The sequence below is a fragment of the Thunnus albacares genome, chromosome 20 (assembly GCF_914725855.1).
Source record: "Thunnus albacares chromosome 20, fThuAlb1.1, whole genome shotgun sequence".
NCBI classification, from domain to species: Eukaryota; Metazoa; Chordata; class Actinopteri; order Scombriformes; family Scombridae; genus Thunnus; species Thunnus albacares.
This window is the reverse complement of record NC_058125.1, coordinates 19,562,472-19,812,351: the sequence shown is the minus strand read 5'-3', so window position 1 is coordinate 19,812,351 and position 249,880 is coordinate 19,562,472. Positions and strand designations below refer to the sequence as shown.

At 39.6% G+C, this 249,880-nt stretch overlaps 5 protein-coding genes and 2 long non-coding RNA genes across 11 annotated transcripts; 5 read left to right on the top strand and 2 right to left on the bottom strand.

Annotated features, from left to right (window-relative positions):
• Positions 1 to 56,744: 56,744 nt before the first annotated feature.
• Positions 56,745 to 61,218, bottom strand: LOC122971635. The gene is made up of 3 exons (XR_006399538.1): positions 61,038 to 61,218; positions 59,368 to 59,437; positions 56,745 to 57,029 (listed from the first exon to the last, which is right to left on the bottom strand). It is a non-coding gene; the product is annotated as an uncharacterized LOC122971635 (long non-coding RNA).
• Positions 61,219 to 78,140: 16,922 nt separating this feature from the next.
• On the bottom strand, positions 78,141 to 88,904 carry LOC122971638. Its single transcript, XR_006399539.1, has 3 exons — positions 88,874 to 88,904; positions 87,831 to 87,978; positions 78,141 to 78,152 (listed from the first exon to the last, which is right to left on the bottom strand). It is a non-coding gene; the product is annotated as an uncharacterized LOC122971638 (long non-coding RNA).
• Positions 88,905 to 89,053: 149 nt separating this feature from the next.
• rpl38 (ribosomal protein L38) lies at positions 89,054 to 92,964 on the top strand. Of its 2 annotated transcripts, none has more exons than XM_044338371.1 (5): positions 89,054 to 89,135; positions 89,342 to 89,368; positions 89,966 to 90,026; positions 90,701 to 90,823; positions 92,896 to 92,964. In XM_044338371.1, exons 2-5 carry the CDS (start codon positions 89,366 to 89,368, stop codon positions 92,919 to 92,921), a joined length of 213 nt encoding a protein of 70 aa, XP_044194306.1. In that variant the 5' UTR covers positions 89,054 to 89,135; positions 89,342 to 89,365; the 3' UTR covers positions 92,922 to 92,964. The 2 variants fall into 2 exon arrangements, with proteins under 2 accessions (XP_044194306.1, XP_044194307.1); XM_044338372.1 differs by lacking the exon at positions 89,054 to 89,135 and adding an exon at positions 89,136 to 89,154.
• A 1,133-nt stretch (positions 92,965 to 94,097) lies between these two features.
• ttyh2 (tweety family member 2) lies at positions 94,098 to 158,582 on the top strand. Of its 2 annotated transcripts, none has more exons than XM_044338103.1 (14): positions 94,098 to 94,687; positions 110,837 to 111,009; positions 119,604 to 119,715; positions 129,495 to 129,715; positions 133,994 to 134,089; positions 145,588 to 145,660; positions 149,753 to 149,822; positions 149,983 to 150,038; positions 152,361 to 152,453; positions 152,591 to 152,683; positions 153,082 to 153,224; positions 154,123 to 154,308; positions 154,403 to 154,481; positions 155,892 to 157,420. In XM_044338103.1, the coding sequence occupies exons 1-14, from the start codon at positions 94,559 to 94,561 to the stop codon at positions 156,063 to 156,065; spliced, it is 1,698 nt and encodes a 565-aa protein (XP_044194038.1). In that variant the 5' UTR covers positions 94,098 to 94,558; the 3' UTR covers positions 156,066 to 157,420. The 2 variants fall into 2 exon arrangements, with proteins under 2 accessions (XP_044194038.1, XP_044194039.1); XM_044338104.1 differs by lacking the exon at positions 155,892 to 157,420 and adding an exon at positions 157,431 to 158,582 and having other exon boundaries at positions 94,191 to 94,687.
• A 5,414-nt stretch (positions 158,583 to 163,996) lies between these two features.
• On the top strand, positions 163,997 to 201,428 carry kif19 (kinesin family member 19). Of its 2 annotated transcripts, XM_044338563.1 has the most exons (21): positions 163,997 to 164,552; positions 164,640 to 164,683; positions 166,786 to 166,866; positions 188,296 to 188,406; positions 188,535 to 188,622; positions 189,855 to 189,991; positions 194,007 to 194,132; positions 194,257 to 194,451; positions 195,813 to 195,959; positions 196,104 to 196,226; positions 196,624 to 196,780; positions 196,915 to 197,089; positions 197,478 to 197,676; positions 197,839 to 198,109; positions 198,269 to 198,393; positions 198,513 to 198,676; positions 198,831 to 198,936; positions 199,381 to 199,504; positions 199,670 to 200,058; positions 200,411 to 200,579; positions 200,679 to 201,428. In XM_044338563.1, the coding sequence occupies exons 2-21, from the start codon at positions 164,645 to 164,647 to the stop codon at positions 200,804 to 200,806; spliced, it is 3,054 nt and encodes a 1,017-aa protein (XP_044194498.1). In that variant the 5' UTR covers positions 163,997 to 164,552; positions 164,640 to 164,644; the 3' UTR covers positions 200,807 to 201,428. The 2 variants fall into 2 exon arrangements, with proteins under 2 accessions (XP_044194498.1, XP_044194497.1); XM_044338562.1 differs by having other exon boundaries at positions 163,998 to 164,683.
• A 1,666-nt stretch (positions 201,429 to 203,094) lies between these two features.
• si:ch73-127m5.2 (uncharacterized protein LOC561202 homolog) lies at positions 203,095 to 209,287 on the top strand. Of its 2 annotated transcripts, none has more exons than XM_044338266.1 (5): positions 203,095 to 203,214; positions 206,649 to 207,313; positions 207,688 to 207,888; positions 208,042 to 208,171; positions 208,282 to 209,287. In XM_044338266.1, the coding sequence occupies exons 2-5, from the start codon at positions 206,926 to 206,928 to the stop codon at positions 208,751 to 208,753; spliced, it is 1,191 nt and encodes a 396-aa protein (XP_044194201.1). In that variant the 5' UTR covers positions 203,095 to 203,214; positions 206,649 to 206,925; the 3' UTR covers positions 208,754 to 209,287. The 2 variants fall into 2 exon arrangements, with proteins under 2 accessions (XP_044194201.1, XP_044194202.1); XM_044338267.1 differs by having other exon boundaries at positions 203,104 to 203,248.
• Positions 209,288 to 209,378: 91 nt separating this feature from the next.
• On the top strand, positions 209,379 to 214,092 carry si:dkey-21e13.3 (uncharacterized protein LOC100150043 homolog). The gene is made up of 5 exons (XM_044338268.1): positions 209,379 to 210,185; positions 211,411 to 211,518; positions 212,163 to 212,285; positions 212,477 to 212,602; positions 212,980 to 214,092. The coding sequence occupies exons 1-5, from the start codon at positions 210,092 to 210,094 to the stop codon at positions 213,450 to 213,452; spliced, it is 924 nt and encodes a 307-aa protein (XP_044194203.1). The 5' UTR covers positions 209,379 to 210,091; the 3' UTR covers positions 213,453 to 214,092.
• The last annotated feature ends 35,788 nt before the right edge of the window (positions 214,093 to 249,880 follow it).

Below are 249,880 nucleotides of genomic sequence, written 5' to 3'. Positions count from 1 at the left end.
GAATTACTCCCCATGTAAGTGAAACCTGTACGTCTGGACTGTTCCCAGTTTGGAACAGAGTCTGAAAGCCAGAAGGCTTTGTTCTAACTTAACTCAGATGCAGTGACAATATTTGGGTATAAAATATTGGCTGTAAAGCCTCCTGTGAACAGCAGTGTTTCCAGAGAAAGTCCAGTGACTGTAATTACTACCTCAACATGATCATGAATTTTATCCCCAATAAAATTAATAAAACTTCAGACTATCCCCAGCTATTAAAACCCATTTGCATATCTTGTTTAGCTGATGTGAAACGATTGCCAATCAACTTTAACCTGAACACTTTTACTTGTGTGCATCTTTACAAACAAATCGAACCTCTTACAGATTTTTTAAATACAACAGTTAGGCATACATTGGGGTGGCATACTTTTTTCAAGTTTGAGGCCATTCCAGTCTGTTGAGGAGCGTGGACAATGTGAACAGTCTGTGCAACAACCTTGGCAACAAAGGCTACAGAGTGTTCAAAGCAGGCTGAGACCATGGCTTTTGGCTTTAAGGCGGCCTTTTTACATATGTTCACCTCAAGTTTTGGAACTTTGACCATGTTTAACATAGACATTCAACATTAGAACAGTATATAAATGAGACGAAATCACAAAAAGCATGTTATGTCCCTTTTAGAGTTCTACTGTCAATATCTGTTTCATATAAACAGTGGATTAAATGATTACATGTAATGTGAAAGGATATCTCATAGCGACCATCCCACAGTGAACTTTTACTCTGTGGTTCCCTGGAGCTCTACAGAGCATTTTAGCCCCTTTTAGCTCATTGTTTTGATTGCACAGAAATAATGTTTCTCAGCTTGTTGTGGAAGTGGCCAAAAAATCCTTTAATGCAGCTTTAATAGTAAACAATATTCTACCAAACCCGAGTTATGGGTTTCAAGAGATACTGAACATTAAACTTAACCAGAATCTCTTCATGGTTTCAGGACAAATTTATCTGCTTAAGAATAGAGAATAGCCACATGTGATGTGATAGTGTAAAAACTGTGGTTTTTACTTGGTTTAAGATTTTAAAGGAATGCCATATTAAGATGTACGGAGAGCAGTTATCACATGTTGTTGTATTTCTGTGTTTCATGTATCAGACAGGTGAGTCAGAGTCTGTACGCTGAGGTTGAGAGGCCACCTGCAGGGATGAAGAACCGCTGCCCAGGTTTGGCATCCAGAGCATAACCATCTGTTGGGTGTCAAGGTAGGTGCAGTTTAGCACCATGCTGTGTGCTAATGATCATAATTAGATCATGGAAGAAACTAGATCCCTGTAGTGTTCCCTGAAGAACATCTGATCACTTGTGAGAGATTACTGTAGGTTAAAAAAAGAGGGAAAAGGGTGAGTGATTCTTCAAAAGTGTCAAGGTCTGTGTAAAGCTGTTTTCAGACTTGGAATACATGATTTTGCTGGCTTCATCCATCTGTTAAAGTGATGGCTTTTAGTCGTTTAGACATAGGTGTCTTTTCTGTTAATGTTCTGCACACAGTTTAACTCAAAAACAACAGGACATTTACAGAAAGCCACATTGCTTGCACATTAGTTAGCACCTGATGTGCAAGAGGGAGTGTAGAGCAAAGAGAGAGAGAGAAAGTGAAAGCAGCAGTGAATTTAAAATGTTGTGATAAGGGGGAGTGTCTTCTGCTCTCTTACTGATGGGTTGATGCCTTAATTAACCATCATGAGGACAATGAGCAATGCTCCCTCCTCCCTTTTTTTATAGTTAATCCACTGATACATTTTCACATCAATTTCATCATTTAACATTATTAGACAGCATATTCTGCTGCCTATTTTATAATATCCGACTGTGCACAAGCATCGAATAACAGGGCGTTAAATTAGAATCAGGACTCTTGTTTAATTCCTGTTTGCTCACATGCTGTATTTAAAGCATTTTTTCAGATACTCATTTATTCATAAAAGCAGTTGGCTTGCAAAATATAGGGTCGGGTTGTTACCGAGTTTTTAACCTCCTCTGTCCTGGTCACACTGCAAGGGGAAAGCAGATTTTATAGATTCATCTGATATGAAAACAATCTCCACAATAACTTTTTGTCTGAAAAGGGTTTAACAATATCATAGTATACTGGGATGTATTGGACTTTCACTGGACAGTCCTGTAAATGTATAAAGTCCAAACAAGAGAAGTTTAAGTCCCCTTGACATGCAGCACTTTAGTGGCATTTGTGTTAAGTGTTTTACAAAACCAATTGTTAGATAAAAATGTTTGTTTTTAACAGGTGTACTTTCAAATCAGCAAGTTTCAGATAAAAGTTTAAAGAACAGTGCTTACCAGCCTGTAGACATTTGGGTGGTCACTACTGGATCAACACAGAAAGTGATAATAAAACCAAACCTAATCCAACAAAAAAAAAAAGATTTGTGACTCTTAAATAAGCACAAGAAGTGCAATGTCTCAAGTCCTGACATTGAAAAATAATGAACTCAGTGGAGGGGATGATGAAGTGGAGTGGCTCCGCCTTCGCAGCATCCATTATTTTTGGGACACCTCATCATCTTTTATCTCTTACACATCATTCATCATGATTAATGCATTTTTAATGCCAATAATTAATAAAACAATACAAATGTTACTTTAAAGAAAGCCCCTCACTAAGTATGGGACTTGCACAAGTCATGTGGCATCATTCTCATCAATCACTAGGAGTACATGAGGTGGCTTCATACAAACCATACATCCCAGTGCAAGTAATGATACTTTTTTACTGATATTGTCAGAGTTTATTCAGCTCTGTAGTACTTTTAAAGTCAGACTTGGATTACCGAGCAACTGTACATACAACTACCCAAAATTCTTCAGCTTCAGCTTCACAATGTGAACTAGTTTGTGGTAATTTGATGACATTTGTTTAGGAATATGCACCATTATTAGACGTAAAATATAAAACTAAACTCTAACACTCTTGTATATCGCATATTCCTAAAGTGAGAAGGGAACAAGGGAGTTAACCAGGGCGAATTTTTTCTCCAGCATCCTCTCGCATTTAGTATGTTTCATAATAAAGTGATGGTAACAATCTACATTCCTTGCTGTGTATTTCAAAGAACATTGTATGGAGTAAATCTCAAGTAAGCATCATCAATCAAAACTCCTCACCCTGTACATAACACATGTTCTTGTGTTTTGTGTGTGTGTGGGGTTTTTTTATATGGGAAGTAAGCTTGAAATGTCAACCTCATCAAATCTGTTATCTTGTTATCTTTTGCAGAGTAACAGGGTTGCCATAAAGGGAAAAGGTTCAGGTTCACTTTGGTTATAAAATTCATTTTTTCATTAGCTTTCTCTAACACTGGCCCCTCTCAGGACTATAGATCTGTGTTTACCAACACCTTTCCTTCTCTGCTTGAAGAAAAAAAAAAAGACAGTCCTCAGCTCAGTCCTCTAATTACTCTACAGTTATAGGTGTAGGAACATGTTCATACTGTAAGTAAGTGACTGCAAGTACTAGGGCACAGCACAAATAGTGGGTTTTTAACAAATATTTATTTCGTACAAATATTTTTAAAATGATTTGTTTTCAGGAAGAAAAAAAAACCCATGTCATATACCAGCATGCAAGTCGGTTACACCGCTATCTCAGTCTCTCTCCTCTGCTCCACTGTTACATCTATCAGCAGGTCTCAACGAGGGGAGTCACATCCACCTGCTACATGACGCACATTTCCTTATTTGGACATCACTCCTGGAGTTAGGGGTGTTCCCCACAGATAAAGCTGAGCTACTGACACACTTGAAGTGCTTTCAAAGGATTCTCCATAACCTGTTGTTCCCCTTCTCCTTTCCACGAAGTTAGATTGTAAAAAATAGGCAGTAAATGAAAAGTGCAAAGCAAGAATCGCCTTTGAAGTTCTTCACACACCGTGCTGTCTCTGTGTTATGGGTGTATAAACAAGTAGAGGTCTGTCTGCATGTTGGCAATGCACTCAGTTTAGCTCAGTAGTCAGTGCAGTTGTCTATGATCTGGGAGACTTGAGTTTGAGACCCGTTGTGGGGACCTCCTTCATAAGATAGTTTATTCATAAATACTTATTTTAACACTTTAATGTCCTAAAATTAAAAGTGTAATAAAAACAAAATCTGGATTTTTTTTGCCTATTTCCACTTTTATTCGAATACAAATACAAATTTAAATCATTCTGCTGCCAAACAAACACACAAATATTGATACAAATACAAATACTGGGATCTCTACACATCCCTAGTAACTACTGCCAATACTGTCGTAACATAACAAAAATGAATTACAATAACTTGGATGTGTACAGTAGGGAATGATGGAAAAGGGTCTATCTGCGATCTTGCAGACCTACATGACACAAACCCATGATGTTGTCACTATAACGGCATGCTACGTGACACACCCCAACCCCTAACCCTAACCATCTCACTGCTCATGCCTAAACCTAACCACACAAGTGTGTCATGTAGTAAAATGTGAGTGTTGTGTAGATACTGAAAGTCTGCAGATAAACATACTTGGAATGACGTGGAACCAATTACAAAAGTTTTATGGTCCTAAATACAAATATAATGTATAAATGCATTTTATCATTGTGGATGACAATTAAAGCACCAAAATGTTAAAAGTTTTTTGAAACACAATCAATTCTGAACAAATGTGTCGGTGTGTCTAACAGGGTTGATGTGTTCTTGTTTGCTCAAAATCCACAGGATTCACTTTCCAGTGCAACCAATATGTTTATCTGCAGGTTTCCTTAAGAATGTTTAAAAGACTGTAAATAGATAGCTGAAAAAAGGCATCATGGTGTCAAAAAATGAAACCACTTCAAGGAATGACTCCAAACCAATTAATTTGGAAAGCAGGCTAAGCTGGTGGTTCTGTTTGTTTTCGCCTTTCCAGGAGAAAAACAGATGATGCAGTGGCGTTTGAAGTGTAACAAAAGACAACATACTGCAGGAGAGGAGACTGAAAACAAACATTGGTTAGAGGATTTGTTCACTCTCAAGAAAGAGATGGGGAGGAGGATATTTTTCTTATCCTGACTTGTCTAGAGGCAAGAATAAACATGAGAGACAACAAAGTGAAACCTGCCAATTACTGCTACCATTTGTCATATCAGATTTTTTACATTTTGCTTAAGCTTACATTCAGCGGGCCCAACAAGACATAATAACCTGAGCACTTGAGAATAACGCTTTGAGGACTAGTGTAGCCCTCACTCGCCCACTTTTTATCTCTCCTAATCTCACCCTGTCTCTCTATCCCTCCTGTATTTTTCACCAAATCCTTCCCCCGCTTTCCCTCCTTTATTTATTTTCTCTGCTTCTGCAATCTTCTTTTGATTTTTCTATTTTCTGTAATCTCAGAGAAAGTGTCAGTGTTGGACATCACGCTGTGTCACCAGCTGACATCTGACACAGGCCAGGCAGCATAGTCAATAAAGCCCTCTAATTGAGTGCCACTGGCTGCTGTTTATTGACAAAATAAGACCTGGGAATTAGGCGTGTCCCCGTCGGGTGCTCACGGCCCTGCCGTCCTCCTGCCTGTCGACAGCTGTCCACTTCCCATCCATCACCGGCTCAGCTTGGTCTGTTGTCTGTGTCAAAGGATAGTACCTCTCTTGAAAAACAACTACTTTACCTTCCCTCCCGTGTCCAAGTGGGAGTGGGTGCATGAGCCAGAAAGAGAGAGAGCGAACATGAAAAAGGAGACAGACCGTAAAAATGGAAATGAGATTTTTGCTTATTTCATGGTGTGTGTGTGTGTGTGTGCGTGTGTGTGTGTGGCATCTGTTTCCATCTGTATCTCTGTAATGTCCATCACAACAGGCACCAGCAGACAGGCCTTCTCACAATAAAGTACTCTTGGTAATTAATTAGTGTTTATGCTGCTGAACACTATCTCTGTCGCCTAGCAAAAGCAAAGATAAGATTCTCGTTGCTAAAGCTCTCTCTACCTGCTTAATTAGAGGCCAGGCAGAGCCTTAGGCTGCGATACCAAACAAAATTCCATTATCTCCCGTTCAGTTGTTCAACACGAAGACTCTTATCGTCTCCCGCTTTTCCTTTCTCCAAATTAACTTCAGTCATGTGATAATGGTTTAGTGGATGATCGCGCCTGCTTGTAGGCCTTTACCAGTCAGGTTATCTGAGTAAGCATGCAGTAAATCTCAGGAGAAATGTGGCATCCATTCCTGTAATGGCTGCCAGGATGGTGACTGAACACTGTTGCCGCCAAACCTCAAAGTCACAGCTGCACTACCTCGGGCCTTTTCCCTCCTCCTCCAGCCCCTTCTTCCCCTGCAGCGATGCTGCAAATCTCCAGGACCAGGTGGGAGCGATAAGGGCGAGATGGTTGCGCGACTGGCTGGTGGACTGGAGACGCCACACTAACAGGCCTCGGCTGACAGTGATGAACGAGCCATCCAGCCTTCTGATAATTCGTCACTCACAGGCAGAGAGAGGTCCATTAATCAAAACAAGTGTGGCGGCGCCGCATTTTCTAATACGAACCTGCATTCTCCTACCTCCTTCGATCCTTAGCTCCTCCGCCTTAAACTGACTTGACTAGCGGCGCACTGAAGAGCAACAATCTGTTGCACAATTGGATTTAGACCCTGAATATATGCACAGAAGGGACAAGAGAATGTGGTAGAGAAGTGCCCATTCAGCCAGTGATTTCCCTAACTGGTGATGGTGGTGGAGAGGCATGCATGGGCAGTGCAGACTCAGAGTGTAGCCCCCGGCACAGTCCTTTGAGGAATCAGTGTCCTGGCAGGCAGCAGGTGGAGAGATGGGAGTAGGTAGATTGATTGATCCGTTGCAGCTGTAATGCATCAGGAGTTTCCCGGTGGAGAAAGGTTGTGTGCAGAATGTTAGGCATTTCTGTTCAAATCTGGGCAGCAGGGCACAAATCAGCAGCACCAGAATCTCCAGAGAGGTTCCCATTACCGCTGCTATATATAACAGTAATCTTGTTAAGCTTCCATTCCGTCTGGGCCCTGTCAGGGGGGTTTGATTCAGTCAATAAGTGACCCCTTGGACTGTAAATGAGATTCAGCCTGTTCTCTCAGGCAGCCACATACAAACACAAAAACCACACATGAATGCATACATAAATGCTTACACATAGGCACACAAGCAGATGTAACTGGTTTGTTTTGTGTGTGTGTGTTTGTGTGTGTGTGTGTGTGTGTGGAGAACAGACCCTGTTTAATGAGAGTGGGGGCCTAACCTGTGTGCTCTGACATGAGCCTCTAATGACAACCATTTGGAGCCTTTTCTGTTTGTCCCTTCATTTGGAAACCATGCTTAATTAGAAATGGCTGTTTTTCAAGCAGAACAACGCACGCTGTCATCTTAAAAGGCCCCTGAAGAACTTCAAATATTTTGGTTGGGAACATCTGCTATTCTCCTGAAAAAGAAAATGAAATAAAATAATGGAAGTGATGTGTGTTGTTGAGGGAGCTTGGAAAACATCGGTGGACATGTGGTTTAATTCTGTTTTCCCTTCTGTTGAGCAGTAATAGCAGCAAATGCATCTTATCCTTGAACCAAACAGAATACCTGAAGATAAACAGACATATGCAGTATGAGTTTTTCTTCTCTGAGGAAGTGAGTAAAATTCACATTTACAGGCAAAAAAAATCCTCTATAGCCTCAATATGATCTGAAGTCAAGTGAGAGGTAAAGTGAGGGCAACGGATAACAAAATCACATGCCATTGCAGATATCTTGGCATATGTTAATGTCGTTCTCAGCAGAAGTCCCAGACTCAGACGGCTGTGTTGTCCTCAGCCCACAGAGTCTCAATGCTCTCGTCCCTTTACCATACAGCATGATTTACCCCCCAAGAAAAGCAATGAAAATTTCCCTTAGAACCCCTCAGAGTGACTCCATCAGTCTGTGCCTGCCTATCTGCAAATGCCAGCTCATTTCTTGAGCTAGACCCCCCCAGTTGGACTCCAAACGCTGCTAACTGCTCATTCTTATGCATCCCTCTTGCCAAATAGCACATCAACTGGGATGAGGAAAGAGCCTGAAGTTTGCCTGGACTATATTTTTGGTGCCGGGAGATATCAGAGGAAGCTAGTTAAGGTAGCTTTTAGGAAAAAGTTATTGGATTGGTTCTGGGCCTCTGAAGAACTAAATGAAATAGGAAGAAAGGGGAGACGGTGAGTTCTACTACATGTGAGGAATGGAGGCTTGTCGCTCAGTGGTGTATGTAACACAGTGGAGCTCCAGGGCTTACTCTCCATTGTTTTCCATCTAACTTCTTTTGCTCTCAACCTCCATCTTGAGGTTGTGTCATTTCCACAGTGTAGCTGGCTCTCTGGCTCCTCTGTATATCCCTTAGTCACAGCTGCTTCCTCCTGCCATCTGTCCAAGTGATGTTGGTGAGTCTCAGAGAGCAGGGCCCTGCCAAGCTCCGCACACCCCAGCCCATCAGCTAGACAATTTAGACATTAATGAGAGGAGGGAATTCAAAGTAGCTGTCGGACTCTTTTGCATGTTCGGTTCTGCATCTCGAAATCTCACAAAGACGTGCTGATGGAGGCTGGCAAGCCAGAATAAAACCCTACCCTGGAAAACTGAGAGTAGCAATGTTTATTTGCATGTATTGATCCTTCCAGTTTTCTACAAGAGCAGTTTATGTCTTAGTGCTTTTGAGTGCTTTGTTACTCACTCCCAGTATAGATAATGTTTCTTACAGAGTTTCGTGATTTCTTAATGTGTAAAAGCAGCTGTGATTCAGTTCTTGCGCACCTAAAATGTCAGTTTCACTGTTGCTATGATGACAAAATGGTCAGTACCTAAATCAGTCCACTGTCACTTGCATGCAACAGCTATAATTAATTCTTCAGGTGTGTGTGTGTGTGTGTGTGTGTGTGTGTGTGTGTGTGTATGTGTATGTGTCAGTCTCCATCTGCCCTGACTGGCAGCACAAGACAATTACAATACCATCTTATCTCAGTTTTGTATTGTCACCACAAATCAGATTTCACAGGGAATTACATGGCTTAAGCTCATCGTCGTTGAAGGGAAAACTAGGTTTTGAGTTTTGCTTTGCGCCAGATGCTGTCTGCCTTGTTATGGGATGCTGAAAAAGAATGTCTCTCAGTAGGGAGATAGCTCCACACAGGAAAATCCTAGGAAAGTGTAAACAAGGTCTTATAAACGGTCTCTCTCACCCTATAACACATTTTTCAAGCACCAGCGTAGTAATCATGCTGGCCACCCACTCACTACAAATAACTGTCAACTCTATAAAATAGGAATTTTCTTTTTTTTTTTTTTTTTTTTGAGGACAGGCAGAAAACAGTTGTTGACAGCTACTCACAACGTTTCTTGTTAAGATAGCTGCAGTGTATCACATTTAAAAGAGCAGGGTGGGTTACATACACATGTATACAAGAATGTAAATCAGCTGCTCTCTAATAATCAAGTGCACCACTTCTCTGCATGTGTTAATAAAGCTGTCATCCTTTTAATTACAGCTCATTTTAAGTGCCTGGTTAATATACTCCATAGAAAACTCTACTCTCACCTCACATCAGTTCATGGATGAGGCAACAAATCCATATTACGCCCTGTCTTTATAACTTACAAGGCTATGGCGCATTTGTACAGTTCACAACTTCCACAAAACATTTGCCCTTATCAAGCATGGCAGCGAGTGGTTCCAAAAAGCTTTCATCCTGTTAGTATGCTAAATAAGCTCAGCTGACTGAGGCACTGCATATTCATGACAGGTTTCATTGCCACTGAGGTTCCTGTGAAACCCCATTTTCACAACAAGGGACTTTCATTAACAGCACTTTCCATTCTGCCGTTCTGGAGCCATTTGGCCTTTCGTCTGTCATTTCAGCTTAATTCTCTCTGTCAGAGAAGAGGAGTACTTGTACTATGGCTGTGCGCCATCTACAGGGACTGCTGGTATATCAAAACCAAAGAAAAACAAGGAGAAGTAAAAAAGCCCAAACACGACAGCTAGCTGAACTGAGGGCCACTGTGTACTTACAAGCCACCATGTCTGTATCAGCCGAGCCTCTGCAGCGTCTCGGTTGATTGGCTGAGTTGGCGATGCTTTGAATAGGTAATCAGACTGTGCTGCCTTTATTCACCTTGTAGTGCGGTGATAGAAAGCTACTGTCTGTCCTGTACACACCAAATCTCCACTAGTGTCTCAGTGTGTCAGTAAATAATGTAGGATGCCAACCATGCACTACCTAGTGAGCCTGGCTGGTGGACTAATGATGTGGCACAGCCTTAAAGTCACTTTCCTGCGTGTCCCCATCCACCTTGCCCTTCCTTATCGCTCACAGACACAACACACTGCACAATTCTATGCACACATACATGCAGCAATTATCTAAGTTCTAATGAAATAGGATTATGAAACAGCAAGAGCGAACGGACGTTCATATCTTCTCCTCAGACTCTACAGAACCTTCAGGCTACAAGAACCGTGGATGTTGTTATCATCGTCAGGCAAACACTTCAATTAAAATAATGTGCCTCTGTATGTTTGTTTTCAAGACCTAATTTGTTGTTTTGCTCTGACGCTGGTGTGGAATTATTAATTCATGCCCACTTAACAACAAATACATTTGTCATGGCTCTGTCACCTCCTAATACAAATCCAGTGTGCACGTTTCTAATAAAAGCAGTAGTCTAAACACTGAGTAGTGTTATTTCTTTGCTTGTGAGGGGCACATTGTTGAACAGATCTCCCTCAGGTAAACTCAAGGTTGGTGAGCAGTGTTTCTGTGTCTCATTTGCTTAGTAATATTCCTCGATTGTCACCTGAAAGGAGGGGAGCGGAATTTGTCATCTTGTGGACTCAGCTGGTAAACAGAATGGGCTACTTGCCCTCTCCCTCAGCCCAACCTATTCTCAGGAGTCTTTTCCCACACATCCTCTACAAACAAGGCCCATCCTGTCATTCCCTGTCTGGAAAAAACTACCATAATTGCACAAATCAGAACTCGCTGTGTTTGGCAAGCAGACGCTGAAACACTTGACTTCTCATATCATTCTTGTCAGTCTTCCTCTGCTTGTCCCCTTTCACTGCTGCACACCTCTCCTATACTCTGTCCCTGCATCATTACCACGCGCTCCGCTGTGCAGGGCCTATGACACCTTTTAATATCCAAGAGGAGTTTTGTAAAAGGAGGGGGGCTGGGACAAAGCAGGCAGGCTAGAGAGAGAGAATTCATTAGTCAGACCCTTCTGCGGCCTGCTCCAGCTACCACCTTGCACATTCCATCTCTCAGCCTGTGAAATGGAGCCCCTGCCTGTCCTGCACATCTACTGTGACCCCATTACGCTGCCACATATATACAACCTTCTGATGAGGGCTGCTGCTGTGGCTCTGCCATTCTAAAGAGAAAAAACTTGTATTACAATTTACCACCTCATATACACACACACACACACACATACACATCTACACACCACCTGAACATTCCCATTGTTATACACACACTCCCACACACACACACACACACACACACACACACACTTACTGTATATACACACACAGACACACGTACAAAGCCACCTGCTTACCTTTCTGTTCTTTGTCCCAGGCCTCATTGCTCATGCTAGATGAGACTCCAGACGTAAATATACTTTTTTCTTTTTTTTTCCTCAACAGTCTGCATCAGGAGAGGGCGCAGGCAATATGTAACATACCATACACCACACTCAACCCAAAACTTAAAGAGATACAGATGGAGAGAAAAGGAGACAAGCAAGAGGGAGGTGCTGTAGTTGCATGTGGAGACATTTTCAGTACAAGCACGTTGTTTTCTTTTGCTCTCTCTGTGCTTTGAAACATAACCCTCTCCAGGATGATGGGGTCCATCTTCTCTTACACTTACAGTACTCACCATGGAACCAAACTAGTATATAACTAGTGTATTTGATGCAGCATGCATCCTGGACTCCACTCTTAGATACTAATGCGCCAATACATATTCTAGGCCAGCTGGCTGTGTCTCTAGCAAAATCCTGGACTGAGGACTCAAAATAAAAAATATGGAAGTGAGTACCTTAAAAATCATAAACCATGTTTCTAAGGTTTCAGTTGTTTACTCTCTGGTGCATTCTGCCTGGATTATTTTTATGAACAGAGACACTTTTTTTAACAGGACTACAGTCACCAAAACAAAAGAGCCTTATCTATCAATAATATAATTCATGGTCGTCCCTCTACTCTGGCCAACTACCATGACACATGGAATTCCAGTGAGAATTGGCAGCGATAGCTGCAGTAATAACGCTAATCCAGACACACAAAGCTCTTGCAGATAGTGACCTGTGTTGTGGAAATTTTCTTTCAGAAAGAGGCACATGGAGACATAAAGAAAGCATTAAACATTGTTACTTGTTGAAGCAGTTGTAGACACTGTACAATCCATCATCGGTAACAATTATACAAATGTCCACACACAAACAAAAATACAATCATCTTGTATTTTTGGAGAGAAAGCATGTTGTTCAGCTGGCCCTTTCCCTAAAGCCAGCCCTTTCTCTAAAGATTGTGAACCCAAACTAGACAGCTTTATACCTCTCCAGAAGCAAAGCTAAAAACAGTCTGGTCCCCAAGTGGACACTTCCACAAACCGTTACACCTTCTTACAAACAAGTATGGTTTCTAAAACAGTAGGCTTAAGACAAAGATATCTCTAGCTAACCCCAGAGGTCAGCAAGCAATCCTCAGGTAGAAACAGGTTCAAGAGTTCAACTAGCCTAGGAGTAGGATTTCTTCACCAACATGTATCCCCAAATTGACAGTGACATTACATCACATTCAGTTGATAACAAACATTGACTCCTTAGTTTGAAAACATTTGTAACATATATACAAAAGATTTATAAAATGATAACCTACTATTCAATTTTCTTTCACACCTGGACCATCAAAAGGTAGAAAAAACATCTTATGTTGCTCCAAAACCTGTCTGGTCCAAACCCTGTCCAAATCACATAAATTCTCTTTCAGCCTCAGCATGCATATATAACATTGGAATTTACAATTAATATTTAAAGACTAAAAGTTTGGCTCCATTCAAGTGAGAATCAGCATACTATACATGTACTTTCAAATACCAACCAAAATAAGCACAGTGGTTAAACTACTTTACTAACCAGGTAGATCAAGCTCAACCTCAAAACTTTTCATCCTCCAACTCTCTCTTCTCTTTATCCACTGCTATGTACCACATCTTTGCAGCTTTGCTTGAGTTTAGCACTTATAAAGGTCTGAAATACTTCACGCATTGCCTTTACTTCTACCTAAACTAAGATTAGTCATAATATTAAAGTTATTTATACACTGAGCTTCCATCTTATTAGCACAATTGCAAGCTTAGAAGGTAAGAGTGGGGAGACAGCATGCAGCGGTGATTAATTTGATGAACTCATTTAGAAGATAAATATAGCCTACATATGTCTCATGTTCATATCAGTAGCCCTTTACTGATTAAAAGTTAGATTGTTCATAAATGTATTATTGTGAACCTTCATTTGGTGACTGTTTATCTTTTATAGAGAGCAGAGGAGGAAAGAAGTGTTTTTAAAGGGTGAATACGTAATGTCATTAAATTCTGTCCCCTAAAATCAAGAGGGGAATGAAGGAGCAGCTCTTGACAAATTAAAATTTTTGAAGTAGCTCTCATGATTAAGAGGTTGTAGACCTCTGATATAGGCTGATACTGTTGAGATTGGAAGAAAAAAAAGCCTAGCAATCAGTTTATCTTGATTTCAACTAAAAAAAATCCAATGATATTTTATTATGGAGGAGCAGGAATTATAGCTCTTCAGCATCTGAAAAAACATAGAAAAAACATCAATAATGTAAAAAAAAACAACACATTTTTACACAAATTAAGGTCATTGTGCAGGAGAAAACCATTTTAATGTTGACTGATTTAGCAAAAATAAGCAGAGATAAAAGATAAATCAGTAAGTAAAATGATGATTAAATGTGAAATTCAGTTTTGTCAAGAGAAGGGCAAGGGCTCACTGTTATAATGATGATGAGTAATTGCTGTGACCAAAGTGATTTTAACAATAGGTGGTGGGACAATGTTCATCTGCACATTCTTGCAAAATATAGGCAGTGCTGAGTTGGTGAGGTAGGGAGTAGAGAGTGTTGCTTACTGCTTACTTGCTGACAAGTTAGGAACATACTAGCACTAGTCAGTCACAACCATGATCACAATTGAGAGCTGAAGTCAATCCGGAACTTCCGAATTCCGTTCCGGAAGTAAGAAAACCTCAGTGAAAATCCCACTGGCATTTGTAACTATGCTAATAACTAAAAATCCAGGTTTGGATACTTTCTCAGTATGTCCAAAGTGTACTAGAAACTAGAAAGTTGAAAAATGACTTTAGAAGTCTTGGTGGGTTTTATGGTTATGGACAAAACCAAGTTACAGTGACGTAAGTAACCTACCCGTGCTGCTACGATTGTAGTTCTTTTATTGGGGGCTGTAGTTTTTTCTGTGCACACAACAAAAACGTTCAACTTTCTTAAAATAACAAAGGTTTAAATTTCTGATAGAAACTGCTGTAGTGGATGTTGAGCAGTCTTAGAATATGGAAAATAAACCTCAGGAACACGCTTCATTTTTTTCAAAAATGCATTTTGAACTGAGTTACAGAAGCTAGCAGAACAGAGGCTAACCAGACGTGACGTCATGATAGTCAGTCAGTTGCTAACCAGATGATAAATTCACTCAATTTATTCAAAAGACATCTTTGTGCATTGACTCCTGTGTCTTAAAGTATCGTCTGAACAACATGTATCCTCAATAGATAAGTTTAGACTCAACAAAGGAGGGTTATATAAAACTGGATGGTGCAGTACAGCTAATAAACTACGATACAGTAGCTTCCTCCATTTGGGATGCATCGGCTCTATTCCCTAAAATGTCAGCAAGATGGCTTGCTATTGGCCAACAGCAAAAATTTGCATGTCTTCATCAAACTTCATCAAAAGTGAGCTTTACTTGAAAGATATTTACTTAAACCTCACTGCATGGGGCAATTCCATTTTGGCATTATGCTGTTGTAACAGGCCTTAAAACAAATATTTTTCATGCCACTTTGAGAACTTTAAATTTGTTTTGAAGATGCAAGATACATTTTTATTACTTAAATTGCCCACAGAAGTTATTGCACAGTTTGAACACATTTTTCTCCATTTGGTGGCAATATCTGAGCAACTGTCTCCATTTAGTGTGGCCCAGGCAGCGTAGATGGGTCATGTGGAATACTAAACAGCACTTTTTACCTCTCGAGGCTTAATCTATGGAGCTGTCAGGACAGGGGAGGTAGCAGCAACTGGTCCGGTGAGGGAGCATATTTATGTAACCTTAACACACTCACTGCATCTGTCTGTTACCACACCGTCAGGCACTGAGAGCACCTGAGACCACCTGCATGCTGGGTAGATACACAGGTGGTAGTGTGGAAAGGAGGGAGATGGTAATCGTTCTTCTTGCTCCCTTGGTCACAGTTTAAGATACCCTGCAGCCATATTGAGATGGATGCTGGCCAAGTATTTGTGCTTCGTAAGCGTGAAATGCAACTACAAACAACTGAACAGATTAGATACAATAAGGAGAATAGTCCAAGTGTGTGTATGTCTGTGTGTGCGTGTGTTTGTAAGCCCGTGATTTTTTCTCTCTCAGTTGTGATGTACATCTCCACTAAGTCTGAATGTGACTCCAAGACCAAACAATTGTTTTAGTTGTCTCACTCAACAGCCGCTGTGGTCTCTGATCACAGCCAGAAGTGTGTCTTGGTACACCTTAATTGGAATGTATTTTATGCACAAGGTAAGCACTGTGAATAAACAGACTAAATTCAGTATCATGCAACATTCAGAATTCAGCCAGCAGGTCTGGTCCCTCTATGTGTTAACTGAATGCTGCATGTCTAACTCGAGGCACAAGAGATTCAGTCCCATTTCTGCTGAGGAATAATGAAGAAAATAATTTCAAATTCTGTAATCAACTTGCTCTTCCTTTACAGATTTGATGACATCGTGACCCAGAGGCAATTTTGGGATTGGATTTTTGTGAGGTGAAGAAAGAGTAATGTTGGTCACTGGGAAAATTAAATGGCTATAATTGAAAGTGGCATTTTGGGAGGTGGCAATAATCCCAAAATGACTAAGGCTCTGAGGGCACATTATGTTTTATGTGACTAGCATGTTAATCAGTGGGAAAATGTTGTAATACACATCACCATAATTACTAAACTCCATTCAAAATGTTATTCCACCAAGCATAGCATGAGTAACATCAAGAGTGCACAGTGCATGGACTGTACCTTGTGCATTGCTGGTAGCTCCACTCCAGCCAGTGTGCATCCAGAGAGGGGAGTCCAACCAAGCACCACACCAAATAGACTGGAAACAAATTAGTTTGTACAATGTGTTGTCTTGTCATATCCGTTCATACCTTTTCCAAATGCCCACACTTAAAGATGAGGCAAATGCCCTGCCTCCATAGGGAGCGGTGACTCATATAAAGCAGTGAATCATATAAACAGACAATGCACACTTTTGGACAATCTCTCCTCAAAAAGGTATTCGTGGTGTTACACCTGGTTGTACACACAAAAAGTGACAGAAGTAGTTGTGGGAGGAATGAAAAAAGAGAGTTGGGGAGAGACATTCAAAGCCTGCATACATTCTCACCTCCACAGTGAGGAGAGTGAAGTGGGCATGGTTGTCGGATTGTCAGTCTGAGAAAGTTACAAAAATTGTTGGATGTAGCCCAGATTCTGTTCAACACTCTGACAAGCACTTTGTTTTTGAGGCATACTGATGCATTTTTAAATCTGGCATTTAATAAATGCTGCATAACTGAACACAAAAGCAAAGTTCAAGTGTATCCCTGCATGTTAATATGTTGATATTGCATGTTTCAGCCCACTACTACGTTTTGCTAACCATTTTAAAAAACCATACTGCTCAATATGTATATATGTACCATTTCAGACATCCATTGATTTCCATTCATTTCTGTACATATGAAAATCTAAATTAACACAATATTGAAACTTCTATCAGATTTGTAATGTCAAATTTGTCTGTTAAATTATTGTTGTCAGGTAATACAGCAAAAAAATAATGTAAACTTGATCTTGATCATTATGTTGGATTATACATGTCAAAAAAGTTTCACTTGTCTTTTTGATTGTCATAATGTATTGAAATAAATGGATGCCTGAATCAATAATAGCTATACAAATGCAATAAAAATAGCATAGGAGTTAAGGAAGCAAAAACTTGCAACTATATCCAAGAGGCAAAGCACAAGCATGGAAATTTAATTTTTGTGAAATCTTATACTTCTTTTTCCCTACCAACAGTACACTTAATTCAACATGCTTGCTAACAACTGAAAGTGTTAGCTTATGTTGAATTAGTGTAGCCCTGCTAATGTTAGCCTTGTGTCTAATTACCAAGCCAAAAGGAAGAGCGCCGGGCTGTGAAGTCAATTTGACATAGTGGCCAAACAATGTAATTACAACTTCCAGGTCCGTCACGTGATGCACACTGGCCCAGAAAGCATTTTTCCCACACTATCATTGGAAAAGGAGCGGCTGTAAATCGGTGAATACACTTTTTTTTAGCATCACAACCCCAGCAAAATGACTTGTTTTAGGGCATTTTCACACCCATAGTCTATTTGCTTTGGTCTGAATCAGTGGATGAGTTGCTACTTTGTTGCATTTTCCCTTTGGTTTCACATGGCAAAATTTCAAGCGAACCAAAATCTATCAACAAAAGCCATGTGGGAGCTGTCACTCCGTTCATTGGTCAGAAATCTTGTGGAGTTGGCAGGTGGAGAAAGGAGAGTTTGTTTTTCCAAAACAGCAGGCTACAACATTTATAAAGGACTTGAATTTCCTTCTTGCCTTGGTAAAACAAAAAGTAAAACTAATGTGTGAGCCGTAGCACTCAGGAATACAAAGGTGTACTGGTCCACACGGGATTAGTAAAATGGTCTTTGAACATATTTTCTATCAGCAATAAGGTGAACTACTATTATTATTGAAATAAACAGCATCTCTCTATCTCTCTCTCTGTCTCCATGCCTCCGTGGTGCTGACAGACACACAGCAGCCGCTACTTTTCCACTGTTTTCTTATTCTTATTATTCATATTCTTATTAATAAGAATAATGATAAATAAAAGCTAAACCAAGTGCTTTATAAATGGTGTATCTGCCACAAAAACTATGTTTTTCATTTTTTTCACATTGGTGCTCCCCAGCATGATAAATTGGCTGGTGCCCCCAAGCACTCGCCCAATGTGATATATGGATAATCTGGCCCAGTCGTTTGGGCCATATACTAAGCCAAAATATGACCGCTGAATGGCACATTTCAACGCACTTCAAGGCAACATCTAGAGAACAATGTGTTGCTTCACGTTACACGAAGAAGATGTGCTGAGGAAAGGGAGAGGGGAGAATAATGCACAGCGCAGCTGACTTTAGGAGCTGGTTTAATCCAAAAGATGCGTAATGCTTCCTGCAGTTGGGTTGGATCTAGGTCAGATCTCGCTCATATGTAACCAGAGTTCATTTGTAACCGGATCGAGACCACCTCTTCAACAAGGTCTCAGTCCAGTTGTGTTGGTCCTCACCCGAGTGCAATTGCTGCATTCACACCTGCCCAAACGAACCAGAGTTTGATTCAACCAAACTAAACAAGGGAGGGGTGAAAGCACCCTTACTATTTTGATATATAACATTTGGAAAGTGCCGCATGATTAAATGATTTTATCCCCATTTAAGTGAGCAGATAGCCAACCTGGAAGTTAGCCAGCTTGGCCAGCGAAGGTCTCTAGTGCACATGCTCTATGGGCCCAAAAATCAGGAAGGGTGAGCAACATCCGGGTAATTTCTTTACAGCTGGAAGCCAATTTTTTGGCTTCATGTGCCACTGAGCAACATTCATAGGAATGAACGGGGCTCTCCTTAATACATCTATGCTTAGTTACCTTCTGTTGGTCTCCCAATAGCTACAGTTCAGTTAATGTTATCTGCTTTATTGACTGCATCTGAACCATCATTAACAAACTAGCCAGCTAAGAATGGGAACGGATGATCATTATTTAAGTTCTTGCTGCAACCAGTGATGCCACAGTGCGATGATAAGCCGCTGCTGTCCTCACTGTGATAAACTGGTCTGGACAGCTACAGTAGATGATGGGACACACTGTTCACACATTGTTACCAGAAGAAAAGCATCAGCAGGATGTATGTAAACCATTTTAAGTTGTAGTTTATTAAGGGGGAAGACATTAAATACAACAATCTTCTTCAAACTGAACCACATGGGTATCCAAACAGTCACAGCTGAAATAACTATGCAGCAGCTGCTACTGCAAAATTGATGTATTCTACTTATACTGTGTTGTTTTGAGTGTGAAAATGATACGTTGTGTATTAGGGGCTTAACTGTGAGGAATGTGCAAAAGCTGTAGCGAATAGTAATTGCTGTAAGTCATGTATGGTAGAGTTTAGTGCCAATCATGGCGTCACAGAGAGGATAATCAAATGGGGTCTGCAACCTGCTTAATGCAGAGCAGCAGAGAGTAAAGTATTTCTTGTCTGTGAACCCCTCTGCTGTTTGATATGAGCATGGCATGGAGGCATATTGGTTCTTACTTGAGTGACAGCATACGATGGTCTCATGTTTGCAGAACATGTCTGACTGCAGCTGTAAATCCAGTGAGACTTTCCATGTGAGCTGCATTGCTTCCGTTATAGTCAATAGAAGAAAGCGGTTCAGTCAATCAAATCTAAACTGTCAGAGGAGTCCCTCCAGAGCTCTGGAAGCTTGCCTTGTTGATAGGATCAGTTAAGCAAACATACAGTACATCTAGGAGGAAACCAAAGCTAGAAAGCACATTAACATCTTATGGGACAGCAATATATGCCACATTAATGGCTCCTCAGTTATGCCTCAGAGACACGGATAAAACTCCTCATAAAATCAAGTGACTGTTTAATGAGAGTTGTATGGCAAGCTGACTGCTGTAAAACCAAGGTTTTTACAACATTTTTTATTCATACCACAGTAACGCATCTCAAAGAGATCTACATCTCCTCTATCATTTATTCATTTATTTTTCTTCTCAGAAAGAAAAAAACAGCAAGTTTATTATCTCAACAATCTTTTCTCTTATATGACAGTAAAGTCTGCCAGCCCAGCATGAGACTGTTAGCTTTCCACTGCAAGTCTAGACAGTTCTGAAACAGCTACATCTTTAATGCTAATCACCAGTGTTTGTTCGTTGTCTCCCAGTCCCTGAGCTTCAGTGCAAGTGACAGCCCATTTGAACAGCATGACTCATCGCCATACCATAATGAGAGCGTCTATGCATGACTCTCAGCAGGCATAGTGCTGGCTCTGATTCCGAAAATGATATTTGCAGAAAGTTGTTCAGAGCTGCTGCACCTGTGTCATCTCACCCTGTGTGACCAAGCTGCTTTTCACCTTTTCAAACAGGTGCACATCTAATTCCCTCTTCTTACATCTTGTCCCTGGGCTCCCGCTCGAATCCTCCAGAGAACCAGAGAAAAAGACAAGGCTGAGTTGCGGCAGTCAGAAGTGTTAATTAATAGAATCTCTTATGTATCAGTGAGTTGGCATGACCTATTATCCTCTGCTGAAGGAGTGTACTGGGAAATGTACAGCAGCCCACCAGGCAGCCCACCAGAATTTGTCCCAGTATGCCCCATGGCTAGTACACCACTGCTCAGCTGCAAGAAAGGATGGGAAATGGGAAGAGGAGCAAGGTAGAGGGGTGGTAGCTGAACAACTGAGACTCATTTCTCCTCATTCTCCTTACTGTAGACACCCCTCTTTCCTCACAATTCATTGTTTGTCATTTGCCGGCACATGAACACACAGTTGCTCATTCATCCACCCTCCCCTCCCTTTTTATCTATTCCCAGTTGACACCCCACATCCCCTTATGCAACCCTCCGCCATTACCTGATGTGTGGCAGTGACAGCACAGCAGCAACAGTGGTGTGATAAATGCAGGGCCATGCTTTGAATATCATCTATAAAGCATGGTAACTGAAGACATCAGTCTTCTTATTTGTTCATTCCTTTTGCTGGTGGAGTCTCCCTTTCTCTCCCTTCCTCCTCTCCCGTCTGTCTCACAGTTGCTTCTCTGTCATCGTGTTGAATCTGCTTGTTCTCTTTTCTGTCGCCATCCAATTCTTTATTGGTCTCCTTTGGAGTTGTCTAGGCTAAACTCCATCTTAATGAGCCGCACTGATGACTTTCTTAAAGGGTGTAGTCTGATTTAATGAGCCCTACAATCTTCACAAAAAGTCATGCTCTATATTTTACATCTGCTCATACCCTATTACATACTGCTATATCTGTATCTCATAAAAAGTTGCATGATTAGGCTAATTTACAGGGTTACATACCCCAGCTATATTTTGCACTTGATATTTGTTTAACATTCATAATTCATCTTTTTTTTTTTTTTTTTTTTTTTTTTTTTTACTGTTGCTTCATATTATGAATCCACATCTCAATTACTGCCTGGTGAAAAACGGATATGAACAAATATTAAAAGATATATGTAGCTTTCCAAGAGTCCTGATATGGATAAATGGCCTTTGTTTCATTAATGTACAAGAAACCATTTATGTCTTAGCTTTAACTCCAATCATCTGAGTGTTTTTTGCCAGCATAAAGTCCCATTTACCCCTCTAAGCCAATTCCCTAAAAGCATTCAAAATCAATTAATCAGAGTAATGGAATTGTTTTGTTGGTCTGTTTAACTCTTCCTACCTAAAGGTCAGTGGTGCCCTGGAGACTGTAGACAATGTGTTACATGGTAAAATGCTGCTAACTTCTTTTTTAGTCTGACCAGTGATAAAAACTCTCTGAACAATAGTCATACAGTATTTTATGTGTCCACCACTCGAGTCCATTCAGAGAAAGGCCCCTAGAATTCTGTACAGATAGAAATGTGATAGTGCACTCGCCTCCAGCAGCAACGTGGACTTGCAGAACAATGGTATAGCCAGTGAATAAACGTCTACAAGCACAGACTTGGTGAGCTGCACAGAAAAGACGTAAAGAGCATGAGATAGGAAGGACACTGAAAGAGCAAAGCTTGAACAAAGAGGGATTAGCCAAACACACAGCAGCCATCATTTTATTCCTCATCAGGCTTTCAGTTTAAGTTACAGCAGGATGTAAAACAGATAGCAGGTAGTGATACGAGAGTAAATGGGAGATTTAAATTACACAGCAAAGATGATTCTTGCAGCCTATTTAATCAAGTGATCTTAGGCAAACTCATTTGGGACTTCTGTGTGCCTTTTTTATTGCGAGTGGAGCTCCGCAAACAAGAATGTTTGTCAAGGCTAGAGACATCCAGTGGCTTTTTTTGTTTTAGAATGTCAGAACTGTGTGCGTAAAGGGGGCGAAGGTTCAACACTTCAGGCGCAAGATCATACAGCCTGCTAATAAAAAATTAAATATTTCAACATTTCTGAAATGAGTGACAATGGGGAGACAGTGGAAATTAAAAACTGCAGCAGAAGAAATTTTAGCAGACCAGCTGTAACTGGAGCAACCTGGTCATGAATTTGGTACAGTAGATTGCCTGCTTGGCTGTAGTGGCTATACAGTAGATTAACTATGTATTTTGGTGGATTTTGCAAGATGATTTCTAGTAGAAAATCAGTAGAAATGTTACCTTTATGATGATGCTGTTAAAATTAGGGATCACCAAAGTGTAAAACCTTTGAATGTCTGTGAAAAATTTCGTGACAATCCATCCAACAAGTTGCCAAGACATGTCATTAAAAGCTAAATATGTCAACCTGCTGGTGGTGCCAGAGGAAAGGTAAGGGGATCACCAAAGTCAGTTGGCTTCATCCTCATATTTCAGTGTGGACCAAAGTGGGGGACTAACCAACAGGCCACCATCCTTGGAGCCATGTTGCTATTGTGGCTAAAAATACCAGTAGTATACTCTATTTCACCTACAATATATCTTCTAATAGTATTTGGATATATTTACAACTTGTATATGTCCTACAGCACACAGATCTGCTCTGTAAATCACTTTTCTCTTGCTGTAAATCTCAGTTTTGCATTAGTTAAAGCAACATTATGTAAATATTTTACATTAAAATAACAGCTTCAAAATAATTTTGATGGCACACTGACTTGTAATAGGGAGAACGGCACCTCTTTCATTCCCACTCTACAGCAGAGGCCACTGTTGCTGCTGCTCTGCAGATGCATACTCTTGCTTTAAATGAAATACTCTTCTGTTATCCACCTAGGCAGATGGAGTTCTTATTTCAATACAACAAATCAAATCTTTTATAGAGCAATAACGTGGCGTTCAATCATAGGCAGAGCAGACGGTCACACTAAGCCTGATAGCATCCTGCTACACACCACAAGAGCCACAGACTCTGAACAACCCACATTAGCTTTGCTGCTTAAGTCTCCTTCTTATCTAACTTACAAACATGAACATTTGTCTTGTCCTGTACCTTAGCTTGTTGAACAAACTAGAAAACAAACATTCACCAGGGAAAATTGCCCCGCTAACGTCAGTTAGCAGGCTAGATCACTAATTAGCTGCTTAGTTGCAGCACATTAAACAGCACATAAAAACATAGCTGCAAATGTCACCTTTGTCCTGTTAGATTCTGGTTTGGTGATTGCTCTTCTGTTAACAACACACAGTGTGTCCATGACTTGTAGCTACAACAGTTTGTTTATTTTGCCTCAGTTCCTATGGTGCCAGCACTCTGGCAGCCTGCCAGCTAATGTCAATCAAACACAGACTTTGACACGCCCCTCCAGCTGGCTGAGACAAAAAGGAGCATTCAGATATTTCCCTAAGACCTTTTTTCTTTATTTCAATAATACAAAACTATTGTTAATATATTATGTCCTGTTATATTATAATATATAACATGTTGACATTATTTTTAACTGTAAAGTGGGATGATTAAATGTGACTTTATTCTCATGCATTGGTATTCAGAAGAAATGTATTTAAATAACAAAAAAGCTGATCTGTGTGCAGCAAGCTTTCAGTCTGGTCCTCTCTGTCACTGTCTCTCCACTCTCCCTTTCAGACAGGCTCATGATGAACTCTCTTGCTGAATTGATTACAGCAGCTGTTTGATTGTTAGCCGTCCATCTGCTCCGCCCTTTAAATTGTAACCCCTCCAAGAAATGGTGGCTGGTTGCTCTCACATCCCTGTCCCATTCTGCGCCACTTCCATCAATAGCCTTATTCAGTTACCCTTGAAGCACATGAAATCAAATTCCACACAGTTCTGAGCTTTGCCCCTGTTGATTTTTAGTGCGGGATAAATTATGTCTGCTTTTTGCAGGATAATCTGAACCCAATTACTTTTTTGTACTTCTGAATGATTGCAAAAAAGACGACACGTTTCTTTTTCTGATTTAAAATAGCTGCTTGTTTGGTTACACTTAACAGTTTTGAAATCATTTGATGTCTTCTGTTTACTGTCATTGTCTGCAATGTGCTATTTTTACCTGCTGATATACAGTACGTGTCTGGTTAAAGGCTTGCTGAGTATAAAGACATAACAAGGTGGGTGGTTTATGTAGGCAGCGGGTGAGGCAGAGGATGGGGAAGGCTAATTTTACCACAGTGGTGCTGGGGTGTGGGTGGGGTGGCTGCTGCTGCTGGGCCAATGATGCATCTCTCTCGCTGGAGCCCCCCCATCCCCAGTACCCCTGCTTCCTGGTGGCTGGCAACCTATAGGCCCATTTGTGTTGTTGCAATAATTTATTTTTTTCTGAAGAACTGGGTGTGAGACACGTAGCTAACGGACCCAGCTGACACACGCTGATTTGAATTGTCTCCGGCAGCCCAACAGAGCCGGAACACGATGCCGCCACTTACTGTGGACATTACACTCCACCTCTACCAGTCCATGTAGGCTATATTGCTTTTTAATTCATGTGGAGCAGCGCAAGCTTTCCAGGTGATTTCTTTATTGTGTGTTGTATTGATGTATGACTGTTATCTTTAACGATTTACTTTAAAGATTAGAGAGGCTGCTTTCAGTAATTGTAAACGTTTCCATGCGCGCAGTAATGTCACTGCAGCAAATATCATGGGACACTTAAGCAGCAAAACTAAAAACTGCAGTTATTTACAGTTTAGAGGACAGAAGAAACTCTCCAGGGAAAACACACTTAAACGTTAGGCTTCTGAAATAAAATGTATAGACAGCTCTGATAGAGCTCAGGATCAGGAGGACAGCTGCTTTACTCCAAACAATTTCACTGTAGAAACCTGTGTGCGTGTAACAGCTGACCTTTTGCATATGTAGAAGAACACAGAACATTATTTAAATCTCCAGACACAGTAATAGTCAGAATCCCTACACCCCCAACTGAAATCATGTTCCCACGGCCATGGTGGGCTGCTCAAGTGGCCCATATAGCTGCCGCCCCTGGTGGTTTAAGTAAGAAAGTCAAATCTGAGGTTTTCGATAACGTAACACCCATCTTTGCCTCCAAAAAAGGCTTTACCTTTTTATCTAGTAAGGTTTCCAGTAAATATTATGGTCCTTTCCTTATGCACTCAGGCAGATTTTTCAACAACAAGAAAAAAGTGACCTCCTGTGAAGTTCGTGCTGGGTAATAGCCTCAATTTGTATGTCCCTGTGTGTAATCTTTATATTGTATTGTAATTGGCTTGGCCTTTGGGTGTCTACATCACATGTAACCCAAGCCATGGCTTTGTGAGATGAAAATGAAAAAGAGATATAAAAGAAGATATACATAGCTAAATTGGCATGAATCAGAGGGAAATGACAGACAACGTTTCATGTGTCATATGATTTCAAGACTGTCCTCTCTTCCATAGGAGCTGCAACTATAAGCATTTGTCAGTCTCTTCATTTAGATATTGTTCTGTCCTCCTGAATTGATTAATGCGTGATTTTGTGCTTCATGTACCAGGTCGTCATGCGGGCTCCACCTGATGTGTATATTTGGTGACAGCCACCCATGCTGCACCACTACAGTCAAGGAAATCAAAACACAGAGAGGAATATCCATCATTATTATTTTGTTGGTAGTGCCATTGAAATCTTGCATCTTTAAAGACATACCAGAACATGTCTGTTAAGCCAGGGAGTGCAAATAACACAATAATAAAGAAGAAATAAATTGTCTCTAAATCTAAATCATAGTCCCACAAAAATGGCACATTTATGTGCTGAGTCACTATAAAAGCATGTGTTACTGTGAAATATGATGCCACTTGACTGTTAGATCTCTCAATATTTATGCATTTGAATACAACTGTGTCAACTGGGTCACATGCTGGTATTTGTCTGCTCTGGCACAGTGGAGGTCACTCACTAGAGAAATGTGCAGTCCAAGCTGGAAAAAAAACCCTCTGTTGGCTAGTTTGCCTCTGCCAACAATTTCAATATGCATTTCTCAACTTTTGGGCAACATGTTTTCATATCAGTTGAATTGATCATAGATTAAAGGGATAGCTCAACATTTTGGGAACTAGGTACTGTTTGCAGCTGGTTAGCTTAGCTTAGCAAAAAGACTGGAAACAGGGGAAAACAGCTATCCTGGTAATAAAATCTGCCTACCAGCCCTCTCCACTGGTTGCCCAGCAACTGGTTATTTTTATTTTCTTATTTATTTTGATGGCACTATTAGTTTTGACTAACCATAGTATTACAGTGGCTTTTCATAGCTTTGGCTATCATTTCTACCAGTAACAAAAACATTGTTTAAATCTGGGAACACGGCAACATTACTAGAAGAAGAAATCTGACAAGGCAAGAAACATGAACAGTCAGTTGATCAGACAAGTTTTAAACAAATTCCAAGGTTAGCCTTAGTTATTTGGAAGCAAAAACAAAATGTGAATGTTAAAATTGTTACCCAAACTGTCAGTTTTAAACTCGCCCGGTTTTCTAACTGCTCATTTTCCTGCACAGTTTTATTTCATTGTCACACATTTTGTTGAATATAATTTAATCATAATCACGAAAAAATGTTGGCCAAAACTATCGGAAATAAGATCCAAGTTATAATAAAACAGAATTCTCCTTTAAAACCCCTTTTTAAACTTTAGTTTTTAAATTCCAAAGAGAGAAATCATCATCCATACTCTGCTGCAAATTAAAGAGCCAAAAGGGGGAACTTATCATGGTGTAAATTAAAAGAGCCTAAAAGGAGGGAACTATAAGGATGTCTGAGCCTAAGTCAGTGGTTAATCTTGTTAGAACAGTAGGCTACAATACAGTGTATGAGAACAGGATGTGGGAGAGAGTGTCTCAATGAGAGTAGAGCCTGTGTCATCTGTAACTCCATGCAACAGTAACAGTCAGCCATAGTCCACTCACACACTCCCTGGGGCGAAAACTCCTTAGAGAGAGAAAATTGGGAGGATAGCTATGACTGAGCTGCATAGCGGCAGCTCCACCTCAAACAGCCCATTCCAAACTCAATTACCACACATCTGCACCCCCGCCGCCAGTCCTGGCAATCCCAGGAAACTCTGGGATGGTTGGCCCAAAAAAAAAAAAAAACAAAAAAAAAAAAACAGAGCTTTATCTTTGGCTGCTCAAGTAACAGAACGCCTAAGGCTTTGAGTCTGTCGAGCACTGGGACTGAGACTGCAAATGAGGTCTGTCACATCAGCATTCGCAGCTTTTCATAGCTCTAAAATGTCATAAATCCTATGGGAAAGAATTCGCAAGCTTGATTTGGTAGATGGAGTTTAAGGATGAAAACAGAAGCCCAGCAGGACAGTTGAGAATCCTGTGTAGACATTTTATCATAGTGCAGGATGAGGAATGAGCAAAGTACTGTGGTATTGCGTAAAATACCAGTCTTAACTTGTTTCAGAGTGATGTCTTGCCTCTCTATGGGTTGCAAGGAAAGCAAATATACAATGCTATCATTGGCAAGTTTATGCCATGTTGCTGGAGTAATTTAAAACCCGTTATGCCAGAGATTGTGTCCATAAAACCCTTACCAACTTACAGAATAGCTCTGTGATGGCGTGACTTATAGTTTTTTGTATTAACCTGATGAATAGCTTAGGTTTCACTTTCACTAGGTGTCTTTGTGTGTCAACATTCCTCCATTAATACAGTCAACAAGTGTTCAGGCACAATGGGGGGTGTCTTGTCTCCCATGAAAGTTGGAACATTATGATACCAGACAGAGCTCTGTTTAATTACCTTCTCTCTTTCTGCCCCATTGATTTACATTGTGAGCCCTTTAATTATACAATTCATCACCTTTTAAACATGAAAAACGGTGTAAAATGCACGCTAATTAAACCTTGTCGAAAGGTTTTCTGCAAAGGCCCAGTAAATCAAGCAAATGGGTTGTGTGGACAGTGTGTATGTAGAGTATGTACATGTATGTTGTTTCACTGTATTTTTTTTTTCTTTCTTCCGTACACTGCCATCAGTTCTACTTAATCCTTGGCAGCGAGCCGATGGAGACACAATGTCTTTCGAAAGCAGGTGCCATGAATTAATTTTAATGCCTTTGCTTGCTATGGCTTTTGTGTGTGTTGTTTTTGTTCTGTGTCATAATGAGAAGAAGCGAATAGGGAGAATACGGCTCATTCTCATCCAACATCCACAGAGAAGGAGAATTGATGACTGGAAAAGTTCTCTGATAATAGAAATTAATGGATTCACACCCCCTGTTTTGTCACGGTAGCTGCTCGTGTAGAAGTGGCTTTGTGGCCACTTGCATGCACAATTGCCATTTTAATTTTATTCCTCCTACTAACTGTAGCCAGTAATGGAATGTCCCTACAGGGCTACTGTAGGGCTAGACTGTAGGCCTTAGCACCTCCTACCTCCGTGTTTTCAATTTGTTTGGTTTAATATATAAGCCCTAAGTACGCTGCTTTACCTGTCTGGTCCCTGGTGTGACAGGTTGTAACGTTACATGCGAGGCTCTAGTCCCGCTCCATAGCAACCCCCCCACTTCCATGTGTTGAGCCATATGGGTATTGAGCAATAATCAGGTTGGCGAGGTAAATGACAATATTATGTTTGTTTGTATTATGCATTTGTTTGGCAGCGTGTTAATTTATTTAATTTCTTTTCTTGTAGACACTATTTGCCATTTTGTTGTTAATACAGTTGCTTTGTTTTTTGCTGTATTTCTGTTCTATTCTCATCTGCATTTATTTAGCCTTTAGTTCAATTAGGTGGTTTCTGTAAGGTTATTTATTATTGTTACATTCTATGCCAGCCCTTCGCTCGCTACTCTCCCCCAAGAAGTTACTGACATAGGTCATTGTAGCTGCCACACACAGCACCATCCAGACAGTGGGGGTTTGGTGAGTTCCTCACCTGAACTAAAATTTGTAATACCAAATCCAGGCCTTGCCACAGCTGAACTGAAACACAGGACTGAAATACTAACTGAACTAACGAGGAGATGAGGTGCAGGTGGGGAGATGGGTGGAGAAACTCAAGTGAGGGGAGTAAGGAGATGAAACAAGAGAATGGGAAAGAAGCTGATAGGCTGGGGAAAACACTGGGAAAAGGGCAGGGTTAACAAAGCTGAATGCAGGGCAGGTGTAGAGGAAAAGTTTGAGAGAAAAGCAGGCTGGGGAGGAACAGAGAAACATAGGAGGGAAACAATGCAAACAGACAACCAAAAACACAGAAAACACCAGTAAGCTCAAGGAGGCCTTAAAAATGCAGGCAGGCCAAATGCCAACAAAAAACATTCTGTGCTACAGAGCGGCCTGGCTCCATCCAGACCAGCCCAAGCTAAGTGGGCTGCAAGATAATCTGAGACATGCAAACTCTTAAAGTCCAAAACATAGATCTCTTCCATTACCCAAAAACTGATATATCACCAAAGCATTAAACCTGACTGCTCAGAGAAACCAGCCTGAAACACATTCTCAAAACAATTTGACCATGTTTGACCTTAACCATGTGATGGCAAAAGTATTTATGCTCTTCCAATCGAGCACATGTATTACAAACTAAGCACTAAAATGTCTGGACAAAGGTTCAATGTAATTAGCAACAGTATCTCAAGTAGGCTTTTAATATAATCTGCAACATATATTATCTGTCCTTCTCTCACTCAGTCCAGTCTAAACAAACAGGGAAGAAGTCTGACAGCAACTGGTGGACTGGTGGAGGGACATAGAGCCAGACTGGGACAGAACTATGGCAATGTCTTAAGTTTTCATTCTATGACAAAAAGAAAAATATAAAATAAAGGCAGCCATCCCAAGAGCACTGCAAGAGAGTCCAGGGACATATATGGCTAAATTGGCTTGAACCACTGACCTTTTACAATACAATACTGTATATTATTAGATCACTTTAACCCCTAATAATGCATCAGTTCTTGCCGCTGCTGCACTGATTCTAGTTATTATTATCATACCAAATTATCGCTTTTAAACACAAATTAAATGCTGTTAATAAGACAGTAATAGCAGGTGACTGGGCATCCAAGCTGTATTGAACTGTGTGTGTGTGTGTGTGTGTGTTTGAGATGGAGAATTTTCATTAAGCTGACATGCAGTTGCTGAAACATTGTAGAGGAGCTTGTGATTATACTTTCCCACTTTATGTATTGACTGGATTTCTCATCTACCTGCGTGATGCGTTCCTTTTTGATGTTTCTGCCAGTAAACTCCCATGATCTCCCAAAGCCAAGAGCAACTTAAAAAGTTAACACTACATTAGCGGAGCAATCCGACTCCTTGTGTGTTTGACAGAGTATACACCGCGCCGCTTTTCAATTAAAATAGCATCCTTTTCCTTTTACCTTTTATAGTTTCATTGCTAGCACTGAGGCACATAGCCTCATAGAAATGTTTATCTAAAAAAAAAAACTTTCTAGTGCTAGCTTTAGGTGTAATGAATTGAAGTCAATTATTTTCTATTGCTTCCCTTCTAATGTGGATCTTTACGATGATTACAGTGTAGGTTTGCTTATTTGGTTCATTTGATTTGATTTACCTGGAAGCAAGTTGGGGATGTCCTCTTCAAAGAGGCAACAGCGACAGAGGAAGAAAGAGCTAATGAAGGTAGCAAAAGGAAAAGTATTTATGGAAACCATCAAGTTATGTATTATATCTCCATTAAAGAGTGTTTGTCTCCATTCCTTTAAGTTCAAGGCGGAAGTTATGAATTAAAAGGTGCATTTTTAATCTAACAATTAAATTGGACATTGTTACTATGTTTATTCTATGTGTATCAACAAATCAGTGTTTCATCCTTGTGCACACAAGCATGTGTATGTGTGAGTGTATGTGTGCCAACATTAAAAGACTTGAGAAGAAAGCAGTCTGTGCAAAGATGCTCTTTGTTTTTTTGAGTCACTGCCCATCAAAATGTCTGTGCATGACTATCAACCATCGTCTACCTCCATTAATATATATCTTGTGCAATTTATCCCCACAGAATACATGGTCTGTAGAGGCCCTAATGAAATACTGTCTCAAATAGCCATACCTCAGACAGTGAGAACCACTTTGTCTCTCAAATCCATTCACTGCTGCGAAGATGATGAAAGTTTGAGAGGGAGAACTCGCCTCTCCCGTTGGAAATGATGGCTCTTTCTCCTTCCTGACGCGTTGCACTGTCAACAGCTGTCACCAGTGTAGCTCACTGAAATGAAATAGTCACGGCAATGTTCAAACAGTAGAAAATTCATAACAACAACAGCTCATGCCATCTTGTTTAGGAGTCTTGGGGTACAGGCTGCAGCACAAGGGGTAGATGTCTTCAGGAGCTGGAGCAGCTCTGAGCATTTACACTGAGAAGCAGAGGTCAGTAGTTCAGCTGAGACCATGTCTCGAAACGAAATTGCAATCTTTATATGCTTTCTTTCCCATATGAAGACATAAGGTGTACTTATAATGTATGAGGTATCACTGAATATACTGTTTAATGCAGGTGAGAGGTCTAAGCTCAGTGATGTGACACTGTATAGACAATGTCAATCAAGAAGTAGAACCATTCCACAAGGACATAAACACTCACACTCACACCGACTGTATACACACTCCAATATAAACCAGGCTACTGCAGTGTCATTGACAAGTCTATAGTTTCAGCTAAGGAAAACAGAGGCGTAACCTTGCCTAGTGTATAATAATTTCAGAGAATTCTCTTGTATTGTTATGTTGTGCAGCTCGTATCCAAAGGCAAGTCATCAGTGAATTAATTTCAGTAACTGGCGAAATATTTGGTGTTGGCGGAGAACTGGGGGCTTTTTAAATGTCACCTTCTCTATATTCTGGGGATGCTGAGGCTTTTTAAATGGCACTGCATTAATGATCTGCGATTAAATTCTCAATATCAAATAGAGGCTGCTCCAATTACAATTTGTTCAGTTTGCTGTTGTGTGGCCTTCAGTTTCCCTTCATGAAAAGCAACTTATAAAGACACACGTCACGGTGGCGCACGTTGGCAGCTACGAAATTCTCCCAAGATGATATGTGCCATTTTCAGTGAACTCCTTGCTGGAACAAAGACTCCTTTTGTGTCTTTCCTCTCTTGATCCAACATCAGTGACCAAATTGAAATCCTCTCCTCTGTAGTGACCTGCAAATATCTGGGGACATGAGATAGGAGCGTTCACTGCCTTGAACAATGCCACAGAGTTAGGCTCTGATTCATGCTGAAAACGGATTAATTTCTCCACAAATTAACTGCTAATTCTTCTCTTATCTTTGCCCCAGACTTTCATTGAGTGAGTCGCCTTTCTCTCCTCAGCTCTGTGTTTCTTACTCGTTCACGGCTCTGACTTTGTGCGACTGGGCTTGGACGTGAGCTGTGACTGGCACTATCCTTTGGTAGCCTTTCCCATGAGTCTGTTCTGTAGAGCTCAGAGACATGTCCCATATGTCCTCATTTCCTTCTCTGAAAGACGTCTGCAAGCTAATTTGCCCCCTGAGCTACTTAAGTATTTAATGACAGCGACCAATTCAATTAGATGTTTTAAAGTGCATGCCTGTCATACACCCATAAATGGGTACAATAAACGTAAATATAAAACTTCGTATACAATAACATGAAGTTATTTACCACTTGGTGAGAAATGTGAGAGAGTGACCTTTATTTTGTAAAGAGGACTGCATCATTCTTTCATATTATGGAGGGAGGATGTAGGATGGTATTTCGTCTGTTTATTTCACAACACAAAAGAGAGACAGCCACAGATCGAGACCCAACAAGCAGAAAACAAGGAGTAATGGTAACCACAGTAGCTAGCACTATAAGCTTCACATACTGCTACACCTCCTTGCCCTGTCTGATACTGGACCTTTAGGCTATCGACAGCCTCCACCGAGGAAGCCTTTGTAACAAGGGGATACAGTGAATAGCTCAGCCTAGATAACGTCCCATCATCAGATTAGCAGCACCTAACTCATAGAAGGGAATGTACCATCGTGTCTGCCATTTAGCGAACTTTAGAAAGGACACCAAGAAAGGACATGGATTCATTCAAACACACCTCATCATTTATTCATGAAAAGTGAGGAGGGGAATTCAAAGCTGTCTTTCTTTTCTTTAAAGCAGCCTTATAGAGAATAATATATTTCTCACTGGGCGATCGTGGTTTATCTACCTACCGCTCCTCATCTGAGACCTTTAATGGGCTAACAGTCAAAACCAGAATGTGCTTACAGAAATGTAGGCACGCATGTGCTCGCAAGAGCATTAATATGCACACATGCCACCACACACACATGCACATTCAGATTCACAGGTAAGAAGTTATACCACTATTTTCTAATATGCAAGACTGCACCACACATGAACACTCACACATAGAAACTCCAGAATTGATTTGCCTATTATGGTCAGCAGGTGTTGAGATTTCTATGTACTTTCTGTGCACTATCTTCCAGGTCTCTGAAGAAAATCTCTGCCTGTCTCACATGAGGGTTATGAGTCCCTTTGGGACACTGGTGTTTCCATAAATACTGTGACATGATTCAGGTGAAATGTCCTTTGAAGTCAACAGTGAGTCACGGCGAGATTGACAGTGGCATTTAACTTCACTTGGCAGCTCCTTACCCTTTCATACCTTGATTAATAAGCCAAACTTATTATTCACTCAAACTCCCTTAATATTGAGATAATGTGTCACATCAGGTTTTTTTAGGAGTCATTTTTCATAATCGTTGTGATAACCCTCCTTGAAAGGGGTGGCTGGGTGCATGGAGAGTGAGGGTCGGCGAGGTAGTAGCAGCCAGGGACAGCTGTAGTACTCTATAAATGAGTATGCTAATGCTGACTGACATTTCCTTGAAAAGCAGAGAGAAGAGAAAATGTTTGCTCCCAATTATCCTTAACATCAGTGTGAAATAGGAGCCAACACCCATCTGAGAATAATTCAACAAATACAGTAAAAGAATGTAGTAAAAACAATAACAAAAACAATGTGTAAATTTAAGTTGAAAACCCTTTTATCTGGATTTTCATTATAAATTAAAAATCTGAGATTAGCATTACCTTCTCCACAATAGAGACCTACCAAAACCCTCACACAGACCAGTTTATAGGTAACCTTGTGTCTTGCATTTTTGTGATGTTTTCCCACTCTGAAGGTCGGCACTTACTAGCTGCTTCAAAATTCACTTAAACTGTTAAATAATACAGTCTTTGTTTTCAATCAGCAGTTGTTGTTCATGTCCGCACACAGACCTCAGTAAGAACTGCATACCAATGAGGTTGGAACACTGCAATGACAAGAAGGTCATGTACACTATGTACCTGCATGGTTAGGTGGGCGAGAAAGAAAATTATTCATTATTGTACACTTTCCTTCAAGGTTTCTGAATTCCAGAGGGATTTGTGCCTATGTCAGCATGACACACAAGTGGAAATTAATTACAATACCTCATGGACATACATGTGTGTTTTGAATAAGTATAAAAAGTATGTTACTTTACTTACAGTCTGCAGCCTTGTGTACTTTTGACTCTACCCATTACACCTGTTGGCCTGGGGAATTAATAATGTTTTTCATCACTTTATATGTATTTTTCATTCATTTTAACCGATTTAAAGTTTACAGTTCACTTAAAGATACAATGCAGGATTTGTTAGGCAAATGTAGTTACAAAGATGTTTTCCAAAGACAGCCAGTAAACACTCTCAGCTGTTTTTGAGACAACAAATGAAACCTAGTTTCATCCTTGACATTTAGGCAACATTCCTACTAAACTACAATAATACTTGCTGCTCTTACTACAACATTTACAAATAAATTGAATGGCCTGTATACAATTTTCTGAAAATTCTATTACATTCAATTTACTGCAAAATGAAAGTAACAGCACCAAAACGTTTTTGATGTGATATATGGAGTTGGTGAAAAATGTATTAGGCTCTAAGACGGCTGACCTTCAGGCATTGTAATTTCTCTAGTAGAGTTATTTTGAATGGAAATGCTTTGCTAGCTGTAAAACCTCACTTTAATCTTTGGATAAGTTAACTTTTTTTTATCCCCAGCAGTGCCTGAAGGACAGCTTCATGTAAGAAACGGTTGTGTCTTTGAGAAAAGTAGCACACAACCTTCCACACAATTGAGCATCTGAATGAACACCAGTGACTCCGGCTTTATGGGAGCTGTCCTCTAGAAATGGTGCTGAACTGCTGAATGGGAAGGCAGCAGCAAAATGCTTTTCTGTCACTGACTACTCCAGTGTGCACTTTAACCACAAACGATCAGTTAAAATTGGGCAGCTGGGCAAGTTAAAGCTGCACTAATCAATACTTTGATATTAACAATAGATCAAATGACTGTGTGTAATACAACAGGGGTTGCTATTAGAAACCACCCACTGCCGTCTCACCCAGCTCTACAGAGCCTTTAAAGGATAGGCTCATAACTTTTCAAGTCTGTCCTAAAACAACAGTCAGGTGCCCAAACAAACACAGACATATGTTGTTTTTGCTGTAATCATTCCTCCTGTTCGCACTGGCCATTATGAGATCCCTTCATAATGCGCTCACAATGTAAGTGATGGGGGACAAAATCCACAAGCCTCCTTCCGTGCAAAACTGTGTTTAAAAGTTTACTTGAAGCTAATATGAGACTTCAGCCATCTACATGAATCAAGTCAAGTCAATATCTATCAAAGTTACTGTCTTTTTAGTGCTAAATTCCCTCCTTTTGTTATGATTCTTCCACTGCAGCTGAACAGGAAAACACCATCTGTCGAGACACAGAGACGGGTTTTTTTTTTACAAAAAAGCCTTTAACTGTGGACTTTATTTGATTAACTCAGACAGTTGAAGTCTTATGTTATCCTCAGATTAACCTTTAAATACATTTTGGATCAAGGAGGACTGCAGAGGAATGATTACAGCAAGAAAAACCTGTTTCAATGTTCAATGTTCACCTTGTTTTAAGATTGACATAGAAAAGTGTAAGCCTACCCTTTAGGTCTATTTTGGCTCATTGTTTTGGTATTCTGGCCCACAACTGCACTCTCTTCAGCCTCATTTCAAGGGCTGCAATTAAAGATAATAATGATTACATCTTCAAATGTCTGACAGAGGGCTAAGAAAACCAGACACATCCTCATATGAGAGGGTGAACACAGTGAATGTTTGACATATTTGATTAAAAAATGAATGATTTTATGTGGATCCTGGTAAACATAGTGGAGCATGTAACAACTTAAGAGCAAGATACTTGTAGTTGTTGGAGACCAAAAAAGAACTAAAATGTGAATAGTGGGCTTGCATTTGTCGGCCAGCAAGGAAATTGACTCCAAATTAATGTTAATGTCTCTCCATGTCTGCTGGTTGTGTGAATAGGAACTGCTCAACAACTTTATAAGATAATCATTTGTTATGTTGTGTTTTCAGCTTGTTCTGCTGCTGCCACATGGCCAAAAAAATCCATTACAAGAGCCTTATAGTTAAAATGTCTTGTGAATCTGTCTTTATATTGCAATGATAGGAAGAAAGGTTAAACCAGAGTTGGCTGATTACAAAGATTGCATCAAGTGTATCTTATATTCTTTCATTTTGTTTGGAGGCTGATACTACCTGTAAACATGAGCCAAGCCATTTTGTTCCTTACGTGATTGGACTTTTTTTTTTTTTTCCTTGACCCAATGATTAAAAAGCTCCTCATATGTTATTTCAATTGGACTGCAGCCTATTCATCTGGTTGACAGGAGGTTGTGCATATTCCATATCAGGCAAGTTATTAATCCTCATGTCATGCTTTTAGATTAGGGTCAGCAGAATTGATTTCCTCTGTGCAGGTTAGCAAGAGAAAGAAGAAACAGAAAAAGCAGGAGAGTAGGAGAAAAGATGAAAGCATTGGCACACCAACAGCTATAATTTCTCACAGTCACATATGCAGGAATTTTGCACATATACATATATTCATACACATACATTTATGCATATAGTGTATGAATGTATGAAATGAGGTCATCACTTACTACATGAAAACAATTATGGGCTATATGAGAGCCATATCAGCGTGGGTACTAATTTTTCCTGCTGTTTCCAGCATATATTCTTTGTCCTCTGGATAAATGAGAATTTGATCCAGTTGTTTTTCCCTTTGTCCCTAATTCATGGAGACATATGAGTGGAGACTCTTGTGGATTTTCTATGTAACACTGCAGTGCAGAGGGCTGTTGTAAATGTTGAGGTTCAGATGCCATCACATAATAGCTATTCCATAACTTTTTTTTATACTAAATAAGGTGCAGCTCTGAATTCACAGTGGCACAAGGGAAGCTTTGAAGTATAAACCATGCACCACAGTGTTTTGAGCTGAATGTTAATGTCAACATACTTACAATGATGATGCTAACACGTTGATGCTATGCAAATATTATGTGTATATGTTCGCCAACTTAGTTTAGCATGTTAGCATGCTAAAGTTTGGTGCTAAATAGGTGCTTAACACAAAGCAAAGCTCAGGCTGATGGGAATTCATTTGTTCATTTGTTTGATTTTTTTCCAAATATTCAATTATAAACAATTTTATTGATTTTATTAGACAAATTTAAATTTTGATTGTGCTATAATGGGACTGGATGAAAAGTCAGGGAATCACCAAAACTTTTTTGTTTGTTTGTTTGTTTGTTTTGTTTTGTTTTTGCAAAAGTTATAATAATTCATTATGTGGGGGACATGTATGACCATACCAAATTTCATGTCAAAACCACATTTCACTCAAAACCATATATCCTCATGGTGGCTCTAGAGAAAAAGTCAGGGGGTCACCAAAGTCATTACAATTCAGCCTCTGGGCACCATGGATATCCATAATATAGTAATAGGATTGTCCTTAATGAGATATTTCAGTTTTGACCAAAGGCATCCCTAGAGTCATGCTGTTAGCATGGCTAAAAATACCACAAGCAACAGTACAACAATACTTTCAATTACATTCATTTCAAATGCTAAGTGTGAATATTTCCATTTCAGATTTTTATATTAGTGTGCACAGTATTCTTATTATGGTATTGGAGCTTTCAGGTTTCTTGTGTGAATTGACAATAGAGAGAAATATATATATATATAGCTGGTAAACATAATAAATAAATATAAAAAAATGTTGTATCAGCTCTGACTGGAACACCAGTGACTTTTCAGACCGACAACAAGGCAGCTAATCAGGGACAGCAGTTTGAGAGGGATTTAACATGTGGTCCTGTGGTCCTTTACCTGCAGGAAGGGTTATCGATCAGTGCAGACTTTGCACCTGATTAAACAAGACAAGAGGAGTTAACTCTGGGATGTGACAGGAATCTGGAACCCTACTGGCTTTATTTCTCTCTGTCTTTGCTCCGGTAATGGATTTACCTATTAGTTGTGGAGAAGGTCATTACAGGAATTAACTTTTTTTCTCACTGTTTTAAGGAAAAAAGGAACCTACATGAACCAGTGAGACTGATGTCAGCACAAAAGGCAACATGAGTTGCACAGAAACAGGCAGCTGAGTGGCAGTTGAGAAAAATGAGTGTAATTGTTTCCAAAATTGCCTTGGGAGTGATACATTGCTTTATGGTTGATTGTTACTTGTTGCCCTCATTAGGGGCTGAAGTCAGCACAAAAAAGATTTTTTTACATCTATTAACAGTGAGAACATTAGTAATTGTGGTGTTTTTGATTTTTTTATTGTGAATGTCTTTGATTCTTTCTGTGTTTGACTCTGCTTTTGTCATCATGACATTGCAAACAAAATGAAAAAGGACATGAGAGTGAAAACTCAGTGAAGCCATTAAGCTGCACCTCTCAGTAGGCCAGTTATATTATTTGGACTCAAGCAGTATCAGCATATGAAAAATATATTACATTTGCCATTATTGAATTCAAGGCAGCTGAGCTCTGTTTTGTCAAAATTCTCCCATGGTGAATGATTCAGTTAGAGTGCATACCGGCTTGCTGGCTGGCTGCCTGGCTATCAGGGTGCCGTTTTTATTCAGCTATGTAAAAACACTCTGTGAAGCTCTCAAGCTGAAATTTGTTTTTTAAAGAGATTTTTTTTTTCGGCATGTGCTCAATTTTGTATCTTTGACGGAGCAGGAGAAAAAGGTAGACAGGATGGCGGCGGTGGCAGGGGTTTTAGGGAAAGACAAATGGGAATGAGGAATGGGCCGTCGAGCCCACTGCTCAGCTAATGGATCATGTGCCTTCCCCTGGAGTGGTCGACCTCACCTTCTACTGACCATGGTGCTGCTGCACTGTAATTACCTGCAGTGGAAGGATAGCTATTGAGAGAGAGAGGGGCCAGCAAAAGAGCAGATAGAGAGAAAATGAGTAAAGACTGACGGGACGGAGGGCCACTTGTCACTCTCACCTGCGGGAGGAGTTCTTAATGGCCTGATTCATCTGATATAGGTTTACGACCCTTTGGATTATTTATATGAAGATGGGAAAAGAGTTACGTGTCAAGAGCCCTTACTGGATAACTTCCTTTTTTTGCCCCCAAATTACACATTCTTTTGACACCACCACTCTAACCTTGTCAGCTTTTTGCAGTCTCTCATGATGCTTTGACCCGGTTCACTCCATCCAGAGTGAAGTTCTCTTTTACTCTCTGTCTAAAACTTTCTGTATATATATATATATATATGTATATATATATACTGTATATAGAGTTATTTGATTGTGTACTGTATGAAGGCAGCTCATGATTTTCAGTATTCTTTATTTGTAACAGTGAATTAGGCTATTAATTTTCTCTAAGGTTAAAAGGATGTTATTTTGACCCAGCAGTCTTCACGCTTTTCCATGACCTCTGCAGCTCTAACCCAGTTCGTCATTGGGGAACACAACAACTCATTCTCTGCCTTTGTTCCAAAATGTCTCCTTACAGCAAGCTAGTAACTCACTGTTGAAAGTGGAAAAATACTCAAGTTTCTTTTCAAACATAAACCTACAACACGGTGGCCATCGATAACCTTTCCTGACATGTCATTTCATTTTTCTAGAGAGGATTGAGATAACAACGCTAAGAGAAATGAAAAAAAAATCAGCAAAAGAAAGAAAAGAGCAGAGAAGAATTAAAATCCAACTGTTCACACTCTCCCTCCAACTCTCTCTTTCTCCTTCTCTAATGAAGGCGAAGTGAGATGGCTCCTTGGTATTCACTGAGAAAGGAGAACGCTGGGACAGGCAGGCTTGCCGCGGGCTCAGGGTTAGTGCAATTAAACGGCTGTCTCATTGGATTATTGTGAAGGTTGCCTGGGCAAAATTAATAGCAGCCAGTCCTTTTGTGCTCCCTGATCTCACCCACCTCTTCCCACACACGGGGTCATGGGTGCCTGAGTGTCCAGAGGAGTGATATGAAGGGCAGGGCAGAGAGAGAGGTAATGGACCAGTGAGCCAGAGGAAGGAGAAGGGTGAGACTGAGGCACACATATGAACGTTGAAAAGAAAAGTAAGCCTCTGTGCACTCTATTATCCCCTGGTTTCCACTCAGTGACATATTAATAGTAGCTGAACGTACAGAGGCTGCATGAGCAGCATGTTGTTAAGCCTCAAGATGCTTTTCTATGCCGTGTCTCAGAGGGTTCATTTTTTTATGTGGTCTGAAAGCAAAATATTGGTTTGCTGATCTGTCTGCCACAAAAATGGCAGAAAGATGTGGAAGTAAATAAGTGCAAAGAGTTAAACATTTAATGAACCAAAGTGACTCACAAGTTTTTCTAAAGAGGGATGATAGGCGATAGAGTACTGGACTTAAATTTGGTAAGTGCTGAAACAGAGGATTTCATTTTGATGCTCATGCTAGTCTGGTTGTGTCTGAAAGTATGAGGTGCATGTATTAGTATGGCTAACATGTTAGCCATAAGCTGATACATTGACATTCAGTTGTATAGCAAGAATTAAATTAATTACTTCAACATCATTGTTTAGAGAAAAATGTATACTTTGTTAATGTTAGGGGACGTTTGTCGTTTCAAGATTTAAAAACCACAACATTGTCAATGGGAAATGGGAAGCAAACAGCGGCCTCCAGTGTCAGTGTCGGAAGTTTTGGCAGCAATGTAAATATTGTAAAAACTTCAGGAAGCTGCATTCAGCTGTTATTCGCCAAGAGTTACTTACAGCGTGTAACAACCGTAAAACAACATTGCTGTCATTTTCACATTTCTGTTCTGTATTTTCTCATTTTGTATAGAGCCAGGCTAGCTGTTTTCCGCTGCCTCTAATCTTTATGCTAAACTAGGCTTACCTGTCCTGACTCCAGCGCCATACTTAATGCAAAGTAGATTGATATGAATATCCCTATATCACTCTATGAAAGATTTACTTCACAAAATATTGAATTGTTTTTTAAAACTACATCTTACTAATATTATCCCACTACTATTTGACTGATAACTCACTATCACTATCAGAATGGCCTCCTCGCTTCCATCAGACAATTAAGAGATACCATTTTAAATCAGGATTGTTATGAGTAATTTATGGACTCATAAGTTTGTTTGGACTGCACAAAATGAGATTCATTTGCAGAGTAAATACATGTGAATCAGAAAACATACTCTAATTTACAATGTCTTTTTCTTTGTCTTTTTCTTTGTAATCTGAGCAGCTCAAAGACGTTTTTCTTGATACCAGAGTTAAAGAGACTCTTACTAACAAACAAGAATAAACTATTCTTGGTAAAAGAAATGCCAGAAGTGATTTTAGGCTTTAGATTTTTAAAATGGACATGGAAGTCTATTGGACTATATAGGCCATTGTTGTATTTCACACAATCTCATTTGTCATGAATTTTAAAAAGGTCTTGAAAATGAGTGTCAGTGCTGCACACGTTGCCATTGTTGTTATGCAAATTAATATTTTACAGCTGTTGACTCCGGCAGAAGCTAAACATTGTTGCTGCAGTGTGCAGTGATTCGAATGCAGCATATCCAGACAAAGTCCTGCAGATATTAGTTAGTGAGAAACATGACAATGATGCCTGTGAATGGAATATTTTCTGCACTGAAGATAAAACCAATGGACAGTAGAGGATACTTAAAGGATTTGGCTAGCTATTTTTTTCTTATTGTCAACAAATCTCATGTGCAGAGCCAAACCAATAACTAACTCATCCTACTTACATGTACTGTGCGTGTATCCAAAGTCTGATATATCGTATTCCTGTGTGCCATAAACCTTCGTTGTTGTCCAAAAACTATTAAAAACACATCAATGAGCCACACTGCTGCACTGGGTGATGTGTTCCTTCGTCCCTGAAGACAGTGGTTACTGTAGCTTGTGTAGAAACAGCTCTAAAGAGTAAGAAACAGAGATACAATAGTAACTCTCAGGAGTTCCAGACGCCATTGTGCTTGCATGGAAAAGTGATTCCATTTACAGAGCCTTGCTAGCTTGTTGTACCACATAACACAACCTCCACGACATTATAATTTTCTAGAGGTCAAGAGGTTGTGTTGTCACAAAGCTCTGTAAACGGAACCACAGTTCTGCGTGTGTGTAGTGGCATGTTACTATTTTATCGCTATTTTAACTCTTTGGAGCTGTTTCTAAACGAGCTACAGAAACCATTGTCTTCAGGGATGAAGGAACATGTCACCAAGTGCAGCAATATGGTTCATTGACATGTTTTTAATAGTTTTTGGACAACAACAGAGATCTACAGCACAGAGGAATATGATAAATCAGGCTTTGGATACATGTGAAATACTGGAAAGTAGGATGAGTTAATTGTTTGTTTGGCTCTGCACATGAAATGTGTTGACAGTAAAAAAAAAATATAGAAAATCACCAGCCAAATCCTTTAAAATTTCACATTTCCATTTTACTCTCTGCAATGAAAATCAGGGGAAGAATGTTGGGGAGATGGCATGAACTGGACAAAAAAACTCAACAACACTGATGTGTTGCTTTTACACATGGCTGCTTTAATTGGCTTCAGAGATTATTAGTAACGGACTAGTAACCATGCCAGAATTATCCCAATTATCCCCCTCTTGCAGAGTAGGTTAGGGTCATGATTGATGTTTGGGTCATAAAAGTAACCTTTTAAACATTTGTGGGCTGGAACAGTGCTGCATTAGGTGGTGCCAGCGAAAGACATGGACGCCAATAATGGGTTGTTACAGACAATAATATACACTGGAGATGTATTGTCATTTAAAGGCCTAATCGATGAAGGAAATGTGGCGCCGTATGTCACACAAATACAAGCTGTGTTTATGTAATGACTTAGATTTGACTGCACAACCTAGCAGCAACAGAAAGAATATCTTGACTTGTAACTTTATAATAAAGCTGTAATTGTTTACATTTATATTGTCAGCTCGAAAAGCCTGAAAATTTAAATTTTTGTGTAGAAAATATACCTGCAGAGATATGATGAATGAACAAATACAATGCAACCAGCTTTGTAGTATTGTTTGTAATGGTGATTTATTTATTTCAAAGTCCCTTTTCATGCAGTGTTAATGTTATTTTGTCTATTCCCTCTATTGTTGCTATAAAATAAAAATGAGGCTACCTGTCTGGACCATATGACTGTCTCACTTCTTTTTTGTCTGTTTTCTCAAGTGTGTTCAGGTTGCTGCATTATTTGTCAAAAACAACACAGGGGAACATGTACATACTGCAGCACATTTGTTTACCTCCTCTCATGTTTAAGTAGGAAAGGTACTGTTGAATAGAGTTGGTTCTGGAAGAGCAGTGGCTTTTTTTTATTGAATCAATTTTAATCTCCTTTCCTTGTTTTCCATTTAAAAAGAGAATAAGAATCAATGCAATAATACATATCTGTATGATTCGCCCATCAGAGTTCGGAGATAGCACATTATATTCAGAGTTTATTTGCCAGACCTATTTGATTGTGACAGGTTTGTCTTATTCCTCAGACAGAAATTGTCTTGAACTCTGTCGGAGTGAATATGGAATGAAAGTGGGCCTTTCCTGAGAAAATGAATAAAAGGTTCATCAAAGGTCAACTCTGTGAATTATTTAATCTCTTTATCTCGGTATGGTAACATAGTCCATCATTTGAGAGATGAGGGTTGTGCAACCTACTAGAGGATTAATTTGCCAATTTTGATGGAAAGCCAGTGGGACGAAACCTGAATCGGTCATTTTATGTTTTATGTTTTCTCTCACTTTTGATGTCTTCAGGGACTCATTGCAGGCTCTGAATTTCTCTTTGCTCATATTCTGCTTTCAGAGACTCACTGAATTTTTTACAAGGCCAGCAGATCTTCAGGTGGCACCACTGTCTTTGAATCCATTGAGTATGCATTGGTCTGTATCTGTGGTATAACTATACATAATAAATGGAGTGAGACAGAGAATGGCCTGCTGTAGCCTAAAGCGGCAGCAGTATCTGCCTTTTCATTTTTAGTTTTTATTATTTCTTTTAGTAAGTGTCAATGATTTTTTTTTTAAAATATGAGTCTGAATTTTGTTGAATTTCTTTTTTTTTCATTGTCTTTTAGGTTAAAAAATCCTCATCTTACCAACATATTTAACATACAGGACTACCGACTGCATTCCCTGGAGACCCCAAGAATAAACTACTGTAAGAAACAACCATCATAACAAAATGTTAACTTATTTCTTCTCAAAACATTAACTAACTAATGATAATAATGTCATCTGAAAAAAAACAGATTAATATTATTTTAGGAAAGTTACATTTAATTTGGCATATTGTGTAAAACGAAAATATATACTTTTCTTTAATACAAATTGCAGCTTTTATGGGTGCTTTTTTAAAAGCACTAATTATAACAGAAACAGAAAAGAATGATATGAAGTCATTAGGAACAAATTGATTGACAAAGTCATGAAAAATTGGAATGATAGTATGAAGCACCTATGAAATATGACAAAAAGTATAGCTGTGGGGTCTGCAGGTACCCCAGTCAGTAGGATTAAGGTTAATCCTGATTGCCTCTGATTGCTGTAAAAATACTGATTTCCACATTTATTTCACAAGTGGTGCTTCATTGAACATCTCATTAGTTGAGTTTCTCCTCCTCCCTCACCCATCCACTCATACACAAACAACTTGCACATGGTCCGTATCTCCATGAGTATAATTATTTGTAAGTGTGCTTATTGGGAGAAGTTCAATCCACTCTGTCAGTGTTTACACTCTCGAAGCCAAAAGCCATCGAGCCAGAGAGGATTGGCTATGAAGGACTAGGAGGGCCACCACCCGAGTGCTGTTGTGGTCCGAGCGTGACCCCATCAGACGTGAGCGCTCACACTTCTGTGTTTACTGCTGGAGTTCAGTGTCTAACAGGCCATGAAATTACATTTCCACTGTGAGGAGAGGTCATCTCTTCAGTGCTTCACCTGAAGACAGCAAGCCGATACGGAGTCAAACTGTCATTTTAATTAGTGTCTACTGTTTCATATTGAACACTTATTTTAGCTCATACACTAACTCATTGATCTGTCACACAGTGGGTTGTAGGCGGTATGGCGATCAGAGCAACAGACAGAGAGGGATCGTCTTCACAAAAGTTCAGAGAATATTCCTAAAAAGATAAATTGATCTGTCCTCTAATGCTTGATTGTCTTGCCTCACTTTTTGGTCACAAACTGTTTAAAAAAAAAAAAAGTCAGTGTAAAAGTATCTTTGGTCAGTGACTTGTCTCGGATGTGCACGTTTAGGATGAGCAACCTAATTGCAGGCAAGTTTTACTTTGACCCTAAAACTGAATTGATAACCACCTTTTCACTATTCTATCTGGACATTTTACCCCTTTCAACAATGGAAAACTGGCTCCAAACTATTTCCAACTTTAAAGACATTACATATGAGTAAACAGTCTAACGGATATGCATCAGCATCGTTATCAACTTTTTTTTTTCTTTAGTTATATAATTTCCAGATCTAGCAACTGACCACTGATAATATATTGCAGCAATATCTCAAGACTGGACGTGGTAACTGTGATATAATCACAATATATCACCGCCAGGAGTAAGATATTGCTTTATAAAATGGTTACCAAATATTACAATATAAAAATTATAGACACAATCCAATAAAAACAGTTGTATTAAATTACATTACAAGAGTCTGTTATGTGGAGCAGGGATGGTGGACCCAAATGCAGGACACCGTAGGCAGAGCAAGGCTAATAACTTCGTTAGAATAACTTGTTTATTCTAGGCTTGTGTAGGCAAAGCAAAGCTGGCAGAGCAAACCAGAAACACAACTGTACAGAACAAGACTGAATAACACACAAAAAAAAAAAGATCCAACAAGGCTGAATTGAAACACAGGACTGAAATACTAACTGAACTAATGAGGTGTAGGTGGGGAGATGGGCAGAGAAACTAAAGTGAGGAGAGTAAGGAGATGAAACAGGAGAACGAGAAAGGAGCTGATAGGCTGGGGAAAACACCGGGAAAAGGGCAGGGCTAATGAGGCTGAATGCAGGGCATGTGTGGAGGGAAAGTGTGAGGGAAAAGCAGGCTGGAGAGGAGCACAGAGCAAACAGACAACCAAAAACACAGAAAACACAAGTAGGCTCAAGAAAGTGTTAAATGCCAGCAGGTCAAATGCAAACAGAAAAACACTCTGTGCTAGAGTGGGCTGCAACTTTAAAAGTCCAAAACATAGATCTCTTCCAAAAACTGATACATCACCACTTGGGGTGTGAATTGCATGAACAATATTAAACCTGGCAAGTCAGAGAAACCAGCCTCAAAACAATCATACATACTCATTCTTAAGCAGGTGAAGGCAAAAGTATTTCAGATTTCATTTCAGTTCTGTTTGCTCTTCCAATCGAGCACATGTATTACAAACTAGGCAGTAAAATGTCTGGACAAAGGCTCAATGCAATTAGCAACAGTATCTCAAGAGGTCTTTTAATATAATCTGTAACATATATTATATGTCCTTCTCCCACTCAGTCCAGGCTAAACAAACAGGGAAGAAGTCTGAAGGCAACTGGTGGAGAGAAATAGAGCCAGACTGGGACAGAACCCCGACAGAGTCATTTACAAGAACGTTAGTAAACTGCTAAACTAATGTGCAAGCTGGTCAGCGATCTAACAAGAGTTTATGTATTCACATTAATTTGAACGTTCCCATTAATTGTACACTCATGGAAAAACTGTCACTGGGGTCATGTTAGGCCTACGTATTTAGTCAGGAGATGCATTGCTTGGTGTGGTGAGGATGCTGCTCCACCTTCTCCAGACATCAGTAATTCTGAAGAGTGCACTCACATTTTTGCTCACGGACATTATCTCTTTTGCTTCAAGACCCGCACCCCAAAGCTTTTGCACCATGGTGCTGGTGAGACAGTGGCTGGTGTAGCTCTGCATCGTCCCTGCTTGCTTACAGATTGCAGTCAACATTTTAGTGGTAGCTGCAGAGTGATAATTAAATATGGAACTGTAACAGGACATTAAACATCATAGCTGTAGTGTATGCTCATTATACCATGGCTATCAACCAATCAGATTGTGAGATTTTAACTACCCGTTTTATAATTTCTAATATTTTTTGTTATTCTATTTCTTTTTTCCCTTTTCTGTCTCTATAATTTGACTGTGTTGCATGGTATCTTAATAAAAATGCATTCTTCTCAGTCATGATCATGCTCATAAATATATATTGTTTGATTGTCATCATTAAATGTCTATTGGGGGGAAAAGAGATTAATTCAGCATAGCCTTTTTAGCTTGATCTACTTAGAAAAAAGCAGTGTCTACTTGCGACCCCTCCTTAGAGTTGGCACAAATATGTCTATGAGTTGTGAGCAGATCAACTATAGAGTGATTTTCACTTCTTAGATTGTTTCATCTGAATACATTTCAGAGACTTCAAGAGGTGAAAACCTCCAGGATCTCACAAGACAAAAGCAAAGATCAGTGAAAACTCTGAAAAAAAAACAACTGATAAAGCACAACCCCAAACCATCATAACAATAAAACATGAATGAGTAATTGCTTAATAAATCAAAACTGTCAAGCCTGTCAGTCCCGTCAAACTCAGGCCAGGTCACAGACCTGTAACACAGCCAAAAAACTCTTTTTATGAATGATTTGTGTAAGTTCTTACATTAAGTTATAAACTGACAAGAACTTTAATATCTGCTCAGAGATGTGTGACCACAATGCTACCAATGCTAGGTACGATTTACTCACATTCAGCAAGAAATTATGTGTGATTGCTGTAAATATTGCTGATCGGCATAGCTTTTCTGCCAGTGTGTAAAAATGACTGAAATTATAATCATCTGAAAAAATTAACTCATTGACCTTATATTTTATTGGATATATTGGCCTTAAACACTTGCAGTGCATTTCAGCTTTAATGCATTATATAGCTCATAATTCATAAATAATTTGTACTGTTTGTACTGTAAATTCTACTGTATGCAATGACTGATATATTGTATATATAAATACAGTGAGAAGCTCCACAGCATTTAGAGCATTATAGAACTCATAATAACTCAAACCAAGTTAAGAATGATGCCAGTGCGGTAACATTATTGCATTCTGTTTCCAATTCGAGTATTTAAATAAAACGTATTTTCTTAAATCAAGTTTCACTTTTTCGATTCTAGTGCAGCGATCTTTCCATCCTCTCTTGTTTCTTCTTTGATACAGAAACAAATTTCTGGAAAAGTTTCTATGAGAAACATGTTGAAATATTCTTATTAGATTGGTAGATTTACACTTTTTATTAAAAGAACTCACTTTAGGCAGAAATTACTTGATAAAATGGATATTTTTGCAGTATAGTGTATATAGGCCTTATGGAAGCCTGATAATGATGACATTAAATCGCTGCTTACAACAATCATATAGTTTTATAAATGTAAATGTGTACTTTGCTTGTATAATTAAATTCTCCGCAAGAAGAAAATGCAGAGGGCAAAAAAAAAAAAAAAATTGCAGGAGGCAGAGAACTTGAACTGTAGAGAATCTTCATTTCTGAGAGGATGCTAATAAGACATCCACTTCACACACAGTGAAGATGTTGCGTGTGTGAGCTGGATGTCTAAATGCAGATCAATATCCATCTTCATGAAGATGCTGAATAGCCTGGTTCAGTATTTCTGAATACTGTATTATGATCTTTCACAGATGTCTGAGGCAACTTTCTTTTTCATTTGTTCGATTAAAATGTGTGCAGCATTGTACTCCCAGGGAAGCCAGCGCCCGCATATATTAGATTCATTATACATACAGTATACACATGATATAATTTCATACATTCCACTCATTGTGCATGTGTTTGGTCCACATACAATTGCTGTTTCTTCACTTTTTGCTTGAACGAAATTGCTGATTTCAGCTGAAAATCCTCCATAGGGGTGCTATCTTTCCCTGATCAAATATTCATTGATCAGTTTCACAATCTGTGGATGTGTTATAGTATGTCCATTTTCCTTTGTTGCATTCTGTTCACAGCCAAGGTGGCCTTTACTATTCAGATCAATGCACATAGACCTATGCTGCTTTTAATATTTCCAGCCACATCATTCAAACTGCCAAACACTAATGAAATACACATACTGTAATATTCAACACCTGTGTTTCAACTCCCCTGGTAGGTATCACAATCTCCTTTCATATTCAGGTTTCAGGAAAAATGACGATTTTCACCTCTGAAGATTACCGGAGGTCATTGTATGCAGGAGGAAAATAAGAGAGAATAGAAATAAGGAGAGGAGTGCCTCTTAAAAATTCATACTGTGTTTATCCCTGACGTGATTTTGCACTATCACTATGGAAGACAAGACAATGCATAGGCGATAAGATCTATTGGGTTTATTTTCATTGTCTCTGAACTCCCAATCTCCTCCGAGGCACTGCCTGCCCTCAGCCATGACCTTCTCCTCACTTACATCGCAAGTTTTCACTCCAGTAGATTTCTTTCCATTTTTTACTTTCTTTTATTCTTGTGCTTTGGTGTGTGTGTGTGTGTGTGTGTGTGTGTGCGTGTGTGTTTTTTTTTAAGTCAGCATTGGTATATAGCAGTTGGTCAAAAAGTTATTAATGCAGGTCATGTAAATTATATGCTGTTGTTGTCCGATCGCAACAGTAAAACTAGAGCAATAAGACAAGCTCCAAATGTATGCTCCCTTGACATCAGCATTATGTTGAGGATGTGTACTAGTTTGAAACTTGTCAGGGGAGTCTAGAATCCCTTTAGTTTCAGGAAACCGCAGTCCATAACCTTCTCATTAATTTTTACACACAAAAGCCTTCATTTAAAAGTCCAACCAACATGATAAACCAAGCATTTCACTACTGATATTTTAGCAAATAATTGCTATCAAGCCAAGTAAAACCTCACCCCCACCATCACATCTGCTATTTGAGAACCGGGGAATAATTAACTCTCACATGTGTCACAGCAGCTTCCGTGCAAGGAGACAAGTCTGATTTGGTATTCGACCCATTCCAAGACAATGTCCTCTGTCTTCCCATTGTGAAATTCTGCTTTGCTTCCCACTCTATGGTCACTGCTGTGAGACTTAACTTATTTGAGGTAGAGATGAGTGATATGGATAAAATCTTACATCACATTAGGCCTACATGTAATTTTCAATAAGCCTTCAAAACTAAACAACAAAATATGTTGTTTCTGATTACCCTCCAAGCTGACACACACATTTTCTGATCTGACACCTTTATTGGCAGGAAGACATTGTCAGTATCTACAAGTATGTTACATGACTGTTACGTTTTTTTAGGTTTAGGCACTTGGTTAAAGCTGCATTAATTGATTTGTTTTGGCTACTTGGGGACAGCAAAAGCTGTTGATGGTTAAAGTTGATTGTGAATGTGTTTATAACAGTTGCCTATTTAGACATCACTAGATAAAGGGCAACATTAGCATTAATCTGGAATCATGTCTCTGGCCACCTGATGAGTCTAAGTCCAATATTCACTCTTCTGTTCTCTGTTTTGAACTCCACCAACTTCTGGAAAATATCAGGCTCTTTCCTAATTAATGCTCCTATGTGTTCATTAGCTAGTTGCTAACTTAATCTTGAAATGTTGTTGACGAGACTAAACCACAACAAGCTGAAAGTTGCTGTAAAAATCTGTGAAGTCAAGGGGAACTGCAGAGTTGGGTGATAATTTGTTGTCACTATAAGCAACCCCTTTCACTGTTCCACTGTTGATATGAAAATACTGGTTTTAGTAGCTGTAAAGTTAGCAATCGTGATTTAGGTTTAAAAAAAAACTACTGGTTAAGGTATCCATCCACCTTCTCCCTATGAGGTTTTCAGCCTCTGTAACATCGTCACACTACCTCCACCTTTGCATCAATAGAGGTCCTTGTGAAGTTTTGAACAAATATGAGGACAATCTTGTAATTGTATATTGCAATATCACTATGATACAGAAGTATTTTTGGAATTTCAATTGAGAAACCATTTATAGATGAAAAAACAGAGGGTAATGTCTGTTTTTTGGCTGATCCTGTGAATTAAATACCTGCCAAATTAAGGTATTTTTATCACACTGATGCAGCAATCCTGCATCCCTAATGCTGCCAAAAAGCAGTCCAGCTCAGTGATCTGCCAACAGCCAGAGATATCAAGAGCCTCCTCTGTATAAAAATGGCTGTCTCAAGGTGTATAGTATCTTCATATCATCCAAACTATAACATCTTAATTTTTTGTCATTTTGTCAAAATTTTAAGAGCAAAAGAATCCAAGCCTCAAATTCCAATCAAAGAATAACACTAAATAAGGCAGTACTTGAGAAATATTTGATCATTAGGACTATACTTTCAAAGGACAGTTTCTCATCTATGTTTAAATCAATAACAACACAGCTTTGAAAGAAAATGTTCAATGTCAGACACCTGAAATACTTTCACTGAATTGCAGTTTGCCCTCAAGGACATGAGACTTGACTTGAGACTTAATTTGATACATCTTAAGCCTTGACTTGCCCCAAAAGACTGGCTGTAAAACATACATTAACACGTACTAAATTACTTGCAGTAATTAGTCTGCACCCTTACTTCTGGGAGTCTGAAGAAGAAGAGCTACTCCCCTTCTCTTTTGCTGTGTCCTCCTGTCATCATCCCCATCTACAACCTTACACTCCTTTCTTTTATACAACTTAATGGTCATTATCACATTTTCAGTGAGGTTTCTTGAATTGTGTTACATACTGAGAGCACACTGTGGTAATCAGAGACAGGCTTTTAATTAGCAGTATCCTGTTTCAGTTTCCACATTTCACTTAGGGCACAACTACTGACCATACATTAGGGCTGAGTTATTTTAAGGGCAGCACTAGTGGGCCACAGTCAAGAGAGCCTTGTGATTAGGGTAGATCCATATCCTTTTTGAGCATATACTTGAGACCAGTCTTTGCTCCCAGTGAAGATAATAAGTGGCTTTTTTCCTTATCTCCAAAAGAATGGCCGTCTTATTTGAGTGGGAGAGGCAATTTCCCTAATAACTCTTCTCCTTTTGTTATCTTCATATAATTAATCTTCATTAGTAGAGAGAGAGGACCATGTATAACCAAGAAAGACCCGAACCAGGAGAACTTAAGATCTGCTGTCTTCCAAGCAGCGAGCAGGAGGTCAGCGGGAGTGAACCTGGCTTTCACTGAGAACCATTTATTTTAATCTCTCAGTCAAAACCATTTTTCAAAGGACACAAAATTATTTTCTAAATGAAAAATGGAAAAAAAAATCTAGGTTAATTTATGAATACCATTTAATTTTCAACATGACTTTACCCTTAAAATTTCAGCTAAATTGAAAGAGAACATGGTGAATGTCAATTATTTGATTCGAGTAAAATGGTCCAGAATGGGAAATAGGAGAATTATTAATGAAGGTTCATTGGAGAACAAGTTATGATCACTTTCTGAATTTTAAAACTACATATCATCAGTTACCACGACTCATTTTCAATATGGTATTTTTCACAGCCTATTCTTTAGAAAATCAAATAAAATAGAAATTTTTTGACTTAAGCAAACACATCAAACAGCCAATAAAACATTTTCCCACATGCTGCCATTTCCACCCCTGTTTACTTCTTTGTTTTCCAATGCCGCCACTCTGACATTTCAGTCGACGTACATGTGCAGTGATTCACCTCAGCTGTAGACAAGCGTATTGCCAGGTGTTTATTCCAGCCTGCAATCAGCTGTCTAGTTTGACACTGAGTCTCCATGATCTTGTCAACAGGCGCACATATTGCACGCTACATCAATCTATGGAAGCCCTGAGAGGCAAGTGAGGAAAAGAAAATTCTGCTGATCCATTTTCTAAGTCTGATCTAAATTGTTTTCTCTCTTGTGTTTATTGCTTGAGAACAGGTGGAAAAAAGGATAATCTTTAAAAAAAGGGTTTGTCAGGTGGGGAAAAAAAAGTTTTGCCAGGATGATTTTTCTAAGTTGCCTTTTTTTCCAACCGTAAAAACAGGCGGAAAAAAAGTTTGGCCAAAAGAGTCTGAAGTGCACCACTACCCCATGTTCTGAATAGGACGAAAAGCGTTCATGTTTTCTTCCATGTGAGTTTTAATTTTTCCATGCACTTTAAACACAAGGTACATATTGTATATTGTGTGTTAGCAAGTTACATAACATTACAGTCATGTTTTTTTTTGGCCAGAAATGTATTTAATCAACACTACTTCACATTTTGGGAGCAAGATTTTAAAGATTCAGTACAATTAAAATCAAGATTTTCAATCTCATTGCATTTTTTAACACAACATATGTTGATGTAAAATTGCCCAAAAATCAACTGCCAAAACTTTTTTTTCACTTGTGAAAACAGGTGTGGAAAAAAGTAACTTAGAAAAATTATCCTAGCAAAACTTTTCTTTTCTCACCTCGTTCAGATTTAAAAAATAAGGAACTTAAATTATCCTGGTAAAACCTTTTTTTTCACCTGTTCTTAAGTCATAAACACAGGAGAGAAAACAATTAACATCAGATTTAGAAAAATGGATCACCAGAATTTTTTTTTCTCACTTGTCTCTCAGGGCTTCCATATTAAACACATGCACGTATGCACAAACTCAGATGCACACACAGAGATGCAGCCTACATCGGTTGTTAAGCTTGCAGCTTGCATCAGTGGGATAGATCTGGTTGGTATTGAGCCTTGTCATTGCTGTCATCTTAATTTTGGGCTTGGCACATCCACAAATCGCCTCCCTGCCATCACCACCACCACCACCACCACCACCACCGCCAATAGCCTCCCCATTTTCCACTCTTCATCAGAGTGGAAAATGGATGGGACACCAACCACAGACTGTTCCACTTCTACGTGGAGCAAACTTCTTATGACTCCCTGGCAAAACGTCTGCAAAAAGACAGTTTTATCTCACTTTTGCAAATGCTCACCCCTCATTTCATCAAGCTCTCCCCTGTGAAATATATCCCTTTTACTAAAGCCAAAGCCCACAGGGGACAAAAGCCAGTGAAGCCTCTTATTGAAATTGCCATCTTATCAGACAAAATATCGCCAAGACATCGCTTCACAAATAGAGTGGTAATAAGTCCCGGTCAAGTGAGGTGCCTTTTTATATCAGCCCCCTTAGCGTACAATGAAGCAGTTTTTCTATTACTCAGATGTTTGGGAGATAAAGTGGCATCGCAGCAGTGGGCGACTCTCTGGGCTGCTGCAGGGAACAGCTGTCAGAAACAGCACTCGATGAGGGAGAGAGAACACACACGCAAACATACATACACACACACACACACACACAGCTACTATAGTCTGTCATAAATTATGCTATTATAGAGTATACTGGATTGTTTTTTATGCTCACAAATTGAAAAGGGCATAGCAGACACAAGAATAGAACCGGAAATTAGTCCAGATAGAAAATTAATGGCCACATAGACTGGAAAACAAGTCATACTCCTGTCAAGAAATTCATCTAATTTCACAGAAAGGTGAAGGAGAGAAGCATGATGTTACCCATTTTAGCATCATCTTTATTGAATTCCAGTCAGTTCTTGAAAACATCTCTGCCTCAAGCCCTTGACGTCTGCGCCGATCAATATCTGAACAGGTCTATATACATTTTCTGCTGTGTACTTTGAAACAGCTGCATTAAAATTTTTGCCTTTCCCTTATCTGTCATTCTGTCTCTTACCAACATACTTGCAGTTTAGCCCCTCTCAATGCGCCCTGATTCGGGATATGCTCTAATCTCAAACCACTATCTTCAAAAGGCCATATGCCATGCCTGTCTTTTGGGGTTGCCTAAGATTGCCTCCCGGTAAGCACTTTCTGGGGAGCTCTGTGGGGATTGCTCTGTTTGATCTATGCTACCTGGACTACAATGGAGCTGCAGAGGAGGATCCCCTCTCTCTGATCTCTTCCACACGCCCGCAGCATACTCCGTCTCCCTGTGGGCTGGGTTAATGCCATCTGAGAAATACAACCTATTTCATAGCTGCTCAATTCCAACTATTTCAATTCCAATAGCTCAATGTCTCTAATCCAATTGGAGCTTTGAGATATCTGTGGTCACAGCTAAAGCCAAGCAGTGGTTCTCCAGGGTCAGTACACTGACGATAAGAAAACCACCCTCATGATGAAATACTGGTCTCATGCTTGCTTTTCTTCAGCAAAACTAGAAGCTTTATTTTAATGAATCAGTGGTGCAAAGTCTAGAAACTTACTTGTGGTCATTTTATGGCTGGATTTGCCTTCAATAGCTGAGTGCAGCTGAAAATGAGATGATATTAAAGGCTTCAGTCTGCCAGAGGAATGAGAGAACTATTTATCATCTCACCAAAAGTCCAGGGTTGGGTTTGGGTATGGGTTCAATCAGGACAAATCCAATCTACATTTTTTTATAAAAAAGCAGTGATGGAGCTCTGGACAATTTTTTGATGGAGAGATATGGAGATGACAGATTGGATTACTCTAGTTCTGGTGCTGAGGGAGCTGTTGCCCAATGTAGGAGATTTTTCACTGATATTAGAGTAAAATGGAACTACTTTGGCTTTAAGACAGATTTCATCAGTCTGTTATATACACTGTAGGCTTTTTCACTATGGGAACTTAATGACACACAACGTTAAATTTCCCATAACCTGAACTTTAAAGAACCGGTAAGCATTTGGTTTTAGGTAGGTTGGGTAGGTAAGATAGTATTTTACAAACCAGAACATTCTGAATATACTTACCAGGACATAATTTAATGCACTGTTTGATAGGCGAGAGCAGTTATGGGACAGAAAACAATGCAATAAGTGGGGCTAATATAGATTTTCTTTCTGTTTACTCCAATTGGCAGTAGGAGGTTGACAGCAGAGAGTGGACGCACCAGACCAGCTGCCACTTCAGTCTGCAACTCTCCACTGCGGGGTGCATCCCCCCGAGAGAGGCCAGGTGTTGTCCTGAATCAGAAGATGGGGGAGATGCAGCTGAGGAATCTGGTGGAGAACAGATTGCAGGGTGTCCAAGGGTCTTTATTCTTCAAGAGAGAATAAAAGACAGCAATGTTGTGTCATGGAACCCTTTGTAAGCTTTTGGTCACGCTGTCTCACTACTGGAAATGTAGTTTTGAAAATACCTGTGCAACTTGAACATTACTGTGAAATGTAATCAAACTTAGGGACATACTGTGAAAATATTCTACAGTTTACAAGGACAAATGTATAGCAAGGCAGCAAAATATGCATGTGAAACATCAGAATACCATCTGTATGTTAAAAATAAGTTCAGTAATGCACTTTCAAACTGGGTGGAGAACAATGGAAACAAAAGCAGAACCTGTGACAATGCCTCCACAATAATTATGCGTCATTAAGTTCCTGTGGTGGAGAAGGCCTTGTAAGGTTCTGGCTGCCTCTACCCTCCATCACTCCCACTTATGTTACATACCGACATCTCAGGATTTTTGTGTTGAATGTCAATCATTCACATTATAGCCATAGTTAGATGTACAGTTAAAAAGAAGAATGTCTTTTTTCATTCAAGTGATTTCTATTGACGTCAAATTGGCTAACAGACACATTCAAGTTCAATTTTGATTTGCTTTTGATTAGGAGCTGTTCATGTACACATTTCTCTGTAAAACTATAAAAATAACAATTCCTAGAAATCCTTCAAATACCCAGAAACATATTGGAGTGACATTGAAGCACATGTTGCATATCTTGTGAAGTTCATGTTGCATATAGTATGAAAAATGAGTACTATACAATTTCAAGCCTGGGTTTTAAAACGGTATATGGCTGGCGATTTTCCATATTTTTCTTATGATAAAGAACTTTAATACAAAGTCAAGAGGTTGTGATATGTAGCACAACAAGCTAGTGAAGCACTGTAAACAGAACCACATTCCCCTGCATGTGCAGTGGCGTCCACTGTACACTAACTAGTCTCCAGAGAATGAAAACATGATCATTATTATTAGTCTTTGCAGCTGTTTCTAAAAAAACTAATGTGAAGGAACATGTCACCCAGTGCAGCGATGTGACTCACTGATGTGTTTTTAATCGTTTTTTGACAACAGAGGTCTATGGCACAGACAAAATAAGATATATCAAGCTTTGGACAAGCACACACAATACTTGTAAGTAGAATTAATTAAATGTTGGTTTAGCTCTGCGAATGAGATTTCTTGACAATAAGAAAAATATAGAAAATTGCAAGGCTTGATTGCTGTTGACACTCTTCATCTGCTTTCACTGTGGGGCAGCGCACTTGAATCGTAAAATACCAAACATGAGTAGCCGAAAAAAAACAAATAGAGCCCAAGGTTTTTTGTTAATATGTACAGTTACCCCTGATAATAGACTTCAAGGTTTATGTTGACAGGACAAAAGTTGTAAAGAATCAACTCCAAAAAGGCAACAGGGGCAGATTCAATATGCACCACTTGATTGCCACATTAACTTCAGAATTGTTGCTTCAGAAAAGTGTGCTTCTAATAACAAAGAAACATTCAGCTAAACAGAGTATGGAACAAAACAGACTACTTAACAAAAATAAAATAATCAGATTGGATTAGCTGGATTCCGTGCCAAATGAACTGAGGAGGATACAGCTTGGGTACACTGATAAAGTTGGCTGAAGTAATTTGCTATAAAAGATGCAAAGCCATATGCTTCAACAGCTGAGCCTCTCATCAACCTCAAGTCAATTTATACCTTTAAGCTGACTGATAAGTAAGTGCCAGCTACTCTAAATGAAGCAGTTAGGATCAATGACTGAACAACAAAGCTCCCTAACTCTATTATTGGTTCCTTCTTCATACAGTTGTTCCACATTTTAACACAATACCAATCACCTTTTAGACTATAAGATTCAAATGGCTAAAAATCTAATCACAATGAAATAACAGCATGTGTGTATCAGCTGTCTGCCACAGGCTTTGACCCCCCCATAACTCCTATTATCAAGCAATACACATATGTTTACCAGCTCCGCTTCAGCAGGGGTTTGCTGCCACATAATAATCTCGCAGTTTGATCTATTTTGTGGAATTTTCCCTTACAGGACAAAATGGTAAATGAGCTCAGAGTCATTTCAAGGGCAAGCAAGCTGAGTCAGACCTGTGTTATTATTAAAGACTATATTCGTGTGTATGTAAGGGCACATATGTGTGTGAGCACTTGGATGTGCGGCCTTACCCTGTGCAATAAATATGGTTTCAAACAGGTTGTGTGGTCATACATAGTGATTAACTTGATGATCAGTGTAATAATAAGGCTGTCTTTGCCCACTGCTGTTCCTCTTCTTTTTTTTTATACATTCCCACTCAATCGCAAAATGCACTTTCTACCTAACAATTAAAATTCAATTACCTGCAGATGTGGAGAAATTACTTTGCTTCTGGAACATATGTTTTGCACATCTATTTCTTCTTTGTCGCTCCTAATGCAATTACAGAAAAGCGTTAATAGGAGAGAAGATTGGAAATGGAGCAGTTTAGGAGGGGAAGTGAAAGGATGGGAAGTCATGAGTCAGAAAACTGATAATTGATACTGATGTCTGCGGTTAAATGATAATGCCACATGTTCCCCTTGGTGCCTGAGGAACAGAGGCTGGTACATGATGTGACACTGTCATGGAGTTTAAATTATGAGAAGTTTTAGAAGTGCACAACATTTCTTTCCTCCAGCTTGTTTTGGTGAAAAAATGTATAATAGTTTTGACATTCTTGAATTTGTTTAGGGAATTTAAAAGCAAAGTGCTTATTTTAGGATTGTATACCATATTCCCAAAGAGCTCTCCAATAAATCACTGACAACACAGGAGCCATCATCGAGGGTGTTCTCTTGAATATATATCATTCTACAATAAACTTGTGATCTCTGTAAACAAAGTGAAGAGAACTTGCACTGATGTACGAAACTTACTGATCCTTCTATTTGAATTCTTTCCTACGTTTATGACAACTTATTTTTGTAATTTTGGCCAATTTTCTATTGGCTATGAAAACAGTGCACCCACTAAGTTAATTGCTTGCTACAACACAGGGCCAAAAATGTGAGTGGTCAGACAGATTGTAAACAAGCCAGATTATTTGAACTTGGAGGTAAAACACAAAGTGAAATGTTGATAATGATCCTTCATTGCACAGGAACATTATTTGTGCACAACTGAAATGTAAAGGAAGTCAAAGTTGAGCAGGAAGTTGGTCCGTAAAGTGTGATGGATGTTTTTCAACAGACAGTTTGGGTAAAATCCCCAGGTTTGTATAGGGCCTGTATGATTGTCTGACTGCTTGTGTTTCTTGCCTCATCTGATGTCTTTTTGGCAATGTCACTGCTCTCCCAGATCTCAAGGTGAGTATAGTGTTATCAAAACCAATGGAAAATTAATCAAAAATTCAAATATAAGACCCAATTTGCAATAAACCAGTATTTTTCTTGAAGTCAAGAACCAGCCTCGGCTTTCTTTTAAGTCCCTGTAATTGCTGACAGGCTGAAAACACCAGAGAGTCACTAACTAGGTCTGTTCGCCGTTTGGTGCTGAGAAGGTAACAAACAGTTTGTATATCAGAAGTTTTTGTTTCATTTCGTTTTTTTTCTGAAACCAAATCAAAGGTAACAAGAGTGGTGAGACTGAACCATAACAGTACATGTACAAAAACCAAAACAATAATTTAATAGAGACTAAAACACTCTGTTGAACTGAAAGGAAATGCTGAGTTAGGTGATAATTCTCTGTCTGACTCTTCTCACATTACACAACATTTGACTCACTGTTAATATAAAAATATTGGTTAGTGCATCTTTAAATTTGTGTAACTCTCACTTTCTTTCTTTCTTTGTATGTTTTCTTAGCAGACGCTAAGTGGATTGATTTTTCCAATTTGTTTGATTGCTCGCAAACATTAACATCAGTCCTTCACCAGAAGTACTTCGGATGAATCTTGAGAAAACACAAGAGCTATTGAGGGAAAATCTGAAGACTCAAAACAGGGATTGGAGAGTAAAAAGAGAGTGCGACAATGGCAGAGAATGAGGACCTGAATGCAGTGAGTAGACAGGAGACTGAGGTAGTTTATCTTTTCAGAGATTTACAAAAGGTTTCAGCCAGGCAGGAACAAAAAAGCAAAACTCTCAACAGAAGGCAGCCTAGGTATATAAAACACTGGCTGGAAGATCGGTTGCATAGTCTTTACAATCAAGCATTGGCTGATGAAGTGAATCGACTACATACACACTCACAGACTCACAGACTGACGAGCTTATTGAACAGGGCTGGTTGACGACTGATTAAAGGCAGCTGTGACGGCCCAGGGAAACATGTAGGGACCTTTGGTGAATCCCTATCAAATCACATACTAGGTAGCATTAGAAAACCCATCTATAGCTATGACAGAGAGTCCCTTTTAGAGCAGCATCTGATATACAGTCAAAGAGCAAATACATGTCTTGAACATGATGTTTAAATGTGTATATATTGACTTATTGAAGTGGTCCCGGATCCCAGGGCAGTGAAGCATGAAGCTTTATGTTAGGAGATTACGAGAACCCTCCCTCCATATCTCTGCTTAAGCCTTGAGGGGTTCAATGGTTATCTGGCCTTTTCTCATTAACTGGGAGATGAAAGTGGAAGCTTGTCTTCGGTCATGTGTCCCTTAGAGAAAACCTGGACTGGGACATTAATAAAGGCCTAAAGTCTAAAGGGAATCATTTTGGTGCTATCTCTCACAGCTGAAAACGAGTCATTTCTAAGAGGGCTATTCACATAAGCCACAGCTTCCACTTCTGTCTTTTCCATTTCCACGAAACCCTGTCTCACACCAACCCCTAATTCAAACAAGAACTGTTGCCTCAAACCAGAGAGGGGTTAAATTTCCCAAAGCCCTTGAGACTGATATAATGTGTTACAGTTTGAGAGTGAGGGAGTTATGGTTGGCTGCTTTGTGTTTAACATTATAATATCATATCATACTTGTCCTAAAGCACCAAAGAGACTTCTAATTAAGAGAAAACCCAAGACCTTGCTGAAAGGAAAGGGTAAATATGCAATATGTGACCAGAATGTTTCACTATTATCAAAATTAACAGTAATGTATTAGCTAAATGGGTCATACATTCAGTCCAGAGATAAAGGATGAATAAATGGTTGCAAAACATGCAAGCCCAATGTTGGAAGGAACACTACAGGAGGACTAAATAGGTTTTACAGGCAGCTAATTTTGTTCGCTGGCAAGTTGTCCTGGAGGTACGTCACTATGCAATTAGCTATAATGGCTAATCTAGAGCCCCTTTCACACATGCAGTCTACCCCTGAAATGTTCAGAAACATTTCCTGCTTAGGGTCATGTGTGAATGGGAGCAGGCATCAATATTCAAGGAAATCTGCACCACCAATTTCCCACCTCAAAACCTAGTAACATTTCAGGGAAAATGCCGGTTCAGCTTTGTTGTGAATGAAACCAGTAACATTGCAGGGACAAGCACATAAGGGGTTATGTCCGTCTGATGAAAGATGCTTTCATGTGGAGCAAGCGAACCAATCACAAGTCTTGACATGTGGGCGACGTACTGCGAGTTGGGCAGTGCTTGATTTTAGCTCTTCTGTTTTCAGTATGGCAGTAATATCACAAACTTTCTCATATTACAGCTAAATGGTACACTAAGATTTGTTTCTGGAAACATTTGAGGGGATAAACAGGCAATGCAGTAACAGAATCTTGATTCGTATTTGATCAGGGTTGCATAGTTTGAAAGTTTGATCAGAGCTTAATGAGTTTTGCCCTCTTCTTCTGTTGAGTTTTATGGCGGTTGGCATCCATAAGTGTCGCATTACCGCCATCTGCTGGACTGTCCCTTACCTATCTATTCTGGCATTGCTATGGCATGTGTGAAAAGGCACAAGACGGAAATGTTCTTGAATGTAGCTGCATGTGTAAATAGTGAAAGTCACTAGCGGTGCTTGAAAGGTTATCCCAGTAATTTACCAGGAACTATGCGTGAAAGAGGCTTAGGGAACTAATTTTTAACCCTAACCCTAACCCTTTCATTACTTTTCATTTCAACTTCGTTCATGGCTTAACAATTAATTTGGTGCTTACACTCAACATTTAACCTTAAAGTTCTTTCAGCACTTCCATTTTAACCTCAGTATTTGTATTTCAGCTGCCACTTGAACTACAACCTCAATATGCAGATTTTAATTAAATTGGTTATTGCAAACTCATACTGTGCAAGCTTTGTTAAACCCCAAAGAACTCTATTTTAAAATGTGGTGGGAATCCCAAATTTTCCAAAGATACAAAATATGTCAAGCTGAACACTGGAGAAGTGTGTCTAAAATAATGCACAAGATATGAGGAATATTTCCATTGGATGGAATGGTGCAGCCATAAAAACAAGGATTCTTTGGTTGTTTGGTTAATTCACAACATAGGGCTTCAATCAAGAGCTGGAACAAAGTGATACACAATATATATGTAATATTGACAGACAGCTTGGAAAAGAAAGATTTTTCTAACCTCAAATTGAGTGAGAGGGAAAAACTGAATGTTAGGGGTTTTATATATGCCAGATGCCACGACACAAGGATAAGACAAACTTAAAAAGATGGCAGCTAAGTTGAGGCTTGGCAGAGTAAACCTTCATGCCCCTGAAAACTTCCGAGATGGATGTCTTGAAATGCTTTACAAAAGCACATCTTATGAATTTTAACAGCGCTCCCCTCCATTTTGCCTGGGTGAGACAAAATAGAGAAACACAACATTCTGCCTTGTAGGTTTGACAAAGATATCAAAGAAAGATTTTGCCAATTGCTTTGTAAATTCAACCAATTAGCTGGGCTAACAGAACCAGATGAAACATCCTGACAGCATGACTGATCTCCAAATGTTGTTTTAGATTAGGCCTATAGTTTACTCGTTAGCTGTCAAGGTGTATACTTTTAATTTGTTTCAGCAATTAGCCGGATCCTGAATGACAGTCACATTCTGGTTTATTTCAGGTGAAGTAATAAATTTACATTTTGAGCGGGTCGGACAGAAATAACAACTTATTCAATGAAGGTAAATATACAATATTACAATATCACTACAGATAAATGTTGTGCTTTTCCTAATTTTTATGGACCAACTTCCCATCCTTCTGCTGAATTTGGGGCACAGATTGGCTGGTGAACTCATATCATCAAATACCAAGAAGCAATCTTCAAAAATAATGGAGCTTGGAATGAAAGATGGAAGCCAATAAGCCATGAATAGAAATAGATTTACCCCATGATTGTAATTTGAAATAGAAGCAGAGTTTGTGGTCAATGTAGAGTACAAATATACATTAGAAAAGCATACTCTGTGTACAACTCAATAAGCACCCCTGAATGACACCAAAATAATGTCGTGGAGTTCAGTAATAGTTTCCGCTGTGTGAGAATTTTCTTTTTTTTATGACTGTTTCTTCAAAAAGATGATAAGGTGTAAAGTTTACAGTTGGAGGAACTCATTTTGAGAACAGCTCTCTTGAAAATCCAAAGCCTTGTTTGTTCTATTTTATCTGTTTAATGTTATAGTCCTAGACGTTGACAGACAACATAATTAAATGTAGTCATTTTTATTATTTTATCTTTCTTCCGATTCTCTGGCAAATAAGTTTGAGCTTTTCTCGCGATTCTTCTATTTGATGAGAAAATGCCATAAGAAATGAAAGCCCATCTTTCCAAATGACAGCGATTTAGCTCGTAGACAGGAGATTGTGGGGGAGCTTTTTCACTTGGGCAATTTGATATAATATCTTCATCTAATAACAGTCATTTCTTCAGTCGGAGCCCTTCCTGGTTTCTAACTGGGTTTTGAATGACTACCTTGTGAATTACCTGCGAGAGTCGTTCCACTAATGGCTTTTTAATCACCTTGAAAATCACTATATCCACTGCAAACCCTGCTGTCTTTTACTTGTAGAGAAACTTCTCACTTTGCCTTAATGATCCTTTCAAGCAGAGTGTTATTGTTTTTCTGGTGGTGTGTGTGTTTCTGTTTTTTGGGGTGAGGTTCTTAATAGCGTCCTCCTTCGCCAATCTCCAATTCATTCACTGGTTCTCCTACATCATCTCTGACATAGCAACGAGAAGCCACTGGAATTTTAAAAAAGGATGGAGAAACAGAAAGAGACACTGTGATCCCTTTGCTGAATGTAGGGGGAGGTAATCTAAAGTGAGTCAAATCCATAAAAAGATGGTATTAGACTTTCATGGTGTAGCATCACTGCAGAGAGTAACTAATAAGGGAATTAATCCTACTGCTACGGCTCACAGGCTTCTCCTTCCTCATCCTGCTTTCCTAAGCTATCATTTCCTCCTCTTACAAACAAATACTATGCTCATTCACTCATGTCATTGTGGATATAATGGCGTAAACGCAAAAGCATGAAAATGCCACCAGTTTAGGTGTCAACTCTTGTTAGTGTAAAACCAGTGTATCTTAAAATACAGCTTGCACAGACTTGGCATTCTGTATGAGGGGGCAGCTGAAGGCGAGTCACATTTCCCTCTGAGTATTTGCCAATTCCTCACAACCATTAAAGTGATAGCGTAATGGTTTGGAAAAAGGCCAGAAGCCTCGATCCACAGTGTCGTCTAAGCACGCTGAAAACATTTAACCGGTTCAATGGTATCCTTTATTACATTCTCTGAAAATAAAAGAGACTGCTTAGGTGTCAGCTAAAGGCAGCAGCAAGGGAATTTAAAAATGCTCCAAAGACATAAGAATGCAGGAGCAGTGCAGCATTAGCAGAACACAGAAACAAGACAATTTAAAGAAGCTCCCAGAGATTAATGTGAGGAGATTGAAAATACACCAGATAGTAGAGACAATATGAGGAAAATCTAAGTGAAACTGTTAAAATCATAGGAGTAAATATGGGTATGCATGCTAACCACATGTCCCTACCAATACCAAAGTGTTGCTGAATTGTCCCTACCAATATTTTTATTGATCTTGTCATTTTAACTCCATATAATGTTACCAATAAGATCTATGCAGAGTTGCCAGGTTTGTGTGTTTTCTGCAAAAAAAAAGAGCAATTAGGATAAAGAGTGAAACAGATGCATATGGAGGATTCTTGATTTGATGATCTGGCAACTTCAAGCTATATCTGCTTTGTCGGCTAGTTGAACGGCAGTAGTAGAGTCAGTGATGAACGGTGGTGAATCTGAAGTGGTTAGTATATTATAGTTTAAACATTTCAAACATCATGTAATTAAAAAGTTCTTCACTGAACAAAACTAACATCAGCCAGTTGATATTTTACTATATTTTATAAAAACAGCAGAGCTTAGCTATTAAGAATGTCTTGTAATCAATCCAATATTTTATTAGTTTCAGGAAACTTGATTTGTAGCCAAAATCAACAAACTGTAAGAAGGACAGAGCCACAGAAACTCAGGTGAGATTACAGTACAGCAGATAGTTAGTTTAAAAAGTAGCACATTACCTGAAAGTCTATCCTGTGTCAATTTTAAATATTAATTTTAGCCTCAATAAATAAGATTAAATAAGATGTAGATATATGCTTAAAATTATTTTTAAAAATGATACAAGTCCTGTTTTAGGAAAGTTATATTAGCAAATACATTGTCAATATAGTAAACTTTTTGTGAGTCAAGCTCTTTATGTGTGTATGTGCGTCCCTAAGTTAAAACCAATAAGCCCTTGGTCCAACTTCTGTCTTCAAAGAAAGACTTCATGTTGATGTTTTGGTGTCAAAAAGTGATCAAACCAGGAGTGAGCCAAGTTTAAGCACCATTTGGCCCTAATGATGCCACACCATTAAGACTGTCACCTTGTCTTTGCATTATGAAGGACACCCCACTGTCAGTTTTGACTGGAAATGAATTTGTATGGAATGAGGGATGTCGCACATAGAGGGCTGGAGGGCCTAACAGCTTTTTGGCCCGGTATTTGCCCCATGAGGATGATCCATAATTCATGTGGGAGTCATGCACTTGTCACAGTGGCTGTGTATAGTGAGTTCCAAAAAGAGGAGTAGTGTGAGTGAATGACAAACACAATTATAATGCATCTTCCAGCATCATCGTGTGCAGGAGCCATGCACAGTTCAGTCCCTTCACTTGTCTGCATAGTAATGTTGAACTGGAGGTGAGAGCAACTGTGACCTTGTTGTGTGTATGCAGGTTTAACATGTGACTGTTGATAACTGTCACTCACACAAACACACACCCACACACACACACACGGACTGAAAAGGGACATGTGAATGAACTGCACAGACTCTTAGTCGTGGAAAAACACATTATATTATCAATCCTAAAATCACACTTTTAACACTCTACGTTTCAGGCTTGGTTGCATGTACATATCTGCATATTATTTATAGTCAACACCTACATTAGATTGTAAAGGGATTTATATTATTGTGCTGCCACCTGTATACGCTCATTCTTGTGCTGTATTGATTAGATTCATGGAAGAGAATGCCAATATGCACAAATAAACCATCACTGGATTAAAGCTTGTGTTACAACTTTTATCATCCTCTACAAAGGTGTCGCCAGAGGCGTCTTGCCTATTCAACTTGAGGGGGCATGTAACCCCTCAAATATTTGAGATCAGATGGATTTAGAAATTGTCATTCTATTTTCACAATAAGTGTTTTTAATTAGCCTGTAATATATAAACAAAAGTTGCTTTTCTGTATGTTTTTACTCATATTTAACTTAATTTGTATTTACACACATCCCCCCCAAGCTAAAACGCACTATGTAATATCAACAGAGCTGTTAAAGCCGATGCTGTGGAAGTTGTGTAGAATTGTTGCAAATTGCCTCGTTAGGTATGAATAACTCATCTCAGCTCATGCTATAAAAAGTGATCTTAGCATCAGTGGTTTCAACCATAACCCACAAATAATAAACATTAGTGTTAGCTTATCCTTTGCTAAGCTAGTAGCTAAATTATCGTTCTTCTCAAAACAAATTTGCAGCACTGAAATGCATCCTACAAAACAAGGAATGGACATTTGGAGTTTTTTTTTTACAAAGAGTCAAGCTAAATAGTGCAAGTTAATAATAATGTAAGTAAAAACAGTGTGTTTGTGAGCTTTACTTAACGATAAATAATCAACGGTGTTGGCTAGCTAACCAGCTACTATCATACCTGAGTTTAAAGCCTTCATGTTCAGTATTGCTATTAAATGCAATATAGTGTTAATAAGTGTCATTCAATCATAGTTCTAGATAGGTACTGATAGTGGGTGGGTTGCCAAAGCAGATAATTACTGGTAACAGCTTGATTTGGTGTGAACATTAACATATGCTTTGTGAAACCCCTCCAAAAAATTAACTGCATGACGCCCCTGGGTGTGGCGTCCCCTGGCCAGTGGAGAATTGGAGACCAGTAGTGAAGACAAGTGTTTTTTCCTCAAATGAGAGTCTTCAGAAGAAGACATTTCTCCTACTTCTAGACCAATACACCAGTTGTTTCCTCCACTTTAGTTCAGGCACTTGGATTAGCTGAATGGCATCATCTACTTCAGTCATACTTCACCATCAGAGGCTCATCCAACAGCCAAGATTAACTAAGATTTAATGTTCATGTGTGTGTTTGTTAAGGGCGAGTTGGTTCTCTCAGCAGAATCCTTGTTGCTGCTCAGAAGCACTGAGAGTCTTATCTGCCAACTGTTGGTATAAATGGTCAATAGGTGTCCCTGACTGAAATATGTTTGGAATGACAGATGGTAGTCAGATGGAAATTATTTCATATGTGAGTTTAGAGTGACATAAGCCTTAACGTCAATGAAATTGTTTACATAATCTAATAATTGCTATATTCTCATTTGAATGTGTATTTATGCTATATCATGTATTTTTAAATATTAGTGCACTTTTTTTAACTGCTTTTTCCTTCCCCTGAATTCCAATAAAATGTTGGTAGACTGACCTAATTTCCCCACAGAGACCAGTAATATTTCTTTTTAATATTATTCTCTTTGATCTCTTCTGCCAGAGTTGCTATTCTCATACAATACCACTTCTCTCCCTGATAAGTTATAGCTATCACTGTCTTGCACTTTAAGGGAAGTCCCACTGAATTTTAAACACATGTACAGCATATTCCAAAAGGCTTCTTACTTCTCATGATCTGTAAATGTACAATTTCATATTTGTGAGCTGCAGCTCTCTTATAAAACTAGACACCAGAGGACCAAGACAGCTGTGATGCTGTGATGAAGAAATGGGATGAATCCTGTGGGCACAAAGAATAACAAAACCAGGGAGCATACTGCTTGACTTTCCTTTTAGTTACACTTTATTTCCTCTGTTGCACTCTATAGGTATAGCTCAGCAATGGTGTCTTCACAGATAAGGAATCAGTGAAGAATATAGAGTCTAATGCATAAACCACAGATTAACTGAAATGTTTTAACTTTTAAATGTTTCTTGGTGCTTGAAAAAAAACCTGATCCTGCATATAAATATGTATATATTTCTTTTCAAAATGAAATGAAATGCTCTCTGTCAGGTCCACTTGGCACTGTTAACATACAGTGCCAAGTGGCCGTGCCAATGTACGTATACATGAGTGTCTATGGGTCGATCTTCATCTGTGTTGCCATGGAGAAAATAGTTCGATACTTGGAGGTCAAGACTGGGTCAGTCATGGAATAAAGAAGGCAGTTATCACTCTTGAAAGACATTGCCTTGGCCTGTCAAGGTGATACGCTGTCTCTAAACGCTCACCTAATATCTGGTATTAAGGCTGTCTGTGATTACAAAAGCTGAAAAAATGTTAATGTAAAATTTCAAAGGGTGCCAAAAGTGACTGAATTTATCTCGTTTTTTAAGCTGTTCTCAGACTAGTTTCTCCAACTTTCACCAAAGAAAGAAATGTGTTTACATGCCTCCATTGGCAGTCAGTGAATGCGGAGTAAATGAGTGGATAAATAGATCAATTTTGTTTTGGAGATCATAAATATCTCATCTAACTATAACGGTACGGCAGCGGAGAGATTGGATAAATATTCAACGACGCAAAGGGAGTAGGTGGAAAATGAGAGGTTTCAATATACCTCCATAAAGCAATAGACTGCAGCAGCAATATTCTATATGCACAAAATGGCAAGTGCTGCTGAACTGTTTTTGGCATTTGAAAATAGATTCTCAGCCCCATCTTCCCAAAGTGCCCCGCAGCCATTTTAGAGCTTAATCAGGGTATTCGAAGGACTTATCTCATTCTATGATACCACTCATTGCCCTTAGAATTCATCTTAATATCTTTTGGTACAGATCATCACCTAATTACCACTGACAAAGAGCAGCTGGAAGGTACATGGTATTAGAGGAAGTAATGATCCAATGGTAATGAGAACGGCAAGTGAGATATAGACATTATGTAGATATGGAACATACTGATTAATCTAATGGATTCAAATGTTATGGCCATACTAGTTTCAAATACTGGAAAAAAAAAAACTTAGCAATGAAGAAGGAGGAGTGTGGTATTTTATTTGACTCAACAGTGTATGCTGCACTGGGTTATTTGTATACAGTAGTCATAGCAACCATTTAATAAGTCTATTTTAACACAATTGCACTTTACAGCTAGCCTTCTTGTTTGCATTGCCATTGATTTTATACATGAAGATTAGTTTACTTGTCACAATGAGCACTGATAAGCCAGTGAAAACAGTTGTTTGCCTAATGACTTCTGTGGATCTGAAAGGAGCTTTCCAAAGTGAGAAAATAACACTGAAGATGTTGACTGATGTCATTTTCTTTGTGTGTGAGACTTCAAGTTTTAATAGAAAGCTTGAAAGTTTGAAAGACACAAGCATTTATCAGGTGGGGAAGGTCAAATGACAGATACTTGTTGAGTTGTTGAGCATTATGGCAAATGTAAGATGCAGTGTTTTGAGGAATTGGCCCATACTAGAGACTAAAAGTCAGGAGACCCTGGCCTCTGCTGCATCCATTCTTTTTGTAATCTGTCTCTTGTAAGTCCCCCAATTTCATACAAGTGCCATACTAAATTGGTGGAATTAATAGCTACAGTATAGATTTTGATTTATAGTAGAGTATTGGGTTTCACCCATTGATAACACCACTGCAACACTACACTCATACAGTAGTATTGGACATGATCAGGCCGTGTTATGCTTTAATTATACTCACCAGCTTCCCCCATTTCCCAGCTACATATGTAATTTAAAAAATTGGTGTTTCATCCACATAACTTATACTGTTATTTTGCCTTGAGCAGGAGGCTTGTAGTGGAGATGTCTTTGTGTTTTACAGAAAAGCAGGAAATTACAGAGGCTTTGTCTTGAAGAACAGGTTTCCAATTTTTAAAGACTGTCCTGAAACAACAGTCCGGCGCCCAAATAAACACTGACACATGTTTTTACTTACTGTAATCATTCTTACTGTTCACACCAGCCATTAAGAGATCCCTTCATAATACACTTTAATGTAAGTGATGGCAGACAATGTCAACAACCCTCCTTCCATGTATTCATCATTTGGAGGGGACCTTCTAATGGTCTGTACGAACAAGAGGAATGATTACTGTGAGCAAAACCAGATTCAATGTTCATATGGACACCTTACTATTCTTTAAAAACAGACTTGAAAAATTGTGAACCCATCCGTTAATGTTATCTACGCCACCATCAGAAACTTGTAGGAGAAAACACAAGCAGCCAATAATGGTCTTCACCTGGTATCTCTGTAGCCACCGTGCCGTAGCCCTCGCATAAAGTTACATTTTTGAGTAGGTGCATGTTGGTGTAACCAAGCAGATTCTCTGACAGAGACATAGATTCACAAACTAGTGAAATATACAGTATGACAGATAGCACTCAGAACTGAGTTTCAGCCCAATGTACAGCTGACAGCTTTGCCCGTGCTGAGCACACAGAGGCCAGGAAATGTTAGCTGGCTACTGCAGACCTGCTGTCAGCCAAGACTGGCACTGTGAGTGCAGAGTGGTGTGGGCAAGGGCAATCTGACTGAGGGCATGTGGGACAATAGACATCCTGGCACTGCTGGCTGGCACGTGTGTGTGCGTGTGTGTGTGTATGTGTGTGTGTGTGTGTGCTGGCTGGAGGAGAGCAAGTGGAAATGTATAGTTGTACAGACACCGAATGGCAGGTGGGCAGGTCTCCGACATGGTCCAGAGGACAGACAGAGAGAACTACCTGTTTATGACATACTAAACTCTGCTGTACAGTCAGACCTGAGTCAGAGCAAAACTGCCTGAATAAAGTGTTAACATGAGCAAGAGATACACTGAAAAGCCATCATTTTCTTGCCATACAAGGAACTTTTGTATCCCTTTTGTAGCCCTTTAAAGCTCCTATTCTAATGTGCAATGATTAGCCTGTCAATGAGAAATAGTACAAGATAATAATCAAAAATAGGCTGAGGAAGAAGAAGATTAGTTCAGTGGTATAAAGTCTACATCTTAGAGCCTTCCCTCCCTCACTACGCCTGCTCCCAACCGGCCTGACCCAGAAGGAGTAGTCTCTCTATTTACTGATTCCCCAGATGCAACAGTTGTTGTATGATGTTGTATGCTGGATGGCAACTATGAATACTTGAAATGTGTTCATCTATCTGTGTAAATAAAACTTAAATGTCAAAATTCATTGAAGTTTATTTAGGTTTTAATGATCAAAAGTATAGAAGTTGAGGCAATGCTTAAAAATATATTCAGTATATCATAATCCAATTCAATAAACTCTAAGTTCAAAGGCTGAGAAAAACTTAAAAATTTGAAATACAAAGAAGAATGTGGAAAGATAAAAGTCAGCTTGAGTTCTCTTCATTATTCCTCTGGTATTTTCATTAATTCTCCATGTGTAAAACTATTCTTTTATTCTATTTTCTAGCTTCACTCTTCTTCATAAAATAGAAAAGTGTGTCCAGAGTGAAAGTGCCTTCAGCTGTGATATGCAGTGTTTTCTCCAAACTCTGGAATAATACATTTTTTATACCCCTTTTTGGCAAAACCACCTACACTAGATCCAGAATGAGTCAGTAGCCTTTGACTCTTAGGCCAATATATTTTTTTGCAGTTACTGGCCACCACCTTTTCACATTCATCTGTTCCCATTCCCATCCACTTTGCATTTGTATCTGGTCATATTTGGAAAGCAATATCATACAAAATGATAAGATTTTCAGCATATTGTTGCATGTACTGTAGGGACACTATTACAATGATGAAACCACTATGTGTAGACTTTGAGAATTACTGATTTTGGCACCCCCTGTGGTAGTATCAAAAAAGACATAGATGATTGCAATGCACAGTGCTGCATCTGACTCCGAGCAATCAGCAACTACCACTGCTTGAGGCTAAAGCCAATTCAGAAGTACCTTAAAGTGCAATGCCACCGACACCTGTTAGATGCTGGCTCCAATTGTGTAAGTGCGTTGGCGTGTGTGTTTGTTCATTTTGCCATGTGAGCGTTGATTGACAGCTGTGATTGACAGTTCGCTCACCTGCTGCTCTCCACGGCTCTAGAACTTGCACTGAGTTGGACTATCGTTGCAATATTTCAGTAAGTTTAATGTTATTTGATTATGATACCAACCCTGTTAGCACAATTTAGCTAAAGTAGCTAAGTGTGCACCGCTCAGTGTTCCCAGTAAGCTAGCGTTCACTTTGGTCTGAGGTAGCAGGGCGTGTTTCCAGAGCATCAAAGGCAACACCCAACACTCCTTATTTAGAAGATCCTAGTCCAAATGGAAAAGATGACACTAACCATAAGTAGCAACTCTGGGCTTCAAACCGGCTCCAGTGCAAACCAATGGGTGATGTCACACCCGAGCATCATCTTTTCACTCTCTCTGCCCTTTTGACCTTTCTTTGATTCTGTCCCTCAAAAAATCCTTCATTTCTGCTCTTACGCCATCTTTCCATGTTCAACTTAACATTCATTCTCCACCACAAAGTCTCAGCATAGCACTTGCAAAAAAAAGGTCGGCAATGGAGCTTTGGGGAAAGTATGATAGTGGTAACAAGTGGGATTGATTGACTGGTGTGGAGATTGAGGGAGTGATGAAATAGGTGACACATCTATGAATCCTTCTTTAACAAGGTTTCCTTCAATTCCAATTCCGTCAGATCATCAACCTTGAAGTTGTCAATGAAGTCAGGGTCATCCTTATGACTGTAACCCCTGTGGTCTCTTCTGCATGAGCTTTCAATGCAGCATTCTTCAAAGAACTCAACTGCTGACAATGTTTTTGACCTCTGGAGTGAGCTCCTCTTCTTCTTCCTCCTTCTCCATTGTCCTGTTTTTTCTAACTGAGCAGGACTGATTGGCAACGAGTTGTGAGACACTGGTCTTTGGACATGATCACTGAGAACTTCACAGTAAACTTTCTCAACAGTTTGTGGCTACTCTGACAAGTCTAAGCATATTCACATTGAGATTCTGTCAGGGTAAAGCCTCAGACTCTCTGATAATCTCCCCTCGTCTGCAGATGTACTTTAAGTTTGCCTCTGATAAGACTGCCGGAAATGGGATCAATACTTGACAAATCAATCTGATCAATAATCAGGGAGATTAGGGATGCAGTGCTGTAGAGAGGATTGTGAAGTACTCTCTTCTTGCATTTCTAACGACAGGCACACTTCAGCATAACTTCAATGACACAGACATTCATTTTAATTTCACATTAACTTTTAAGCTTTCATATTTCATCTAACCTTATCACTGGAGGTGGTTTCCGGCAGTTAATAACAACTTTTTCAGATACAATTGATCCCTTAAATCAAAAAATACACCCTACCACCTCTGATCTATTTTACGGTGCATTCATGCCAGACACGTATTTAAAACCCTCTACCAACTTCATGACCAAAGTAAATCCGATGATGACGGTTCAGTAAACTATTTCAGATATTCTTTTGTTGCTTCTCAACCATAGATCAAATCATGATTAATAACAGAGTCTGATGCTGCATAACTCATTAGCTCCCAGGTAGAGCTGCCCCATACAGGCCTGCAGGCAGGAATGATGTGTATCATTATCTACAATGTCTCTGGTGCAGCTCCTGAAATTCCATCATCCATGCTTTACATGTCTGTTACAGTTAAAAAGGATCTCAGAGAATTTTCTTCCTGTAACCCCACTATGCCTTTTTAATAAGCCAGCACATAGTTACAAAGTATGATCATCCCTCAGCCTGAGGGTACATATTTTTATTCCAATTACTACCTTCATACAAAAATGGAGAATTATAGTTTCAGGGTACTATTTTAATACCAGGTGTGTCCAAAAAAAGGACTTTAAATGAGTTTTCAGTGCAGAATAAATTCATAAATGAACACTGCTGTGTAAACAAATTAACAGTTGCCCTAGGCAGGCTCATTGAATCCATCTTTTTTGGATGGGAGATAGTTATTTATTGGAACATTTTTTTTTTTTTAAAAGGCAGAGAGACAGTCCATATCTCTAAAGATTCATGCAGCGAGATACAAGTATATCCTGAAGCAGAAACAAAGCTTAGATGTATTGATAAGTGGAGTGTTTTGGGTAAAAAATCCTTTTTTATAAAACGATTTGGGGGCATAAGCCTGATGATATGGGGTTTAGTGGTTAATTCTGGTCATTAGACAATCAAATGTGTTTGTTTTAATACTTGAAAAACAGGAGTAAACAGAAAAAAAAAGCACTCAGCCTTGCAATCACTCCCTCCAAATTATTACAGAGGTGGTGACTGGTGGAGTCCATTCCTTGATACACAGCGTCTCCCATTGTCATCTGTGAGGATGAGACACTGTTCAGCTTCACATGACCATTTACTCACTGCCCTCTGTTGTCAGGAAAGCAGAATTACCACCCTTTAAAGTAATAATAATAATAATAATAATAATAATAATAATAATAATAATAATGAATAATAAATGAATAATAAATGAATAAATGAATAATTTTTTGGCAGGTTGGCACTAAGGATCATGTTTGTTGCTGTGCAAGAAATGGAATAAAGATCATCCTGGTGCAAAAGAGCTTTAGTTAAACCAAGAATGGTCATTTGTTGTAATCTATGAGGCTGAGCTGATCGTCCTCATGCACCCTTACTGTTATACCTCCATCCCTCACAGATATGGACATTCAATAATGATTTTAACAGAAAAAGAAATGTAAATAAATAGTGCAAAAGAAAACACACACCCACACACACAGTCATAAAATTATGCATTTATGTAACATACATAAGAAAATACACTCATGCAACACTTGAACAAAATATTCACCTTGCTGATTTAAGATTGTATAATGTATAGGAAAAGCTCCCCTCTATCCACTTCAAATTCCAGTCATATAATGATGAAAATCAGCAATTCCATCCTGTCACACTCACTGTGAACGGTGATCAAGAATAGAATGAGGATCCCAGATATATTGTGCATCAGCTACATCAAGGAGCAGAGTGACTGAATGTCAGTTGGAAAAATAGAGTACAATCTTCTCAGCAGCAAGGAGTAGAAAGCCATGCTGAGATAAACTGTGCATTTTAGCCCCTGTGGTGAGAAAATGGTTAGACTGTAAACAAGTACACAAAACAACAAGAAATAACGGAACAAAAACATACATTCTGCAGTATGGTTTTCTAGTCTGTACTTGTACTGCAGGTTATTGCAGAGTCACTGAGGTTGTTCCCTGAAATTCTCAGTCATCATTGAAACAAACTACACTGCATCTGTGACCTTGATTGACACGAGACTGCTGAAAATTTAAAATCCTGAGTGAAACGTGTCCAATAGTACAAGCACTGATTGAGTATCTAGGGGGAGATGGCCTGTGGACACGGACAGACAGGTAGATAGTAGGTTAATTAAAAACGACTGGTCTGGTGTTTTCTGTCTTTATGAATTAATGCCATGTCAAAGTGGATCTCAATGGAAACCGACTTAGGTGTCACTCAAATTTTAATGACCAAATATGCTCGGCTCGAACAGAGCTCCTGGTGTAAATTATTGACAAAGTATGTCCATCGTGTTTGAAACTGGAATACTAAAACAATATTCAGTTGATGGAGAGAATTAATGAACTCAAGGTAAGACATCTATAGGGAATCTTTATTCGGTAGAAAACTAAATGTGAACCGCTGATCATTTACTCTAAAAACAAAGTATATGTACAATGAATTTCAAGGCCAAACATAAGCTTTAACTGAGGAAAAGTAAAGTAAATTGACACCCACTGAGCCAAAATGTGTTTCAAAACTTTATATATAGCAGGATTGGCCCATTAACTGTGCTCTGCTGCCGTGAAAATATCTGAAATTATTTTTGTCAAGTTGTGGGGATAATAGATGAGAATTTCTTCCATGTGAACCGTTTATATACTTAAAGGCTTATTATGCTGGCACCCTTTGGGTTTATCTGTCAAGACTGTAAAAGATAATTGAACTCATAAGTCAGCAGGTAGGTTGTAATGTGATGTAGTGTGTAGTTGGCATCTCTAGCAAATCCTTTTCCTTTTTTTTGAAATGAGCAACCATAATATACAGCTGGTCTGAAACTGAGGAAATAACTGCACAAAAATAAACAACTAAACACAGCGCAGCAGTGTTGCAGGAAACAAATTGCTGGAATTTCTCCAATTTCCCTCAATCTCCAAGGCAACAATCATGCAAAATGTAGAGCGGTTTGATTTCCCCCACAGTGCAATGCTTGGCCCTGAACCATAATTTGAAAACTTACTGATCTAACATCTCAACTTTACATAAGAATTCTGTTGCCTACAAGGGCTCTCCTCCCCTGCTGTCTGCACTCACTGTCAGCGCAGGCAGGGGGGTGATTTTAGCTCCACCATGAGGAGCATAAAGTGCCCTCGTATTGGGATGAGGGCAGTTAGACTGCATACACCATCCATTCAGTGCACTTTATTTCAACTTTTTCTGGGACAGGCTTTTTAAGGTAGATGGACTTTGCCTTAACAAGTCAGGTGTAAAATTGTTCATCTCTAACCTATTTTACTTCTTGTGTCACCCATCTGTTCTCTCTGCCAAGGACAAGAGACAGAAGGAATCAAACATTACTTGTAATGCCTTACAGTAATGTTATTACTTTCAGTAACGAATAGTGTAAGGGATTACAGTTTGAAATTCAGTAATTATTTTACAGTGCTCGCTGTCTTGTGGGAATTAATGGAGGGTTGATATCAGTATGGGGTGACAGACTGCTCCAGAGGAGGAGAAATGCCACTCGCAGTAATTCCAAAGTTGTGTCGTAGGTTAGCCGGCTTTCTATCATTAGCCACAGGTACGCCTACATTCAGAAGTCACCTGACACTAGTTTAGTTCAGAATTGGAGGGTGTGTGAATCGTGCAGCTGAGGTCAGGACTTCTTCCAAATTGTATCCTGCCTGTTTGTTACACCACAAACGTCTCATTTTCTATTTCTTTATTATTATTCTTTATTTAAATACAAAAGATGCAGTGTGTGTGTGTGTGTGTGTGTGTGTGTGTGTGTGTGTGTGTGTGTGTGTGTGTGTGTGTGTGCGGAGAATTTTGAGTTGTTTAAAGGCAACTTTGACGAAGCCGACAGCTGAGTAATGAAAGTAAAGTAACGAGCAATATAACACTTTACTTTAGCTGCTGAGTTTTCAATGAGTAATATGTAATTACAACTACAATTTTCAATTAACTTGCCCAACACTGAAGAAGACATAACACAATCAGCAGAAACCTTGAAAGAGAGCTTAAAACATGAGAGACATCAGAGCCAAGAAGAAGAGTCTCCACCCTCCTCACCAAAAACTACCTTCTTCACTCCCCCCAAAACCCATCCAGGTCACCCTCCTCTCCAGTCACCCTTTCCCCCCTCCTCCCCCCTCTTTGAGTTCACTGATCAGATGAAAGAGCTGGTCACTGCTGGGACCAAACTTACACCTCACCCTACTCCCATTTTGTCTCATCTAAACCCCCCTCTGCTTCCACCTCCAGCCAGTTTTGACACACTTACAGTTACAAGATCCCCCCCCCCCGTCCCCACCCACCCATGACAGCATCAGAATCATCCTCTGTCTCTCCAGCCTGATAAAAACACAGCACATCCAGTTATTACAACAAACTCTGACTGATATGTGCTGGATCCAGGCTACAAGGCTGATGGCACTCATGAATTTTCCTAGGACAAGCCATGGCCCGGTGCACCGGTAGCTTTCTCAATTCCTGTCTATAAGTAATAGAAAAAGAAATGTGAATCTGCTAAGAAACAGGAAGCACTCAACCAATTCAGCAAATTTATCAAATATAGCATCCATTCCTCGTCAGCCACAGCCTGTCGCAAAAAATTAGGAGGATAATGCTTTTTACACACTAAATTTAGAGTTATTAAACGTCAGGTCTTTGGCAGAAAAACATTTTTAATCAATGATTTTATCATCAAGCACAATTAATTTTATGTTTTAACTGAAACTTGGTTAGACCAAGATAACAGTACAGCTGTTCTTATCGAGTAAACCCTTCCCAACTTCAGTTTTATGAGCAAAGCTAGAGTGCATAAGAAAGGAGGTGGAGTTGCCATTTTGTTTAATGGTTCCCTCCAATGTAAAAAGATATCTTACAGAAATTTTGCTTCTTTTGAATATGTGGCTTCTTCAGTTGAATTCCTCCTCTCAAGCTATATTTCTAAATATCTACAGGCCACCTAAAGCCTGTGCAGCCTTTTTTGTTGACTTCACCGAACTGCTGTCTATAATCTGTATTGACTTTGATTGTGTAGTTATTGTTAGTGATCTTTACATCATGTTGACAGAAGGACTAAAGAGCTGTGTTGTATTCTTGATAACTATCGACTGACTCAGCATGTGACAGAGCCCACACACAACAAGGAGCACACTCTGGACTTAATCATATCCAAAGGTCTGAACATTTCTAAAGTTGTGGTGACTGATGTTGCTCTCTCTGATCATTCCTGTGTTTTCTTTGAGAGTGCTATCTCTGTGCACATAAATGTAACAGAAACAGAAGTAATCACAAAACAGTATCACTGGAAACATATATATTTATTCAAGCTTTCTCTTCCACATCGGCCCTCTCTTGGGTCTCAGTCCATGAGCTTGTAGATAATTTCAATTCTAAAATTGCAAATGTTATTGATGCCATTGCACCCAATTTGGAACAGAGAAATGCAGGGCGGTCCTTCTTCTCTGACATCATCACCAAAAACAATAATAATGCACATGCCTTGTTTGCTGCAGGGTAACAAACCCTCCTGTGTCAGTAGCTCTATCTACCAGGGCCTGCAAGGAATTTGCCTCCTTCTTCACTGACAAAATTCAGAAAATTAGGCTTTCAGTGCCTCCATATCAGGTATAGGATATGTGTTATCCCTGTGTCCTCTTAAAATCAATTGAAGTAGTATGATACATCAACCATAAAAACTTGGAGGACATTATACAACATCTGAAATCCTCCTCGTGCTGCCTTGATATTTTGCCAACAGGCTTTTTCAATATAGTTTCAGATTGCATGGCCTCAGATCTTCTACAAATTGTCAACACATCTCTCAGGTTTCTTCCCACAGGCCCTGAAAACTGCCTGTCATCAAGCTACTCTTAAAAAAGAACCATCTAGACACATCAACAATGAACAATTATAGGCCCATATCAAACCTCCCGTTTTTAAGTGAAATCACTGAAAAAGCTGTTTTTCAACAGCTGAACAACTTATTGGCACTAAAAAACTGTTTTGATGTCTTCCAGTCAGGATTTGGAACACACCACAGCACTTAGACTGCTCCTGTTAAGATTTTCAATGACATCCACTTAAACACAGACAGTGGAAGAATTTCAGTCTTGGTATTATTGGATCTCAGTGCTGCATTCGACACAGTCAATCACAACATTACTAGACCGACTGGAAAACTGGGTGGGACTTTCTGGCACAGTACTAAACTGCTTTGAATCCTACTTAAAGGACAGGGACTACTTTGAGTCTATAGGTAATTACACATCTGAGTGGATAAACATGATCTGTGGAGTTCCCCAAGGCTCCATTTTGGGGCCTTTTCTGTTAAACATCTACATGCAGTTCTTTTAAATCAAGGCTGAAGACTTTTTTGTTTGTTGCTGCCTTTTACTGAATCAAATTTGAGACTTTTAATTTTTATCTTTCACTGCACTGTAACTTTTACTCTCCTGTTTTATGTCTTATTCTATTTTAGCTTTTTATTTTCAATTTAATTTTTTAATTATATTCAAATGTCTTATTATTATTATTGCCTTATGTTGCTTTTACATTTTTCCTGCCTTTTATGTTTTATCTAAAGCACTTTGAATTGCCTTGTTGTTTAAATGTGCCATACAAATAAACTTGCCTTGCCTTGCCTTAAGTATTTCCCAGTTAGCAAGAACATTATTACTGTTAATGTGTGATAATTTCACTCTCAAAGATGGAGAAACATGGAAGAAAGAGAGGACAGATGTGGAAGGTGACAGATCACTTTGAAGGGTAAGGACTGCTCAACAAATGACATTTGATAAAGTGGAAGAAATTTATAGCTTGCATAAGTAATGTCATTCATTTTAGATTTTTAGATTTTAGATTGTTTTTTTCAGACAGTGGATATGTACATAATGTGTTGCTGAACTTATCTGGTTAATTCAAATACAGCACAGCCCAGAGTAGAAGCACACACAGAGACCAGAATTTGCCAGATAGTTGGAGAGTTTCTCACTATCAGTATTTCCAACAAATATATCCAAAATTATATTCCAAAAAACTACATGAACACAAGTATTCATAGAATCACAGAAAGGCCGTTGCAATACTTGAAAAGAGATCAGAAAAAGAATTAGAGTCAGGTTTACTTAAGGCACAAGAGGAGTTAAACTCCTCAACAAAATTTGTATTCAACAGCTTATTCTATTGCAAAACATAACAGGACCTTCACAGACCACCCAGAACATCGTGACTTGCAAAAGTGAAATGGTCTCAACATTGGCAGAGTACTGCACTCCTGTGTCACATGTATAGATATCATACAATTTATTTCAAAAGAAATGACAGATGAATTGATGGAAAGCATGTCTACAAGGCCAAAACTCACAATTCTCAGTGATGAGAAGAGCAAGAAATCTTGCCTGGTTGTGTGCCCGAGCTGCTTAGTTAATAATTCTGAGCCAACTACTTTTTTTTGGTGATTTTTTGGACTTGGTTGAACTTGGATCTACTAATGGAGAGGGCCTTACTGAGGCTCTTTTGAACTGTTTAATAAGTCATAGGCTTGATGATGCCTCTCTAAATTGCCTTTCTAAAAAAAAGTGTTTGGTAAGGTTTTGCTCTGATGGAGCTTTGGTGATATTGGAGTGAAAGGAGCCTGCCAACCCAAGAAAAATTACCATATAGCTCGTAACTTCAGTTGCCAAAAATGACCTACAGTTATGCTTGAGTGACAGACGCCATCTAGTGGCCATAGTAATTAATTACCTGGGGAAGTGACACAGTTCAGATGACATCAAAATAAGGTGACTTCCTTATCTGAAGGAGGCTGGTTGGGTGGATGGCTAGATACCATGGAGACCACTTTTATTAAAAAAACATAATGTGGTGTTTACTGTTGCCATGACGACAAAAGTTGCCTATCTTTAAGGAAGTAGTAACCACGTTTCAAATCTTAACCCAAACCATGATCTTTCCCCAACCTTAACCGAGTGGTTTTTGTGCCTAAACCTAACCAGACCTTAACCACAGTGTTTTCACACCATGAAACATCATTATTTTTTAATAGTGATTTGTAACAGTTTTGGAAAGTGGCATATTATGTTGGGTTGTTCTGAAAACACTCCAGTGGGTCATTCTGGACTGCAGGTATAAATGATCTATGTGATCGTTTAATATGGGGGACTTGTTGGGAGAAAAGCTGGAGTTTTTACCAAGCTGAAAAGCAAGTTTCAATGTCTCATTGGCCGGCACTGTTTAAACCACAGACTAGAGCTGTCTGTTGGGGATGCTGTCAAGTACTGCACTGAAATCAATCATTTTTAAAGTTTTATGGACAAATTATATTGTCTGTACCACCAGTCCCCCAAATTTCTTCAGAGAATTGAGCTCTGCAGCCTCAGCAATGGGCACACTGATTAAAAAGATTGGTCAAGTCCTAGGTGTGAGATGGGTGGCCTCATCATAAAGAGCAGTGAATGCTGTTTAGACAATGCATAGTGCTCTTTATTCTTGTTTGTGCAGGGCTAGTGAAGACACTGAATGCAATTCAAATGACGGAAGCATGTTATAGGGACTTGCTACAAAGCTGTCTTCAGATGACTTCATAAAGAACATGCATCTTATGCCTGATGCTCTGGAGGTGCTCAAAGATTCATCTGAAAGTTTGCAGTCAAGGGACATAACATTATCTCATGCTGTGAACATGATTAAGAGGCAAATTGATGTTTTTCTGGCCAGACAACACAATCCTGGGCCATAGTATAGACAGACTGATGAAACTGTTGAACATGGAAGTTTCCATTGGGTAATAGTGCAAAATGACTCAAGGCAGAAATCATTCAACCCCCAGACATTTTATGAAGCACTCACTGACAGCATGTACACATGAATGGTGACTGAGAATGAAACATCACATTTTGACCCAATCAACGTTCTTATGCTAAAAGCATGGCCATCACCTTTACCGCAATGTTTTATGGGGAGGAGAATATAAGACAACTCGGTGACCTTTATGAAATCAGCTTTTCTGGTGTCAGACAGAGATATAAAAATTTCAAAGAGCATCCAGAAGTTTCTGTGACTGATGAGCTGCTGAAACTGCAACAAGCAGTAAAATCACTTGCTGTTAGCAGTGTTGACTGTGAAAGAGGATTCTCTGAAATGAACAACATAATAACGCCACTACGGACACAACTACAAATCAACAAGGTCTCAGCAGTGATGTTCATTTTCTTTGGTTGGGCGTCCTTTGGACCAGTGGGATCCAGAAAAATATGTCAAGAAATGGGTGCTTAAAAGAAGGTCAGCTATTCACATAGCCTATCCACAAAGAAAACAAGTCCACCAGAGCTCACAGTACAAGTGAAATTGGGAGTTATTTTGAGGTGAGTCATTTTTCCCTGCTGCACCGCTACACCAGATCTTATGGTTCCCTCATCTGCCAAATCCCACTTTAACCCCTGCCTATGTGAAAGAAAGAAATTTACCTCTAATTACACCCTCTTTGCATCCACCATCACATCAGTTTAGGAAGCGAAAAAGAGAGAAGAAATAGAGTAGAATGGATTAGAGCAGATAGACAGGTACATACATACAAAGATGGATACACAAATGGAAGAACCACCTACATCTCTTAATTTACACAGGCTCATGAACTATTTCAACATTTAGAGACATTTATAACTGAATAATTAAATACAGCTTAATTTGGCTGCTTATCTTCTCTTTCTTTATAGAATGGAGTGTTGCCTCACCTCGAGGAAGTCTGACCATGGGCTGTTTGATAAACCTGGAGTGCTGACACAACCTGCTGTGTGAATATAAAGCACTTTTCAAAAAAATTTAATGGCATTTAATTGAATCATGAAATTTATTGTCACCCTTGCCCTCCTTGCTGTAAAATCACTTATTTTTCTGGCAAGATCCAGAGGAAGTTCCATTGTTCAAATGAGAAAAGCCATAATTGATTTTTGAACCAGCCCAGTGGTTCATCTTTTTATTGCATGTTTTTATAAAGCAAATACTTGGGCAATGTGCAGTGCAGCAGGAATATCATATGGTCTTAAACTCAATATCTCACTCTATGTTATGCACTTCATATTATATTTTACTTTTTAGGCTGTCTCTGGCTTTCGAACAGCATTTAGATCACCTTGTAGGGAAGTAGTCACAAGATAAATAAATCTAAGGGTCAACAATATAGGAAATATGACAAAACATCTGCTACACAGGCATTTTGAAGCATTGAGTTTGGCATTGATTGTCGCCATCGTAGATTTTTGAAGCCAGAAGTAATGAGAAGTGACTATATATGGACAAGAGGGTGGAGCTGATCCTAACTCTAGCTGCTAGCTTGGTTAGCACTGCGCTTTTACAGAATATGGTTAACTGTGATAATGCTAATGCTAATGCTAATTTTTGCTAACGAAAAACAAGTTTAAAACCATTAAAACAAAATGTACTTACTGGAAAAACTGAACATCCGACTCCTTAGAGGGTCTTTTAGTACAACCAAATGCTGAACAAGACTTTTTTAGGCCACCAAAATGTTACAATTAACTTTCATGAACTGAAAACACACTGAAATAGCTATGGTTACGGCTACGCCTATACTCTGTGAATCTGGGGTTACGCCATGTTTATGTTACCTAACCAACGTTATCGCTGTGGTAGTGACACAACATAGCCACGCCCTCAAGCAAACCCTGCTTTATCATCAAATTTAAATTAAGATGGACCATACTTTACAAAATGAACATCATGCTGTATTGAAGAAGATTTGAAACTAGCGATTGAGACCATGAACTAATCAAGTGAGAAGTAGGGTCATTTTCTCATAGACTTTCATACAATCAGACCTCTTTTTGGAGCCGGTGGAGTAGCCCCTTGATGGCCATTATACATCCATGGAGAGAATACAGGTTTAAGGCACTTCCACATTGGCTTCAAGACCCATATCTACCCACTTGTCTAAAATCTAAAAATCACTGGTGCAACCTTTTACATCTCATTGACAATGATCCCCAGTAGATAATGCTTATTTGTGCGGTCATAAGGCAAATTTTGTGGAACCACTGATGTAGGGAGATGAAATGACAGAAATGTAATTGTTACATTTAAATTAATAATTAAATGTGAAGAAAAATTACTAGAATATCACCAACTTTTTTAGTGTAAAATACACCATGCACCCAGTGTTTCTATTCAAAGACTCCGGTGCAGGACAAGGAATGGATACAAGAGTGCATTCATCAATCTATACAGCATTTCCACCTGTGAAGGCCACCACGAATTCTCCCAGCAGCTGTCACAGGCAGTGACAGCTTTCCTTCGTTTGTCCATCAACATGTGTTGTATCAGGTGAGAAGGCATGTAAGGTTATATTTAGTTTATATGATCACAGTTCACTGAAGGAGAGGTGCAAGACATACTTTATTGGAAAAGCAATGTAATGACAAGGAGGATGACTAAAGCGTCATACAGAAGGTGAGGAATGGCCTTCATAACAATAATCTGCCTTACAAGCGTGAATATATGTGTTTTCAGAGCATTATGTCCTATACAATGTTTTAAACTGGCTCTAAGGATTTATGTGTTTAATCTGATTTCAGGTTATAAATTGCTAGTTTTGAGCATCAAGTTTAGATTAACTGTATACAATAAAAACATGAATGAGATTATCTAGACAAAAAAATATGAATTTTTATTTTACTTTTATATCCCTTCAAAGGCTCCTTTATTTTATTTTATTTTTTGCATTACCATATATTTTTTATCATTATTTTCCATTTCATCAAACTGTAGATACCCAATGCAGTACACACTTTTCATCATTCCCCCCAACCCAGGCCACAAACAAACAAACAAACAAACAAGAGAAAAAAACTCACCTACAGAAAGAAAATACAGTGCTTCGATTATTTACAATGAGCCAAAATTATGTCTTTACCAACAGTCCATTAAACAATATATATCTTTTAATAACAGAACATCTAGTCTTTCTGACATTTTGCATTTTCCAAATACAAGATAAAAGGTGACAAAAACAAAATAAATGTTTTTGCAAAGTAAGTAGTGGTGATAAGTATTCTTATTTGTGATATAGGCTCCTTTATGTCTTATTTTTGTAAGGGGAGACCTTGTTCAAGAAAGCCATCCTATCATTAACCACCTTTTTTCTGAATAAACAATGGTCATATGTGGTTCTTCAGCAAAAAAAAGGTCAGTTATTTTAGTTGACATAAATTAAATGAATGTCTTTAACATTTTAAAACATCTTCTGTCCTAAAATCTTGCATCCCCTTCGTGACCTGCTGGCCAAACAGCGGAGCACTTTTAGTCAGAGACTTTTTCAGCTCCTCTGTGACAACAAGGAAGCTACAGGAAGTCATTTCTGCCAACTGCCATCAGGCTGTACAGACTCTCCTCTGTGTCAGGAGAGGAGACTCTGACAGTGAAGGCAAACTGCTCACCTGGACTTTTTCATGTTATACAAATAAAGTTATTATTATTATTATTATTATTATTAGTAGTAGTAGTAGTAGTAGTAGTAGTAGTAGTAGAAGTAGTAGTAGTAGTAATAAATTTAATTTGTACCACACTTTTCATTCATAGTGAAACTCAAAATGCTATAGTATTAATAACATAGAACACACAACATAAAGGAAATAATAATAATACGAGTTAATATGAAAAAGGTTTCCTGAATAGAAAGGTTTTTTGGCCTTTTTTGAAAAAGTCTAAGGTCTGTGCTGCCCTCAGATGATTGGGAAGGCTGATTAAATAAAGGTTAGTCTTTAATTTAATTTGTTTCTTTTAACTTTTTTACAACATTGTTACCTCACTGTTGGCTGCTGTAACACTTTAATTTCCCTTGGGATAAATAAAATATCCATTTATCTGTTATAATAAATAATAAAAACAATGCAACAGTCATTAAATGCATCAAATTCAGATAAAAACACAGGGCAAACGCAGAAATAAGCAAAACAAATGAAACAAAAGCAAGTCTAAACAAAGAGATCTTGAGCTGTTTTTAAAAGTATCCACAGTCTATCTATCTGTCATGTGTCCTACATACATGTATTAGTACGTACTGTACTGGTACACCGTTAGTACAAAAGATGACACCGTAACTATGAAGTAATACATTGTACAATACATGTCCTGCAGCTTCTGCCTCAGTCCTGCATCAAGCTTCACTCTCTTCAGGCGTCCCATGTTGCTCCTGTGGTCTTCATCACTCACTGTGGTGCAGCTCTGCCCCTTGCTGCAGGCGGTGAGCCTGTTGATGGACAGAAATGTAAGTGTAAATATTACATATTTCATATAGACAGGGTATCTTCATTACATCAGGTAAAAACAGCACCAGGCTTCTGCAGAATAACTACAAACACATCAGACTGGGCTCATCATAGACTCATTTCCAATTTTCTTTTCAGCAAAAGTAGTGTCTCATGTTTTATTCTGGAGCCACATTGCAGTGCAAATGCTGTTGTGTAACATTAATTACTAAACTATGTGACCTTTTACGAGGTGAGATACATTAGAGTTATGGCTGAAATAGTGTCGGTCCAATCATGACTATTACGTCGTCCAAAGTTGGATGTCCCCCCAACACATACAGCTCAGAGGAGCCAGGAGCCGGGAGCACATCTGGAACTTTGGAAAGACAAACACCTGCGAGTCACATCAGATACTGCTCTGATCTGGAGCTGTTTACTAGCGGGAGGAGAGCTCAGAGTTCATTTTTTAAAGTTTGAGCAACAGCAACAGTGAGTTCTCCATCTGTGTGTGTCTGTTAGCACATTTAGCAGACCAGCAGCTACAGTGAGTGCTCAGTCTGTCTCTTGATACTGACTAGGCAGGCCAGGGTGTTTATATCGGTTTACATGTAGCAACATCATCATGCAAAAACCTACGTCAGGTCACGAATTACTGAATAATTTAACTTCTTTAAGACTCTAAAACCTGCCACAATAACAGCACTTTTTTGATTAAACTGGTCACAACTGGTAGACTTATGGAACAGGTGATGAGAGTTCACATGTAGACACAGCTTTGATTTTAGAAGCCACAAGACAAAAAAGTTAAAGAAGAGACTGTTCTGAGCAATCATAGAAAATATATCAGGAAAAAAATCACCAAGTAAGTGTTCATTTAGATGTGTATTTACTTACAGAAGGGGTGGGAGAAGTTTGATGGACATCCTCCTGTAATTCACAAGAGTCGGGGTCATTCCATGTTGGTTTTCCTCCCGTCCTCCCCAATATTTTGACTCTATAGCCGCCACCGTGTATCTATCTATCGGCATAAACCTGGTTACAACGGGAGAAACGCTTTTCTTCACTAATATTGGCCCTCTGTGGTGGCCGTAGTGCAGTATAAAAGCTTTTTCAACCGGAAGTTCCACCCCTTTTCATCCCCTCTCTGGCAGACTGAGTGAGTTTCACGTTCTCACGTAAACAAAATCGCAATTTTAATCATCATCCATCCTCTTTAACGTTAATATTTATATCCCCGTTTCAGCTAAATTATAATTCTTTACCCCGTTAACTAAATGGCGAGATGAAAATTTGTTTTTCAACACATTTCTTCCCGTTGTTTTAATCGTTGGACTGACTCCATGTTTCTTTGCTCTTCCACAGCTCTCAGTCCGCGGATACGGCAACATGGTAAGCATAACGTCTCATTTAAACACTTCATTAGATAAGAGAATAAATGACCGACAGGGTTGTAACTTGCGTTTTGTATTTTATTGTAACGTGAATTGAAATTGTGTAAGTTTGTGTGTTAGCCGGCAGATGACATGCTAGGTAGTTAGCATTAGCATAGTGGCGCTCATTGGGCCACCCGGCTACAGTCTGATGCAAAGGACTTGCATGTTTTCCAGCCTTTATTGGTATTAATTTCCCCAAATGACTCTGAAATTAACACTCTGTAGTAGAAAAACAGTTGTGGTTGTGTTAAGGTTTTACTCACGTTGTGCTATCTATGAGCTACACACAGTTAATAGCCGTTACGTTACAGTCACGGTTATTACTTCCGTCAGCAAGAAGTCCAAACATCTCAGGCTGTTGTGCCAGTGATGCATTTCACAAACTTGCAAGAATAATGATGGACCAAGTGCTGAGTTTCGATCTCTTACAGAAACCCCAGTTCCACCGGTCCACTAACATCAGTTTGTGGTTCAATCCCAGTCCCAATCTGCTTTAAAAGCTGATGATTTTACGGAAGAATAATTGTCTGCTCTGTTCTTTATTTGCTTGTAGCCTCGCAAGATCGAAGAAATCAAAGATTTCCTGCTGACAGCCAGGAGGAAGGATGCCAAGTGTAAGTTAAGCTCTTACACTCCTACACTGCATGTACTGGTTGACTGGTCTGTTTCTTGCTATAAAACTACAGAATTATATGTACATTTGTTAGTATCAGAACGAAAGTTGGCTGTGGTTGAGAAGTTACATGTGATTTCTGCCACTAAGATATATACAAACAAGTATGTATGGCAAATGGCAGCTTGGATAATGCTATACTGTACAGGTCCTGGTTTTTCTTAGATGTCTTAAAAACATGTAATACCTAATGTAGGCAAAGTAGAGAAAGTGTGATGTTGGTACAGTAACAGTTAATTCCAAATAACTTGAAGTGTAACTGAATATTTTAGTCAGTGCACAGGACAGCTGAACATGTGGAAATGTAAAACTTGTCTACAGCCAAGCACACAATTCAAAACATGGAAAATATCATGAATACTTTGTTGCCAGCATTGAAATCACACTTTTCTCTCAAACTGTTTTTTTTCAGTAAGTACTACCAAATAACAAGGGTATCTCTAGGAAACTTTTAAGAAGTTTGAAAATCATAGACCTGTTTAAAGAAAAAAAGAGTATTTTGGAAACTGTACAAATATTTACATATCCACCAGTGCTTTAAAGTTTGAATTGTGATAGTGGTACAAGTAGTTGTTTTTATTGAATCTGAACACAACCTTGTTTGTCTTCCTCTAGCCGTAAAGATCAAGAAGAACAAGGACAATGTTAAATTCAAGGTGCGCTGCAGCAGATACCTGTACACCCTGGTCATCACAGACAAGGAGAAGGCTGAGAAGCTCAAACAGTCCCTGCCCCCAGGTCAGTATTAGTAAGAAGTCAGCTGCTGAAGTGAACACTAGACAATTGACACACCACAGTCTGGTTTATGCATCTGTGGTTCAGAGAAGGAAATCTCACTTTATGAAACACTGAAAGGTTCTGCATGTCAGTGAATTTTCTACACTAGACTTTGAACATAATCTAGATTGCTCTGAACCCTTTGGAGTTTTGGACCTCTTGTGGCTCACAGCATACTAGCATGCTGGCTTGGATGTACATGTATGCCATAAGCACAGGGATGACATGATCCATCTGACTGCAGAGGATAGATACAGTTGTAGTAATACACTGTAAAAGAACATCTTAAACAAGATGTTTCAGAGCATTCATAAAAAGGCATCACAATGTTTTATGTAGGACAAGGATTCAACCTGTTTATTGGTAAGAAATGTTTAAAGAAAGAAAATTTGTAGAAAATTGTAGAAAATGACAAGTTAAAGCACAGATGCTACAGAACAGAAGGTCTTAGTGCTTTATAAGACCACTGAAACTCCAGGCTGGAGCAACAGTCTGTAAAATTGAGAGTATATTAAGGAGAATAGTCTTGTCATCATATCACATGTCAAACAGAAAAACGTGTTGATAAAGAGGAACAAAGAGTTAAGTTTCAAAAAAACAGCAGCATAGGAAGGATTACTTATTTAAACACTTTGAGTCTACATGACTTGTAAGTGAGTGTAATGTGAGTTATAATTGTGAATATTTGTTAGTTGGCAGAAAAACTGCTAGGTTAGCATTAGCATAGCAGTGCTCAAAGGCTCATTGGGCCACCCAGGTACAGTCTGATGCAAAGGAACTGCATGTTTTCCAGCCATTATTGGTATTAATTTATGACTCTGAACCTAACATTCAAGAGTAGAATGACAGCTGTAGTTGTGTTGAGGTTTTATTTACATCTTGATATTTATGAGTGCCTAATCTTAATCACAACTAAAAACCTTGACTGAAGGTGTAATTCTTACTGTCAGCAAGAAGTCCAAACATCTCAGGCTGTTGTGCCAGTGATGCATTTCACAAACTTGCAAGAATAATGATGGACCAAGTGCTGAGTTTCGATCTCTTCCAGAAACCCCAGTTCCACCGGTCCACTAACATCAGTTTGCTGTTCATTCCCAGTCTGTAAAAATGAGAGTATATTTGGGAGAATAGTCTTGTCGTCATAACTCAGGCCAAACAGTAAAATGTGTTGATAAAGAGGAACAAAGAGTATGATGGACATACACAGTTTACAGGGTAGACAGATGCTCACCTTGTAGCAGTGTGAATCTATACATAGTTTGTCTTCTGATCCAGTGTTATTACTTTTACGATTATCTACTCACAATGACTGTTTAAGGTCACCTATGAACCATGGTGCATGTGGGGGGCAGCTGTTAAATTCTTTCAAAGCAGTTTCATTCTGTTAATTTGAATGAGCTCTTGGCAAAATACATTTGTGTTTCACTGGACGTTTTATGTGGCTGTTAAACAATGAGAAGTGTACGTCAAAAGAATTAATGCCGCTTTTCTTCCAGTTTGAAAGGAAAGTGTTCAAAGATTATGTTTCACTCGAATCTTTGTAAATGAAACACTTGCATCTGTCTTCACTGGATATCTGCCAAAGCTGATGCAAATATAATTAGTCTTCATTGGCTGCATTGATTAGGTTGTATCATGTGGGATTCTGTGCGTTCTGTTGCTCTGAAGTAATTTATTTGTAATTGGTTTGACAGGGAAAAAAATGTGTGGTGAGCGCGAATCAGTAAAAGCCTCTTTGTTGAAAGATTGGCAGTGATTCTTTAGGCTGACTGAGTAATGAAGCCAGTCTGTGTGGGATTGTCAAATGTTCAATGGTGGCGCTATTAGTGGTAATTCTCTCCTTTTTAAACAAGGCATTCTCAAATGTGTTCATTAGTCTGCACTAATATTGGTTCAGTGCTTCAAATTATTAAAGTTCACATTTCCATTCTCAATTGAATAGCGAGTAGGGTGCAGAAAATAAGAGCTCCCTCTTTGCTGGTGTTGTCTGTATTTTCTAACCTGTGTATTTTTTTTTTTTTTCTCTTTTACAGGTCTGGCTGTTAAGGAGCTGAAGTAAATCCGTGATGTACAGATAATTGTAATAAAAATTGGAAAACTAAGTTATTTGTCTGTGGTTTTGTGTTAATTGTGTCATACCATGATGCGAATATGATAGATTGGATAAACTGGATTGTATTTTGTCGTTCTAACTGGCATTTTAGGCTTAATGTGCAGCTGGCAGGTTATCTGTAGTAGTCATATTTGGTGTTTTGACATCTCTCCACAAGATGTCAGATTTGAGCTATACTCAGAACGAGTCCTGCCCACAATTCTAAAGACGTTAAAATAAACAATCAGTATGATATCTTATAGGTCTCATTCATTTTCTGTAGGTGTTTTAATGCCCTATGTGCCATTTACTGAGGCTTACAGGTGTCACACCTCACTGTTCACTCATAAACTGCACTAACAAATGTCAATTAAGTATATGTAATTTGTTTATTACGTATTGTAGATGAGGATTATAGCACATATTCTATAAAAGGTGGCAATAATCAATGTCTATGAAAGATGTTTGACAAACTAGTTTTCAACTAAATGCCTCAATAAATTCCATTCACTTGTTCAGCAAAATAATTCCAGCTACTGTTAGATTGAAGTTAAATGGCCTGACGCTGCCAAATACAGCGTGTAAAATATTCCATAGGAAGGTGATCACTTAAGAATGACTAATGTGGATAATAAACCGTGAGCACTGTCATTGTGTGGTGATACATTACAGCATGCATAAAACATTTTCCTGCATCACAGTGACATGCTATATAAACAGTAGGTTTTATGTGTACACTAGTCTGGACGCCTCGAATAAAATCAGTGAGGAAGAGGGTTTGAATGAGTGGAAAATTGTGAGACATTAACAGTGTTAACTGGACAAAAATCGAGCAAACAACCAGCGCTTTGTGGCTTAATTTCGCTCGTATATTCACTTCCTGATGAACTACAGATATAAAGACAGTCTTATAATGATTCACTACCTTGGTTTTACAGTTAGAGAAGATAAATAGTTGCTGGTGTTTGATTGGGACGTCCCCTGCCAGGACAGGAATTATGATCCTCCTGTGGGTAAAGGTCTTTGTAATTGTCTTAGTTGACCACTAGGTGGCAGTGCATGTACTAATTTGGCAGAGAGACTGATAAAACACTTAAACAATGAAACATTCTGTCAAAATGAAAATTATATCACCACACGGTAAAGGTGTGTATTTATTTAACAGTTTTACCTTAAACATGCTTTCAGACTTATATTTATAAACTCATCAGAGGGGCGTCTTTGCGCGCTCCTGTAACCCCCTCGTGTCCTGTGCCTACTATCAGTGCGCGTGCCCGCTGGTGACTGTGCTGTGTGCGCTCGGAGCAGCTGTCTGTCGGATAGCTGTGAGTCCACACAGACGCGGAGATATGGGCGCAGTGTGATTATTCTTTCTTTCATGAAAAAAAAACCCTTGTCGGATTTCACTTTGCAACAACACTGCTGTTTCTGCAGGACTTCCTCTACGTTTTTGTCTCATGTGTGGCCGAGAGTGTGTTTCCACACACGAGCATGCTTTTATCACTGCCTTTGTTTGATATGAGACGGGATTAAGACCAAAACTGCCCGCTTTACTAAAGAGAGGCTAATTTAGGCTGCAGCCTAACTTTTTTCTCGGGGCAGGGATGTCTTCGGCTCGGGTGGATTACATTGCGCCCTGGTGGACTTACTGGCTTCACAATTTTCCTCATATCAACCTGAGATTTCAGCCCATTGACAACAGCTTCCAGCCTGAGGAGGAGAACTACCAGCAGGTCAGTGGAGGAAGATGGGACATACCAGAAGCCCAGTTATCATGCACACAAGTAAAACTGGGACACAGTATGCCTATGGGGTTGTGCAATGTCTGTTACTCAATAGACAATTTATAGTGACATAACAAATTGTATGATTCTATAATATTCCATTAATTTACTTGTAAGTTAATGTTTATCATTCTCGATACAATTCTAATTGCACTCATGTATATCACTGTTATAGGATGTTTATAATCATTATGCTTTCTACTGCTTTCATATTAATATTCCATTTTGCATTATTGATGGAAAAATTGGACCACAAATCACTCTGGGTGTCATCCAGCCCACTTAAGTGGTAGCCTCTAACACATTTATAAGAAGCTGCATACTGTTATATGGACCAGTAAACCAAGTCAGAAATGCTGGGGTTATTGGTGTTATCTGTTTAAAGTGTCATTTTAGAGGTCTGTCTAGAAGCAGATATTACTCTTCTTTGCAAAAAGGGGTACTACACTAACAATATGTTTTTGTTTGTTTTGTTGTTTTATTACTGAAATGTACAGTCATTTACCAGTAAAGACAACACATGCCTATCTTTTAAATACTGCCTTCAGTTGAACTTGGTAACATTTTTCATGTATATTTAAGTGGGACTAATAGATTGTGTTTGAGAGAGCCAAAGGAAGAGTTGAGGATCGGGACCCACAGTTGTGGGTGAATGCTTGCAAAGATGTGTTTCACCCATGGGAGTCGAAGTGGTTCCCATCCAACTCCAGATGCGGTGACAGGGCTGTTTCACACAGCTTTGAAGTGGGTTGGGATCAACTGTTGGATGACTAATGACCTGCTTGTGAACACATGTCAAGTACTATGAATGTTTCATTATTTCACGGTTTAATTTTTCGAGGTTACGTCATGCCGAGAATAGGTGACATTTAAGTTCATTGCTGCAGGATCTCAGCGCAGAGGTTTTCACAGAGTGAGGTCAGGGGACCTTTAGGGATCCTGTGGAGGAAGAGAGGGGCCTCATGGGAAAGAAACATGAAGTAGCAAAAGGTTAAACTTCCAGAAATCAGATCAGTTTAGACTTGCTTGAAATAAAGGGAGGATACTACTGTGCCACAAAAGATGAATGTAATGTGTGCCTTGATAGTAAAGATAAAACTCCCATACTATTTCTGTCATCAGTAAAAAAAAAAACATGGGAGACAGGGTGGAGCTGAGGTGGGGCAAGCAAACAGCATCCTCTCTTGATTGGCTGAAAGATGAATCAGTCAAGGAAACACCCCAAAGTCTTTCTAACTCTGCAGTAGACCTTTATAACAGCAGATATTTGTGCTACAGGGCTCCCTTCTACTAAAGAGGACACATTATTATTTCCAAGTCTATATTTATATTCTGGGGCTCTACTGGAATATCTTTGCATGATTTACAGTGAAAAAAACCCTCCTTATTTGTCTTATACTGGCCCTTTATGTAGCCCCTCAGTTCAGCCTCTGTCTGAAACAGGAGGTTTTAGCTCCTGTCTCTTTAAGGCCCCCCTCCCGATGAGCCCACTCTGTTCTGATTGGTTAGCTCCCAGAAGCTGCCCCTTGGCTGACTTCCAGTGTCTCTGGAGGCTATGTAAACAAACGGTAGTAGGAGGATTTCACTTTTTTCTTGTTTTATCCTCAAAATGGAAACTTCTCAAATACATCAGTACATGTTCGAGCCAGAATCCAAAATATGCAAGTGGACAATGCAAACAACCCTTGGAACAGACGGCGGTTTATGGGCAAGAAGGAGGAAGCTGACTTCATCAAGAGGAGGAAGTAGAGGTGACGTTGCAAACGAAGCGTTCAGAGCAGGTTGAAGCCCTGGCTTTTGACTCGCAGGGAGCATTTTACATACACTCACCTCAAGTTCTGGACCTTTAACTATGTTTAACATAGACATCTGACATCAAAACAGTATAAAAATAACAGACAGTCACAAAAACCATGATTGGTCCCCTTTAAAGTGTCGTAAGTCAAGTTCGTCCATCCAAATGGTCCCCGAGTTTTGACAGAATTTCCAGAATGTTGTGAAAAGAAAATGTTAATGAAGGCGTCTTTATATCCATTACTGTTATACGACTGTAGGAGTTGGTCTCAGTGATATAAACAGTTGGTGTAATTAAAAGATCACCAATCAAAACTCAAATTAAAGAAATATGACATTTATGTTTGTTTCATGGATCAAGGAACTTTATAGTCGCCTCATCGCTCCGCACAGATCTGATGTTTGTGTCTGCTGGCATTTGTCGCCCCTGAAGTGAAGCAGAAGCATCCAAGTAAAATGCTTCATGTACATAATAATTTATTTACAAAGTCTGTTTCCATTGCATCGATATTAACTTTTCCACCTCAGCCAGGTATAAAAAGGTGTGAAATTTTGACTTTTTTTCCAAATTTCCGGTGTTTTCCGCGCATGAATACAGGTGCATAGAAACACACTTAGTGAGTCAGCATGAACAATACTCTGGATGCTTCCACCATGAATAGGCCTTTAGGTTAAGTGACGGAAAATCAAAATGAGCTGAAAAATGCTAAAAAGCTCTGTAGAGCTGAGGGGAACTACAGAGTCAGATGATCATTTTCATCACTATGAGCAACCTCTGTCACATACACGTGTTCATGAGATCCTTTGTTAATATGAAATCATTGCAACATAAGTGCAGGGAGTCCAGGCTGCCTCAGAAAAAGACGACTGATTCTATTTCTACAGAGACTTAGAGGTTTTTCGAAATCAGTGCCAGCATTTATGGCCCAATTGCATCTTAAAGCACTTAAACATTGGTTTCAACATTCATCTGTGATGCTGCCCTTTGCTTTTAACTTGAGCTCAACTGAAGTGGAATAATGTTGTGCTGGTATCAGAGAAGAGACAGACAGAGGCAAACTAAGTGGAATTTTTTTTCTTTTCGTGCTGCCAGCTTCCATTCTCTGTGCCACAGTGGAAGTATGGAGTCAGAGCCACGGGGTGTGCGATGGGAGGGTGGTGAGTCTCAGCAGGAGTGCAGCACTTCCTCCTAACCGTCAACCACAAGCAGTCAGTCAGCCAGGGATGGGAAAACCCAAATCACCACAACAGGGCTGTGCAATATGATGATATATATATCATTTGACAATAGAAAAATGTATATTGTTTCATATTATGCTCTATCATTTATTTCACTGCATCACAAATCACGCTCTTTATGGCAATATTTTTCATCATTTGGATGACACCTTGCGTTCTTCCATATTGCACGGATGCAGGCAGGAAATTTGCATGAAGGCAATACACAAAAACATGGAGGAGAGTGAACATGACACAGAATGGGGTAATTCCAAACAGGAGAATGACTCTAACCAGCCAAGACAAAACGAGGAACTGGTACCTTAAAGAGGGTCTACTTCTGTCTCATGGATGTGGTTTATGTATGAAAAGGCTGAAACGGACCAGAAAACCATACTTTTCAAATTATGCCACAGACCGGTTCCTACAACAGACTTAAACACCACTAACCTCTTTTACCACCTATGTAAGAATCATATTAAATAGTACGGAGATGAGAACCACAAAAGTACAGTCGAGTGCTCAAAACAAACTCCAGACTCAGGTGTTGCAAGAGGCTTTTGCCCAGGGCACACCATGTGGCAAAGAATCGCAAAGATGTAAAAGATATAATTCAGAATGTAATAAGAAATAGGCCTTTCCATGTGGTCATTTTATATAAGCTATTAATTCATTGAATTTACAGAAAATGTGCTATATCGTAATATGTATCGTTATCTGGATATGACGTGACCTATATCGGCATATAAGATTTTGGTCATATCGCACAGCCCAACACCGCAACCATCAACCTCTCTTTTTTTCTATGACTTTTGTTTATCTGTTTCTCTTATTCTGCCTCAAGTCTTACAAAAGCAAAAGCTCCCATTCTCTTTTGTCTTTCCTTCACTGACACAAACCCTCATGCTTCCACTTTGGAGAGCAATTTTCCGTAAAGCACCAAAGCTAATGACACAATCTCAAGTCGATGCAAGGCTATTTAGGCCATTACATTTCCTGTCCTTTGTGGGCTGTCAAGCTTAATTTTGATCACCACCTCCTGTTTTGACTGGATTAGCAGCGGCGACAATATCCTGTATATCCAATCAAGGGAATGAAGAACTAGGGAAAAGGTGATATATTGCCCCTGGATGTACATGCATGGTTGTCAGGTTGCTATAATACGTGTGAATTATTTAGGGCTAGTGTTAGTGTTGCTAATGAGGTGACTCAATCGATTAAATGTGGTTGGCAGTTTATTCTAAGTGCTAGTGGTCAGACTGTAAAGCAGTGAAAGCATCTAAGCGTCACACTGGTATTAATAACAGTTATATTTTCCCAGTGCTGTTTATTTCTACTATGGGGTGATAAACCGCATTGCACATGTGCAGTGTTTAATAGTTAAGAATTCAGCGCAAGTGGAGAAAAATTAAGCCTCTTAATCAAGCTGTGTAATGTTGAGTCCACTCTTTTGTAAAGGAGTTGCTGAATCAATGTTTAGTGGAGACTATTGAGCAGTTGAGCCATGCCTTGTCAGAGGAATTGTAATTGGCCAGTTGTAGTGTGGGCAATCCTGGTTAAATTCCTCTGTTGGCTTTGGGCCATCGAATGTGATGGAATGTAAGGGGTCGCGATCTCTCACTGTTCTTTGTGTTTGTGTGTGTGTGTGTGTGTGTGGTAGTCGGTTTCTCACCCTCTGTTGGACACTGGTGTTGTCCGTGCTGGAATGCCTGTAAGCTGAATCACCTGACCAGAGCTCTTCTCTAATTTCTGTCTTCTGACAATAAACAAGCAATTCTCCTTAATCTTACAGTCACATATTTTGGAAAATTTCATCCAATGCTGCATTGAACTGCACTTAAGGTTCCAGTGTGCTTGAAATGAATTAGGTCATAGAACGTGTCGTCCCAGTATACCTGTTTTGAATGGCCGTTCTCGAAGGCAAAGTTAAAAACCTGCCATCATAGCTTACCTCTACCTCCATGACGATCTCTCTCCAAGACCTCTAGACAATCAGGGTGTTCTAGACAGGCACTCTTCGAAGGTATTCATGGTGTTGCACTCGGTGATGAAAAGTGACAGGAGTTGTTGGTGAAGAATGAAAAAACAGAGCTTGACCTGCCTACTTTCACTTGTGTGAAGTGGGCGTGATTGTTGAAATTTGGGAAAGTTACAAAAGACACAGATACACTACGCTGATTTTATAGTCGGAAAGGGGCTTGACGATCCAACGGGCACTTTGTTTTAAGCATACTGAGTCATTTACTGACCTCCTGGTCACAAAGTGACACATCCATCTTGTAGAGAGGCAATCTGCTGATGTTCTCAACAATCAATCGGCCTTCCACAGCACACCGGTCTGTGTGATGTGAGAAATATATTTCTTTGCCCCTCATCTCTCTGTCTGGTGGCCTTGAGGATGGGAAGAGGGCAAAAACTGCAAACTGAAAAAGCTCACCCTAAAATAGGACGGGGGTTTAATTTGTGTGTGTGAGCGTGTGTGTGTGTGTGTGTGTGTGTGTGTGTGTGTGTGTGTGTGTGTGTGTGTTTGTGGCATCATGTGTAGGTCAGCAGGTCCTAGTCCATCTGACTTCCCTTACCATTTCCTGCTTTGTGACCCAAACAAGTTTGTGCCAAATGCTTTCAGGTTCCATCACATGGACCGCTGTTCCTCATATACATTCAGCAATTCAGGAAACTCTGACGTTATCCAATGTACTCATTTTATCAGGCTGAACAGTGACTGATATTGTAATTGCCATGTATCAGAGTTATGTTACTTCTACAGATGAGGTCTTTTGTTGGGAAAAAAACAGGCATTTTTCATGAGCATTGACTGTATTCCTATGATCAGCTGTGGTTGATACTGTAAATGCTCAATGCATGCTCAGTTTAGCACAGACAACAGCATAAAATCAGTTGTTCCACTGTTGCTGAAGGAAAATCTGCCAACAGTCACAAACAACAGGAGCCACTAGGGCTGGGTATTGATTCGGACTTACCAGATCGATTCGATTCCAATTCACAAGGTCCCGATTCAATTCCGGCTTTGATTCGATATCGATTCGGTCAGGGGTTCAGTTACAATACCAATTTTGCTTGGATATGAGATATTCTCAGAGAATTAATGCTGTAAACTATACAAGGAACCCTCTATCTGATGCATTATTAAAACATTAATGTTCACATTAAGAATTGACCCCAAAGCAGTTACATTAATGTACTTTCTATTTAACATGAACTCACTACAGCAGTCAACACAATATAGTGCCACTCTACAGACTCTACAGTCAGTGAGTATTGAGTGACCAGATAATTGCTTTCTTTAGTACATTGTATAAACAACACCAGGCAGCCAGTGTGAATAAGGTGGCTACAAACATACCTGCTTTAATGTAAACATCACTTATACCACAGAAAAACATGCCTTCAGCGGAGCAGCATGTTCAACGAGATCGGGCCACGAGATCTCGCACAACGAAATCTCGTGTGAGATATCGTGCACAGCCAGATCTCATTGAACATGGCGCTGGAGCTGCTCCAATGAAGGCACCGCCAAGCCTAAAGGCAGATGTCTGGATTCATTTTGGATTTAAAATCCACGGGAAAAGACATATATTAAAAGATAGATCTCAGATTTTATGAATCGATATCGGACAATTTAAATGAAGAACGATTTAAATCGGAAAATCGACTATTTAAACCCAGCCATAGGATATACTGTCATTAAGTATGCCTTATGTGCTGAAGATTAGAAACAATGGAAAAAAGTCTTTTGTATTTCAAGTAAGGAAATTTATCATGTCCGTTCTTGTGCTTGTTCCAACTTCAGTTAACCCTGATTTACAGAACTGACAGTAATTTCAGAGTTTAATGCAAAAATAAATTCATTTTATCATCATAAAGAACATGGATGTCTACTGGAGGTTATCTCACACTTTCTATACATAATTATAGAAGATTCGTCTGTCCCAGCACCATTTGTCCTTGACAACACAGCATCCACTTTTCACTTATCACCACTGATCACTTTAATGTTCAGCTCAGACATGGTCCCACTGAAAGCACTTTATCTTGCTATTACTGCGGCCTGGAATGATACGGGATAAATGAACAAGCCACAGACATACTATTCAATTACAGAAGCAAACATGCTTCACACACACACACACACACTCTTAACACACTCGATCTTTCTGCTTCAGTGGCTTTTCATACAGAGATTCCCAGGGAACAAATGTTCCACCCGAGCGCATCCAAACAGTCTCCTCCTCCAGACCTTTCTGCTTTTTGCTTTTTTTTTTCTTCTGTTGTCTTTGTTTTCCCTGTTTCTTCTTTTTTTTCGCATCAGCATTCCCTTCACCTTCGCTTTTTTGTTCATTGATGTTAGACCTCTCTATGTCAATTTAATATTTTAATTTTAATATTTTAATATATTTAACATTTCCCCTCGTGTCAGAGCTGCTCACGTGTGGAAGACTGAGGATTTATGTGAAATCATGAAGATAAAATCAGAAAAGGATAATGTCCCCAAATGATTAACTTAACTTTGATTGATCTGCACCAATTTAAGTATAATTATACTCTTTTTCATTTGTTAATTTTCTAAACTATTTGATTGCATCGTCATGTCCGAGCACTCACTGTTACAGGTCGTTCAATTTTACTGATCACAGCTGATTTTACAACTGACTGCATATGCTGTGCTTTTGCATTAGCTCTGTCTAGTTTGTGTGATAGAAAATGGAAAATTATGCATGCCGAGGGTTGAAATCCATTATCTGTTGAACTATCACTACCATTCTGATTGCATTGGAAATTTACCAACTCCTATTGTCGCCTCCTCAAAAAAAAAAATCAATCTTAAATCTGTCGTTCTTGATTCCCGTGCTGCTTGTCCCACCTCAGCCGCTCCCTGTTTATATGAAAGATTGCATATCCTTATTGTTATAATAGTGATTCATCTCAGCCCAGCCTCTATAGTAGCAATGATCTCCCCTTTTCCTATGCAACCAACTCCTTACTCCTCCTTTGTGCCATGCATTCATACAGAAACATTCACTCATAATGCCCCCTCTGGCTCTCCAGAAGGTCATTAACCCCAATCTGTCTCTGTAGTGCATGAAGCCAGTTATTAGCATCACCTGATTGGCTAGATGGTATTGTTGAGGTCTGTACCGATAAGGCAATATGAACATCCCTCCTGCTGATCTAACAACACATAAACAGGATATGACAGCATGGTGCTGAGGATTAATGATTGTTTGATATGTCTCTGGATTTCCTTGGTATCATAATTTTTATGATTAATAGCAAAATAAGACTTTTTTTCAGCAGGTCAGATCAAATGCCTGTACCCACTCGCCAAAGCTGCATGAACTGGGGCAAGCAGATTCACGCAGCCAACCTCCCCTCCAGCAGAAACAACAATGAAAGTCTGCTCTTCCATGGAGGCGGGGTTGAGTTTCCTTTGTTGTGGGGGTCTAGCATCAAAATCATGACCCTTGACTCCCCTGAGGGTAGGGTTTGAGCTTTGGGTTCACAGAGGGTGTCAAGGGAATAGGGAGATAATACGCTTCACTGCACTCCAAAGAAGTCCTGGTAAGCAGGCCTGCACAGAGAAGCAGTTACTAGAAAGAGATCCGTGAAACAACAGGAATAAGCCAAACATTCCTCTTTTCCAAAAAAAAAAAAAAAAAGAAAAGAAAATCTTGTGAAATTAGCAAAGACTACACCTCACAAAGCTCCAGAGACCTCCGGTTTGTCCTGGCAAAGTGTTAAGGGGAAACAAAGCAGTGCAGCATAATAGATATGAAGGATCCTTTAGCAATGAAGCCCCTTCTTACTCCCTATTCCCCTTCCTCTCATCCATAACCCATGGGTCGCTTTACTGGGACTTAATGGCGTCCCAGCTGTGAACATGGGCAGGCCCAGCCGAGTGCACTGTGCCGGAAAGACCCCTGGACCCTGGGGGAATTCAACCAAGTGTCAAGAGAGGAGCAGGCGGCAGCATGGAGGAAGACAGCGAGTCGAACAGCTCCATTGATCTGTGGTGAGGGGGGCTTTTGCCTCGCGGTGATGCCATTCTGGCCTGCATTTCTCGAGGCACTTGGCAGCCCTTATTCAACGATTCATGGTGGCACAAAATCATTACATAAAGTGCTGTATTATAATGTGCAGTGTGGTAAATGTATAAAAGAAAGAAATAATTTGTGGCTCTTACTCAGTAAGGTTTCTGGATTTCTCTTGGTTTTAGTCTACGGAGCCTGTGAAAACATTTTTATAATGTCTTCTAGGCTCTGGGGGAGCTTTGCTAAGTTGAGAAAATAATCCTGATGATGTCATACACAATGTCTTATAAACTAGGGGTTAGGGGTTTGAACTTTTAACATTTAGCATTTTTGGAGCTTGACTCATAATAATAGCTGGGACTTAAAGTCTCTTAAGGACATCATAAAACCTAGTTCTTATGAGTCCCCCAACTTTATGGACGTGTAGTACTAAATTGCTGAAATACCCTTAAAAGTAAAAGGGGAGAAAATTGCAATAGTTAAAAAGTAAGTACAAGAGTAAAATTTATCTGTTGTACAACAGCAAGATCAGGCTTCTGCTTCCTGCTAGGCTTCGACTTTTAAGGTGGAATTTCCTTCTTCGTCCTTGTCTTCCTCTTCCTCTAACTTACTTGACATCCGTTTAACCCCTCTCAAGTTGAAGGAATGTCACTGTCCATTCAGGCCACACACATACACACACACACATTGTACATTAATGCACACTGTGCCTAGAGACCTTCTCCACCTACGCACAGCTGTCTGCCACCTGCTGTGGAGCAGCCATGCTTGCGGAAGACACTTCATATCGCTTAGCGTGCATTTAGCACTGCTCCAAGCTTGTGGAATTCCAGTGTTAGATGACTTAGGCCTGCTTAGCAGATGCAATGTAACAGATGGAGGTACTTTCCATCTCTATGTATTAATTATGGCCACTACTTGTATATTAAAAATTGATTTTTAATGGGCGCTTGGCATAAGGCACGAACTATATACCACTTAGACTTTTGTGAGTTTGTATCCGTCTTGACGTGCAGCACATCCTCCATCTCTTCTGCCTTCTTTACAAGCATTTCCATTCTGCTCCAATAAAGCACCGTTTTCACCAGTGGTGGAGTGCTCATCAAGATGTTTCATCAAGATTCATGTCAGATTTTCTGGGTGAAACTTGCTCATCATCATTAAGATGTACAGCATTTGGGAAGATTTTCTGCAAGGAATCGTTGTTCAGAGTCCCTCTGACAAAATGAAGTTAAAGTTGTGTGACTGACAATTTTAATATGGACTCTCACAAATTACCCCTGAATTATACCTCCCACCACATTTCCTGCATTTGAGAAAGATGCACCATGAATGTGCTCTGGAGCTGCACAGATTCTACTCAGTATTGATTTTTGTTTTCCTAGTAATCTCGAGAGCATTCAGGGGTTTATTTTTCAGTGCTTTTTCAAATCACCGAATGTTAAGAACCAATACAGCTATTCTGTTGTGGCCAGTTGTCTGAAATGTTATCTTTTAGAGTATTTGTTATATTTTCCAGAAAGCTTTGTAATAGGCCCATTACAGCATCACTGGCCATTTATCTGACTGTCCCATCTTTGTTGTCACCCTCCCATTGGCTTTTATCATACCTCTGATGGGACTTGGGGGGGGTGTAAATGACTCACCCAATGCCCTCTGGATCATTTCTGCTCCAGGCTCCTACTGCCTCATTATGCCACTCCCTGGTCCTATAGAAGTGTGATTGCGTGTGTGTGTGTGTGTGTGTGTGTGTGTGTGTGTGTGTGTGTGAATGCCTCTTATTCTGTTTATTCTATCCTTCTATAGTAAACAAATGCATTTTTTCATTCTTTCTTGTATGTTCAAAACATACACTTACTTGCTATTTTTGGTATGCTTAAAGCTGCCCATTATAATTTCCCTCAGGCCAATGAAATGTATTCATGTAGCTTGTTTTGTCCAACCAACAGTCCAAAACCCAAAGATAATCAGTTTACTATCATATATGGCAAAGAAAAGCAATGAATCCTCACATTCAGAAGCTGGCACCAGCAAATGTTGCCATTATGACTAAAATGATTAATCAATCAATCAATTTTAGGTCAATAAATTAATCATCATAGATCTAATCTAATAAAACAGCCCTGCAATAAATCCTCATATTATATTTATATATATATATATATTTATAGATACTTCTAATATCATGTCAACTCATGAATGGACAAACGTAAACTGGACAAAAACATTACAGGGCTGTTGTATTGGGTGTAGTAATGATAGGGTTAATCAATTTGTCAAAATAAATCAATGATTTTTAGAAATGGTTAATCTTTTAAGTCATTATCAAGCAAAATTGCCAAACATGACTCACTGAGTTCCATCTTCAAACCTCAAATGAAGTTGTCACTTTTGACTATAGCACATTTGGATTGTAACTTTTATTATTTTTTAAGCCCTAATTTCATTTCATCTACTTAATGAAACATTGCATTTTGTGAAGTTCATACAGGGACCACATGAGAGTATTTGTGAGTAATAGATGGCTCTCTATAAAAATATTTCTCTTGATATCACAGTGTTAACTTTGCTGAGTTCAGTGGTGTGTCAACCCCTAAATTAATCCATTAGTCATCCTTTGGTTCAGAGCTTACAGTATGGATGATTTGTCTTGTCACACACTTGTGTGTTCATTTTTGTACACTCAACAATCAGATTCCTAAGTTTGCTCTCTATTTTGGGAAAATCGTAGCATTATGCAATGTTCCAGCCTCAGGGTGAAACCATTTACAATGGGCTTGTAATGGGAGAGAAACTGGGCTGTGGAATGAGTAATGAAGAGTCTGTCTGAGGTAGCCATGGGGATGAGGTAGCTTTATGTTTGTCTTTGTACTCCCATTATGGCCATAGGCACGTGCAAACACATACTTTATCATTCATGCCTCTACCACCCCTCTTTTTCTCTTTCCTCTGTCTTCACTCTCTCTCATCCACGCCCAGCTGTCTCGCTGTTTTCATTACCTACAGTATTCTCTCCATCACTCTGTCATGCTGTCTTTCCATTTCCCTTTTTTCTCATCTTCTCCCCCTCTACTCCCTCCCAATTCGGGGGTTGCCTTTCCGCTCAGCTAGATCTTCCTTCCTTTCTTTTCCTATGTCATAGCCTGCAGTCTCCTGCGCACCCCACCCCCCGTCTATAGGGACAATTGAGAGGAAACACAACAGAGAAGACACTGGAGTGGGCCTCTTGAGTTAGAAATGAGTAACTAAGGAGGAGGGTGTTAACATATTGAGTCTGCTTTTATGGGAAACTACTCAGACCTAATTTAGGTAGCAGTTAAGTGGTCAGAGCTGCCAATTTGATTTTTACCAAAGAGCGAATGTGTACACACTGGTTGGTAAAAGATAAATGGTGTTTTTAAACCTAATGGAAGGTTGGAGCACTTGGAAAGTGATGGTTCCAGGATGGGGTTGTGGTGTGTGCATCTTTGTGTCTTTGAGTGCGTACAGTCTCTGTGTGAGTCCTTCCACTGAATGGATGCTACATTATTCAGAAGCCATTATTTTTGCGCCCTACTACTGAGAAGAGAAGGTAGAGAGAAAGAAAGTGTACAGTGTTGTCCATAACTGCTTTAAAAGCAGCCTTGGAATGAATGTTTCCCTGAAAAAGTATACATTTATGAGTTTCTTCATAAGGCCCATGCAATTTTTAAATTACACAATGGATTCTGAGGGAGTTTAGAGGCCCAAACATGATGACAGCTGCCACAAAAAGATCATACAGACCAAAGTTTATTCCTTTGACGCTCTAAAGAGTCCCAGTAAAGCCTTTTACTGTCAACCACTTTCCTCACTGGTTTTCCCCCTTCTGCCAAATTCCCTCCTTTCTCTGTATTGCCTGGCTGCAGGAGAATCACAAGACAGAGGCATGGCAATTTAAGCAGGCCTGTCACATGCTGCTTAATTCAAATAGGCTGTGATAATTTGCCTTTTCACTCGTCCTCCCTCCCCGTCGCAAGGGCACTAACTAACCTGCACGTAACCATGACGATTCAAGCGGCCGGGTGGCCCAGTGTTTGCACATTTAGTAGGAGTTTCCAACCCCTTTCTCTTCTGTCTAACAGTCACTGCTTATGGTGTCTCCCACCCATCCCCCATATTCATATTATCCACCTGCGCCCCACATCTCCATCTCATTACTGTTTTCACCTCAATTACACCCAGTTTACATCGGCGCCCATGACTCCAAACCCCTCCCTGCCTTCAGATGAGACGAGGAGCTCTCTCTCTCTCTCTCTCTCTCTCTCTCTCTCTCTCCTTCTCTTTGTCTCACCTTGGTGCACACATCCATCCATCTGTCTGAACACACCCATTAATGCATTTACGATCCCATCTCTTAAACTGCAGTGCCAAATTTCCACTAATTTCCAGACCTTTTTTATCTGGCACTGGAGAATATGAGAAAGTTGAGGGGTCAATGACTGAAGCGTCTACCTCTCAACCTTCTGCTGTTTCTCTGATTGCCCCGTCGCTCCCTTGACACTTCTTGTGCATTTTCTTTCTTTTTTTGTCAGCAGATGCGTAGCCTTTTACATGATAGGCATGTAGCTGTGAAATGGGACAAGATGAGGCACAGCACCCCTACAAATAGATCTGGGGAGAGTAGAAAGAAAGACTGTTTTTAGGGGAGCAAATTATAAAATGGAAGATTCTTGGTGCAAAACACAGTATGTAGTGACGATATCTGTATATATTTCTTGCAGTTGTATTTTTGTCTTTTATTAGTAAAGTGAGAGACTTAAGCAACTGTTTTGAGGTTTCTTGAGGATTTTTTAATTTACCTGGGACTTTTATAGCAATCGTTGATATAATCCTGCATATTCTCCCATTTTTGGATTTTAATCCCACAACTCAACTTGCAGGACACATGACATCACAGCATGGGAACAGATGGCTCAGCACCAAAAAGATTTCAGACAAACTAGAAAGGAGCAATGGTTGGGGGGGGTGGGGGAAGGTGGGGGGGTCTGGGGGGTGCTGAGCTTGAATAAACCCATCTGCTCACAGATGGATGCAGAATTCATTTGAGGCTGTTAGGACAGTCTTGTTGCTATTTTTGTCACAACACTCCATCTTTCACAGAAGGTGGGATGGAGGCTAAAGGAGGAATATGAGAGGGAGAGAAGTAGATTCAGAGATTTATGAAGAGGTGTCTGCTCTCTCCAACTGGAGGCAGGGGACGCTGGGAATGAGGATAACAGGCTCCCAGAATGCAGCTGGCCTTGTTTCTGGGGCTGATGCAGAGATATTCATTAGTTTTTTTGTGTCTTTTATTACCACACAGTGGCTGTTAACTTTAGTTTGAAATGGTGTGTTTGGAGTCACAGAACGTCATTGCCATCAGCATTATGATGCTATAAATAGAGAGACATTTTGCAGAGGAGAAAAGGATAAGCTTTTGACAGCATTTATTTGATGAAATCTTGTCATTGGGAAATTTAATACAGCGGGAAAAGTTAAATGGCAGCCAAATTAATTAAAGGAACAGTTGTGAAAATGGCCTACTGGTAAAATTACCTGTTCAATCATTACAACATAAAAGTCATTCATTTAACCCTGGTAACTATGTGGTTCAGTGCTCAATGCTTACACTTGAGCTAACAGTAAGGGAGCCAGTGTTGTTAAATTATTAGCCCATGTAACAGGATAACAAAGTCCACAACAATCTGACAAACACAGACCCTTGACATAGGTAACTTGTTAGCAAACCACCTGTCAGCTATTTAGCATCACACATCCAGCAGGGAAACATTAACGTTAGTAATTTCCTGGCCACTTGACTTTGCTGTCTTTTTAGTTCCTTTTTAGTCTTCACCAATTCCTGAGATAAAAACGTGGGATTTTTAGCTGCTAAATGTTATATTTCTTCACCAACTAGTCACTAACTTTGCCTGTCATTTGTTGCTGGGGAGTTAGCATGCAGTTGGTTATCAGACCTAACATGTTTTGCTAAAGAAAGAAAACACTAAAACATGAAAAACTTTTCATGCTAGCTCAGCGTGCTACCACAAAACAACAAACAATGGATGATTTGGATGTCTGTGTTCCTTATTTTAACTTTTAACTGCTATTGCATTTTCTCGTCCTTTATTCCTCAGTTCAAGCAGTGGTTGCAAGTACATTTACTCAAATAATGTCTTCAGTATTTACTATTTAAATTTATGCTGCTTTATACTTTGACATCCCTCTGAGTTTCAGAAATTGCTCACTCCTCGACCAGCTGTAAGATGTATTGACTGAGAAGTGACCATATTTGGACGAGAGGGTGGAGCTGACCCTAGTGCTAGCTGCTAGCTTGGTTAGCACGGTGCATTTACATTCTGTGTTTAACTGTGATAATACTCATGCTAATTTTTGCTAGCAAAAAACAGGCTTAAAACCATTCAAACAAAATGTATTTACTGGAAAAACTGAACAGCCAACTCCTTAGAGGGGAGAGAGAGACAATTAACTTTCATGCACTGAAAACACACTGTAAAAGAGTGGCAGCTATGCCTATACTCTGTGAATCTGGGGTTACACCATGTGCACGTTACGTAATCAACATTGTCACTGTGGTAGCAACTTGCCAATCACAAGGTAGCCATGCCCCAAAGCGTACCCTGCTTTATCGTCTATTTTACTCTAAATGCCACCATAATTTATCAAAATGAACATCATGCTCTATTTAAGAACACTTGAAACTAGCACTTGAGACCATGAACTCATTAGGAAACTGTTTACTGGTGTAATAAATCAAGTAAGAAGTAGGGTCATTTTCTTACATTCAGACTTCTTTTTGGAAAGAATGCAGGTTTATGGCACTTACACATTGGCTTCACTTTTCAGACTGGGAGCTACCCTATTCTTATTCATAAGTGACCCTACTTTCTAGGTCAAAATAGTTTTACACTGCACGAGGCAAAACACGAGATCTTATACCACTTTATGTCTCTGATTCAAATGCATCATGTCACCCCCCCCCCCCCCCCCCCCCCCCCCTTCTCTCTCTCTGTAGTCTCTCATATTCCTGGGCTGTGTGGCGGCTGCAGGGCTCGGCCTCAACCTGCTATGTCTTGCCATCTACCTGAGCTGCCTGTGCTGCTGCCGCAAAGACGAGGAGGAGGAGAGCAAGAAGCCAAACTCTTGCTGTGTAACCTGGTCTGCCGTCGCTGCCGGCCTCATCACATGGTGAGAAAATCAAGACGCTGACAAGCTGTTATGTCTAATTGCTGATGATAGTGCACACCCACAGACACAGTTGATGTATGTGATTCTGTGTGTTTTCCCATTTTCTTTATTGGTCATTCTGTATTCCTAACGGGAATCTGTAAGTGGTTTTCACTGCACAGACTCTCATTCTTTCTTTGCACATAACCTATTTTCACAGGAGATCCATAACTCATCATCCAGAGACTCTCTGAATATTTGTCCACACTGTATGTGTTTGTCCGCCTGTCTATTATGTTTGCTAGTCTCTTGTTTGTCTGCCTGTCTCCATTTTCCCATTTGTATTCTCAAGACATTCAGGGACTCTCTCTCTGGTGTACATGCCTGTCAGTCCACCTCTCTTTTGAAATACCCAAGCTCCTATTTGCAGTTCTGCAAGTGTGAGTGGTTCGGGTTCACACTGGCATATCCAGCCTTCTTTATTTCCTTCCTTTTGATGAAATCAGTCTTTGATCTGTTTCTGCTAAGTCTCTTTTCCATCTGTGAGACATTGATGTGGTTTATGTGGATGAAATCTCTCTGATACCATCTTACCTTTGCTTCATTTTTGTATGATATCTAGTTTAAAAACGCACACACAAAAATGAACCAAAAGAGTGAAAGTTTTTGATATTCGTTCAGAGAGTGGTCTTCTCAGTCTCGACATGTGTTTTTCAAAACAGCTCCTTAGGAAGCTATGACCTGTGGTTTTAGGGCGTATTGGCACAATCGGCTGATAACTCATCAGCTCCGAGTTCACAGTGGTGTAAACAAAATATCCCCTTTGTGTTCTGACTCTCAAGTAGTATACCATCATTATCGAAAAACCCTTCCTGATGTGGGTGTATTATAAATATTCTGCTGACAATGCAGAGTTTAGTGAAACGGGTGCATTACTGCCTCTAACAGCCAACTCACAAACAAGTCTCTTCACCTTAAAACCTTGAACCTCTCTCTGGATAGGATGCACCGACTGAGTCTGCAAAATAAAATGCAAAACAAATGACATGTAGGAGGATAGACTACTGTATAAATCAAACAACTAATATAACAAAAATGCAACAATCTCTCTGTTGAGTAGCCTTAAGTATTCTATGTTACTGTAGGTGCAAACTACAGATATCATAAAGAGAAAATAAGGCAGAGAAACATCATGAGTTGCTATTTGAATATTTTAAAATATTTGATTTAATGTAGAAGGTAACTATACATTCTTGATAGGGATATGATTGAAATATTAGGAAAAATAATGGGTTTTTAAACTCTTCCAGCAATTGTAAATAACATTTTAATTCTTGCCTGAACTAGGAGACTGTTAAGTGCATGAAGTGCAGCCTATTTATTTTGCATCTATAAAAACCTCCTGTTTACATAACTGGCAGGATAATACAACCCAAATAATGGAGAGCAGGTTACAGGTTACTAATAATATTTTTCATTAGTCTCATTAGTCCACAGCTTGTTTCACCGTCACGCAACAGGACAATAATAATGTATAATGAATTTAAATCTTAATTATCACATTTTATGCATGAAGAAATCGACCTTGTTCCAAAAACACTTAAATGATTAGTGTGAGGTTTATTTGAGAGCAGGAGAGATGTTTCTTTGTTTCTAAGATAATATCTGACCCAGTGTTTCCCCTCAGATTTTACATCTGAGGAGCGGTCCAGTGAACGTGTTTTGTTTTGGCTGCAGGCGGCTGAATTTCATCATATGTCGAGCTGAAAACTTTCCTGATGTGAAATGACATTACGTGTAGCTGCGATAAAGATTAATGACATCAGTATTGTGGCCTATAGCTGGTACGTAGACAACCTGGAGCAGTTAATTATTCCAGCTTATTATTCTGTTAACACCAGCTCATTCATTGCTGCTGTGTCGAACTTGCAAATCAACGCTTGCCGCTGACAAACATGAACCTTTACAGCTCTCAAACTATAGGGGCAAAGTTCATTTCACAATCTGTAATAACGTTACCTAAACACAGGCAGTGATGCAGCATAGTCAGCACTTACATCACCAGATAGAACCTATTAAGTCAGTCAATGAGATGTGCTCTTCCCACAAAGTAGCTAATTGAATCTGGTGCCAGATGAGTGGATGCTTCTCTCAACCATGTGACAGTCATGTTTAACAGCCAGTGGGTAATATTAAATTAGTCGAGCCTCGAGCATTTTTGTATGTCTTTTTTTGTTAAAAGACAAAGTTCACTGTTAAATGGAAATACACAGGGGTTTCATGGCAGTGGAAAAAACTCCTGGAACCACTGTAGGTTTGAATCACTAATTAATTACATCGGCTTTCTACTCTGTCATATTTTTGAGCCACTGTCCACGTCTACTGGAAGTAATTTCCTGAAGTGTAAGTGAAAAAAGGAAGAAAATAAATGCTTTTCACAAAAATGCCTCATTCAACAATTCTTAAAAAATATTTAATTTCCCAGTTTCATTAATTCAAATCTAAATTCTGGCCGCTAAAAGCATGATGACGAATATTTTGTATGTCAAAATACCTTTGAGTCACTACTTGGGAAAAACAGCACTAAAGCACAAACCATACAACACTTAGCTTGATGTCACACACATTTATTCAGTGAATTCTCTCTGTCAAGTGTTGAAAATGGCCTCTGTTCCCATCCAGTCAACCAGTCTTCATTACGTGGTATTAAATTATTCATGTGAAGTTTTTAAAAAACGTAGAATGACTTAAAAAGTGGCAGACCTCCACACGTTAAAAATGTATGTTGCAAAACCAAAATTAGAAGCGTAAAAAAATGCAAGCAGCGACTAGCAGAGGAGTCCTCCAAATTTGAAAAATATATAGTTGGTCCATGCCCTCCAGAACGACACACACAGTCTTCTCATTTTAAACTCTTGTGGTTAAAGTTTGGTTATAGGTTTAGGCACAAAAGCTGCTCGGTTAAGTTTAGGAAAACATTGTGGTTTGGGTTAAAATGACTACTTTGTTAAGGTCAGGGGACTTCCGTTGTCATGGTTACAGTAATAACCACTTGGCAATAGTTAGGGAATAACTGTGGTCATGGTTGAAAGAAACCATTGTTGACATTCCCATATTAAAGTCCCTCGTTTTGTTGACCCACCATCCATCCGGCCCCCGGCCTCCTCCTCCCTCTGCGGACTTTGTGCCTCTACAACAACGTCACTCTACTTCCTCTGAATTCCTACTGCCGCTAGAGGGCTTTGTCGCTTGAGCGTAAACAAGTGTTGTTTTAGGGGCATTTGCTGAAACCATTGATGCTTTGGTTTTTTTTCTTGGGAGAGCTAACGGGTTATTCACCAGGTCTTGTTGTTCTCAGATCAAGAAAAACTCTTTCAGTACCTTCTTCAGACTATTTCTTCAGCAAATTCCGATTTAAGAGACAAGCTTTCTTGCATACACCTAACAGAAGTAAATAAAGTCTCAAATTTTTGATGATGTGGACCCTTCTGCAAGATTTCTACCCTCTAAACAAGATCTGATCTTCTGTGTCATAGCTTATGCTTTGTAATGTAATATACTGTAAAAAAAAAAAATACTGTCAGTGCTATAAAATATGTAATGTCTTCATATGTTGGTTGCTTAAATTTTTTTTCTCTCAAATAGTGCTCAATAGTAATCCCATTAGAGTGCACTGTTTTGGTCTGGAGTAGATTTAAAGAGCTTCCGTGGTGCAATTTGATAAGTTGTAAGATTTAATATTGTGAGATGAATGAAGTGGGAGGAAACATCCTGTGGGAAATCAACTCTCCTTCATCTGATTCCCAACTTTGATTATGTCAATCTACTTGATATGCCAGAGGATGGATGCGAATTGCCCGGTGGATTTCACATTGGATTTGGGAAGAGGAAAACCTGCTTCGTTTTAATCTCTTCAGTCCGGCTCCTTCACCTCTTTTCACCCTCATGTTGCTTCCCCCTTTCTCTTCTCTAGGTCCTCTTTTCATTTTGCTTCCTTTCCCTCTATGCTCATCCTTGTTCATCCTCCCCTCTTCCTTCTGTTTCTGCTTAAAGCCGTGCCGTCCTCCACTCTAATTATGTTTGACAGTGGCTGGAGCTGATATGCAGTGATGTCCATTCTAATTAACACTGGTGAGGCCAGAGCAGATGTCACTCAGTGGATGTGGTTGTAGCTCTGCTTGTGGTGTAACAGATTAGCTGTGTAATTATACTGTAGTGTAACTGACTGAGCTGCTCATGCTGAGGACATCTGGACTCTTACAAAGCCACTGATAGTTTTATCCAGGTTGGATTTTGAGCACAATGATGCTTGTGTTTCTTTAGGAAGTCTTGGATGTACAGCAAGTTGTTAACAGTGACCTCTATTGCAACATGATGTTAAAGACATCTTAAATATCTCCTGTCAGTTTACCTAATACTGGTTGCGATGAATGGTTGTCAGGCAAAAATGGATCATCAAAGGATGTTGCCTTTTCCAGGACACAAAAATTCTGTTGTATTTGTTAATCTGTTTTGTATATTGTGTCTGCTGACAATCATAGCGCGGAAGTGAGAAGCGGGAAGAATATGAGAAAGGAAGAGAGATAAACTGTCTGTTTACATGACATCTGTGTATATGCTCCATTGGATCTGATACAGAATTTATTTGGCACACGAGCAGCTTGTAACAGAATACCTAACTATCAGCGTGCCAGCGGTAGTGCTTTAAAGCCCTTGTTCACTTTTTGGTGTCATCTATTTTCAGTAACCGATTTATAACTTTGTTTTTTACTGCATCTCGGGTCTTAAATTGGCTATTTTGGAAATGTTCAAGCTCTGAAAATAGAGACATGTGCATGAAACATTTAGAGAGGAGCTATTTGTGTTTTATATTACAGGCCTACAGCATATTAAGGGGATTTTTGGGGGTGGCTTGTTTGCTGACTTCAGGAGGGCAGAGTGAAATATAAAATCATCTATTTATATTTGTCGTCTCAAGAGAGTCATTGCTGCCACTTTGGTGCAAATCTCAAATATTCACACAGTCTATTCATAGTAGCCAAGGCCTTTTTTTTTTCTCTGCTGCAGGCTGAAGCTTTTGGTTCCTTTTTCTGAATTCCCCTCACTGTCTTTTATCTATTTTGTCATTTATCAACATGACAGTTTGGACTTCTGCTCAGTGCATGCCTAGTCAAATCTATAATATTCTTTCTCTTTGAATTAGACCATAGATATTTTAAGGAGCAGCACTAAAGGGGCCGGGAAGACAGAGAGAGCGAAGGAGGGATAGAAAAAGAAAGAAATATTCCTCCTTCTTTTTCTCTTCCTCTGCAAATGTCTCTCTGTCCTCCCAGTTCCCTTATATTCATAAGATTCTACCCTTAAAATATTTGCATGGTTCAAAGAAGCGCAAGTTTCTCCCGGCTATTACCCAATACATTTTTCTGCGTCTGTGGCATTAGAGGATCTGTTTAGACACACAGAGATGAAAGAAGAGAAACTCCCGTTGTATGTTTTCTTTTGCAGGTGATGTCTTTTTTTGGGGGAACCAAAAAAAAAAAAAAACCCACATCCAACAAATAAAATGTAGCAGTATGTGTCATTATTTGTGTATTATTATAACTGTGGGTGCATGAAGCAAGACGGAACTGTCTTGTTCTGTTTGTCCCATTGTCTTGCGCTCTGCTCTTGCGTCACATTATTTATGGTAAACTCTCCGTCTGCCTGTATACAGTATTCGATTCCCGCCTCCATCACTGTCAGTCTGTCTCTTTTAGTCTGTCTATATCTGTCACTTCCTGTCTCTCCACGTCTTCCTTATTTCTCTTTCCAAACTGAGGCTTTTATTTATTCATGTCTGCTCTGTCTTTAAAACATCTCCATGCCTCTCCCTGAGGGTTGTGTTAAAACCTGCAGAGTGGGAGCTTTACCTGCAGGGGGTCAGTTAATGAGACTCTGTCCTTGTTCTACTAATTAGGAAAATAGCCCCTGTTGTTCCGCTTCACCTGCATTCAGCTCCGAGCGCCACACTGCCGCACAGCTAGCTCTGCCAGACTTCAGCGATTCCATTGTTGCGCTGTTGACTGTGGATTTATAGTCTCTCTTTTCTGCTTAATGTTTATTATCCGGACCATAAGGGAGGAGTCCAGGGGAGCCGGGAGGTTAAGGAGACTGCTCACGTCTCAGTCAGGCTTACCTCAGCTTGCCTTCCCTTTAGCTCTGACCTGACCTGCCCCTGGCCGTCACCGGGGACTCGTTTTGGGATGAGACAGTGGTGGTTTATCAAACTGAGCTATGGGCGGATGCAGTGATTACAGTAACAGATCAGAGAAAGCTATATCGATGTTTTATGGTTTATTAGATAAGTAAGAGAAGAGGCGCCCATACTCATAAAACCATGTAGAATTAATGAGGTTATAAAATATTGATCTGTAATAAATAATCAAGTCAATCGGCCATATACTGTATCTGCTCAACTCTAGAGAGGGAAATTGGTCCCAGAGAGCACTATTCCTCCCTGTTTTATATCAACTGACTGGTTATCTGAAAAAAAAAATCATCTCTCAGGCAGATTCAGACTCCAGCCTATTCAAAATGCGGCGGCCCGTATAGAACTAAAAAGTTTGACCATGTCACTCCAATTTCTAAACAGCTTCACTGCCTACCTTCAATTATAGAATCTTTTTTTTTTTTTTTGCTTCTGGCCTATAAAGCACTAAACGGCCCGGCTCCTGAATATACTGTACATCAGACATGCTTCCATTTTATCAACCAGGCAGATCTCTCAGGCCCCAGGACAGCTTTCTAATTCCAAATCAGGCGCAGAGCATTTAGTGCTTCTGCTCCTTAAGTATGGGACAGTCTGCCGGCTTACAATAACTGAAGACATTGTTTTGTTTAGCTTTTAAGTAGGTTTGTTTGCCTGCATGTGTGTGTGTGTGTGTGTAATGTGTGCCTGTATTTATGTCCAAACCAATTTTTTACTGTTTTACCGTTTTTATCAATTGCATTTTGAATTGCTTCTGTATGATACTGTGCTCTACAAATAAACTTAACTTAACTTGGTTATAAGATAATGTAGTCAGTGACAGCAGTGCAAGTGACTTAAGTAGGCACACTTTTCAATATAATGTAATATAATTCAACAGCACCTCAAACCAGAGCTTCCAATGATCGTTAAATGCTTCGTGACAGTATGACTAGCTGCTGTATTGGATTGTACTGACAAGAGTCTGACAGATGCTGCTTGCTTCTCATCTTATGATGAATTGAGTTAGTAGGTGGTGGTCTAAACAAAAGCGTCACTAATTATAGTAGTCGCTGTGTCATTTAGCAACTTGTTTCTCCCGAAGATCAACGTTTTCTCTCATAAAAAAGAGTAATAATTTCCTCTGATATTAGTAGAGATGATCTTTATTTCAGGTTTTGCTATAAAAAACTGTGACCTCTGACCTCAACTTTTAAATGTAACACGGGGGATCATTGTCGTCATGTCTTCAGAGTATGTTGTGAGGCATTATGTTCTTCTTGTGGGGTTTATGTCGAGAGAGAGATTGTGTAGCTGCTTTTAAATCCCATATTATGGCAGCACAGTGCCACAGTGCAGACGCTCAGAGAGACTACTTAAGAGCGTAGGTTTATGATGCCGGGTATTTTGTTTGTGCTGCTTCTCTTGCTCATCAAATGAAATCCTTGGATGACTGAATATGCAAAAGTGTTTTCAAATTATGCATTCACATTCCAAAACCCTGTATTGTCAGATTTCTGGTTCAAAGAGTTATGTTTACATAAATGAACACAGAAATCCAAATGGTTTCAGTTCTCTATATGTACTGCATATTTGTTTTTGTTTTTTTCCTGCTGTAATAAACCATTTTGTTCTGTTTGCTGCTCACAGATTACAGTTTCAATTAACTAAATTATCATATTGTACAGTAAGTAAAAGAAACAAGTCAGGACATAAGGCTGGACATTTTGGTTAAATGTGCAGCACAAAAACCTTTTTTCATGGAGGAAGCACAGACTTTAGCAGGAAAAAGCAACAAACAAAACAACTTCTGAATGAATCTGATATTATCTCTCCCGCAATCTTAATTGTGTGTGAAATCTCCCAAGATATCCCCCCAAGACACACACAGCAACTCCTGCTGCCTTTCCAATGAATGCATGTCATTCATGCTGTTTGAGTGGACATAATATACCCTATAACACTTTTATCTCCTTACAGGGATCGTCCCAAAGAGCCTCATTACTGTACGTTTGCTTTTTCTTGTTTTTTTCCAAAAGCCAGGGTTGAGGTGGAGAAATTGATGAACCCACTTTGTGATAATGCCAAAATGCTAATGTGAAAAAGAAGCCATGAAATACTGTGTAGGTGCTGATTTTTGTTCTCTCTTGTAGGTATATCTCTACCACAGGATGGTTCAGTATTTCAGAACAGAAACGACATTCCTATTTTTAGTTTTTCGCACGTTATTTTTTTGACTTAATCAATGAGCAAACTCTGACTGAAACAGCGACTGAAAAGGACATCGTCTCGAACATACAGGATTTACACTCCAATCAGTTGTACTCTGCTCCCCTCATTAATTTATCAAAGCCTTACCTGTCCCTTTATATGCCTTTTCTCTCTGCAGCGTTGCAGTGGGTGTGGGTTTCTATGGCAACAGCGAGACCAATGACGGCGTGTACCAGTTGACCTACTCCCTGTACAACGCCAATCATACGCTGGGCGGTGTGGACAGTCTGGTAGGTAAAACACAGTGCTCCTAACATTAGTGTCACATGATGAGACATCGTTAAATGACTTTGTTAAACGTCTTATACACATAAACACATATATACCTCACAATGTCCTTGTATAAATTAAGTGGTATCATGTTTTTAGTTTGTAAAAAACCAACTGACTTGAGTATATATATATATACAGCTTCACACACAGACACAAACACCCAAGAGAAGAGGAAAGCCCAGGGGACTCAATTTAGTTTACCTTTAGATGTTTTTACAGTCTTTTTATGGCTTTTTACCGCTACACACAAATTGACAGCCTCTCCACACAGAAACTCTTTCCTCCCAGACAGACAACACACATATACACACACACACACACACTCTCCCTGCTCCACCTTCTCCCAGTTGCTGTGGCCTCAGCAGAAACAAAGAATCGTCCTGTGTCTTTTTTGTGCTCACTTTAGCTCAGTGCTTGTGCGTGATACTTTTCTATTTTTATCTGCCTCACTTTCCTTCCATCCTAGAGACACTGATCACACAGACACCTAAATGTAGCTCGCTGTGGCAAATTTTGCACTTATGACAAGGCAGTTTTATCCTCTCAGTTGAGAGTCAAACTTTAAGAAATTAAAACTGTGGATGTTTTGCTTTCTGGGTTGGTTTTTTTCCTACCATTGTTTTTGAAAAAAACTTTTTTGTGGACAAAAATCATCTTTTTTTAGCTTGGGTATGATTTCTTTTTTCATGAAGAATGTAGGACATCCCTTAAAACATGATTGAAATATCATATTTTTAGGATTTTATGTGCAAGAATGATGAAACACCTGCACCACCTGTCATATTAAGGCTGTCATATTAAGAAAAATACAGTTTATCCAACTATGGACTATCAGTACCAGATACTTCAACTAAGATGCAGCAAGATCAACTGCTCCTGCTGTTTGTGTTTCAACAGAAGACAAGTCTGATATCTGCAGACGAGAGTTGAAGCAACAGTGTGTGGATTCAACTTTGTTCAGTCTATCCCTACCTCGCTGACTGTAGGCTAGCTACAGTTAGCTTGGTAGGTAACTGACTCGCTGACTGTAGGCTAGCTACAGTTAGCTTAGTAGGTAGGGACCGAACAAAGTTGATCGCACCTTGAACACTTCATCAAGAAACACAAACCAAGAGCACAGAGAGAGTGTGTAGAATCTTTTTCCATTGTGTAAGTGTTAAATTCATCATGACGTAGGCTAGCCAGAGCCAGCTAGCAACCTGGAATTATGACAACCCCGCAAACTAGGTGTGCAAAAATACTTAAAATATTCACATCACATCTAGACAGCTAATGTAGACAGTTGTCATCTACATTACTTTTTGACTGAAACTAAAATAAAAGAACCTTTTTATGCACGTTGTAATAACTCAGTTTTCACGATGTAGACATTTTGTACATGAAAACAACTCTGGTAGTTGGAGTTTTGAGTATAAGAACACAAAAATAGGAAACTTATGTGTCATAATTCTGTGAGAAGGGCTGTCAAAACCGGTTTATGCCCAACAATGTAATAATATGTATTTTTCCAATGCAGTGTTCATATACAGTACCGGTCAAAAGTTTGGACATACTTTCTTATTCAAGGGAATGGGAAGGTGTGTCCAAACTTAGACTGGTACTGTACATTGGCTATGTGTTGTTGTCCCAGTGTGTATGACCAGCAGAAGTCCTGCATGATGCTGCGACGATGTCAGAGCAGGCAGAGACCCTGGGTGACTGGCTGTCGAAGAGTAGGGATTAAGTCTCCATCTGTGTTAATGGATATTAATGTGGTGGTATCTGAGCCACTCAGCGCGGTGACTCAACATGGCCTCAGTAATAAACACTTTGCTGAGAGGGTATAGAGCCCAAACCTCACTCACTCACTCACTCACTACAGCACTAAGTGAGGATTTCTTAAAGGTTTACACTGATGATGAGGAAAAACGGTCCTAGATTTTAATGGAGAGTAGCTGTTAGAGCTGTCTGGCTCCGATTGATGCACTTTATAAATAATTTAAACTGGAAACCAGTAAGAACCCTGTGACTACTGATGTTGGAAGATCAGTAGCGCTGCTGTAGACTGTCAGTTGGGATTAACCTGCTGACACAAACTATAAACATCTAAGCTTTTTTGATTTGATCCATTTCATCAATATAACCACATGTTAAGCTTGTATTACCTTAAAGCGAAGGTGTCAGGTACATTTTAGGGTCATATTTTTATCTACTGGAATATCTTTGCATGATTTACAGTTGAAAAAAAAAAATCTAACTTATTTATCTTATACTGGCCTTTTATGCAGCCCTTCAGTTCAGTCTCTATGTGAAACAGGCCATTTTAGGTCCTGCCTCTCTAAGGCCGCCCTCCCAATGAGCCCACTCTGTTTTTATTGGTTAGCTGCCCCACAGCAGACTTCCAGTGACTTAGGAGGCTAGGTAAACCAAGCCCGAGAAAGTGCGCCGGACTGGAAGCCAAATTTCACATAATGGCCAAACCATGTAAATTACACTTCAGGGTCCGTCACGTGATGTACATTGGCCCAAAAAGCATCTTTCCCACACAAAATCATGGGAAAAGGAGCGGCTGTAAAATGGTGAATAACTTTTTTTCAGCGTCACAATTCCCACAAAATGACTCAATTTATTATCAGAATTTGATCCATTCGGTCTGATAATATTTGGAAAGTCTAGAGGAGCCACACGATTAAATGATTTTATCCCCATTCAAGTTAGTGGAGAGCCAACCGGAAGTTAGCCAGCTCGGCTAGCGGAAGTCTCCAGTGCTCATGTTCTGTGGACAGTAGTAGTAGGAATTCACTTCACTTTTCTATACTCAAAACGTCAACTTCTCAAATACATCCGTGCAAGTTTGAGTGGAAATCTGATCCAAAATATGAGTGAACGATGCAAACAACCCATGGAACAACCTTTGCAATAACCTTAGCAACAAAGTCTGCATAACAGATGGCTGTTTGTGGGCATGCATGAACCAATCTGATGTCATCACAAGGAGGAAGTAGAGATAATTTTGAAAACAAAGCGTCATCATGGCTTTAGACTTGTAGGGAGCACTTTCACATATGTTCACCTAAAGTTTCGGACCTTGGACCATGTTTACATCCAACATCATAACAGTATATGAATAACAGGAAATCACAAAAAACATGACATGTCCCCTTTAATACAGTGGAATAGATACATCTCTTTGTCATTTCTAGATTGTATGAATTGTTCACTGATTGTCTCGCCTATTAATCTTGTGAAGTAGTTTTCAAGTTCATTTCTCAAAGTCACATTAGCAAGAGGAGAGAGATCATTAACATATACTGTAGCTCGTCTGGCAGCTTGTCAGCGTGCTCCTTTGAGATCTGTGAACTCATGCAAACACATAATTGGACATGGTGGCCTTTATTTTAGCATCTCATGCATGTGAGTTTTCTCACATGCACGCCTGTGCATGTGTGCCTGAGTGAGTTCATTGCATGCAGCTATAGACTGTTAAGGAGTCTAGTTCTTGAGCAGGACAAAGAGCTCAGTGTGCCACACACAGTTCCCAGTCTCCCCCCACCTAATCAACCATGAGCCGAGGAGACAAAGGCCTTTGATGGGGAAGAACAAGGAGCAATGCTAGCCCATCTGATTGGCAGAGTCGGGATTGAAATCGGTATTGAACTCATTGACAATGAAGTCCTCACTGCCCTCTGGCCCACACAAATGCCTTTTAGCCGGGCTCTGAGAGAGTTTAGAAGTGAGTTAGCTTCTAAAGACTCAGTTTGTAAGAGGGGAAAGGCAGGAAGTTAGTCATTATTTGTAGATGCTTTTATTCTCAGCTACTGTTGAGACCTTGATTAGTTACAGTCTGGAATATATGCTTATGATGTGTCTATGAACACACACCTTCTCTCTTAGTGAGAATGTGAATTAAACAAAGCACTTGCAGACTGAGAGCTGTGTAATTTGGAGACACAAGTAGAAATGCAAAAAAAACATACAAAAAACAAGGCTGTTAAATCTGGAGAGCGGCCAACCGGGATGCTTTATCTATGCTGTAATGGGACTGATGTGACATTTGAAGTGTGTAGCCACACTAAGAATAACTCTATTGTTAGGAGATGGGTGTTGTGAGAGGTTTTGGCAGCCAGTGAGCGTGGTCGATGTCTGGGTCAGTCACTGAGCATTTGGCCAGAGCTCAAACACAATTTGGAAGTTATCCCACTACATAATTACAAGCATGCATATTTCCACACCATTCTCATAATACGCTTTTTGTAATAATACAAAATAATAAGCCATTCATAATATGCGGGGAGGATTATGAGTATAAAAAACTGGTGAGGGCTTTTTGTCACAGTCTTGGGGGAGAGGTTGAACAATTATTTAGAGTGGATGTAAAGATTTAGGGGTTTTTTCAGAAGTTTTGTCGATTTATGATCCAGCTCTCACACGCTCACAAGCTTGGTGACCAAAAGAATGAGACTGTAGATACGGATGGCTGAAATAAGTTTCCTTTACAGGGTGTCTGGGGTTACCACTGGGGACTATCCTGAACATCCTGGTAGCTTGAAAGTAGAACTACTGTTCCTTTGTATTGAGGTGGATGAGGCATCTGATTAAGATGTCTCTTGGTCTCTTGGCACCAGCAACTGGAGAAGACCCACTCGCTTACACTGAAGGGATTACATATCCAATCTCGTCTGGGAATACCTTTAGGCATTAGATTCTTCTATGTCTGACAAGAGCCAATTTGCCATTTTATGTTTTTTAATATAGTGAAGAAATTGTAACTGGAGCAGATGACTATGTTGCATGTCCTTTGGGAAATGCAACAGCTTGGGATCCCCCAGAGAGAGCTAGAGGATGTGGCAGTGGAAAATGACATCTGGGCTACCTTGCTGCCACCATAAACCAGACTAGGATAAGCAACTTAAAACTGCTAAATGAATGGATGTGACTCCACAAGAGTGGAGCTAGAATACAGAGAGCAGGCCAGGGCACCATCATCTCTCCTCTACCACACACTTGGTGTTGGTTTAGGAGTCTGGTGATAAAAGATAGAAATCTGTTCAGTTTCAGGAGAAGAGACAGAATCTTTTCCTCAGTTGTTTACGAGGAATACTCCCACAAACAACTGCCATCCTTGAGTCCATCTGAGATATGACTAATGGACAGTTTTGCTGACTTCCTTACTCTCATATGGCTGGATGGGCAGCCTTGTAAAGTTGAACTGAAAGTACAGATGCTTGGCCAGAGGTTGTCTCTGTGGCCAAACCACTTTCCGCTCCACTTAACCCTTGTGTGAACTCTTGCTCTCTTAAAAACTAAACTACAGACATTCAGATAGTTGGAGTCTCTGCTGAATTGCTCTCATCTGGTTGTATATCATAGTGCAAACCTGCTTCTTTCCTTTGGTCAACAATCTTTACTGCATGGGCCATTGCTTTTCCAAAAGCCATGATTTAATACCTGCTCAGTGTGTCATCAACAAGCCCATAAACGCCTGTAAGTCCTTCTGCAGGACAGCTTTTTAAAAGCTCTGTGGTCATCAAGTATCTGAGAGGGGAAAAAAGGAGGCAGGAAAGAATATATTTTTAAAGAGATGTTCTGCTGAGCTTCGTTACCCAGCGGTGGAGATGGTCTCTATCTTTGGGGTGACCGAGCTGCTAAGGCACTTCAGACCCATGTTCCATTTCACGCTCTAGCTCCCACATTCAATTTTAATTGAAGAAAGTCTCTGCACTATCAAGTAGAGACAATGATTTAGAGCAGGAAAAATGGTATAATTTCATATCTTAGCCTTTGTTTTATATGCTCATTGGCCCCAGTTTCTCAAGTAATTATGAGTAAGAGTATAGAATATATAGTTCAAATGACTCTGGATGCTCAGCAGCTAAAATAAGTCCAGAATAACAATAACTGTGTGGAATTCATTGGTCATTTCTATTTTCAGATCCCAAATAAAGCCCCATTGATGACACACAAGTTAGTAAAAAGAAAAACTTGGAACATAGCATAAAATTCATGAAGCAGAATTAAGTCTTTGTCAGTCTTCATCTGGAACAAGTCCCTAAACCTTTAAAAAAAACAACATAAAAACAAACTTTGCCAAGCAGTCGTCTGTTTCAACTCAGCGGACACTCTCTGGGAGGTTTGTGTCTTAAATTAAAAATGCTGCTCTGCAGCCTTTCTCTGTTTCGTGCTCCCAGAGTCATCTTTGAAGCATCACTTTCTCTAGGGTTGGGTACCAGCCCCAACAGGCTTAAACTTGGAGATTGAATCCTTTGAAGGAAGTGGGATTCATTTTCTTTAGAGCCTGGGAGTCAGTATTGCAATGTTGGGGGCACGACACGTACAAGCAATTCAACAGGGAGTCCTGATCCTGCTATAAATCTCAGATGAAAATAAATTGCCTGATATAATTTATTATTTAGTAATAATACAGTAGTAATAGTTTTCCATTTATAGTGCAAGTATTTAGTTCTTTGAAATGAGCATACACATTTCCCGAACAGGCATGAGATTGATTTTAAGCCCATGAGAATAATGGAATACATAAAAATCAAGGTTTTCTGCGTAAGAGTGATCTGATTTTATCATTTGATAGTACAACCAATGAGGAAAGGAAAAGGATGTGAGACTACATGACCATACAACCCCTCCAAACACTGCCTAGGGTCTTCAAAACAAATACGAGCTCATGGAAACCAGAACCTTTATATAATGCTCATTGATATATTTTCTTTCCTTTTCCTCAAGCAAGAATCTACATTTGATATTTGACAGCACATTGTCATTTGTTCAGCCCAAAGCCACTTGTCATTTGTCACAGTTATGTCATTTATCATGGTTCCTTGTGTTGTTTTGTTTGTTGTTTACCCTATGACTTGTAGAAATGGAATTCCCACAGTTAAATAGCTTTGCATCAAACACACTCTGCAGCAAATTGTCGGTTTAGAAAGTTGTGAGGCAGAGAATGCTTTGCCATGCCCTCAAAACATAAGACTGAGATAAAGACCCGAGAAGACTGGGACTAAAAATCATATCTTCTTGATCGGTGCGGATCACTTACACGGTGAGGATCAGACCAAGACGAAGAAGAGATTAGCTGGATTGGCTGTCTCCCTGGGCGTTTTAGATAAGATTCTCACACAGGAGGCAAGGATCAGATACATGCTTCATTTCTCATCTGTGATTTCATCTGCTCAGTCTGAGGAGGATGAGTGATCAGATAACAAACTACAGAGCGCCACAAGCTCGTGTATGTGTCCGTGACTTTCAGTGGCTGCTTCCGAAATGGTTCATTTATGTCATTTAAAACGTTAAAGCCACTATGTGTAGGATTTTTATGTAATCCTTAAAACCATTAAATCTTCCTGAATTGATTTGTGATAAATGAGTCAATCTCACTCTGGGAGTGCTAGAGGGAACTTTTTCAAATTTCACACATAGTGGCTTTAAGTATAAAATATAAATGATTTGATCACTTAGGATATTGAATATAAATATAAATTGAATATAAATTGTTCATATCCAAACACATATACTACCATATTCTTGCTATACGCTACTGGAATATGTCATTTTTGCACATAAGTAATAGAAAAGAAAAACAGAGAATAAATACATGCACAAAGAAAAAGACAACCTAAATAAGAGTTACTAAATAAGCTTAAAAGTTGTTCAGATTTAATGTGTTGTATACCTTTCATTTATCTTTAAAAACTTTTTAAAATTCCACTCTGTTTGACTTTTGTTCCTCTTGTTTGTGGGATTTTTGTCCGTATTGTTACAGGACATAATAAGGCAAATTATTTCACTCGAACAGCAAAAATAATACTTAATTTAAGACATTTTTGAAATAACTTCATTTGTGGGTGAAAATATCTTCGATGTTTTTCACTTGTTGAAAGAAAAATAGTCCTTTAAGATTGAGCTCTACAATGAATAGGCCAGCTTGTGAAATCATACAGTATTTTTGAAAGTGTAGCAGACAAAACGCAATCATGTCAAGCTTTTCTCTTTTTTCCCTCTTTTTTTTAATCTGTTCTCCTTCCTTCTCCCAGTTTTCCCATAGACCGTCTAGTGTGGGCTACGCATTGAATGTAAACCCAACTAATTACTTCCGCTCAACCTCACCTCCCGCTCCAGCAAACTCCATCCCTGACAAACATAGCAACAATATGAGTTGTCTCTCCTGTGAATGCCAAGTACCCAGAGTGAATGAGAGCATTTATTACCCTTTTTAATTATCGAACAGCGGGATGTCTCTGTGAATGCCATTTCCCTGTAAACAACATCTCCCTTCAAGCAAAGCATGGTGTCATTAAACCCAAGGTAATGCGTAGCGCCTGTACAGGAGATGCTTGATTCCACACATATAACTTTTTCTTGTGTGTGTTTGGTCAGGTAGATAAACATCTGATGTGTCTGACAAACAACAGTATCATGCAATACAAAATTCCAGCACTGTCAAACTCACTGTTTCACCTCTGGGCTTTCTAGTTTTGGCTGTTTTCCAAGCTGAACTGTTTACTCAGAATGAACCTCCTCACTAGCATCCGCTCTCCAGTTCTCCCTCAGTGACCCCTCCATGTCCTCTGCAGTTGATTGGCAGCGCAGACCAGCCTCATGTTTAGGCTATTCTCACCTTTGGTCACTTATTTTGTGAAACTTTCTCAGGCACAAAAGTTGACCAAAGGTGCCCACACACATGATCAGTATTCTGTGCTGTGCTCAGCAGTTAGAAAAGTCTGTCAGTACATCATTATTTTAGTAGAAAGGTGTTGGATATAAAAACATTATCATCTCCCCAAACTGGTATGTGATACTGCTGGCAGCTTTGCAAAACATGTTCCTTACTGTTCAGAATGGTACTCAATCACCAACTAACTGTCACTTATTTATTATGCCTCATGAAAGGTTAATTAGATGATAGGTTGAGTTTTGAATGAATGAATTCTCAATTAACAAGAGCCTACAGTCATGCTAGCAGCTCTGTGAGGCTATCCTTAGGCACAGCAGTGCTTTGAGCTAAACGCTAACGTCAGCATGCTAATATGCTCACTAACTGACAATGCTAGCATGCTGATTAGCATGTTTATCAGGTATAATGTGTATCGGTGCACAATCTTAGTTTAACACACTAGCATGCTAACATTTGTTAATTAGCTATAGGGATATCTAGACCACTTTTGGGAGGTCACACATGCTGAAAAGGGCTTTTTACTGTGTACAATAAAACACATACTGTACAGTAAACTGAACAACTTTGACAGTAATTATGATTTCTTGCCTTAAGACCACATTGTATAATTACAGCCTGTAAAAAGAGGCTTGGAGAGACACAAACACAAAGCTGTTTCCTCAGGACTCGTTCACAGCTCCACAGGTGCAGCGGTTGACTGGCTGGTTTATATTTAGAGATTTTTCTCACACTCTGGAATGAAACAATTCACAACTGTGTGTTTGAACCAGGAAACAAAGATAATAAAATGAATGTAAAAGAAACTGAACAGTTGCTGATGACATTTCTTGGGGCTTATGGCAAGACCACTAAAACAGTTAACACCTATTTAGTAAGACATTTAAGAGTTTTAGTTTCCAGGTAAATAATATTTGTACTGGAAGGAAAAGAAGGAAAAGTTTTTTGTCCATTCACGATTCAACCTGCTGGCCTTAAATTTCCAAATTCATTATTCTCAACCTAGTAGGTATATATTTTTTATTCTCACTGTCATCCTCACCGTCCCTCCCCCTCCTCTCTTGTGCCCTCCAGGTGACTGGCACCATGGGCAGCATGAAGAGCGGGCTGCACCAGCACCTCGCTAGGCTTGACGAGATCTTTGCCACGCGGGGCGACTATGTGCAGACCCTGCAGTTCATGCAGCAGATGGCTGACAACGTGATCAAACAGCTGCTGGGCTTGCCTGACTGGGAGGAGGCTAAAGTGGACCTGGCATCCATCGCTGATCAAACAGCAAACATAGAGTACTACAGGTGAGGAACAGGGAAATACACGTGTCGGGCTTGTACAGTGCAGGGTAGCCATGGGATCTGTGTTTACTCACAGTCCTTGTGATGCTATTGGTTTCTTGTGAAATAGGAAGACAGATGTACCAAAATTGTCTTCCAAAACATGAAATTTTATTTATTTTAGCCATAAAAATATATTCAAGGGTATATTGCACACAAGATTTTGGGAGGTAAAAATGTTCACATGCATTTTTTAATATGCAAATCAGTGGTGGTTGTTTATTTGGGAGAAGACATCTAAGTGTAAGGAAAGATGGGTGTTGATTAACCAGAAATGACATATCACATATGTATGATCGTTATGTATAAATAGTACAAATTAAAGCAAATTATAGATTTTATTTACTTCTTAGAGATGAAAAATACTCAAGCTTATAATATGTCTTTTTTGTGGCAGCAATTTGTCGGCTGAACATGCAGTTGAATAGATAATTCATGTGTAGGTAGTTACATTCTGCACATTATGACCTGAATATATCACATGATATTTTGAGGATGGGATGAAATAATGTGGCTGCCTGTGTGTATCACCCACTGATGTGAATATAAAGTCCGTTGCAGACATTGGTTTATTAGAAGGACCTTAAATCATTGCCAATTATTGCATCAATCAAATAAAGATTTAGCAGCAGTCTGAACGACTACAGTAAAGTATGTGAAAAAGTATTATCCTCGACCACGTCTCGTTAACTTTCAACTCTTATCATCTTAGAGCAGAAACAGGCCCATGGCCAATTTTTCTTTGGAGTCTTGAGTAACAGACAGGCTGGTTTTTTTTGTATTGATCTGTAATGTGACTCCTCTGCTCCACCGATAATTCAATACCTCACATCGCTCCACACTAAAAGAGTTGGCAGACTGAAACCAGACAGCCAGACATTTTAAGCTGTTAATGGACTCATTATCACTGCTTCACCTCAGCAAATAGACTGTGTGTGGTCAGACATGTGTGTGTGTGTGTGTTCGCATGTTTTTGATTTGACTCATCAAAGTTTATGTGTTCTTGTGTCAGTGTTGGCTGTCTATCTTTATCATACTAATCCAGAAATATTTAGTTTACTCTTCAAGCTCATGCTCACAGTGTTTCTCAGACTGTTTGAGCACTAATACAGACCAACATACACTCCGGGAATCATCCAACATTTAATTTAATTATTTAATTGTGTCCCAGAGCTAACAAACTCTATTCCTACTCACTCTTTAATTATTTAATGTCCTCTCAGCTTTGGACTAGAAACATAACTTTCAGATTCTTGATTCTCTTTCACTGTTTTAATACATTTGGTATTTACTCTTGCAGTAAATATCTGTCCTACTAAGGGTGCATTTGCTGTTAATAGTATCTAAACTAGCTTTGTAGTTCTTCTGAAAGTCATCTAAAAAACACCTTTTTAAATGGCTACTTATAAGTTTTTATATCTCCTAGGCTATTTTATTATTTTTTATTTAAAATATGGTATCTGCTTTTACTTTTCACTGTGTAATTGTATTACTATCTCACTTTTTTTTATATAAGCACCTTGTAACTATGCCAAGAAGCGCAATACAAATACATTAATTATTAATATTACTCTCAATTTTTGGCAGCGAGTGAGTTTTCATTAGTATCTATACCTAACAAGGAAAATTCATTTGATCAAACTAATCCTGTATCTCATTTGAGAGTTGATATGAGTTCATCGTATCCCTTCTTTGTGAGTAAAGTTGCCAAGATAGATGAAATGTAACATAAAAAGCTTCATGTTTTCCCCCTAAAATGTCTACATTGACAGTGTGGTAAAGAGAGAATCCTTTAATCTATAATCTCATCTTCGAGCCCGAGCTTTTATCTTAATTTATCTCCGTTCCTCCGAGGTTTATATCAAGCTAATTTGTAGTGACCTCTGACCACTGTGTCTAATTATCACGATAAACCTTTCAAACTGAAGCCAGCACGTTTAACTTTTCTCGGCTATCTCGCTTCATGTCTTGAGGAAATGTACTTTTCTATTATACATACATGTAACCCTCCATCCCCACCTGACTCTACGCTGTACTCAGTTTGACTCTAATTGGATTAAGATAACACAGACAAACACGGTGGCGGTGTCACCCGAGAGCCTCCGTGTGCATGTTGATGTCCCAGCTTCTTGTACTGTACACTGCCGAGAGGGGAAAAGATGAAACGAAGAAGAAATAGCAATGAGGTGGTGGCAAGGGAGAGAAGGGCAAGGGAGAGAAAAGGGGCTGAGAGGAAAAGAGAGATGAAAGGGGAGTGGGAGAGGAGGAGGAGGAGGAGGGGGAAAAAAGGGAAAGATAGAGGAGAGCGGGAGAGATGGGGGAGATGTAGGAAGGATGCTGCGGAGTGATGGAAACACAGATTGATGGGGAATAAAAGAAAAGATTAAAAGATAACAAGACTGCACAGAGCGAGCATGTTGAAGGAGTGACAATGTGCAGGAGGAATGATGGAAAAAGAAGATGAACACTGATGTAGATAAAAATGAAGATGAGGAATTTGGAGGAGAGAAAAATTTAGGTCACTTGGAGAAGATATACAGAGTGATAGATCAGGCCGGAGAGGTGACATGACTGCCCTTCCTCTCACTTTTTTCACAGCATAAAACATTTACCCATATGGATTTGAGTCCATTAATTATTAACCATCTGTACAGGCTTGCTATGTCCGGTCACCAACTGACCAATGCTTTCGTAACAGATGGATACACTGAGGAGGGCAATGCAGGACAGGAGTACACCCTCAAGCATGAACACACACAGACACACACACACACACACAACTCAGATGACAGCTATTGCATGTATCTGTTGAGGTGAAAATAAGTGGGACACTGTATGCCTCTGATTTCTCACTCTTGCTCATTTTTTGAAGTCAAGGGGCTTTACTGACTTAAAAGGAAATTCTAGTCTCCTACAGCTTCAGTCATATTTTTGTAGTATTGTCCATCATTTCTATCAGAACATTGTACTTACCAGGGTCATTGACCCTAAGCATACTCCTGTTGCTATGCATGTCATACTTTCTGTTCTTGCATGGCACATATACTGTAGTTTACAATGATAAGGGTGGCAGAATTACAAAATGTGTTGTAAAAATAGCATGGTTCTAAAGGTGCCAATGACAGACTGAAATATCTAAGCAACTACTGGATGGATTGCAACAAAACGTTTGTCAAGTTCACATTTGTGGTTTTGGGTGAAATGTCAACAACAATGTGAACAGTTATTGGATTGCCATGAAATTTCTTCAAGACTTTATCAGCCAATGTTCGTATGCTAAAACACTAAACTAAGATGGTGAACATGGTAAACATTATGCTTAGCATCAGCAGGTAGCATTGTCATTGTGAGCATGTTAGCAAGCTGACATTAGCATTTAGCTCAAAGCTGTACTGCTGTATAGACTCTTAGCCTTGTTGATCCAACGGGGAGTTGATTTCACACAAAGTAAACAATGATAGGTTTCTCATTTCTAGCCAGCAACCATTGATTTTGTCAGTTGAAATGATGACCGTTGCTAGCCTATTTTATCCATATTTTGGCAAATCTCCACCTCACCTTTTAATAACTTTAAGACAAGAACCATGTCAAAGGGTCTTAACTTATTCACTTAACTTATACACTTATAATGCAAAAAGATGAGGCTAAATTTACAAGCTACATCCTCTTTAGATGATTTCTGATTTCTGTACAACACAGAGAGGTTAGATTTGCTTTGTCGTTTGTATTTTCAAACAGTATCTGTCACTTTTCCACAAAAAAAGGTGGTAGCAATGTAGAAGCTTTGACACCCGATTACTTCTGTAGGTAAGCTAGTTATCTTGGCATGCCAACTTTCTCTGCTTACATTTGAGCAGATATTCACACATCCACTCCTTAGAATTTTGCTATGTTTTTGGTTTTGATAAGGCTGAAAACAAACAACCTTCCAAACTCTAGACAGAGTAACACTCTTACTACAGCCCCACGCACACAACTTCTACATGTGGAGAAATCCAAAGGTTGACAGGCCTGCCATATCTAGTTGCAGTTGGTAAGCTGTGATTAGACAGTCCCTCAGTAAGTGGTTTAGCAAACCTTCAATGAACTAGTTGAGTTCTATTTTATTATGATCATTAGGAATAATGGTGAAAAATTAGACCCAAGTTTAATAAAAGCATAATTTCCCTTTAACAAAACTCCCTTTCCTTACAGGCCTTCACAAGCTGCAGTTTAATTCTCTGTCTCTGTCTGTCTCTACAGGTGGCTCACCTACCTACTGTTACTCATCCTGGACCTGATCATCTGCCTGCTGGCCTGTCTGGGGCTGGCCAAGCAGTCTCGCTGGCTGCTCACCACGTGAGTCTAATATACCCTGTAAAACCAAGCTATTTACAGAGAGAAGAGCTGTTTTTTTGTTTACAAGAGAGACAGTCTGTTCCATTTTTATGTGTTTCATGTGTGATTTTCCTATCCTGCACAACAGGAAGGTACGGGAGGGAGTAAAGAGACAGGGGCAGCTTGTTTGAGAGCAACAGTGGATTTGGAAATTAAGTGCTACACTAGCTGCTACAAATTCCATTATTTGTCCAGATCTTACAGACTACTTGCATCTATGAGACTGAAGATAAAGAAATCTAAAATTTGAGTTTCTACCAATGCCACTGCTGCAGCTGTTTAACACCTCATAATCACATCTTGTTATCCCGATGAAGATCAAGGACAAATATAATACAATACTATGAGATGAATTAGTACAGTAAGAGTTTGTGTAGACAGGGAAGGGAGCTGGAGGCAGGAGTTGCTTCAGTAGAGGGACCAAGATCCAAACAAATCGAAATAACATTGCCTTAAAAAAAGAGAATAAAATTATTTATTGGGAGCCTAACAGTGTGCACTGTTGTACCCTGCAAGAAGTTGCTTCAGTCCCATGAGACATTGCCTGTGAACGAGGCAGCTAACTATTGGATCATGTCCTTGTGCAAACACTGCCCTGCAAGCCCTGTTGTATTTCACCATTTGCCTTTTAGCATTGCCAGTAAGCATTGCTCAGAGTGTTTCCATCTCAATAGCTTTGCTCTACAAATTGGATCGGAGAGCTGTGGATAGAAGGGAGTGAAGCCATTTGATTCTTATCAACAGTATAACTTCCTGAAGATTGTTTTTGTAGCTTAAGACTTGACGTGTTTGAAACACACTATTTCCAGAGGCTTTCATGGCATGCCATTAATTATTTAGGTTTGTATTTTTAGCCTCTCTTTTTTGTATATTAAATGTACCATTTATAAGTGACAAGTAAACATGAGAAAACAGAAGACATAAATAAATAAAAACAGATTCACCTAGTATAAGAAATGTCTCAATGGTAATAATAATTATAATTATATCACGATGTTCTCAAGATAAGAAACAATAATTTAATTAATATTAGTTTTTGGATGTAGAAAGAAATTTCAATGAAAAAACGATGTTGGAATGACAGAAATGTGACATATAAATACTCCCATATATACATATACATATAATACATATTACACTGAAAGATGATATTGAAAGTGATTATACACAGCACATAAATACTGTATGTACAGTATATATTCACATGCATAGCCCCCACTTTCATTTAATCTCCTTACAGTATCTATAGCTCAACTGCATCCATCTCCACTGGAATGTGAATATATTTTTTCACTTTTTTTCTCTCCGCTATAAAATGAGCTTTCACAGGGCATGAAATCCACCCGGGCCTCCATTCATTCAGCCAAGCGTCACTCTGTCTCTCTCAATCAGTCAGCTCCGGGTGTGAACTGCGCTAAACTTGCCCTACTAACCACAAACCACCCCCCACTTCACCCTCCTACCCATTTGCACACACAAGATAAGTCAGTGTCAAGAGTTGTCTGCCTTTCCAAGGGATGCTCTCTTCCAGCGGAGTGGAAGTGGTTGGAGGCATTCGGGAGCAGATTACTCTCAGGGGCCCCTACTGATTCCTCCTGGTTCTCACAACCAGCTGTCTCTGTGTTAGCATGACACACGGCTTAGACATGGAGATACGCCCACATGTGAGGCATTCACAGACCTCACCATTAGTGGTTTTTTATTTTGATTTCTTTTTTGGACTATTTCTGTTTCCGGAGGGTCGTGTTGCTGTTGAGTTTTTCAAATGTCCTTTTTTTTCATGCTTTGAGCACTCCACCACCTCTATTATAATGGGGTGGGAGCAGAAAATTCAAAACCTGGATAAATAATAGAAACTATCGAGTGAACTGAACCTTAAAATTTCATGATGCAAATACAGCATAAGCACATTTCAAAGCTTAATTTAATGGATTACAAGTGCTCATGTGCCCCATTGTGCAGAACAAAGTAAAGGAGGGAAACCGTTTCCCTAGATGACAGAAATCATTAGGGTTGTCATGGGCCAAGGACATACAGCAAGAGGAATTGCACTATAAAACAAGGTAAATCACTGAGATGCGCTCAAATTACAATGAAACAAAACCACAGCATTTATAAAGAAGGAGAAGAAAAAAATATATATTTACTGCCTGGAGGAAGCAAGTGGCAACTGAAGCTCTGTGTGGAGAGACATAAACTGTTTTACAGGGAAAGCCAGAGCTGTTCAAGTAACCTCAAATGTCCAAAATACCAATTGACTCTATAAGCCTGAGGAAATGCCAGCTGAATTCAGCAACTAGCTTTTCATCTGTGCAGCCGAGCTTGCTGATCAAATGTCTGCTTCCTCGAGACACACATTTATGTAAGATATACTTTGAGTGTGAAACTAGATATAAACACAGCAGTGTTAAATGAACTGATTAAGATACAAGTTAATAAGACTACTAGTTCAGACAGAATCCCAACCAGGCAACCCTGTCTGCTTAAAATTATTTTTTCTAGACTACTGATTTTCAACAGCAAATGAGGTAAACATACTGTAATGCATCCTGATTTAGTACGTTTTCATCAACATAATGTGGAAATGTTTTTAATGAATATATCTACCAAGAGCAAATCTGCAACATTTTCACTGACAACGTATTTAAATTTGTTTTCCTACAATATCTATATAATATAATCTAATATCTATACTCTTGTAGTACAATACCTGTTAATAGCAGCTAAAGCACAATTAGCATTTTTTTATGGTTATGTTTAGGTACTCACAGCACTTGGTAAATGTCTTGGTTAAATATCTATTAACATTTAACCGAAGCAATGATCATAATCAAGTATTTTTGTTGCCTAAATGTTACCACACATAGAACTCAGATGTGATATGAACCCCGGTCTCTGCTGTCAAAGTTTTAAGCTTTATACGCCCACCATCCACCCCAACCACGTCCCTATGAGTTGTGCATGTTTCAAAAAGGTAGCACTCACACAGTTCATTACACGTACGATCAAATCTTCAACACCAAATGTTCAAATTAAATTGACTATACTGAATCATCGTTGTCACTGTCACTAGCAGTGGAGCTCCTCTCGCTGGTGACCTAAAGCACTAAAGTATGTTACTCTGGTTAAAAACCAACTGAAAGACTTATCCTTCCAATCATTACTGCCTCTTCATTTTTAATGCAGTACACCAGCTGTAATCTGAGCACAGATAGACCTGTTTAATAGATTATAAAGAAGATAAGCTTCAGCAAAATCATCGTGTTTAATTTCACAATATATATACATCTTTGGTTTACTCCACATTTCTTCTGTTTTTTATTTGAGCATGTTAATGCATATATCCATACACCTATACATGCAATTAGATCACAATATGCTCTTATTTGTTTTCTCTCTGGCAACAACCTTTTTTAACCGTGTGAATCTTTTTCTCCTTTAAAGATGGAATATCAAACCGGCACAGGAGCCAACTACTCATTAATTCAGTCAGGGCCAAGAGTCCAATGTTATCTTGAAAGTTATGAAATGCTGCATGTCAAAGTCACAATCTATGAACAAAGTTGCTCAAGACACATAAACACAATATAATGAGGTGTGTTCTAAGTTAGTCACTAATGATCTCTTAGATGGCAAAGCACAAAGCAGAAACCAAAATTAGAACTTGAGAAAACGATGTGATTATTATGACAAGCTAATTGGCAGAGTCTGGTATCTCACGGTGTATTCCCTGCATTTCTGCTTTTATGATCATATCATTTTTGTTTCACTCAATTTTAATTGACACATACATCATAATGATGGTTTGTATAATGATGATACACTTTCCTTATGACTAAAGACAAGATATAACAGCGTTCTATAGAAATCTATTAGTTTTCAACTGAGAAGAAAATCTATTTTCCACACTGATTTAATTCAGAGTGACTTGACCTCATCCTTGGTGATTGCATTTACTAGCATCAACTGCCCTGCCACTTTTTCACTTGATGTGCTTTGCGTCAGCTTTATGCCTGATTTCCTGCCAGTCTGTGTAGCTCAGTGAATCCCCTTTGCTCACCAGAGCACATAACTGAATGCAGCCTTGCTTGATTGGGACGCGACCTGCCAGCTCTGAGGGGGCGATCAGTTCCCGTTTGTCTGTCACCAGTGTCAAAGTTGTATAAAGAAGGGTATATGTTGCAGTATCACAAACCGACCACAACAAACTGTCAAATAGGCATGGCCTGGCGGACACATAGGCCAACGGTTCCCAACCTTTATGGCTTATTACCCTTTAAGGCAAAGCAAGGTCTAATTGTGCCCCTCGTCAGGGCTTATGGCCTAAAGGCGGACATTGCAATCAGTCCAACCAAAGAGGAAGAAAGCAGCAATCAAGAACAACTTTATTAGGAGACCATCAGGTTTCACATTGACCTGTCACAATGGTCTTGGCCTTGTCACAATCTGAAATTCTTTTCATTTGAGACATTTAAGAAATTGATCATTTTGTGACCACCTCAGATTTATCGTGGGACTACTTGGGGGTCTTGACCAAAAGACTGGGGACAGTGTTGTCAGATTGGACAGTTTTCCACCCAGTTTTATACTTTTTGAAAATGATTTTGGGATACATTTTGTACCATTTCGACGGTTTCCCCGGATTAATAGTTATAGTAGATCACATTCCAATAAATCAGACCATCCTCTCCTCCAATTAGTGTTGAGATTGACAGGGACGTTGTCCACTTGGTATGCAATGACAAAGGGCAGATGACCAATGAAACAAAGGTCATTTCAGTTTATTACAACTTGGCTGAAAGTTTTCTGTTTAAATTGAAAATCAGTTCCAAAGTCACAGTTCTGTGATAGCCATACAAAAGCTTACACCTGTTCATATAAACGAAGACGTTTTCTGTCTAATGTATGTTGGGTTTGCCTTAATTTAAAGAGAACATACTGGAGGCACTTCATATGAACGCTTTATTTTTCTTCATGCTCTCATATTCAGCTACAGAACATATCAGGGAGGCCAACATTTATTTAGCAAAATATCATCATGTCCCACTTCAGACTTCAAAAAAGTGATATTATTCCATACATCGGGAGGACAAAACAAACCCTCTCCAATCCGACGCAAAAATGAGGCTACTTTTATGACAGTTATGTTGTGACGTGATGGGTGACATACTGGCCAGTTGGGTGGGGCTTTTGGTTTGTCCGTTTTCAACATGGCAGCCGGGTCACAAACTTTCTCATATTACAGCTAAACAGTGCACTAAAATTCCATTATTTGTCCAGATCTTACAGACTACTTGCATCTATGAGACTGAAGATAAAGAAATCTAAAATTTGAGTTTCTACCAATGCCACTGCTGCAGCTGTTTAACACCTCATAATCACATCTTGTTATCCCGATGAAGATCAAGGACAAATATAATACAATAGCTGCTCTCTTCCAGCGGAGTGGAAGTGGTTGGAGGCATTCGGGAGCAGATTACTCTCAGGGGCCCCTACTGATTCCTCCTGGTTCTCACAACCAGCTGTCTCTGTGTTAGCATGACACACGGCTTAGACATGGAGATACGCCCACATGTGAGGCATTCACAGACCTCACCATTAGTGGTTTTTTATTTTGATTTCTTTTTTGGACTATTTCTGTTTCCGGAGGGTCGTGTTGCTGTTGAGTTTTTCAAATGTCCTTTTTTTTCATGCTTTGAGCACTCCACCACCTCTATTATAATGGGGTGGGAGCAGAAAATTCAAAACCTGGATAAATAATAGAAACTATCGAGTGAACTGAACCTTAAAATTTCATGATGCAAATACAGCATAAGCACATTTCAAAGCTTAATTTAATGGATTACAAGTGCTCATGTGCCCCATTGTGCAGAACAAAGTAAAGGAGGGAAACCGTTTCCCTAGATGACAGAAATCATTAGGGTTGTCATGGGCCAAGGACATACAGCAAGAGGAATTGCACTATAAAACAAGGTAAATCACTGAGATGCGCTCAAATTACAATGAAACAAAACCACAGCATTTATAAAGAAGGAGAAGAAAAAAATATATATTTACTGCCTGGAGGAAGCAAGTGGCAACTGAAGCTCTGTGTGGAGAGACATAAACTGTTTTACAGGGAAAGCCAGAGCTGTTCAAGTAACCTCAAATGTCCAAAATACCAATTGACTCTATAAGCCTGAGGAAATGCCAGCTGAATTCAGCAACTAGCTTTTCATCTGTGCAGCCGAGCTTGCTGATCAAATGTCTGCTTCCTCGAGACACACATTTATGTAAGATATACTTTGAGTGTGAAACTAGATATAAACACAGCAGTGTTAAATGAACTGATTAAGATACAAGTTAATAAGACTACTAGTTCAGACAGAATCCCAACCAGGCAACCCTGTCTGCTTAAAATTATTTTTTCTAGACTACTGATTTTCAACAGCAAATGAGGTAAACATACTGTAATGCATCCTGATTTAGTACGTTTTCATCAACATAATGTGGAAATGTTTTTAATGAATATATCTACCAAGAGCAAATCTGCAACATTTTCACTGACAACGTATTTAAATTTGTTTTCCTACAATATCTATATAATATAATCTAATATCTATACTCTTGTAGTACAATACCTGTTAATAGCAGCTAAAGCACAATTAGCATTTTTTTATGGTTATGTTTAGGTACTCACAGCACTTGGTAAATGTCTTGGTTAAATATCTATTAACATTTAACCGAAGCAATGATCATAATCAAGTATTTTTGTTGCCTAAATGTTACCACACATAGAACTCAGATGTGATATGAACCCCGGTCTCTGCTGTCAAAGTTTTAAGCTTTATACGCCCACCATCCACCCCAACCACGTCCCTATGAGTTGTGCATGTTTCAAAAAGGTAGCACTCACACAGTTCATTACACGTACGATCAAATCTTCAACACCAAATGTTCAAATTAAATTGACTATACTGAATCATCGTTGTCACTGTCACTAGCAGTGGAGCTCCTCTCGCTGGTGACCTAAAGCACTAAAGTATGTTACTCTGGTTAAAAACCAACTGAAAGACTTATCCTTCCAATCATTACTGCCTCTTCATTTTTAATGCAGTACACCAGCTGTAATCTGAGCACAGATAGACCTGTTTAATAGATTATAAAGAAGATAAGCTTCAGCAAAATCATCGTGTTTAATTTCACAATATATATACATCTTTGGTTTACTCCACATTTCTTCTGTTTTTTATTTGAGCATGTTAATGCATATATCCATACACCTATACATGCAATTAGATCACAATATGCTCTTATTTGTTTTCTCTCTGGCAACAACCTTTTTTAACCGTGTGAATCTTTTTCTCCTTTAAAGATGGAATATCAAACCGGCACAGGAGCCAACTACTCATTAATTCAGTCAGGGCCAAGAGTCCAATGTTATCTTGAAAGTTATGAAATGCTGCATGTCAAAGTCACAATCTATGAACAAAGTTGCTCAAGACACATAAACACAATATAATGAGGTGTGTTCTAAGTTAGTCACTAATGATCTCTTAGATGGCAAAGCACAAAGCAGAAACCAAAATTAGAACTTGAGAAAACGATGTGATTATTATGACAAGCTAATTGGCAGAGTCTGGTATCTCACGGTGTATTCCCTGCATTTCTGCTTTTATGATCATATCATTTTTGTTTCACTCAATTTTAATTGACACATACATCATAATGATGGTTTGTATAATGATGATACACTTTCCTTATGACTAAAGACAAGATATAACAGCGTTCTATAGAAATCTATTAGTTTTCAACTGAGAAGAAAATCTATTTTCCACACTGATTTAATTCAGAGTGACTTGACCTCATCCTTGGTGATTGCATTTACTAGCATCAACTGCCCTGCCACTTTTTCACTTGATGTGCTTTGCGTCAGCTTTATGCCTGATTTCCTGCCAGTCTGTGTAGCTCAGTGAATCCCCTTTGCTCACCAGAGCACATAACTGAATGCAGCCTTGCTTGATTGGGACGCGACCTGCCAGCTCTGAGGGGGCGATCAGTTCCCGTTTGTCTGTCACCAGTGTCAAAGTTGTATAAAGAAGGGTATATGTTGCAGTATCACAAACCGACCACAACAAACTGTCAAATAGGCATGGCCTGGCGGACACATAGGCCAACGGTTCCCAACCTTTATGGCTTATTACCCTTTAAGGCAAAGCAAGGTCTAATTGTGCCCCTCGTCAGGGCTTATGGCCTAAAGGCGGACATTGCAATCAGTCCAACCAAAGAGGAAGAAAGCAGCAATCAAGAACAACTTTATTAGGAGACCATCAGGTTTCACATTGACCTGTCACAATGGTCTTGGCCTTGTCACAATCTGAAATTCTTTTCATTTGAGACATTTAAGAAATTGATCATTTTGTGACCACCTCAGATTTATCGTGGGACTACTTGGGGGTCTTGACCAAAAGACTGGGGACAGTGTTGTCAGATTGGACAGTTTTCCACCCAGTTTTATACTTTTTGAAAATGATTTTGGGATACATTTTGTACCATTTCGACGGTTTCCCCGGATTAATAGTTATAGTAGATCACATTCCAATAAATCAGACCATCCTCTCCTCCAATTAGTGTTGAGATTGACAGGGACGTTGTCCACTTGGTATGCAATGACAAAGGGCAGATGACCAATGAAACAAAGGTCATTTCAGTTTATTACAACTTGGCTGAAAGTTTTCTGTTTAAATTGAAAATCAGTTCCAAAGTCACAGTTCTGTGATAGCCATACAAAAGCTTACACCTGTTCATATAAACGAAGACGTTTTCTGTCTAATGTATGTTGGGTTTGCCTTAATTTAAAGAGAACATACTGGAGGCACTTCATATGAACGCTTTATTTTTCTTCATGCTCTCATATTCAGCTACAGAACATATCAGGGAGGCCAACATTTATTTAGCAAAATATCATCATGTCCCACTTCAGACTTCAAAAAAGTGATATTATTCCATACATCGGGAGGACAAAACAAACCCTCTCCAATCCGACGCAAAAATGAGGCTACTTTTATGACAGTTATGTTGTGACGTGATGGGTGACATACTGGCCAGTTGGGTGGGGCTTTTGGTTTGTCCGTTTTCAACATGGCAGCCGGGTCACAAACTTTCTCATATTACAGCTAAACAGTGCACTAAAATATGTTTCTGATGACATTTGAGGCAAGAAATAGGTAATGCAGTAACAGAATCTTGATTCATATTTTATTCCTCCTTGGTTTCGGCGCACAGCTTGACAACGCTTCACAACGCGGCACTGATTGGCTAATCATTAGTCTCCCCCATGGCGCTCATTGGATCGATTGCTTTTTCAACCGAGAAACTGCTATTTCGTGTCATGATGCCAAACCAGAATCAGTCGGTGGATTAAAAGATCTGGATCCAGGCAACAGACACATTCAAACAACTAATAATCAGACTAAATTGAAAGAGGAACTTTCATTACACATTACTGTAGACAAGACAGTAGAACAATTTTTGTATCTCTTCTGTTTTTCAATTTCAAATCAAGATTACTCTGTGAAGCCTTGTTCTCTCTCCTGTGTTGTTAAGTGTCAGGGCTGGGTGAGGGCTCTGTATCAGAGAGAAGGTGGGAGACATCCTACAAGAGAAAAACTGATAAAGCAAGAGGCAGAAGGCAGAGAAATGATAGGGGAGAGAGGGCTATGGGAGAGAGAGAGAGTAAGAAATAGAAAAAAGATAAAGGAAGAAGGACTTAAGTGGTGGCTTGTAAGTTCAACGTAGGGCATTCAGTATCTCCTCAGCACATTGTGAATTGGATTAACTGGGGAGCTGTTGAAAGATGAACAGGCTGGTACTTGGCCTTGACATGCATATCCAAATTATATTTAAACACTGGTGATATGCTGAAAGAGGAATATTGGGAAAGTGCCACAGTGGTCAAAGAAAACAGGAGCTTATTGGATTTTCTGGAGATTATTTCATATAATGAAAGCTGATCTTTAATAGGACAAGTGTTTATCTTTTAATGGGTATTGATCTTATTGTATCTTGTAGTATACACACACATACAGGCATATCATTGCCCCTATATGCAGAAATACATACTCAGTCTCTACCGCCTTTTAGTCACATGTCTCTGATGTCATTTTCAGATACCATGAGATCATCAGGGAGGGAGCCCTCTGTAAAACAAAACCACATTTCTGTGTCCTCATGGGTGCAGGGAACAGCCATCCACCCAGGGGGCTGTAATCGAATGTAGGCCAACGGAGCGGACATGCTCTGATGCTTGCTTCTCCATTCATAAAGCCATGTCACTGCAGCTGTACAGTATGTTGAGGCCGCAAAATCAACTCCCACAGAAATAAACATGACCTCTGACCTTTTCTGTTGATGACAGGCCAATGAGATCACCACTCCTGCCCCTTGGGGCTCATGCTGTTTCCTTTCAATAGCAGAAGCCGTTATAAAAACAGTTCCATTTGCGTCACTGTACTCCCTCTGTAGACTGCTGATAACATAATTAACTCTGCAAAATTCCACTTTTTTTGGTTTTGTTTTGAGATTGTCCACACATCTGTCATCTGTATATACTATAGATGTTGTCCTGCATTGTACATCAAGCCATTTATTCCTCATGTCTTATGAACAGACCAACTTAAAGCAAATGTAATCAACATTTTTACAGTCACATAACTATTTTCAAAGAGAATTTTCACCCAATTCTGATGTTCCCCTCATCTCTACGGGACTTTAAAGCCTCTTTTTACTCACTGTTTTGGTTTTCTGGCTGGCAACTTTTCAGAGTTGGTTCACTTTCTCCCTGCCCTCATCAGCATCTTTTTTGACCACAGGAGGTAGCCATTTTCAGCGAAAAAGCCCCCAAAAAAACAAACAAAGTTAACGACTAACAGGCGAAAAGAGCCAAAATGAGAGCGAATATTGGCCTTAGATTTATTAGATGGACACAAACATGACCTCAAATTAATGCTAACATTACTCAGTGTCTGCTGGATTTGAAAATAAGCAGCTGTTTTCCAACAAGTTCTGCATATCAACTTAAAAGAGGATAATATGTCTGTTATGTTTGTATGTTTGTGTGCAGGTTTAAATGACAAACCTTTGGTATTCTCACAGTTTTCTAATGGTTTGATTTAAGAAAGGAATAATATACAGATGTAATCAATACACATTATCAGAAATAACTTACTGCAAAACAGGACAAGTGTTGTAAAACATTCATCTTTGTGTTTCAGTTGGACAAATGGCAAGCTTTACTTCATTAGGATAAATGGCAAGCTTTACCAATCCATCTTTGTGAAATCCTACAGCAGGCTGCATCTGTTCCTGGGAACAAACTGGCTGTTGAGGCTTCAGTTAATCTACATTTGATTCAACAAATAAACAATTTTTTTTTGTACCGAGTTGCACTGTGACCTTTCTGTGGCGTTGTGTCCCTGCAGGATGATGGTGTTTGGAGTGCTGACGCTGGTCCTAAGCTGGACTTCTCTGGGAGCTGACCTGGCCACTGCTGTGGTGAGCTGCTTCACTTCTACTCCTCTGACTGACCGGCTTGCCCCAATATAAACTGGCATACTGGTCTACAATCAATTCTTATCATGCTTGACAGTTGTGATAAATTGCTTAAGCTACACACACACTGCACTTGAAAAATAGTCTTTTAATGTATGGGGTTTGGGAGAAGAGATGATAACACATTGCATGCATGCACTGCCACATTTTCTTATGTGCATATACAGTATGTGCATGTTTATGTTAATTAAAATTCTGTAGTGTGTCAGACAATGAGGAGGGGTAACAGTTGTTATTAGCTAAAGGTTTTTCCACATACTATGCAGTCTTATGTACAAATATGCACCTGTTTCATGAAAATATGCATATGGCTGCATGCAAAAAAATGCATTTAAATGGAGCCTTTTTATGCAAAACATAATATTTTAGCCTAAGTTTAAATCATTCTCTGTAAAATGTGACTGAGCTAGAAAGAGCCCTTAGAGCCAGGCAGTGTCATCTAAAAAGCTTTTAGCACCTCCTCACTGCCCATTCTCAAATTCTTCTGATCATAGTTTGTCTATCTGTCACTTCATGAGCTTTTGATCTCTACCGTCAAACAGCACATCGCTAAAAATAGCCTAACAAAAGAACAAAATCCCAAACCCACACCTTGCAGGCATCGTTATACAAAGTCAAAGATTATGACAACCGGAATCCAATTGCAGCTTGTAAATCATAATGAATAATTGAATAATTTCAATGTTTTTCTCTTTTACGTTCCCACGGCAAAAAAAAAAAAAAGCCACACAAATGTTTGAATGCCTAGAGGGGAGTGATATGTGAAAATAGAGATACATTTGGAAGAATTCATATCAGATGGATGAGCGCTGGCGTTTGACTCACCTGCCTGAGGCATGTGTGCTATTTTTCTCAGGTTTGTTGTTGGATCTCCTGTTTTGACTCGGGGGGCCGTAGAGAATTGTTAACATGTGTGAATTAGAGCTGGAGATAATGAGCATCGGGTAGAAAGCAGCAGGAGGCGCAATCAGTTACAACTCGTTAGTCTCCGGTTCCATCTTCCTTTTATATCTACCAGTTTGTCTCCAGCCTCTGTGGTCTATTTTGGCTGGATCAATGGTTGAAATCCGGGTAGATTCCTTTGATACGAGTGCCATGACACACAGGAAAACCAAGATTGTGCAAGCAGCCCTTGTAGACGCCGTTCAATAAACACCCACAATACAAAAATGTAGGACAGAGTGAACATTTTTGTATTGTGGGTCAGTCTGCTTATCACAGTATGCAGTGTGAAAAATACAGGGCTTCTTGGGGGGTCTGGGACCCCTGAATTGACAGCTCTGACCTTCTGAAAATCTCAAAATGAAATTCTAGGGTTGTCTCAACAATGTGCCTAATTATTTTCTGTTTATCTACACAGTAAGGTTTATTTTATGTAACTTAAATCGTTGATTGTTTTTAAAACAGCAAATCATTTACAGCATTTGAATGCAATTTGCATATCGCCTCTGCATATTTAAAACATCCAGTAAAAAATGTGAATGTGAACTAATTCATATAAAAAATAAAAATTCTTTATTTATCTTGAGGAAAGTCCTTAAACACTCCTTTTATCACAGAACAAATAAACCAATAAAAAAAACACAACCGCTTTTGTTCTTAGTTGCTCTTAGATCTAAGTATAGCTACTTGGATCTAATGGCTGACATGTGCTTCTTCTTCTGTTTTGTAATATCGCCTACAGCACTGAGACCCCCTGACTGTCACAGGGTATTTGCACATATATGTTTTCTGCAAATGGAAATAGTGGAAGAGTGGCAATAGGGCAAAGGCCGCGGGATCACCAAAATCAAAAGGATTCCACAGCAAATTTCATGGCAATCCAGCTTGTAGTTTACTTGTGTAAAAAAATTGCCCAAGGGTAGCACTGGAGGAAAAGTCGACATGTGACTAAAATGGACAGAGATCCTCTGAACAGCCAATACATACACGCTTATCTGCCCAGTATGTGTTGATATTTTCTGTGTAAAAACAGAAACTGTTGCCTGGGGGGGGATGCAGTAGAGTAATGATAAGGTCACCAGAAATATTCATCCCTTGCAGACGATGGATATCTAAAGCAAAGTTTATGGAAATCTGCCTATTAGTATTTCAGACCCCTTGTCATGGACCAAAGTCAAGGGGAAACTTTGACCTGAAAGTGGTGCTTGACAAACAGTCAGAGGGTCACCAGTCATTTGACATAATCATCTGGAGATTAAAAATATCTGTACTACATTTCATGGCAAGCTGACTGACCAGAGTTAGATGTGTTTCAGCTTAAAACTCTCCCCTTGTTCTACATCTCCACTCGCTTGATAAATGACTTACGCACATTCATTAATTTTCTAACAATGGAATAACAGATTAATCATCTTGTTTAAGCCCTAATACTGTGTAAGAAAACAAAACCCAATGTGGTATGTTAAATTAGAGCTGCAACGATTAGTTGATTAATTGATTAGTAGCCAACTATTAAATGAATCGCCAACTATTTTGATAATCAATTCATCGTTTTAAGTCATTTTAAGAAAAAGTTCTCTGATTCCAGCTTCTCAAATGTGAGTATTTTTGTCTTTGAGTTGTGGACTGTCGGTCGGTACAAAAGACATTTGAGGACGTTATCTTGGGCTGTGGGAAACTATGATTGACATTTATCGCCATTTTCAATCGATAATGAAAATAATAGTCAGTCGCAGCCCTACCTTGAATAATTTTGAAAGATTTAGCTTTAGCTGAAGCTCGAATTTCTTTGATGATTTTCATTTATTTTCTGTTATTTCAGTAAAACTCGAAGTATGATATAAACATCATGGATGTAGTTCTCTATGTCTATGATAAACACCAGTCATCCATGTTACTTTTTACTTTTTAGTCATTTCACCAGGGTCTTGCTGGTGCTGCAGAATGTAGTTATCATCAGACAGGTCAACAGTCCTTTGCAGGGCTAAAATAAAACGGGCAAATCTTCACATTGAGACTGTTGAAGGGAACTGGAGCACCTGTACAGCAGGTAACCACTGCCATCAGTCTGTCACTGACCTCCTCCACCCTTATTTAGGGTTTGAACTCAGTTCCAAACTGCAATCTATTTGCCGCTGCAGCCAGAGTGCTGCATCCCACTTATAATGAGAACAAGTTTTGCTGTTGTGCTATAATGATGTCAGACATCCACCAGAGTGCAGACAGTGTACTTGTATTTATTTCTGAGGATCTTCTTTGTGCTTACAAGTATGTGTATGGCGGATATATTATTTGGCTTGACTGACTGCAGATGTTTGGTTGTCTACATGGGAATCTTCAAAATGTGTGTGTGTGTGTGTAAGCTACAGTTAGATTAGTGAGTACACAATAAATGAAGGTTTAATGAATGCACCCCTTCGCAGAACTCTTAATTACAGACAGCGGGTAGTCTCAGAGAATCACTGTTTTCCCTTCAGGAATTCTAACAAACTTGCCCCTGAATTGCAGAGCTACTTGGTATCCCTTGTTTTTAATAAACTGGCCTGGGTTTGCTGAGGAACTCGGCTCACTTTATCTCATCTGTGTGTGTGTGTGTGTGTGTGTGAGGCTCATTAGCGTAGCCCCTGGAGAGGGTTAAGCTACATACAGTGTGTTTTGCCCTGAGCCCGGGGGACATTTAGCATTCAGACAGCACAGTTTGGAGGAGACCACCGCTCTTCACTTTTGTTATTTTACCAAGGCAGGTTTCTTGTTAGCACTGTGTGGTGAGGTGAAAGTGATTGTGAGTGACAGAACTGAAAAGTATTCCTGTCTAGTCGTGTTAAAGTGGATTAGAAAACACAGCCCATCCTCTTTATTTTCCCTTTTGTGTCAAAAAGTGATAAAGATGATGGTCATCATTGTTATTCAGCTTTGTCAAAAAGACTTTCCGAGGTGTTAATGAAATATTATCGTCACATAGAGTACTTGGTATTTGACACTCTGTTCCTAATGGATTTCTTTTTTCCTTTGCAGTTCAAGAACCGTTCATTCTTTTCAACTGTGTCTTTGTTTTCTGTTCGCCGCTCTCACACGTCTCCTGTTTTATTTCAGGGCACAAGTGATTTCTGTATAGCCCCCGACAAGTACCTCATGAGTCAGACAAAGGGTATCATCGGTACTGGTAAGCTCCAGCATTAATAATCCTGCTTGAGTGGAGTTGTAATTACAAAAGCATTAAACTGTGGCCATGACAAGAATAGTGTTGTAGTTAAGTAAAAAATGACGGCTCCAAATGCATTTAATCAACTTCTTCCCCTGTTTGTCTTTTTGCTTTTTCACAGATATTGTTCATTACTACCTTTACTGCAACCAGACTCTCTCCAACCCCTTCCAGCAGGTATGTTATGTGTCAAACTTTAGGATGCTTTGCTGAACTCCTGCTGAATCTTCAGCGATGGGACATAGTGAGCATTAAGTTGGTGATTTGCAGGGAAAAGCACGGTTACATATCATTTAAAAGTGCAGTAAATTTGTTTGAAAAATGAGTATTTTCTAGACTGTCATACACAATAATTTGAGTTCTTTTAGGGAAACCAAATACATAAATAAAACATTTCGGATAGAGAGATATCGGAGCCTATGCACTACTTCACTTTTTTCATACGCCCACATTAAAGTTAATCTTAAGGTAGAAAAGTTTCCTGATTTTAAATTAGGAAATATCTAATTACATAAATCTAACCAAGCATTCAATACAACCTTTGATAATTTACAGTTTTTGATACTTGATTCTACACACGTATTTTGGTCAGAATGTATTACGGTTCAATACTAAACCTTATAAAAGAGAATTTCTCTTCCAGAGTTTTATACCTGGTGGTGTGAAGAAAAAAAAATACAATTTCCGAAAATTTTAAACTATAAATGAACAGTTAATGGGTGGTGGGTTGCATTTGAGGGACCTCAGTGTTTTTAAAATCCTAGCTATGGCATAAAACCGTTCTTTCAACAGTTATAAAACTGCAAAGCATCCAACACTACACTATCTCCTGGTCTGTCACCATTATTTTTCCTATCTCTCTCTCTCTGCCTGCTTTTCTTCAGTCTTTGGCGTGTATCAAGCAAACAAGGCAAAACATGCCAAAGTGATACAAAGCTGCCAAGATGAAGGCTCCTACGTCTCCTCTGAGGTTCTGTGAGGTTACTCTTCAGAGAAGCAGAGTAGGAATTGTGGGTCACATCACTGACTTCGCCGCTGACATCAAGGCAGCGGTAAAGTCAATTTCTGTGAGCTCTGACCCAGCGGAGCTCAGATCTTATTATCTGGCTCTCGTAGACATGCCCCGAGGATAACAAGAGCACACAGCTACGGAGGGCAGGCAACCGTCACCTTGCCTGGTAAACAAAGTCAGCACTCCTTTCTCTGCCACACAGATACCCAACAGGTGCAAAGTTCACAAGCAAGCTGGCAGATACAGGAATTCACACTGATTGGCAAACATACAAACACTCTCTCTCTCTCTCTGTGTTTCTCAGCCTGAGCAGCAACAGTGCCTTGCAGTTCTACCCTCTGTGCCCTTGTGTTTCCTTGCTCAGGGCATCATTCCTGCGTCAACTCTGCTTCTTGCCGCAGCTTTTTTTTTCCTATTCTTATTATCATTTCTTCTGCTTTTCTTTTTTTTTGTCCTCCTCCAGCTCCTTGCTCTGTCCTATTTTTGCTTTATTAGGCTTAGAACAAGCTCACCCAGGCTAAGGTAAAAAAGCCAAATCTGATTTTGCAGCAGAGAGCAGTTTGATCACAGACTGTCATGGCACTGATGCACATCCGGGAAGAAAAAAAAAAAAGTCAGATCAGAGGAAAGTAATTACATTTATGGATGGTTGACGTAATTGACCATATCCTTTTTCAATTTAACATTCTGCCACAGGCCAGGGGTTTGCAGGCTTCTCTTGTTAGGTTGGGTGACTGTGAAGATACAAATTTACTTTGGAAATGTGACAGATTATTTCATTTATGGTTATGCTTGAATGTTAATTAAAAAAAAAAAAAGGGCAAGATGCAGAAGGTGCTGTCTTTCAGGTGGGATGTGATTATCCAGTTATTTCATGTTGAATGGGGAGGCTTATTTTGCCCCCTGCTGGTAAGAACAAAAACCTACAAGCCCACAATGGGAGACTCAAAGTACATGTTGTAATGTAATCATAGAATATTTTATATCAGTGAGTGTTGAATTATTCAGCCATGGCCGACCAAAAAAAACAGTATTTGTTCACTTTTTTGGCCCATTAGTAGTTGCGTTTTGTTTTGTTTTGTTGCTATGTTCCTTAAATGTCCATTCTTATATGATTTCAGGGCATTTTATTTGCTTTCAAGGCTAACTCTGGCTCCCATGTTGTTGTTATTTTATTGATCAATCTGCATCATTCCTGTTAAATAAACCAACAAATGAAATTATATAAAAAATAAAATCCATTATGCAGGCTGTTCTGCTTTCATCCATGTGTTTTCAGTTTGTGGAAGGACACAACTTGTACATCTTGTCACTAGAGTCACTTTTATCATTTTACAGTAGCTACATTAAACAGCCTTGGGAGCCTCGATTTTCTACGCTGTGTGCAGACTCAGACTAATTAAAATGCTTCCCCTAAGATCAATGTTTACTCCTCATTTGCATTCTTTTTACTCTGTGTGCATTTCAACTTACTTTCTTGTTTACAGCCTCTGACCATCTTCCAGAGGTCCCTGACCACCATGCAGATCCAGATCCAGGGTCTGCTGCAGTTTGCTGTGCCTCTGTTCCCTACAGCTGAGGTATCACACACACACACATACCAAGCTACATCCTGTAGTAAAAGGTAGTCAAGTGGTTATAGGAGTAGCAGTAAAAGGACATTCTCGTGTAAATAAGTGCTGGAGTATGTTTCAGTGATATGGTGACCTCTCCACAGAGAGACCTACTGGGTATCCAGCATTTGCTCAACTCCTCAGAGGCCAGCCTGCACCAGCTGACCGCCCTGCTGGACTGCAGGGGGCTCAACAAGGTTCGTTCACTGCATCCTAATTGGCATCACAGTAGCACAACTAGGTCAACAGGAGAGTAAGTGGCCACGCAGGATTTCATCATGAAACTGAAACTGAGCTGGCAGCAGAGCGGAGTTTGAAATTTAACGAGATCAACTTCTCTAAGCTTTGCTCCCTTATTAACGTGTGAATTTCCTGCACTGTCTTCACTCGCATTGTGTGACTGCAGTGCGGTTTACACTAATAATGCTGGAAGTCCCACCGAATGTGCATGACGTGAATTAAGAATATGTCTTCCTGGAGACAACACACACTTGCTTAATTTTGTCTACTACAAATTCATATATGACAGCAAGAGCCTGCTTATACAAGCAAAATGTTTGTTCATTTGCCTTGTTTACGTGTTTGACCTCTTTAGGACTACCTGGATGCGATGGTGGGGGTGTGCTACGACGGGGTGGAGGGTGTGCTCTACCTCTGCCTCTTCTCCATCCTGGCAGCCTGTGCCTTCACTGTGATGCTGTGTGCCATTCCCAGGGCATGGAGACAAATTGCCTGCAGGTCAGTTCGTTCTTTGCTCGTCTGCCTGCCTGAGTGCCCTCATTTCCTCATCCTGGAAACATCTCTATGCAGCACCAAATGTACTGTATGAGCCAACTGCTGCATGTTTGTGAATATTTTCTCTGTTTGGCCCAAGAGCCCAGATGTTTTGCTACAAATACAAATTCAATTGTGTGAGCATAATGAGACATACAATATGCTCCTTTCATCTGAAACATTAGTTACTCTTCTCCACTTAAAGGGCCATACCGCTGATTTTAACCTTTCAAACATACTTTATATTACAGCTCCATATTTAACAAAGCATACCATAAGGTTTTAGATTGTTTTCCTGTCTTTCAAGCAGGCGTTTTTGTCCCATTTCAGTACACTATCAACATTAACAATGAACATTAAGGTAATTCATCACGGTGAGCAAATTATCACCTTCAGTTACATTATCATCATGAAAACACTCCATGTGGATGCATTCAGCAGTGGTCTGTCAAACAAGGTGTGAGAATCTGCTGGCATGGAGAAACATTTTTAATGCAAGAAACAACTAAATTCACATCAGCTGTTTCACAAAAACAGCGTCAATAAGCAACAGGTTTGCCATATCAACCTCAAAGGTGATAATTTGTCAGTTTTTGCATTCACAGCTTATTTCCGCTGCCCGCAAGTGGCCAAAAAAATCAATTATTTTAGGTTTAAAGTACCTCTAGGTAGATATTTTTATAGTACCAAAGTAACAAAAGGCTTCCTAGAAGGTTGGAAATTAAGCTAAAACCTTTACGGCATACTTTTGGACGTGGTCAGCAGAAATGTAATGCATAGGCGCTACTAACATTCAAAACACTGGTTCAAGCGTACATAGGTCAAACTTGTTGACCTCGCTGACATTTCACTCTGCCTCCAGGGAACGAGATTATGACGACATCGACGAGGAGGACCCATTCAACCCTCGGGTGAGGAGGATAGGCTCCCAGAACCCCAACCACACCAACATGCACAGCTTCTGCAGCTACAGCAGCAGCATGGGCAGCCAGAACAGCCTTCACCCGCCTGCCCCAGCTGTCTCAAACGCCCCAATGTCTGAGTACATGTGAGTGAAAGGAAATAATGCGCGGAGCAAACTGGGATTTCAAGTGCTCGCAGTTCCTTCAGCTTCTGAGTGGCTCCTTTTATTCTCTCCTCAGGAACCAGACAGCTCTGTTCGGGGGAAATCCGCGGTACGAGAATGTGCCTCTGATAGGACGAGGCTCTCCTCCACCCTCGGTGCGTTGGGTCCCAGAGGCCAAGTCCTTCCTATGATGTCACTTCCCTCTGAGCTAACCAGCCAGATTTCACTTTTAAAGCACAGGGAGCAATTTTATTTATATTTATAAATAGCTACTGATTATGAATTTTCTTTATTCAGTGACTCACTTCCTTCCTTAAATATCACCTTTACATAACTGAAATGTTAAGACATATTCAACATCTCTTTAAAAGATTCTTAAAAGGTATTTAATGAGATAGTGTATAGTTGTACACTGTGCCTTTTTACTGCCCTCCATAACTTATAGGAGGGTGACTTACAGTACCAAAGCAAGAAGAGGAGAAGTAATGTAGTTAATATTTAATCATGGAGTGAACATCATTTAGCTTCTCATAGGCCATATTCCCAGGAGAAAGTGACACAGGTTTTAACCCTAGCTCGCTCATTGTTGACACTAAAGCTTTTCTTCCTCATTGAATAAATTCGTCCCCCACTGGGTCACTTTTCTCCTGTCATGTAGGGAGACAGAAATAGAAACATTTTTGATTAAATTTTCATTGGGCGCAGCCTCTTTATAACATGCACAAGGCACAAGTGGGTGACGAAATACAGCAGTTAAATGCATTCAGCAGGTATCATTATATCTGGGTTCATATGTAGTTGTTAATTTGCAAAAAATCTTAAAAAATTATTTATATACTTAACAATTCTTTAACTGACAGAACATACTTCTAGTTTTTAGTGTGTAGTTTTGTGTGTCAAACGATATATTGGCATATAATTATATAATAATTTCCTTAAAGTAGCTGCTGTGTAACTGTTAATTCGTAGGAGATTTCTTTGAAAGGGTTATGGAATTTGGTGATACACAGGATATGTGCTCGTTAATATGCTAATATATAGTTTGACACACAAAACTACACACTGAAACAACAATGTATGAACCCAAATATAGTTTCTTTTTTTCTCATAATTTGTACAAAATTGCAAAGAACCTGTAAAAAAAAAAGCATTATTTATTTCTGATACATTGCATATTATTCATTGGTATGCATAGAGTTTTAAAAGATCAGTATATTTTCTACTGTTCATGTTAGTCTCACCACAGTTTTAGTGGAGTTTATAGATGATGAAGAAAAATATCAAGTTCTTCCTTTTATGTCAGTCATCATTCTCATTTAACTTCAGCGTGTTGTTCCAACTTAACCAGAATATGTGATTTCACTTTGCCTTATGACTTCTTTCCTAATACCAGCAAGTAATGTCTAATTCAATTCTCCCTCATGACTACGACTGTGCAGCACCATGCAGTAGTTTTCGGCTAACAGCTTCTTTTATATATTTTTTGTTTGTTCGTTTGTCATGTGTTTGTTTGTTTGTATCTTTTCATTTCTATATTTCCTCTTTTTTTTAATCAACTTTTGGAGATATACTCTCAGCAGTATAGAAACCGAGTAAGTCTTTTCAACTCTTCCTCAGGACTACATGCCTCACTTTTCCTCTGTTGCATCTCCGTCTTTTTACCTCTCCCCCACTTCACTTCACATCTCTTTGTTTGGTTCCTGTGCAGTTTTCCTGTTTGGCATGGCTTTTTTTTTTAAAACTCACAACCTGTTGTTCTCATTCCAGACAGTCTGTAGTGAGGGTTTTGTCTTCCCCTGGTGTTCACAGGGTGGTACTGTAGTTGCGTCCTTGGATTTCCTCACAGTTTTAGTCTCCCTGTGCATGCTCCAATCATCCAAGTCTACAGCTTGTACTGCCATAAGGCGTCATGTATAGTGCTCTAGAATTGAATTTATCCGGGACTGATTTAGAGCGGTGTCACAGTTACTGTTAATGTTGCTAATGAGTAAGGGATTGATTTGTTTGAATAAACTGAAGGTTACATCTGTTATATACACCCTGAGACAGTTTAACAGAAAGGAATTAAAGGAATACTCTGCCAAAAATCTACTTTTTGAGCATCAAACACTTGAAAAAAGTTTGTAGCTTGCTCATTTGTGAAAGACAGCAACTATAGTCAGCTTGGATTCACAGCCGTTACAATGGACTTCTTGGCATGAACACTACTTTCTGCTAACAATCCCATAATAAAATGCATTGTGTTTTAATCAAAGTGAAAATTATTATTGCCAAAATCTCAATTTACTGTTGAGTGTCTATTATTGCAAGAGCCTAATCTGACTATAAATTGACTTGAGTTTTTTGTTGTGCATATTATTCCATATGCCTGAGAATTGAATTGTTTATTGTTACCGGAATAATTTATTTGATATATGGATAGTGGATTATTGCCTTAAAATAGGAGTATATTGAGACTTAGTTACTGCACAAAAAGGTTTTTGACCACATAATAACACATTAACAATACAAATCATCATGAACGAGGACAGGTTGTATATGGTTGTATATTTTAAATGTTGCCTTTTTTGAAAGAAGCTCAGTGGGATTTACAGTGTGGATTATGAGTTTGGACACATGTATACTGAGTAGCTGATGAGGCGGGGAACAGGTGTGCAGGTGGGTGTGGAGATCAGGTGATTAAAACTGGTGAAACATACTCGGGACAGAAGTTCTCTATGTTCAAGTAGCATATTGAGATATTATTGGTGAAGCTCCAACATTCTCAACATACGGATCAACAGCAGAGAGGTGGATCATGATGGATATTTTTATGCTACCGTGACTGGAATTCATTGTATCTGTTGTGAATCCAAGCTGCCTACAGCTGCCGTCCAAAGCTTCAGTCTTTACAGAGCCGCATTTCAATCCTACAGACAAGAGAATTTGATATTCAAAAGATAGATTTTCAGTGGACTGTTCCTCTAAGCCCCTCATGACAATTCCTTTCGTCATACCTGATAATTAGGCTTCAGTCCACACCTATGAAACCTCATCCTTTAGCTTACAGAGTTCCGCTTTTAACATGCTCTTTATATGTCTGTGTGTTTGTCTTTCCTTCACAGTACTCCCCCAGTATGAGGGCCACCTATCTGTCCATGACGGAGGAACAGAGTAGACACTTTGGGAACGACTTCCAAGCATAGACTTCTTCTTCTTCTTTATCTGTCTGAGGAGGGAAAACAGCATTGCACACACAACCCGAAAAGAGTGTGTGGTTCATGCAAGCATCAAAGCGAACATCTCGTTAGTCCAGAACTCAGGACAACGCAACTATATCTGTACTGTTCTCCATGTGTTGTATGCTCATAAATGATTAATCACACTCTTCTGCCCCCAGGCCATCTGTTGGAAAACATTTCACAGGCTGTCGAATTTAACCTCTCTTAATCTTAAAGACTACCGTATTCTAAATTATCCGCCTCTCCTGTTCAAAGATATTTTTTCCTTTTCCAACCTTTCAAAGCTTTGACGCTGAGGTGTGTGTATTACTTTTGACAACTTACATTCAGGTCTCCAAAGAGAAAAATGTGAACATGACAGCTGATGTAAACATGCCATATTTTCTATATATTATGCTTCATGCATGATATTTGTGAAGCACAAACCCAGCACTGGCAGCACACAGCAGGAGGTGAGGTTGAGGTATAATTTATTTACATTCACACACACACACACAGAGATACACGCCTGCGAGTGAAGCTTTATGTTTTGAAATCTCCAGAGACGAGGCAACCTTGAGACCACGGCTTCTGTAAATATGTTGTACAATAACAGACTGTCGTCTCATTCTGATGTGTACTATTTTGATTTTATTTCAAACAATGTGCCATTTTTTTATATATTTTTTCTAGTTTTCTGTGGCTCGGTCACATAGAATCACTATTTTTTTTGTATTTTATAAAGGGTCATTAATTCATGTTGTCTGCATATCTAATTCAACTAATACAAAGTAATTTCTACCGTTACTTGGGAAGCTGTGCTGCTCTAACTATGATTAATGAGAATATTCAGGTAATTATTTTCATCAGATCAAACTGTCCAATAATTGTTTTCTGTAGGGTTTTAATACATAAATGCAGTTTTGTTTATTAATGATTATGTTGTTTGTTTCAGCATGTTACACTGTACAGGCACTCAGAGTGGTGCGTAATTTTGTGTGTGACCCCAGAGTTTGGGGTCTAATTGTGAGTTGAATAAACCAGTTTTGAGTACAATTGTGTGTCCTTTGGGTGCAAAATCATCATGAAAATCATGTGACCGGATCTCTTCAACCTGTACTTAAATTTACCAAACTATACTGCTACATTTTTCTGTCATCGACAGTACTCGTTAAGTCAAGATAAATCAAAAGATGTTTTTAAGACATGAACCTGTAATCTATACCCATAACTTGTAATTAACGATACACATAACATCATTTCTTACCGCCAAGATAAGAAATGTAGTTTTTTTTAAGGCTTCATTGGTTACAGGATATTCAACTGGTGAGCTAGACATTGATATTTAAAATGTCCCATTATGTCTTAAACTGAAAAGAAGAAAAACAGACAACAACTTGAACATGGTGAATGACTACTGATTTTGAGAGTTTTTAAAAAAAAATATTATCATTGTCCAAATTTGGCTGCACTTAAGTGACAGTTTATAAGAGGCATCAGCAACATCCAGCCTTAATGTGTCAAAAAGATTCATTTAAAGTACTTTCTCTGTATTTTAAATTATTCATTAATTTGTTACTTATGTCCTGATTAATCAATTATTCACAAAATGTCTAAAAATGGCAAAAGCTTATCTCAAATTAGTATATATCTTGTATCATATTATAAAACCTACACACTTTTTGCATCATCTTTGTATCTTTAAGGGAATGCTCTTGGAATTATAAGGATTGTATGATTGCCGAAACAAACTTGTTTTCCTGTTTGCATTTGTGATAGGGAACACTAGGAAACATTTCCCCCAACTGCTCTTGAACGCAGCTCCTGTCTGTTTACCAGCCCCTCCCTTCCTATCAATCAAGCTGTGGTATTTAAGACACCTATTAGCTTTCTGCCTTCCTCTTCCTCTGAATGAAGGGTTCACAGTCAGACGCAGCCTCTCAGATACTGATACTGAGCAGACTTACACACTACATGGATTCCTTACATCTGCATGGATTTATACCTGGATTTATACCTGGATATTCAGCGGCGAATTGAACAAACTGACACAGGAAGCACATGCCATACACAGCGCCTGTAACTTCTGTCTGCACAGGAGCCTTGTGAAGCCTATCCCAGCCACGGTTTAAAGGGCCTCCCTGGTTTCCTCTGCAGACACAGCAGACACAATTGAGGTATAAACAAATATGGTGACCACGGCACTTTTGCATTGTTAAGTCTCTCTGGCTCACTAAGAACTTATATACAGCCAAACTGCCTAACTAGCTAGGGGATTTCTTTCTTTCTTTCTTTTTTTCTCACTCCTCATTACACTCACAAATTATTTTATTCAACACCCCACTTAACGCATCCCTTGCCTGCCACCTACCCCCACCCACTTTCCAAACACACACACACACACACATACACACACGCTTTCACACTTAGTCGGGTCCCTTCACTCCTGAGGCAAACAACAAGGCAACTGCACAACTAACCAATGCACTGGAAAGAAAATAAATATGGATTGCAGCTTTTGGAGCAAATTAAAAACCACCACAAAGGAAAAAAACAAAGTGCCAGATCCCAAAACACAAAAAAAAAACACCCAAGAGAGAAAGAGTCCTAATTTTCCAAATGATTCAGCAGTATGCAGCTTTATCCAACACCCCTCAAAAATTGGAAACAATGGATCCTATTGTACCTCCAGAACCCAATCCAACCATAAAAGAAAAAACATTGCCACCTATAAAATGATCCAAACCTCCCAAAGTTGATAAACAAGCAGTCAATGCACCCAATTAAAACTCAAAACCATCCACTCCTGCTAAGAAACGAGCCCCTCTGACCACTGATAAAACTGACAACTTCATCATCAAGAATATTTTTGACCAATTCAACCACTTGTTCGCTGAACTCAGCAAATACACCCAATCCACCCCGCTCAACAATGTCACTACACAGATGCAATCCACTTTATCCACCACGGACCTGACCCTACAAGACCCACACACTCCCCTCCCACCACTTTCTGCCAGCTACTCGGAAGCTGTAAATACAAACGTACAAATACCAAACGTTCAATACAGATCCCAGGAAAAGAGCAAGACAGGAGTCAACAGAAAATCAACACCTTACATCTGCTGTAATAGAGAATTACAGCTCTCTCAACCAACCAATCCATCCTCAAGGAAATCCAAAGACTCAAGCCCAACTTCAAAAACTGGTCCACATGAAAAATGGCTGCATTCTCATTTTCCCCAAGGATATTCCTTCCCTGAACTCTTTACTCTCATCATGGCCTGAGGGAGCATTTAATGGAGCTCAGTTCACATGCAGATTAGCGCACAAACATGACTCTATGCCCCCGTCTGAAACCCCTTACAAAACTGCTGGTCATCAAAGGCATTCACACAAACATTACAGAGGCACAAGTCAAAGAAGAACTGTAAAAACAAGGCATCAGCATCTCAGGAATATTCAGAATTATAAGCAAATCCACTCAGCAGCCAACCACATTCATCAAGATCCACCTCATCAACCAAGACCAAGCCGCTGGCCTTCTCCATGAAGGCTTCTACATGGACCAGTATAGTGTGGAGTACGCATGCTCCATCCACCATCAATCAATGCTGCAAATGCCAACAGTTCAATCATATATCCATTAACTACAGCAACCCAGTTGTATGCCTGAGATGCAGAGGAAATCACCACCACAAAACCTGCACAAAGGAAAAGCGAGAAGCCAAGTGTGCCAACTACGCAGGTGAACACTCCATCACCTCCAAGACCTGTCTAGTCTATCTCTCATACCTGATCTTATCAGCCAAAAAGCCACCACATGCCAGACTCTCAGCCAGAAGATGGCTGAGATCCCCCCCCCCCCCCCCCCAGCCTGCACCCTAATGATGGTACCCACCTCATCCATCTGTGTGATGACCTCAAAAAACTTACCATGGATGACAAGAAAATAGAAGAAGTACTTTAAAGCATCAGGAAACACACACTTCAATACATAAAATCCACCTCTCCCTCCCCCCATCATTCTCAACAAGAGTGATATATCTCGCTTTTTCTAACACCCTTTGCCTCTCACCACCTTTCTATACATAAATATTAGATAGATATATTAGATAATTCAAACACTGTTATCAAACAAATCACAAATTCAGATCCCTGACTACAACATCATAAGAAAAGAATGTCAGACAGGACATGGAGGAGGAGTAGCAATGCTGATAAGAATAAAACAGTGAATACGGTGAAAATGATTTCAGCTTCTCATCAGAGGAACTGAAAGGAAATAAATATGTTGCAACCAAAATAAAAATCCACTCTCATCATCCTATCACAGACATCGGCGTCTACTGTCGCCCTAGAACAAAACCCTCAGTGGCCCTGTTTCCATAAAATGAAACTACAAAGAGAATTCATCAAATTCAGAGATCACCCCACACCAAAACAGAAATAACCAGACTCCAAAGCACTATTAAAATACAACTTACCCCTCACCAACAGAAAACCTGCAACACATTCTACAAAAAACTCAACCAGGACACAAATCCCCAGACTTTCTAGCAAAAAAATAAGCGTTAATGGAGACAAAAAATAACACACCACCACTCAAATCCTTGGGCACAATTATTAGTGACAATAAATAAAAAGCCATATTATTCCGTAATCACCTTGAAAACTCATGCCCAAATGACCCATACTTCGACAATACATGGAAAGACCTGGTTGACAAAGAAATGGCAAAACATGACACAAAAGAGACAAACAGTCAGTCCTATTGCAGAACATCATCCATGACATCATGCAATATGTGAAGAAACTTTGCTTCACTGCAACTAACGCTAAATTATTAACTCCCTCACTATTTTTTTTTCAAAATATGCATAATCAATTAACTCTCAAATCTTCTAAAGTATTTGTTCAAATGCTACCAAAACTGAGTCACAGATTGTTTAGAGTCCGGAGACAAAATGTTCTAAAAAGTTTTGAAATATGTTGAAAATCTATGATGCAGTGACAATAAAATATTTTAGCATAATATGTACTGTACAAATATGTCCTAAATTGCCAAATGTGTGATCAAACGTCATGAAAATATCAGAAAACATTTCTTTGTTGATCATGTGATTAGTCTTTCAGCTATTAATCTGTAAATCTGTAATGAATATTTGAACTTCAGCTGCATTAATTCTCATAGACCTCTGTTGAGGTTGTGCAAACTGAAGACAGCTGGTTCACCAGCAGAGCCGGTAGTCCAGGGTTAAGCTGCTGACTATGAACCACGTGGTCCTGGGTCCAATACTGGGGGGACCTGTGCTAGCTGTCACTCTCTCATCCCACAGTTGTTAAGTGTTTCAGTTATCCACTTCCATTGGCTTTTTTTTGTCTGTGACAGCTGTGCTCTCCTAGTGGTCTAGTGGTCTAAACACATCCCCTGTGACTACAGAGTCACCTGTTCAAATGCAGCCTGGCAGCCTTGGTTTGTGTCTCCATCTGTTGTGAACTCTTGTGGTTAAAAAGTTGTACAATGAATGTATGTTAAATTATGTGCTTATTGCCGCTTGTAGCTATATTCTGCTCACAGTTGTGTTATAATGATATTTTTCTTAAATATGGATCTCTGATCATTTAAACACAGAACATTTAATCTGATCTGATGAACAAATAATCAGTTTTTAATAAACACATCATTTAGGTATCTTTAACACAGATTTTATTTATTTATTTAGTCAATGATGAACAATGAAAATGTGCCAGGAACAAACTATGTTTTCATGCTTGCTATACAATTTATACTTCAGCTTTGAGTTAAGAATTTCAGTATATTGATTTTTCATTTCATTGTTTTCTTTTGCTTTGTTTGTAATTGATGGTGGATCTGTTTCTGTCTACTGTACTAATTTTCTTTTAACAGCTAATCGGAATTGAGCCTAAAAAACTGACTAAGGTAGACATCAGATGTTTTGTGTGTGTGTGTTTTTAAATATCTTTGGATTTGACTGTGTGCAGTCAACAGGTTGTTTTGACACGATAAGGTCATTTTTAATCCTTCCAGCAGATGTCAGCAAAGTGTTGCAGGAAGTGCTGCTGGCTGCCTAAAGCTACAGTCCTTCACCTTACACATACTGTGTTTTAGAATATTTTGGATTGATGTGATACACTTTATAAAAGGGTTAAAAAAAAAAAAAAAAAAGACCTAGCCTAGAGCTTGAGATTTTATCTGTTCACCTTTTACTTGACAAATGTTGCGAAAGAAAAATGTAGAAAAATAACACACACACCAGAAGAAAAAAATGTCTGGCATAATATTTTCTATTATCGTACACAATAAAGAATACAAAACCTGCTGCCGGGGTCTCCAGGGACAACGTTCAAGTACACAAGGACGCACAAACACACACACACATACACACACGTTGTCCAAGGTCACTTTTGGGGACATTGCATAGACTTACATTCACTTCCTGTAGACTTACCCTAACCATAACCAACTGGACAAGCCGTCCCCAATAAACTGGTCTTAAGTGTGAATTTCCCCGAAAGTAGCCTATGTCAGAGCCAGAAACACACACATACACGCACGCACGCACGCACAGAGCGAGAGAGGAAACCCGCAGCAGCAGGGTAGCGGGGAGAGGAGACGGGGAAGTGAGTGTAGCAGGTGGGCTGCTGCTGGTGTTACCTGCCTCTCTCTCTCTCTCTCTCTCTCTCTCTCTCTCTCTCTCTCTCGCTCTCTCTCGCTCTCTCTCTCTCTCTCTCTGCAGCCAGATGAATCATTCTTCGTGTTTCTAACCCGCTGACGGGGAAACGCACGGGAGGGGAGCGGCGGACAGTCGACGCACTTTTGAAGGACAGAGAGAGGAAGAGACACTAGCGTGGGACGACAGCGAGACAAGAGAAAGAGGTCGTGAAGTAAAAAAGAGACGACGTGAGGCTGTTTAGCTCGGCTGTGTAGCTCCTCTTATTATCCTGAAGAGAGGTGGGCTTGTGCAGAGTAGTAGCGGCGCGCTGCAGGTGTTTTCAGAGGAGGTGAGGTGGCATGCAGGTACCGACAGTGAGGATGGTCCAGTGTCCCGTCTTCTGTTAACGCTCATTATCCCTCACTCTAACCGAAAGTGACCATGAAGGACACGGGAGAATCAAAGGACCACCAACTAACTGTGAGTGCAAACTACACACTTGTCCTATTTTTTCTTTTGAATTCTAAATATAAGTTGTAGGCTATATCTTTCTTTTTTTTACTCAGATAAACGTCCCCTTTACTTGTCAGAACACAGTCTGCTGTTAATTCAATTTAAAAGAAAAGAAATGTCCACGTCGTTGTTGTACTTTTTTAAAAATAATTCCAAACATACTTAGATGTTTGTTTGTTTTGCATTAGATTTCCAAGCCCTACACTACCTGCACTGTGTCCTGTAAACCATATCTGAATTATTGAAGTGGCTGTTTCAGTTGCCTGGCCTCTCTTGTCCATGTAATACACTTTCTACAGGGTGCTGACATATAGAGGACCTTATTATTCCCTCTAGTGCGTTTATGGAACCACAGGGAGGCTTATTATTACTATGATTAATAGTAGTTGTCGTAATAGTAGAATTACACAACTTAAAGCACCAAACAGGCGGCACATTTTACATGCTGCAACGTGTTCAACAGTATATCAGAGTTGTTCCTACTAATTGCTTTGGGCCATAATGCCAGCCTCTGGGTGTAAGACATAAGTACCCTGATTGTTATAGTCTGTTTTTCATCCCATTTTTTACTCCCATTAAAAGCTTTTCTGCTGAATGAATATCTCTGGATGTTTTCATGGAGGGGAAATTATGCAGGGAGAGAGAGACTAACAGAAGAGTGGCCGTGAATGAGTGGATTGCAGTGTAATAATACTGTTTCACTCGTTTAGTGGTTCCATATCTCCCAAATGCTATTCAGTGTTCAGGAGACAAGGCTTATTCACCCTCTAAAACTACAAGGGTCTGTATTTAATTTGAAATGAGTAATTGCTGATTGTGGGAAAATGCCATCAGTCTAATTTGTTTCTGCTAGTTGCAGGAGAAAGTAACAGTTATCAGGTAGGCTTCGTCAGTCAATCTGTTCATCCATCCGTTTCCTATACCTAGTTATTACATCCACGGTACTGGGGGTATTACCCCAGAATGCATCAGGCAAGAGCTGCAATGATTAATTGATAAATCAATTCATTAATTGACAAAAAAATAATTGGCAACTATTTTGATAATCAAGTAATGGTTTTAGTCATTTGCTGACTGCAGCTCTATGAATTCTGGGGGATTGAGAGGAGACGGCTTAATAAAAAGAATGATGAAAATCAATGCAGATACCAGATATTAGTTTGGGCTGCAACTAATAATGAATTATTTTCATTATCGAGTAATTGGACCAACATTTTCCCAATGAATGGTTTTGTCTTCAAATGTCAAAAAATAGTGAAAAATGCCCATTATAATTTCTTAAAGCTGACGTCTTTAAGTCTCATGTTTTGTCTAATCAACAGTAACACTAAAATGATTATTCAATTATCAAATTAGTTGTTAATTAATTGTTAATTTTCTGTCGGTCGATTGATTGATTAATCGACTAATTGTTACAGCTCTACTTTTAGCCCCTGTATGGGTCAGGCTTCACTAACACCGGATCCTACACTTCCCATAATGCAACTAGATAGTCTTTTTTTAGTTAGACCCTGGCTGAGTATTAAACATGGACATTTTTCAAGCCTTCAAACACCACACCTCCAGTTTGTGATGCAGACTTTTCTTTAAAATTTTGTTTTCTCAGACTTGATAAAATTCTCAGGACAATATTAAATTGTTTCCACAGGCTGAGCTGTTCTCCTCATGACTGGTAAACTGGTTTCTAAGAAAACAGAGGAATTCATACATAAACTGTAACTGGCAAATAAACCAAATGTCTCTCCTGCAAGTCTAATATGTTCTCATTGAAGAACCTCTGCATACATACAGTACCAGTCAAAAGTTGGACACACCTTCCCATTCCCTTGAAAGAGAAAGTGTGTCCAAACCTTTGACTGGTACCATACATATTTAATTACAGCTCTAGATTCAGCTGCATCGACACATCCTCTGTAATGAAGAAATAATTTATTGTAGAAGCAAGAGCACTCTTCTGAACTGCCATTAAGGCCGAGTTCAATTCATTTTCAACCCCGCAATTTCAGTAAATTGAATATCTCTGTGTTGATTGAATTCAAGGGCGACTAAATTCACTCTGTGTGCTGCAGGTTGCCTTGAGGATCCGACCCCTCAGCGATGCTGAGCAGGAGGAGGCGGCTACAATCGTGGCCCACAGAGTGGACGACCAGGTGAGATAGCCGTCTTTTATTCATACAACTCTGTCTGTGTGTGTGTGTGTGTGTGTGCTTGCGTCAATATCCTGTTCACCTCTGGGGTCAGGGTGCTTGTGAGGGAGGAGATTGTTGTCTCTGTCTCAGAAATCCTCTTCCTGCCTGTCTGTCAATGGGCTGCACAGATAAGGTATCTCCGTAAAGCTGATAGCTCTTCTCAAAAACCAACTTGTTTGTAAAGCTCAAATGTCACATTTCATTTTGTAAATGAACTCTGGATGACTCAGACCTGTAGCAAAAGAGAGTGACCTTTCTAAGGACTGATAGAAAGCTTCAGATTCTTTCATACAGAGGCGGCTGAAAGCTCGAATACCCAGAGTTTAATTGGACATCAACACCTGCAGAGCAGTGCAACACTTTCAACATATAACATTCATGCTGATGGCAGTTCAGTTTCTTACGTGTCTGTCTGAGTCCATTAATCAGAACCCAGTTTGCTCTTCGTATGTCTGTGCTTTGGGATGAAAATCTTGTATCTTGAAAAGCATTTAAAATTGACAAGCTTTTAAGACACCAATGCATTTTCTTTGTATATTATTCCATTTAAGACATTGTTGCTGCTTATTCTGTGCTGCTGCTAACTGCAAGCTTATATTCCACTCATACAGTATATGACTCAAGCTCGCTGGGTCCTTCAAGTTCCCATAACACAACTGCTCCTGATGAGAACCTGTAAATGATGATGTCTGTAAATGACCATTATCTATAAACATATTTCAATAAACGTGCCCCCAGTTTGTAATGCAGGCTTCCTGTTTAAAAGAAAAAACATCATCAGGGTTACTTATTCAGACTTTTTAGAGCTGCAATGATGAATCGATGAGTCAATCAAAAGAAAATTTTGATAATAAATTAATCGTTTTTATTGTTTTTTGAGCAAAAATGCCAAACATTCTTTGGTGCCGGCTTCTTAAATGAATTAGCAGTTTTTCTTTGTCATATATGACAGTAAATTGAATATCTCAAGATTTTGATTTGTTAGTCAGACAAAACTAGCAAATCGAAAATATCACTGTGTGCTCTACAAAATTGTGAATGCGATTTTTTCACTATTTTTTCAACATCAATCTATTAATCGAGGAAATGATCAGCAGATTAATCGATAGTGAAAATAATATTTAGTTGCAGCCATAAACTGTTTGCACAGGCTGAGTAGTACTCCTTATGACAAATACACTTATCATGATCATGTTTAAAATGACTGGACTTTTCCTTTAAGCTGATTGGTTAGTTAACTTGATAATTATTTCTCTCATACACCAGACATTTGAACATGCTGTATATTTCAGTCGACTAATTTGTTGACAACTGAAAACAGACAATACTAACAGCTTTACGGCTCTGTTCCAGCTGGAAAGGATTCAAGGAAACTGCTTTGAATGGAGCCATTATGCTAATTGTATTTTCCATTAGAGTAGCCTAAACTATGACAGGAATGTTTTTGAATGGACTGAGTGTACACTGGCTATCATGGGCCACAATTATGCACAACAGCAGAGCGCTCGTTTTATACAAATTGCATAAATTACACCAGAGGGATGGATTTTGGAGTTCAAGCGATACAAAAAACATTAAAACTAAGTGAGGTGTTTCCTCAGAAGCTCCTCTCCTCAGAGCACAACCTCAGTATATCATGAGGCTGTTATCATGTGACTTCCCATATGAGAAGGACATACTGTCGGAGCTCCATTAGGACCATATTTATTTGCAGTCCTGGCTTTTGAATTGGCCCCTCTTGGAGACCATTTAGCAGTACCAACAGTGAGCGTGTGATGATGATGAAGGTAGTGCAAATGATAATGAGCATCGTGACTGGGAACCTGCTGAGGTTTCTCACCAGGCTGATTGAGGAAGTAGTGGGCAGCGTTTCATAATTAACCAAGATAAAGCAAGGGAAATAACAACATAGCAAGAGCTGACATAGTGACTCAGATTTGCCTCAGTGTATCTGTAATAAGTGCTGGAAGCAAACATTATAATCACGAGAAGGATGTGATTAGTAGCGGGTGTTCAGGATTTTACTAGAGAACACTTCTCGAAACAGATAATCCACAGCTCAGAGATCTGACTTGTTTGTGTGTCTTCTCAGAAGTAATTCAATTACACCAAGTCTTAAGGACAACATCAGCACTTCTGTCTGCCATGACATCATTAAAGTAGGCTTGTACACAGGGGATTAGAGCGGTTGGCAGGTAGATATGGTGCTGACACAGCCACCACAACAAGCCTTTGTTATTGTCTCCAGCTCAACGAAGGCTTGGCAAAAAATGTTTTGCGCGCTTCATGTTCAACTTTAACTGCAGTGTGTTGATCTTACTCATGGATACCCACTCGTTAAAACCATTTATTTAATTTGATAAGCACATGTTAGATAGATGTGCTGTATGGAGTAGGGCTGCAACTAAGGATTATTTTCATTATCAATTATCAATTAGTCGTTTGATTAGTCATTCTGTTAACATTTGCTAGTTGCAGCTTTTCAAATGTGAGGATTTGAAGCCTTTTTGTGTCATAAATGATAGTAAACTGAATTTCTTTGGATTTTGGACCGTTGCTCGGACAAAAACAATTTGAAGACTCCACCAAGACTTCACTGTTTTCTGACATTTCATAGACAAAACGATTAATAAAAAAATTGATAGTTGCAGCCATACTCTTTAAAATGGTGAAAAATGTCAGTCACTGTTTCCCAAAGCCCAAGATGCAAAAAATGTCTCATTTGGTCCCAACCAACAGTCCACAACCCAAAGATATTCCATTTACCATCATAGAGGACTAAAAAAAAATAGTAAATATAAGTCACATTTAAGGAGCTTAAAGCAGAGAATTTTTAGCTTTTTTTTACTCAAAACGATTAATCAATTATCAAAATAGTTGGTGATTAATTATCTGTCGATCGAGTAATCGTTGCGGCTTTAGCATGGTCTGTATGGGGTTATATCAGGTTCACTCAGGCATGCTTGAATGCAGCGAAGGATTAGTGGAGCTTACAATACACACTTGTTGAGACAGTGGGATTGTGGGAGTCTGATGTTTACCTATGTCTTGAGACGGGCTTACCTGGGCTGCCCTGGCATGAATGGAGAGGATATAGTGAGGTAGATCATAACAACACAGGTATGTTGTGAGTTTACAGTGCATAGGACAGCTGAATCTGTTTACCTATAGCTATACCTATATTTGTCACTCCTGTCCAAGCCATTAAAAAGTCACATACAAGTTAAGCATGGGACGATATGAAAATTTCATGTCATGATTATCCTGGCCAAAATAATTGCAATTAATGATATTATGCCGATAATCATCAAAATATGCTTAAAAGTCTTAAAATGGCACGAAAACACACTGGAATCACTTTACTTTACGTTTTGTTAAGAAACAAACATTGTTTGTTCATTTGTGAACATCCTTTTTTAGTGAAAATCAAACAAGGACAGATTCAGATTACACCCAGCAGATAATTACAATTACAGAAAAAAAACCCATTAATAAAAAGAATCTACCGATCAACCTGATATCCAAGCATTCACACTGCGAGCCCTCGGCCAAGGTGACGAATGACTGGATGGCTCTATGGACTGTACGTTAGTGAGCTAGACAGCTTTTTCAAGTTACTCATGTGAGGATATTCACAATTATCCTGATAATGGGAATTCACCACGATTAAATTATCTTGAGTTTTTTTTATCCCGATTTAAGATAAAAATCTTATATCATCTCATCCCTACTACAAATATATGCATATATGTACAAACACTTTCAATCCCTTCTACACACTGTCCCTTTGTAAATACACAAAGCTGTACTGATTGTTTATGAGACAGGCAGCCAGGCGTTGACCATATGGACTGCAGGTATTGGTCAGACAGATTAGCAGGGTGACTGTGGCTGACTTTGCCGATGGGGTGGGAGTAGTAAGATCTGGCTGTCCTGGCAGAAAACAGACAACTCAAAGCTGGTTAAGCCTGAGAAGATGAGCTTATTGGATGGGTTTTAGCTCAGGTTAAACCTTCAGCCACCTGCTCTCTTTCTCTCTCTCTGACTTACTCGTCCCCCACTGACAGCCTCAGGGGATCCAGCCGCTGCCTTTCATGGACCACCTGTTGCCTGTTACGATTAATGGGCTTTTCCTGCCCTTGAGTGAGTCGTACACAGGTCAGGGGTATAGTGAGGTGGATTTATGAATGAGATATAAAATGGTTCAGGTTGCACCGTTTTTATTCAGTCAAGGTTATAATATTGTAACAAGTATTACCTGCCTGGAGAAGTAGGTTTTATCGCAAACTGTATGCCGTGTACTAGTGTTCTGACCAGCCTTTTGAGGACGTAGATTGGGGAAATTTAGAAACCAGTCCAACCAGTGTTTGTGACGCTATGGACAGCGAAAACCACTGAGAGCTTAAATTCTTATAGGACAAAATAACACACAAGGAAACGAGATACTGTTTTGAAATGGATATTACAAAAAGTTACAGTTCAGTATATTCTAACTTTTAAATTATAGTTGTAAAAAAGATGGGCTAAAAGTTCTTTAAGTTACGATGAGCAGTAAGCAAACATGAATGCAGTGAAAAGTATGTGATGTTTTGGTCCCTGCTTGTAGCAGCATCAGCACACAATTATCACTAACTTTAACTAAAAATCTAAGGAAAATACACTTTGATGTATAACCTGTCTCAAACAAGGTGTAAGACTTTTTTTGTGGCATCATACTGTAAATGAAAAACAATTAAGGAGGGGAATGTTTAGTGTTACTGTGCATGTATTGTAGTTTATCAGTTAAAAACAACATGGTGTTTAAATACCAGATTTATCCTACTTATCCTAACCAAAATAGTTAATGTTACTTCATAGATTTTAGTTTATCATATTTAGCCACTATGTTTATGGCAAATGATCAACACATCCAACTATTTGGTTTATTGTATCCCGTCTTTAAAGGCATTCATTCTTACATTGTTTGTGTCTCATGGCTGTTCATAAGTAAACCTAATAATAATAATAATAATAATAATAATGATGATAATAACTTTATTTATATAGCATCTTTCAGAACATAGTTATTAAATGCTTCACAGTAAAAACAAGAAGTAAAAGTGAATAAAATCCAAACATAAAAGTCAAAATAAAATAATGAAAAATAGTTTAATTACACAACAATTACAATCAGTTAAGAAAAAGTCATAAGATAAAAATGAGTAATGAATGAGTCAGTCAGATAGTATTTTTCATCCTACATTGGACAAAAAGAACCAGAGAGATGATATCATCCCTCTGTAAGAGGCTAACAGTAAAGCTATGTTTAGCCCAAAGGGATAAAGATGGTTGCTCATAGGGATGGTTGCTACATAAGATATACACTACAGAATATACCTAATTCCTAAAAGCATGTTTTATCTTTAATACATTTGCACAGATCCTCTTTTTAAACATGCAGATTCCTTATTCCAAAACAATTTGTTCTTGAGCTCTCGCCAAGGCAATACAGTAATTAAGCATGATGGTAAATGTATATGTGCACGTGTACATGTGAATATCTTGTTAGTACTGGAGAAATTGAGTGTTTACAGGCTGCAGGATGCATCTCACTTAGCTTTCAAACTTGTTAAGCATGTCTTCGGCAGGGCTGGCCTGTCAGTAGCACACAGTGGAGAATGCTTTATAGTGAGGCCTCGTCTCCATGGAGACACCTAGACAAGGTCAGGGCCATTGTTTGTTTTTGTTTTTTTCTATTCCTCGGTAGTGCAGGCCTCCATATAGGAGAATAAAGAAAAACAGCAGGGGAAGAAGGCCCCAACAACCATGGTGGTTTTTTGGAGGTTGTTTTTTTTTCCATGTCCTCAAATGAATTTGCTTTAATACTGTAAATATGTTCTTTTTTTGGCTTGATAGCAATATATATATCACACAACTACTGATGGTGGCATTTATTGGTAATCTTTTCAGAGTGATGATTCTGTTGTGGATAATGGAGGACTTCTTTATAAAAACAAGAGGAGCAGAGACTTTAAAAAGACTTTCCCACCATGTATTTATGTGTTTACCTGGAAAAAAGAAAAAAAAAAAAACCTCAGGGGCAGGTGATTCATTCTGATCCCTGAGAGAGAGATTGTCAGCCAGCAGGCAAACAAAATGTACAGTTTTGCATCCTGGTTCCTTTGTAAACATCAAGTCCTCTAAAACAATTAACAGCATTCAGCCTGGTCCAAGCACTAGTCTACTTGATTACAGTGTGCCATGAATTGGCAAATTTTCTGCCTTTGTGGAGTACAAAGCGCCTCACCTCAAGTGCTCAGTGTAGAGTTTCCGCCACCCTCTACACGAGACTGTCAGTGAAAGGAGATTCAAATTGCCATCACCTTAGAGGCTGCGCTGTAGTTAGCCTAATTCAGCAAAAACAGCTCCCCCTGGAAAATAAACAACTGTATAACAAGAGAGGCATCATACATCAAACAAAATGTAATTTGAGATGGTTGTCAAGGCTGTTAAACTGCTGTTTAATACAGAAGTATGGGCAAACATTATGTTTCAGACCCTTAAAGGTGCAGTATGTAAGATTTGGCCACCTGCTCCAAACAAATAGGGGGCAGCATATCACCAGAAAGCACAGTCCTCACCCCCCCAAACCCCCACCCCATCCTTCCCCTTTCCCCCAAACTCATCACCCCACCACCACCACACTAGAATTACCACTCACTGAGTAAAGCGTAAAGCTTACTGTTTGCAGTGAATCTATGCTATGGCGTCATCAAAATATCAAAACGCTATAGAGATATTAGAGCTAGCAATAAATTATCAAAGAGCTCTCATAGATCTTTCATCAGATCATGGAGCTGAGGTGACCAGCTGTCTCAGTCAGCTAGCAGTTGCAGCAGCGGCATGTCCGACGACGTTGGAGCTAGTTTCCAAATAGGAATTATTTAGATAAATTAACCACATATTGGGAATCTAAATGGTTACTTTCTCACCTGAAAAAATATTAATACTTAATAAAGTGGCATATTAACAATCCTAAAGTGAAAATTACAGCAGCTTTCAGCCTGGTTCAAAATCTCTGCTATTGCTGGCCAGTTGCTTGGGGCAGCACTACGACTCACTACTGCCCTTGAGGTACAAAGGGGTATTACGAGACAGGACGGGTGTGGCTAGTTGGTTAGCATGTTAACTTCATATCTCTGCAACACAAAACATAGACGTCTTTGATGCGATGTCAATAGTTATTTCCTCACATGCTGTTGATAATTTTAGTTAATTTTTGAATGTTAAAACTAACATTCTAACAGAACTAAATTAAATAATGCACCTTTAAAGGTGTTTGATAACACTGGATGAGCATGCTGGAAGAAGAGAAGGGTGAAGACAGGGTGAAATCGAAAATAAATCAATCACTTGACATTTTGGTCCAATTCTAGGAAGGAGAGTGTGTAAAATGGATCAGAAATAGCCAGAATTGCATAAAAATTACTGTTCCTTAATGTTCCTCCACCTTGTGCTGTTGAAAATGTTCTCTGCAGAACAGTCTCTCCTCATAATAAGGTAGTTAGAAATCAGGGAAAACAAGAAAAAAAAGGCACACTTTGTTCTTTTTTTTTTTTTATGAGGCAGGGTGTTTGAATAGCTTCGCCACTGAACAAGAGAGGGAAAGGAACTACAAATAGCCATGTCCTTTTTAGCTGTGAAGATTTAACCTCCACACACACAGAGCCCGTAATGAGACCTGAACCTGAAATGGCAACAGCATTGCAGCAGAGAGACGCAGAGATGAACAAGAACTACAGAAGAGTTTATTTTGGGTCGCACAGACAAGGTAGTCCTACTTTTTGCAAAGCTAGGTTAATATGTCAACACAAATAGACTGTCTGACCCCGGGAAGTGGATAATCTTCCCTTTCGCCTCCAAGTGACACTCTTTCTGATTCCCCTGATCCCCACCCCTCCCTCATGCCTTCACGTTTTACAACAAGGGCCTCTGTGGGTTAGTCTGTGCATGTTTGTGTGTGTTGCATGTGATCCCTCTTCCACTCCTAATCTCAATAAGAGAGCAGGGCGTGGCATTTTACCACAAGCAGCCACTGAAGGAGACTAGAAGCTGGAGTGGCCCTGTTGTTGGTCCTCTGAACAGCTTGTAGTACTCTGGTAAACACACCTATTGCCCCCAACTAACCCTTCTGGGGGCACAGCAAGGTCTTAGCTGTAAGGACCAGAATATGGAATCACAATATGTTCTTGACGCAATTTCATTAAAAACAGTATTATATGTAATACTGCACACCACGGGATTGCACATAATATGCCAGATGTGAATTGTTAGCACCATGCTGTGTGCTCGGGCTTCTTCTGAGTCATTCTTCAGTCCGCAGGAGAGCGAGGATAAGGAAGGAAGTGCCCAAAGGGCTTTTACCTTAACATCATCAACTAATTATGTTACAGATTGCGCAAGCATAACATCTTTCCTTTTTACGAGAAAGACAAAATTGTGAGAAAAACACATCCGCATGTTCACAGTGAGTGATGTGTATGTGCATTTGTCTGTGTATGTGTGTGCCCAGTTCTGTAACAGAATCAGGAGCACAATGTTCCCCTGCTTCCTCCGTGGCCACCTAATACCTCTTACACAAGCAGGAAGTACAGCCATTGATGTGCCGTCTTTATTGGGCTCCTGGCCAGAAAGACAGGCAGGGATCTGTCCGTTATTACATCTCGAATAGGTCAGAAGTAGTTTCACACAACAACCAAGGTGCACCGATTAACAGCACAGTGTCCTCTCAAGATCTCCTTAGGACATTGATGAACAGTTGAAAGAAAGAGTGTGGTGACTGAGAAGAGCTACAGGTGATCAAAAAGAGGTTGAAGGAAAACAACAGAGGAGAGGTAGAAGAGGTAGAAGAGGAGGCATCACAGGGCGTTTACAGAGAAAACATTTCCCAAAAGTCTTGGACTAAGGAACTAGAGGGAACAAGTCTCTTGGGGTGGGATGGGGGGGTTACTGTGTAATATCCCCGTCATAACAACATGTTGTTTGTCTGGTAAGGCTCATCCATGAGACTGGCTTTCCAGAAATAAAAAAAGCACTGGTTTAAGTTGGAAACGATGGAAAGGTTTACACACTGTTCTTGACCAAGAGGTAGTGTGACATAACCCCACCTTTTCCACCAGTGCAGCAGATCAGAAAAAGGCATGAGTCATTTTTAGAGTGCTGATATGAGTCACTTTGGAACAAAATATATTTTGTTCCAAAGTTTTGAGGACCACATCCAGAGAGTGAAAATCCATGCTAAAAGATGTCCATGCTAATGTGCTGCTGACATGCAAACAAAGCGGGCTGACGAGACTCTTAACAGGACCGTAGCATGTATGTGACTGAATTTTCTGAAAGTGCTGATGTATCTGACTTGGCGTTAAATAATATGGAAGTACTTGTAAATGTAGCAAGTAAGGACGCCTCACATCACTCAAAGACTCATCGTTCTAGGTGATTAAACCTAAATGTAATGGATATAGTTTTATGTTTACAGCACACAGTATTTTTAACGACCACTCGCCCATCTCTGTAATCATACAATCGTCTTGAGTTGCATTGCATGTAACAAGTGTCCATCAACAACACACCCAAAAACCAAACAGATTTGTTATGCAAACATTTAGTGTGTCTATTTTTCATCCATCCAACAATATTGTTCTGTTTCTCCTCACTGTAATATGAGTTCTGTCTTTTCATCTCCTAAAAACAGAGCACAGAGTATTGGTGTATTTTTGAAACCTTGTGGAAAGTTCATTGTGTGCTGTGGCTGCAGACGACTTGAAGCTACTTGAAAACACTAATGGCTGCTTTTGTGTTTCACACAGATGACATCTCCTACTCATGTCATGTCTGACGCAAATAAAATGGACTAAAATGCGTGAAAACAGCATGCTACTGAGCACCATTCTGCTATTACGGATGTCATTACGTGTGAGCACGGGCGTGAAGTTAACTTGACTCTATACTAAATGGATCCTTGCACAGCTGGCTACTGTCTCCCTCTGAAAGAACCCTCCTAAGGGCATTACTGTGCACACCAAAGCTTTAGGATGTGTTTTTCCTGCCTTTAATCTATCAGAGGAAAGCCATACATTTATGATAGAAATTTATGAAAGTTTTTTTTAAAATGAATTTTCAGTATATGGTAAAAATGCAATGTTCTTTTTGTGTTGTCAGTCAACTAGCAACAGTGTTCTCACAACTTAAACCACCTTGAACGTCAAGCAGAGTGACATCAAAACTACGGCCTTGTGTTTCATTTAAAGGAAGTAATTATATTGGTTCACATCTTTCAGCTGACTCACACAGCTGCTCTGCTCTATACTGAAACTGATTTCACATTTGTCGGCAGAGTCAAATTTGCAAACATTACATTCATTTATTGAAACCCTCATTATTATTTTCACTTCCTGCCATAAACACAGACGTATGACTGGAGTGTCTAGAAGGAGATTAATCAAAATAGTATGATTCTATTTAATATTGTATATTTTTATAAGAGAAATGTTACATATCAGGCTTCATTTTGTAGCATTAGGAAATTATTCACCACAAATTGCACCATATATTGAACAAGGACACGGGCTTCTTCAAGATTTTCATTAATTTTCCTACTTTAACCTCATTCTGTTATGCCAAAGTTACAGCTGTACAGCATCCTCTACACTCCTTAAGTTGTTCCTCTGGCACTCAAGTGGTCAGTCTGAGGCTGGATGCTGACGCACAAACACCACAGGGCTGTAATTTGATACTGTGTAGCGTGTGTACGTGTGCACGTCAGTGTGTTGTTGTCTAGGTAATTAGTGATTGTCCCAGTTTGTGTGTTATGGCCGACCTCCGGCCTCTGGCCTCAAGGCTACCTCTGACCTTTAATGGTCAGCAGCCTGTGCCAGTATCTGGCATCCAGCTACTGAGCTTTCCTGCCAGTCGGGTTATGTTTGTTGTGTGTTGTGGCAACAAGTGGATAAGTAATAGCTTTGTTGGTAATCAGCCTAATTACCTTCACCATGGAGGTTGTTTTAGGTCTTGTTATTTCTTAATTTGCAGGGTATCTCAAAAACATGTGTTATGAATATCATTTAAGAATATTTGCTTGTTTTTATGAGGTACTGCACTTGAAATAAAAACATGTGTATCACTGTGTATTTTGATGAAGATCCAAACCAGGTCTATGTTGAAAAACAATCTAAATATTTTAGAAGATAGCAGCACTTATTTTTATACCAGATATTTTAAAATACAGTTTTGAAACACTTAGGTTTTATCTTATGCAGAAGAACTTTGTCGTTGATTGGATTTGACTCTGCCTGTGAGGGTTTTATAGTGAGGGTGACATTAATGGCAACCTTAGGGCACCCTGCACCCTGCACCCTCCAACATCCTCACACTTAATTGAGATCCTGTGGTTCAATGAATTGTATTGTTCCTGTTATCCATTGTAACCATCTGTGCCCGAGCCATCCAATAATACATCTGTGCTACATGCCCTCGAAACAGAAATGACAAGGACATTAAGCAACGGTGAAAAATTGGACTGGTGGAAGGAAAGAATGAAGGAAGGAAAGGAGAGAAGGAAGGAAGGAAAGTGATTTTTCTCATCCATTTGTCGATCTCTTCTTGCATTTGGTGTTGGGAATCCTATTGCAAGGACTGGTGTGTGTCTGTGTGTCTATTCGTTTGTGAGTCGGAATTACAGCGACCCTCGTCTGAGAGTACTGATCTGACATTCATTTACCAGAAACAGAGACTGAGACAAATAGGCACAGCCAGACATCTTATGTAACCTCAAATGAAGAACAGACATTGCTATCAAGCACAGTGTATCAGGTACACTGTGATCCAACACACACCTCCAATCATCAAGAGCCCCTGAAACGGGATATACAGTAGCATTGTTGGGGTGCAGAGAGGGCAGCTCTGAGGTTTTCTATCAGATAACCAACCACAATTGTGTCCGTTGGACTTTCTAAAGCTTTGGTTGCGTATCTGAAAGAGCAGCTTGAAAGGTTGCCCCGCAAGGGTCACTGCTGCGACCTGATGGCTTTCTTTTTGTGATCTTGATCCTTTGTTCTTTGCGGTATTCTTGACGTAGCGCACAGATGTCACTGTTAAACGACTCTGCTGTTATGTCATTGTGAAACCTAAAGATAAGGGAAGGGGATATGGTGAGATGCAAGTAGTGAGAGCCCAGCAGTCCACACACACACACACACACAAACACGCATGCACACACAGGATTTATGCTCTGGGGACATGAATATACACAGTTTTATGGGAGTCCATCCAATGTTGAGATATTTTAGTCTGGGATGAAGTGAAGAACTGACCAGTTGCCATCACAACTTGTTAAGTTTTCAGTGAAATTTGGTGTAAAATCAGGCCAGTTGTCCAAGGATTAAGTAATTGTGTGTCAATAGTTGTGATCAACTATCAATAGGTGTGATCAACAATTTTCTACACTGTGAGACATGACATTTTCTGTTTTTGCTATTTTCACATCTAATCATCCCACTACTGTAAATAACCAGTAGTATTTTCATGCAGATCATGCAGACATTCTTAAATTCAAAATATTTTTCAGAATTAAAATACTACAGCCTTTGAGTAGCCTTAGTAATGATCCCCAGTTTCACTGAAATTTACAAAGCAGTGGAAACAGGATTGGAAACACGCTTCCATGGTAACCACAATGTCACTTGGGGATGAGGATGAAAAGAGAATGGTGTCTCTGGGGAAAAACAAGATGCATAGATGGACATGCTCTTTAGATATGACACACAGATACATGACACACAGACAAAAGCCGGTCTCCTAATCTCTCCAATGCATGTAGGGTCAACCAAATAACCTTGATAAAAAAAAAGGATGTAACCTCGTGACCTTTGAAGCCAGAGCAGTAAAGACAAGACACAAATGTAAACAATAAAACATGACATCAGTGTGTACAGGTGGTTTGACAGCTTCGACCTTGCCGCTCTGATTTAGACTCTATCTGTGTGTTTTTGTATAAGAACATTTCCTTCTCCGTCTGCTGTAACTGGCTTTGTTTGGTCTTTCAGATTCTCTTCTTTCCTCTCTTTGGGGTTTTAAAAAATTGATCAATCTTTATTTTTTAGTTGCTATATTTATCTGCTTAAGTGGATCTTTATTTTATTGTGGATTACGCTAAAAATGTTTAAATAGATATTTATTTAATTTTTCTCCAAGAATAAATACTTACTAATAATAATAATAATACTAAATAGATACTAATACTGATACAAGACAGAAAAACAATTGAATTTGCTTATAGTCAAATTCCATGGATTATACAGAGAGGGTGACTATGACAGTAACCATGATCAATCCACATACAGTAAAGGCAATGAGTCTGTATTACCTTATTTTACAGAAATCTATGCATTATCCTGTTATTTCTATCCCTTTGATAAACAAAACTGTCTATTATGCTTGAGTAAATAAAAGCCCAATTAACAAAACTGGATAAAAAATCATTTTATTCCAACATTATAAGGGGGGGAAGAGAAATGAGTTTGAGGGAGAGGGACGTGGGATTTGGGGAGGGGTGTGGTGTGTGTGCTCCGCTAACTGTCTCTTGCCGTTATAAAATGTGAACTCCGGACAGTGTCCAGACCAGATGCCCTTTCACACCTGTAGCACACAACAGGAGATCGTCCATGACAGACGCATCCTCACCCACTGGAAATACTCTGTTTGGTTTAGGAGAGGGATGCAGGAGGCAGGACATGATGCAAAAAGTATGCTGCAGTTGTAATTCAGATAAATCTCAGGAAGTCCTCTCTCCCATTAGGCCCCAGTCAATACAGTGCAGCTTAGCTGGCTTATCCAGCACCAGCTGCATATGTAAAATATAGCAGCTGTGGATGAGAGGGGAGTTGACTGCTGGAAGTCAAAGACGTCGTATTTAAGTTTATGCTTTGCTTGTTCAACAGTTGTTTGATGTAGTGCTATTAAACACATTCGGAGAGGATTTGAATTGCTGTTTTTATGCTCAGCTCTTATCGTTTTGGCGCTGGTGATTTTCCTTTGGCGCCGCCTAAAACCTCTTTGGGGGGCGCCAAAAATTCCTCTGTGCAGGAAAAACCCTGTTATTACAGCATGAGTGACGGCCAGCCCACTGTAAGCCATTTATATGATCGAGATTTCCAATTGCTCTTTGTTCATTTTATTAGAGATCCAAGCCATCAATTAGGTGTAATGAAACCAGTGCCTATAAAAGGGGCTGATGTCTACACGACTGCTGACTTTTGTTGCCCATCTTGGCAGCATTTGCCTCTTGGCACATGATAGTGGAGCAAGTCAGGGGGAACCAACTAGGGCAAGCTGGCTTGTGAAACTGCACCACATCCACGCTTTGAATTATGGATCTGCGGTGGGAGCTAGCAGTGCTATAATGAGCAAGATGGCCAACCAAGTCAACCCTGCTGCTTTAACGACCAGAACAGCAGGTCCTGTTGATTAGAAAACCTATCAGCCAAGAGAGGCACTGGGCAAATGTGCTCCATCGCACCCCACTGCTTTTTATGGCATTTATATAACTCCATCATACTAATTGGTTTCATGTCACTGCATAAGCAAGCTGTTGTTTTGACTTTGGCTGATCCATGTGATGATATGAATATTTTAGGAGCCTCTTTTTTTCATAGCCACAGTGTGTAAATTCACGCTCTGGCCATTTTGTTTGTCAGCACCCAGGGTCAAGTTAAATTGAGTCAAGCCCTGTATCCAAATGAAAATTGGCTGTAGCATGTGATGTCCATTGTGATGAAAGACAGCATGATTGAAACTGCTAAAAATGACACCACGACACCACAGGGGCTGTCGACCAGGAAATTGCTTTCCATTTCCCTTTCAAGCAGTCCTCCAGGCTTTTGGCTCGCTTGTCTTAAAATTGACATTTCCTTGAGTGGCAACCATGAATTAGTCAGCAGTCAGCGAAAAAAGGGGTGATTGGTCCCGATAGAAAGAGTAACAGAAGCTCATTCAGTCCCCAAGTGGAAAATCTGACATCACTCATCTCATAGTATGTTGTTGAACTTGAGCATAGTCAAGAGATTCCCTTGTCACCTAAATTCTGATCTTCCCTGATCTTTGAAAGAACATGATTAACAAGCTGAAGCAATTAATTCTATCCTGATAGACGGGCAGATATGGTAGCTTAAGTTTAGTTGTAGTTTGTTTGGAAATCATGCAAAGGACTCTCACTCACACTGGTTTTGTCTTCTATCTGATGTATTTGCTCTAGTGTTAACTGTCAAATGATCAATGATCAAAGCAATTAGCTCATTTCCTAAAGGAGGCTGTTCATAAATGTAGTTCTGCGTTTTTTTTTCGCCAGACTGGCTCACAACATCTGAATGTTACACAATCGTCAGCTGGAGGTTAGAGAAACCGATATATTGGCAAAAAGACACATAAATTGCTGCTAAATGTGCTCTAATGCTTGAGTCTCTTTAAATTAGAGCACAGCAAATGTCCCAGTAATTATCAGTGTCATGGATACAGTGTGCCCACTTCTTTATTTTTTTGTTCTCAACAGCTGCACCAGAACCAGTCAGACATTTGTATTCATCTTATCAGGTTCTATGTGTTTGCTGTATTGTGCCAGTATTGTTTGTAGAGTGGTTGCCGTGCAGCTGTTCACCAACTCATGTCAGTGAACAGCATGTTGCATGTATGATACGGTAAATAAGAGGGATGTATCGATCAGCTTTTCTGAGAGAGTTATTTGCTCTGAAGGTGTTAAAACCTACAGTATTTCTGCATTTTTTCTAACCATCACACTGGCTCTGTGGAATTTCTGCTATCGTCAGCGCATACACATACTGTATATGAGGAGAGTGCCTGAATATTTTTAGTGTAAAAAATACAACCGATCACACATCCTCTCCTCCTATATACTCATATACACAAGAACACTGTGTGGGAGTGTGCTGACCTCAGCTCTTGTGGTCAGTCATGCCTCTCGCCACCCTGCTTGCACAGACTTGCTTGTTGCAGTGGACACGAACTGCTGTTTTCTTAGTTGCTATGTGTGTATATGTTTCCATGCAACTGTGAGAGAAAGAGAGAGAGACAGAGAGAGAGAGAGAAGGGATATGTGGGAGACTTAGTGGTATCCATGAGACTGCCATGTTTCCGAATCCTCCTTAACCTGTTCTGTACGCTGGATGTCAATGCTCAACAGCTAATAGTGACCTATACTTCACCTCAGACTCTTTGTTTCTCAGAAGGCTCTCAATTGAACTCAGAGGACAGTCCACTGTGAAAGGCACCTGTGTTGGCAAAGTCTAAACTTTGGGAGGTTATCCATAGTCCATTATTGGCATAAAACCCTGAGGCACATGCCCAGACATCCAGTCTTATGTTCCTACACAGTGTACTGTCATTAGAGCCAGCACCTTACAGTCTAATCAGAAGACTTAAGAAAATTAGGGGTATAGAATCTGCCCAAGCAGCAGCTGCTATGTGTGGATGTTCATGGGTGGAGCTGCGGGAAGGTACTGTAACTCAAGAAACACAGATGACAGATGGGACTAGAGGTGTTATCAACACCTTTGGCACCCTTAATGATTTTCTCAAGTGCATGCACAGGGACAAAAGTGTGCATGGATGCACACACTATTTGATACCTACTATACATGCAATTATGTAAGAGTATTGAGGCATGCTCATCAGCCTTCTCGGGGAACACAATTACGCACGCACACATCACGCATATAGTAACAGGCCATGTTCACACTAAGCTGGCTGAATTTGAAAACACACCTTTTTTCTCTGGTATAACCTTTCATCCACCCTAAGCTTGGTCTCCAGAGTGGAACATCTTGAAAACACTACTCACATTTTAGTGTGAACAAGGACAATAAAGCATTTCCAAAACAATTATGCATGTCGTCTCAGACACGATTAGGTTGTTGCACAGAAGTAAGAAGAAGTCAATTCTCTGTTGCTTCCAGCTCTGCAATGCAGGTGTTGTCATGCATCTGGGTTTATGTTTCTGCTTTTTGCAGAAACAAAAAAATAAATTGACAAAATTGTGTCATCAGCTCTATTTGGCCATCAGGAGGCGATGGAACAGAAGTTTACTGTAAACTACTGAAATCAACTTACCAGAAGATGATTTTGTTTGCTAATAGTCAACTCAACTATAAGCAATTAAGGAGACAAAAGCTGATTATGAATGACCAACCAATTTTAAGATAATTGATCTATTAAATCAGTGTACATGTGTCAAAATGTGCATATGAAGTGTACAGAAATCCTTATCAGCCCACTACTAACTTCCTAAATATGTGTTATAATATAAAATCTGATATAACCGGATTCAGCTTTATGTGGTGCTATGTGGTGTAATGTAGATGACCTCCCCTGCCAGTCCTTATCCTAATGTGGACACATTTTTAGATGAATCCACTTTGGGGTTACATCCTCCTGCAACTCAAAGGACTTGGACTCATCTGCTTAACACTCTCTCTGTTTGCCATTTTTTGCCAGACTCGATGAGTCATTTCTTCCTCTGACTTTATACCGATATTGTTTCTAAAGGTCATCCGATTGGCTGAGAGTTACAGTAAGTGGCTTAAGTGCCTCTGACCTTGGATACTGAAGAAGCACTCCCTTGTTCACCAAATCTTTGTCATTGCAGCCGGACGGCATGCACAGAAAAGTTGGAGAAGAAGCAGGGAGTTAATAGGATGAGTAGCATGAACTGCTCCACATGCTGCTCTGTTCTCTACAAGACACATCTTAAGCAAGCAATTAAGGGCGTAAACTTGAAGTCCAGACAAGTACCAGTGTTACTTCATCCCTCCCGCCTCTCCATCTTTCCTCTTTCTCCCTCTTCAGTACTTCATCCCCCTCTCCTTTCCCCCTTTTTGCTGATTGCAGTCTGTGCAAGCTTGCCATGCTCCCCGCCTTCATCTGTTATTGTCAGTTTATTAAAAGTGAAATCTCCCCTCTTGAATTTCAATTGAGAGGCTTCAAAGTGAGCGGCTCAGTGGTTGAGGGGGTCATCAAACAAGCCGTGTGGTTCAGCGTTACAGGCCTCAGAGGACTCTCCAGGCCCACTGCTGAACGGAGCTGATCAACTGAACCCTTGCAAACTCCCAGCTGCCCCATGGTCATATCTAAAATAAACTCAAGGGTTTTTTTCTTATTTTTTTGGCTGGACTGCAACAGCAGAGCTAGCCCTATAACGCAAACATCCATGACTGACTGACTGAGTGAATCGCTGATCTATGAAGTCACACCATTGGTTGACTGAAGGTGGCCGAAGCTAAGTATCCCAGAATGCATTTTGCACCGACAGGCAGTGATGGTGGAGATTAAGCTGTTGTCATTTTCGCTGTGGGACTGTTAATATGTCACTTTATTGAGTCTGAGTATTTTTCAGGCAAGAAAGTAACTATTTAGATTCACAATCAGTGGTCAGTTTATCTAAATAATGCCTATTTTGGAAGGTTTTCGGAGATGTGACGAGCCACTGATGAAACATGACTCTCCTAGTATTATATATGCTGTTTTCAATGATAAAAAACATCTGTATTAGGATTAATATAGGTGATTCTGGACCTGGTATTACATTTTATCAGATCAAACCTGGTTTTTGTTGTATTGTCAACTCTTACCAACTGCATTTAAGGGGACAGGAAGAAACATTTATCACTGAAGTTGATTTTGATTAAATATAAAATACGAACTATGAACTACAAAAACAAATAATTTACTTCTGGTCTCTTTGTTTAGTGCAATCCGGCTCTACATTTGCTCAAAAAGCACCAGAACTACCAATTGCTTAAACCTTTTTAATGTTTTTGTGATGAGCACAGTAGTAAGCTGATTATAAATTACTCACTGAGATGCTGTAACGGGGGGACTTTAGCTTTGTTTTGGAAAACCTGGAAAAGCTCAAAATGATGCAGAGGAATGACAGTCATTGTGATGAAGGATGGCGTCGTGACTGCACCGCCTCGTCTTCATAGACATTTGAGAAGCTGTGAGAGCAGAGTAGTCGTTCTCTGGCAGCAGCCCACTGGTTCACAGCAGGTGTTAGGAAGTAATTCACTTATTTTATATATAATATTTTCCCTCAGTTTTGGTACTTTCCCTCTCTGTAATATACACAGCAATTTAGTATTGTAAAAAATATCAAATAATTCCTGACTATAATGTCTCTGTAGCATTTTGATATATGATATAATTCGTTTTGGAAGATAAATGTTGGTCTCACAGATGAAATCTAACAATTGTAGCTGCTACATTAGTTTGTCTGAATGTAAAGTGAAGCTTCATGTTTTTACTGGATAGAACAACAGCACTGCCTCTGGGGCTCTATATGTACAGACATCACCACGTTTCAATAAATATAAATGTATTAAAATGAACAGATCAGTGTATATTAAATTTAAGTTTATTGAGCTGTTGCTATCAGCAAGTAGCTGCTGTTCCAACTGCAGAATGACTCTACTGCGTCCTCCTGTCCTCTGAAGTTCGTACTCCCGAGTCAAACTTGCCAAGTCCTAACTAGTAAGTACAGATGTCCGAACTTGGTATTGAGAAAGGCTCTTTGTCAAATTGGCTTCAGTCAAAGTCCTGTTATTCTTTTTTCCCACCTGCATCCTGCAAAGACCCGCCCCTACTCTGCCTCTGATAGGCTCTGACCCTGATATTCTTACCCTAACCCTAACTATCTCATGCCTAAACCTAACCAACCTAACCAATGACGTCAACAAGTACTAGCCAATTAGAGGTCGAGTAGGGTGTGTCTCTGCAGAATGTGGATGAGAAAAAAAAAGAGGTGTCAAAGCCAGGCACACTTCCTGGGGGCTCGGTCGCCACATGTCACCACTTCCTGTATCCATCATTTCACATTAGCGTTTCATACACAGTCCAGCCATATACTAGGTTTTGACCTCGTCTTGTTTATTTATTGACTCTTCTGTCAGTTGCATTGCAGGAGATTCAAGCCCACGGGATTGTAAAGAGAGTAATTTTCCTGTCAAGCCAAATGCACCCACTCTAATTCAGTGATTTGTCAACAGCATTATAATGTTTTCTTCTGGCACTGTGCTATGCCGTTTCTGTTAATAGTTCCCTGAATGTTCTTTCTTGGAGCTGTTATTTACTGATGATAGTGGGTTAGACTTGGGCTTTATCAAACAGCGCAATCGTAACAATAAGATAGTTCAATCTTGTATTCACACACAACCTGATTCATGAGGCTGTCACATGCATGTTTTTTGTATGCAGCAATTTTCAGCAATTTTGAACAATATCAACCTGCCCCCGTGTTCTTCTTGAGTACACTCGAGCTGGTCTCTCATCCTCCAGATGCCATGAATGTCCTTGACATGTGGGCTGCTTGTTGGGTCGTTATTCTCTATAAGCAGGACTCAGAGTGCAGCAGATGGCTTGAGTGGATGCTAATTTGCATACATACATACATACATGCTGTGAATTGTCCCCGTTCTGTGGTCTGTTTTTGTCAAAGCAGACATCTTCCATTGACGTGTTCATTCTTTTTTTTATGACAGTTATTGGTTATGAAACAGTGGAAGAGAGCAGAAGAAGAAATACTGGCTGTAAATTACAGAAGTGCACATAAGTGTACCCTGATTTGGGCATATTCCTCAACTTCTTTTACTTACAGGGCCGAAAAGAAAATGTTTTTGCTGTTTCCTCGCTTTTAAATGTGACATTGTTTTTCTCCATTCTAGCTGCCAGTCATTTTCCTTTGTTTTGTTTGTTTCTCTACTATTGTGATCTGAATACACAAAATGCCATGTACATAAGACTCAGTTGAAACTTGACATCACCCTGCCAGAAGCTTACAACCTACACCAAATGTTTCAACAGGAACAGACATCTGCAGCCATCTGCAACAGACACACAGCCATCTGCATCTTTTTTAGCCAGCCCTGACAGCTGATGCTACAGCTGCACAGTCTACCTGACTTTCTATTCCCTTTTTTCAACTATGTACACATAATAATAATCTAAACAAATAATAAATGATAACAGTACACCTGTGAAGTTATCATTTTCCCATCTGGGATCCATCCAATCTCAGTGGAATTGGGAAATTAATGTCTGACATTCCTACAGAACTTTTTTTCTCATTTACTCTCACCATGTTTCCAAACTGACGTCTTCTGCTGAATCTCAACTCACTGAATTGGCACATTCACTCATTAGATTGACAAAAGACATATCTTCAACTTAATTAGCTGCTCAGACGTCAGTAGTCCGTGGCTCTGGGACTAACCACCTACTCTTTCTGTGTGTCTCTTTCCTCCATTCTCGTGGCTCTCCTTCCTCTGTCTTCGCTTTCCTCGTCATCATTAGATGGTGGTTCTGATGGACCCCATGGAGGATCCGGACGACATCCTGCGTGCCAACCGCTCCAGGGAGAAGACTTACATGTTTGACGTGGCGTTCGACTTCTCAGCCAGTCAGGTTAGTCGAAAGTAGTACTAAATCAAGCACTAAATGAAATCCAAACAAATGTGGCATAGCATTTAAATATGTTTGTGCTCTTGTTTATCACTTGAGCTCTTTAAACTGATTTCCTTCTCCTTCTGCAGGAGGAGGTGTACCGAGCTACAACCAAAGGGCTGATCGAGGGCCTCATATCAGGCTATAATGCCACTGTGTTTGCCTACGGACCTACAGGTTTGTCTTTGTCTTTGTTTGTGTGTTTGTTGCATAAAACCCACGTATATAACTGGGCCCTCTGTCTGAATAGAGGTGTGAATTATCCACCAATTCAGCTAGTCAGTGCACTCTCAGGAAAAGAGTGAGACATCTTATTCGCATCTGTTTTGATTTTAATTTTACTGCAGGTCTGATTAGAAAATGAGTCATGCTCTACCTCCCACATTTCCAGTGAGTAGGGCCACACTGCCAAAGACTAGTCAAGCACTATTTCTCCATCTAAGCTACCCATCTGTCTCTCTGTCTCACTGACTTCCTCTGCCTTCTGTCTGTCCATCTGTCTCAGAGATTTACAGCTCTCTGTCTCCTCTTGTGGGGAAATAAACACAGGGATTTTAGCGTGTGTCTGTGTGTGTTTATGTGTTTACTTGCATGTCTGTGCAACAGTGTGGTCAGGCCAGCCAAGGACAGATTAAGGCAGCACATCCTGAACATTCAGTGATACGGACATAGTAAACACTTTTAGTTCTAGCTTTGACATTGAGCTTTCATACGGTGGTTTGGTTTAGAGTACAGTATTTACTTTGGTTAGCAATTTTTAAACACAATATGCAGGAGTAAAAAAAACTTGCTTAACTTGCTAAACCTGCACTAATTGACGTCACCTCATAAAGTTGATATGACGAACTTGTTAGCCAACAGTTGCCTATATAAACAACCAGCAGACATGGAGCATTTATTTGAAGTCATGTTTCTGTCCACCTTGCAAATCTAAGTCCAGTATTCACTCTTTTTTTTTTTTTAGCTCTGTGGTCTCCACCAACTCCTGAGGGAAATATTTGGCTCTTTAGCTCCTAAATGTTCTACTATGCACACCACCTAGTTGCTAAATGTGCCTCTGCTGTTTGGTGATGGCCAGGTGGTGTAAAGTGGATTTATCAGAGGTATTTTGCTTGTAACAGCTGCGTGCTGCAGCTGGAAAGGACACTGATGACAGCAGGGAGAGAGAATTAAAACATTAAAACCATGAAACCAAAACAATGAGGTGAAAGACTAAAATGCTCTGTAAAGCTGAGAAGAACTGCAGAGTTAGTGATAACTACGTACAACCTCTTTCACATTATACGTCAAAAGCTTCACTGTACCAACTGAGGGAGTAAAATGTTTCCCTTCTAAACCGATCTGATGTTATTTGATCATGGCAGGCCATAAATGGTTTGTTTGTTTGTAATTTTCTTTGCTGTTTTCAGGTTGTGGGAAGACATACACCATGTTGGGGACAGACAAGGAGCCCGGCATCTATGTCCGAACCCTGAACGACTTGTTCCGTGCCATTGAGGAGACCAGTGACGACATGCTGTATAGCGTCTCGATGTCCTATCTGGAGGTCAGTTTCAAGAACTTTTCTCCAGACATGTATTCTCACTCTCACAACACACAGAATCATCTAGTTAATGCAGCAGTGATGACACATCTCCTAATTGCCCTGCAGTGGGGGACTCAAAATGTTAAAGCCATTAACTTGATTGCTCACTCAGAGTTTGGAGATTCCTTCTGATTTCTTCACATTTAACTGCAGGCATCTATTTCTGTTTCTGTCACAATTAGAACGTCCTCTTTCACAGTCATCTGCTCACACTGATAACATCTGAGGTTGTTAGTTGATGCCAATCGTATGCAGATACTACTGGTGTTGCATTACTTTAGCCTAGCATTTGTTTCACATGTGAAAGGAGCTGAGCCGACATCCTTATCCGCAGCCCTGCAGAGGAGCCCGGACACAAACTTTGTGTTATATGTGCCTTTTATAGTACCAGTCAAAAGTTTGGACACACTTTTCCATTCACTTGAATGAGAAAGTGTCCAAACATTTGACCAGTACTGTACATTGTATCTTAATGCTTTTTATGTCTAATGTAAAGCATTTTAAATTGCGTTGTTATTCAAAGGTCCTACACAAATAAACTTGCCATGCCTTTCCTTATTAAAATGGTAAAGGCGTACTGCTTTTAACATTTACAAATGTCACTGTGCAAATATAGCATTTTGTAATTTCAAAAGTACAATGCAGTCTTCAAAAGAAAGTTGCCATCTTTAAAAAAACCCCTTTTTGAAAACTCAAATTCAAAGTGATAGTCAGCCATTGAACCATTGTTCAACACCTGTAGTTTTTGTTTGTCTCTAACTGTCCCTTATTGATGGCCATTTAACAGCTTTGGTGTGTTGTATTGTCAGTGGACGCAGTCAGTGGCAGAAAGCTGTCTGAAAGGCTGTTAGGAAAATAAAGCAGTAATTTCACCTATTTTGTCCGGGTTCTCTCTTTTTCTTTTTTTCATTTCTTTTCTTCAACATTAAAAGACCACAGGCTGAAAAATCTCAACAAAGCAAAACTTTACAGCGCTAATTGAAATATATTTTCTCACTTTTTATTCCGAGAAGATATAATGGCAGCCTCTTTTGTTCTGTTTGTGTTTCCGTGATATTCTTTGGAGTGCAAATAATCAGCTGCAGTTTTTACACTGGGTTCAAATACAACTTATGACATAAGACAGGAGGTAAAGTGAGGCAAGGTGAGGCGATGCACAATGTTAAATCTGTCAGAGTTTGTTGTGTGAGGGCTTTTAGATGAGGTTATTTTCTTAGCAACTCAAAACCTACTGCAGATTATAAGGTGACAGCTCTGATGATGTTACCAGGTCATGACTCAAAATTAGTTTTAAAGATCAAGGACAAACTTTGTAAGAAACCACAGTAAGTAACCGATAGCTTTTGTTGCGCTGAAGCCCTCAGTAGTTTTTGGTGTGCAGTGATCTGTGGACCAGCTGGCTGAGGGATTATCTCCGCCTTTGTCATTGGATGATGAACTACACATGAGAAGCCAGGCTCATGATGGTGGTCTCTCTGTGTGCCTTTCTGGCTGCAGTTCCACACCTCATTACTGAGAAGCAGCTACAGCTCAGATTGTGTGTTTAATGACAAAGCCCTTAATAGCAGTGGATACAATGGAGTTGGTTCATTTGACTCTGATAGCAGTAACTGAGCCTCACTGGGGTGATTTAGTATTCTCATGGGTTCACAGAAGTCATTTTTGCCTTTTTTTTTACTGTGGTCAGTTTGTGATTATAGTATAGCCTCACAATGGGTTCATAATGTGTTCTTTTCAAAGTATCTGGTCAAAATTGTTTTTCAAAATACAGAAAGTATTGTATCATGTGAACCTTTAAAATGATGTGTCTCATTCAAGATATTTTTTATGATTTCAAATGAACAATTTGTCCTTTGTAGTTTCTTTCCTACAAGACGTTCTGGAGAAGATGGCGGCATGAATACAAAGAAGAATGAGTCAGATTTGTTCAAAAATGTCCAGGCTGTCAGAAAAGAAAATTATTTTATGAGAAAAGAGAGAGAGAGAAAGAGAAAAGGGTTAGAGAGAAAGAAAAGAAAAGGATAACAGCAGAAAGAAAGAGACAGATGATGAATATAACCTGTTTTAAAAAGAGCAAATATGAAGAGGACATTCAACCTTCAGCAGAGAATAAAAATGGCACAATATAAGCACTTGTTGGGTACAAATTTTGCCCATTGAGTGGAGGGTTTGCATCAGACATTGAAATTAGATTTTGTGTTTTCAGTGACAAACATTATCATTAATGTCAATGATTGACATTATTATTGAAGCTTAGCTCTTTAGTAGCACTCTGGATGTAAAAATTAGCCTGTTAAAACGCCAATCATGGAGTCTGGATGTTCTTTGACCTGTATTGAACTCTCTGGATGGATCCTGACAAGGCTGTGTGTGACGTGTGTGTTTGCTGTTTCCAGGGAGCAATCTGTTACCACTGCCGCCTCACCACAAAGAGGTTAAACGCCATTTTACAGCCTGACTGGGCGATGTGCACACATCTGCTCCCTTTCTTGTCCAAATCACATTCTCTTTCAACATGTGCAATCTCAAAAACACATGCACAGAAACACGCACAACAAATGCAAATATACACCTTCATTCATTCTTTACCACTCACATGCACGCAGTGTTACCTCCCCCTTTGTTTTTATGTTTATTCTGGTTTTGTTGCCTTGCTCTCCTCACGTGTAGGGTAGTTGACAGAGAAACCTTTCTACCTACACTAACGGCGTGTAGGGATGACAATGTCAATCTGTTGATCGGTCAGTCCACCACTTTGGACCAGGCTGAAATATCTCAACAACTATTGGATGTATTGACATAAAATTTGGTACAGATATCCATGGTGATCAGAGGATGAATCCTGCTGATCCCCTGACTTTTCATGTAAATTTTTCACTTATCCACCTAAATATCTCGACAGCTTACTTGACGGATGGGCACAAAATTTTGCACAAACTTTCATGGTTCCCAGATGATGTATTCTTGTGACTTTGGTGGTCCCCTGACTTTTCCTGTAGCACCACCATGTGGTTTTGAGTGAAATGTCTTGACCATTAATGGATGGATTGCCACCCAATTTCATGTTTCACTCAGGATGAACTGTGATAACTCCCCTCCGTATGACACTTTTCATCTTGCACCATCATCTGGTCAAGTTTTTAATTTCTCCAATACTTTGGTTTATTACCTGCAAAACTAATGACATTCCCATCAGCCTCACTAACTCTGTGTTTAGTGATAATTAGCAAATGTTAGCATGCCAACAAACTCAACTAAGACGGTGAACATGGGAATTATTACCTCCTAAACATCAGCATGTTAGCATTTTCATTTTAAGCATGTTACTGTAGCATGCTGACATTAGCATTTAGCTCAAAGCACTATTGTGCCCAAGTACAGCCTCACAGAGCTTCTAGCATGGCTGAAGACTCTTAGTCTTTTTTAAACTTCACTCAAAATAAAAGAGTTGGAAAAAATAACAGAGAAAAATACCCAACTGTCAGTGTCAATAAAAGCATCCCCTTTTCAGAGTTTGTGACTGGGGTCTGCTTGACAAACAAAAACTGTCTTCATATTTCCAGCCTCCCGTTGGTTTGTCATCTAGTGGTCACTTTCCAGGATGTCACTTCCTGCACTGGGCTTTTATGTAGATTTAGGGGCTTTCACTGCAGACCAGAGAGGTCAACTGCATATTCTTTTCAGTGAATGAAAGAAGAGCACTGACATTGGCTTGATGGCAGCCTGCCACCCAACAAGTAGAGGTTTCTAAAGTTTCTGAAAATATAGCACTTGATGCTTTTGTACCATGTTTGTGTGTGTGAGGGAGGCCTGAAAGCTGAATGGAGCCTTGTCCATGGACTTAAACCTTTTCCTCTTGATTCATGTCTAGAGTTTAACAGAATATAAGTTAAGGATGCCAAGCACATATTTTTTTCCGATCTTTATTGAAAGTGAACTCAGTTGATGATTTTGTATTTTTATCTGCATCATTTAGATCTACAATGAGATGATCCGTGACCTGCTGAACCCATCCTCAGGCTTCTTAGACCTAAGAGAAGACTCTAAGGGAGTGATTCAGGTTGCTGGCATCACTGAGGTGTCTACCATCAATGCTCAAGAGGTGAGACAAGCTACCACACACTTGAACTACATGACTCATTCACTCATTCATTTTAGTTAAAGCATACAGATTTCATCCAGCGCAACTGCAGACACATCAAAGAACTCTACCTGTGTGTTGTCAGATCATGGAATTGTTGATGAAGGGTAACAAACAGCGCACCCAGGAGCCGACAGCTGCCAATCAGACGTCGTCTCGCTCCCACGCTGTGCTGCAGGTGGCTGTCAAACAGCAGAGCCGCTGCCGTGATGTCCTGCAGGAGGTCCGCTTTGCACGCCTCTTCATGATCGACCTTGCCGGCTCGGAACGAGCAGCACAGGTGTGTGTGTGGTCTATGTGTGTTTGTATATATAGCATGACTATATAGCATGACTTGGCTACTGTACCCATTATACAATATACACTGCTCCTTTTGAGCCTGTATGTACACATTACACATGTAGCCTCAAAACTACAAGGGTCTGCTTTGTGAGTGTGTCTGCACTCATGTAGCCTCTCACTGTAGTCTGCTCACCAGGGATGCTTGGCAGTGACTTCTTACAACAGGCCAGAGGATTGAGGGCCACATAAACCTCAGGAGACTTTAATAAAACCCTTTTTACATCTGTCATTATGGCCCACCATGTAGTTTATTAAAGTAATACACCAACCTTTCAGCAAATAAGCTCTTTAATCACCTAAGTGCAGAAACCAAGCATCTCATAAGCACTGTACATATGCAGGGTGTGATAATAAAACAAACTCTGGATAATGTAACAAATAAACAAAAAAGAAAGAAAAAGTAATTAAAATGAAACACTGAAGGTGGTGAGCCATTTCATGATTGGCAAATGGGTCATTTTACAGCACAGCCAGTTTAGTGCTGTCAGCCACTCTGTTGAGAGTCTTGTCTATGACATCAAACCAATACAGTCAATTCTTGTATGGAGACATGCAAGGCTGTATTACCAGACAGGAAGAAAAGACTATCTGTGAGACAGTTCACTTCCTTGGTTTTATTATTTCTTCAATCTTCTTTTTTTGAGCAGACGAGCGAAGATGTTGAAAAGTATTTGTTCAGCTTGTTGCTGGCAGTTTTCAAGTTGAGACTGCTTTTGTTGGACAGCTTAATAGCTTATCATTGTCGCCTATGTTGACACCGACATGTTGTTGTGCACCACACGTGCAACATGCAAACAGCCGGTGAGTGAAAGCACTTATTTACCATGGAGACTGTTTGAAAAAGGTTCACAGCCATGGTATTGATGAACAGCACATATGGCCTCCACTAGGAATTGAGCAGCACAGAGAGTTGTTTGTCACTTGAGGTTACAGGGACCATTTTCTCTGCCTCTTCAAAAGAGGAGTGCATGCGGCTAATAAAAGCTGAACTTGATGTAGTTTAAGCCAAGTCTTGATGAACCAAAGGTAGGAGGTAATGCCATCTCCTGGGCAAAAGTTGAAACATGACAACTACTCTGAAAGACACAGCCAAGTCGTGACCATGTAATCACAGTGTCACCACTTCATGTCCAGCTGGGACCTTTGTAGCACGTTATTCCCCCAAATTTCTGTTATCTAATTTCCTGTCAGCTCTCTGCAGTCTACTCTCTAACAAATGCATGAAAGGCCCAAAAAATACAAAAAAATCAAAAAAATTTCATCACTTTTCTGACTCATATCTGTCTGTCTTTCTATCAGACTCAGAATAGGGGTCAGCGTTTGAAAGAAGGGGCCCACATCAACCGCTCCCTCCTGGCTTTGGGCAACTGCATCAACGCCCTGAGTGACAAAAATGGCAACAAGTATGTCAACTATCGAGACAGCAAGTTGACTCGCCTACTGAAGGTACAGCAATTTAAAAATGTATATGGTACCAACTTCCTCATTATTTTTAATGTGTTTTATGATTCAGATTTTTTATCTATTTTTTTTTTTTTTTTGCTGATTAATGTATGTTTTTGTCTTTCTTCTGATGTGTTTGATTAATAGGACTCGCTTGGCGGGAACAGCCGAACGGTCATGATAGCCCATATTAGTCCTGCCTCTGTGGCTTTTGAGGAGTCCCGTAACACGCTGGCATATGCTGACCGTGCCAAAAGTATTCGAACACGGGTGAGCTCAGAACACATATTTCAATCTTTTAACTTCTCGTCTACTTTTACTGATTTTTATCAATGTCCTTAATGCTGCAATGAAATATTTCCTCATATTTCTTGATTTCTTCACCTTAAAATTCGTTCACAAGGGAGTAATGTTATATTTGGTTTAATATTGTAGTGCTAACTGCATGTAAAAGGTTTGCAAGAAGTTAAGAGTAGATTGTTGCTCATTATTATTGATTATAAGACATTTACAGCAAATAAAGCAGATCCAAGTAATAGTAATAGTATTTCAAGAGCTAAATTCAGCTGCTGACAGTTACAAAATACAACTTTCAGTGTGAAATTTGAGAGAGTTGTGTCAATATTTATGTATTTGCTCAGCTGTTTTTTGTCATTTTGTGCTTCAGGTAAAAAAGAACCTGATAAATGTGTCATACCACATTGCTCAGTACACCAGCATAATCTCAGATCTGCGCTGTGAGATCCAGCGGCTCAAGAAGAAGATTGCAGATCAGGCAAGCCGCCAACTCAACTCAGACAGGGCTGACATCCGCCACGTCCAGGGTAAAGCCTTGTCCACACCGCCTCCTACAGTACATGAAGAATATCTGCCAAATTAAGATGTTTTGTAATATTTGTGTTGCATAATCCCTGTTCATCTTTATCTCATTCTGTCATCATCTTTCCCCTCCCCGCAGCGGAGGTCCAGGCCCACTCCAGCCATCAGAGTCGGGCGGAGATGGATCACTTGAGGGAGCAGCTCCTGGATGCGTTCCGCCAACAGATGGAGATCAGGAAGAGCCTGATGGAGCTGGAAAACAGCAATATGGAGATCCAGATCGACACCTCCAAACACCTGCTAACTATTGCAGAGTGAGTGTTCAGGATTTATGTCTTTCTCGCCCCCTCATATGTTCTAGTTAGACATGTATTATGCAAAGATCTCCTGTGTAACATTCAGGAATCTAGTTCTAGCTTAAAAGTTCAGAATTGTTATTCAATATGTGCAGTTTTAACACCACTGAGATCTTAATGAGTGTGCAAGGTATATTGAACAGTAGGTAACCATTGCAACCATACTCTGACTTTGTGCTACATTCAATTAATTCTCACTGGTCTTTCAAACAGATGATAGCTTGAACTGCGTACATTCAAATGTGGCTTCAGAAATCTGATCACTATGATCTAGCTGTAAATTACAAACCAGATGACATGTAATTATTGCTGGCAGTTAAAATGTTTCTGTATTTTTTTCTCCTAGCTGGGAGCAGGAGCGGAGTAGGCGCAGGAGGAAGTGGCGGGCAGAAAGGAGAAAAGAAAGTGTGAATAAGGATGAAAGCGAGAAGGACTCCGACTCCCCGGAGTCTCCCCCTGACAGCTCTGAGACTCAGGAGGTGGCGATAGCCAGAGAAAACCTGGTTACACTCATGACTGAACAGAAAAAGATCCACAAACAGAAGGTAGAAGTTTTTCTACTTATTAAAATTAAGGGGAAAATGGTTCATGCACTTTTGTTTGCTTCTGTAGAATATATAACTAACCACTTTCTTCTAATGCTTTATAAACAGTTTGAGGCTTGAGACCATATCTGATCAGCTCCTGTTCTCTTTCTCACCCTCAAGGCGTTGCTCGAGCGCAGGTTTCTGGAGCTTCGGGATCGGGCCCGGCGCTTAGAGGAGCTGCTGCCGCGCCGGGTGAGCTCAGAGGAGCAACGCGAGGTCCTGGGCCTCCTCTGCAAGGTCCATGAGCTGGAGATCGAGAATGCAGAGATGCAGTCCCACGCGCTGCTCAAGGACAACGTCATCCGGCAGAAAAACTTTGTGGTGCAGCGTTTCGAGCAGCACAGACACCTGTGTGACGAGATCATACAGCAGCAGAGGCAGTTCATTGATGGTGAGACCATTAGAATTGGTTTTGACCCTGTGTGAAAGCCTCTAATAAATATCTATAATTTGGTAACTTCTGTGTAGTTGCTTTGCAGAGATCTAACTTTTGTTTTAGGCACAATTAATTCATGATTTACTGAACTTTGTGTGCATGTGTGTGTTCCAGACCACAGTCTGCTAGTACCTCCCCACCTCCAGGAGCTCTATGATATGTACATGAGGGAGCTTGATGAGAGGAAACTGGACAGAGCCATGGCCCTGGATAAGGTGACAACCAGACATACCATCAAGGTAACCCCCCACCTGACAAATCAAATAAACAATTAAGAAACTAAAATGTTAATAAGGTTGTCTAGATTAATACTAATTCAAATACTTCCTATTAAATGCTCTCTATTTGATATTTCCAGGAGGGCTCTCTACCCAAGATCACCCTACCTGGCCACGGTCGTGACAACATGCAGGACATGGACTCAGACCAGGAGAGTGTACGCAACATGTGCTCTGACAACAGACGAGGCCAAGCTAAAATCCGTAGACACACGTTGCCCCCCATTCTGCCTGAGCCTGAGCTGTAAGAAGACATCTTGTTCATATGTTTAGAATCTATACAATAGATGAATTTACAGTAATGGCAACAGCGAGCGTCACTATACCTTCATATTCCGATGAACAAGTTAATTTGAGATTCTCAGTCTCATCTCTCTCTGTCTCTCTCCCCGTGTCAGGGACAATAACAGAGTTTTTAAAAGCAGCCCTCACGCCAGGCAGATGAAAAACTCAGCAGTAATGACTCCACCTCCCATCCACATCAACGGAAAGGGCAACAGAGAGGTGAGGACAATTTTAATACAATTTGCCCTGGTTCATTTCAGTTCAATAGCTCTGCATGAGAACTGTCTCATGCTGTGGAATAATACAGTCTAGTTAGGTGTTGCTTTGCACTTCAAGCAATATGGGTTCCTATTTGAATAAAACTCACACAGATATTTTGCCTCATGGTGAAATTTGCAAACCAGCAGAATGAGCTCTTTTTTCTGGGCTTGAAATAATATTACCTCCATCAAATTCTGTCTCTATGCAAATGTGACTCAAAGACAAGATGTATTAAGTAGAGTTATGAGTGGTAGAATCCAAAGGGCCCTATTAAAATTTCATTTACACATTTGGAGAGAAACAGAATTGATTAACATGGCGCTCAACCTGACCTCAGCTCGAAGCAAAGAACGGCGGTGAACGTCTGATCATAACGTGGCACTCTGCATTTCATGTCTACAGCTGCAGCAACTGGCTCCTGAGAGCTCTCTGAGCTACAGCCATCTCAGTCACAGTGTAAGCAGCCACCTGGATTCATCACCCGAGAGCAGCGAGGCAGGGGCTGATATCCCCCTTTCAAGAAGCGGTAAGATGTCCATATGAGGAGACAGTACAGTGTGGGCTACAGTATGAGTGAGTGAAGTGACATGAGTGTTAAGAACTGTACTGTCTGTGCATTCCTGACCATCTACCTGGTTGGTAAAGAAAGTGTATACAGTAAAATAACAAACCTCTCCCTTGGTCTCCACAGAGAGGCAGCAGATCCTAAAGGGAGTCCAGAACATTGTGGTGAAAGCAGCCCGTCGGCGCTCCAAAGCCCTGGAGGTGGATGCCTTGCGGTTGCCCCCTCCTCCCTCTCCCTTGGACCCCAAGAAGCAGAAGAGCAGCCTGTCTTTAAGTGAGGCACCCCCTAGAGGTTTACCAATGCGGCGTGGCAGGCAGCCTAGCCCTGAGCTCAGACACGCCACCTCAGATGATAACCTGTCCAGCAGCACTGGCGAGGGGCCCGGCCTGCAGGTGACCTGGACACGCCCACGTAACCGTCAGGTCGCCACCAAGAACCAAACCCCACGTGAAGTTGACTTTGAGGCTCGCCGCAAGAAGAGACGTTCACGCTCTTTCGAGGTCACTGGTCAAGCAGTAAGTATTTTCCTATTTCTATATGTACAATTTTATTTTTATTAGAGTACCTCTTCATGACACACTGATGTATGTCACTGATGCAAGTGAAAGCTGCATGAAGTCTTTTTTTAGCAAAGAAAGGCTCTTAAGACAAATGGCAACCAGCCATAATACACTAACTATATCATCTCATCAGCCCTTTTTTTCCCAGGAATGACGGTTTTCACAAAACACTGTGTGAGCTAAAAACCACAAAATAGGTATCAATAGTGCAATTTAACAACAACACTAAGCAGCACTTTGAAAAATTAATGTTGTTGAGTATTAGAGAAGTTGAAGTGCTCTAATTTTGTCTTTCCCTCTCTCGCAGCTGCCTCAAACCAAGACAACCACAGCTCAGAGGTTCCGCCCTCTGGACAGCACATCAGACCCCCACCTCCACATCAACGGTCAGCCCCAGGCCCCCATGCTTCGCCCCCAGTACAGAGGGGTCCCTCCTCTTGCCAAAGTCAGGGCACCCCCTAACAACCTGCAAACAGGTAAACTGCTGTAATCGCCTCTGTAGTGACATTCCTCTGCTACGATCTTTTTTTTTTTTTAAATTGAGCTTTGTTTCTTTATTCCCTGTCTCTCCACAGGCTCAAATGTAGAGTCCTCCACAGTCCACATGAATAACCTGAAGCGAGGGCCCCAGCTGCGGCAGCCCCAGCCCCTCCTCTACATTACCACCACAGGCGCTGGGGGCCAGCGTACACGCAGACACTGAGTCGTCCACCCGTATTTACTCTCAACACCAGCACTAACACTCAAACCAGCTGATCCTGGAAGGGAACCCAACCCCCAGTCCCATTAAAATGAACACTTAACCCCTCAGTGACTGACATTAGGCAAGATTGTGAGACAGTAGCTCCACACAGATCTCCTCTGCACTTTTGTTTTGAACACTGAGAGATGGCGCTGATTGACTCTGAGACCTGCAGACGCCAAAGATTGCGTACAGTTTGTGTTCTGTTCTGTCAAGTGTTCCCACTTTAGCTTGCTGTCGTACTGAATTACTTGTGTTATCATCAAGTCAGGATGGTGTCAAGCTCATTATGAATGCAACACTGTACTTATGTTTGTGCATTATGAGTATATGCGGTTTGGTAATGTTCAGTGCTTGTTATGAAGGGTGGAGTTCTACTTTGATGTCATTATATTCATGGGGCTCAGAGGAAAAGACTATCTTTATTTGACAAAGGATAAAAAAGCTAAAAGAATATCACACTAATGGCAATGTAAAATCTGTTTAATGAGCAATGGCCCAAAGTTTCAGCATCAATGTTTCTTGTAGTGAGGTTGTTTCAATTTGATGACACGCTGATATGTGAGTAAAAAGAAAAACTTGATCACTTTGATTGTTGTGCACTTCTGGATTCAAACTCAACATTATATTCTCATGCCCCGGGTCTATGCCTTTTCTTACCTAAACTTGACTGTCAAATGTCCTGCTTGTTTGTGTAGATGTATAGGACCACAAGATGCTTTACCAGATTAGTTGGCTGTATTTTTAATGAATTATTTAACTGTTGCCTTTTCTTTTATGTTGTTGTCATTGACATTGTTTTAATAATTAATACTTTCTATGCTTTATTTTGTACATTTTTTTTATTTGTACCCAAATAAATTCAAATGAAATAAGTGAGATGTTGCTTATTGTATCTATTGTTGGCTGCCTTTTATTGCAGTCAATTCAGAGCAGTGTAGGTTTTAGTCAACATATGAAGGGCTGCGTCAAAAACTTAGTCTGACGTTGCTTTTAGAACAGTTTGGGAGTCATGCTTGAGACTGAAATACTGTACAATGTCATTTGGAAGAGAATTTAGTGTGAGACACAGGCCGCTTTCTACCAATCCAGTATGTAATGCTGTAAAATGTCCACCAGATGTTGCACTGTAGCCACAGTTTGTTAAACTATCCAGTTTACAGACCATCTGATGGGTAACCTCTACTTATTTATTACCCAACAAGACAAGTTTTCCTTGTAACTTTACTTGATTTTGGCTTTTATGATTCAGTTTAAGGTTGGTTTTTATGTTTGTACAGACTTCCATAGTAGAGGTGGAATTTCTCATGTACATATTGTACAGCAGCAAGATTATTTTCCATGCAGTTTGCAATAACTAGTCTATAATCTGGGATGTATATGTTCAGAAAATACGTACTAGGATAAATATAATGCAGTATAATTGGTAAAGGAGTATCATTCTGTCTGAGTCTGGATCCATGTGCTGTCAAACACACAGGGTATTCAGCCAGTCTATATACAGTTGTAGAGAGATGCTTTGTTTTAACACAATATTTTTGGCTGCAAAACCATATTGTCATGTTAGAAAATTGTGACCATTAACCTTTCTGTAACGCACAATGAAAGCTCCAACTGATTATTTAGCTGGCATGACATATGTCAAAAGTACATCATTAATCTTTGTTCCAGACTAATTATTAGACAAATTATGTTAATATTTACTGTTTTATGTCAGTTAATCATTGACGATGATGCAGACGATTACAATAGCACATTTGGATAGATAATTGTCTTGAGTCTCTTAAGGAATGAGTCCTTGAATCTGACGGGGACATCCACCCTTGCCTTAAGAATTATTATCATAGAGGCATGTATACATTTTCTGAGTAAAACCAACAGGTCTATAGTTTATCTTAGAGATTTGAATGGGTTTCAGGTTTTAACTGCTTCTTGCAGACCCCTGTACTCCTTTAAATGATCTCTCAACCAAAAACAAGTTAGTTAGAAATAATAGATAGATTCTGAAAACGCAATATTGCTTGTATACTTTTACATACTGCAATTATTTAAAATATCTACGTCAATCACCATCTAACACAAGATAAAGACATGCGGACTTCATCCCCTTGTATTTAGATAAGAGTCGGAAATACCGCCCCCTGTTCTCTACTGACAGCATTTCTGTCCAATAGAAAACCACTTGATGCGTGATTGATTTGTCAGTTGACCAATGAGCGCAAGGATTACGGTTCTCTGGCGGTAGTGCACGTACAGCTGATTTGCAACCGGCTAAAGCAACAGCAGAGAAGAAGGGAAAATGTCGCTGTCTTCGACGCGGACCGTTCTAGGATCAGTGTCCTTTTAAGAAAAAATCACACGGCAGTTTGGTGAGTGGGACAGCCGTCACCAGTTGCATCTAAGGTTAGCGCTTAAATTCGGTCTGTCCCGTCCGGAACCGCAACCGTCCACCTCAACATTAACCGACTCGTTTCGTGTAACGTCTCAGGCCTGCCGTATAGAAAACCCGGCAGCGGCCGCGCCAGGCAGCCATGATGATTGTCATTTACGAGGAATAAAGCAGTGTTAATAACATTTGCGTCTGTAAGTCATAACGTTGTGCCACTGCGACGTGAAATATTTCCAAACTGGCAGTTGGAGGAGGAGAAAAGCTTGTCGATAAGTGTTTATTTTTCGAAAGTTGTTAAGCTTTCGAGAGACTCGTTCGTTAGTAAGTGACTGACAGACGCAAACGTGTTCCTCACTCTTTAAAAAGTTGAGTTTCATTGTTTTGTGGACGCTTGGACAGATACTATACAGCTGTTTAAACTAATGTAGAGAGCTCTTTTCTTCTCACACAGCAGCACCTGAGCTGTGAAAGAGAACAGACAATCAACGGAAACCATAAAACTGAACTGAACTGTGTCCTGAGCTGCTGACAACACCTTTCGTCTTATCATGTTAGAACTTACAGCACCTCGGTTCAACCATGGGCCAGTTTTTTTTACGGGATTTGTTCATTTTTGAGGGCCACTAAACGGTCCAGTAGAAATATATGCAGAGCACAAAGTTAGCACCAGCTACCAGCCAAATGCTGGTAAAATATGCAAGTGGCTGGTAGATTTGCTTTACTCATCAGCCAAAAAAAACAGTGGTTATCTATTGAGCGGCTGTTTGAACATTCACCAGTCTTTTGGCCGGTGGACAAAAAAGTTAATTTTTCACCCTGAATATATGGTTTATTTGTTGTTTATTAATTTCAGAATACAATCGATTGATAACATTCTTTTCCATTATTAAGTTATGGCTCACAGCTTATTTTAATGCTTATTTGGCTGAAAATGACTCATATGCAAATATATACTCTGTGTTGCACTTTGAGACAAGACTTTATTGGTTATCTACAATGTTGTTGTTGTTGCCTTAGAAAAAAATGCATCAAACTAGGGCTGGGTGATATGCACAAAATCAAATATCATAATATTTTTGACCAAATACCTCAATATCGATATTGTTACAATATTGTAGGGATGACAATTGGTGCTTTCACAAAATATTTACACAATGAGATTTTTGATAATAATGATCATCAGTAATGTGGATATAATGGATAAAGGCAAATAATAGAACAGTCTGGTGAGTTCAGAAAATTACATCACTTTACTGTAATACTGCCTTTAAAACTATGAAAAGGAAACACTAACACCATATCACGATTAGTATGATATCCAAAATCTAGTCTCATATCACAATATCAATATAATATCAAACACACCGTTTCTGTTTGGCCGTTTGTGAAGAACAGATCTGTTATGGTTGAATCAGCTAATGTCGTGGAATTAAAACAGTTGGAATTCACACATTAAAATTTAACTTCTGGTATGTTAATTAGATGTAATTTCAGTTTATCCATTGGGATTTTCAAGAACCTTGTATTTATTTTAAATTTACAATAGATCTGTGGAAAAACGATGTGGAAGTTTTACCGTAAACTGTGAAAGTCAAATCTTCAACTTTCATCAATGGGCCAAATATTTCTGCTGGTGAGCCAGATTCAGCCCACGGGCCGCTGTTTGCCCATCACTTATGGAATATAACATTAGAGCTGTTGAGTTTTTAGCAAGATTTCAGCTTGTGTTTTTGCACTTTGATGCACATCACTGATCACATTCATCATCTGTCTTTCTTTCAAACGAATAAAAGTAAAACAGATCAAACTTGTTAAAGTCCTTGCTGATGTATTGAACTTTCCAGACAGCAGAGGACTGTATCACAGACACACACTGTAGCATCTGACTCATTTGGTGTTTAGTTTGTAACAGAGTGGTACGCAATCAGCAGCCCGTGGGCCAAATCTGGCCCTCCAACATAAATATCAGGCCCCGTAATGAAAGGGTTTTCTCTTTTGTAGATTATATGAAATATTTTACATAAGTCTCATAAATCTACAGTAGATAACAATGTTAACACAGTGCTCATGTAAATCCCAATAAATATGACCTGTTAACCTCTTTCAAATTTACGAGATGCATAACACAGCCAATAAATGAAGCAGACCGCTGCTAAATGTGTGAGGATAAGCCTTCAGTTACATTTCTAGTCTCATGTGTTTTAATGTTTATGAGTCATTTTTTGCCGAATCATTATCAACATAAGATGCTGTCTTTGTTTGTTGTTGTTTATTGAAGGAAATGATGACACCTGTCCTCAGATACAACCCTAAAACTGATTTACACAGCAGTTTTATTCTCAGATGAAGTCAAATAAATAAGCAAAACTTATTAAAAAACATTTTGTTTGTGTGTTTTCAGCCTGTAAAATGTCGGCCCTCCCCCCCGATAAATAGTGCTGAAAAACACCGGCCCGTCGCCGACCCTTGTAGTAACTTGTATTCATTCGGACCTCTATAACGTTACACAAACCCACAGACAACTACGACATAAACAGACTTAAACATTGTCACAAAACCCTGCACTCTGCAGATAAACAGTGTGAGTCATAATCATTTTAATATGTCCATGCCATTTTTCCTCTCAAAACAGGATAAGATATGATATGAAAAATTATCTGAGGATTACTTGGGTTATCATGAAGCCAATAAGTATTTATGACACTGCAGAGTTGGAGCTTTTTCTCATTTGGTTTCTTCCATTTGTTATCATGGTGATGACCAAATGGCACATAGAAAGACAGTCTTGTTCTCGATGATTTGTTTTGATTGTTTAGTTGTCGCCCACTTTTTTCCTATAGTTACAATCTGTTCCTAAATCAATAAATAAATAAATAAAAACAAAACAATAAAAAGAGTATTAAACCAATAGGCCAATAATACTTGATTTCCCTTGGTGTTTTGCAATATAATAACCATATATGATTTTATTATTTTATTAATTTATTTGAAATATTTTTTGCCCGGTTTAAGTTTATCTTATGAAAATATAAAACTGTATTAAATATAAAAATATTTACAGTTGTCAGATGTTTAAAAAGCCGGTTGCTATTTAGGACATTTGTTTACCTCAGCTCTCTGTGGAGATTAGTAGCGGTGATGTCACCTGCTGCAATCAACCTGCTCAAGCAGCTGTCTACTTTCCACAAAGAGAATTCCCACCATATTAATACTGAACTATTCAGGAAAGCAAGTAATGTTTAATATATTTTTATTCCACTAAACATCTCAAACCAAAACCAGTCATTTTATTTCAGCTTGAGTCAAAACAGTTTAGATTTCCAGTTCAGTGAAGTTCAGTTATGAATTTGAATACAACTAAAACCTCAACCTTTGTCTCTAACCATCATTTATCTTTCTTGTTTTCTCTTTCAGAATGTAATTGCTGCCATTTGTGTTGCTATGAGTCATAATAACCTTCACAAAACTGTAAAAAGAAAGTGAAAAGTAGCAGCTTCAATGTGGGAGGTTTTACCTGGACTAGAGAAAGGCTCAGTTTACCTTCCCCTTTAGTCAGGTCAGCTTTAACCATAACCATTTAAGAACAGTAGTGTACTGTAACACTACATGGGCCTGTGGGGTAACCTGATCCGATAATTAAAGCCTCTCGAGCCTCCCTCCTCAGCTAGAAAGGTAAAATTTCAGTGAAGAGATGGACCCCTCTACTAGGATGGTGGGTCTGGATGCCCAGGGGAACATGGTTTTCACTGTGGTAAAGCCAGTCATGGGTATATTTCAGGTGTCTTCAGAACAAGGCAGCAGTGTAGCACAAGGGGGCATGGGGCTTCAGGGTTTACCTGAAAACACATTGGTCCTCCCTCAAGCACAAGGCCAGCCTCCGCTAGACCAGAACCAGGTGGAAATGCACACCATGCAGCCTCACATTCAGCCCCAGATGCAGGTGTCCGCCCCGGTCCAGACTGAGGATGTGTCTCAGCATCAGGACCCGCCGCCGAGCACAAATTCAGAGTCCGTTACTCAGATGCCGTTTGCAGAGGTGTCATCGCTCCTGGATCCCAACATGAAAGGATCTAAGGCTCGTAAGTAGCTAGTTGTGTAAAGATAGCACCTTTTGAATGTTTATTAAGCTGTAGAAGCACCGGGGATGGTTTATGATCACTGGTTCCATTTTGGATCCTCGATCAGTTGATAAAATATCAGGCTAGAATCTTTTATATCTTCTTTTTTATTATTAGCAAGAAGCAACGTACAATTTCAGTTTTTTTCAGTCATTTAATAAAGTTTTGTTGCTCAAAATTGTACAAACCTTAATAAATATGATAAGGCATGCGGATTAAGTGTGACATATGATGAAGAGAGATGAAGAGATCAAGAGTTGGATTCAAAATATTGTTGAATCCAAAACCCTGCTGAGGTTAATCCATCACCTCCTACTGTCTTGCTCTTATTTAAGGGAAGTATCTCATCTCGTATGATGAGATTAAACGGCGTCTGCAGGCCCCTGAGAAGATGTCCCTGCGCTCCCTGGCAGCCTACACTCGGGTCAGCAGAGGCCCAGCCAGCAAGAAAACACTTCTAGAGTCACTGAATGTACTCGGTCTCACGCCGAGCACAACTACCTCCGTATCCTCCTCGTTCTCCAAACTCACTGAAGGTGACAAGAGATGTCATTGTGTTTGTGCATGAGGGAATGAGTAGCATATAGAGTTTCTGCGCGTGTGTGTGTGTGTGTGTGTGTGTCTGGATGAATGTTTGAATTTGACAGCACAGAGACTTAACTTTGTTTTAATGTGCATTTTGTTCTTAGGCGACACTAGAGCTTTGTGTGACGACATGAAGGACTTTGCCCATGACTACATCGACTACAGCAACATGGCTAAACAGCTCATTCCCGAGACAAACACAGTTCAACACTGGTCCAAAATTATCGAAACTAAGTACGCACATTATGTCTATGCTGTTACATGGCCTTCAAACTTTTTTTACTTATGATATACCAACAAAATAAACAAAAGTAATAACAGGTAAAACTCTCTTTTTCTCTTAGGAACCACCTTGAGGACATGAGAAAATGTTTCAGGGACCCGGTGAACAGTGGTGCATTCGACAATGTCACTCATGGCCTCGGTCTGGGGATGTTGGACGTTGCTCTGGACATGATCATTATGGTGATCGAACAGCAGATTCGCATCCTGTCCGGCGCGGCGGCATCAGACCCAGCCGACTCCGGTCCTCCGATGCGGCGCATCCGCAGACGCCACCGCAAGACTCGCTCCGCTGACAGCGAGAGGCCTCACAAGGCGTCCGGAGGGGTCAAAGATCAAGGGAAGGTCATTTCAAAAGGCAAAGGGCGAGGCAGAGGCAGGAAGAAGATACGGCAGGAAACCGGAGCCGCGGGTCATGTGGAAACTCAAGCGGAGCAGTGCAAGCCAGACGATGTGGAGAGTAACGTCCTTACTCTGGTTTCTGTCGGATATGAGACTGTTTCCAGTGGTCTCAATGCAGCAGGGACTGTTTGACACCTCTGTTTGACAGTTGGATCCTGCTTAAGGACTGGCCCAGCAAATCAAAGTTTTTTTTTAAGAGAATCAACACATTAAAAGCTCAATGATGACGTTTCACAGGCTGCACGAGTTCAGATGCCACAGTTTACCTGTGAGGGAGATCACAGTTGTGGTGAACTCAGCATCAACCTACAAATCCTGTTTCTTTAGTAGCAAATTTCATATGTATTTTCAGATCTAACTGAATCCGATCATATATGATTTTTTTCATCCCATGTTTTTAAAGAACAAAAGTTCCCACCGATGTACTGTATGTATAAATGTAAACATGTTGAACACTGAGAAAACCTGTCCATGCACAGGTGCATCAGATCAAATAATGTCAGTCGTGTAGCTGTCAGTACAATGTGTCTCGTGTCCCAGTTGTATTTATTATTTAGATTTCCAGTTGAACATCTTTTGTTCTGTACTAGATCATGAAAATCATAGTCTGTTTTTATGGGAACCTCAAGAGTTGAGTAAAATATAAAGATTTAATTTTCATAAATACATTGATTTTTGTTCATTTGCCTTGTATATGTCATAAATGGAGCGAGCTTTTGCTAAATGTGTTGCTCAAAAAAGACAGATTTGTAGCTTTAGGTGACTCTAATATTGTAGCATTTGTTAAATCACAGAGCTTTGCAGAGAGGAAATAGATTTTTAAAATTACAGTTCCTGAGATGTTTTAGAGGGTTAGATTAGATACATGAGGTTAAAGAATCATCAGATGCAATCCGGCTTTAATACTTTGCATTCTGGGCGGGGACAAGTCATCTAATAATACACTTGTGTATACAAACAGATGTCCACCTGACTGTGTTGTTGTTGTAGCTCAGGTTTTCCAGGAGCTAAAAGGCATTGTGGGATATTTTTGGGCAGCAGGAATACACCCAGCAGAGCAAAGTGCTAATACCCTAACTGTACACACACATGCACACACTCAGGGAGGCGGGAGGGAACAGCTTGTGAGGATTTGCTCTGTATTAACCCTGAGAAGGGACAGAGAGCTAGCTGGAGTACAGGGAAGACAGGCTGAACAGACATTGATAAATACCATTTATTTTTTGCACAAACAAATAGTGCAAGATGGTTAGAGAGTGCAGCAGCAGTGATTAAAGTTAGATGCAAAGAAGTTTGAAGTAATTTTCTAATCCTGCAGCTAATGACTCCGTAGATTAGACGTTGAAGAGAGAAATCTGGTGAGAGAAAAGCTAAAGGAGGACATCAGAAACAAAAAAAGCGCTTTGTATTTTTCATGAAGAACCTGAGAAAGTTTCACCACCAGCTGTCCAAAGATAGAGACGGAGCAGAATGGGACACCCTAATGTGCCACTCACGTACACTTATACGCGTTCCCACAGGGACAAACACAAATCCAGCCGGCTGCAGCTCCACACACCAAACGGTGAGTGAAACAGTAACTGATGTTTTGCTGTACAGTTTAGTCAGTAGATTCTAGGTCTTTGCCATTTAAAGCAGTTGTAATACCTGTGTTCACTAACAGGAAATACATACGTTCACACCCAGGAGCTGTTTCATGCAACCAGACGTATACTGCTGGGCACTGAGCTGCTTCATTAGACCAGTTAATTGTTAACTGTTTTGTTCAAAGGCACCTCAGTAGAAGTTTCTGATGGGAGACTTTGCCCTGACGCCTTAAATCAAGTCAAACCAGTGATCGTTACTTTCCATGAATCCTTAAAGGGCCACACCAGTGTTTTTGTTTAACTCGTTAACAACAGATCATGTGTAGTTTCAGTTATTGTTTGCACTTTTGATCATTTCTGTACACTATGAATTGAGTTATTTTCACATATAGAGAATGAATGAAAACAAATGGTTATCTGATCTGTGAGGTAATGTATACATGATCTGTGGGGCTAAAATACACAATACAACATTGATATGGCCCTTAAAGCCCTTCAATATGCCTCCAGTGATGCTCGAGTCCTCTTAATGGTCTTGCCTAGGTTTGAGTACACAGTGACCACCCTACTTACCATTACGTACCACTGGCCTCTGTACAAGTTAATTGGAGGGCCCCTCAAAACTGAACTGGGCTTGCGACTGGAGGTTTTGGTTTTAAAAAATAAACAGGAAAGTGCCAGCCATTTGCTGTTGAAGTGTCCTTGATCAAAGCATTCACAACAGCACACAGACATCTCTCTTCTCTCCGTGCAGGTGCTTAAAAAATGTTTTTTTTTTAAAATTCATTTGCATTAGAGCAGCAAATTAATTTAATCGCATGAGTGCCAGAGTAAAATACAGTGGAGTTTCATTTGGATCATACACTTGGATGAGTGAATCAAATACAGTATGAATGACAGTGTCATGGGTGAAAGTTTTTCCTCACAAAACCACAAAGACAGACATAAAGTAGACCCGAAAGAGCTCTGGTCATTTAACCAAAACCACAATGGATAGAAAAATCAAGACACAAGACATTTTTGCACACTCCTACACTCTCATTTGCGTGTTTTCACATCACATTCAGGGACTTATTTAGTGAGAACCAATCTGTAATGACTGTCACATTTTGTACGCTTCCATACATACTTACCTATTGGCCTTTTCTTTATGCTCCATGCTGTGAGTCTAATGTGGTTCCATCTTCCCACATGTCCCCACAGACAATCTGAACAATGCACTGGGTGCCATCAGAGTCCTTGGTTTGGAACTGATTGAAGATGAACTCAAACCACACTTGAACACAGTGCTGACCAACATTAAAGAGCGGAGTGAGTTCCTTTGCACATTTATATACTGTGACATGTTGGAGTTTATTTATACAACACTGCGTGCTGGACAGAATATATCAAAATGTATAGGTTTCATGGTATAACGAGGAGGTTCAGAGTGACTTTCATTTGATGTCATTTGAATTGCAAATCCAGAAAACTGCTTCCACACGTAATTTACATATTTATATGTTTCCAAACCACTCCTAGTGGCAGCTATATCATATCAGCTACCTGTTCTGAATGATAAAACCTGTAGGAAAACCACATCATGAGAGATGGGTAGCTGGGGGGGTTGAGAGGCTGTGAAGGGATCAGGTGCATGACAGTTGTAAGTCCTCGGGAGACGTTAAGCTGTATTTGTGTCTACTAGCAAGAGAGCAACAGGGGGATAGTGGAGCAGGAGAGGTAAAGAATGGTCAGAGATCATGTAGACAGAAAAGCTGAAAAACACTAAAGGACTCAGTTCAGTATACAAAGATTGAAGCGACAAATCATATCCATTAAAACACTACAGATGAGTACAACTTCATTTTTAAGGATTTTTTTTAGGAAGTGATAGGATAATATGTGATGTTAGTCATATATTTGTGAGAACATGATGCCAATGTTGTGTTTTCATGTGTAATTCCACTTGTGTCCAGGCAAAGGCGCTCCTGAGCAGGTAGTGATCAGTGGGATCCTACCAATTCTGGCTCTGTCTCTGAGGAAAAGAGGAGCTCTCACCCTGCTGACTGCAAAACTCGTGGCTGAACTCGCCAAGGAATGTATGTTATTTCGATATATATACTGATATGTGTTGATTTATTATGTACATAACATATACATAATTTCTTATTTATTAATGAAGTGTATAAGATTAATGCAGCCTCTCAGCTATTTCAAAAGGTCACAGCTTGCTAACACTTTCTTTTTGTAGTTTTACACTCACTTATTGTGTTTCTCTGTTTCCTGTCAGCTGTAGTTCGTAAAGGTTTTGGTGACGCCGGTTTGGTTACAGCTTTGCTGTCTGTGCTGACCAGTCCAGACCAAGAACTGCTCCTTCATGCTGTACGGGCCATCTCACGCATGTCTTATGACAGCTGTAAGTAGGGGAAACCAATACAAATACCTCCTGACGAGTTGTGGAAATGGGCTCCTTGTTTTCCTTGTTCTTGTTCAGGTTATAGCTTCATTCATTTTTCATGCAAATTTGTAAATGTGCATGTACTACTTTTTTCTTTTTTGTAATAGGAGTCAACAAGTTTTATATAGAATGCAGGCTGATGTAGGGAAATATAGTCATGTCACTGTTTTGAGACAAAGGCTGCTAGTCATCTTGGCCGTGGTCTCAGGTTCAGTCAAGTTTATATAAAGAAATGCTAATCATACCAAGGTATCACAATACATTTTGCAGTATAGATGTTTCAAAATGCTGCACACCTTTAATTATGATTTTCTCTGCTTCTCTATGTCTTACAGCCAAGCAGCAGGAACTGTTACTACGCCGAGGTGCGGTGCCTCGTCTAGTCGCCATCCTCTTCCGTTTTCCTGATAAGGAAGCCCTGGAGGACGTGTGCCTTCAGGCCCTCTGTAACCTCAGTGGTATGGGAGTGGCGGAAGAGGCAGGGATGGTCTGGGAGAGGGGTGCGTCTGTTAGGCCAGGGGAGTCTGTGTTTCATGGCGTCCCTCCTCACAGCTGTGGTTTTGCCTCCTCTGTGACTCTGGTGCGTGTCTCTAATTGGGCACCAGGTCAGTATGCAGTCAACATCGAGGTTTTCCAGCGCTGCTCCTCCTCTTTCTGGAACCTTCACGGGAACAGACAGACTGCTCGTTGGTTCCCGTTTTCCAGCTTGGGCAGCTGTTCAAATTTTTACAAGGTGATCAAGCTCTCTACGAGGAATGTTCCTCAAACCAAAAGTCTGAAGACTCGGGTGTTCCACACTTTCCTCTGACAGCCTAAATAGTGCAAACATGGTGACCTAACCTAACTGGACTACAAAAGTTTGAGGAGATTAGCCTACTACGACTTCTCCTGTGGAGGATTTTTGGAGTTGCTACCCTAACACTCACACCAATTATTGATATGCACTAAATCGTCAGGAGGAGGTTTACATGCCATAGACCTGGACATGCACACTTTAAAATGTTCAACCTGCAAATCCTCCTGAATGTACTAGGTCTATTCTTGTTGACATTAATGTTGTATTTTTGTGCTTCTTGTTGGCATTCCTTGGCCCAGTTTGGAAGTTAGTTTTTTGGTCCAAAAAGTGAACTTTTCGAACCACATGCATACAGTAAGATAAAAACATCAGTAGCAGCTCACATCAGGTGATTCAGCTATTATGAATCCTAAGCCACATACTGCTGTTTAATTAAATCGGGGTAAGAAAAATCTGTAAATAAAAGAAGCTATCTATCAGAACATGAAAATCTTAAAAGATTAATGCTGATCATTTTTTCACAAGTGCTTGAAATCAATACAGAGCAATATTGATATATTTATGTTCTTTTCTAAATTGCAAGTTTAATATAATTTTGGATTCATTCTATCTGTGGCACAAACTTTAAATAATAAAATGCCTTGACATTCAATGTGTGTATGTGTCTGTACAGTGAGCAAACAAAGGAATTGTTTACAGGTGGCTTTTAAAGAATTATGCATACAAATAACTGCAGGAATTAGTAATTCGGGCTCTCAAATGAATAAAAAAAGTTCTGTTATCTTTGACATCCCCTACATATATGCACAGAAATTATTGATTTGAGGGTACAAATTCCCTTAACCATGGGTTACCTACAGTTCTCTAATCCACTTTTGCCATGAAACCACAGGGGCACTGCGACGACAAGCTGAGAGACCACAGATGCATCCTTGAACCTCCTGCTCTGCATAAATCTTGGGTGCCTGAATGCTGCTCTGGGCTCAGTAAACTATTCAAATGGGTTTTCAGCTCCAGGGAAAATGACTATGAAAGTTGCACATGCAGAAGGCTAGTAATCTAGGACACTGACTGATGGCTCTAATGTCACATATATTGCACAAAATTTGACTTGCTGCACCTCACAGAATGGCAAAGTAGCATAGTGGTTTGACAGAAAGTCCCACAACTTGAAGGTCAAAGTGTTGTTCTGTAACAGCCATGATGTGTCTTGTTGCATACATTTTTCAGACTTTTCAGTGGTCTGCAGCAGCAGCAGCAGTGTGGAGGCTCTCTGAACCAACTTGATTACCAGAGGTAAACACTAGATGGCGTACATGTGCTTTGTAGAAACAGTAGCCTTTGTACAGTATTATTACAGAAATAGAAAGCCAGTTTGTGGTTTTGTATTTATGCCTCCACACATGGACTAAATCTAATAATGACAAGCTGCCTGACTGTGTATCTCAGTGGAAATTCTCAGATATTTACATAGATTTAATTGGTTTACTTTCCCTTGCTGATATGAAAGCGGTTTGTGATAGTGTCTAGTGTTAAAATGAGCGCTTGCCCTTTGACTGTAAATCTGTTAAAAACAAATGCCAGCACAAAGATAGACACAAGTGTATCCCCCTCTCAAGCTTTCTCCCATTTCTCTTCCTTTAATTACCTTTCTTATTGGTTCCATCTCGCTCCAGGCCTCCAAACGCAAGGGGCACGTCCTCTAATCAATCCTAACTTTATTACTCTCGGAGCCACTTAAATATTTGATGTGATAGAGATGAGGCTTTGGAATTATTTACAGGTAGACAAGGGGTGCACACACCTATTCTTGACCAACTTGATTGTCCTCTGGTGGGTCACCGTGCACAAAAACATATTTACCCAAAGTACATAAACAGACAAACAGTCGTCAACACAATCTCATTACATGAGATAATTAGTGCATCAGTGTCTAATCAGACTAGACAATCTCTGAAATATTTTAAAAGAAAATAACTTTTAATTTGGATCGCAATGTAGTCCTGGGAGGGAAAGACATTTGGTCTGGTGAGGTTTTTTCCTGTGAGTAAGGGCACAGAAGCAGTACCCAGAGGTGAGAAGCCCACACTTTTTAAAACAGGGCTAAAAGGTCGGGTCAGAGAGGATTTTATCTGCTGTCAGCAGCAGCGCCTTCACCACTGGGGCACTGAGCACTCTGTTTCTTAAGGGTTTTGGCCAGTAATTCTTTAACTTATTAAATCGTATAAAAGTAAACATGAATAGAAGACATTGAAGAAGACATGTGATGTATTATAACCCTGTCTTTATTGATGCTTTATGTTTCTCTCTGCATATTCAACTTTCAAATAAAAAAACTTATTAACATTAAGAAAAGAAAGACTGGAGGCATGTGATTGGCTGAAACGTAAGGTGACAACTCCATTGTCATGAAAAGTGCCCATATGAAATAAAAAGTGACGTGACATAAAAGTGAAAAATGCCGTCATGAAATGAAAACAGGTTTTTGAAAAATGTCATTTTGATAATGGTGGTACAGCTCTGAATAATAATTTGTGTCTAATGAGTTTTTTTTTTCCACAAACAACTTTTCAAGTTTCCACATTACTCTTGTTTAAGTTGCATACTGAACCATGATTGGCTCCAAATTAGTTTTGATGACACAAATCAAACCTTTAATCACGCCTCGAACTCAGATTGAAGTGAGCACAGAGAGATGAAGAGCAGATGAATGTGAAAACAGCCTTTTAGTGATAAACGGTGTACAAACATCATTCTGTAACATGAAGGTCAAACATCCAAATGAACAATTAGCAAAACACATTTATTTGGTGGAAATAGGTTGACTTTGAACTATTTATTGGTTCATTAATATACTATACACAATTATTTATTTCATAATGTCACTTGTATTTATTTAATATTGAAGACAGGAGAAAGGTTACAGGATAAAAACACTGAAAGTTTCCACAATACCATTATTGCCACACTGCTATCAAAAAAAACGTACTGTTCTTTTTTGAAGATGTTGCCTCAGTCTTTGTACAAACACAAGATGCGTCATACACATGAAGTGTTTAATCAATAGCTCCAAACCTACTCTGTAATAGACGATGCAGGAAGCATGAATATATTACTTTTAATACAAGACTTATTAATAATTCATGATGAACTTTGCATTATATGCCCTCAAACCCAGATAACGTGGTGGAAGACTGTTTTATTACTTGTCTTTGCAAATGAGTCATTTAAACTTTAATCCTCTTGTTGTTTTCTGCAGAAACAAACTTCCATATAATTGCATTAGGATTTCATGGTGCTGAGATTCTAATTACTGCTTTCGTCATTTCTCTGTGGCCTTAGTTATTCTTAGCCTGTAGCATCCTTCAGCAATAGACAACCATCATTCACCTTGGTGAGTCACAACACACACGGGAACTTTTTTTTTTCTTCTTTTTTTTATATATGGATACACAAACAAACCACAAAATATAACAGTAAATATAGAGACACAGATAGGATATAATACCATAATTTCAAAAATCTGCACACACATATATGGACACAAACATACTGTAAATAAACACACAAACCAAAGCCAGCACACACACAAACAGAACACGCAGGAGGGGTTTCATTTCTCCGGACAGTGAATGTATCCACATTGATAGATCCTTCCTCAGTGGTTTGCCTCTTGTCTTTAAATATAACAGATTTGACTGTCAAGCAGATAAGATGATGGACCCCTGATTCTCTGCCTCTCTGACACCCCGTCGCCTTTGCGGCCGACCCAATTCTCACTTACGGACCTCTGTGACAGGTTGATGACAACTCTCATCAGCAGAGATTCAGTATTAGCATTAAACAATCAATGATTCTGTCAAGTGTGAGTGAGTTTTTGTGGATGGATCCGCTTGACCTGCCTGACCTAAGAGAGTTTAAAGCTCATGGAGGGGAATGTGACGTCAACAGATAGTTTCATGGTGCCCTTGAGCAAAGCACTTCTGTGGTCTTTCATGTAATCTACTTACTAATGCAAGCACTGGGTAGATTGGCTGATTCCAGCACTGCTCATTTCATTCAATTAGGCTGCCTCATTCAGATTTTTAATAAGTGTTTTATTTGATCAAGGACCAGAAATTTGTGTAACACTGGTGAATTAATTAAAGAAAAACATAATTATATCACAAATTAGTAAGGGGGATGCAAAATTTCTGTATTTTCACGGTCTGTATGTCTGCACACTAGCATCAGCTTAAAAAAGTGAAGAGTGCAACTAAAGAAATTATTCCTTCATTCAGTAAAAATTGCAAGCAAAAACCCATGGTCAGATGTGTTTAATATGATAACAACACAAAAGAAAAAGTTATTTCGTAAAGTTTTCTTTAAATGCAAGTCGGTCAGGTGAAGTTTGGATTCATTTTTGTTGCTCCCAACTTCCTTACTGTGGCTCCTCTGCAGGTGGAGCGACCAAAAACAATAGCACAAGTTTTTCCAAACTAGGAAACGCAAAAGTCCTAAAATACTTTTTGTTGTTCTGTTAACTGCATCGCATTCTGGTCTGTTTAGCTGTCATCTGTAAAACTGGTATTTCTGTCTCTACAATGGATTTGTGCAGTGCTATAGTGGTAATTATCGTAGTGTAGAGCACAACATTAAAAGCTCTGTTGCTCTATTTATGGTGGACGGATAAAAGTAATCAATGTTTCACCAATCCACTAATATGGATATACTATATTGTATGTGCCTTGTGTTTTTCTATATGCAGCGGATGCAACACTCTCAAGACTAAATTCCCCCGAGGACAATGAAGTACATGTTATCTCATTTTAGCTTACTCATAACTGAATACCCAGTACTTGGATGCTAGATAGTAATTTCATGTTGTCACATTGTAGAAACTTCCTCCTCTCTACATTCACTTATCTCCAGACTTAAAACAATTCTGTTTCTTTTACCAGGCACTGACTCTAATGAAAGTCGCTACCATGTTGCATTTTGGGAATTGTTGGATCCAGCATTTTTAGAATTTGACCCATATTAGAGAACTATAAGCTCCCCAACTAAATCACTACAACAACCTGAGTTGGACCAACAATGAAAGAGGAGCTATGAATAGCAAGATATTTTTTTTTATTCTGTTATCTTCGTCACTGAGTTGTGTAAACTGTAATATCATGTAGTTGTTGTTGGGCTCCAAACCACATTAACCTGTGGCGACATTAACCTGCTGTGTAGTAGATGTTCTTCCTGATGCATTTCTAGACAGTCTAACGTCTGCCATCATAAAGACTAATGTGACTCCACAATGATAAATTTACAGCAGCTGCAGCAAAAAACATCACAGCGTGCAAATGTAAGACTTTGTGATGCTCATCCAGTGAGCATATTATTATTTTTTATGTATTTTTTGCATGACAAGTAAAAACTCTTTATTATTAGAAACAATGGAACACTGTTTCATGCTGCTCTCTCTTTGACACCAGAAGTTGATGTTTTCCATTGATCCTTCAGTCTTTTTCTGCCTGTACTGAAAATATCTCATTGTGATTTCATGTTTTTTACTTACTGACAACACAATGTAAATGACCAATAGCCAACCATTTGTTTTCAGTGTTACAGTATTTTACAGTGGATTCTTCCTTCTATCTCAACTATCACGTGAATCAGATGCCAAAATGTCTATCAGAAGTAGGGGTGTACCTGAATACAGATACATTATTTGGCAAAGCACAAATAGTTTTTAATAGGTTTTTTACGAACATTTATTTCGTACAAATATTTTGAAAATTATTTGTTTTTGGGAAGAAAAAAAAAGCATGTCAAATACCAGCATGCAGGTTGGTTACATCACTATCTTAGTCTCTCCCCTCTGCTCCGCTGTTACATCTATCAGCAGGTCTCAACGAGGGGAGTCACATCCACCTGCTACATGACGCACATTACCTTATTTGGACTTCATTCCCGGAGTTGGGAGTGTTCCCCAGAGATAAAGCTCAGTTACTGAAACGCGCAGTGCTCCCGAGGGACTCTCCATAACCTGTTGTTCCCCTTCTCCTTTCCATAAAGTTAGGTTGTAAAAAATCAGGCAGTAAATGAGAAGTGCAAAGCAAGAATCGCCTTTGAAGTTCTTCAGTTCAGCTCAGTAGTCAGCGCAGTTGTCTATGATCTGGGAGACTAGAGTTCAAGACCCAGTGTGGGGACCTCCTTCATAAGATAGTTTATTCATAAACACTTATTTCAACACTTTAATACCCTAAAATTAAAAACGTAATAAAAACAAAAACTGGATTTTTACACCTATTTCCACTTTTATTTGAATACAAATACAAATATAAATAATTTTGCTGTCTCGACAAATATAGATACAAATACAAATACTGGGCTCTCTGCACATCCCTCATCAGAAGATGGCAAATTTGATAATGATCAGAGAAATTAAATCGAAGTCGACCTCTTGTAACGAACAGTGAAAACGGCCAATTGAAATTTTATCTATTCTCAGCTGAATGCTATCACACCTGTGGCTGCCCTGTCACAGCGTGATGCTGTACCAGGTTATGGCAAGAAGATGTTAAACTCAACACCAAGCACTAAAGAGCCCACCAAGTCCCAGACAGCCTATTTTTACCCTGGGATGTCAAGGAGCTGAATGGTCGGTTCAAACGCCGACTTCTTCACTTCTATTTCTGTACCGACATCACAAGCAAACGTGGCACAGATGTAACTCTCTCCTGCTGCTCTGAGCGACAGAATAAGGCTAGTACTGGAACAGGCAACAACAACCACGACGAAACACTGAGGCTGTGCTTCAGGCGTGTGTGTGTGTGTGCATGTAAATGAGCGTATGTACTAGTGGGTTGGTGGGAGGGGAGGCCATCTGTCCTGGCCTATTACGTCCATCACAGGAGGGCGTATCAACACACACACACACACACACACACACATATACACACATACACTTTCATACTGTAGATGTTGTGACGCATAGATGGTGCCAGAAAGGACAGTGCGCAGCTAATTGCTGACTTTGTTACCACGCAAGACATTTTGTTTAATTGCTGTTTTGGGGGAATATTGTATCTTGACAATATCAGCGGGGGAAAGCGGGAACATGGCAAAGGGACAGAGGGAAGGGCAGAGCGGTGGCGCACAGAGATGACACGGCAGATGGTTGATTGGAGATTATCACCATGGGAGGAAACACCAGGAAGCCAATTAGGGGAGGGGACAGTGATGCGCAGATGGTAGGAGGACCAATCAAAATTCTTCATACTTAGTCATGTACTTTAGAGTTTTATGATGTAAATCTTGTGAATGATCTTTGGCCAAAACGATGAGTACACTTTCTCATGAATACAAAAAAGGACAAATTGAATCATGAGGTAAAACAAAAATGTTTTATCTGTTACAATGTTTTTTGTTCATTTTCCTGAAATCACACAGAGAAATAGTAGCAGTGCAGCTTTAATCAGGCATCTCATCTGAACGAGAAGGTGTGTGTATGTGTGTGTGTACGTGTGAGAGAAGATGCATATTTGTGTGTGTTCATTAGGCCCCAGCGGAGGCAAACCTGTGGAGATATATGCGACGAGTTCCATGAGCTCCGAGCAGCAGATGTAATGAACAGTTTTAAGAGCTTATTAAGGCTGAGTCCTCTGGGATATTATTTTAATCAATGATAACATGACAGGAAAAGAGTGCGCGTGTATATCTGAGCGTGTTGAAGATGGTGGGGGAGGCTGACGGGAGAAAAAACAAGAAAAGAGACAGTTACAGACCGAGACTGAAAGACAAACGTAGAGGCGGAATGTGAGATGAGTCACAACGCAAAGCAAACAGAAAAGAAGAAAAGATAGCAGCAGCAGCTAGACAGACGTGAAAATAGAGAGCTGACTTTGACAAAAATATCAAAACGGTCCTGGAACTTTCTTCTCAACTTCCTCTGTTTTCTCTCCATTTACGGTTTCATGTCTCATCTCATTTTTCTGCTTTCTGTGCCTGTTTCGGTAAAAGTGTCTTCTCTCAGCCTGCGGGTTTTACAGTACAGTATGTGTTGCTATCATCCTGCTGAATAATGATGACAGTGTTAGTAAGTATGGCTATCACTTCCTTTAAAAATGACTACAACTCCTTTGACAGGCAATACCTTAGACAACTTTCTTTTCCTCAGGAGTCTATGGCAAAATTTGATTTAAAAAATACCATTATGTGCTTTATAGAGTTCAAACAAATGCACTGACAATGTTAGAAAGTACAAACACCTGAGCTGAGCTATATCTGTTTTAAAAGTAGTTTAGAAGGCATCCCTGGTACCTATGACTCACCAGGAGTTTAGAGCTAAAGCCAGAGGCTCTTAAACACACACAATTAAGTGTTTGTGTTCCATTTAAACTGAAGGATCTCTCACATAAAATGGTGGAGAATACAAATGCTACTAAAGCTCATGATTAAACTGCCTTGAGCCCAAACAGGAAAGAGGAACATAATCGAGTTGTAAAATCAGGCGATCAGGCAGCTTGGTTCTAAAACGGGCCAATTAGTTTCAACGTGGAGGAAAAAGGACTTGTCGGTGAATGTGTGAGAAGGGCAGATGAAGAGAGAGAAAGATACTGTGAGAGGAAAGGGTTTATGCTAATATGTGTCTCAGTGCTGCTCCTTGTCCTGGATACGTTAGGCATAGAGGAGGCAAACCTGGGGCTGAAAACCACATGCGACCCCTGGAGAAGCACTTTGCCTGACACTGGGATGATTGACTACTCTGCATCTATTTAACTTCTTCATGGTCAAAGGTTCAAATTTATTCTGAACCAAATTGGGCAATTAGCTTTGTAAAAATGGTTAATGCAATTAAATAAAATACACAGGACAAATGAATGCACGGATGGCACCATTTGCCAATTAATAATACTATTCAGTCTGCTCCACTTTTACTCACACTACTGTCAACCATTAAGACAATACTAATAGTATGTAGCCATGCTTGTGGCTCCATCAGGTTGTACTTAGGCATGGTCCTTTGAGTTAAATGATGACGTCATGTTCAAATGACAACATTGATTGTCATCATGCTGATGTTTAGCAGGTATAATGTGTACTATAGTTAAGCGTGTTAGCATACTAATTAGAACAAAACACAATGTACCACTGAGGCTGATGGGAATGTCATTGGTTTTTGCAGATATTTGGTAGTTTTGCAGGAATCAAAATTCTGACTTGATGGTGCTGGATGAATTACTAATGGATCACCAAAATTATAACAATTCATCCTGGTGGGGACATGAATCTCTGTACCAAATTTCAAGGCAATCCTTTTAATATTTGTTTATATATTTCACTCAAAATCGCAAATGTCAACCTAATGGTGGCACCAGAAAAGGAGATCACCAAAGTCCTATCATTCATCCTCTGAGGATCATGAATATCTGTTAAAAAAAACAAAAAAAGGGATGGCAATCCATTAAGCTAACTTTGTGGCACTAGAGGAAAAGTTGAGGAATATCTAAAGATAATTTTTGTGCCAATTTTTATGATAATCCAACCAATACCTGATACATTTGACTCAAAAACATAAATTTGAACGTTGACAAGTCTGATATTGGCATCCCTAGCATGGCTAATATTGTTGCTAATAAATAATTTCCTTAAAGAAAAGTCATGACAACAAATGACAAATAATAAAACAATGTTAGGAAAAAAACCCATTTGTGTTCAAGCCTATAATCAAAAGTTATTATCAATACATCTTTTCCCTTCCAGTGAAAATGTGACGGGTTAAGGCCAGGCGGAGTGCTGCTCTTCAGCAACTCTCCCAAGCCTAATTAAGATGATTGGCTGATTACAGATTTGTATGATTAGGCTGTTCATTATGTCTACCCAGGGTGAGAGCTTTCACACCGGCTGCAGACAATCTTTGATATCATTGAACAACACCGGATGGATACAGGCTTAATGGAGCTTAATGGGGCGCATTTTCAGTCTTTGATCCCTCTTGAAAACATAATCAACAAGTATAGGTACCTCCTGATCATCCACAAGAAACACAGCCGCCACTTTAGCACTTCTGGGTGTTTTTTCATGCTGTCCCCACCTCCCATATCTCCCCAGATTGAAAGACAAAAGCTGCCAGGCTTCCCTCCCCGTCCCTCGCCGACGTCGTCCTCCTCCTCTCCTCTTATTTCTTCTTGTCTCGCCTGATCTGTCAGCGAGTGTCTCCTAGCCATCACTCTGTCTGACAGACAGACTATCTCTGAGTCGTCAGTCACTCCGCTGCCTCTCTGCAGCCGGCAGGGACACCCCCTGCAACACCAGCCGTCACACTGGAAATGAAGAGAGGCCCCTTGTCTCCTGAAACAGGGGATGCATGAGAGGAATATTTCCACTGATTAAGGAGCTTCCCTTCTCATGTGGTCATTAGCATTGCCATCAGTGGTTGTAAAGTGAATTTTAATAGTCAGGATGAGATTTGACCTTGAAGTTGGAGAGTGTATTTGTGCTTTAATTAGGCGTAACACGCTCTGCCCCTTGAACTACAATAGTCAAACCCCTATCTGAAGCATGACATTTAAAGTGAACAGGGGTTGTTGTTTTTTATATAAAATACAACCTGTTAGCAGAAGTGAAAAGTTGATGGCGATGACCTGGTTTGTCAGGTTAAAGAAACTGAAAGCAGATGATGAATACACGCATTTTCAGCTCTAAAGCTGCCTGATCTGAGACAAGAGTCAAAAAGAGAATTTCTGTTTCAACACATGTCACTTGTGTCATAAATTATTAAATACAACCATAGACAAAATAAACACACTCAAAAAAAAAAAAACCTAAAACGGGGAAAAATTCTATAGGGAAAATCTGACTGACACAGAGGAGCAATACGCAGACACATGTCAATGACTGGCAGAGACAAGAATTGCCTGTTACTTTGTGGAAAATGAAATTTCCCTTCAGCAGTGAGTTTTTCTGACAGAATTAGAGATGAAAGCTTGGTGCAAAAGTGAAAGAAAAGGTTTTGCTCTGTGTAATAGTTTGGAATTCCAAACAGTTTACCTTCAAGTTGTAAGAAGGTAAGAAGTAGCTCTGATGTGCCGCTGGTGGAAAATCTTTCAAGAAGTACAGTAAGGTTCAAGAGGTAATTTCAAGTGCAAACAGGTGAGCAAAATACAAGTTTATTCTGATATTTAAAAGTCACTTAGCTACTCCAAATGGCAGATCAGCTTTGTGTTTTCATCCCTTTACTGCAGCTCAGAACAGACTTGTGAGGGGATGTTGTGTTGCTCTTATTGGCACTTGGAAGTTGCTTGACATCCTCTTGATTATAATCTTTATATATGTACAATGTATTATTATTCTATATTTAATTTGTCATCCTAATATCTTTGTCTATTGTGTACACACACAATCTATTGCATGTCTGCCCTGAAAGAGTCTGTTGCTCTTCTGTTTTCTTCTTGATTTTTTTTTAGCGAGGAGAGATTTACCTCATCCGAATCGAGGGTCAGAGGATAGAGGATGTTTTATGCTGTACAGATTGGAAAGCCCCCTGAGGCAAACTTGTGATTTGTGATGTTGGGCTATAGTATATTAATAAAAATGGACTTGACTCGACTTTAAAAGAAACACCGTCTGGGGAAACACAGAGAAGCAATTTCATACTAAAAACAAACTTTGGAAGATATTGGTGTACATTATTTTTCTAACACAGACTGATGAAATTTCATATTAGTTTGAGAGACTGCAGAATGCATTTTTACACAGAACAAGGACTGTGGATTTTGTCCTTCAACACTTATATGGGAATCACTTTAGGAAGAGATCTTTTTGTGGCCAGTATTGACAGAAAGAAGAAAACCAGTGGCTAAAAATATTTCAATGTTAAAACGGACATATCAGCATTGTTTTAAGATAGACTTTTAAAAATGAGAACCTATCCAGTACCATAGTACTTGAGTTAATGTACTTGATTGACTTATACCACTGGTGTTGTGTGGGAATACCAAGATGAATCCAAATGGATGTATCTTGTACTGCAAGAGTCATACACATGTCTACATGTAAATTAAAGTGTATAAACTGCATTTGAATTTTATCCAGATATGGGACAGATGACATGACAAGTTAAAATGGGGCCATTAACCAGGCTTTGACACTGGTGGCTGTGGTAATTGGCTGCATTTATATAGCATTCTTACCTTGCCCAAGGACACTTCGACAGCAGACAGGAGGAGCGGGGAATCAAACCGCCACCACCTTGTGATTAATGGACAACCTGCTCTACTTCCTGTGGAGGAGTCACAACATTCACTGCAATGTAACATAGACTGTACATAAAGATGGATGTAGCGAGGTGTGATGTCACTTACTGGTTTGCATTGGAGCCAGTTTGAAGCCCAGAGTTGCTACTTACGGTCAGCACCATCTTTTCCATTTGGAGCCAGGACCGTCCAAATAAGAAGTGTTGCCTTTCACGGTCTGGAAACATGCCCTGCTACCTCAGACCGAAGACAACACTAACTTACTTGGACTAATGTTAGCTACTTTAGCTAAATTGTGCTAACAGGGCAGATATCTGCATATAACTTACCAAAATACTGTGACAATAGTGTGACTCATTGTGGGTAGAGCAGTAGGTCAGTCAAATGTCATCAATTAACGCCCACATGGCAGACATCCTTTTGAATGAGAGTCAATTGGAGCCAGCATCTAGTAGCTGTCGGTGGCACTGCACTTCATTGGCTTCAGACTCAAGCTGTGGTAGTTTCTGCTTTCAATGTAAGCAGAGACACACAACAGGTATAGTAGTTTAAATCTCCTTCAGGTGTCTTTATCCCTGGTTCACACAAAAGCCTGCGAGAATAGCCCAGTTTCATAATGGGTGAAAATATGCTATGCCTCTTATAGCTGGTATCAACAAAAGAATTACAATAAAGAACAGGAAGGCATTTCAAATGAAAGTTTCTTAAACCAGCAACAGAAAGACACAAAGATACAAAAAATTCTATGTCTGATAAGGCAGCTGCACTTTGTCGAAAGGTATCTGCATCAGCTTCCACTGTAGAAACCATATTTGTATGAAATTGGTCTTCCTGCAGTGTTTTAGTCTGTAGGTTATGACACTCATGTTTTTGCCTATGGGGATTATAGGCGTGTGGAATTTGCCAGATAGCATTGTTGGTTACGCCAGCAGTGTGTCCCTCAGAGGCGACTTCCATTTAGACTAAAGGCAGTCAGATGGAGATGAGAAGTTATAAATGTATTTTCCCTCGAAGCATGACAGATAGCTCCACGACAACTTGAAAAACACAACAGCACGAGGGAAGCGTGCGTGTGTGAGCATATTACCATATGTATGTGTGTGTGGGAATAAACAGAGAGGCATTCTCGATATAGATATACCCACCAGAACTATCATGGTTAATAATGTGTCAGTGATGATTGATGGTCAGCTAAAGGGATGGGATGGGCTTGTTCGTGTGTGTGTGTGTGTGTGTTCATGTTAGTTTGTGAATAAGTGTTTGTATCTACATACCATATGGCTGTGTTTATCCTTATTTTCTTCCCTCCCAGTCTCCCTCCTTTAAATCCCCCACCCCAAATGTATACTGTATATATATTGTATATATATATACGTTCATGCCTCTGCCTACACAATTGGCACACGGAGATAAAATTCAGTCATAAAAGGGAGACAGAGTGTATACAAACACAAAATGCTAATCATAATGTAGCACAATCTCGCTGCATCACTATATGTGTTGTTCACTGATAAAGCCAAAGCACCCACACATGGCTGGAAAAAACTTTTATAGAGAGAGATGTACCGCAGAATAGCAGCATAGTCAGAGTGATTGTGAATCAATTTTTCTAACAGTGCTCTGTCTTTGTGTGGTTTTCATTATCCCTACCTTCTCTCAGCCATTTCTGTTTTGATCAAAATGCTCCTCCTGTGCTTTCCTCTCTTAAAATTATTACTCTCCTTTCTGTGTCTCTCGTCAACAATGTTTTCACTGTCCTCAAGTAAACACAGACAATGCACTATTGGTCAGTACTTCAGTTTGCCCTCAGCCAATAAAAGCTGTTCTTCTGACAAGTGATAAAGTGAATGAAAATAACTACAAACCCACCAAATACAGATGACAGCGCGGTGTGTTGTTTGGAGTGGCATTGAGTGCAGTTTCCAGTCCAAACATTCAACACTGCTGCTCACACAGACGCACAATGTGACCTTGCGCTGTCTGTGTGTCTACAGACGACAGTGTTTGTGTGTTTGAGTGTGTGTGTGTGTGCGTTTATGTATTCTGTGTGTTTCCTGTGTGAGGAGGGTGAGGGTGAGCTGAATTTGCTAGGATGATGAGGGATGATGTACTGTTGATCTAATAAAGTGTATGTGTGTGTATGGTGTGAATGCAAGGATGTAATGGGATGTAAAAACTCATTACACCCATCTTATTAGCCTGTCATAATTTTCTATTAAATGAAAGTGAAATAAATCATAGTAAATATTGCTGGCTATATTCACATGCAAATAAGGCAACTATTTCATTAAGCCTACTGTATATGAAACCACTATTACTGGAGCTGTGCAAAATTGGTTGCCAACTATTAAATAAATCACCAACTATTATAATAATCAATTAATCATTTTGTCATTTTTAAGAAAAAAAAACAGCTACTAAAATGTCAAATCAAATCAAATCAAATTTATTTATAAAGCACATTTAAAAACAACCACAGTTGACCAAAGTGCTGTACAATAAGATATCAGGAATAAATTAAAACAACACGACAGGGTAACAGCAAACAAGAAATAAGAAGAAATAGAAAACAGGACGCAGTCAAGAAGGGACCTAATTGCGTTATCATTGTCATCACCAGGTTCTAATGGGAGGTATAGCTGTGTATCATCTGTGTAGCAATGATAGGAGATATTGTGCTTATTGAAGATGGAGCCAAGAGGGAGAAATAAGGTGAATAGGATGGGCCCTAAAATGGAGCCTTGAGGGACTCCGCAGGTGATGGGAGCAGACCTGTTGCTAGGTAGGAGGCAAACCATTGGAGGGCGCTGCCCTGAATACCAACTTGATGCTCAAGGCGGTGCAGGAGGATAGTGTGGTCGACTATGTCAAAAGCGGAGCTAAGGTCCAGAAGAATCAGGATGGCACATTTTCCAGAGTCAAGGGATAAGCGCAGGTCATTGGAGACTTTCAGCAGAGCTGTCTCTGTGCTGTGATGGGCCCTGAAACCTGATTGAGGCTGGACGGAACAGAGCCAGTTTCTAGACTACCGTTTAGGATGCATAATATTGTGGGACCAACCGTGTCGAACACTTCTTTTAAGAGGCATGGTGAGAGAATATCCAGAGGACAAGAAGTTGGCTTAGTGTGAGTAACTATGTCAATGATATGATCAAGGGTCACAGGCTCAAACTTGCTGAGGACAGCAGAACAACGAGGGAAGGCCGGGGCATTGTAGGCAGGAGGTGAGATAGTGGAACGGATGTTATTAATTTTACTGATGAAAAAGTTGAGAAATTCATCGCAGGTGATTGCTGTTGGCAGATGGCCAGTATCGGGGTTTAGGACAGAGTTAATTGTGTCGAAGAGGACTTTGGGAGAGTGGGAATTTCTTGAGATGATGTCAGCAAAGTATTTTGCCCTCGCAGCTTTAACAAATTGCAACAAAATGTGAATATTTTCTGGTTTCTTTAGTGCTCTATTATAATAAACTGAATATCTTTGGTTTATGGACTGTTGGTTGGGGCAAAACTAGACATTTGCGGACGTGCCCTTGGGCTTTGGGAAACAGTGATCAAAATTTTTCACCATTTTCTGACATTTTACAGACCAAACAACTTATCGATTCATCAAGAGAATATTCTAAAGATGAACCGATAATGAAAATAATCGTTAGTTGCGGCACTAACAATTACACATTCTGAGAATATTTCCCAAAAAAAAACAAATTCCTGTCATGTTCAGTGAGAACAATTACAGCTCTGATTCTGCAAATCTACAGGTTTGTAGAACTGTAACATGCAGCCTGTTTTATCACCTGTGGGCTTGAATATGGCTCTGAAAAGTTTTTGGCTTGTTCCCTCAGCTTCTGACTGTTGACTCCATCTCCTCCATCGGCAGCTTGGTTTCAGTTTCATGGTGAAAAATTTTTTTTTCAAATAACTATTGCAACATAATCCGTGCTCCATGCTCAGTATGTTCCAAACAAGAGCATTTTTACTCAAATTTGCCAAAACGTGACTCAAACACAGCTAAAATTCTTCTCACTTCTTGTGAAGTAAGAATAAACTATAACGACACCACTGCTACTACGCTTAGTTTTCACTTTTAGTTTTCATTTTTTTCAGAGAGACAAACTTGTGGAAACAGCGTCCCGTGGCATTAGTTTAGAGCTGCTGTTGCCAGAAGAAGAATGTCATGCTGTATATGTTGACATGGATACAGGAAGTTTTTGTCACCCTTTTTTAAAATAAGTCCACATAGTGTTAGCTATCAACTATTAACACTTTAAGCTGCCTGTCCCTTCACAACATTCAACATTTGGGAGGACTCACTGTACTGCTAAATTTATATTCCACTACTTGTACTTGACAGTCTTTGTTCTTTTTCTTTTTTGTTTTGTTTTTATTGTATCTGTTCTCATCATGTACACTGTAGCACTGAAGGAACACAATTTCATTCCCCTGTACAGTGAGTACTGTGTATGGAGAGAATGATAATAAATTTTACTTTAACTATAAAACTAGCTAGTTAGCCCCAACTCGCTAATATTAGCACTGATTCCCACCAGATTACTTTTCGTGCCTGTTATTTCAACACTTACTGAGTCACTGGCAGCTCCTGTACACTCACTGCTGTGTTCATTTTGTATTATAGAAGAAGGGGGTTTACCTAGTATTAACATAGCTGTCCAGATGTGGTGATAACAAATGACCAGACTGAAAAAAACTTAAAATAATGGGACCATAACCTCGGCACTTATTCCACAAAGTAAAATATGAAGTTACGGAGTGCTGAAATCACAACGGATAACAATGTTGGCCTGTCAGTCTGATTAAGGATATACAGTAGTGACTGCTTAGCAAAAAATGATTTTAAATTTCAGTTTGACTTCAGCTGATTTGTTCTCACATTAGAGATCATACTGTATTTATAGCCCTCCTTTTATTTACTCTACATCACTGTGTGTTCATCTGCATTCATATGTGTGTGTGAGCCCATGTGAGGGTGTCACCAACAACAGCCATTAGTTACAAGCATCTGTCTCGATGCTGCATCCCCCCACAGATCCCAGAACAGCAGCCCTGCGCTGACATTGAAGCCAGCTGTTTCTACGTGGTCTCATGTGATTAAGACCAGAGGAGGGGTGGGACGGCGTTTCCTGGGCGAAGAAAAATATGCGGGGGAAAAAAAAATGTCTGTCGGTCTTCGCTGAGCCAACACAATACTTCAATCACCCCATACCTATCATCTATTTCATCCTCCCATCCCAGATGCCCACAGCAGCCAGCCAAAATCAGAAGATCATTTTTTATATCTCTTCATATTTCATCCTTTTTCCCTCGTCCTTCTGTGTCCCATTTCTCCGTCTGTTTCTGTCTTCCTATGTCCTTCACTCTCCTTCTATCTTGTTGTCCTCTCTATTTATTACTTATTGACCATCTTGCTGTCACTCTCTGTTTCTCTCTCTACCTCTCACACTGTTTCAACGTAGTATCTATGAAGACAAATGTAACCGCAAGGATACATGATATCTATTTTCCAGCCAAAGTCAATCTGCCACCATGTAACAAGGATAGATTCTCTTTCAAATGGAGAGAGAGACAGAGAGAGAGGACAGGGAGGAGGAGAGTGTCTGTATCGCAAGAAAATAAAAAATCTTTAATATTCTCTGTGCAGTCAATCAATTAGTGATCAGTGATGTTGATAGGTTTTCAATGTAGTGAGTCCCCAGGACCCACAGGTGGTCATTTGAGTGGGTCCCAGGGCTCTTAACTAACTTTTTTCACCATCCGTCTGGAACCGTCCTGAAATACAATCTAAGACATCCCGAAATTAATGTGGACTGTCCCGAATTTAAAATCTTTGTTTTTCCTACATTCCCAGATGGCAAAGTTGCTGTGGCCCAGATCCAGCCCACACCCGACACTTTCGGCACTTTCATCCGGCCCACATACCGCGTAGAATGATGGCAATTGGGTGGTCCGCTCCTGTTTCCCAGATCTGGGTCACAAGCAAGCCGTATGTCAACCAAGAACAAACCAGATAAACCACATTTGATTTGGGATATTTGGGCCATATTTGCTATTTTACATGTGGGCCATTTCAGGCTCACATCCATTTTGTCTGGGCCAGAAGAAGGCCAGCAGTGCTGTATTATTGCCTGAAGTGGCCCAATTTCATATGCTATCTGGGTTATGATTAGTTAAAATCATTCAAAGTGACCTTTAACATAAATAAAACGTCATACAAATGATTAGATGATTACATTAGAGACTAGAGGTAAATCAGTCACACCACGAAGGACTCTCAGATGAAAACAGATGAAATAACAACTGCTTTCAGGAAGGAGAAAACTTAACTGTGGTAGTACTTTTCAAAATCTTTTAAAAGTCGCCAGTTCTTTTAAACGTCTTCTTATGTAATGTTGAAATGAAATTCTAAATCACTAAATTCTACAAACTGCACCTTTAGCAGCAAGGAAGGAGCATTAACCTTACAAATGAATAACTACACTAGATGACACACTGAACAACTTGAGTTCTGTTAGTAGGAGGTCTCGCAAATCCTGCGACAATGTTAATTGTCCAGCCGCTTGTTATATGCAGTGCAATTTGTGCTGAAAAGGCAAAGAAAGGAAGAAAAAAGTGCAGAGTTTGGGTAAGATCCTGTGTGGAGAGGCTTGGGTAATGTGGACTGTAATTTCAGGTGAGTAAACATTGTAAAATGAAACTTCAGGTTCTGCTTGGCTGGATAGCTCTTTGATTTTATGTTGTAGAGACATTCATTCACTTCACAGCTTAATCAGCTTTTATTCCAGTTAAGTTGTTCATTGCATTCTGACAACCTTTTTGCTTGCCATTTTCCCCTTCTTTTGTTTATTTACTGGTCGCTGATGTCAGTCACAAATATCAAATGTGTAAAAAATCATTCCTAGAATGAGTGGCAGTGACCGGCTCTACCTTAAAGTTCCCCTCCAGTCAAAAGCTATTTTCTTCTTCTTGTTTCCCTCAGTTGGATGTTTGAGCTCCGCTGTGCAGAATGATGTATGTGCAGAGTTGAACACTTGAAGGCTGTTTTCACAGTCATTTGCTGAAAGTGGAAAGTTTCTCTGTTCTCACCTAAAATCTTAGTCATGTACCTACGAATGATCTCTGACATTGCAACAATTTTTGAGCCAATTGTGGTCCAGTATTCAACTTATGTAGTGTGTGATGTGTAAACTTGAAGCCTCCAGTGCACATACACTGCGAATAGACGTAGGAGACAGTTAAACTTTTGAAATTAATATTATTTGCATATTCATAGATTATGGATTTTTAATGAGGGACAAGTAGTTTTTAATTTTAATTGAATTTTTATGTGATAAATCAGGCACGCAGTATTAGAAAGCAAAGCAGAGTATTTTTATATGTCTTCAAACATATCTGGAGGGCGTCTTGAAGATTATAATCTTTACATATCACACACTATATATGATTTTATTTGCCGACTGTCAACAACAACTGACTCAGATGGGAAAAGACAATCCGTCAATCATTCCTGTCCACTCTAAGACATGAGGTAAAATAAAGCAGGCAAACATAAAACAGGAAGAATATTTACATTTTAATCCAATCAAAGAGGACGTTGTCACACAAATCAAATGCATAAAGGGTACATTGCAAATAATAAAATTGTTTGTAGGCTATGAATGACATTTTAACAACAGCATTGCATGTTGGTAATTTGCAAAGGTGAAGCAATAGGAAAGTAATGGTTTTTTTTTCTGATTTATCGTTAATTATGGATTTGGGGCATGGCTGCTTACAACACAAGGACAACGTAACAGAAGCGTTACTGTCCTGTAGACTCATAGTTTGCGGTAAATGAACAAAAAAGCTTGTATCTAATTCCACAAGTACTAGTTAGCTGCTTTGTGTTTGGAAGCACACCGCCACTCATATTGGCACATTTTGCAATGACAACTATAAACCCCCTAAAACCTCCCATAAAGGAACTATACAGTGCACCGCTGCTGCCCCAAAACCCCCCTAAGTGGGGCCCCTTCGTTACTTAGGACAGCCACCTGGCTACCCGTAACTGTCATACATTAAGTGTAACCGTCAGCTCAACGAAACAAGCATACCTCTCTGGTCACCAGAAACAAAAGAAAAAAACAAGAGGAGGAAGAAAAACGACACCAGGACAGTGGTAAGTGGATATAATTATGATAAATAAATACACCATGATAGTTCATCTCATTAAGCATTACTGTTCTGATGAGTCACAGCTTGTGGCAACATGTCATAAAACATTTATTTTCTAATCAGTTGACGTGTTATTTGATATTTGCAAAATGAGTGATATACAACCTACTAGCAAACTTTTACATATAGTATTGATCAAACATTTTTAAAGTTTACTAATGATTCATTTCTTACATATTTAGTTGACATCTGGGTACAAAATACAAATCGTTAATATACATGTATAATAAACCCTTTAAAGAAAGATGCATGATAAGATAATGTAGAAAATTGTCCTTGCATATAAGACATCTTGAAGTTTAGCTAGCTAATGTGTAGTAGATATGTTAGCTTAGCTTCACACACTGCGAGCCAGTTAGTGAGTTAACTAAGGAAGCATAGTCTCATTTTAGAACTGACTTTTTTCCCATTTAATTATCTTGTTGTGGAACCAAATATACTGTAGGTCAGTTGTGCTATTTTCTCAATCTCTGCACAAAACCAGAACCATCTCCATCTACCACTTCTGATACTGATTGTAAGTTCAGTGTATCCTAGGCACACTTTTTTGCCCCTGCACTTCTGAAATGAATCCGGCGCCCCTTGTGTACAGTGCATGAAGTTTGCTTCAATAAACATTAATGTAAAGGTGTGCGTGCATGGGGGAATGCGTACCATACACCACTGTGTGTGTGTGTGTGTGTGTGCACGCGAGTGTGTGTGTGTGTGTGAGAGAGAGAGAGAGAGAGGGTGTGTATTCTGTGCATGGCAGAGTAATTCATTCTGTTGTGACAGTAATTCTGAGGGATTGTATTGATTGGTCCTGATGGAGGCTGAGATATCAACCAGAAGGACACTTGTCTCTGTCTGTCTTTAGCCTCCTCTCTCAGACACACATTCACACACACAGAGTCAGAAATATGTCTAGAGAGGCCACATCAGTGGATAGAAATAGAAAGTAATCACATACTTAAGTGATTATACGACAGTTTCGGTCTTCAGTCTAAGAACCATTCTTTACCTTGCCCTTGTAAAGTCCACCGTGTTTTAACGACTGAAAAGGGAATACAGTGGCAGCTCACTTCATCATCTGCCCTGCAAGAAACAGTCCCTCTTCCTTCCCTGGATATGCTCCGCTGCAAATGTGGTCCATTTTATGTCAAAATGGCTCGTTTGGAAAGCTTTCTTTAAAGGGTTATTTTCTGACAGTTCTGTTTCATTGGTTTGTCGTCTTCACCTGCCACCCACAGAGAAAATAAATATGAATGGATATAATATTGTCTGCCGTGTACATGACATGTTAGCATGCACTGTCAGTACAACCTCAGCTGCTGAACATGATGTCTGACCGTGTGGCCGTCCAATAAAACGACACCGCTCAGGTGTTGGGTTTTCTGTATCTCCGTTTGCACAGGTTCGTTCAGACCTAACAGGTACCACTCTTCTCATTATTCTGTAATGGCTCTTTAATTGGTCTCTTAATGGAGCTTTTCTTTTGAGCACCTAATTGGTGTTTTGCAGCATAGCCAGCAGTTCCTTCCGCTTGCCAGCGAGAGAAAGGGTCCTTAGGGCGCTCTCAGGTGTCTGAGCTGATTGCCTGCCTGCCTGTTTGCTCTCAATCTGTCAGTGCTGCGGCCATGCTGGCAAGAAAGTAAGTGAGATTGCAAGAGAACATTGTGTGTGTGAGTGTGTCTTCCCAGCGAAGGCGTCGGCATGGCCCATCATCCTTCAGGCGGCACCACGACAGGACCCATCTGCCAGCCAAAACAGAGGGACTGGTCGGAGCAACTTCGGCAAAGACTGGCACAAACACAGCTCACCTCACCTCTCCACCTCCTTTTAATAAGCCTTTCCTTCTCTCAGTCATTCTTCTCTGCATTCATCCGGCTATAACTCTCCTTTGCTACCCTTATCCCCCCCTTCGCTGTTCCTCCTCACCCTCGATTCTCATTTACCATCCTCCTTCTTTGAGAGAGGCATGTTATCTGGCTCCCTTGTCCCCTCACTGCAAACAGATGATCCTGTCTACTCTGTGTTTAAAATAAACAACACTCTTAACTGAAATCTATTTTTGACTCATGAAATGATCCAAGTTATTTATCTTTGCATTAAATCCCTCCTTATATCCATCAGTTACTCCCTTTATCCCTCCCACTCCCTCTCTGAAACAGATGGGTGGATTAACAGTATTCCTATTGATTTATCTCACTGAGAAGGCGGGCTGCTGTGGGTGTTGTGCAAACCTGTTAGTGTTACATTCAGGGATGTGATTTTTCCGGATTAATCTGGAATTCCGGATTTTCTGACCTGAAAATGTGACCCACGTAAATAAAGCCTGCAAAGAACTCGCACCAAGAAGCATCAGCCGCAAATTTTTAGCTGTAATTTGGCAGTAAATAAGCAGCTGTGTGTGTCTGACTGTAGATGGCGGAGCTGATATGTGGAGCTTGTTGGTTGCAGTGGTGGCTGTTAGCGGTTAGCTCTGCTTGTTAGCTGCTGAACCGCAGCAGCAGCATGCAGGCAGAGCGAGCAGCCGCCGGATTTCAGCAGGATTCCACTCAGATCCGCAATGTTTAGAGAAGGTTTACGGTTTGTTTGCTGTTTGACAGGCAGGTAGGAGGCTCAGTTATCTTTGAATGTAGCTGTGCTGGAAGTAAACAGTCTGAAGTTTTCTCTGACAGAGCTGAAAGTCCAGTTTTCATGCGGTTTGTGGTCCTGGTGTTAATCACCATCACTGTGAGAGGACATGAGTTTAAACCTCCAGATGTTTCAGATTTAGAAAGAAATCAGGCTGACATAAAGTTATTTTTCGGCTATTTTTCTAAACAGTGAGATCCATAAATCAGAGTTTACAGTGAACCTGGGTACAAATAGTTTGTTTAGTTGTCTCAAATTAGTTATTATAAGTTATTTTCCCTAAAAATGCCTAAACTTTGCAGATTCTAGCTTCTCTAGTTTGAGGATTTGATGCCTTTTTCTGTTTTTATATTGTAAACAGATTATTTTTGGGTTTTGCACTGTTGGTCAGATAAAACAAGATATTCAAACACGTCACATTGGACTCTTAGAGAAGTGAGATGGACATTTTTAGCTGATTTCTGTCACCATACAGACTGAACAACTAATAATTGAATCGAGAATATAATCCTAATCTGATTAGAGCTGCGACAAAAGATTACCATCATTGATTAATCTGACAGAAAACTGTCCAAAGTGACTTTTTCATCCTGCTTGTTTTGTCCAACCGACAGAAAGTCCAAAATATATAATTTATGATGATTTAACACAACAGAAAAGCAGCAAATTCTAAAATGTGGGAACCTAAATCTATCAGTAAATCCTTAATAAATGACTGTTAAGTGTGTGTGTGTGTGTGTGTGTGTGTGTGTGTGTGTGTGTGTGTGTGTGTGTGCTGTTTTGTCCTTCGCCAATCACATGCCTGTACATTATACTTGCAGACACCATCTTCTCTGTATCCTCCACCTCTATGCTGGTTTGACTCCTGGAGTACAAATTAAAAAGAGTCAAGGGTCGAAGGTCGTGCAGGTGGGTGACACGAGAGTTGGGAAAAGCTCTCTAAAAAGTGAGTTGTAGCCTGTAACCATAAGATGGATATGTGTGTGTGCATGTGTGCGTGTGTGTGTGTGTTTGTTATTGACTTGTCTGGCCCCAGACTGGCTAATTGGGAGGTGATTATCAGCCCATCACTGGTGGACTGTGACTGACAGACTTTCTCATCAGGTAGCAATGAGTCATTCACACAACAACACACACAAACACATAGTAACAGCAAACACATGCAGAGGTGCTTATCCATAAATATTCACATGGCTGATTAAGAGTGAAAACAGATAAAACACATGCAGAAACTGATGAAAGGAAAGGAAATAATGAGGATATACATACATGTGTGTACATACACAAACACATTGCTTACTCTGCTCTGCTCTGCTCTATGTTCAACCATGCCGAAAGTAAATGTTTTTCCATGAGCTTAGTTTATTGAGGGTGAGCAGGTTCAACCTTTACAGAACATGTTGACAGCGGCCGCAGGGGCCACTGTACACATGATAGACAAACCATGTTGCTTTTAGGAGGACCGTCCACCCGGGAACACCGCAGGGAGTTCTCACAGACTCCACTTTCTTCATTTAGCTGCTGTGACGTCATGAGCGTGCCACCGAACGCTGTCAGGTCTGGTTTGGGAAGGTGAGGCCCCTGTCCAGTAATTAGCAAGCTGCTATAGCAGCAGACTGGGACTGGGCTGCTAATGTGGCTCTGCAAAATTCAGGCAAAACAGATTTTTCAAAGGGTAGTGTTGATGTTGTTTGTAGATTAAATATTGTCGGGATTCTCTCTCCTTACCCCAAAAGTTTTATACAGCAGCTGCAGCAGCAAATTTACACAGCTGTATTCAAATTCTACAACTTCTACACCAAGATGACAATGCATCTGCAAAATGAATTATAAAAAGGGAATTTGCAGACATTTTGTGAGGCAAGAAATTTGACAGTTTTTTTTAAACAATTCTGGGAATTTTTGGATCCCACCTTGTATACAGTAGTTTTCATTGTTAGTGGCTGCAATGGATTCAGTTTACCCTACACTTACACACTACTTAAGTGTTACTGTAATTTTATGTCATTGATAACTTTTAATGAGTGCAAATATTTATCACATTTTACATAACAATTTTGATTAACGGGTAAATGCTGTGTCGTCTCTCTCTTTGTTTGGAAGATTTACATCCTGTTACATCCTCTTCCTCTACGCATTCACACACACACACAGGTCCAGTGACAGGTGATGAGAGATCTGTCTTCATTAAAATGACATCATCCATAAATTTACAGCCACATGTTTCTGTGACATCGAGTGTACATACTGTACATATGAAGGTAATGTGTCTTTCTAATGAGGGTTGACATGAAACTGACGTCTGAGTGTACAATCCACACAGAATCCTGTGAAAACATTGTCAGAGCCAAAAACAGGAAAGACCCCAAAACACAAGGGTGTATGGGAAAGCAGAGATGGACTTTTGCTAGCCAACAGTTATTTAGTTATGTGGGGAAAGTCTAGAATTACCAAATAACCTACTTGTTTTCTTATGCAACTACTACGAACATCAGAGATGGTGAATTATAAAGTTCCTCCCTCAGCCTCAGTGAGATCCATTGATATCCCATTACCTTTGGGCTGAAATTATATGCTGGATAAATTACCTGATGATAGGGGGGGGGGGGGGTATGGCTCAGGAGGCAGAGAGAGAATCAGAAGATTGGTGGTTTGATCCCCGGCTCCTCCTGTCTGCATGTCGAAGTGTCCTTGGGCAAGATACTGAACCCCAAATTGCTCCTGGCTGTGCCATTGGTGAGTTAGTGTGTGTGAATGCATTAGATTCTCCTCCTGATGGCACCTTGCATGGCAGCCTCCACCATCAGTGTGTGAATAAGTGTGTGAATGGGCGAATGTTGGCATAAAGCGCTTTGAGTGGTCGGGAGACTAGAGAGGCACTATATAAGTAAAGTCCATTTTACCATGATATAGAAGAATTGCTGTGTCTTAGGGCACAGCTACTTTGTTGAAGATTCAGGTATTAGCAATTCTGTAATTATCATTAGTGTCATTATGACCCTTCCTTCCCCCTCTTCCTCTCCTCTCCTCACCCCTCCTCTCCTGCTCTTCCTCCCTCTCCCATTGGCAAAGTGTAATCATCTGAGTTATCAATCATGGCGCACCGCCTAAGGCAGAGAACTGTAAAACCTGCAATGACGGAAATGATTCATATCCACAGCTTGCTCATTACATCAACACAGAAGCATTGCACTGGCTCAAACATTTATTCCCTCACTCAAGAGTTGGGATTTTGATTTAGTACACAAGGATTTTTTTTTTCCTATATCAAAGTCTATGGTGCTTAATAAAATATTGTAGTGATTACTGCGACAACCCAGACTGGTTTGATATTACACATTAAGACTTGGATTATTATCTTCTGTCTGAGGTGCATCATGTTCTTCATTTATTTCAAAGATTGTGTATAAACACATTCTTCAAATATTAATACCCAAGTTTTCATGCCGTATATTAAAAAAAAAAATCACATTCTCAATATCAAGTCTCAAAGCTTACAGATAATTAATTGTTTTCTGTCTTCAGTGTATATTTAGTTAGTTTGGTGTCTGAAAAAGAGTAATATCACTGTAGAAAAAATTGATCAAAGAAAATCAGAACTTCAAAATAACTTTGATGAGGTTTTGCGAGGTGAATGTGCTGTCGAACATTAGTAATGACAGGGTTATCTTAAAAAACAGAAATGAAAAAGCTGTTTTTAAAGAAGTTCAACACAAACCACAGAACTCATCTGAGGCAGGTGCAAATCTCCAAAAACAGCCCATTATTAATGGCAAAGTGAAACAATATACCTGTGTGCAGTCTTAAGCATATGTTGGGTGTAGAATATTTATGTATAAACAGTATTATACAAGAGTATCATGCCTTTAGGCGGTGTAATAGCCATATGCAGAACACTGGTGGGTATGTAATGTCGACACAGTGGCAGCTTGTGAACATCAGCCAGTTTATCACAGCAGCTCTGGTGTGATTGTTTTGATATTTGAGAGTCTGTGAGCTGGTCCCCTCACAACTCTGCAAAAATAAAACAATAGGGGAGTTTGAAAATTTTCCCACTGCACTGAGAAGTAAATCACACTTTGAAATATCTGCAGTGTTGGAAGAAGTATTCAGATCCCCTGAAGCAGTATTAATTTATTTTCCTGGAGGCAGCGAAACAATCTGCAAACACAACGCTGACACACTGTATTACCACCCTATGAAGCTGTAATCGTGACCATTTAGGAAGCAATTGTCTTCCAGCAGACATGGATCAACACTGCTATTTGTTTGGAGTCAGGTTTCTGGCCGGCTTATGAATATGCAATAACTCCTGATAATAATATATTTTGTTTTGTGAAATGTGTTTTCCGAAATGTTGTTGTGTTTTGCACCTCAGGGCCACCGTAGCACTGAACTAAAACAATAAAATAAAAACAATGAGCTGAAGGACACTAAAACATTCCACAGAGCAAAGAGGAACTGTAGAGTTGGGGAATATTATGGGTTCATTACTTTAACAAACATGTAGTCAAGTCCTGCATTTAAAATTGGACTCAAATAAAACTACATGAGTATTATCAGAAAAATTACACAGAATGGCTTCTTTCAGATTGTTGTATTATCACATACATTGTTCGATAATTATTACTGAGACATTAACATGACAAGCAGCATTTTATATAATGTTGTAGCTGGTCAGGGCGAGGCTAATGTCAGAAACTTTATTTTTTGTTAAGCAGCCTCATCCATCATATACTGACCCTTTTTTATATAAAATTTGTATCTGCAAAGTCAATAGCAGCTAAGGGTGTTGGTAGTGAAATGAAAAGTACGATATTTCCCTCTGAAATGTAGTGGAGTAGTGTGAAATAGCAGAAAATAGATGTACATGAGTTAAATTCAACCTTGAGTAAAAGTTACTTTGCACAACTGGTAACCTGCTTAATATAAGTCTTTATTAATCTTTATATAGCATCTTGGTATGCCAAAGTTTAATTCAATCACTATAAGGAAGCTAAAATTGGAGACATGCAATAACAAAATGAAAAATGTTAAGTAAAATTAATAAAATTCAGTTTGACATTATTGGACAGAATCATGAACTGTACAGTTTTGTTTTTGTCTTTGTGAGCAAAGTCAGCCTCTTTTCAGCCACAAGCCAACGTGTCAAGATTGATCTTGTTAACCAGCTGTGATGGACAAATTGTAACTATAATTGGATCTCCATCGTAACAAAACAGGGCAACTAAAAGCATCATCCAGAGTTTGTTTGTCGTGAGTCACTGTGTAAAAACCACCTCTGATGTCTTTTTGTGCATGACCTACTACCCTACTACCTTACTCTACTTAACTCTGTCACTGTGATCAATACCTCATCTTGCGCTGTCAAACTGACCTTTGGTGTGCGTCCGATGAGGGTGTTTGGCTGATGGAGGTTTGGGAGATATGGTCGGAGGGCTGTGTAATGGAGGCAGCAGGAATGTTATAGTTAACAGAGCAGAGACGTATTTCCTCCTCACCTTTATTATGAAGTGACAGCATAAACTCATCAGTGTGAGTAAATGAGAATTATGTTCTTCTGTGAATATTCTCAGTCATCCAGGTCATGGTAAGGCATTTTGTTTTAAACAATCTAAAGACAATCTAGTTTCCCTTGACTTAACCCTTCAAGATATTCTTCTCCATGGACTTCTTTGCCTTGGTTGCAGTCAGTCATCATTCTCCTGGATGGCCAATGTGACAAGCGCCATGATGAAGGGATGAGGAGGTAATATACCTTTCTCCTACTATCCCCTTTTCCCCCCGCCATCAACCCATTCTCATCAAGGCCCTCATACTTGTTACTTTCCCATTAACCCTTACACCTTCATTCCCTATATTCTTACTTACGTCCCATACTTTCCTTAAAGCACCACACTAGTAGTTTTCCATGTTTTGTAGCCAATTAATTACAAACCTCATATACTTTACATTGCTCCTGACTATTTTATAAAGTACATTGGAAGTTGTATCTTTCAAAAACTTGTGGAAATCTCTATCAGACTTAAGATCCTAATTTTAAATGGAGGAAGCGACAAAATGTGCATTACCCTTTTAATAATGTCTTTATTCATTTGTTGTCTTCCAGGTTTCATTTCCCCACAGCTACACACTGTAGCCCATGAGCTCAATGCTTTCCAGTGTCAAAATAACATGAAACTCTCATCAACCCAATTTCCAACAGCGGCAGGCCGCAGTTTTCTGTAAACCAGCTCTGATAAGCCCACTGCACCAAATAGCAGACAGTTAGAGTCACAAAGTGGTTGGTGAACATAGCCAGGCATCTTGCAGCTCAAGAGACATATTTTTCTTAGGAGTTGGTAGAGGCCAAACAAAGCTAAAAGGAAAGAAAATGTTGTCTTACATTGGCAAGGTGGCCAGAAACATGACTCCAGATGAAAGCTTATGTAACTCTGTGTCTGCCAGATGTGTAAGTGGGCACTTGTTTTTCTGACACGTTTACCTTAATAACTATATAATCCTGTGATATGATGGTGGGTGTATATCTGACAGCTGGTTTTGCATAGTCAATGTCAGAGCTTCCATGAATACAAAAATAATAAGTTTCAAATAACCCTTGCATGCAACTGCATTTCTGTGATGTTTGACCTTGAAAGCATGTTTCAAGCCAAGAAGGTACATCAATCTAAAAAAAAAACCACACTATGCTTCCAAAAAAATATATAAAAGTATATGTGATTTGCAATTATTAGGCTGACACATGCAAACCACCAGTATGGTCCTTTAAATCTCCCCCAGTGGTTTCCACCCCTTCTTCCCCTCCTCCAATCTCTCTCAGTGGTCTCATGAGCCCTGCAGTGTGCTCCAGGTTGGAGGTCATGTATGTGGACAGGCGGGGGGGAACTGGGGGTACGATTTCTGGAAGACCCCCCTCTTAGGGTTTCCATCTGTCTGACAGTGGGGTTGAACTGATCTGGCTCATGCAAAATCTGTGTGTGCAGAATGCATAGCAGGGAGCAAAACTGATTATGATCACCCCTGTGGATGGTTGTGGTTTTACTGCACTGTATTACTGATAGCTTTGGTCTTTTGTTCAAATGCTCAAAACAACCCATTTATGTTTTTTTTGACAATTGAGCACTTGCTGTTATACAAATAATTGCTGTTCTGTCCATAAACATGGTATTGGTCATGTGTTCAAATTACTATATGTACTGTACTTTCAGTAGCAAAGGAGGAAGTAGTATTTTTATGTTATTCAATCACGGCAAAGGATTTGAAAGTGCATTAATTGAACATGAAGCAAATGACTGCTCTCAAAATGTTTCATTTTTCCTCCACACCTCTCTTGTTTTGCCATTCCTGCAGTGCAGTCTTACAGCCTCAGGTAAGGTGCAAATATTTCACTCTCCTCCTTTCAAACTGCAGTGGGAACTTATTTTACTCCGGGTACTGGCAACAGACAAGAATCGAAATAGACTCCAACATGGCTGATAAAATTAGAGGTCACAAACGAAGCGGCAACACCATCAAGTCTCCTTCATACTCTGAACTTCTCTGAGAGTTTTTCAGGTCTACAGTGTGGACATAAGCCTTCAAAAATCACTCAGTTTAAGGGTCGGATCAGGGCTCAAACCCCAAACCCTTCAGACTCGATACAGGGGCTGAAATCATTGCACCACAGAGCGCTGCTGGACTGAATCCACAATTTCAGACATTACTGTAGACACACAACACTCTCTTCCTTAGAGCTTCACTCACATTGTTGGCTTGTGAAATTAAAAAATTCACTTAAGCACAGGTGACATTTTACAAGCATGTCACCCATGCGACCCTGTCTCTTACAAAAGATCTTCATATACAACTACTCTGCATGACTTGGACGCTAGAGTTCATATTCTGTCTAATGCTTTTTTACTTTTCAAATGTTTAATCAAAAACACACTACTTAACTTAATCATGCCTTTACTATAAAGGTGACCGACCAGAAAAGGCTCATATACTGTAAGTTGTTTTTGAGTGATGCCCAAGGGAAGCCCAAGTATAGATAAATGGAAATAAGTCATTGAGCAAATTAAAAATATGGAGAAAATCACATATAAAATCCAAGGCAATATTGAATGTTTCAAACTAGATGCACTAAATGGCTGTGCTACATAAAGTGAAATCATGGAGGCAATGGATGAATTGAATGTATACAGGTACATGTGGATGGGTGGATGTGTATTAATGTGATTATGTTTGAATATGCATGCCTACACAGACTTGTATGTGTGTGTGTATATAAGTATTTATGTGTAAGTACATATAGTATACCTCTCCTGTTTCCTGCCTACACCTGTAATATTGTCATTTCATTTTATTTCTCTTTTGAATCATGTCCATAACCCAGTTTGGACGTTGTCAGTGAATTCAAATAATGTTCAAAAAAGTATTTTTTTTAAAAGGTGTTTTTGGAACAGTTATATGGGTCGTTTCTGAAGGCGCTGACAAATGACATACTTTGTTGTTTTAGTATGGGAACTTGCTGAAATACACGTGAATGTATGTAGTTGAGTAAAGGTGTGTGTGGCAGTTTGTCATCTGTGGTGAGTGTGCATGTACTTGTACATGGGGACAAAACCAGGTCAACGAGGCAATATTTTATAGTTTTATTGATGTGATTTTGTCCTCTGGGCTGAGCAGCCTTGCTCTGAAATTGTCTCTACTTTTGTTTTTCAGCTGCATAGCTCTGTCATGTCCTACATATGAAACGATCTATGATCATTTTCACCTTACTTTAGTGTGAGTGTGCGTTAATGTGTGTCTGTGTAGCTGTGTGTGTGTGTGTGTGTGTGTGTGTGTGTGTTAGCATGCCATGTTTTGTTTTTTTTCGCCACTGGGAATGTTGGATATGATGTCTGATCTTGAAGTTGACATTTATCGCTTTATGGTGTCATGTGAAAGGACAAAGAGGAGAGACTTACTGTATCCCTGTGTTTGGCTGTCCCGTCCCATCCCATCCCTCTGGGGAACTGGGGGGGTCAGACAGACTTGCTGTGTCCATTTTGACCCCATTACTTTTGAGTCACACTCAGTAGGCACTGTAGGATTCCTTGTCAGCAGATGACGCAGGATCAGAGAAAGTGAGAGTGAAGGATGAAACTGGAAAGAAGTACTGATGGGCAAGTAGGATGAAAAGAAAGAACCAGATTATTTTTAGCCATACTAGCAGCATGGCTCAAGGGATGTCCATCTGTCAGTTAGTCCACCACTTTGGTCTGAGACTGAAATATCTCAACAACTAATGGATAAATTGCCTTGATATTTTGTACAGATATTCATGGTTCCCTGAGGATGATTTCTACTGACTTTGATGATGCTCTGGCTCTTCCTGTAATGCCAGCAGCAGATCAAACTGTTAACTCATCTTGTGAAATATAATAACATCTACTTGATTGACTGGCACAAAATCTTTCAGGGTTCCCAGATGATCAACTTAATGACTTTGGTGATCCTTTAATTTTTCCTCTAGAACCACTGTGAAGTTGACATTTAGTACATTTAGTGCAGACATTCATGTCCCTCTCAGGATAAATTGTAATAACTTGTAATCATATAACTTTTTAAAATGTATCCAATACTTTTATAACCAAAAAACCTGCAGAACAATTGACAGCCGCTCAGAGCTGCTAGCATGGCTGTAGACTAGTTTTCCCATTGTGCCAATAGGTTAAAATTACTGTAGACTTGTGAAGGGAAATACTCAAACTTTAACAGCCATCAAAGCAGTGACATTGCAGTAACACATATAGTCAGGTCACACTTTGCAAGCTGCCAATTTTCTGGTGTGTTCAGGTCAAATTTAAAGAATCAGAAGGTTTTGTTGCTTCATCTTAAAAAGTTCAATTTACATAAATTACAGGTCGGAGATGGTATAACCGCAAAAACCATGCATATCCTCCTTGTAAGACTGCAGAGGATGTTTTTTGTTTTTTGCAGTGAATATTTCTTTATGACAGGACATGTAACATGACGCAAAGGTAATATCGAAGTACTCAGACATCAAAATTCTAATATGTAATACTGCAATTTTTTTCAATTTCAGACAACAAATAACCCGAAGTATAACCTGAAAATTGATTGTAGGAGGGTTCGGTTTTAGTGTGGCTGACAGTGTTTTGAAAGAGATGCAATTAAGGTACTTTTGGGTTTCTCTGTAAACCACTAGATTGTAATGGAGAGCTGCAGCCCTCTGCAAACTCTGTCATGAGTTTACTGACAGAAATTCTACAATTGTTTCCCTAATTTTCAGGAATTGTGTCAGTGCTGAATAACTGTCATAACTTTTATGCACATTGTTAGAAAGTTAGTGAAGGCATGAAGGAAAACATTTGTGATTATTGGGTTAAAACATGCAAATCACCAGTATGATTGTTTGAAACTCCTCCATCTGCTTCCATCAGTCATCAGCCCTGTGGTTCGCTCCAGGTTGGAGGTCATGTAACAGGACAGGTGGGGGGGATGCTGTTTCTGGAAGACTCCCCTTATGGGTTCCCATCTGTTTGACAATGGAATTGAATTAATGTGTCTCATAATCTGTAAACATAATCTGCAATATGATCTGACCCCATAGCCTGCAAAAAATCTGAACAATAATCTCTCCCATTGTCAACAAAAAAATAGGAGTTTTAATCTGGTCTAAATCACAAATCAGGATCTAACTGCTCATTTATGATAAATTAATGATTAGTTGCTGGATAACTTTGAATCATAGATCATATAAAATACTATAACAGATAATCAGAAGTTTTCTGAGAACAAACTGTTAGCTGTTAATGTGTAATTCATTTTGGATACATGTGAATTTGCACACTGAACACTTTCTTAATGAATCCTGACTGGCTTTGAATCAGGTGCTGAGTAGAAATAGAGTCCAGCATCCTGACCCGAACCCTACAGGTCCCAATAACAGTTGTGTGGGTCGAGTTTGGGCCATTTTTTTGCATAAACTTTCGGACTTGGGTCAGAGAATTTTCAAATGTAATTTAAAAAGAAAATTCTCGCTCTTTCTATCTGCGTCAATGTGCGTCATATGTTGCAAGTAGATACACAATGCCCACTTGGAAGTGGGAGGAGAGACGGAGTGTAAGCAATGCATTAGCATTAACCTGGCAAGGTAGCCGTCAGTAATGGTTGAAATGAAGCACAACATTGCAAAAGGGGAGCTTCTAAAAATCCCCAGCATTTCTGGGAAGGCTGTTTCATTGTCGAAACATTGCGACAACAGTTGTGACAACAGATAAAAACGTCCAACCTTCCTCCACAACTCTTGAAGAGCATCACAATCATCTGTACAAAGTTCTGTTCTCAATAAAAAATGTTTGGACAACTGTCAAGTTCAGCTGAGAAAGATGTTTTGGGTTTAACAGACATTCAGAAAAGGCAAACTTGATTTAGTAACTGGAAGGGCAGATAAATAATTATTTTGAGATGCTGCAGTTTACTGGCAGTTGACTGCAGTGTGTGTATTTCTGCTACACTTACAATTACTAATTTGCCAGTAGAAGCAACAATACTAGGTTTTATGTTTTGTGCTGATAATCTGACAATTACTTTTGTCAGATTAATGATTTTTCATGTGTGAGAAAGCCTTACTAAAGTAATCATATAACTCTGTCTTTGAACAAGAAATAATATTAATAACAGCAAAAATATAGTCCTGAGTCTCAGGTTGGGTTCAGGTCTCAAATTCAGTTTTAGGCGCTATCACGTCATTATTACCTGACCATTACTTAACATTTTTATACCTAGAGTAAAGTAAAGCATCGTATCAAATGACAGGTAGCTACTGTGTTTTATTTGGGGTTGGACCAATAGTTTACAAGTAACACAATCTGAATCAGATTCAATTTGAATCAGAGAGGATTTTGTACACCTTGTTATAAAGTTGTTGACTTTTACATGACAGTTGTTTAGAGAATAGTGGGGAAACAGGAGAGTGAGTGCATAGGAAGCTTGAGATGGAGATAGATGGTGTTTTATTCAGGAGGCAGGAGAGACAGTCCTCCTCATCTGTTGACTGCTGCACCTGGTCTCTGTTCACAGCATCCAAACAGGAGTGACACTCCATCGCCCCGCGTGAGGCCACTGTAGGGAAGGACTGGAGACAATGTACTGTGTATGACTCTGTGTGTGTGTGTGTGTGTGTCTGTGAGTTGTCAAGTTTGTGTGTGTATCCTCTGGTTCTGCCTCAGGACTGTGGTATGTTAGGTCACTTTGGACTCAGTCAGTTTGTATCATAGACTGTAAAAAAATATGGACGTAGTCATCGTGACGTCACCCATTGGTTTGTGGGCTGTTTTAAAGCTTTGAGTTTAGCGATCTGACCATCGCCATCTTGGATTTGACCATTGCCATCTTTGATTTTTGGAGCCACAAGTGACCATATCTGGATGAGAGGGTGGAGCTGACCCTAGTACTAGCTGCTAGCTTGGTTAGCATGGTGCATTTACAGTCTATGGTTAACCGTGATAATGCTAATGCTAATTTTCATTAGCAAAAAAAAGGCCTAAAACCATTAAAACAAAATGTACTTGGACTTGTTAGAGGGTCTTTTAGTACAAACAAACACTGATGAAGATTTTTATAGGCGACCAGAATGTTACAATTAACGTTCATGAACTAAAAACACTGAAAATGTGGCAGCTACACTTAAACTCTGTGAATCAGGGGTTATGCCATGGTTACGTTACGTAATCAATGTTTTCGCCATGGTAACTACTTGTCAATCACAAGGTAGCCAAGCCCTAAAGCATACCCTGCTTTATCATCTATTTTAGTCTAAATGGCACCATAATTTACAAAGTGAACATCTTGCTGAATTGAAGAAGACATGAAACTAGCGATTGAGACCATAAATTCATTAGGAAAGTGTTGACCGGGGTAATAAATCAAGTGAGAAGTAGGGTCTTCTTTTTGCAACCAGTGGAGTTGCCCCCTTCTGGCCATTAGAGAGAATTCAGGTTTAAGGCACTTCCGCACTGGGTTCACTTTTCAGACCGAGAGCTACCTGCTTGGTTTGTATTTTAGAGGGAGAAATAAGGCAGGATAATGTCAGGGCAGGAATTTAACTCAATTCAACTGAATTTAATTAAACTGTCACCCTACAGAGGTCACCTGGATAAAGATTTACTATTTAAAAGTTATTTTTGTCTGTCTCTCTGTATGTCAATAACTGCTGCAGGGCAAGATGTCTTTTTTCCGTCAATACTTTTATTCTTATTTTCAAATAACCAATTAAGAAGCAAATGTGTTCACAGCTTTTCAAAAGAGTTCCAAAACTGTTTTTTTTACATCATATCTTCATTATTTATACAACCCTGTCAGATTCAAAGATGTAATT

Excerpts from the sequence above, each read along its gene's own strand:
- ttyh2 (XM_044338103.1), top strand. The coding sequence starts at position 94,559 with ATGTCTTCGGCTCGGGTGGATTACATTGCGCCCTGGTGGACTTACTGG. Across the intron at positions 145,661-149,752 it reads CTGACCTGGCCACTGCTGTG|GGCACAAGTGATTTCTGTAT; the intron begins GTGAGCTGCTTC and ends GTTTTATTTCAG. Across the intron at positions 152,454-152,590 it reads CTCTGTTCCCTACAGCTGAG|AGAGACCTACTGGGTATCCA; the intron begins GTATCACACACA and ends ACCTCTCCACAG.
- si:dkey-21e13.3 (XM_044338268.1), top strand. The coding sequence starts at position 210,092 with ATGGGACACCCTAATGTGCCACTCACGTACACTTATACGCGTTCCCAC. Across the intron at positions 212,286-212,476 it reads GGCTGAACTCGCCAAGGAAT|CTGTAGTTCGTAAAGGTTTT; the intron begins GTATGTTATTTC and ends GTTTCCTGTCAG. Across the intron at positions 212,603-212,979 it reads ACGCATGTCTTATGACAGCT|CCAAGCAGCAGGAACTGTTA; the intron begins GTAAGTAGGGGA and ends TATGTCTTACAG.
- rpl38 (XM_044338371.1), top strand. Across the intron at positions 90,027-90,700 it reads CAGGAGGAAGGATGCCAAGT|CCGTAAAGATCAAGAAGAAC; the intron begins GTAAGTTAAGCT and ends GTCTTCCTCTAG. Across the intron at positions 90,824-92,895 it reads CAAACAGTCCCTGCCCCCAG|GTCTGGCTGTTAAGGAGCTG; the intron begins GTCAGTATTAGT and ends TCTCTTTTACAG.
- kif19 (XM_044338563.1), top strand. The coding sequence starts at position 164,645 with ATGAAGGACACGGGAGAATCAAAGGACCACCAACTAACT. Across the intron at positions 196,227-196,623 it reads CCAAAAGTATTCGAACACGG|GTAAAAAAGAACCTGATAAA; the intron begins GTGAGCTCAGAA and ends TTTGTGCTTCAG. Across the intron at positions 197,677-197,838 it reads AAAAGATCCACAAACAGAAG|GCGTTGCTCGAGCGCAGGTT; the intron begins GTAGAAGTTTTT and ends CTCACCCTCAAG.
- si:ch73-127m5.2 (XM_044338266.1), top strand. The coding sequence starts at position 206,926 with ATGGACCCCTCTACTAGGATGGTGGGTCTGGATGCCCAGGGGAACATG. Across the intron at positions 207,889-208,041 it reads GTTCTCCAAACTCACTGAAG|GCGACACTAGAGCTTTGTGT; the intron begins GTGACAAGAGAT and ends TTTTGTTCTTAG. Across the intron at positions 208,172-208,281 it reads TCCAAAATTATCGAAACTAA|GAACCACCTTGAGGACATGA; the intron begins GTACGCACATTA and ends TTTTTCTCTTAG.